We start from the raw sequence: 288358 nt of genomic DNA, 5'->3' as shown, positions 1-288358 counted from the left end.
AATTAATGACACCTCCATAGAGAATCATTTCTATCTAATACAGAACGGCCCAATCATGACAGTTCTCATAAGTTAAGATAAATAAACTCTTTAAAGATAGATGCTTCCAATGCCCTGACTGCCAAGAAGTTACTAAGGTTTACTTCAGGGGTTAAATTTGACAATCTTTTCACTAAAACTCTTATATGATGTTATTTTTTGCTTTTCTTTCACTTTCAAGACCAATTTAACAAACAAAAAAAAAAAGTGCAAAACAAGTATTTTGAAGAAATACTTTTAGAAGAAAGTGCTTTCTGAAGCAGATACCTGTAATCAGGGACAAGCCTGGGATTCCTGGTAAGGTTAGCTTCCACTGTTTTTTTATCCATCTTCAAGATCCTCTTCAGCAAATCAAACCTCTTAACTCTGTACAACAGCTCACACAAACCAAGAAGAGACAGTTTATCCCTTTCATTCAAAGCCACCAAAAGCTCTTTAAGGCCAGCAGTAGCCAAGTCAGGAGCAAGGTCTCGGCACAGGAAAACCATCATCTCATCTTCTTCTTTATCCAATTCTTCTTCAATCTGGTGAATAAGGACAGCTGGTACTTGGCACTTGGTCATCACTTTCTTGCTGTCCCTTTAAAACTGCCAGCCTTCCTTCTTTTATACAGGAGGCCAACATGACATGAAGTCCATATCTGCTACAGCACGCCTCTGGTGTTCAGTCATAATTATATGCATTTTTATGTAAGTAATCTGTGGAAAAGGAATAAAAGGTTCTGAGTCTACTGCACAAGATCACAGTTAACTCTCATATTTGTCATACCTCAGTAGTAACTAAAATGCCAGCTTAGTTTATATGGACCTCCTGCTCTCAGGGGGTTCTCCCAGATGTTCATTACAGAACAAGAAGTACTTGCTAGGTCATACTAATCAGAAAAAAAGAAAAAAAATGGAAGTTCTTTTAAAGTAAAATTACCTTAATACAAGCCTGTGAATTCCATAGGAAGTGAAACAAAGAATCATCAGCTTGCTGATGAGAAGACTCTATTTGAAGGGTTTCTGGTAATTAAGTTAAGCTGGTAATTGAGTTAAGTTCCATTGCAATTGAAGTCTAAAGCCCTGATCTCTTTCCAGCAACCCACCACTCAGGCTCCTGCCCAAACGTCTCAAGACATTTTAGAGTCAGCATTTTGAGAGTTAAGAGGCAGTGTAACCACACCACACATTGTAGACAAAACAATGAAAGCAACAACAAACCACATACAGAAACACTTATCAGGTATGCATTTCAAATTAAAAAAAAAAACAACAACAAAGTAACATTTTTACATGTTAGTTACCTTTAAATTCAGGAACGTGTAGATTGCCTTATTTATTAGTACCACTTTAAGTGATTCCACTCTGAATGAGTTACCAGGGTTTGAAGGCTTCCTCCCCCACACTCTCTAAGCTCAATAAGGTCAAAAATCCACTTAAAGAAAAAATTCCAACCTTCAGTATGCCAAGTGGTTAACTCTGAAGGCACAGATAAGCCACAGACCGCCTCTTTCTTCACGTGATGCCCCTACTGGAAACTGAAATCAAAATTCAAAACTAGGAAGACAAAAACTCTCATGATTAACAAAGAAACTAGGGTGCTATGATCAATTTCCACTGCCACTGACTGTGGAAATTCTATCCGTCTCTCTCTGATCCCAATTACGTACACTGAGAAAGATGAAATGAGCAATCTGAAGATAAATCTTAGCCCTTACAAGCAATTCAGTTAATACACTGCATATAGTTTTATCTACATACATGCTTGTGAGCCACATTTTCCATGGAGTCAGACTGCAGTGGATTTTTCCTCCACTTTATGACAGCACAATAGAAGGAAAAGACATCGCTATTTAAAGAATTTTAAAAAATAAATAACTAAATGAAAAGCATAAAAAACCCCATCTTTCTGGTAACATGTCTAAACCGCTGGGGGATTTTAACACAAGCAGCTGCTATGACCCCAAGGTGCCACCTTCAGAAGCAAAAGAGTTTCTGTTGTAAAATACCATAAATTCACCACATCAGAGGACCCGAGTATTACTCAGTTTAAAAACTCCTACGCTTCTGTACCACCAATGAGACCTAATGTATCTGCAATACTCAAAATGTCATCGCGGCCACTTAAGCTCATTTTCAGAAGCACAGAGTATTCAAAAGCAGCTGACAGTAACTAGGCTGTGGATAACCTTTGCTCATCAGTCTCCTTAACAGTCAGTTCTACACGTACCATGTATCATGTATGTTCAACACGTGCTTCTAAACACGTAAAGAAAATGCATGATTATAGTGCTCCTGCTACAGCACAGGAAAAAGCAGCACGCCCTCAGACACGGGTCTGTTCTTCAGAACCCAAAGGAGACAGGCACAGTGTTCTTTTTCACATCACACCATTTAGGAACAAGCTTAAAAGTAGTTAAAGTGTTTCCAATGATAACAAACTGCATACACAAAATGAGTGTACTTTCGAACATGCTGCTTCACACAAGGATCTGCTTGGTATAACTGGAGAAGCACAGTTGTAGTGGACATGCTAAGTAAGCCATAGCCTGAAGCAGTGCCTGAGCACCTAGTGGAAGACAGGGCCAACCTGGGGAACTCAGGTGCATGCACTGACAATGCAATGCACCTGAGTGAAGGGATGGAGTCAGGATCCACCCCTTTCCAGACCTCATTTAAGGGTTGGCAGTGGAGGTGAGGGCATCTCTTGCTGGAGATCCCTGCCTACCTGAGGCCTTTCAAAGGTAAGCGGTTCTTTTACTTGATTTCTACATCTGTGACTGCTGTGCTTGGGCTTGTTCTTGTGTGCTGTAGCTAAAGACTTTGTCACCCTATTATAGCATTATATGTAAGATGAGAAAATTTTCAGGCCTTTCATAAGCAAGAATTCTACTCCCGTGAACTGTAATCTATATTTTCCACTGTTCTATTGGGGAAAATCATTTTTGCCATTAACTTCTGATTTTTAAACTAGCATCAAGTATTTGTAAGATGTCCCACAGAAAAATGAACTTTTTTTGTGAGATGGAGTTTATTCCATAAAGGGGAGGCACAAAATGCTCCTACAGGAAAGCAACCCCCAGGCACTTATAGCCAGGGCTTTCAAAAGCACTTGTGAGGGTTCTCAGTGGGAGATGACTAAGAGCAACGTGAAGAGCTTCAGTATCTGAAACAGCATTTTTATTTTTACATTCAAAAACATGGGGTGAGAAAAAAAAAACAGTATATCTTATCAACATGGAAGATCAAAGTTCATAGACACCCCAGCAGGTTGCATGCTCTTGAGCACAGGTGGTTTGCCAATATTGCCACAACAAAATACTGAACAATTTTCTGTTCAGGGCTGTGCTAAAGAGGTAAAAGCAAAGCTTTTGGAGCAGGAATATGGTTAATCATTCCAAATAGCTCAAGGCTAACATCACCACCAATACTGAAAGGTCACGCTGGTAGTGGTAAATGAAAGTCACTGGCCTACACAGAGCATAGAAATATTTTTCTTTCCTCCTGTTAAATAGGCTAGGAAATCCCCAGGCACGGTAAGGGAAAACAAATTATGGGGCTATGGGGAATAGGTTTCCTGTAAGTTTGGCTCTTTTAGTTTGCTGTCACTCAGAATTTTCTCAGAAAAATAACTCTTTTAATACTTGTAGTATCTCCAGAAATTAAACCATAAATTCTAGGCCTCACCAGTCCTCTTGTCCTCTAAAAAGGCTGAGAGGAAAAACTCAAGGAGGTTAACATCCAAGTGCACCTGAATACTGATTTCTGGTCCTCATTAACTTTCAGGCTTCCCTGAACAAAATATAAGATTTCAGAGCAAAGTTGACACTACTGGTTAATTTCTCACTACTGCATGGGAAACCACCTTCCTGACAGTTCTATTAGCCTAAGCCCTAGGCTGGCCTGTGACTGCCCCAACACGGAGCAGAAGGGTTTGTTTGGTTTTTTGTTTTTTAGAATGAACATCTGAGAGTCTAAGCAAACATATTTTCTCATTAAAGCACAAGTCATCTCCAGGCCACGGTAGACAAGCAGACAGAAACCCCACTGCTATGTTAATCAGCTTCTTTGATGTTAATAAGCTTAATCATACTCCTATTTTTGAGCTTTTTCATGCTGTGCACAGTCCGTACAGCAAATAACAACATATTAAATGTTCACACACAAGGCTACTGTCACTCCCTGCCGGCATTAACAAGCAGGAGCTGCTATGTCTGCACAAGATTCAAACAAGGTTACTCGTTGAGATTTAACACCACGCTGGACCCTTTGCTCCCATGACTGCAACGCAAACATTGTGCAACATTGAAATAACGGTGTGATTAGCAAGAGAACAGCGTGCTGCACTGATCAGGACACGGATGTATCTCAAGCCTCGAAGTGTGAGAGCCTTTCAAAAGAAACAAAGAAACATTTTCATGCTCTAAACGAGGTCTAAGCAAGCCTGTCATTTCAGACGGCGCTTGTTTCGTTAACATTTCGTAACCATCTCTGCAGAAGCACAAACCGGATGTAACATCAGTGCCAGACTTATTTAGAAAATGCTCTTTGTTCCCCTCACATGATGAGCTCATGCGGAAGCTCCTACGTTTCAAATCTGCCATCTGGCTTTGTTTAGTGCTTAGAAATTACTCAGTGCTCTCCCTGGCTTCCAGATTTCCCCGTAAAAGAACGAGCAGGGAAAACACAAGTCACCGAAAGGCCCTTTCACACTTCTTGTTCCTCCGCCAGGCCGGACTAACTTTCCGTGTACGTTACCAGCGATCACGCGCACTGCCATCTACAGACGGCAAGTACCCCAGTCTTCCTCATCAGAATAAGTGAGGTTGACTCCAGGGAGTTTACGCAGATTTCCACTCCGCAGTCAGAGTAGCCACGTTAAATCACACATGGGGAAACGAAGCGAAAGGAATCTCCGAACCCGCAAGGCAAACCGTGCCGGAGAAGGCAGCGCTGTGTTTCATGTCTCCCCGGGGGCACCGACAGCCCGCACCCACATCCGGCTGGGCCCGCTGCTCCCGCACCGCCGGGGCACGGCAGGGAACGCTCCGGGAGCGCGCAGGATGTGCGGGAAGAACGGCACGGGGAAAGGAGGAGCGGGAGGCGGAACGCACCCGAACGCGCAGGGAAGGTCTCGGCTACAGCAGCGTGGCAGGGTCCGGCATGGGGACGGGCGGGGCTCCCAGCAGGGCGGCGGGGGACGCCCTAATACGTGTCACAGCACGACTTAAATGCTTTTCCATCATAGTTCCCGAGGCTACCGGACACCTCGGCCGCCCCAAAGCGTGGAGCCGTGCAAGGGCGAGATCCCCGTCGCTGGGGGACGAGGGCAGCGCTCTTGGTTGCCTTACCCTCCGGTATTCTCTGCCGCGCCACGTCCGTCAGCCCTCACGGTTTATCGTGACTTCGGCTGTCGGGTATTTCGGAGCGAGGCGAGGAAAACGCTTCGCTTCTGGTTCCGCCGCCTCCTTCGGGGCAGCGAACCGAGCTGCGCGATCCCGCCCACCCCGTCCGTGGAAGATGGCGGCGCGGCGATGCGCCAGGAGCGGCGCTACGAGCGGGGGCGGCCGTGGGAAGGGAAGGGACGCGGCGCCGCCCGCTGGGCGCTGCTCGCACAAACGCTCCGGCTCCTCCCGCTGCGTGAGCGACGCGTCTGACACCGCCCCACATTTACCTGCGAGGTGCTTCGTGCCAGAGGCCGCCAGGTAGGAACCCGCTGTCGGGAACGCTCAGTATTACGATACGGACTTTTATTTCATATCTATTACAGGAGTTGTCTGCGTATTGTATTTTTGTATTCCGCAAAACTGACAAAATACATTCATCGTGAATGAAGGCAGCTGCTAAGGGCTGAGGCCGAAATGCTGCCTGAATCACTGAATGATCCCATGGCGATTCATAAAGTCGGGCATTTTACTGATGTCAGTCCAGTGTGACAGCTGATCTGCCTAATATGCTCATGTAAAATGATGGTCATCTGTGATAAGCTCTTGATAAACCGGATGATCCCTTAAGAAAAGGTAAAGAGGAACATGTTAGTTTGTATCTTTCTATTTTACCATCTTTTTGCACAGTTAAACAAAGCAGTGTGCTGATGTTACACGTTCTGAAAACGTGCTTACCATAACTTCTGAGTCTGCATCCAGCTGCTAGGGATAGGAAATGAAAACGTATCTCTTCAGCTGCTGTAAATCAGAGTAGAATCAGTTGAGATGGAAGGAGCCTTTAAAGGTTAACTTGTTTGTAAGAGTCAATGAAGCAGCAGGAGCAATGTTTTAAAAGACTCATCCCACAGGAACTTGCAGCTATTTTGCTTCAGACTCCAAAGCATCCAGTGTAGAACAGAGACCAATAAATCGTGAACATATAGAGCAGTATGAAAATAAGCTTTACCTACAAGAAGCTAAAACCAAGAGCATTTCTTGCTTAGTTTCCAGAAGCATTATGCAATGTGGCAGCGTGACTGGGAGGCAGTGGGAAGCTGTGTCAGCACACACAGCACATGTGTATGAGAATAGCTGAAATGAGAACCGTGCATCTTAAGCTAAGATTCACTGATAGCACATGGAATGCTGGCTCTTAATAGTAAACTGAATTTTAGATTGTTGTTCAGAAGAAATCTTAAACAGTTTAGTCTTAGGCCAACATAGAGGGGGAGAAAAGTGAGTATTAGCTATTGCAAATGTGTGTGCTTTCTGGGGGTACCTAAAGGATGACATGGGAATACTTGGTGTTACTTTACACAGTAAGTTCTTGATTTGCTTTTCCACAGACTGAACTGCATAGAGATGTTTGAAAAAGACATTAGGCAAAAAGGAATGTCAGTCAAACCGTTGTGTACCCTCTGAACAGGGCTCTGAGCAACGTCACGCAGAGATGTAAAGCTCCACTGAACACTACGGTCCTCTCACGGCAACAGATTCTTACTGCCTCGAAAAATAAAGCCCTATTGTAATTCCACTTAAAAACATTGTGTAAATACATATATATTTAAATGTACTTTTAAGCCATTTGATAGGAGCTTCAATTTTATTTTAATAAACCCGCAGTATGTGACATAGCTACCTCAAGAAATTTTCCACTTTGTTCGCAGTGGATGCACACCAAGTAATTGTCTACTGGTATGTAACATTTATCAGTTTTGCTTTTCTTTTTAGTGATACAGTTGCTCTATTGTCTGAATTGAAAACTCAGACAATATAACTGCCTTTTCTGTCCTTACTGAGGGTGTAACAAAGGTTTAAACTAGGACATCCAGCCAGTGCTAATCCCTAGCTCTGCAAAGGGTGCGCTGTCAAAGGGCCCTTTTTTGTTTTTTTTACTGTTTTTTCACCCCAGGCATCCAAAAAGCACTCCAGGAGGAGTAATGCAAAGGAAAATAATATTACAAAAAATTAAAAATAATATAAGAAAGCTGTATTGATGCAAAATTATAACTGGAATTGTATACCAGAAAAAACAACTGATCTCTGTTTTCACAGTTTCTTTAATTTACACTCAAGTATATTGGAGGTCATACTGAGATAAGGTACAGCTATTGCTGAGTGAAATGTACACTGCTTTGCTTAGTAAATGCGGTAGAAACATGAGTTTTAATTTCTGGATTTTACAAATAACAGATAATTTTGGTGCATGGTATCTGTAAGTTAGTGTTTTCAATATGATTAAGCATAAGGTTTGGTATTTTCACACACTTCTAGGCAGTTTTGGGTAAGTTCTGGGTACTTTTTAAGCTTTAAGGTAGCGTTTCTTCTCACTGAGAGACAAAAGTGGGTAAGTTATACTTTTAAAATATAACAAGTAATTCAAGATCCCTTACCAGCAAATAATGGCTATTAAAACTGTAAGGAGTAAAGTAGAATTTTTCTCTCAAAAGCATCACACTTTCTCAATTTCATTCAGCAGGATGTTTATATATATGTATATGATGTTGATGTAAATATGTGTGTGTGTGTGTGTGTATATATATATATATATACATATATATATACATACATGTGTATATATATATGATTTTATATAAAGTATATAAATACTCCTTGTTTTCCTTCCCTAGACTGAAGTCAAGGAAATTGCCCTGGTTACATTTCTCGATCCTTTCACAAAAGTGTAATAAAGTCAAAGCAACACAGCTTTTACTTGTGATAGACTTTAATATGCGTATTATAAGTACAGTGGGCAGCAGGCTTTTGTACATTTTAGTAGTGAAAAGAATTGTCAGATTTGATCTTCAGTGATGTCCTCCGTTCTTCTTCGGGGGAAACAGGGCATACTCGATGCCAAGAGCAACAACGAAAGCTGCAAACCCCCACTTGAGTCCCCTAGTGAAGACATCTGTTATGGTGGCAGGTTTTGCATAGCCACCCATGTACCTCCAGGCTTCATTACTAAAAGGCAAGGAAAACCAAAAGAATAAAACAGGATCAGTGGGGACAGTGTGATAAACATGATTAAAAGTTCTTTGGAAAGAAATGAGGTTATTTCTGGATGTGCGCTGAGATGGTAACATTTCTATGATGTAAACATTCAAGTAACAGTAGCAGCTTTAACTCTTCATACAGATACAGTTTACAGGAGATGCAAGTAACCGCAATGTAGTATCAGCCTCAGATCCCTAAACTAGTTACACAATTGTTAGACCTTCTGATTTGACTCTGAAACCAAGACTGAAAAGTACTTGAGCAAAGTTTACATAGTTCATAATGGGGATGCGGGGGGAACACGACTATGATAAGATGACACATCAATACAAGCTTTGAAGCTTCTGTGCTTACCGAGCCCATGGATCCCTGAGCCCCCGTTTAGCCAACCTTCTCTGGACGTCCTCCAGTGGAGTCCCCTCTATCTTCCACTGCCTGTAGTCAGGGAGTTCTGTTCGGCCGTGGCCGTGGCCATGTTCAGCTCCGTGCCCCATACCTACAAACAAAGATAAGTGTCAGTTCTCAGGGAGTAGCAGCTTATTTTTCACACGCAGAAGGACCAACATCGTGCTCCAAAACAATAACATTGCACTCAAAGCGTTTTCCTGCTTTGTGAGCAGCGCACCTCTGGAAAAAGCGCTGGGAGACTTTGTACTGCATTTCAGGTGCTGCTGATAGAGAAGCAAACTGCGCTAGATTTTATTAAGTATTTTCCCATATATAACAACAGTTGGTTATTCGGTCTGAAATCACGCATGGTTACTTTAACACGCCATGTGTCTAAAGGCAACCTGATCTAGTAAAGGTGTATGTTTGGTGGCCCTGCCAGGCAGGGGGGTTGGAACTACATGATCCTTGAAGTCCCTTCCAACCCGGGTCATTCTGTGATTCTGTGGCAGGAGCTTCAACACGAGCTTCCCATTTTAGCAGGTGTATGGTCACAAAGAGCAGTGGTGCTTAGGAGAACTGAATGGAATGCGACCATGCCAAAGTGCAGCTTCAAAGGCTGCGGGGAAACACCATGTGTGAGGATGAGCACTAACACTGCATTACCTGGCAATCATCTCCTGCTCCTACAAATAACTAATCAATAAATAAACCCCACAAAACCCAACCATCTGCCTGTAACCTTGGCAGGCAGATCCCCGTCTCTTGCCGTCCTACCCGTATTTCCCCCCCCAGCAGTGGTTACCGACACACAGGGTCCCAGCGCTGCCGTGGGGCCGCACTGCGCCACTAACCGGGTCCCTCTGCACCGAGTGGGGCCGCGGTGGGCCCAGCAGCACGGCACAGCACAGCACAGCACGACCCGGCCCGTGTCCCGTCCGCGCTGTGTCCCCGCCCGGTACCTGCCCGCTCCGCGACCCTCCGCCGTGACACTGCGATACCCGGAAGCGGAAGTTGGCGGACGGAGCCGCTCACGGAAATGCGGCTGAGCACGAACGTTCCGCGTAACTTCCGTTCCGCTTCATTCCCAACCCCCCTCCCCCCCCCGCCGCCCCGTACCGGTGTGTACCGCTGTACGCTGTGACGCTGCCCTGCTGCCCCCGGTCATTGACGAGGCGGCTCCATCACACACAGCGACCCCGCCACCCCGAGCGGAGGTGCGGGAGGGGGGAGGGGGGATGAGCGAAGGACGAGGGAACACGCGGCCAATCAGCGCGGGGCTTGTTAGGGCGGGAGCGGCCCAATGGGCGGGCGCGTTGTTGTGCTGCGGGCTGGCGGCGGCTGGAGGTGGCGGCGGCGGCGGCGCTGGAGGAGAAGGGTGAGGAACCGCGGGAACGGCGGGGATCGGGCTGTGGATTGCGGCCTGTCGTTGTGCTGCGGCCTGTGCCCTGCCCTGCTCTGCTCTGTCCTTGTGCTGCCTCCTTCACTCCCGGTACAGACACGGCCCGGCGGCTCCTGCACGGACGGCAGCCCGCACGGTCCCTGTGTGCGGGGGCGCGAACCGCCGCTGCCGCTCGGTGAGGTGCGGGGCCTCCGCTCGGCCTCATCCTCATCCTCCCTCAGCCGGTGGCTCCGGGCACCACACGGGTCACAGCGGCCCCGCAGCCCGCGGTTATGTAAGAACCGGGCCCGGCCACAGCGCTGTGTGCACCGGGCTGAGTGAGCAGGGGAACGGAGCGGGGCGGCCCGGGGGCTGAGCTGGGCCGGGGGCTGCCAGCGGGTGTGAGCTGACAGCACAGCGCTGCTTGGTGCCGTAGGAAACGCGTGGGGACGGGGTGACACCCTGCTGCTGGGCTGGAAGGGAACGGGGGGCTAAAGGAGTCATCAAGATCCACTTCTACAGGGGATTGGAGGTTTGCATGCCATTGAGATATATAAATAGGAAGCACTGATTGTGTTGCTCTTTGGGTATTTTTATTATTTACAGTGAGGGTGACGGAGCACTGGAACAGGCTGCCCGGGGAGGTGGTGGAGTCTCCTTCTCTGGAGATATTCAAGACCCGCCTGGACACCTACCTGTGTGACATGGTGTAGGGAGCCTGCTTTGGCAGGGGGTTGGACTCGATGATCTCTAGAGGTCCCTTCCAACCCCTACAATTCTGTGATTATGTGATTATTATTTATTTGCCTGTATTCCTGGTGGTTGAGTATGTCGTGCCGTTTCTCCGCAAAGAAACTTGGGAAGGCGTTCACTCAGTAACTTGGTGCTGAACCATTTCTTAATGCTGTGCTAATGTTGTCTCTTTGTAGCTGAATGCAAACCCCATGTTATCCATTTCTGATGCACCAATAGCAATAAGAATAAACACTGGTTTACAGAATCACAGAATTGTAGGGGTTGGAAGGGACCTCTAGAGATCATCAAGTCCAACCCCCCTGCCAAAGCAGGCTCCCTACACCATGTCACACAGGAAGGCGTCCAGCTGGGTCTTGAATATCTCCAGAGAAGGAGACTCCACCACCTCCCTGGGCAGAACAGCGTGGCATTGCCAGAACAGTAGCACTGACTGCAGGTTTGTGAAGCTTCTTCTAGTTTCTAAGCTTTTATTGGTGGTATTAGGAGATCATGAGAAGCGTTCCAGATAGAGTGCCATTATGGCGTTATTAACAGTGAAACTGTTGGAAATAGAATGCCATCTGTTTAATCCAGGCTGCCTCTGTCTGCTTTCAGCACTCAGTGTTTTTCCCTGTGAGTCTGTGAGATCCAGTGTCAGGAGGGGACAAGGCACATTAGTTTTGCAATGGAGCAGGGAGGTGAAACTGGGGATGGGTTCTTGATTTGTTGAATACCGAGGATTTCAGTTTCTGTTTGTTGGGTAATTAAGTTCCATCTGATGCCTGTGAGCTGTGAACTGGTTGGATTCCAGACAGGATGGTATTTTTGGTGTGTGGGGGGAAGTCTCCTAGATGTGTGTTTTATTTTGTTTAGTTGGGGTATTTTTTGTGGCCTGGTGATCTATCCATGAAGCCATACTGATATTACGAGTCTATCAACCTCAGTGTTCAGTACTGATCACAGAAGATTGACTTTTTGGGACCCATTGTGGTCAAACAGGATTATAACAGAGGAATACACTGCAAGATTCCCCTTCAAACACACTACGAATGTCAGGATTGAGCAAGGGTGGGGAAACAGCTATTCACAACTAAGTACATAAAACCTCTTAATGGGACAAACTTTTCAGTGAGGTTGCTTAACATCTTACTTTCTGAATTGCCTTGTATTTCAGCATGGACCTTCCTCTTTCCAAAATAAAAGACTGTAAGTACGGGCCATGTGTTCTAGTGATGTAGGGAGCTTTTCCAAAGCTGCATCATCACCAAATAATTGAGTCTGGATAATTTTAAGGGGCTTTATGGTCTTGTTGTAGCCTGTTATTGAGAAGGAAGAAATCTTTACCTTCCTGAGTTACCTTCTTTGGTTTTTGGTGTTTTGTTTTTTGTTTCTGACTGTTACAATAATATGTACAAGGAGTTAAAATACGAGAAGTTTCCATCTTGTATAGAACATACTGAATGTCCTTTGGGAAGAGAAGGTCATTGGGATTCGGTGTAAAAATAATCAGTGCTCTTTATGGTTTATTCAGTTGTTTGGGGGTTTTTCTTGTACTATTTGTGGTGGTGACAATTTCTGACAATTAATGGTCCCAGGATACGGTTACATTGACACGTGCTTAGCCGTGCCAGTCAGGATTAGTTGGGATTCCTGCTTATGGATGCCAGGCCAGAGGAAGGTGGCAGGGCTTTCCTGGTAGCTTTCAGTAACCTGTGCTTGCAGAAATAGTTGGCAGTATATATTCTAGGTTACCAGATGAATTGTTGTTAGCCACATGCTCTTCGTGTCTATTTTCTGGCTTAGAGAGCTGTGAGACTGATGCTGACTTAAAGTTCTCTCAGTGTTGAGGGTGCTTATGTTTTTTTTCTTTAGTGATTTTTACTATTTTAATACATACTTGAGCCACTTGAAGTAGAACACTGCATGTTTTTCTTCTGAAATTGTGTGTTACTTTCTCAGGCTTCATATCAGTAGTTAATTCTACATCACTAGAAGCCTGTTGTCATTTGAAGGAAATGGTCAGTCCTGTTTCAATTGCAATTAAAGATCTTTCCAGTAGCTGCTTATATTCCTTTGGATCTTGTATTTATTATTAAGAACTGCTATGGAAGATGGGGAAGCAAATTATCTTCTCAAGCTGTGACTGAGCTGAATGTTCTATGGGTTATATCACAGTCTCAAAGCACTGTTTCACCTCTATAGAGGAGAAGTGATGTGCTGGAGCAACACTGTTCCTTTCTGTGTTTTTGGCATCCCAGAGGTGATTTTTCACAGGAAGAACCATAGTGCTGGGCTCATCTCATCCCATCCTGAAGCGCCATAAAGCTCTTTGATCCTGGTATGTGACAGGACCATTGTTCCAATCCTGCTTGTGCCGCACAACTAAGCAGTAGCTGACAGCAGATGCTCTTTTCCAGGCGAGCATATTGGGTTACTACTGAGATCAGCTCTCCCCGTCTGTGTGTGGGGATGATGTTTTGTATGGCTTTTTATTCCATGGATGTGCCTTATTTTTTGTAACTCCTGAGGCCGTGCATTGTTTTGGAATCGACCACCATTCTGGCAGCAAGTACCACGGAACTTCTCATGTTGTGTGAATAAGTCATTCCTCTGTTCTGTTCTGAACGTGTTATCTGAGAACTTCATATGATACTCCCTGTTTTCTGCAGGAGGAGGAACGGAGCTGTTTGGCTTTTTTCCCAAGCAGACTGATATGAGCTCAGAATCAGGCTAATGTGTTCAGTCAAACACTGACATGGGCTTGAAAATAACTGTAGATTTTGTTCCTTTCCTAGTTGAACTAGGATCTGGTGGTGAAGCTGAAGGCTTCCCCAGCTGACTCCTAGTGCAGGCCATCTGCCATAGTCATTATCTTTTAGGTAGAAGTCTCGTGACTCTTGCAGAGAAAGTGATCTGAGCACGTGCAGTCATCAGTCATAGCTGGACTTGCTGCTTCGGTCAGGTATTTTCATTTACGGATGTTGCAGTTACAAGAGGTAATTCTTATTTAGTGCTGTGTTTCACTCTGCTTGCTTTGCAGTTATTTCCTTATGGTAGATAAAGTTTCATGCAGATTTGTGTTCAAGGGAACATTCACTTCTGTGTCATGGAGGCTTGTTCAGACATTTCATGTAGGGTGTAAACGAAGAGTAAAGTAGGGACAAATGTCTTTAGGAAAGATTGGTAGGTGTCATGTATTATCTCAGTAATCTGTTCTCTTTTCCTGACCCTTTCTTCTATCGCCTTATTTGGCAGAAATATAGATTAATAAATAAAGGAGTTACTGGATGGTTAAGGCTGGAAGGAGCCTCTTGAGATCATGTACTTCAACTCCTTTGTTCAATACAGGGTCAGCTATGGCAGGTGCCTTAGGTTTCAAATAGCTCCAAAGGAAGAGGGTGCACAACCTCTTTGGGTGACACGTCCTAGTGTTTAAATGCTCTCACCCTGTAGGAGTTTTTACTTATTTTTCTTTAAAAGCCCAGCAGCTTCAATCAGAGGCCGTACTTCTGGGATCCACTGCCCCTCTCCAATGGAATTCTGACCTTTTATTTTTCAATTTGAAATCCAGGGTGGAGGGGTAGAGGGGCAACTTGTGACAAAGTCAAATGTTGTTATGTAGTAAAACAGAAGTGTCTATTGCCAGCGGCACAACGGAGAAGAGAAGGTATCAACCTAGATGAGGATCAGGTGCTGGGTAAGGTAACGCACAGTTTGCAAACTGTTCCAACACATGCTGCACATCATCAATAATTGATAGAAGTTGTAAGAAGAATTGCAGCGCAGCCCTTAGTCATTCTTCTGTTAGCATCGTACTTCTGTCAAGTGTAAAGAACTTGGGCATTGGCTTTTATGTGTTTTATTTTCCTTAGAGCTAAAGAAATTAGAAAAGTTATGTTACAGATGTTTTTTTAAATGACATTTATGTTTGTTAATCGCATCTTACAAATAAGTTATGTGCTGGTTGAACATATGTTGAACAAACCATGGAGCTACTTTCAAACTCATTGGCATCTTTTTGTTTTATACCAGTATGATGTAATTTGGATCTCCTGTACCATTCTGGATTATTAAGCTGAGTTCTACAGCAGCGTTACCTTGCTGCCATGAGATGGTCTTTTCCTCTCAAACCCAGTGTTTATGGATTCTATTTGGCCTACTGATATTTGGAGTCCAGAAGTATCAAGTCTATGTTCTTCTGTGTAATCTCAGTAATTTGGCTATTCTTGCTATGCTTTTATTTTTCTGTGATTCTTCAGTTAGTTGAAATAGTTAGGTGTTCTTTATCAGTATTCGCTGTGTGTGGTTTGTGAGTTCTTTAAGCAGTTACACATTACTATTCCACAGGAGTATTTCAGTGAGGTGTGACATGGACGGCTGTGATGGTGGTTTGCTGATTCATACAGGGCAATGCTGGAACACTTGGGGTTTATGTTTTTTGGCTTTTTTTCATTCTATTTCCACTCTCTTTTTTAGCAGCCTTTGCCTTCCTGCTTGTTTTTTGGACAGGTGAAACTAAGTGCATGAAACATTGGTCAACAGCTCTGCGTGTGTAATTCGGATCGGTGGTAAGGATTTCAGGTCTCAAATTGGACTAATCTTGGCATGTGGGTGGTTGGGAAAACAATAATTTAAAATCATTTGTTCCTGCATGTGAGGAAACAGTTCTGTTCATTTGTTTTTCTTAATTATAGGAGCAGCTTCTGGGTAGAGCTGCTGTTCATTCTGTAGGCAGCCGGGTGCTGGGCTGTGCTGTGTACAGCTGTATGATTTGCAATACTTTGGGGTTTATTTTGTTCTTTCTAGCACGTGTCTCCTGTCTTGGTTTACCTTTGTTATAAGCAGACTTATGACAGGTGACTCCTTTGAAGATGGTTTGTGCAAGGCTGAATTTGTAAGCCTTAAGCTCAGTTTCTAAATGTGTGCTTTAGTTCCTTTCAGTAGTCGCTTTTGTTGCGTGTGTGTAGATTTTTTTTGTTTCTTTAATTACTGACTGAATGAACATAGCGATGAAGGCTTTGAGTATGATGTGCTCTTGTCTGTGGAGTTTCTCCCTTGGAAAGATGGTTGCTGGTAGTATTGCACTGGGTTAGCATTCAGTGCACTGTGCTTGCACATAACTTAATGACTGATGTCAAACTACCTGGTGAGATTGGATAGCTGCTATCTAGGTCTTGCAGAGGAAGATTCATCATGCTTTTGGCTCTGTTGAAGCCAATGCTGGATTTTCATTGATTTCCATGGGCTTTAGGTCACATTCTTAACTTTCCAGGCTTCTGTTGTAACTGTATTTTACTTCACTACAGATCTGTAAAGCTGAATTTCAGCTGACAGAACTATTGCCTGTGTTTGGAGGTAGAGTTCAGTCTTGACAGTCCAAATCTTTCTTTATCCAACAGGAATAGTATAAGGGTAAGGGGAGGAGGCGTTAATGTCATTTCTAGGTCTTCATATGCTAATAACAGCAGTGAGATGGACATTTATCCATTTATGTGAGTGAAATTACACAGTAAGTTTTAGAGACATCTGTTAATAACGTGTCCTTTTGCTTAGACGTGTCAGGTATCTGATGAAGGATTTATCCTCGCAGAAGCTCCTATTTCTCTGTGTGACAGTGGAGAACTTTCCATTCCTTTTTTTCCTTTTTCTTTTAAAGAAAGAAATTCAGCTGTGCCGGAACAGCATAGAGATGAGAGCTAAATATGGGCGCAGAGGAGAGCGAGAGTTTAGGTCTGCAATGGAAAAATGAGTAGTTCCTTACGTGTGAGCAGCTTTAATGCTGGTTTGTTTTTTTAAAGCTATTTGCTTCTTGTTCTTGGCATAAAGCAGGCCTGAGTCAAAACTGCTGCGCTTCAAAAGCTTCTTCTAGATTGTTAATTCTGTGCCCATTCTGTTTAGTAATTGTGTAACTGACAAAGCATGGTATGTGGTAATCTGCTCTTGTCGATGATACATCTGCGCAATAGTTGCAAATAGTAACATCCTTATGTTTCTGGAAGTTACTGAACTACATTGCTGGTAATTTCTTGGGTAGATAACGGAACGCGATGCTGTTTTTGTCAGGTTTCATGTGAGCTGTTCTTGTAATTGAATACATGTTAATGAACTGCAGGAGACAGCAGCACAAACCTTCGCCATGTCAGAGTAGTGGTGGCTTCATGAAAATCTCTTAAACAGCTCAGTGTGACCTTTGGAAACACAAGTAGGGGTGGGAGTCCTGGGGTGGAGGCTCAGTTTAACGAAGAAAGCAAAGAAATACCTGGAATACCGAAGTAATTAAAGTTAAGGGTTCATGACTGTGTTTCTGGGCTGTTTAATTTCTCAGTGGTTCTGTGACAGCAACCTTTCCTTTCAGTGTCACCTGCGTTTCCCAGCAAGCAGGATATCTGCAAGCAGGCTGCTGCCTCTTCTGTACGCTCAGCTTTGTGCACTGCTGCACTTCATCTGCTGCGATTCCTCAGCTTTGCCTTCACCCAGGTAACTGTAAACACCAGATGAGTTTGAGCAACCTCTGTTTAGCTATGGAAGAGGAGAATTTCCTGGTTTTCTTTTTGTTTCTTTGGGGTATTTCTTTCATGGCTGAGGACTGAAGCAAGATTTTCGTTATCTCCTCACCAAAACTGATGCTAGAACATGAGAGAATCAAACTTGGAAAATGTTTTGCCCCAGCTGTTAGTTCTGTGTGTTCATCTGATTGCTGCAGTGCAGCCGGCTCAGACACAGCCTGTTGGCCACAGATCCCAAAGGACAACTTAGAGAACTAAGTCAGATCCCCTTTGTGTACTGATGTTGAGTGGACTATTGATACCCATGGTAATCTGTGTGAGAATACCTGCTGCATCTATTCCCCAGGTCTGCTTTTTCTGCATCAGTGGTGCAAATACATCTGCAGTCATTTTGTGCACACAAAAATAAAGCTGTTGGATTCTTAGTCACTTCAGCCAGAGAAAAATGAAAATGTGTTTGAGACGTCTGGCTGTTGAAGTCACTCAAATGGCAGCAGCATTACACACGTGTACCTTGTGTTCCAAGACTCATGAGCTCCTTACCCAACAGTGCTTTGCCTTTTCCCCCCTTTTGTATAGGTAAAACACTTTTGCCCCGCTACAGGTCTTATGTTTTTTAGCAGTTAATTTTTACGGGTTACATGAAAAAGAAACTAATTACAATAACTGCACTAGTAGTTTTCCATTTGTAATTGGAGTTAAAATGTTGCCATGTTATACCTAGTTTCTTTAACTTGTCGAGCTAGCTCAAATTTCAGGTCTGGAATGTAGAAGGCAACCAACTGAACAAAAAGCTGTCAATTCCATAATAATGTTTGTACACTCACTTTACGTTTGCTCTGTTTTCCTCCCCCCCTAGCTATTTCGATATTTAATTGTGTAAACCTGGTGATGCCAAGGCTGAAAAATAAATGTGCAACTATGGGATTTCACAATAGTTGCGCTCAAATTCCTAATCGGGTTAAGGTTTGTGCCTGGATTCCAGGCTGAGCAAGGGGTCACTGCCTGGCACCGGTTGGCACTGCTGCTGAAATGGGGCGGTTGGTGTTGTGCTGATCGTCACTGGGTGTCCTCTGTCCTATCCGCGCATTTTTATTCAGCAATGTATAATTAACCAAGTGTGCAAAGGTTGGTTTTGGTTTGTTTCCTCTGTGCCCTTCTTCTCTGACTGGCAAATGGTTATCAGTTATGAAGGCCAAAGCACTGGACTGGATGTGAGAAAAACAGGAGGAAGTTCAGAGAAATATAGAGAAGGGGATGGCTCTGGATGTTTATTTCCTCTAACAGGCTGAGGTTTGGAGTGTGCTGCAGAAAGCTGTCAAACGATCTGTTGGTCAGTGAGGATGCTGCGATGCTTTTCTTGCCGGCTGCTGGAAAGTAACTGCTCTAGCACTGCAGTGTGCCATTCTGCTGAAGGGTTTTGTAGGAGTGTCACCATGTTTGGCTGCTGGAGGCACGCGTGGACCTGACAGTCAACTGCTCATCTCTGCCCATGATGCTTCATGTAACGTGCCAGAAATTGTGCTTGCTAACTTCTTCTAATACAGCATTTTTGGCCCTGTGAGAGGCGGGAGAGAGGAGTTAACAGATCTTAAATGAAGAACGTTATTGTGCTAATGAGGAAACCTTAATCACGACTTAGGGAGTTCTTATATTTAGCAGATTTTGAGGTATTTCAAATTCATGTTCCATTGGATGGATTGAGCCATACAAAAATATTTTTCCCACATCACCCAGCTTTACGCAGGATTCTCGTAATAGTTATTTACTGCTATTTCTGTGAACTAGTGGGAAACTCTGCTTTAGCAATGTGTGTGGGCTTCGAACAGCTTTGTAGATTGTGATAATTATCTTTTTGTCTCCACGAATGCAGGGCCTTCAGCTTTCTGAAATGCATCATGTTGCAATTAGTAAATTCTGCGTATGCCTTGCATCTATGAGGAATGAAAAAGGATTTTATTAGCTTTTACTTTTTTATTGCCTGAGAAATGTTTGAAATTAGAATCTTATTTCTTGGTTTTAATTATTCAAATGAGACGGGGTGGATTAGGAAACAAAATAATTAAAATGCAGTTACAAAAGCCTTACTACGTCAGCTGGCAGATAATGCAAAAAGCATGAGGGCTTTTTCTGCCCCAAGTATGAAACTCCTGCTGTTCACTGATAAGAAATAATTACTGAATAATCATCTGAAGTACCAACGTGCAGATAATTGCAGGATCTAAATTTGTGTTTTATTCAGAACTGTTTTCTTGCACACTGAAGCTGTCACATTTGGAGTGCATCACCTTTTGGTGATGGTGTCCATGTGTGTGCAGCTGCTCAGCCTTGCATTGCAGGAGGGTGCTGTGCAGGTCCGCTGCCTGCACACCATTAACCTCAACAATCCTAAACTTTCTGTCAAAGTTGCCCTTGAAAGACCATCTGCATTTGATTTCTGAAGCATGGTGTGTATCAAGGGTATTAAAAGAGTCTAATTCCTTACACCACGAGTGTAGAACCAAAAAATCTCAAGTGCCTGGTGCTCGCGCTTCAGTAAATACTCCTGATTGCTGCTGGCACCAATCCATAGGGAAGCAGTGCAGTGGGACATTTGAAAGGCTGTTTAATTAAAATCAGGCTCTGATTATTTTTTTTTTCTTTGCTGATGTATTTGAAAAGAATGAACTGAATTTGCTCTATTGCCAACATTTTTTATTTTTTTTTATCCCAAAAAGAAAATGTAAGGTCAGCAATAGTTACTGTTATTAAAGAAGAAGCAAAGAAACCTGCCCTGTATATGTTGAGTGTATTTTATGGGAGTGTAGGAGGGCTGCTTTGAAAGTAACACCTCCTATGTTATTCTGTTGTCTCACACTGTGGGATGTTGGTGGTATGGCTGTAGAAGTTGAACCTTCCCACCAACATCCCATTGCTGCTTTCAGAGCAGAATAGAATTTCTAAAGGAAGGTCATTTCTGATTTATGGTGGAAAAAGCAGGTGTAAAACTCAGTGACGTGTTTGCGTTTAAGGCCATCTTTGGTCTTTTTCCAAAGGTGAGTTTGCTCAGGAGACTTGAGGGAAAGAAAAACACCGTTCTGCTGGCTGCTTTTGAAGCTGGTTTTAATCAGGAAAGCTATTCAGTGTTACAAACAAAGCCCCAGAGCTTCTCTGTCTATGGGTGAGGTTATGCAAAAAATGGCTTAAGTTTAGGACATTGAGTATTCAGTGAGGATTCCTGCTTTTTGTTGTTGTTTTTGAGGGTTGGGTGGGAGAAGTTATTACAAGAAAATGTAAGTATGTAATTGCAGAACATTGTAAAATTAATTCTTCCCTCCATACCAGCCACAATGGGAAGCTGTGTGGATTTTCAGTTAAAGCTGTAGCTGACCTCCTACCTTCTGTAAGACAGTATTTAACAAAAACTTGACTTTGTTCAGGCTGTGAGTACAAGATGTGCATAGAAAGTCATGTACAGCCATGCCCCATTTCTCTATTTCACCATCACTCCGATATGAAATTGAGCAATGGCTGATGTGGGGAACATATAGTGGTGTATTTCAGCTGATATCACTGAGGCTTTGACTGCTTTGCATTCCATCAGGAAAGCCTGTGGAAGTCCTGTTTTCCCCTCTGCTCCCCTTGGTATTGATCCCTAGCTTAGATAAATGGAAAGCTTTGCGGAAAGTCTTGCCTAACAGAGCACACAACGTCTGGCTGCTTTCAGTCGTGCTGGGTTTAGATTGCATTCCTGAAGAGATTGCATGCAAAAATTTGCCTTAAAAAAGACAAATCTCAGCTTTAAACCCAAGTAAGTAAATAAACAAGTAGCCCTGGTGAACTTTGTGCCCCTCACTACTAAAAAAAATAATAAAAAATAATTTAAAAAATTAGTTGCTTCACACTAAGATGTGAACCCAACCTTTCTTCTGACCAATCACTCATGTTCTAATGGTAGCTGGAGAGTAAAAGAATAGTAGCTGTGTAAACAACGTGCATTGTTCTTAGCTAGTCAGCACTGAACATTAATAATTAGACTCATACCAAAGCAAAAGGGGAAACTCCTGTAGATGCTGCACTTGTTTATATGTAGAAATGTTTTAGATCTCATCAAGTTATTTCTCAGGGAATTAACATATACTTCTATGGGACAGGCTGCAGAATGGCCATATGGTAAGCTGAGTTTCAGTTTAATGAGGATTTCAAATATGGTGATTAAAAGTTCGGTTTCTTTAGAGTCATTGTTTCTATGCCAGATTTCCATGGAGGGCAGTTCAACAAAAAATAAACTTCCAGTTCTGGAGGAATCTTGTTGAAGTTAGTGGGGTTGGTCATGAATATCCATTTGAACAGGACAGGCACCTTACCAGCTGGTAATTCACCAGCTGGGTGAATTGCATGGATAGCTCATGTCAAAGCAGCAATTAATGGGTCTGTGTTGCACAGGATTTAGATAAGATCGTGTTTGTTTGTTTGTTTTAGGCTGCATTTTTACTAAGTCTTTTCTGTCCTTAGAGAACATTTCCTTGTTCTCTGTGTACCAAGGCAGTCAGGTTACATGGAAAGAAATCTGCATGAAATGTTTTCGTATGTGAAGAAATTCATGAGCTGCAGACAAACTGGCATAGGAAGAGTTACTACATATGAACTGATGCTAATAGAGAAGACTGTACAGTTTAGCATGGGAGGGGTTATCACACAGGGTCCTGACAAGAGGATTTAGTGTAGGATGACTGTGTCAAGTAGTTTCTAAGGAAACTACTGCTGAGAGGATGTATGAGGTGAAATTTCTATGGCAAGCCTACGTGTGTGTGTATATTTAAGTGTGTTCAGTCTCCACAATAGAAAAATTAACGTGTGCTGCTGTATTTAAGAGTGCAGGATAATTCCTTTGCTATATTGTTGTCACCAAAATCACGTAGATAAAGTAGAACAGTACTTTCAGTGTCTCTTTCAACGACCTGGATTGTCTCAACTCTTTTCTGCTACATTTGTTGCATGAATTCCTAGGAGAGAGATGTAGCTGTAAGTGCACGAGGTGTGGCTGTTAGCTTCTGTTTTTTCCCTCAGGTCCTTAGACCCCAAGAGGCAAATAAGATTTATTTTTCCCTCTAAAGTCACTTTTGCAGCTTTCCATAACTGCTCTATGCAATACAGTGTGAATGTCAGCTTTATATTTATGGGGGGGTTTTAAAGCTCTGCTATGAAATGCTGTTTCAATCTGGATATTGCTGATGTGTCGAAGCGAGCTTGGAATTGATGTCTTCTCTGGGTGTTTTGTGAGACTGAGGCTCATCTAATAAGGCTGTCAGCCGAAATCCTTCATGTAGAATACATCCAAGTTTATATTTTGATGTTCGAATGCATCTGTCTGCTAAGCTGAGAAATTACCTAAGAAGTGGAGCTGGAAGAGGGACTCTTTCTAACAAAAAGCAAGACTCGAGCTGATGATTATTAACTGTCCAGTGTAGGTTTTCTTTCTTCTGGCCTTTGTCTGTTTTCTACCTTGTTGAATTTTTTCTGTGCTATGGAGCTGTTACAACTGAGTGAGTTCTGTACTGTTTCCAGCACAGGGTTCTGATTTGTTGATTACAACAGGTTTTGAATTTGTTTTTTAATGTCTTTATCAAAATGGCAGCTTATATAAGTGTATGTTGAATACAACTGCCATAGAGCAGTGTATTTATGTAGGTGGATTGAAGGCAATCATAATGCTGTTTTTATATGTTTATTATAATAATACATACACTTCAAAATCAATACGAGTAATCCACAAACTGTTCTCAGCGTAGAGGCCTGTGGCTAATGGCAATCAGACATTACCAAAGTGGTGTTTTAGCTCCTCTTTGTAAAGGATGATCTTGTTTCTGTTGGGATCATACCATTCTTTTTCCGTTGTGGAAATAAGAGCATACTGTGGCTGTTCAAAACAGTCTGGCAATCCAACAGCAGCTGGGTGCAGATGTTGGTGCTCAGTAACTAAGGAAGGAGATGCCCATGGAGAACTTTTTGTGAAGCAAATTGGTGAAGTATCAGCTTACACCACTGTTTTCTACTTTCTTCTTATTTATATTTTAAGAAGTAATCACATAGAACAGGTATTATAAATATTTACGTAAAATCTCTTCCTGTTGCATTCATGCTATTTTATCATGAGTCCCTGCTTGTAGCATAAGGCACAGTACACTGCTAGGAGCCTTAATTTCTTTTTTTTTTTTTACCTTACGTTTTGCTGTTTTATTTTGTATTCTTCTCTTACAAAAATCCATTCTGCCTTCTCTGCCACTCAATTCTGAGTGTGTTTAAGGCACGGTCTTTTTGTTAGTATTTGAAATTAATCCTATACCTTTAATATCAGGTTAGAAGTTACTTTTCCCTATCATTTTCATCATGATTTGCTTCCTTAGCACTTTTCTGTTCAATATATGTGGGTTTTTTCAAGTTTATTGAATCAAATGTCAGCCAGTATTTCAAGTAATACGATGTTATCAATCTTGCGTGCTCTGCTCAGGTATTTTCAGAATTACTTTGTACCACTTGTGTTGTTAAACAGCTTGATTGTTTTTCCGGCTGCTTTTAAATTCCTCTGCAGATGTTTTCATTAAGTAGTTGAATGTATTATCTGTTCTTTTCCATTCAGACTTTTAAACCTCTGTACTCAAGAATAGCTCAACATGAGAAGTTCAAAATGGTTTCTATTATCTGTATCTGTCAGCATGTTGCCCTGTTTCCTTTCGCAGGAGTTCATTACAGCTTTAAGGTAGGGGGAGGGAGGAATGGGGTGTGTTTGCTATTAGTTATGGAATTATTCTGAATCCAGGGAATTTCATGCAGATTTACTTCAGACTAGAGGTGCTGTGTTGATGCTTTCCATGCTACTTTCTTAAAGGTGTAGCATGGAAAAACCTTTAAGTACACTTCTTTCCGTGTTTAATAATGGATTATATATATGAGAGGAGGATATATATAGCTTGGAACATCAATCTGTAATGATATTTGTTTTCCTTTCTGCTAGGCCTACAGTCAGACAGTAGTGCTCCCTTGCATAAGTGGCACTGGTGAGGGATCACACCACTGAAGGATTTGCTGTTGTTCAGATTTCTCCCTGCTCCAGATTTTTTCATTGCATAATCTTCTTGCCATAGACCTCGAGGTCAAAATACACAATTTTCTTATTCATCATGCAGCTGTGACTCAAATACATTACATGCATTGTGACATCTAGCACATAAATGTCAAGAAATATACTCATTTTTGAAATGTCCTGTTTATGTAAGTGCCCCCCTTTGTTTGGAAGCTAATATAAAATCCAGGTTCCTTTTAAAATAACGAAAAACAGCAGCAACAAGAACACCTACAAACAGCCTTTCCCAAATCCTCCACACTTGAGTTGTCACATCTTCATAGATGGCAACCATTCCTAATGTCTCATTGGTAGCACTTTCAAAGATTACTTTCATCTGTATTGCCAGTGCCATTGGCTCTAATTATTTGAGTAATTTTTCTTGTGTTGCAAATAGATCTTGGTTAGTGTTGTAGTGGACTTGCAAGTAGTAACGTAGTCAGAGTTGGTACATTTGTATATCTAATGTAAGTGAAACGCATGCTTCCTGATGACAGAAGTTAATTAAACTCTTCCTCATTTCCATCACAGTAGAATTAAAGAGTTTTTGAGTAGTTACCCTCATTTTGTATTTCATTGCTTGAATAGTGTATTTCTGTAATAAACTATTTCCAGCTGTGATATTTTCAAAATGATTAGAGGATGACAAGGGACTCTTTAAAATGGGAACCTATTTCTATGTAAGTAAATAGAAGGATGGTCATTTAAACAGAAATAGCATCATTTATTGGCATTTCAGTCAGCTGATAAACTCATTTTCATTGTCTCTTGTTTTATATGTATTTTATAACTAGTCTGATCCTCAGCAAACCTGTAACTGTGAGACACCTGGCAAGGTGTAAGTTGTGAGGTGTAGTCTCATACATCCCAATGGAAGTTAAGTTCTTAAATATCTGTGCTGCTATATATTGGTGTCAGGAGTGGAGCTGTGGATTCTTACTTTTAAATAATTTGTGCATAGTGTGAGTTAATTTGGAGAATGCTTTGGCTTTGTATAATGCTGTTTAGATCCCAACTGTAATTGGGATCTGATTTGAGAGCAGAAGGTTCCAGGTCTAATTGAATAGCCATAGTCCTGCCCTGACATTTTTTATGCTGAATAAACCAATTCAGGAGAAGATGATAATGATGATCATAAGTGCTTTTATGGGAAGCTTTTTGGTAATTAATTTTTGTTTGGTTTTAACATCAAGTGCCTGTATTTCCATCTAGGACTTTTCTGCTTTAATGTGATTTCAAACTTACTTGTTTGTGTGATATTAAAGGAATCTGAACAATCACTCCCCATGTCAAAATATTTGAGTGTATTCAGTTACTGCAGTTACTAGTAACTGAATTTCTGTTTAGATATTGTGATTCCTGCTTAAGGACTTTTGAGTGATAGTAGGAAAAGAACGAGTTCTGTTAAAATAAACATGTATTTTGTTTGTTTTCGGAGAGACGTGAATGCTCTGGAAATGAAATTTAGTACTCTTAGTTGAGGCTGCTTCACCTTTGAATAAATATGCACTGGATTTAATGCTGTTGAACCAGTTTATTTTAGAGACACACCTCCATAGTGTCTGATATATTTATTTTTCTCCAAATCTTAGATTGTGCATGGCAAGCCTAAAAGTGAATATAACTGTGAGGCATGCTTTACAGATGCTGGGGTAAAAATTGCAAAGCTTGTCTGCGTGTCAGGTAGAGACAGCCACACAACTGCTCTGCATGTGTTCCTCTGTAGACAAAGTATGTCTGGTGCAGCCTGGCTGGTGCCTGAGTAGAATGGGGAAGTTCCTGCTGCTCCACCAGGGCAACTTGGCTTGAGGGTGGGGATGGTGGGGAGGGACAGCCACCGGGCACTGAGCTTTTGCTTGTTGCTCACGTAGGGAGTCAAAGCTGTAAAGCTGTGTCCGGACTAACTTGTACAAAAATTCAAGTCACAGAATCACAGAATGACCCGGGTTGGAAGGGACCTCAAGGATCATGTAGTTCCAACCCCCCCTGCCTAGCAGGGCCACCAAACATACACCTTTACTAGATCAGGTTGCCCAGGACCCCGTCCAACCTGGTCTTGAACACCTCCAAGGACGGGGCATACACAAAGTCCTTACACAATTGTTTGTAACATCCAGGTCATTTGAAGAGAGAAGCTCATTTGTGCTAAAGCGTAGTAATCCTAGCTGAAACAGGTGTGGGCTTCTTCTGAAATGATACAGCAGAACTGCTTGCCTGCATCCTTTTTAAGTCATATGAGCCAAGCAAGTCTTAACATCTGAACAAGTCTCCTGAGAGGAATGCAAATATAGCCTTGGAGAAATAAATGGTTTGTGTTTACATTTTCTAACAAATGTGTTGCGAGAGTGGTGTATAGATCAAGTGCTTTACATCCTTGGGATATAGTTCATATTATTAGTCTTTAATGTGTGTTCTGTTTAAAATGGTCTGACAGGATCAGAACAGCTGGCTGTATTTATTATAGAAGCAACCACTTGTCGCAGCGTAGGAAATTTTCACGGAGTGAAAGTGGATGGACCATACAGTAGAAGTGACACAATAAAAGATCTGTTATGTGAAGATGTTTATTTTCCCCCCATTCTCCTAGGATAAATGAATACACAAAGAGCTCTGTGCTTCTATACTTAATGTGAAACTGTTAAAATCTTACCCTATCACAGATAGTTTCATAACTGACATCATTTTTGCAGGGCATGGTATGAGCTCTGTTTCAGCAGTTACTTTTGAGACATCCCCTGCCTTTGGGCAGCAGGGCATGGCCATGGTTGTAAAGCTGATGTACTCTAAACTAGTTCCCCCAAACAGGGCTTGTTTAACAGTCAGATGTATGGTGCAAACTCTGGAACAGAAGTATGTGGGATGCTGGTGAGAAAGATGGACAATTCCTTTTTTTGTAGAATCTAGCCACTAGATGAGCTTAACTTTAATATGAAGTTGCACCTGAATTTTGACACCTACACAGGTTCAGTTTTCAGCTTAATGGGAGTAGTTTTGCAAACAGCTATTGTGGGATTTTCTGTTAGGCTAAAAGATGTGGAATGAATCATGGAATGGTTTGCCTTAGAAGAAGCCTTAAAGGTCATCTAGTTCCTATTTGTATAGTGCAGACAAGAGAACCTTCCACTAGATCAGGTTGTCCAGGGCCATAACCAACGTGGTGTTGAATACTTCCCAGTATGAGACATCTACAGCTTCTCTGGGCAGCCTGTTACAGTGTCTGTCCACTCTCTGAGTAAAGAATTTCTTCATAATATCCAATGTTAAGTAACCCTTCTTTCGGTTTAGAGAAAGAAACCCTCTTTCCTTTGTTCTATCACTACATACCCTGATGAAGAGTTACTTTCCAGCTTTCTTGTATGCTTCCTCCAAGTACTGGAAGGCCACAGTGTGTTCTCCCTGAAGCCTTCTGTTCTCCAGGCTGAACAACTCCTTGTTGTTTAGGGTTTCCATTTGTAGTATGCTTGTACTACTGTCTTACTGGCTAAGGTGTCAAGGTTTTCCACATAGGGAAGACGTCTTTTAGTAATTCATCTAAGCAATTCTTCCCTTCTTTCCCCCTGTTCAAAAGTTGAGAGCTTGTTGTTGTCAGTTGTTTGGTTTTTGTTTATGGGAGCAAATTGCTTTATTACAGGAAGACCTACCTGTTTTTCATAGGCTTGATTAAAATTGTTGAAAAAAAATTAAAAAGTTGAGAAAACATAGAATCGTGTTTACAGATTGCTGTTGCTTTATTGTATTTCTCCTTACTTTGTGATAATCAGTTTATTTTCGTCTTTCAGAAGACCGGACAGTATTTGAAGGCTTGACAAATGCATCCCAGGCTGAAAAACTGCTGTGTTTCTCCTCCTCTTCCTCCTTTAGAAAACTGACTTCTTTAAAGAGAGGTAAAGTTGGATGAAGTGAGCTAAAATTGAACTGCATGTGAACTTCTTGAGCTTTTCTTGTGATTTCTTAAATTAACTTGCATGTATCTCATTCCGATGTCTGATATCTGTTCCCATATCTACTGAAAATGATATCTTCAGAAAACTTTGTTTGCAGAGATACGTTTAGTTGTGTTGTGTTATTTTCTGGTATTATTTAGCAGCACTTCTGCTAAAGTGAGTTGCCTGAGTGTTAATTGAATTTGAATTGATCTCATATTACATCTGAATCTGATATCTCTTAGGATATTTAAACATGCTTTGGGAATTTAATGTTGTTCTTTAGTTACTAGGAGTTTGTATTATCTGAACAACTTGCTCACTGCCCAAGGCTCTGCTAAACTGTGTGTGCAACGACATTTATACAAAGATGTGTGACATGGAATTTACGGCTTCCCAACACAATTTTTATATTGCATTCCACATCATTTTCTACTTAAAAAGCAGTGACCTGTTCTTCAGAAATGAAAGCAAAATTGTTCTAAGACCAAGATAGATGATTCCAATCATCTAAGCTGACTATTTGAAAGCCACTTGTCACAGGGCTTCCATGATGTAACATACATCAAAACAACAACTTTTTTTTGAGCTTATATAGTTTCCAAAACACAGCTGAGAGGAAATTGTAAAAAGTAAAGATTTCACTTCATCTCTACCTGCCTTTTCCCTATGAAATTAACAACAAGTTCTACCACTAATAGCACTTTGGTTATTTTTGACACTGTATGTAGTATTTATGGGGCTAAAGTTGACAGTTATCTGGTTCTAGGAGGGTTTCTTTTCTTCCCATCTCAGGCTGAAAAAGCTTCAGAGAAAGGTGACTGTATTAAAGGTGAAAAATGAAGTTCATTCATTATTACTGATAGTTATTTTTTAAAAAGAGTGCTTTGTAGTTGATGGTTATTTGTAGATTTTTTAAAAAATGTGATAAATATATTTGACAATGTGTGACAGCTTTATTGCATGTAGCTGTTATATACCTAAATTATCTCCTAAAAAAGAACACAAAAAAGTAACTTAAATATGTCTGAAAATACAGTGTCCATTCACTTACTTGTCACTTTTTAATTGCTGGTCCTATGGAAGCCAAACTTGATGAACTTTAACTAAGAATCGCTGTATCATGTCTAATATGGCTTCAAGAAGTCCTTACATTTTATTGTCTCCTCGGTTTTTCAGTTTTCAGGGCATTCTTGAGGTTTTCCTTCTCGTTGACCTGCTTGCAAGTTTTTGTTCTGTCATTACTAGTTAAGTTGTGACTGGATACTTTAAAGTAGTTTTCTGTAACATTTTTTTGTGGATGAAATATTACCCAAATAAGCGTGTTGAGTTGTGTTGCCAGTTGAGTTTGAAAAGCCTCGGAACATTCTGAATAGCAATTTATTCAGCTCTCTTTTATCGTTTGGGTAGCAATTCAAAGCTCCTCTCTGAAGGATATAGCAATAATTAATTGTGAGCATAGAAAGTAGTTGTTGTTGGGTTCTTTTGTTTGTTTTTTCTCTCCTAGTTTGGGGCAATTAGAAGTTCAGTAGATTGGAGATGTAATCTAAGTCCATCTGAATTCCTTACAGCTTCAATCCCCTTAAGTTTTTGGTTTTTTTTCCCTGTCATACTCAGGGTAAGAGCTTTATCCCAATCTCTTTGTTGTGACCCACAAACAGTGGATGAAAGGAGACTGTTTAATATACACAATGAGCTCAAAACCCTGTTAGGTTCTTAGCATTTTAGTAAAGCCAGGAGAAAAAATTAAATGTTTTTAAAACTTCCATAATGTAACTAATGAAAGTAACTATGTGATTAGAAATGCACTACAGTGCTAAAAAAAAACCCTGAAACAAACAGAAAACCCTGCTAACTTGTAGATATACACAAAGTAGTTCTTCTGTAACAGTCCATTTTTTTCTCTCTAAGAGGCTCTATCAGTTTCTTCATGTTTCAGTATTTTCTTTACTTGGTTATCAGAATGCCAAGATCTATGTGTGCTATATCAAAATCTAAGATCTAATCAGTAATCTAAAGGAGCTGGGAGAACTCTTTATTATTTAGCTGGGATCATTAAATAAATCACCCAGCACAGAACGCTGGAAGGGAGCTGTGTGTACAGAGAGAATAACGTCATCTTTGTTACAGTTCATTTCTCTTTATCTGTTCTGTTTGCTGCTTGTTAGGTCTGAAGGTCTTCCTAAATGCCGATGTCAGGTGCTGTTCCTGACCACAGCTCTTCCTGGTGTTTTTCTCTGTACGTGTACACAGAGGCTCTCTTATGCAGCACAGTATGAAGAGCTAAAGGATTGCTTTTACTGATGTCTTTTGTTCTGCCTCTAAGGTAGTCACAACAGATACTGCTGGTTTCTTGGATTAAGTTGTGCAATAATACTGCTGCAAACTAAGGAAACTGAATTTGTTTCTCAAATTGTACTTGAAGAAAGGATGGTTTAGGCCCAGTGTTTACTGTTTTGATCTTAAGTATTAGCAGAATACATATGTTTTCCCATTTAGGACAGGTTTCTCAGTGGGTGTTTTCTTCACAAGAGAAGATATATCTGCACAGTAGATTTGAGCTGGTAAGAATATGACTGACAAAAAATAGAAAGCAAACCAGGAATTAATGAAAACTGGAACCATTTTAGAGTTCTACCATTATGGAAATGGCAAACAATAGCAGCAATTGTCCTTGACAGTTTAATTTCTTTTTTTTTTCTCCCTGAGCATTCCAGCATATTTTTAGAAGAGCTAAACCTTGAAGCTGTTCTTTCAAGCTGCACAATTCTTTTAAGAATAAGCTTTAGGGAGTGAAGTTCTACTATTAGAAATTCTAATAACTGTTATTATGAAACTGCTTTACTACATGTATCTAGAACTATCTTTACATCATCTCACATCATTTGTTCCATGATGTTATTGACTTTGGTCCGCTTCTCTTTTCTGTGTGCTATATTTGGTAAGGGAGCAAGATGTGTTTGTGTTAAATAATGTACATTTTGGCCTGAAGCACCAAGTCCCTCTTTTTCCTTCTCCTATGTTATGGTGCAGTAGTTTAAAAGAAGAATCTAAAGGTAGCAGCTTTTTGTTATTGTTTGAAAATGGGACCAGTTGTAAGGAGTGCCACTTCTCATCCTGTTGGATATTATATAAATCCTTTGGGAATTTCTTAATGGATTTTCATTGTGTTAGGATTTTACAGAACCATATTTTTGTACCGGAATTTTTCCTTATTTTTTTTTCCTTCCTTTTTCATGGAAAGGTAAGAGAGCAGATACAGAAGTAAGAAAATGCTGGGATCAGAACGGGGTGTGGTGGAAGAATGGCTGTCGGAATTCAAGGTGAGCTGAGAGGAATGATAGCTGTACTATTGGTAACATTTTAATTACGATTACTTTATCTTTCAAACTCTTATAAGTAATAACACATGCAAAGATCTATGTATATAGGTCAACTGGCACCTATATACAATGCATAGTCCCGATAGCAATTTTTTAATTGTTTTTTTAATTATCACACAGCCTGTTATGACAGTGGGGTTTTTAACGCATATCTGGTAGTGTAAATCAAGTTGACAGAACGTAACTGATAGCTGGATAATGCTACCTACATTTCTGCTTGAGCAACTTCTTTGATTTGCCTTTAAAGTCCTAAAGAAGCTGTTTGCTGCTTATTCCCATAGTCTGCATGAAATTAGTTGTTTTATCAAGAGGAATCTGAAGTATTTTTAAGCTGTTTTGCATGTTTATAATTACGTTGGATGAAACGGCAGATAATGCATAAGCAGGCAGATGGGATTTCGTGATTGATATAATATTTATCTGTTATTTAAATTAATAATAATTCCTCTAATCACTGATATCTAAAAATTAACTATGGAGTGTTATCAGGAACTTGTTGAAGAGTCAGTGATGCAAAATGTACAGACACAATTCTGTGGTGGAGCTTTAGGCTATAGTTGACTAATCAATTCTTTGGGAAGTGCCTATTAAATAAGGAATATTGAGAAAACACAGTGTCTTCATTTCAAGTTGGATCAAATAATTATTGTGAAAGGGACATCTGAAACTGCTTTTGAAGATACCCCTGAATGTTGCTGAGTTCCCCTAAATGCAGTGTAAATGGAGCAGAACAGGCACTGAATGAATTAGGTTACAAGTCCCAAAATTTACTCAACTTCAGGAATTGGGATGATGACAAATACATTTGTACTTGTGGACACTGATTTAATCAGATAAACTTTTTTTTTTTTCCCTTTAATTTAGGCATTACCTGAAACACAGATTTCCAGCTATGCAGCTACGTTGCACCGAAAAAAACCACTGGTACCAGCTCTTTATAAAGTCATTCAAGACCCAAATAATGAGGTAGGAGACTTAGATAAACATTCGTTTGCTGTTGTGTATGGCTTCCACCTCTATAACTCAATGTAGAGAACTGGGAGAGGAAGAATGTCCTCTGTGATGTGATCTGACAGGGGTGCTATTCCTCTTATTATTCTCTTCAGTTTTGATGTTCACTTCAGTGCTTTTCTGATAAGGCACAACCTCATCTTCTCCCCAAAATACAGTTTATACTGTCTGCTAAATTTTACTTGTCACGTCTGACAGTTACAGTTGACTTCCTGAGTTGCTTCTTTAGCCAGAAAGCACCTTTTAGGCGCAACAAAGTGGGACTTACAGTGAAAACCTGGGAAGTCTGATGTGCATCTTATCCAGTGGCTTATTAGAGTGGAAGAAAGAATTGGTGTATTACTCACCATACACAGTTAAAATAAGCAGGTCTTTTGCTTATACTAGTATGATGTTTGTGGAACTTGGTTTAAACTATAGTAAACAGGAGCAGAAACAGGGCCCCAAAATATAAATATATACAATAAAAAATTATTTCCTTTGTCTACAATTCATTTTGCAAATGATGCTAAAGCTGTGCTTTCCATTCCAATGGCTTTTATTATGAACATTTCTGGAAAAGTGTTTGAAATGCACCTTCTAAATGACTTGAGCAAGTATACTGCTCTGCTGTGCAAACTGTTTCAGATCAAATATTTGATTTATCATCTGTGATCTCTTGTGTATTTATAGATTTAATGGCAATCATGCACACTAAGGAAGCTTTTTGTTTTCCTAAATACAGCTCAGCTGCTTTCTGAAGCTGGATGCTTGCTTGAGCTTAGAGTAGATTACACAATTCTCATGCAAAAAGAGCCTCACTTCCTAGGTGTTAAGGTCATTTCTGTGTTACAAATAACTTGCATAGTGACATTTTTCTTTGTACTGGAGCTACTGTTACCCTCTGATCTGTATCCACCGTTGCTACTGTTACTTTCAAGCATCATGAGTGCACTTCAACGTGTATGTGCTTGTAGACTTCAGAATATTTAAGTGTTGTCCTTTGCTCGGAGAATAAGCATTTGGTTTACTTTTTATGATACAAAGAGCCAGATTTGTCAAAAGAACATATTCTGAAGTGTCTGAGAGTGATTTTAAGCTACTGCACATTGATTGGTGTCTAATTCTACTCTTTGGAGCTGCTCATGCTGTTTGGACTCAATTCTGATCTCAAGTGTAAGATGCACAATCCCAAATTTGCAACTAACTTCAATTTCTGGTTGCCTGTTAAGACAGTATGAGAGGAGTACAAACTTAAATGTGAGGAGTACAACCACACACAGAAACATCTCACAAAAGTATATAATAAATTCATTACTTTGTGTAATTCTGTGGTAATATTTTGCTTTGAAGTGCTTTATAAGGTACTTATGGGGTAAACCACAACAAAAACTGCTTGTGGATTCTTTAACATGATGGACAAGAAGTTTTTTAGTACAACTTAATTGTAAAGTTGATCTACTTTAAAACCTTTGAAAAGGGGAGTTACTGTTTGGGGCAAATATGAATTTTGCCATTATCAGTTCATACTTTATTGGTAAGGCTAGGACTGTTGATGCAGCACGAAACCAGCATGTTTAAGAACCAAAGTGAACAGCTAAGGTGTTTTTCTTGTTTCCTACCTGTCTACCAATTTCAGAGCTAACAATTGAAGGCAAGTGAACCGTCAAGTTAAATACAACTGTTAGTTTGTACCTCTTAGGAAAGTTTCTTAGTATTATAAAGATAATGCCTGGAACAGGAAGTTAGATAAAGATTAGTGTGATTTTTTTATTTTTATTTTTTTTGCTCATGCTCATTTAACTGAGTAGCGTATTTTTATTTTATTTTTTGCTTAATATTTGCCTTCTAAAATAAAGTAGTTTTGAAGTACTGTTATTTTCATATAGTTTCTTAGATTTTAAAATTGGTTTATAGTTATAGAAATGTTTTACAAATCTTAAATTAATGTAGTAATGAAGTTCAAATATTGACTATTCATGTGTGGCTATTTCAGTTTAACCTGGAAAGCTTGGCCTTGAAACAAAATGATCACCGTTGCAACGCTAAGCACTTTCCAGACATAGTACTTTTCAAATAACAACTAATTTCATTCACTGTCATATACTTAAGCCTAAAATGAGCATTTTATTTTCTGTTGTGACTGAATTAATCTAAAAAGCAAGTATTTCCAGTTCTTGTCATGCATTTTATACTGAGTTTTGAACTTCAAGAGGTGGTAATGTCTCTTTAAGATTTGACAACCTTGTAAAACAAGCCAAACATGAAAGTTAGTAGTCAGCTTCCTTAAGACACAACTAGTGTGCATCTCCTTGAGGTGCAAAAATAAGATCTGCAATTCACGTCATTGCTACTTATTGTATTTATGTTTGTAGAAATACTGTTTTTGTTTGTTATGCTAATTGCTCCTTATGCTACTAGGGGAGCTCTTCTAATGGAGTCTTTTGGTTTACCAGAAAAGAGATATGATTCTAATAGACTTTTCAGTTTGTTTAGGTATTCTATTCAGTTTTCTTTAATATTGTACAGAAAGACCTTTTGGAATTGAAAAAGTTTATGCCTGTTCATTTGTACATTCATTACCTGTGACAAATGTTCCATTTCCTCTGTTTATCCAATGTCTTCTGAACTTTGGACTAGGAGAATTTGCTGAAAAATCCTTGCTGCAGTTGTTAACTCTTTTGCACAATTGATGTCACAGTGATGAGATATGAAGAGTATTTACAGGCTTGCAGTACCACTGACTTGGATGTTCCTGTATCTCTCTAGGCAGCACAATCTAAATTAAGACTAATTTGATAAAGCTTTCATTGGAAGAGAGGTAGAATTAACTCAGTAACTAAGTGGAATTAACTCTGGTCGAGTCTGGTCAGACCAGCTAAAATAAATTACTCTTTTTCACTGTTTTTAATGATATTTGGATTAGACTGACTAATTTCAAATAGGAAACAGCTCTGGGCTAATGTCATCTCTAATCTAATAGAAGTACTATTAATAGCAATGCCACTGTTTATATCTAGTTTCTGATAATGTTTGTTTAGCTCGTCTTGCACCTGTTACCTCCTCACAGATGCTTTTGTATTTCTTATTTCCATAGAGATTCCTCTTTTGTTTCTAACACTAGCTTCCTGTTTATGTTTTATTTAAAAGAAAATAGGAACATGTGTTTGGTGAGCTTTGAATTATTTGTTAACCTGTCTTTTTTGTTTGAGCATCTAAACATTGATAGACTATTCATAAAATGAGAATACAGTTTGTCTTTGAGCAGGAAAACAGCTACTATATCAAATGCTTTTAATAATTAGTGTTACTTTGAAATAAGCGTTTGCACTGAGTAAATGTTAGAGCAATTTATTCATAAATCTTTGAAACTCAAGGTGCTGTGCGTGTGTGAAATGCTAGAATAAATACACTAAGTAAATTGATTTGTACTCAATAAGAATGCTAGGGCCTGTCCTGTCAAAATGGTTGCAGTAGAAGGCTTGTATTTTCATTAGATCTGAAATTAAAAAGATGTAGTATTGAGGCATTTTACATTTATAGCTAAGAAAAATCCGTGTGCTCCAGACTACTGAACTTGGCTGTCAGCAGTCTTAACATCAGCTTTCTTCTTCCCCCGTTGAAGGAGTCTGTCTTTGTTTCTGCTGTAAAAACAGGCTTTTATGTTAGAGTAACCAGGCTGTCCATCAGAAGCCTTGTTACACAAGTTACATACAGCAAGCATAAGAGATTTGACTGCTAGCAAAGTTTTGTTTTACACAGATGTGATGTTACAACTTACATAATCAGTGATGTAAATAGCATGCTTCATTGACCAGGGTACTGTGTATTAGAAATAGAACTGTGTTCACCTTTTCTTGGGCACTGTAAAATTGCTGCTCTTAAAGCAGCTAACTTGATAAAAATTCTGTCAAAATGTATGCTGTCTGTGGTGTACTGGAGTAAAATACTGAAGTCTAAACAGGTAGACATTAAGTTTTACAGTCATACAGATTCATGGCATTGTATACTTATCCAAAATTCAATTCAAGTAGGAAGGCCTCTCCCTCTTCTTTGCTGGTAGCAAGGGACTTGTTGAAAAGGTTTTAGAAGATAGTTCACAACAAGCCAAAGAAGTCCTTCTTCATGCAACACAGCTGAGCAGTGATGGTGGATTCTGTATGAAATTCTGGGTGCTAAGATCCAGATGACTGGACAAATTATTGTGTTGTTTGCATTATACTGAGCAATCAAGTACTTGGGCTTGAGACTAAGAAGGAGTAGGTAAGAAATTAATTTGTGCTCCTATCAGTAGACTTGTTTTTATCAGCTGCCACTAATCTCAAACCTTTGTACCTTTCTAAACATTAGAAAAGCACCATTGAACTTCTGTGCTCCACGTAGTTCAAACCATTAATCTGTCACATACCTCAGATTAGTGTCTGTATACTAATCACATACCCACAGAACTAGAAAACAGTATTCTTAAAAAACAAGATGGTTGTGTAGTAAGGCCACATTTCCCAACTCTGCATACCAGTTCCTGTCAAGTCTACACTTACAGACCTCCTTAAATTAAACACAAATACTGTTTTGGTTCATACATTTACTTGAAATTGAGGGGTGTTGTCTTTACTGACTAGAGCAGCTGTATTGTATAGCCCATATATTTGATATTGTGTTCTCTTTCATTAGAGAAGCCTAAGAGTAACTTACTACCCTTTTTTGTCTTTTCACAGCTCCTGGAGCCTGTTTGCCACCAGCTCTTTGAACTGTATCGTAGTTCTGAAGTTCGACTGAAGAGATTCACGCTGCAATTTTTGCCAGAGCTCATCTGGGTATATCTGCGTCTTACTGCCAGCAGGGATAGGCAAAGTAATGGTTGCATTGAAGCATTGCTGCTTGGCATTTACAACTTGGTAAGTGAGGTGGGGGGGGTTGGCTGAAGAAAGCTTTGATCTGAAGTTTTGCGGTGCTGACTGATAGGAATAAATTATTAGAGCAAAATGTGTATATGCAATTCTAATATGACTGCATGAAAGCATATTTAGAAAGAAGTGTGATGTTGTGAGGGTAGTAAAAGCACATTTGCAGAAATATTTGTTATTGATTGTAAATCCACTTGGAGCAAACATTTTAACTCAAAAGAATCGTTTTGTGGGTTTTCTTAGTGTTGTGTATTTGTGTGCATACAAAGATGAAATAGCCCTCTTTAATGTTGAAACGTACAATTTCTACATGCATATTAGTATGCAATTGCTCAGTCTTCCCGTACTGTTCTCTATTCCCTACGGTCTTACTCTGTTTATTTTTTAATGGCAATTTGAAGCTGAAACTACTGAGCAGTAGTTGAACTACTATAGTGTTCAGATGCAGATATACATCTGAGGTAGGCACTGTCTTGAGTGGAAGTGCAAATTTAAAAGTAAAAAACTAAGTGATTAGGTTTGACTGTTGGAATTAACAGTTGTTTATTATATCCTTTCTAATCTATTATATCCTCACCTTTTCATGCAAATTTTCATTTTTGTATTAAGAGGTTGTTCAGCAAATTTAGCAATATGGCTAAAATAGGCATTCTTTGATAGGAATTTCCCTTTTATATAACTAGAAAGCCTTTAATACCAAAGTATTGTCTTTCACTCTACACACTGAAGTGAACTTTTTCATTTTATCTGTGTTTTCTTTGTACCTATGATGAGACTGATGAGACACCGATTCTCTAAAAATAAATTAATTAGTGCTATATACCTAGATCACTTCTAACAACTGGAAAGTCCAGTTAATTTGTGTTGATTTTTGGTACTGTTTGCTAGGTTGAATATTTATCTTTGGCATCAGTTTTCTCATAGAAGTCCTATGGTGGTTCCTTTGAAACCCATGGTTCTTATTCTTTAGGGATGCTCAAGAAAGAAACCTCAAAGTGGACAATAACTAGCTCCATTTCTTTCTGTGGTTCTGTTGTTGATATTTTTCTGCTCACATGCAGATACTGCAAGAGCAAAGTTATTTTCTCAGCCTTTAGAAGGACAACAATATATCTCTATAGGCAAAAAGACGGAAAGTTTCATGGGTCACAGTCAGATTTATCTTTCCCACAAATCGGAATACAGAAACGGAACAGTGAAGACTTCTGGGATCTTTAGTTCACTCTTCTCTTCTGAGGCCAGAGCAGCACTAATTCTTTAACTCCCAGTGCACTGCATGGTGTTACCAAATGGAATACTGGCCATAAATCATAAAACCCACCACAACATGATGTTAGACTGCTTTCTTGTACATTCCTGTGTGATTGCTTTTAGTTTATTGGTTTTAAAAACTTCTGGTTTTGCTTATAAAGTAACTAGCTTGTCATCTATAAAATCTAATTGGTTTGAAAGCTTTTTGAGAAAACTGTGTATTTCTTACTAATAGAATTCCTGAGGAGACTTCACCAGACTCCTTGATTTCACCTTTTTTCTGTACTATGTTAATTTTGAAGTACTGCCTTTGTCAGCAAGTGACTCATCAGCCCTCATGCATCTATGGATTAGGTTTAAAGTTGAGCATTGCACTGCTATGCATTTCTATTGTACATAAATGTCATAGTGTAGTACTGGGCTAGAGAAGCTTTCACTTCTTGGTTTTGGACAAAGCCATAAAGATTGAGGAGACAGTGATTTTTTTCTAAGCACAGTCAATGATGAAGGTCTTTCCCATTAGGTTTTATCAGATCAGGGCATCTAACTTCTTACTTTCTAAATATGTTTTAGGAGTTCTGTAAGTTTTCCAGATCCTGTCTTAGTTCTGTTGCGTTTCTTCATTGTTTTATTTTTTGGTGGGGTTTTTTCATTGTTGTTTATTGTTGTTCTTTATTTTCTCTCTCCTGTTTTCCATTTTTGTTTGTTTTAAATGCAGGAAATTGCTGACAAAGATGGAAACAACAAAGTTTTATCTTTCACCATCCCTTCATTATCTAAACCCTCGATATATCATGAGGTAAGACAGCTGCTATGGTAAGTTAGACTTGGGTCTGTCAGAGCAATGAAAACTGCATCCATTTGGAGCAGCAGTCCATTTTGATGCATCCTGTTTTCAGCATTATTTGAACAATGGGGTAATCAAAATCAGTAGCAATAATAGAAATTTAAATGCTGTAAAATGATTGCTGACAGTGCCCATTTTGTATAGGGGTTAGTTTTGTTAGTTCTGTTTCAGTAGCAAATGGGTTGCCTCTTAAGTGTTAGGGTAAAAGTAGCCTATCTCCTTTTGTAACTCCTCATTAACACAAGTTGAACTTGGGATTCATTATTCTTTCTCTGTTGTTGCTGTACAAAAGTCCTGTGCAATTAGAACAAACCTACTTCGGATGACTATGTAACAATCGAAATTGAAAATGACTCTCATTTGCTCTGATACTTTTTATGATAATGAGATTATGTCATGTTTTTAGATTTTGTCATTATTTTCACTTTTAAAAGACAACTGTGTATTTTGATTTGGTTCATTGTCCCACATGACATCCTGATTGCCAAACTGGAGAAAAATAGATTTGATGGATGGACCACTTTAAGTTTAGGAATTGGTTGGATGGCTGCACTCAGGGAGTCATGGCCCATGGCTCAGTGTCTAAATGGAGATGGATGACAAGTGGCTTTCCTTGCAGATTGGTGCTGAGTCCAGTGTTATTTAACATCTTTGAAAGGTGACATGGGCAGTGGGATTGAGGGCACCCTCAGCAAATTTGCGGATGATGCCAAGCTGAAATGCTGGGGAAATGCTTTAAACTAAAAGGAGGTAGATTTAGACTTTAGGAAAAAGTTCTTTGCTGTCAGGGTGGTGAGATGCTGAAACAGGTTTCCCAGAGAGGCTGTGGATGCCCCCTCCCTGGGAGCATTCAAGGCCAGGCTGGATAGGGCTTTGAGCAACCTGGTCTAGTGGGAGGTGTCCCTGCTTATAGCAGGGGGTTGGAGCCAGATGATCTTAAAGGTCCATTCCAACCCAAACCATACTGTGATTCCATTATTAGGAGTTTCAGTGCTTTTGGAGACCTTTTACTTATGATTTGTTTTCACCTCCCTCTCATCATGTACTTCTAGCCCTCTACTATTGGATCCATGGCTTTAACTGAAGGAGCTCTGTGTCAGCATGATCTCATCAGAGTAGTTTACAGTGATCTTCATCCTCAAAGAGAAACCTTCACAGCACAGAACAGGTAGGTTGGATGCATTGTAACATTTGTGGTGCTTCACTAGACGGTCAAAAAGTAATTAAACATTATAGACCGTGGTCAGTCCTTTTTGTGTGTGGAAGTAAAGATAGAGAGCAAAACGGTGAACTTAAGGAATGTTTTTGGTTTTGCTTCAAGTTTGTGCGTTACTGGTTCATTTAGATGAGAATGACTTCTCTGTCATCTCTGTGTCTGTCAGAAATATCTTTTGATTTTATGCCTGTCAACTCGAATTTTACTGAAAGCATAACAAAAGTCTGGCATTGCCTTTACCACAGGAAAGAAAGGGATGGAGCCAAGTGCATAGAAAAAAGTGAGGTTGAAAAACTTCAGGAATGAGATTTCCTGTTTCTGCTGCATGAAGACATGTAGACTGGGGATCTACTCATTACTAGTAACTGCAACCAGCCTTTTTAGTGAAGTCTCTTACACAGTGAAGAACAGATTCTGAAGTGGTTCACTGCTCTGCTGTTCTGGTGGCTCTCAGCTTTACCTGTGTTTAGAACTGGCTCTGAGAAACCTAATAATTTGTCTTTTTTAATCTTGCAGACTTGTTCAGCACTGTAGCAGCCTGGACAAATTTTATGACCTGTCATTTCCTTGATAATTTCTGCAATATGCTAATGGTTATCAGTAATAATTTAAAGTGAACCTTTAATATTCTGTTTCAAGTTAATGAGTTATATCCTCATATATACATAAACACTCAGAAGAGTGTTTCTGGATTTGTGTGTTTGTTTCCGGCACTTTTTCTTTTGAGGTGACTTTCAAAGTGGGTTGTAGGGATTTTTAATATATTTTAAATTTTGGATGGAATATTAAGAATTTAAACCATGCAAGATTTGATCTTGTCTCTTTTCAGGTTTGAGGTGCTGAGCTTTCTCATGCTGTGCTACAATTCTGCTATTGTCTATATGCCTGCCTCTTCTTACCAATCGCTTTGTAGGATGGGTTCCAGGTGAGACACTTGCCTTTGAAGGTCTTGCAGGGTACATCTAGATTTCTAAATACTCCTCCAGCAGAAAAGAATGAACGAACCTATTACATGTTTTAAGTAACTAAATGCAACTTTTGATCAGTTCTGCAACTTAATTTGAAATTTGATGCCATGCTTGGATTATCTTAGTCCTGCACTGGATTTTGTTCCAGTTATTCAGCCTTTTGTTTATGTGGAGAGGAAAAAAAAACAACGGGGGGGAGGGCAAAATCTTCTGAAGCTACTCAGATTGATTTGTATTTATTGGATTTATGTATCGTTCAGTCACTTTTCAATATGGTTAGCTTCCGAATATTCCTTCCGAATATATATAGCTTCCGAAGAGGGATACCTCTTGTTTCTTCTGCCTCTAAATATTGACCTCTTGTTCCTCAGGATAGGTTGTATGAAGCATTGGTACAGTGTTCCATGCTTTAGGTTATGCATTTTTTTTTTCTTGTTTTGTCCTCCTCAGTAAAGATATCCCATTTTCTGGAGAATTCGGTACTGTGATTTCTCAGTCTCTTACACACGTCCTTTATATAATCTTCTGCTTGAACAGCCCTAAAAGCATCTGGTTGGCAAAGATCCCTGATTTATGCTCTGAAAAATCTGAAGTATTTCTGATATTCCCATCTGCCAGTTTCTCCCAGCAATTTTGCCTGAAGTGAAATCAATTCACTCCAATCTCCAAACAGACGGAGCTCTTTAAAAATGTTTAATTTAGCTTTTTTTCTTCAACACAATACTGCCGTGAAAGAAATTAATTACATGCAATTCCATTACATAACTATTAAGGATCAGACTAGCTTCTGACAAATGTGTATTCTGTAGTAACACACATTCAGGTAAGATGAATGGCTGTTTCTCTTGTCACATTCATGATGGAAGCCGGTCTTCTCAGCGTGCTTCCATCATTTTCATTTGAGGTATAACGATGCTGAATTTAGCAAATATGCTGAATTTTCCTTTGAAAATTAGGTCTACTCTTCTGTTAGAGAGGAGAGAGACTACATAGGAATTGTTTTGTTTTTTAAACAATGCGGCAACAGCAATAATGTGGGTATAGTGAACTGTTTCCAACAATAAGGGTTTTTTATCATGAACTGCCTAAAAGTTGCATGTTTCTGTCTTGTTATGCCATCAAAGTTGTGTAATATGCATAATACAACAATCTCATTTCAACTTTAATTATAAATTAAATTATAAATTATAATATAATTATAAATTATAATTATAAGTTAAATTATAAATTATAATTATTTTTATATCATTTTCCTTAACCTTCTAAATTCAACTTTCCGCAGCGTTATTCATTTGGCTAAAATAAATAATGATGTTGCTCATTTGAGAACATGTTAATGGAACTGTACAGTAAACTCCATTGTAACTAAGTATTACTCTTACTAATTAAAGTGGTTTATAGTCTAAGTTGTGGACACACAGAGCAGGAATCATTTTGTTCCACTAAGTGTGGAGTGATCTTGGAAAGGAAACATCCTGGATCCACATTGTGTAACTGCATACAAGCTTCACCTTGTGGTTTTTTCTCAGAGCTTTTGTGCTCTTGGTCTGCAGTGCAGCCTAAAAAGCCATCAATATACTTACTTGGTCTGTGTGCCTTGGTGGAAAGACTGGACTATACTTAGTCAGCAGATAGTTCCTTCTGTGGTACTGTCTGCTTTCCAGAATGAACTTGGACCACAATTTTAGTTACTGAGGCAGCAGAACATATTTCAAAGCAATAGGTTGCATGAGTTTCAGTTTAAAGCTGATAACTGGTAGACCTTTTAGTTATTAGCTTTCATTTTTTGTCATTTTCTGATAAGAGCACAATTAAGATAGTGAAATACTTATTTGTATTGTGGTTTTGTTTTTCTCTTGAAGGCTTTCAGTTGCCTTCTCTTTTTATTGGTGGATAATTGATATTTTCATTCCTTTTCTCTGTTTTGCCTGGTGTCAGTATGTGCTCTTGGAGTCTATGCAATAATTTTTCCAGTTTTAAAGGGAAAAACTAATGTATGCAGTACTGGATTACTAGATTAGAGAAACAAATAATGCATTTACATTGAATGTATTAATACTCCATGCATTATTGCTGTGTTCTACATACGCTTTGAATGTCAGAGTTCTGAATAAATGTATCTGGTGTGTTGTTTTTTTTAACAGCAGAGTCAGTGCTATGCAGTATGTGGCAAGGCAGGCCCTTTGTCAAGGGCCATAATTAATTTTGGTTTTATTTGTAATAGAAGGCAGCTGAAAGTAACTCATGAATAAGGTATATTTGTTAACCAGCAGTGTACATAAAATGGGAAGTTATATTACCCTGTTCTGTACCATTGAAATATTTCCTCTGTAGAAAATTGTTAACTGAATTTCAGGGAGAGTCTTATGCCTAGTATATTAGCAGTCTTGCCAGCCTAATTCTTTAGAATTAATGGCTTTATGAGAATAACACTCTGGATTATCAGCAAGTTATGTCTCAAGGCATTGTTGTTAAACTGTTTTAATGATTGGAAGAACAACAGCGTAAGCTTATTCTACATTGTGAGTTTATGTTTTGAAAAACAGGCTTTAAAAATTAAAGAAAATCAGTTTTAGTTTGAAGTAATGTTGAGGTTAATGTTTCGGTGCCATGGTATATTTTTTCAGGCTGTGTGTGAGTGGTTTTCCACGGCAGCACGAGAAACGCTGGAAAGAACACTGTGGTAGAGTGGTGTTAGACCCTGACTTCATGGTGCAGCTGCTCACAGGTGTCTATTATGCTATGTAAGTAGGTATTATTTTGGTAGTAGAAGTGACTGGTTTATGTGAATTAAAATATTAATGCTTGTTGTTTTAAAATTGGAATTAGTGAATTTAACCCAATACGATACAAGGATCTAACTCAGCATATTTCCTGTTACTTACTCATTCAGCCAACTGATAATTTGAAAATACCTTTGTCAGCATAGGAGTAGGTGGTGAAGGACCAGCACCAGATACTGGGGAGAAGGAGGCTCCTGGCTTCATCTTCTCCTGACTTTTTATTACCACCAGATAAGCTGCTAACAATCATAATGAGCTTGGATGCCAAGATAACCTGAGGAAATGCAGTCCTCTTGAATGCCAGTAGCTTCTAAGGCAGCAAAAATCCATTTCTGATAAGAACGAAGTAAACCTTTATATTACGACCCCATTTTTCATTGTTTAAGTTTGTCCTGATTACAGTGTCAGCTTTGTGTCACTTTGAAACTTGCCTGTTTATACTACAAAATAGAGGATAGTCTGGGTGTATATGCAACTGATGAACATTTTACATAAAGGAAGAAGGAAATAGCTGAATTTGAACAGGAAAAAAAAAAAAGCCAATCTGAGTTCCTAAGATGTGGAAGATAAATCTGTTTCTTTACATTTAGATATAATGGTCAATGGGATCTCGGCCAGGAGGTATTGGAGGACATAATTTACAGAGCACAGCTTGAACTCTACTCACAACCTCTATTGGTAAGAAAATAATCTACTGAAATTTATGGACTTGATTATGAGGAATATGGAAGTGTTTCTGAAATGGACTCTTAATTAAAGCTTTTGTGGCCATTTACTGCATTCCCAAATGCAAGTGGTTGTTAACAGCTGGTGTTTTCAACATAGTTATTTACACCCTGCTTTTTCTGCATGAGTGCTGGGATCTCCTGGTACTTGTTGATGCAGAAAACTAGTATTTTCTAATGTAGTACAGTTGGATCAGAAAGTTTGTTGTATTGGCACCAGCTACTGATAACATATTCAAAAAAGCTAAACTGCATGATTGTATGTTACAGGACAAAGGTTGGAAAAAGGTGTATTCTTTGCATCTAGACCTTCAGAAGACTTTAGAATATGCTGTGTGGTTCAAGTAATAACTTATTAGGAAAGCAGAAGAAGAATAGAGCTGTAAGAGAAGAGGAACTTATCTAGATTCAGTGTCAGGTTTTAATTAAGTTACACAAATCTTAATATTTGCCTTCTTCAGTGGACCATGAATAGAGTGGTTTTCTTTGTCATTTGGGTTTTTTTCAGTTCTCAGTAGAATCGTTGTTTTGATCATTTAGGAAAATTAAAAAAAAAAAAAAAGAAGGAAAGAGGTGAAACTGTGCAGGATACAGATGGAGGATAAGGAGGTTGATGAAGGAAAAGGAGGAATGGAAGGTTTTTATTATATGTGGAGTATAGGAGCAAGGCTCAAAATAAGTAAGAATGTTAAAGAAAATAAAGTAAGTAGAATAGAGTGTTTTCTCAGTTTCTCTGAATTCTGGCCAGAAACCTTTGGTGCTCTTCTGAAATAACAAAAGTAAATTGGATTACTTTTACATAACTGAAGAAAAAAAAAAAAGGATTGGGAAAAGTTTTTTTTTTCTATGGCAATCCGACTTTACTCTCTCCTCCAACAAATTAAGAAAAATTATTCTCTTGATGAATTAATATTGGCTACAAGATTTATCTACAGGCTTTCTGAGAGTCCTGCATTTTAAATGGTTGGTATCCACTGAAGTATTATAATAGCTGGTTCCTTTTCCAAATGACTCACTGCTCCATCAGATTGAAAGCGTTAAATTAAATATTGAACCTGTAGAATTAGACCACCTTATCAAAATACAATATTGAAAAGTTGTGTAGGAGGATCTGGGACATAATTCAATTGCTGTTAGGACAATTTTCAGTCCTGATTATTCATTTTTAATCATTTTGTCTTTTGAGGTGACTTTTAAGAATCTTCTGGAATGTCTGTTTTTACAACAGGCGTTTTGCTGCTCCAACCTGTTATTTGGTGCTGTCATGACATCACCAATCCCCCCTCATGATGATCAGTCATCAAAACGAGACACACCACACTTTTTAGTACAGGATTAGTGCCTCTTGGTATTAAGAAGGGTGAAGGAAAAGGGTTCCCCTTCAGCTCCTTTCCCATCTGATGGAGAAGGGCTGTAGTTTGTTCATTCTAGTTGTTTGGATTATTTCCAGGTTTTACTGTTGCTTAATTTTATTTCTCCTTGACCCCCAGAAGTACAATTTGTGATGATAAAAGGGGCCAGTTGTTAAAAAGCTCCACGAGTAAAAGTGCTGTGTCACTTTCTGCTCCTACTGCAAAAGTCTTTTACTACTAATTTTCAGATTTTAATCCTGTATATGAGAAAGGTTACGTATTCAAAAGAGGCTGGGACTCTTGCAAGGTGGAGGATCAGAAGGGCAAACCACTGTGTGACTGAGCCTGATGTACATTGGGTCAGCACAGCAGAAATGAGCTTTAGAGTCTCTAATGAGATCAAGGATATGAGTGCAGTGAGGTTTAAAGATGACAGCATGGAAGGACTACATATGAATATTATATTCATATGAATATAGAAGAAGAGCAGTTTGCAAACTAATATGTGTGCCCTGCTAGAAAAGTGGAGTATCTTTCAAAGTTGTGTATTCTGGAGCAGATTTGTGTTTCACTTGAGTGGACAGAATTGTCACCTTATAGTTTTATTAGTATTGTAAATAGTTTGCGTGCCCACTTTCATAGTATGCCAGGTAGATGGCATATGTTTCAGACTTGCAGAGCGCCTGTATTCGGGATGTTTCTCTTGTCATACAGTGCATTCTGACCTCTGAAGTTGCACCTCTACAAAATTATTTTATTTTTAAATTGTATTTTCTGATTCAAGAGAATATCCATTAGGAGAAAATGTAAACTTACTTTTCAAAGTGATTACTGTGTGCTGTAATGGGGACTACCTACATTATTGCAGAAACAATTGATAAGTAGGATTTTATAGGGGTTAACTAGATACATTTTCCATACTTGTTTTATGTCTAGTTACCTATGACCTCCTTATTTTACTTATTTGTCTTCATTAGTTGAAGACTAAGAGCCATGCAGAAGGTCCAATATTTGTGTAACAAGAGATACACAAAAGAAGCTATAGTGTTAGGTTTAAAACATGTCTGTTGCTGGTTGGCTGTACAAAGTCAATAAGATTATAAAAATGAAGGCAAATTCTCTTTCATTTTTCTCTGAAGTTTTAAAACATCGTGTCCAACAGCTTTATTTTTGCTAATTACTCTATGTGCCATAGAGACCTATGGAGGGGGGTGGAAACTGATCTCGTGTCTCCTGTGTTGTGACCATTCTTGTCACACGGCACAAATAGTATTTTTCTTGTTATCTTGCATCCATCTGCATGGAGAATTTATTGTGTAGATTGTTACCACTCTTAGTACAGATGTCAAATGTAGAACAAAATGGCTTACTTGGAAAAAGTAAAAATAGAGAGAATTTGGCCATAAGTTTGGGGATATGCTTGCGATGGTCTTTTCAACTTAGTTATCAGTTGTGAGTCTTGGGGATGGGACTGTCCATCTGGATGGGATCTGACATAATAAACAATTCTTGGTTGTTTCTCCTTCTGGATCCAGCAAAGAGATTTACTACTGCCATTAGCACAGTCACTGATGGTAGTAGTACAGCGTTTTACTTTCATCTTAGGTTGCAAATGCCATGAAAAACTCACTGCCCTTTGATGCTCCTGATGCATCCCAAGAAGGCCAGAAGGTACTTAAAGTAGAAGTTACTCCAACAGTGCCGAGGATTTCTCGAACTGCCATTACAACAGCTTCAATCCGTCGTCACCGCTGGAGAAGAGAAGGTGAGCATTCTTTTTCAATGGCAGGTACTATAATGTAATGTATTCATCACCATCACTGGCTTCTGAGTTTGAATGTTTGCAGAACAGTTGGTCATGGTTGTTTTGTTTATTCCTTTTGAAAAATGATTCTCCATAACAATGTATGGTATTTTACATCTCCAGAGCGCTGCATGAACATGAACATTTGGGATGTTTGTTTTGGTTTTTATTTGTTGAAAGACCAAGAGGTATGTTTGTAGGAGAAAAAAAAAAGAAAAAAGGCAAAAAAGAGATTGAAAATCATTTACTAAGGTTTTTTTTCCCTCAATTGTAACAGAATATAAAATTATTGTGGCAGAGTTTAGTGTAGAATTTCAGTTATTTCTGTGATGCACTCTGAAGTTCAGTTGCTCTCTCATCATAAACAGCTTAGGAAATGAATGTTAGTATTCAGACCTTGCCTAGGGTTCTAGTTACTCAGAGCCCCTGAAGGCAGGGGGAGATGGAAGAGCTGAACATCAAACTCGTAGCATTGTGTGGTCCAACTTACAGAGGGAACGTGCCATAAAGAAGTTTTGGATAGCTTTAAATTATTCTGTTTCTCCTCATTCCTTATTGAATGCTTAGATCAAATGGAAGCATGCTGGACCGTATGAAGAACAGTAAACATACAGTAATGTTTTCCTTCATATGGTTAAATTTTTGTTGTAACTGTAGCAAAAAGCTTGTTTAAAAATCTTTTTGTCAAACTTAGAAATCTTTTTTTTTCCTGCCTGTATGAAATAGAAATTTTTAAAAAGCTGCATAATAACTGAAGGCAAAACATAGAATAACCTAAAAATAAACTGAGGGTACAAGAGTCTAAAAACAAGTATCAGGATGTTCAGGACAAGAAGCAACTGTCTTCTGTTTCCAGGACTTTGGGCCATGTTTGTCTTTACTGTAGCTGCCGTTATATTCATTTTCTGGTCTCTGGTATGGAGTTTAGCCCACCTGTCCCTTTCTGTGGATGTTCTCACAAACTTTTAACTAAGCATGAGTAGTGTTTCGTGTTTGTTCTATGTCCACATAAATCTTCTATTTTCCCTGCCTGGGTTGGAATGCCAAGAAAGGAACAGAAAAGCACTAAAATGTTATATGTTGAATCCCAGATGGCTTTGACTTCTCAAACGAGGCTGACTCAAGCATACCTGGCTCACCGATCCAACACGGCTCCACAGACCTAGGGATCAAACGTGAGCAAGAGGGGGAGGTGCTGATGCGCAGGACCCCTGAGCATGGCTTCCCGGAGCCCACCTTGGCAGCTGCCACAACAGAGGGTAGGACAGAGATGAGGAGGCAGAAGTCAGTGAGGCAATTGCTGGACGAGGATCCTGGCTCCCTATCCCCAAGCAGAACTTCTTTCCATTCTAGTGTGTGTTTCCGCTATCCCAGGGTGTATTAGCTTCTCTTTGCAATACACGCATCCCCTATATACCTAACATCAGGTCAGGTACTACCTTTTGTTATCACATGGGCTGGCCTGGGGCTTGCTTCTGTGTGGTGAAAGGCTGCTTGGCATGGCAAATAATAAAATAAAAATAACAAGGGTAATAGCCAAGAGCTTTGGGATTGCTTGGACACTTTCTATTACTGAGCATGTTTAATCGAATATTCAGAGGAAAAAAATGCACCAGATGACCATGAATCCAGTCCTGAAAAATAGACAGTATAGTGTGTAAATGGATTTGGTTGGCAACTACTCAGTTCCAGTAATGTCTTGTTAGTCTGTGCTTTTAAATATAAAAGAACAAAGTCGAGCCTATTTAAGACAGATTTGCAACTATTAATGTTTCTGTTTGACAGTCAAACTTTAGTTGAATACTCATAATCTTACCACTAGTGTAGATGAATGGTCTGACTGCTGTAAAAACAAGTACTAGAAAGTAAAAGCTTGTGTTTCTAAACACTTTAGAAGCAATAATTGCTTCTTTATTTAGCTGTGCTGTCCATGCAAGTGATGTAGGGCTTCATATTCCCACACGATAATCAGGAATAGCAGATAAAGTAGGTAGTAGAGATTTATCTTAATTCAGTTCATCTGTTTATTTTGTCATCTTTATTCCATGAAAATGGATTTGAAACATGATTTCTCATCAGAAATGAGAACTAATTTCTTATAAATTTAGCTAAGCATAATTTAAAGTGTTTTCATATTTTAAGTCTCCTATCTCAACACCCTTCTGGTATTTCTAAAATTTGTAAGCATAACAGCTGATAGTAAATGAGATTTATTTGTAGATTCTACATAGGCTTCAGATTTGTTCTTCTGGAAACAATCATCTGGAGAATTTGGAGATTTAATGTAGTGTCACCACAATCTTTGTCCTTATCAGAGTTGTTATCAAGCGTGAGATTATAATCTATTCCTTGGTGCATGGTGGGTTTGAGCATGCTCAGTAAATGAGTATGGCCTTCTCCTAACTTCACTGGTTCACTTGGTCTCATTCCTTTGCATGTGCATGACCTGAAGGATATGGAGAAGTCCTCAGATGCAGAGAACATTCTGGAAGGGATAGGAAATGGAAAAGAAGTTGAAACAGATGTGGCCTTCTAGTCTTAATTTGTTTTTGAATGCCTGTATCATTTGAGACTGGAGAAGCGTTAATTCCACATGCTTCTGTTAAATTTGGTTGAATATAATTAACTTCTTTAAATATTGACAGTATATAATTACATGCTTGGGCAAATGGAATTCTGCTAGTTAATAGTAGCTAGGAAAAGGCACAGGAATGGAGTTTGGTTTGTTTATCAGTATAGAATTGGTATGTGTATATACAGGTCTTCTATTGGTACTGATCTCACAGGAAGTTTTGGTTAGTGAATATCCTCTCATAAGTTTTGGTATATAAAAAGTACAGTGAGAGACTGGTCATTTTCAGTTACTTTTCAACCTTGAGCTATGGAAAGGATAACTAGAATTAATGTTCGTTTAAAAAAAAACAAACCTAAAATCCTTTTCAGATCAGTGTTTTGACCCAATAATTACTAAAAGGCAGAAGACTTCAAAAATGACTTGGTAATACTTTAAAAGATATTCTGCTTCTGAGTGGTAGCAGCTACAGCTCTGTGCTATTTGGAGTGAGTAGAGAATGCTGTGTCTGCATTTACAGAATTACATACTGGTCTCGATAAGGCGTTATTTAGAGAAAGATTTATCCTGACAAGGGGCAGCAGGAATCCCAAAGACATGCTATAGTGCAATTCATGATTTCTGATAGGTTGGGCCGTCTTTTTTCTTCTGGCCTTGTAGTGAAGAGTGCATGGCTTTTAAAGTTGTTCTTTCTTTTCAAAATCATCTTATTGGTCTCCTGGGAAACAAGCAAACCTCTGTGATTTCATCCTATTTTACCTCCAAACACAGAATGTAAAGAATAGAGCATTTTTTGTTTGTTCCTGTGGACAACTTCTAGAGGAAAAATAGATGTATTGAGAAGATTACATTTACGGAGTTATTTCAGTCCCACTGAGAGCATCTGTAGCTATATGGATCTGAGTAGAAAGTAATTCTCGTGCATGTTGTCTTCTCTATCTTCTTCATTTTCTAGCACTGCTGAGCTGCTTGGGCCTCTGCCTAGTTGGAACATGGAAAAGCTTGCAACAGCCCCTCTCAGTCTGGTCTTTAAATTTTGTGGATGAAATGACACCTTTTTTTTTATGTGTAACCCCTTTGCTTCGCTGTCCCTGAATAGGAACACATGCTTCAGCTTTTTATTCCTCAGAAATGTTCTGACATAAACTATGAGGAAGCAGTAATGTTCTCATAATAATAGAAAGCTTAGCAGTATTGTCTGGAGATGGCATTCTGCAAGTTACACATCTCTTCTAGAATAAAAGGGATTGAGAGGGGACTTCTGCTGCTATTATTGCTGCTTGTAACCAAACACGCTTTCATCCAGCTTTGCATGGTTATAAAGAAAGATTTACTTCGGTTTATTGAAATAATTATCTTTCCTTCATTAGGTTCCAGTTATGTTATACTTTTCTTAGCGTCTTTGTTTATGTATGGGAAGGTTGGGGGCAAAGGGGAGATGTGGTGACTGGCAAATAGAATTTCTTGCTGTCTAATGTAAGAAAATACTTGTGTCTTGGTGAGAAGATAAGGGTCTATCTTGACTAAACGGGGAAGTAAGAATGTATATACTTTAAATATGGAGACAGGAAGTTAAAGCCTATTTTTTTTTAATTTTTCTGAGAAGGCTAAAGCCTTTACCAGTGATAAACTATATTATCTTCATGCTTCTTAGAAGGCTTAATAAATCAAGATAGAACTATATAAAACAACAGAATAGTATCACATTGCATTGCTGAGAGAGGCCTGAGCATGGTCTACGTTGGAGAAGGCTATACACTGTTCATAAGCTGATATACAATAATGGTAATTCCAAAGTAAAACTTCCTAAAAAGAGGAATAGGTTTAAAAGAAATAGAGTAATAAAGCCTCCCTATAAAGTTCATTTTTGCTTTACGTTTTGGAAACGTGAAGTTGGATCAGGCTTATGTTTCCTTTATGCAGAGGAAGCAATACTGAATGAAGGCTTTGTGACTGTTCTGTTTGTCATAACAAAATATTCTGTAGTGCACTGCTAGCAGCCAGTACAGAAGGATGTTGTTCTACTCAAATATTTTAATCTCTTAGATCTTTACCACCCTGTTCCATGAAAAAAATTGAAACATATTCCCTTGGCTGGACAAACTGCCAGTATAGCAGTACAGTGATTTTAGTTATTGGAGAGGCTTTACAGTTTTCTGATAAAAAAAAATAAAATAAAAAAAGTAAAAATTCAGGCTTCACAGTTTTTATAAAGCAGAGCAACATTCTGAGAGCAAACAATATATCAAGCTCCATTTTCAACTTTGAAACTTAAATGCTGTTTCATTCTGAAACAACAGCTTGTTTTAAGGACTTGGAGCTTAGAAAAAGGATTGGAATAAGATTTTAAAAAACAAAGTCTTCATGTATAGCCCTAATTTATACCCTATAAGTCCTAGGACTGAAAACAAGGATTTAAGAAAGAAGCTTGACAAGCTTTAAAATCCCATTCCAAAGCACAAAGCTTCTTGTACGACATGAAATGTTTCAGACATTAAATTTCCATTATTATGCTTTTTTCTTAAAAATCTTGATGCTGAGATTGAAGGAAATATGATGTGGAAGCACATAGGGAGGATTGCTGGAAATGCAGGGAGGATTGAGCTCTCAGATAGAGAACTAGGAATTAGGTTACTCTCCAGCAGAAAGCATAGTTGCACTGTTTGAAGAGCCAGCTACGTACAACAGAAGCCTTCTGACTCTTGTTGGGGCATTGTTACTGGCCTAGAAAGTAACCTAATTCTAAAGCTTACCAAGCATGTTTCAGAAAAGTACTTGAACACACACAGATCTTGCCTCAAACTAGGATAAAATAGCCTAAAAGCCCTTTTCTTTCTTTTATTTAAAAATAAAAAATGATGATAATAACAATACCCCCATGTAAGTAGGAGGATGGGTACTATTACCTGTAGACAAAATTTAAACAAATTTGCCACACAAGTCTTAATTCTTCTGTGTTGGTAGACATAGTTATACATATTATCTGGACTGATGAAAGTAATGCAGAGGAAGAACAAATCAAGTTCAGGAAGTATTTATTGACAGATTCCATTATTCTGCTGCATTTAACAAGAAGATTATTGGCAGATAATCAGTAACTTTTGAGCAAGTGGAAAACAGGTGGATCAGCAAATGGGGGCTTGTTTTGATGTTCTGTGTGCATCTCTATTCGTGTAACTTGAATGCTTATTGTGTGTTCTGACTGGTTTGGGTTGTTTTTCTTTTTTTTCTTTTTTCTTTTTTTTTTTTTGTGGTTTTTTTGTTTGTTTGTTTTGTTTTGTTTTTTTGGTTGTTCCCTTTTTTCATTAATAGATACTGAAGGTGTAAATGGAAGAGAGGAATCTGTGAATCTTAACGATGCTGATGAAGGATTTTCATCAGGAGCATCTCTCAGCAGCCAGCCAGCTGGGACCAAGCCTCAATCATCTGTATCACAGAAGAGCAGCTTAAGGAAAACCGCAAGTGGACGTTCTGCTAAGGATAAAGAAACCTCTTCTGCAGCAAAATCCAATGACAGCCCTCGAGATTCAGTAGCTCGGAAGCAGTACGTGCACCAATCCACCGACCTTGGTGCAGATATAATTGAGATGACACCTACTAAGAAACACCTCAGCCTGCCTGCTGGGCAAGTGGTGCCAAAAGCCAACAGTCTGAGCTTGATCAGGACTGCCAGTGCTTCCTCCAGTAAATCGTTCGACTATGTGAATGGTAGTCAAGCAGGCTCCAGTGTTGGAGTTGGTACAGAAGGTGTTACCAATCTAGTAGCTGGCAACACCAATCGTTTTTCAACTATCAGCCTACAAGAGGACCGACTAGGCCACGCTGGGGAAGGTAAAGATCTTCTTCCTCCAGGAACTCCCCTGACCAAACAGTCTCGATCTCCAAGTTTCAATATGCAGCTGATATCCCAGGTGTAACATTTAACTCCCTTTGTTAGGACTCCCTATTTGCCCTAAATCCCCAGGCAAGTTCGTTCTTAGGCAAAACAAGAACCATCGTCCTGCAGTGTGAAAATACTGACTGTTGTGATCTTGTTTGATTTGGTTTAGCTATCATACTGTATTACTGAAACAGCAATAATTCTTCCCCCACCTTCATTCTGCCCCCTTGTAAACATGGTTGTGAAGCAGTATATAATGTACTGTATGCCTTTTTCCATGCCTTCCTTTCTCCTTGGGTGATGTGCAATCCATCGTAGGCTGATCAGTCCCATTTCAACACTGTGAGACTGGAGACACCGTCGGAAATGGTGAATGTGATCCCTATGAGATGATGCTTTGGCTTTGTTAAGAAATAGAAACGGGTTTGCTTTCTCGGTCTACAGTACTGCAAAGACTACTGGATCATGACCTTTCTTTCACAGAACCAGGAGTGCCTCAGAGATTCTGATGTGACTTTGGACCTCTCTGAGTCTGTGCAATCAATTCTGGGGAGGGAATTGTCATTGCTGCTCCTGGCTGCTTACAGCACTTTCATCTAAACGAGGGTAGTTTTTTCTCGCCTGCCCCTAGTCTCTCATCCCAGAAGCTTTTGATGTTCAGCAACTGAGACGTGCTTATTACCAAGTTGTTTTCCCTCTTGGGGATTGTAAGTAGATAATGTAGGTTACAATGCACTTCTAATGGTGTTGTAGCCATGTGTAACATTATATGTCTTCCCCTCCAGGACACAGGGTCATTCTGCATGTAGACTAAATTTTAGACAAGACCATGCTGTTAAAGAAATTAGATTTGTAAGCGGGAGGGAAGCACTATGTTCCCAGGAACTAATGGCTAGCTCTGCTCCATTTTTGTTGTGGGTGTTGTTGTTGTTTGTTGTTGTACTTGTGAGGTGGTGATCACTGAGTTTGAAAAGTGTATTTGGGTAAAAGAGTATTTCTCAGGCTGCTTTCTACAGTATCATGGATGTTAGACATCCCCGCCCCTTTCAGCTTCTTCCTCGGTGTCCCTAAATTCAGTCATGGAGTCATTTTGAGAATCTTGCAGTCCAAACAGATCATCCTCCTAAGGGACTGTCTCAGGGATAGAGAATTTTGTCTTTTTTTGCTAGAAACACAGAAGCTTTAATGTGAAATGCTTTTCTAGAAATACCATTTACTCAAAGGGGTACTGACAGTCCTTTTTTTTCCCCAGAAGGATCACAGTTCATTGCCTTGATATTTATCATCTATTATATTTTTCATATTATTTTAGTGGAGAGACCCCTACTCTAGAAAATGCAGAACTCATGCCATTGAGCCAAGCCTTGAATGTATATGACTGGTGTGAATGGTGGGCACTGGCTGGTACTTACGCTAGAAAACACTGCTTAGAAGCACATTTCTGATTGTGTAGGAAAATGTTTGTCATTTTATCTCTCTGTCCTATTGCTAGAGAGAAAAGGAGAAAGTTCATCCTGTATTCTTAAGTAATGTATGATATCCTGGAAGTTTACACATTGTAAATCCACAGAAAAGAGCTATGATCTTCATGCGAGCACTTTGGTTTCATTGTCACTGTGAAGAGTAAACATAAGCTGTTAGACAAAGCAGGTTATCTTTGAATAACAGAGAATCTTTAAGAAATTCAGGACAACAACATGGCGTTACTTTCGTTATTAGGTTTTATAATGTTTTTTTCTTTTTTTTTTTCTTTTGAACCTCAATTCCAAACAGAACTTTCAGATTTACATTAAAACTCATTTAAATATTTGAAAGTTTTTTGTAACTTGATAAATCGCATTGGCAGTCTAGTCTTCAGATCTTACATTTATAGAAAAGTGAATTAAATGGCGTCTGGACTGATGCAGAATTTCATTTAAAAAATAGAATCTTCAGAAATAAAGCCCTGCTGTTTCAGAATTTAGATTAGCCTTTAAGGGCCGCTACAGATAGAAGTAAGGCACAGTTGAGATTAAACTGTGAGTGAATTTCTTTTTATGATTAGACTCTTCTTCATTTTGTCAAGTTTTGCTGGTGGAGATGATTGGCAAGTTATGGCTGTGCACAAGTTTGCTTGGTAGTTGTTTCTTCCCTGAAGGTACAAAATTGTAGAGATCATCAATATGAGAATTCTGTTGAAGTGCCATCAACGCGAACTGATACGGACCAAATGATTTGATTAAATCTTCGGGAAATAAAAGGTTGGGAATGTCAGCTGTGTGAGGAATTACTTCAAGTATTTCTATGCCTTTAAAACATAAGGGTTGCTTGTTTAGTAAGGTTCTCTGGTTTCTGCTATTCCAGACATTCTTGTAGAAGTTGTAGGACATGTAAATCAGCATTGGGCCAAACTTTAGAAGTAAATATTTTATATTCTTAAGGGTTGAGCTCCACACTGTTACACTATTTCAGGAAAGCGAGGCAGCACAGTGACTTCAGATAGGGAAATCAGGTGTACATGCCTCAAATTGAAGTAGTTTAAAGTTCAGGCAAACTCCAAATCAGGATGTTTTTTGCAGCCCTCACTTTGGTGATATGCCTTTTGTTATAGCTCAGCTCGTTTTATTCTGGCTTGTTTGTGGTTGTGTATACACACACAAGAACAAACCACATATATATATATATATATATATGTATGTATATGTATATGTATATGTATATACACCTATATATTCAATTTCATCTCTATTAAAAAGTTATTTTTTGCTATGTGCTGATGTGCAGCATCTGTAACTTGCCAAGATTATCCCTTGAGTGCAGCATTTCATCTGTGGGAAGTTGTTTTGTCATTTTCTAGGCACATACTGATCAACATCTGTCTTACAAAGTGAGTTGTCACTATGATCTGCAGACCAGCTGTAATAGCAGTCTCTGCCAGTGCTGTGTATCACACTTAGCTGTAATCCTTCTCAGTGTCTCAGACTTTACCAAGGTGCGTGAAGATTGTAGCAAAACCTCGTATAGTGACATTCAATACGCTTCAAAGTTCTGTGGTGGTAATAAAGTTAGAAATGTCCAGGGTCTGGGCTGTGAGAATAATCTGCTGGTTTTCTGATTGTGTTAAATACCAAACAGAAAGCATGCTCTAATTTTCTGATACCGGTGACAAATATCTAAATTTAAACCTCTTTATTCTGAATTCACTCTGCTGTGTCACGTCTTAGAACATTTGGTACATAATGTCAGGCACTAGTTGGAAATTTCTGCACTATTTCAGTGCAGTTGCAGCATTGTAAAAGAAGGCTGAAAACCAGAACACTACGTGTGTGCATGTGTATGTGTGTGCAAATATTTTTGATGCTTAGGTGAGGAAGTGCGGGTACTATATGTAGATGTCTATACACGTGTCAGTAGGGATAAATTAATTATCCCTTGATACAGTTTTTATCATGTTACATTATGTTGCCATTTTACAACTCATTTTTCTTGGGCTTTATAATTTTTAAAAGACTGCTAAATCAGACTTTGGTTCTCCTTTTCAGGAGGTTTTTGTGAGCAGATTTTTGGTTCAGTGTTGATCCCGTTTGTTTTTCATCCTGCAGGCCACAAAGTGATGAAGCGAAAGTATCTATTGCGGTGAATGTGGCAAGATGAAGTTTTAAGTTGCTTTGTTACTCTCGCTAGTTTTAATTTGGATACTTTATGTCACTGTTCGCTTTAAATGCAAATTTCTTTGAACACGCTTTCTGATGTGGGTTTGAAAAAGCTTTTAACGGTGTACTTCATTCTGTAGTCCTGAACATCATGTTGCAGCCAGTAAGCGTTAAACGTAGTTATTTGTAGATTGCAAGTGTGTTGGTCTCAATTACCTAAATCTAACATTTCCAACACGCTCCCGCTAGCTTGAACACAGCTAGTCATCTGTTCTGACAGCAAAATTACGAGGAGAAAAACTGTTTTCTGACAACTTATTTATTTGCACTACTTACGAATACTGGAGTTTACTGGGACAGGGTTTTTTCTCACCATGTGAGGTTTACTTGTGTGTGGGTAGGTACATACATTTGTCACGTGTTGACAATCAATTGCCTCAACTGTGTGTATACTGTATGTAAATATGAACATATTTTTCAAGATTAAGGGGGAAACCTGCACCTTAATGGTGGTAAAGCTGCTCTGTAGAAAGGTGGCCCCGACTCTTACCCCTTTCTGTCTCCAGATAGATGTGGCTTGTTTTACTTCTTTAATGAACATAATTAATTTTCCTGGAAAATTTTAGTTCCAGGGAGATTTTCCTCAATGTTTAATGTATAGCATGTTCAGAGAATTATATTTTCAAAAGTTAATTTTGGTGTAGATTATTCTATGCTATGGCTGTATTTTAACCTAAGGTTTAAATTTGTTCTATTTTATCATGAAACAATGGCTCTCTTTCAAGTGTTCGAGTGTTTTAATTTCGGTCACGGGCCGGAAATTTTTGTTTGACTTGGCTTACAAATTTAAGTTAATTTGAAGACCAAGTAGTAACCAAGAATAACTTATTGAATAAAGTTCTTAATCAGTACAAACTTGATACTGAACTCATAATCCTGGAGGAGGTGTGGAAAGCATAATGGAACTTGAATGGAACGTGTGTGCTGCATACAGAACAAAAAGATGTTTCTGTTATTTGTGGATCTATAAGTCTTATCCTTAAATTTTGCTATTCTATCACTGCCAAAGATATTGTTACCTTGGCATGTTTCGTATGGGACTGAAACTGTTAGCTAAGTCTCATTTATAACATTCATTTACATCACTGGAATAGTTCATATCAGAACAATAAACATGCTTTCTTTTTCAATGGCTTGTTAAGGACGATCACTAGGTAAAGTTATCAATAACCAGTCCTTTCAAAGCATCAAAAGCAGAGGGCTAATCCTCTGTACTTGCATTATATTCTTGGCATAAATAAAATTGATCAATATTTATTTTCTCTGGTATTTTAAATGCTGCTTATTGCTGATATATGGGCCTTAATTTCTCTTTCTCTTATTAAAGTAAGATAAATTTCTCTTAATTTTTCAAAATAGTATTAGTCTGTTTTCCCACTGGCTCTTAAATAAATTTCACTCCCGCGAAGCTTTTCTGTGGTTGATTTGGGGCAACAGATCCCGGTGTGGACATTGTATTTGTGAATACATACATCAGTCTGTCAAAATCCACATGCTTGTGATCAGCTGAAGAGATGAAATACTCACCTGCCTCTTAAACAGTGATGGACAGCAGCAGAGAGATCTGTGAGCAACTTGGTTCATCAGTACTGTATGAAAGCAAGCAGTAAATGGATTTTGCAAGACTGATCTGTGCGATGATTTTCACTTAGTCATTATAGAGTTTTATTTTGAAGTGAACCAAATAGTGGAACAAATGTTCAAAACATAACAGGTAGCCGTTTCTCAGAAAGTTACCTTGTAAGTTTGGCAAGTGTCAAGGCCTGTTATCATGTAATACATTAGAAGTTCAAAAGCAAGCTCTACAAGTCTGAGGGTACCTCACAGCTGCCAGGAATGGATTTAGTACATCTGCCTCATGTTATGTGACCTTGAGATTCTTGTGAAGAAAAAAAGAATCATAAGTAATTTCTGCCTGTTATTTATATTCTTAGAATAAAAAAAACCCCAAACACTTCTGATTATTTTTTTTTTGTCTGTACTGATCAGATTTAAAAAACAGATAGTTTTAGGGATAACAAGAATTTTAAAATGGGTCTATAAATTACGTGTTCTATCATAAAGGATTCCTAAGCTACTCCTGTGGGGAGCTGCTGTGTGAGAACACTTGTACAGTAAAACTTTGTGTCTGTACAGTAAAGCCTTGGCCTACGTTTTAGCTTGTGCACAATGGGCAAAGTCGATTAAGCTGTATTAAAAAGTTATTCGGTTGTGAGCTCCCAGTGTTTTGTAATCCTCATCCTCCCCAGAACTGATGAGAAAACAGAAAAACAGAAATAATTCTGTGATTCTGTGAAAAACAAGTATGAACGAAGCAACCTTTTCAAAGAGAAATGAGCTTTGTTCAAAAACAGGTGGGACTTGGGAGTGACAAGTACTGGCTTCTGACACTGTCCTTTTTGTTCACGTGGTTCCTGTTGTTGTGCTGGACTTTCATGCTGTTTATGAAAAAAAATTTGAGTGTTAGAAACTTTATGGCTTGAAGTATCCAGTAGATGTGAGTTAGCAATCACTCTAGATAAACCACTTCTCAAAGCTTTTTAGTAGATAGTACTGGGGTGTGTCTGTGTTTTTGTGTGCCGGTGTTCGACGATTACTTTGAAACAAGACTTCTTACTGTTTACGTGCAGGAAGCGCATACTTTCAGGATGGATATAACTGGTTTATTTATGAAGAGAAAACGGACGATTAAATAAAACTGAGTCATTTAACGTTATTTTCCATATCGAGGATTCCAGGGAAAAAAAAAAAAAAAGCTAATAAAGGTTTTTAAGAATTAAATCAGATTCTCTTGATACGTTTTAGATTTAATAGAGTAGCTTTTCTTTGCTATACAAACTGAAATCGAGGTACCCCGTGCTGCGTTTTTTACATTTCTAATTCCTCTCTTTTACAACGAATCTTTTGCTCTGTACCGTCCTCGTAAGAACACAGGATACGCCATCGATTCTACTAGCAAAAACAAACACTCTGCAAAGGGTTGAAAGCTTATTTTCCTACTTTTCCTGTCACGACCAGGTGTGTTGCTCTGAACTGAGCTGAGGATTTGTACTACTCTAACACGCCGTGCTCTATCTCTTGTCATAGAAGGAGCATGAGCACGTCCCGCGTGTGATGTCCTGTAGCCTGGGACCAGGCAGATCCTCAGTGTGACCCGATGGCGCGTAGCAGAGCTGTGTTATTGGTGCATGTCAGCCGTTCTCTTGCTGTCTTACTGAACTGGTTAATGCTGTTTGACTGTTGTTGAAATGTGAACTGTAGTTAATATTGACTCTGTAAATAAACCCGCCAGAGATGAAATAGAATTATTTTAAATCGTTGTAAATACAGATGTATAAAACTCGACACAATCTGCAATGCAGAAAAATAAAAAAGTAATTATATATATATATATATAAATATATAAAGATGTTAAATAAATATTGTGCTGTTTCTGAACAGAACTGGAGCTCAAACTGTTTGGTTTCTGTAACCGAGCGGCCTTTTATAAGGGCCGGTGAGTGCCAGCGGAAGTCCCGCCTCCTCGCCTCTCCCGCCACTGGGAGGTGTCTGTGTCGCGGATTGGCTGTGGTTCGTGTCACTCAAAGGCAGCCGGCGGTGGTCGCAGTGTGGTCGCTCCGCTCCGTCCCGCCGCTCTCAGTGCTGGGTGCTGGGCGGCGCGTTGACCCGCCTGGGCTCGGTGCGGGCCTTCCCCGCGCTGGGTGCGCTGAGGGCCAGAGCACAGACGGGCGGCCGAGGCCTGTAGGTCGGGCCCTGCCACGGGCAGCGCCGCCTGGCGGCCGGGCGGCTCCACCCACGTGTGTGAGGTGGCGGTGCTCGCCGGGCGCCCGCCATGAGCTTGGAGTGTGGGAGCGGCGGGCTGCGGGTGAAGTTCGTGCCCGACGAGGACGTGCTGAGACACATCGCTGACGATGCAGGTACAGCCGGGATGGTGCCGGCGGGGAGAGGCCTCCACCCGCCCTCCCCTCGGGCTGCTCCGCTCCGTGCCCTCAGCTGTGCGTGCTGCGATTGATTGCAGCTGGGAAACGTGTATCGGCTTCCTGCTAAAGGAGGGACACGCTGCTCTGCTGCAGCTCACCGCCCTGGTGTGGAACTGCTGCTCGTTGGCAGCAAGTTGGTTTTGTCTTGTGTTTGCACAGCTATATCTTGGTCTGCAAAGCGGGGCAACTGCATAGTACTGTACTAGAGGTAATGGAATAACAGCTTTCGTTTTTAATAGAATCTTTTGTTGCAATTGCAGGTGTTAAAGTTCAGAAAGGCAAAAGTCAGCTGATAGTCAATATGAAGGGATTTGTGAAGAACCTTGAGGCTGTCTCAGATGATGAAGCTCAGGAGGTCCTGGAGGAGAAGGACTATGTTGCTGTTCTAGGAGTATGTGACAAAGGTACCTTGGGCACAGGGAACGTGTGTGTTATTTTGGGGGATGCTTTTTGTCTCAGAAAGTTGCACGATGTTTATGAAATTGCTGCTGTGGACCAGCCAGTACTGGCTGTGCTTGTGGTAGCAGGGGGAGGTGATAATGATTTCTAGAATTGGTTTTATGATCCTGATTTCGTAGCACCTGCAGCGAGAAGGGTCATTTGAGCCCAACAATAAATCATCGCCTTTGTTATTCCATGGTTTGGGAGTAAACTAGTGCTTTTAAAGCGGTTACAAGTAACTTTTCTATCCACAGAATCAATGACGAATGGCTCAGCTGTAGGTGGTGGCGAAGTTTACACATTTCAGACTCCCAAACGCTCCAACAAAATGGCAGAGCTGGGTATGTTTTCCTCTTTCTTCTTCCATCTTGCTCTGTCTGTGATCATTTTGAGTATCTCTATTAATGTGATCTATATCTTCATTCAAGTTATGTGTTTGCACTATTCCAGTAGCTTTTATCCTGCTCTGAATTGGTTTCCCTTGGAAACAGAAGCTCAGCACTAGGGCAAAGCAAAGGCATGGTGGGACTAAGAGATACTTAATAAATAAATGCTAGAAGTATGTTAATGCTCTGAGAAGAGTTTGTCTCTATGTGCCAAAGGATGGCAGGGCTTTTATTTTTGTATCTTCTAAGGATGCGTGAGAATAACTAGTAACGCAACAAAGAGTTTAAACCAACAAACAACCCAAAAGGCAGCGTTAGCTTTCTGGGAGGGGATTTCTCCTGCACAAAGTGTCTGTCAATGTGCTTGCTGGGCTAATTGTTAGAGCAAGCTGTGATGAAGAGAGTGGGCTCTTCTGGCCCAGATAAGATGTTTGGGCCGTTGTGCCTCTATATTTCTTCTTTTCATGTGAAGAGTCCTTTGTTTGCCCAATACCACCTGAACTCCAGCTGTGTTTGGTTTTCACAGCTACTGTTATATTCTGCGGAAGAGAAGGAATTTCCTTCCATGATACAAAATCTGTTGTTTCCATTTCTCTTTATCTTCCTCTGGGCTTCTGCTGTGTCTCAAGAAAGTTTGTTTCTCACACCTCTGTAGCAGTGTACGTTTCCTTAGTGTTCCCTCCTGGAGCTGCAGCCCAGTTTGAAAACTACTTCCCAGAGTTCCTTACCCATACCGCTGAACACTCCTGGTACGTGGTGATGGATCAGTGACTTCCCTTTGCAGGAGACACCCTGTAACTGAGCTGCTGATTATTTTAATCTAGCAGCTGGAATTGGGACTTGGAGTTGACTGAAGGGTTGGTTTCAGATGGAAGGATGGGTTTCAGACATCAGAGATGGCTAAACGCTGTTGAAACTGAGCTAGACAGATATGAAGATAAATAATTGTAACTTGTTAGGCAAGAGTACAGTAAGAGACTGTATTTATTGGTGGACTGTTGTGGGGTCATTCCATATTCAGGTCAGTGATTCAGCTTCAGCTTGATTAGTCGAAAGAGGTCAGCAGAATACAAGAACCTGCCTCCTGGGACACTGATGTGTTTGCTCTACCTGCTGCTCTGCTGTGTTCAGTCAAGCAGTGTTAAAGAACTGAGTGGGTGTAACAGAGCATTTCTCTAATTTTGAAGATATGCGGTACCCCAGGAAGCAAAGCTTGCCCTGTCATTGCCTAAAGCAGTACTTTGAAATGAATTAAGTGAGGAATTTGGGTTTTGAAAATTTCTGTCTGGTGTTACGTTGATTTTTAGGGCTAGAAAAAAACATATCTTGTACACTTTCTGAAGTAGCTAGGAAGTTGAAACTTAGACTTTTTTTGTGATGCATGACTCCATTGCTGACAAATCTGAATTGGAAATTTTGTATCTGACATATGAAACTTCTTTCCCTTCCATGTCCTACAGCCTCTGAATTAGCACAGACACCGGGACAGACTGTTGTACCCGATTCCTCTGAGTGCCCTAAGAAGACAACCAAAACCCCTCAAAGCAGCAGTAAGTATATGATGCTATGAGGAACTGAAGCTGAGTGAGCAGGTTCTTCTTTGCATGGTGAAGCAGATGCTGAGAGTTTTGGTCAATTTAACGTAGGCTGAATTGGTGTGGCCTTTTGTTCACTTGTCTGTTGCACCTTATATTCTGTCCTGCTGGTGCAGGGGAAATGAACTTCCTGCTCATCTGTTGCTATCAGAAGTGACAATTTTGTGTTCAACACAGCTGACTGGACTTGAATGAATGAGCTGGGCTGATGTGTTGAGCACTGGATGGGTTGTGAGTGGCATTGTGTGCATGTTCGTGTGTCAAATCTGTTGTGGTTTAACTTGGCAGGCATCTAAGCACCACACATGCATTTGTTCACTCCCCCTCAGTGGGATGGGGAAGAGAAGGTAAAACCCATGGGCTGAGATAATGACAATTAGAACAGAAAAATATGAGGGGAAAAATAATAAGGATGATGATGATGATAAAAGAATATATGGAGTAAGTGATGCACAGTGCTATTACTTGCCATGTGCTGACCAATGTCTACCCCAGCCATCTCTTCCCTCTGCCCAAGCTCTATTATCCGTCATGGCATCATGTGTTATGGAACATCCCTTTGGCCTGTTTGAGTCAGCCATACTGGTGCTGTTCTCTCCTTGTGTGCTCCTAGCCCCTCACTGGCAGTGCAGTGTGAGAAGCTCAAAAGTCTTTAGTGTAAGCACTGCTCAATGACAACTAAAACATCAGTGTGCTATCAACATTATTCTTGTTTTAAATCAAAACCATGATGCCATACCAGCTACTAGGAAGAAAGTTAACTATCTCAGCTGAAAATGGGGTACTTCATAATTTATTATATAGTTTTCTCCCTGTCATCACTGAGGGCTTGAAATGAAGGTGCAAAAAAGTCATTGCCATTGCAGGTCAAGGTTGGCAAGTGTGTTACCTTGTGCTCAGAGTCTGCCCTTAGTGCTGGGGACATTTAGTTACTTTTTCAGTGTCAGTCCCTTCCTGCTGAGGGCCTCCCACAGCTTTGACCAAATTAAGAGTTGCCTTCTGTAGTCATAACATTTACTGTCTTTGTTCTCTCCTTGCCTGCCCGTGGGGGCCTAATAACTTCCCTTGTACGACTCAGGGAGCTGATATTCTGGTGTACTGTACATTTGAACAGTGGATGCCTGTTTCTAATAGAGCATCTTGTGCCTCTGAAGATATGCAATACTCTGAACTGTGCTGTTTCTTGCCTTGCAGAACGTTCAAGTTCAAACCAAGTTCAGCAGCAGGTGAGTTTTGATACTCAGTTGATTCATTTATTATATTCCCCCAAAATACTTCTAAAACTTGAACTGATAAATTACTGCAGTTCTGGAAAGTAAAGACCCTTAAAGGCTCACCCACCTTACAGTTGTCTCCTGATCTAAGTGGGCAGGGGTATCTTAAGTGAGAACCAGAACTGCCACTCATTGCGGCTGTGGAATTGAGAATCTCTACTAGTCAGTGAATTTGTCAGCTTAATTAGCATGGGGGGAGACTTTCCTTCCATTGCACAGATGAGGATGTTAGACAATGTCTTAACATGCAGTTAAGCTCATAGCTTTCCACTTTCTTATCAAAGGAAGAAACAACCTAAGATATAAAGTTAGCAGTGCTCTTAGAACAAGAACTTAAGAATGGTGATGCTGGTTCATTTCTTAATTTATCCTTTGCTTATTTAAAAAAACAACAAAAAACAACCAACCACATACACTGTCATACTAGGAAAGATATCCCAAAAGTTGATGTTGTCTTTTGTGATTCCATGGGGACATACAGTCTACACATACCAGTTGTGGTTAGAAAGCTGTTGTAAAATAGCTGAGTTCTTGAAACAGCATAGCATCACTCTAGACATGTGGGCAGAGCTTTTTGTAGAATGGAGTTCCAGGATGGGAGATGCCTGTAAGAGATGTTGCTTTGGGGTGCAACATTTACTGCTTCATGATGCTACATCTGCTTTGACTAGATTAACAAGGATATTTCATAAGCATTGCAAAGCTGACCTGGTGTCTTTGCCAGGCGCATACTTTGTACGTCCGTAAGGAATGTGTACCACTACAATGTTGTGAGCCTGCACAGCTCAGATTCCTTTTTCTATACTCCTTTTAGGCTCTGTTGCTTTCATAATTGACTTCCAAATGATCCTAAGTACACAGTGTGATGTAGAAGATGAACGACTGCCCAGGGAAGCAGAAGCATTTCCAATTTGTCTGCTGTTTGACTCTTGCTAAGGGGCTGAAGTTGGCATCTTGCTTAAAGATTTTGTAGTTTTATACTCCTTATCCTGGGATGTTAGTTTAAAAGAATTAAGCCCTTTTTGGAACCTGATCCTGCTTCTCTCTAGCTGTGAATGGAAACTCTCCAGACTTACTGCTTCTGCTCTCCCAGTTTCTTGTTGGCTGAAATAGCTTGGAAATCAAACCTGATTCTACTCTTTGCTTGGTGAAAGGCTGTTTTGGGGAGCTATGTGTGATTTCTTCTAATGCATGTGTTTCTTTTTTCTTTTTTTTTTCATTTTTCTGCTAATACAGACTAAAAAGAAGGAATTTGTGTCTACCACACCTTACAGGCTTCGAAAGAGACTAGCAGGTAATGATGGAGCTTTGTAGTTAGCTTCCATAATCAGTGAGGCACTGTGTTCACAGGAGGGTGTTTCACCTGCTTATGGGCTTTGCCCTGTAGCAGTGGCCAGACTAAAGCAATCTGCTTGATCCTGCAGAGTGAATAGAAACATCCCTAAGGGAAGTCTGCATGGAACTTTCCATACAGTTTGCTGCGCAGGAATAGGGTAGAAGAGTTAGAAGCGCCCCATTGCTGAGCTTCAGAGATGTGATCAGAAGAGGCAAAAATCTGAGTAATACTCCCTGTTGACACTTCACTTTGCAACAATTGCTTATGGTAACTTTTTTCAGTAACTGGTAGCTACAAGTGCTCAGGCCGAGAGGAGAGTTCAGTGCATGACATCTTGTGTTCTGTTTCTTTTGTGCTGAGGTTCAGCCAGGGTCTGTCTGTGCACTTGAATCAGCATTGTTGACTGGGATGTTTTCAAAACCTTTTTTGCAGAGTGTGATCTAGAAGAAGCCCAGATTGCATGATTGGCATTTGTAGAGAGCTTATGTAGAGCTACTAAGAGAAATAAGGAAATGGATTGTCTGCGTTCATTCCCTTTTTAGGATGGGATTATGTTTCTTAGTAGGTATCAATGGGCAGAGCTTTTCTAAACAATTTCTGAGTTGAAAACTAGGAACAAAATGGTTGTGCGTTTGCTCTCCTCTTAAGCTTTGTTTTTACTTTTCTCTGAAATATGCTTAGGTATTATGTGCTTGAAAACCATCTGGAGAATGTATGAGAGAGCAAGTGTGTGTGTGTGCACAATGTGTTGTGTGTAAGAATTCATTGATTGCTTTTAACATTAAATTTATCCCCTAGCTACGGATGCTCAATTAGAAAGTGAGAGTGAATATTCTGCTTCCTGCTCAGAAGAGGAGGAGGTAGAAGAAGCCCGGAAAGAAGTCAGCACTGTTCTGTCACATCAGAAGACACCAGCAAAATCTAAGGCTGTATCTACGCCTCCTTCTAGGAAAAGCCTAACCAAAAAAAAAGACAGTGTGGTGAGTGTGCAGAAAACACCTCTGAGCCAGCAAGAGTGAGGGGATGTTCAGTAAAAATGAGCTGCTAGTGAACACACTTCAGGATGATGGTCATTTCAAATCAAACCAAATGTGTTGGCTTTTGCTGTATTTGTGAGCAATCTCTACTAGATGGACATTGTGTGGGCCTGTGGGCTAATACAGACATACTACCTGCAAAATGAGAAGGTCTAAGATTTCTGTGAAGGAGGATACCTTATGTTGAGAAATGATGAGGAAATTGACTCCTGTAGTACCAGAAGAATCACGCTTTATTTTCTGGCTTGGTATTCAGCTTTCTTTTATTTCCTTCTAGCACAGTGGATCCTCCCACAGTGTGTTTTATTTTTATCTCAGGAAAAGAACCATCTGAACGGGTTAGCTTTGGCAGAATGCTACTGTAGAGACCATATATAGAGTAAGGATTAATAGAAATGCAGAAGATGACTTTTACTGGTCACCTTCAGACACGTTCATGGATGCAAGAGGCAAGGGGGAAATTGATAGCAAAGGTGTGGCTGATCTTCCTGTTCCTTTTTTAGAACATCGCAGAGGAATACTTTGAAGCTCACAGTAGTTCCAAAGTTCTCACTTCAGACCGAACGCTGCAGAAGTTACGGAGGAAAAGATTGGATCAGGTACACTTGAGAGCGAATCACACAAGTAACAGAGCTTTTGATTTCTTTGAAGATTTCCCCCATCAAAACTGCCTGATGTTGCTATTTTCAGTTTAACTGCTAATGAAATTCTTGGTGGTAGCACTGATTTAGGCAGGGGTTAGGTAGCATTTCAAGCATCGTACCTCCCTTATGCCTCCTTGCTCTGAGCAGGAATAGCGCCAGTGGGCTATTGCCAAGCTGTTTGGATTTAAGACAGAAGGAGAAGTGAAGGGAGAAGGTGTTATCAGGTGAGCAGATAGTTGAAAGTTGCGGTTACTAGAAAAGGTTAAAAATTGATTTTGGAGGAGAAGCAGAGTTGTAGAGGCCTGCTGTAAAAATTGTTGCCAAACCAGCATTTTTTCAATTGAATAATTGGTCTTGTTTACATGTAGAGGAAATGGAGTCCTTTTCATCTGTGTATTTTGGAGTTGAGTCTTGTGCAGGACTGGGACAGCTCTAAATGTTATCACTTAGTTTTGAATCACAACTTTATCTCCTTTGAGTTCCTAGAAGAAATAAGCCGTCTAAATATGCCTGAACTACTGGTTTGTTGTCCCTTCTCCCCCCTGTATATGCTGCTTCTACAGCCAGTTCAAAGTAAGCAATTGGACTTTAGAGAGACAAGTACATAAAGATGCCAGGGAAGCTTGCAATATATATTAATTACTCTTGTGTCAGTGACTGTGTTTTTGTGCCTATCTTGCTTTTCAAAGGTGTTGTGTATGAAGGTTGTCTAATGCCTGTTGTCATCTGGAATTGCTTCCCAGAGTAAATGACTAGATTCTTAACAAGTTCTTTCGTAAAAGCTCCAGAGCAAAATCAAGGCTTTCAGTTTTAGATCTCTTGATGGCGCTAAAGAAAGGTGTGGCAGTTCTGTCTCTCGATGTTTTGTGTTTGATAGATACATTGCAGCTGCCTGTTGTGTTCTGTCCAGAGTAAACTCTCTACTACATGAACAGCAGAGCTGTTAAAATTGAAGAGAAAGGGAGGTCAGTGTAGACATGATATAATTTGTTATGTTACTGTGCTGATCAAACAGCAACTTCTCAGCATGTTTTTAAAGCTGAGATAATCCATAGGTTCTTGATATTTAGCTACCGGCTTCGAATTATTTCCTTTCTGCCATGTTTCTATTTATTTTCTATGATGATATTAATGAACATTCTTTTGCAGACACAAACATATGAACCGTTGCTAAGCATGTTGACTGGAGTCCTTGTTCCTGTGAACAAGGTTGTGATGTTGGTATTTTCCTAGTGCATTGTTTGATGCTCTTTTAAGTTCTGAGCATGTCCGTGTTTCTGTAGTGGTTTTCCTGTACTCAGCAGGAAAAGGTAAAGCATGGTGCAGTAGTGGCATAGATCTCATTTCTAGTCCTAGTGTGTTTACTATTTCCCCTAATAAGGTAGAAAAACTATGCTTAGTCCTCGCAGGGAATTACATAGAGAAACATGAATTGTGTGCACCATTGGTGAAAACCCTAGCATACTAGAGGGATATTTATAAAGACTCCAGGCATACATCCTGTTTTTCTCAGCTTTGAATTACTCTTTTTCAACACAGCAAACATTGCATGACCTTCTGCAAAAATCTCCCCTTGCCTATGCTGCTGAAATTAAAGACTTAAACCAGCAATATGAGTCCCTGTTTTCAAAGTGGATGCTGCAATTACAGTAAGTATCCAGTGAGAACCACTGAAGATGTCTAACAAACAGACACTGCCAGTAAATTTTACCCTCGTGTCAGCAGCATCCTGTGGATGTATGCATCACAATGAAAGAAACACATCCATATGTGACACTGAAGTCAGTGACAGTTGTTAACAACTTACCTTTGTTCAGTACTTTTTGGGTGACCTGACTCTTACTTCTAGTCAAGGTGATGTTTTTCCTGTTCCTCAAAAAAATCTTGTAGTGACTGTGACCCATAGTAAACATTTAATGCTATCACATGTTGAAGGACTGAATGTTTGTTAGTCTTCATTATGTTGAAGATGCAGTTCTAGTATCTTTCTCAGGCAATCCTATCGTTTTGCATAGATATTTCACTAAATCTCTGGGACTCCAGTCTGCTAAAAGACTACTTTAACCAGAATGTGTGTACCATAAATCAGATTTCTTGCAGCTCTCCTTACAGAATGATAGAATAGAATCATAGAATTGTTAGGGTTGGAAAAGACAGCTGTGAGCTGAAGTTAAGCCTGAAGCTGCCATTCCCTAGAAACATAACTTTGAGACAAGATTGCAATAGATCATTTTGCTTAATGATAATAGGGATGTATAGAGTTGTACTTTTATTATTATTATTATTTAGCATGTTTGTTCTCTTCAGCTTGGGTTTTAATATCGTGCTTTATGGACTTGGCTCGAAACATGATTTGCTAGAGAAGTTTCGTACATCTATGCTCCAGGATTCTGTTCACCTTGTGGTTAATGGATACTTCCCCAGCATCACTGTGAAATCTGTAAGTGTGAGAAAAGCTTGTTTTTATCTAACCACTGTGTCTTACAGATACTTCTAAAGACTGTAAAATGTTAAGGAAAGCTTCCTACATCCTGTAGCAGCAGACTCCTGAGTGAAGGACAATTCCTATCTATTTTAAGAGCTCAAAGGAATGAACCATTGCATTTTCAAAAGAAATGCTGTGATCCTTATTGGTAAAGTATTCCTCAGTCTGAAGGGTTAATTTATGTCATAGTTTAAGAAGTAGTTGCAGGGTTTTTATGTTTATTTCGACTGTTTGGGGAAACTTATGGTAAAAATCACAGTATCTCTGTCACGACAGTCAAGGACTAACTTTCAGATTTTCTGCGCTAGGTCCTTCAGTGCCAGAGCACTTCAGAAGGGGCAGCGATGACTGCTGTTTTTTGTTTTAGGTTCTCAACTCTATCACAGAGGAGGTATTGGACCATATAGGAACTTTCCGCAGCCCACTTGATCAACTTGAATTCATCATGAATAGATTTAAAGAAGGTAAAATGAATTCTTTTTTTTTTTTTTAACATGTAAGCAGTAGACATGGTTTAATGTTAGGAAAACCTGGACATTTTCTTTGGTCTTTATTTTTATATGTGCCGGTTTCTTAGTCTGTTGTAGCTAGTGTTTTCTTGTCTTATAGTTTATGCCACTACTGATGACCAGGAATAAATGTGTACGTGATTCCAAGCTGTCAGTGTTTAACACACAGAATTCTGTAGAAAAGGAGGGAGGAGGGTGTGAGTGTTCTGTTAAGCCAGAGGCTATTCAGCCATTTGGCAAACAAAAATGCTCATCTATTTTGTGTTTATCATGATGCCTCTTTACATGTATTTCTGTAGCCTGTTTTATGATGGAATATGGGTTAGCTAAATTGTAGTTGTATGAGGGAAGATGGTCAAGCATCTTAGTCAGTGCTTGAGGACCTGATATAGACCTCTCTGAAATGAGCAGCGTGAAGAACTTGCAAACAGTTTGAATGGCATTTATTGGTTGATCCCAAGTCCCTTGGGCTCCTCTGGAAAATTATGGTATCAGGGAAGGGACATTCCATAGATTTCAGAATAGGCTGAATTAGGGTTTGTCATGTACGTTGCTTAGAGGAATAGTAGTGTAATTTTAACATATGTAAATGCTGACAGTAAGGTGAAATAAAAGACAAAAGTGTCAGTTTAGAAATGTCTTCCTAATCGAAGTTAAATGGGTACTGACACGCTAAATGCCTGCTGAATTCTCTTTATATATAGGTTGTACTGCTTATGCATACATGGGGTATTGCTGTGGAATCCTAGTTTTGTAGGACAAACATGTTAAAAAGTGTACACTTCATTCTTCATCCTTACGTTAATGCTTTTAATGGGACTAAATGAAGAAGATTAACTGATGAACAACAGTACCCACTTGAATCAGCATAGATCAGTCTCATGCATGTATTACAGTTGATCTGGCTGAGATTCTGAGGAACTCTTGGTTTCCATTAGCAGTCAAGTATTTATTCTTGTGCACAAGAACTGGCTTTTCCTCCAGAACTGTTTCTGGAGAAACAGGAAAAAGCTGTTTCCTGGGACTGAGTACAGCAGCAACAAGCTAAGTTGGAAATCTTAACATCTACTATTTACATTATCCAAGCTAAGTCTTTGTAAGTTTCTTTGAGTGCTCAGAGGGAAAGATTTCTAATTAAGTTATCTTGCTGTGAATCCTGTCCTGTATAGAAAATGTGTTTCCGTTCTGTGAGAAGGGGCTTAAGGATCCTAGTCCTGTAACTCAAAAGCAGCTGAATAAACTGTGTTTAGATTTCTCTCCTGAAATACATTTGAATGACCTGAATCTCAGGGCTGAAGACCATGGCGAAAAGGACAATCCCTGGTAATACACTGAGGAAATGGAAAGTTTTGTTTTGTTTTAAATAAAAACTTTAGTTGCAGGAAGAAAAGCAGCTGTGATAAAAATGGAAATAAAATGAATTGAGAGAAAGCATTTTAGTTGCTCTGAAATAGTGTGGTACAGGAATCAAAGTAAGCTGTACAAGGAAAGTCATTTGATACTGGGGTGGTAAATGTTGAGCCCAATGGAACAGACTTGTCCTAGACTGCACTGGGGATGGGAAGCTGCTTTGTGTACGGTTTCTTTGATCAGTTCTGTGCTGTTTTTTCTGACCTTGCAGATTCATCTTTAGAGCTCTATGTCCTCATTCATAACCTGGACAGCCAGATGTTGAGAGGAGAAAGAAGTCAGCAGATCCTTGCACAGTTATCCTCTCTGCCTAGCATTTACCTCATTGCTTCTATCGATCACATCAATGCTCCTCTCAGTGAGTCCTCTTGGGCCTGATGTAGAATCTGCATTCTACTGTAGGTCTGCAGTGCATGTTTCATAAGCTCACGGATTACTCTTGGTGTGCAAAATAGACCTGGTGATGTATGTATGGTTGTAGTGGTTGGAAGCCCTGATTGGAACTGTGGCCTTTTGCAACCCAAATTGTATAAAGATGCTAAGAACTACCAGTCTCTGATTATAGTATAAGAAAAAAAAAAAAAGCACCATAAGAGCAAGAAAAAAAGAATGTTCAAAAAACAAGAAAAAAACCTCCAAGCCTGTGGCACTCTTTTATTTAGTGACTTACTGAAATGGAGATTGGATGCCAGATCTGTCACTACATCTAAACAATTTTATCAAAAATGCTTTTCCTACTGCTGATTCTGGAACAATATACAGCGTATCCATGAAGCTGGTGTGTAAAGAGGATGTGTGCAAATTTTCCATTGCAGAGGGCTGTCTTGCCTGAACTGCAGCATCTAGGTGTATGTACTGTGAATTTCACAAGCATACATTTTCTTCCTCAAATACTACAGTAGATCTAAGTATATTATAATATTGCTTATTTAATATCCCCAAAAAAGCTAACCCTCCAACTTCTGTCTGTTCTTTTTCCTCTCTGTGTAGTGTGGGATCAGGCAAAGCAAAGCCTCTACAATTGGCTTTGGTATGAGACGACAACATTTAGTCCTTATGTAGAAGAAACATCTTATGAAAACTCACTGTTAGTACAGCAATCTGGATCTTTGGCTTTGAGCTCCCTAACACATGTCTTGCGCAGCCTCACTCCCAATGCCAGGTAAGACACTGATAGACTTTACAGTAGAACCTGCTGAGAATCTAGTCTTCATTAGGTTACTCTGGACTTCTGTGTTAACTGTTAAGCATACACCTACCAGGAGGCAATCCCTGTTTTCTGACAGCAGTTTTCAAGATGAAAATGATGGGACCTAGCTTTCATGTGTTTGATTACTTTAAATGGAAGCAAGCTTTAGCCAGCAACTACATGAGTCCTTGTAATAAAAGATAAATTAGTATTTGCTAATGTTTTTTTTTTTTTTTTCCTTTGGATTTCCCCTTCTCATCTCTCTGCTTAGGGGAATATTCAGACTGCTTGCTCAGTACCAGCTGGAGAACAAGGACAACGCATCTTACTCAGGTGCATACCTACTGTTACCTCACCTGTTTGGGATGGCATTGCTAGCTCAGTCACAGTGGCACTGGCTTTCAGTGTATGGGTTGCATCATGAGCAAAAAAAGACCTGTACTTGTTGGTTCAGTGAGTCTTGGTAGTATAGATCGTCTGTTTATTGCTGCTGGATAGACTAGCTTCATTCTAGCCTTCTCTTAATGTTGTCTGCTTTCATGTTTAGACATTATTGGGACCACTGGGGTGACTGTGGGGCTACAGAATTAAAATCAAGGGAGAATATGAGCTTGCACAATAGTAGTGCTTCATGAACCGGGGAAAAACAGGAGATTTGGTTTCCATGCTGTTCCCGAGTAATCTCTAAAGTGTCCCTGCTTTCTAGGGTCCATGTGGAATGCACTGTCATGGTCTTAACAGATGCTGCAGAGGATGAGCAGCATGTTAATGGTGCAGAAAGATGGAAGTGAGATGGAGCAGTTGGAAATTGAGAGATGTGTTTTGTTGGGAAGTGCCATTGAAATTCTATTAGGCAGGCAGCGTGTCTGGAATGTTAAATCAACTGTTTTCTGTTGATTAGTGAAATATTAACTTGGCTGAGTACTTGAAGTGATGTTGTTGCCATAAACATTGTGGTGTAAACCAAAGCAACATTTGTGGGTAGGGAAAAAAGTTCACAGTTAGACATGGAAAAATGGGGCAAACTTACAATTTCAGATCCTTGTTCTCACCGTCTCTGTCTCCAGGCCTCTCTTTCCAAGACTTCTACCAGCAGTGTCGAGAGGCCTTCCTTGTAAACAGTGACCTAACACTCAGGGCACAGCTGACAGAATTCAGGGACCACAAGCTCATTCGGACCAAGCGGGTGAGTTGCAGAAAGACAGTAATTCTGGGGGTTCAGTTATGTCAAATAAAAAGCTGCTCTATTCTGTAAGAGCATACCTAAGATGCAAGTGTGTGGCTCACAGTGAGGCTTTGCATTTTGAAGCATCTGGGCACTAGCAAAGTGCTGAAATTTTGTAATAGCAGCTCTTTCCATAACCTCAATCATGAGCACCCTTCATGAGTACAGGAGCTATAGAAACAAACAAAAAACACACAACCAAATCAAAGCAACAACAGTGTGGTTTAGTTAACTCAGCAACTTATGGGTCTCTGTAGAACACAACTTCCTGAAGACTTGGAGATGTAATGGATGTTGGAGCCTGACGGTGTGATTGAATGTTACCTGTATTTGCATGGCAGAAGAGTATAGAGTCCTAATAATGAGGCAGTGTAGCAATGGTAGATGTGAGAATATGGTGTTGAGGAGGTGTGTAGTGATACAATAGCACAGCCCGCCAGAAGCTTTGCATTTTTTCAGTATTTGTGCTTTTCAAGTGTTGCTCTAGGGAAATGTGCTTGGACTTAGCAGTGTGTAGTCAGTCACAATGCTTGCCAGCTCTCATCCTGGCTGCAGGTATTCAAAGTAAGTGTTGCAGTGCTATCTAATGGCTTGCATTGCACTATGCACCAGTGTTAACGGAATGTATGTTGTGTATCTTTTCTCAGGGAGCTGATGGTGTGGAGTACTTATCAGTACCTGTAGATGACAATACCTTGAGCGACTTCTTAGAGAAAGAGGATGAAGATGTATAACGTCTGTCTGTTCCCAAAACAACTACGGCAATTGCTCTCAAGGGCTGCTGGAGAGGGGCCTATGCTCAGGTCTTTCTCTGCAGCTTCAAAGCTGCTGGACTACTTACTGAAATGTATTAACTGTAATGAACGTTTCTTGTTCATCCGCTTCAGGTAGTTTGGAATGATAACTTCTTAAAGCAAGCTATTTCTTGCTCTGAAGTTAGATTTATCTGCTTTGTCTCTTAGCTCAGATGATGCCATCTTCATATCTGCGTAGCCAACTATACAGTCAGGATAACTAACTCAGTAAGATTGTGCCTTCTGCTCTTTACCAGACATGAGGGTTTGGTTGGAGTAGTTCATGTGAGAAGTGCAAACCACAAGATGGTCAGAGCTTTAGTTTGTACCAGTGATGGATTTTTTTTTTTTTTCCTCAATTGAGTGCTTTGTGGCACTCCTTTACCAGCTAGACAAGATTGGCTTCCAGCATATGAAGAAGCCATTTTTATAATGCTAAGAGACCTGTATTGATTGCACAAGGAATATGAGCAGGTTTGGGATGCTGTGGGTAACTTATTAAATTCTGACAGTGGAACTGAAGGACTTTTCCCCATGATGGAATTCTTTTATAAGAGGATTTAGGTAACAACTTGTGTCCATCGCAGTTTTGATGACCTCTTGGTGAGGGTGAGATATTTCAGCTTCTTTCATCTACTTTCCAATTTATAATCTGGAAATATGAAGAGGCTGTGAAGTTTAGTTTACTTTAAAAATAAATAGATTGATTGTATATATGTATTTTTTTACGTTGGGAGTGTCCATTGATTGTGGAGGTGGCCTTAAATGCCACTTAACAAGCTCTCCTTTTTTGTAGCCATTAGAGATTGGGAGGGTGCTGAAGCTTCACAGGTTTTCAATGTGTTTCTCAGGTATGTGGAGTAAGCCCTAGTTTCATCAACTGTAGTCTGCTAATCAGACTTCAGGGACTCCAATGTCTGACACTTGGTAGCTGTGTTACAGCTCAACGTTGTAATAGTTCAAATCAATCAAATAAAGTTCTTTAATAATTTTCATTAGCTTATCTAATTTTCCACATGTGTTTTTATGTTATGGGAAGATAGAGATCTTTCTTGGAAGTTACATGAAAGCCTCATTTTCATTCTTATGTCAAATATCTGTGCAAATCCTTGTGCAAGGGGCAAAAGACTTCAAACTAATTTTAAAAAGTATTCTATATTCTTTGAAGGTACCAAAAATAATAATAGTTTGTATGCTTTGTAATGCCTGTGTATAGCTTTATAAAAGAACCAAAACATCACATGTAATACTACTGTTACCTCTCAGTGCTATACCCCCACTACACCCCTCACTGGCAGAAGCAATAGGACATAGATTTACAACCTGACTTCGATTTGTGTTGAAAACATGGAATATCTATTTATCAAATTGATTGTTCGAATATAGGAGCTATTTCATTTTGCTGAAATGTGATAGGAGGGTAAACTGGTGCTTGCCAGCAGTGCTCTCCAGCTTCCGTCCCCAGAACATCTGAGGAAACAGGAAAAGACAACAAGGAAACTCAAGGAAAATACTTAAAGGAATGAAGGACTCCTCCAGGAAGGAGCCAAGGCTGGCTGCCCAGCTGAAGTGCCTCTACACAACACACACAGCTTGGGAAACAAACAGGAGGAGTTGGACTGTGCTACTTAAAAACCATGGCATAATTGCCATCATTGAAGCCTAGTGGGATGATTCCCAAGACAGGATTGTGGCTCCCAACAGTTACAACTTGTTCAGAAGGAACATGCACAGAAGGAGAGGAGGAAGCATTGTCCTCTACATCAATGTTCCAGAAAAACAGCCACAAGCAAGTTGAAAGTCTATGTGTGAGTTAGAGACTGGAAGCAATAAACATAGCCTTGTAGTTGGAGTCTGCTACAGGCTGCCTGATCAGGTAGAGCCTGTTGACAAAGCCTTCTTTTTCTAGCTACAAGAGACATCACAGTTGCAGGCTCTCGTCCTGCTGGATGCATGGTGAGCTGGAGGCAGACAAGGTTTTGCACCTCGGTCATGGCAGCTGGGAGATGAAATGATAGAGCACAGCCCTGCCAAAATAGACTTGAGTGTACTGTTGGATGGCAAGCTGGACTTGAGACAGCAGTGTGCCCTTGCAGCCTAGAGAGCCAACTGTATCCTGGGCTGCAATGAAAGAAGTCTGGTCAGCCCACCAAGGAAGGTGATTCTGCCCCTCTACTCTGTGCTGTTGAGACCTTACCTGGAGTACTGCATCCAGATGTGGAGTCCTCAGTGCAGAAGAGATGTAGACCTGTTAGTGCACATCCAGAAGAGGCCCACAAAAATGATCAAAGGTATGGAACACCTCCCCTGTGGGGACAGGCTGAGAGAGCTGCAGCTGTTCTACCTGGAGAAGGCTCTGGGGAGACCTGAGAGCAGCTTTTCAGTACCTGAAGGGGGGCTATAAGGGAGAAGGGGACCACCTCTTTAGCAGGGTCTGTGATGACAGGACAAGGGTAATGGTTTCAAAGTAAAAGAGGGGAGTTTTAAACTGGATATAAGGGAAAAGCTTTTTACAATACGGGTTGTGAGGCACTGTAACAGGTTGCCCAGAGGTGGTGGGTGCCTTGTTCTTGGAGACATTAAACATCAGGCTGGACAGGGTTCCAAGCAGCTTGGTCTAACTGTAGATTGTTCGTTACAGGGAAGTTGCCCTAGATGACCTCTAAAAGTCCCTTTGAACTCAATTGTTTCTATGATTTCCAACTGACTTTCTCCTTTGGAGGCCTGTGCATCTGTGTTTTACAGGCTGCAATTATAAAAAATGTGTGAAACATTAGATCCCGCCTATTGCTTCTTAGGCTACCATTAGAACCACTAAAACTGTCCAGGCCTACATTAGCTGTAGAGTTCAAAAACAATTGCTCTGATAGCTGTGCAGCCCCCTCTTTTATTTGGGAAGGAAGAAATCTTCCCTCACTTTGATCCTTAGCTGTCTTTGTGGCATTGAGAAGAATGATTGTTTTTTTATCACCTCAGCAGTTTCAAATAATACTGAATTTAGCCATCTTTCTCCATTTGTACTTAAATGGAAGATGGTGTGCAATTACACTTAGAGCATCATCTCCAATTTTTATTCCAGTAGAAAAATGGAAACATAAGCGCTTGTTTCAGGCTGTGGCAGTGCTGCTTTCTATCAAGGTTTCCAAGAGTAATTAATTGATTTCAGTCAGTTTGAAGAAGTAGGACTAGTTCCCTTGTACTGGGTTGACATCTCCCTATAAATCACATCACTTTGCTAGGTACACCTAGAAGGCTGAGCAAGTAACACGTTCTTGAAGGGTAGCAGGCTGGCTGTTTAATGGCTTGAAGTTTTATTGAACAAGAGGGCAAATTAAGATATGAAAGAGGGGGCTTAAAATGCTTGGCAGTGTGGTTAAGCTGTATGAAAGTACAGCTGCTGGTGGCAAGCATCTGGTCGCAGCTTCACATCACAGTTCTGGAGTGGCTGCCTCCAAGTCAGTGTGTGAGACTTCTGGGAAAGCCTAAGTAGCAGAACAGCTTATTGACATTTTACTGGGGTACTTCTCACAGTGCTCCACTGAGGAAGGACATGGTTTTCAGTTACACCCTCCTCAACTGAAACAGAACCGAAGTTACGGGGAAATATTTCCAAGAATCCCAATGATTTTAGCTACTGCAGTTAAATCTTCATGTAGTCTTCAAAACTCCAGGTTCACACAGGACTCAAACACACTGAGCTGCTGTGTGCAGCACAGAAAAGGCCCTGCTAAATAAACCAGCTTTATTAACTAAATTTAAAGTGATGCCACTCAGACATTTATTAGTTTGCAATGGAAGTATTTTCAGATTGTTTAAATATTCTTCTGGTGTGTACAGAATCCAGAGACAGTAACATACTCTACTGGGAGGTTTTTTTTTTTTTTTTTAAAAAAAGGAAACACCAAAGCCCTTCAATCATTATTGATAGTGGAAATACTACTTGCTCAGTTTTAGTAATCTTGTAATTAAGAGTTACAAGTATTAAAAATGGAGCTAAGTCAGATTTTCATATTTTATCCTTCTAACCCCTGAGCAGTGCAGTTATCAAATATATGTAATAATAAATTTACTGTTATTATACACTATTCAAGTGGGAGCCCAGTTATTAAGTAAATCATCTTTCAGTAGACTGAAACAAATGTTTATTACTTATCTGATAGATGACAATTTATATCCCAGACACTGGGTGACCATAGAATGCAATGCTATACTGAGCAGTTCAGAGCATCTTCATTCAGCTTGCATTTGCATAGGTCTGTGCAATATACTATTAAACTCTTGACTGCATTCTCTCACTTCATTTCTTTTTTCCTTCTCCCTGTTACACCACCTGGAGGGGATCTCTGTCTTTCTCAGACATAATGATGTTGACCTTGTTCTGTAGGTGAGCAGTTAGGGTGTCACGCAGCTCTGACAAGAAGCCTCGCTCAGTGTTACTGTGTTCACACAGAATAACACTTATACCGTTGGCAACTGCATCCAGAACATCGTGGTGAGACATCTCTCCTGCCGTGTGGAGAAAGAAACATTATGCAGATTTCTTGTGCAATGTGTGCAGAATCTCAGCTAGAAGCTGGGAAGAAGCCCATAAAAAGGGAAAGGCCAGTGTAAGAATATGGCACACTCTGATTCTGGTGTCCCTTAAAGGACTTCCCGCTCATACCCCCATTGTATTTTTGAGACAAAACCACAGAAGTTCTGCACTGTTTTTGAATAGTGGTATATTTTGCTACTTAGGGCATGAAATGGGATGCTGGGAGTGGTTTTGGAAGTGGGCTGTCTAGCTGTCATCCATCTGCTCAGGTGGGTTGCTATGATGGAGGACAGCAGCTGGGGAAGCTTTGGGAAGAACTGCCTGAGGGTCAGCTCTGTGTAGGGGGGGAGACTGTGCCCTGCTAAAGAACTTGACTGAATTAAGCACACAATGCAAGGCATTCTTCACCTTGTGGAGAAGGCTCTGGGGAGTATCTGCTGCCCTGTCAGACAGAGGATAATGGATTGTGTCCTTTTGGTCAGATACAGTGGCTGTTGTTATATATCTTCCTTGGATAGATTCTGTAGACATTATTTTCCACTTTCTATTTGAGAATTCTGTAGGGAACTGGGGGAATAACTTGTATCTTGACAAAAAAGAAGCACTGAAATTTGCAAGAGATTTTGCCATCAAACACTGATTTTGTGTTGAAAAAAATTGCACATATAGTAACATTACTTCAAATAACCATTGCTACGTCATACATCCATCTGATCCATGTTACCTCTAGTGTTATTTTTCTGTTCTAGTAATTGATTGTCACTTCTAACAAGTAATTATTCTTGCCAAATCTTTCAACAGTGAGACAACCCTCTCTTTTCTCCTAGTGCCTGTTTTTATAAAGAAAACAAAACAACGTAGTCTCTTACCTGTGAGATAGAGATCAGCTTCCGTTCCCTTCAGGACACTGCTCCCAGAACCAGCACAGAGAGCAGCTTTCTTCACTGGAGAATCTGCAGGATACAAGGTGCCATAATTAACTTATTTTCCTTTGTTTAGCCCTCATGTCAGTATAGTTATTGTGAAACAATATCAGTACCTTGATTTTAGTAAAGGTACATTTATTGGAGGAAGAGACACAAATGTCAGTTAGGAAGAGTCAAAGGCCCATAGCATCTGTAATAATAAGCAAAATCCTCTATGTACCAAAAATATGTGTAGAAACTCTTTTTACAGGGGGTGGAAGAGTTTGCAGAGAACTTCAACACCACGGCTGGCTGTTGGCTACTGCAGATTAGTTCTTTTATAGTGAGGTGCTGTTACTTAGGTATTTGAACTCTCTAATTGGCTGCTGCTCCTTCCAGGACTCTGAAATTCCACTGTGTTTTCCAAACAAACAATGCCACTGAGGCAGCATTTTCAGTTCACTTATATGTACCGTCTCCTAACTCTGCTTTCAGAAGGGGGATTTCAATGCAAGATGAGAGCTCCTCCATCCCATTTTAAAAGTGTTTGCTATGACTGCTGATTCTAAGCTATTGCATAGTGACAGGAAATTGAATTTTCCATATCTGTGTTACATTCATGACAAAGGGGTGGGGGAAGAAGGCACGTAATTTTCAAATTCAAATAAGATTTTACAGTATGCTGCCATATAAATACTGTTGATTTAGGCAGAGTCATATGCTACAATTCCACACCATAACAGGTAGCTTCAAAATAAACAGGTTTAAGTGCAATTGATAGTGTTAAGAGGTTTGTAACAAGGCTTCTGACCCATAAGATGCAAAGGTTTCTCAACAGATTTGTTCTCAAGTGTGTTCTAACAGCTGTTTCTTGGAAATCAAGATACATAACTTTTCTGAAAGGATACTTGTGCTAAGTTGTAGTAGTGGCCTACAGTTTGAGATAGATGGTTTACTTTCTCTGTCACTATTTTTCTCTCATCATAACATTGATGGTTGTTTGTTCAGAAGGATACCAGAAAACATCTTTACTATTCTAAGGTGCTGGTAAATTTAAGTCAGTTGCAAAAGGGGTCATATTATGAGGCGGTACATGCTTAAGTCTGGTATCTTGGGGGCAAATATCTTAAGTCATTATATGAATTATGAAAAGTGGTATCTCATTCGGCTCATGCTGTGCCTCCTTCACAGTGACAACTACCATAAAACATTTTCCAGTCAAAAATGATGTTCCAGATGATGTCTTTTTGCCTGACTTTATCACCAACATTCTAAAAAGCTGCCTCTTATCTTTGACAGCGCTTCATACTGTTGGCAAGTAAACCTGTCCAAGGCAGCAGGATTTCACACACCTACACACACACGCTGCTTGTGTTCCTGGAATGCTAGTTGAGATGGGCAGTGTTACTGGTGGGTTTGATTACCGAGTGTCTTGCCTGTTCCCATGGCAAGGCGAACGTGGGGTAATTTGAGGTGGCTTTTGATACGCTCAATTATGTCTGACAAGGAAGCTGGCTCACTCAGTGTGCAGAGACGTCCCATTCCAGTATGTGGAAGAAGAGGCTGAAGAGAAAAGAAATTCAAATTACTGTGAGAAAGCTGACTCCAGAAGTTCACATTACTTTCTGTAGTGTATAAAAACAAGTATACTGAGCGTTAAGGAAAAACAATTCTGAACTTTATGGAAAAAATATGGATGTTATTGAATGCAACATACTAACTACAGTAGTGTTTGGAACCCAGTTTTAGAACTAGTTCAGGCCACATAGTTATTTTTCATTGTTTGGGAAAATGGATGTGGCCTCAAATGGCATCAAATGCCTACAGGCCAGTAGTTCAGAGCACTGACAGGATGCAGAGGAAACCTGCGATGCCAGCAGTTGATGGAATTCAATTTTAGGGCAGTCAGCTCATAGAAGTGACACTCACTGGAAGCAATATATAGTTTTATTACCTTTTGTAGTAAGAGAATCTCAGTCTTGTGATAAAGAAGGCTGTTCTGGGACAATAACGCCACTACCTCCAGCAGTGCTTTCTGAGAGCAGTTCAGACTGACTCGTGTCTGCTCCTCCCTGTCAGCCCTAAGGAAAGATGTGTTTGGTGCTTGTTAAGAGCTTAGGTAAAATTTCAGCATAGTATTCAAAGAGCATAAAGGTGTTCAGAGGCCTGCTGCACAGAAAGGGGAAAAAAAAGACATAACAGTCTAGCTTAGTCTGGAGGAAGCACACATGGGAATTTAACCCACGTGTATTTAATTTGTATTTCTTGTTAATACTCTTCACCACGTTAATCCCTGTGATGCTACATGAAGTCAATAATTACCATTCAGTATAACATGCATTGATCAGAAGGGGATGATTGTCTTTTAATTTTATGGGTCTGTTGCTGAAAAAAAGTAGCAGTGCTGCACAGAGGAATGAAGTGGTTACAAGCAGTAAAACACAGCTCCAGCAACTTAATATTTCAAATGAGAGAAAAGAACATGATGTTAGAGTGAAGCAGATACCTGACAGGGAGAGTGGTGAGACAGAAGATCTCTGGGATGTCTTTGATTTTGGACAGCACTGTGTCTAGTTGCTCTGTAGAGTCTGCACAGAATTCTACCTGGTGAGTGCCCTCAGTCGGGTGGCTTGGAGCGGTTGATGGGTGCAGTGGGACAGAAGTACAGGCACCTGAGGAAACAGAGCAAGGACTGGCTTTAGAGAGCTAGGTGATGTGAAAGCTTAACTGATGCTGATTTAGCATGTATCCAAAAGAGGACAAATTTTGCACTTGAACCCATTTTCCCGGACTGGAACTCAGGACTCTTGTCCTGTGAAGCACAAATAAGTTGACTGACACATATCATTTGTTACTCTTCACAGTGTTCCTGTTTTATCCTAACAGTTGTATCAGGCTGGAAAAAGCACAGCTGTTCTCATTCATAAGCCATGGCAGAAGTCTAAAAGAATTTCAGATACTTTAAGTCATGTAGGAACAATGAGATTATCTATAAATCTATCAATTACAGGCAGTAATTTAAACTCAGCAGCCTAGACTCTTTAACCAAGACAGTAAACACACTGCGCCTGTTCTGCGTCCAGTAGCACACATGCACCTGGAAATGTCCTCTGGTGTTCACAGCTGGTTTGTATCACACCGAGGTGTTACTTGTAAAAGCTGGCTAAAGGAAAGCAGGGAGGCAAGGCTCCCCATGGGATAATGTGATGGATGTGACCAATACTGCTGAGTAACCGGACCCAATGTTGTGTTTTGAGCAGTCTCACCGAGTCCCTTGGACAGCCAGGTGTTGACTCCATGGGGTACAGCATCGTACGCTGTGTGCGGGGAGTAGATCCCGATCCTGTGCTCCAGAGCCCGGACCACCAGCCGCTCCTTCCAGGTCCTCCATGTGACCCGCTTGAGCGGAGCGAAGATGGGAGGGTGATAGGACAGAATGAGGTCCGCGTTCTTCTGCACCGCCTCCTCCATCACCTGCTCGGTCAGGTCGTTGGTGAGGAGCAGGGTGCGCACGGCGTGGGGAGGGCTGGGCTCCACCAGCAGCCCCACGTTGTCCCAGCTCTCAGCCAGGGACGGGGAGGCGAAGTCATTCAGGGCGGCGACGAGCTCCCTGAGGTCCATGAGGGAACGGGAGGGAGGGCGGCCCGCAGCACGGATACAATGGAGCGGGCGGCAGAGCAGGCAGAGCAGCATGCGGAACCGACGGGGAGAGAACGAGGAGGAGGAGGGCAGAAGGGCTGGGGACGGACGAGAGACGGACGCAGTTCCGGTGATGCAGGTTGTGTTCCACTGTCTGCTGGGAGAAGGGGGAGCCGAGTGCTGTGTTTCCTTTGCAGGCAGTTGCTGTACACGCTCCTATCGCAGCCTCTTGATGAGCAGATATGGTGAGAACTGCAGCACTTCGTATGTACTCGTGTGTTTAATGAAACGTGTGGGTGTGTTGGAAAGCAATTGGCTGCTCTGCTTCTCTGCTCTGCTGACAATAGCAGGACACGGGGAAATGGTTTTAAGTTAAACGAGGGAAGATTTAGGTTGGATGTTAGGGGGAAGTTCTTCCTAGGGAGTGGTTAGGCCCGGAACAGGCTGCCAGGGAGGTTGTGGATGCCCCGTCCTTGGAGGTGTTCAAGACCAGGTTGGACGGGCCCTGGGCAACCTGATCTAGTAAGGTGTATGTTTGGTGGCCCTGCAGCAGGGGGGTTGGAACTCACAGGTGATCCTTGAGGTCCCTTCCAACCCGGGTCATTCTGTGATTCTCAGATGGTGTGTTGTGCTCTGATGCTGTGAGGAATTTGCAATGAGAAGTGCAGGTTTCCATTTCGGACTCCTAAAGGATAGAGTGATGTGTGGGAGCTGGTGAGTCATGGCCCGAACCACCGATTGGTCACTTCACTTTACAGGTGAAAAAGAAGATACAGTTGTATCAGTCTGAAATGGGTTCAGACTCTCAGTTCTAAGACAGTCAGTTTTAAGCTTTCATGTGTGAAAGCTTTAAAAATGGTAATTTTTTTTGCCTATAGCCAGATACTGACACAACAGTTATATATGTAACGGGAACTCACTCCTGTTCTTGTTCCTGATAGAGCAGGAAATCAATCTGGTCTATAGCTCTTCGCATTTCATTGCTGGTTTAATTATGTTTTGTGACTGTTTTTCAGGCTGTCACGCTACACACTGATGTAGGAGACATTAAAATTGAGCTGTTTTGTGAGCGAACACCGAAAACATGTGAAGTAAGTCAAATAACAGGAATGGGATTGTGTAGTGTTGAAGCAAAGCAGTAATAGTGGAGACCACAGAACGGGAGATGTGACCGTTCCAGCTAACATTTTCAAATAGTAGAATATTCCATTTTAAGGTGGCATGGAACTTGTTGGACAGTGTATTCTTGTGTGCTGTGTCATAGAGCCTAAAGCTTTGCTGCCTGTTTCTCACCACATAGTATTTACTTGAGAGTTGTTTCTCTCCAATTTCTGATGCATTTCAAAGTGTCCTTTGCTCTTACAATGAAACATTGGACATAACCTGGGATTCCCACATTTGTCTTAGTTTGCTCACATTCCAACAGATGGGACTTCTTAGAATTAAGAATCACCCAAAGTTTGTCTGAGATCCCAGGTTTTCTGCTTTGAAATTAAGCTTACACTGAAATCAGTACTTTTTAACTAAACAAAAACCCGAGGCCTAAAGGTATTTATTATTAAATTGTGGTGCATTTACAAAATAAGAATGTGAATGCAAGTGATATTTATGGACATGACTCAGTCCTCTTGTTATTCCAAATGAGATGGCTTGCCTCATTGTATGTGTTGATGTTATGTACAAATGGCTTCATTGTTGCCTGTTTGATTTTCATATAACCTGTAGATACTTTGTTATTGTATTTGGTACTGCTTATAGCAGTGGTGAAAACCTGAAGATGGTTGGATGAGGCCTGAGTGCTGTTTATGCTTTTTAATAGCCAATGGTGGTCTGGGACAGGGGAAAAAATACTATGACGTGGTCACAGTGCTGAGCAGAGACAAAAGTGTTCATTCTGGTCTTGCCATTTTAGTAAGAGGTAAATGTTACTTCTGGCTATTTTACTGACGTGGTTTGTTTCATATCCTTAGAATTTCCTGGCTCTCTGTGCTAGTAACTACTACAACGGCTGTGTGTTTCACCGGAATATAAAGGGCTTCATGGTTCAGACGGGGGATCCATTAGGTAAATTCTTTTGTCAGAGTCTTTCTGTAGAAAATTATACATAAATATCAAAGTGAAACATAAAATATCATGAAATGTGCAGAAATTGTAAGCATCAGTACTAATTAGAAGAACCACATGTAAACTAAGTGTATTTTAAAATATCTTCTACTGCTAATAGAGGTTTTAATGATGTAAGTTTACAGAGAAGCAGCCATTATCTGGTTCTAAATAATCTGTTGCAGTAGTATAACATTATGTAAATTTCAATGTTCTGTCTCTTTCCATTAAATCTGATGGTTCTGCTGACTTACCAACAGTTGAACAGTAACAGTTGCTGCTGTGGTTTCTCTGTTTTCTGCCTGGTGAGCTACATTACCTCTAAAGCAATTGGGAAAATGTCCTAGGCAGCACCGGCTGTTTGGGAGAATGTCTAATTCAAATGTGTGTCTGTTTGCACTCATACTGAGTTTAATTTGAGGGTATATGGGGTTTTTTGTTTTGCTTCTGGAAAGGCGATTACACCGAATTATGGCTCCACTTGGTGTTAAGACACGAGAACCTGGTTCCTGCCTCTAACAGTAGGGTGCATCTGGGGCCTTTGTTGTAAAATTTTATACTGTTTTATTATTGCTGCATCTTCCGATCTGAAAATGCAGTAACGTATTGTATTTCTTTGTCAGGCACTGGGAAAGGAGGAACCAGCATCTGGGGCAAGAAGTTTGAAGATGAATTCAGTGAATACCTAAAGGTATTTCTGTGCTCTCGATGTGCTGTTCTGTTTTCACATGAGTTTTCTTTATGGATTGAAATTTAATCCAGCGTTGTGCTGGATTAAATTCCCGTTCAGTAATTGCAAAGTGAAGTGTAATCAAGGAAGAATTAGAAAGCTTATTATTAAAACAGAAACAGGCATTTTATTACTTGCCAAGTTACTTTTGAGGCTTCTCATCAAGGAAAATAGAAGTAGAAACAATTTGTAACATAGTATTTTTAATACACCAGAGGCAGAAAAGTGTTTTTTAATTGCAGAAGTAGATCTGAGGAGCTACTGGGTTGTGATACCATAGTTATGTTACCATGTTGTTGGTTGAAACCAACTAGATAGGTTTTTAATAGCGATGCTGAGGAATTGGGTGATCCATGCTTGGAGATGCTCAAGGCCAAGTTGGATGGGCCATGGGCAGCCTGGTCTGATGGGTGGCAGCCAGCCTGCAGCACAGTGTTGGAAATGAGTGAGCTTCATTCTAACCCAGGCCATTCTGTGATTTGGTGGTCAAGTCATTGAACACATTGTTTGTGTTGCAGTTCTGCTTTCACAGGTGACTGGTTATTCATTTTGAGGCTTTTTTCTGTCTTTCAGCATAGTGTTCGTGGGGTGGTTTCAATGGCAAACAATGGTCCAAATACCAATGGATCGCAGTTCTTCATCACTTATGGCAAGCAACCACACCTGGATATGAAGTACACTGTTTTTGGGAAGTAAGTGACCCTACTGTATGCCTCCTTGTCATAGTGTTTAATGGACATGTAGATATAAAAGTGTATGCAATGCAAATGTAGATGCTTCAGATTCTAAGTTCTTTAAAATGTTGGATGTGTATGTGAAAGTGTGCTTTCTACTGTCACCGGGATTAGTCACTGCAAAATGCTGCTCCGTTTTTCTTATGAGTAGGGAAACCCAGTGGAAATTGGCATGTTAACAATTACCTTAAGAATAGAGCTGAGTTGAGTTGGTGGTGGTCTGTTTTTTTTAAGCTCATTGTTACCGCTTGCTGGCCCAAATGGGTGCAGCCTGATTTACACCAACTCCGAAACACTTGGATGCACTGGTTAGGGTTTGCTGAGAAGCAAAGGTCTGCTGTGGAACTGGAGATGTGAATGGTCATGCTTCTGTGAAGGTGGAACTGGTGGTTTATGAGATGGGATGAGATTGTTTGAGTTGCATCATTAGTCTTAAATATTCTCATGTTAATAGAAGCTGCTGTTTATATACCATCCTTAGGGCTCACGTTTAATTCGTCTTTTCAAATACTGCTTTTTTTATCTCAAAATCATGGTAATATCTTTTCTTTTGCTTGTTGCTGACTGTGAATCATACTGAGAAAAAAGTGGTTTTTTTTTCTGGGGACTTAAATATTCAAAGGAAGCTGGTGAAAATTGAAAACGCTGTTCCCTTCCACTTTCACTGTTCACAGGCATCTGTGCATAGGCGTTTCATTGTTGAGTTTATTTAGAGGTGTGATCGAAAGTCGGGGTTTTTTGACATCTTTCTTAGGAATGAGTGGACGCAGAGTCCTTGTGCTACGCTGCTTAGCTAACTGCAAATGTTCTGAGGTGCCTCTGTGGTGGAAGTTAAGTCATTGGTGGAGGAGATTCTGAGCTGTTCTGCTTTTCTGCCAGAGTGATCGATGGCTTGGAGACCTTGGATGAGCTGGAGAAGCTGCCTGTGAATGAGAAAACCTACCGACCTCTGAATGACGTTCGCATCAAAGATATCACTATTCATGCCAACCCTTTTGCTCTGTAGCCACCAACAGTTGTGATGCATTCTTTAGTGGCTGGTCAGACCGACTGCTGGCTGATGGTGTTTGATGCACTGTCAGACAGGGTTACAGAGCTGTGCTGTACCTCAGCACAGGGCTTTGGAAGCTGTGGTGTTTATGAATTGTTGCAGAGGAGCCTTGTGTTCCACAAGCCTGTGTTTCCAGGGTGTACATTAACTTCTGTTGACTTGATTTTGACTTCTAAGCATTGCTTTTTATACTTGTAAAGTAAGTCTTTTAAATATATATATATTTTTTTTGCAAATCTCTCTTTTCTGTCATCTTTCATAGTGGTATGATGTAGAAGCAGTGGCCTTTGCAGACTGCCAGCTTTCTGAAACCTTCCTGTGTCAATACTAATGTGCCTTACTTCATCATTTTTTCAGAAACTGTATTGCTTTATCTAATTCCCCAGGTGCAAGCAGTGTACCGGGCAGAGAAAACTCCTTGCTACCAGTAAGCTGAACACAATGTTTTGGTTTCTTAACTTAGCAGGAGAGCACAGTGGATTCCCTCATAGGTACACACCTCAGAGGCTTAAAATGCTTGACAGTGTGGTTAAGCTGTATTGAAGTACAGCTTCTGGTGGCAAGCATCTGGTCACAGCCTCACATCATAGTTCTGGAGTGGCTGCCTCCAAGTCAGTGTCAGTGTGTGAGACCGCTGGGAAAGCCTAAGAAGCAGAACAGCTTCTTGGCATTTTACTGGGGTACTTCTCACAGTGCTCCACTGAGGAAGGACATGGTCTTTAGTTAGATCCTCTTCAGCTGAAACAGAACCGAAGTTATGGAGAATCACCTGAGGGTTCATGTGCTTGTTTAATGAAAGATTTGATCCCCTGGACTTACTTCATACAGACGAGATGTGATCTCGTTTGCTCTCTGGATGCCACCAAAACAGGAACATTGAAAAGGTTATTGTGTAACAAGGGAGCAGAAATAGATGCTTTTGTGTCAGAGCTATAGTGATATTCCGTTACACTTAGTCTGGGTGCTTGATCTCCACAGGTGTTAAACCTGAGCCTGGCAAACAAACCAAGGGTAATTCCATATCGATCTCTTAAAATTAATTAACTTTCTTGTGTTTTTAGTGGGAAAATCTCTTGTCAGGGGTGACCAAATAATTTCTGTTTCAGAATGGCCACAGGAGAGGCAGACTTGGAAGCATCATCTCAGTGCGTTTGGTGTGTTTGTAGTGTGCGTCCTGCATTCTCTGCAGTGGACATTTGGATAGCTGGGCTTTCTTCCTGGTGGTTATAAGTGGCACCTCCCAAGCGAGCCTCGGATGTAATACACCTGCAAAGCAAGCATCCCTGTGATAAGCTTGGAAGGATTGTGTCTGGCTGGGGAAAGTCAGCCATCAGTGTGTATGGGAAGATGCAGGGTGTGTTGGATTCAGCGCCTGTGTCCTACCTAATGCTCTGTGTGTGACTCTGGCTTCTGCCCAGAAGCAGGACATCAGCACCGTGTGCTTTCAGGCTGGCTGCCAGATGCCCTGGGAAGAAACTGCTGCATAATAAACGGACAGGGATGCAGCCCAAAGACATTTCCTGCAGATCTATGTGTGTGAATGTCCCCCACCGAAACCACTGTGCCTCTCAGCTGCTGTTTGGGAATGTCAGAGGGGGGAGCATCCTTCCCCTCACTCCTGTTGTGGTGTGTCGTGTTTCCTTGTGTCCAGGCAGCTGCCAGATGTAGTGTCTCTGCAGGTGCAGTGAGGCATATGGCAGTGATCCGATAGGTGCTCTTTAAACCACATGAGAATCTCTGAGCAAACCCAATCCAAAACCAGCCACTTGATCAGGCTGCCTGGGACCCCATCCATTCCAGCCTTGAACGCCTCTGGAGACAGGGCCATCCTGTGCCAGTGCCTCACCACCCTGAGTAAAAAAATCCTGCCTGCTAATATCTAACCTAAATCTCCCCTCTTGTAGTTTAAAGCTATTCCACTTTGTCCTGTCAGTATCAGGCTGTAGCTGAAATGCTAATTCAGGGCTGGAACCGGTGATGGAGCACCTGGCAGGAAGGTGGGGCTGAGCCAGGGGAGCTCAGGTGCATGCAATGTAGCTGAGTGCATGGGAGGGGTGAAGCCGGGATCTACCCCTCCCCAGCCCTCATTTAAGGGTTGGCAGCGGAGGAGAGCGCATCTTGAAGGAAGTCCTGGCCTGCCAGAGTCGTTGTGAGGGTAAGCGGCTTTGTTTGCCTTTCTGCCTTTATGCATGTGTAGCAGCTCTTGTGTTTGGGCTTGTCGTCGTTTGCTGCAGTCTGGGATTTTGCCACCCAGCTTTGTTGCTGTACTTTCAGCTGTGTCATAGCATTACACAAACCATGCAGGAAGCTGGTCTTCCTCCTGTTTATAACCTCCCTTCAAATGCTAGAAGCCCACAGTGAGGCCTTTTCTTCTCCCAGATAAACAAACCCAATTCCCTCCACTGTTTATGACAGGAGCAGTGCTGCACCCCTGGTTCATCTTTGCAGCCTTCCTCTGGACCAGCTTTAGCAGCTCCATGTTATTACCTGCAGGCACAGGAGTCCAGCTGGGGCTTGTTACAAATGGGCACATGATGTTCTTCCAGTCCTTATAGAGTTGCCCCCAAACCACTATTTACTTATCAATTGTGGTGCAGAGCAGTGTGGCCATCACATCGGGTGGTCTCTGTGATACTCTGGGTTGCACGTATCAAGCACCGTGGACCTGAGCACGTTCAGTCTCATGGGGCAGTCTGAGAATCACTCTTCTCTCTACACCGGGAGGGATTTTGCTCCCACAACCCCCGCCCAGAAGTTCAGGGACACAAGATATAAGTATAAAATCCTTCTTGTATTACCACATCATGTATCAGCTCTGATGGGCTGCCTCTGCAATGGTGGGCATTCTGAGGGTGTGTGTTACCAGTCATCTTGGTGTCATGGTGAACAGTCAACAAAGTACAGCCAGAAAGAGTACCACAGTGAGGTAGCAAATCAACAAATAAAGAAACAATGCTCACCTGTAGCTGAAAGTTTTGGCTCACAATGAAAAGCTATATAAAGGAGGAAAGAGATCCTTCCTTAGTGGTAGTTGGCCCTTTAGTGGGGTCTAGGAGGTGTGTTGCTTTCACCTGTGCTCCGTGGCCAACCCAGTCCTTGCCTCAGTTAATAAATCAGGTGGGGACTCAATAGTCTCCATATACGTGGCTGATGCTGTCTATTGTGAGCTTTGGCTAGCTGGACATAAGTGAGGTTGTGGCTTGATTTAACTGGGGATGGGTGTGCACAGCCAAGAATTACAGCTCACAGAAATGTGGCTTTCCTTACAGCCTTGCCTGAGTGATCTTGGCTCCCAGACCTGCTGTAGGACAGACATCTCGTCTCTTTGCACTGCCAGCCTCAAATGAACAAGTCACATGTGTGTGAATATACATAGCATGCCTTGCCTTTGGGATAACTCTTTTGGTTTAGCCAGCTTTGCTATAAATAAGCAGAGTCCATCTGTGGTCCTGAGCCTGCACTTGCAAAGCCTGTCTCCATGCTGTGCCCCTTTGAGCACGGCTCACACGTGCCCTGGGTGTTGCAGAGATGAATGGTTTGGGAGCTTGAGGCGCGCTTTGAGTGAGGTGGGCGTGCGGTGTGAACGCTGCTGAACCTGGTCCTGGGAGGCGGACAGCAAATGCAGAGCTTCAGAAACAGGGAGAGGCTCTTCTGTTTTTGCAAGCCAATGTGTTTTGAGAAGAAACACCTGAAACCACAGCAAGTGCAGCAAAGTCAAAACAGTCAGTCACTCAAGAGGTCACAAGAAGTTATGTTTATTACCTGCAATTGGGCTCGTTTGCTATCAAACCACCTTAAATGTGCTGTTAAAAAACACTGCTAAAAAACACTGTATAATGGCTCCCGGATGATAGCTGACAGTGAGCACTTGAATGTGTTAAAGACCAAGGAGGAAAATAACTTCTGAATACAATAAACATTTTCCATATTAATAATCAGTATTACAAAGAGTACACGTGTGAACCACAAGAAATGCCTTCCCAAGCATTGCCTAATGCTTTCTTATAGCATAGCCCACTACCCATGTGAAGAGACTGAGAACCACAATTCGGTATGACTGCTCTATTGCATCACTCGGTGGGTTTCACCCAATAATGATTCTTCAACCCATCTTTATTCTTTAGGAAACCAAGGAAACAGGAGCTTTAAAGACAAAACTGCAGTTCCTTAAAAATACAGCATGTAAAGCACACTTGTGGTTTTACAGCTGATTCTCTTTTGGTGCAAGATCATAACATGATAAAATCTTTTGTGTTGGAGGGGACCCTTAGAGGTCATCCAGTCCAATGCTCCTGCAATACACAGGGACACCTATATTAGATCAGGGTGCTCGGAGCCGCACTGAGCCTGTCACCGAGTGTCTACAAGGATGAAGCGTCCACCACCTCTCTGTGAGGTGTGCCACTGCCTCACTGCCTTTATCACTCTAAATCTCTTCACTTTAATTGTGAGACCCTTTATTCCGTCACCTCAAACCCTTCTAAACGTCCCGCTCGCTTCTTCCTTACGTCTCGGTCCCGCCCCGCTGTGTGACGCGCCGCTCGCGGCACAAGATTCCGCGGTGCCAGTTAGTCGAGGCCGAGAGCCGAGAGCGGCTGGTGTGCGGTAGTGGCGACGGCTCTAGAGAGAGCAGCGGTATCGGACATTGAACGCTGTGCTACCCCGTGCTGCTGAGGTACGGGCCGTGGGGCTGAGCGATGCGGTGCGGGTGCGGGGGTCTCCTCCTGCCCGTCGGTGCGGCCCTGCTGGGCCCCCTCCTCTCCGTGCCGCCATGTTGCCTGTCCGCCCCGCGGCACAGAAAATGGCTCCGGCCGCCGCGGATGGGCGGGGTGAGGTGTGGGGCTGGGTCGGGCTGTGGGGAGATGGGGTTGTGGCCGTCTGTGGGGGAAGGCTGAGCGTGCTGACCGTGTGGAGTGCGGTTTGAAGAACAAAACGTTACGTGGGTTTCAGATGGGGAATTACGAGCGCAGCGACCAGCACGGCTGGGATCGACGGCGCGGCGGCAGCGAGCGCCAGGGAAAGCGGAGATCGCAGAGCGGTGCCCAGGAGAGCAGGCACGACAGGCATGAGGCGGCCAAGAGGCCTCAAAGGTGAGGGTTGCGGCACGCTGGTTCTGCAGCCTAAAACACAAAGAAATGCCTTGATTAGGGCCACGAAAATGGCCCAGGATATGGAGCATCAATCCTATTAGGACAGGCTGAGGGCTGGGGCTATTCTGCCTGGAGGAGGCTCTGGGGAGACCTGAGATAGACCTTCTGGTACCCAAAAAGGGAAAGGGGTAGGGAGGTGGGAGCTGGGCTCAAGGAAACAAACAGAGAAGAGGCAGTGATCTAAGGAGGGAAACTTATTTTACTAATGATAGTCTAATTAAAATTGAGGCTAATAAATCAAGTAAAATAAAAGAGAGAGAGAGGTTTCTGAAGGCTGAGAAGCCTGCTTTGAAATGGAAGGTGCCATGGCTTGGAGGCACACCCACACCTGCTGCTAGGCAGCGAGAGAGAGAGAGAGCCAGCATCCCTTCTGTGACATGTTTCTCTCTCCAACCGTCCTCTGGGATGTGTAGTTCTGCTTCTCTACCAATAGAAACATTATGAAACCATGACGTTCCACCTCTTATTCTACATCACTACATCATGCTTAAAATACATATATATAAACAAACAATAATTAAAATGCAATACACACACGGGTCTATATACTTAGAATTACTGACTACACTCCCCCAGCATCTAATTACAAAGCCATGACAAAGGAAAAAGATTTTTATGGTGCTGTAACGAGTCACCCAGGGAGCTGGTGGATGCTTTGTCCTTGGAGACAGTTGAAGTTAGGCTGAATGGGGTTCTGAGCAATAATGGAGGTTCCAACTTCAACAACTCAATGTCTCTGTGGGGATGCGGGAGTTACTTTAATTAGATTTCTGTATTCTTTTGCTTCTAGTAAATGTTCAGAGTCCAAATCCAATAATGACCAGGAGCACAACAAGCGGAGGCGCTGTGTGGAAGAGGACAACAATGAGCACGTGCAGGGCGGTGACAGCGGGCAGCAGCACCGCGAGCACAAGAGCGCCCACCACCACCACAGCAGCAGCAAGAAGGGCAGCTACAAGCAGCAGCACAGGTCGCAGCACAGCGCCTGCCAACACCACCATCTCTCCCAGGTGGTTTGTCCAGTTATAACTGAGGGGGTCGTGTCTTAGGGAGATTTAAGTTTCCAGCTGGGCAGCAGTAATTGAGGGGGTTTGAGGAAGCCTGTGATCGATATTGGCAGATTAGCCCTTTAGTTGGTATTGATAGATAATTCTTTTTGTTAGTTTGTGTTGTTTTTGTTTTGTTTAGTCTTTAGTATACTGTGTAGTTATGCTTATAACACTGTGCAGTATAGTCTTGCCTTTTGCTCATTAGACATAAATTGAGCCAATTAGTGAGTAGAAACCATCAGATGGAATATTTGTGCAGGCATCACTTGAGTGCCTTAAAATATATTATGACATCAGATACTTATTTCTGCCCTACTCAAAAGTCCAGATGCAAACTTTGAGACTTGCTTTTGAGTACGTATCACTGAAATACCAAGGGGATGATGTCAGGTTTTGACACGTTTTTTATTACTGTTTAAATGAAACGCTTTAGGTCTCAGTCTGTAGAATCAGATAAGTGCAGTGTCTGTCCGCTAGCCGGATGGTTTTTCTGATCATTATTTTATATTCAACTGTTAAAAAAGCTGAAGATAGGGTTTATAGTTTAGTATCTTCAGCTGAGACAGCCTAAAATAAATATATGTGGTATTTTTGTTATTTAGAGAAAAGCTGTTACTGAATATTCAAAGCAGTGATTTTAAATTCAATTACTTAAGAGGGATATTTTCATTTAGCCGCAAGGCTGTTTTATATATTGTAATTATTAAATCTTTTTGCTATAAGAAATAAGGGCACTGAAAACCTAAATGAAAATTAAGTGAACCGATTTTCTTAAAGAAAAAACAATGTTGTATTTTTTTATTGCCTTGCCACTTTAAGTATCTCATCTGAAAATCTGTTCCTTGCCATGTTTTTCTCCTGTAACATAAACTATGTGCCCTGTGAATTTCTGGGGACTGAATTTGAAATTGCTCCTGCCAACTGTTCGTGGCCTGGCGTGTATCTGAATACCCGAATATCTCCCCGCTGAATGAATTTCGTATTCTGATCTGAATTGACTCGGGTTTATTGATTGGCCTGACCATCTTGGTGCCGTTCCAGAGGAATCATCGAAGGAAAAGATCCAGGAGTGTAGAGGATGATGAGGAGGGTCACCTGATCTGTGAAAGTGGAGACGTTCTAAGAGCAAGATGTATAGAATATTTTTCAAAATTTATTAACATTCAGATAGAGTAATTTCTTTTAGCATAAGATGTTAGGGGGCTTTGCCAGTCTTTTCTTTCTTTCTTTTTATGTTTTATTCGGGGGGAGGGGGGATGGTTAATCTTCTTTGTCAAACTTAAATGTATTTCTTTTGTCCTTTTTCCCTTTTTTGTTTTAAATCCCAAATTTAAATCCCAAAGTAGTAAATGAAATTAATGTGTTACAATGAGATACCTGTAAATGTACGTTGATGAGAGCTGTCCAGTAATTTCTCTCAACCTTGTTATTGACATTTTTAAAGAAGCACAGTCTAGAATAACCTTCAGTGACAGCATTTAGTCTTTTTTGTTTGTTTTAGTTTTATTTGCTTTTTTCTTTTAATGGCCGGGTAACTTCACTTCTGGAGCTGACAGTTCTTTTCTTTATAGATGAGATTGTTGCTATTTTGGGTGAAGGGGCTTTTGGAAGAGTGGTGGAATGCATTGATCACAAAGCGTAAGTCTTTTTTTCTAAAAGCCTGTCATTTCATTTGTTGTACTGACCGAGTAACGGTGGTTTGCAAAGTGCTCTCAGAATGATTTCATTGATTTTATCCCTATTAGCTCCTATGTTGCTCTGTGTGTTTCTAACAGTTTGACCTTACAGGTTTGGGTTTTAGCTGGGATTTTAGCTTCTGGGGAGTTTAACCCTTCCTGCAGTTAGACATTATTAGCAAGTTATTCTGTCATCACACATCACTGTTACTGCACGGCTGCAATTTAAGTTTCTCCTTTGGTCATGCAGTAGACTTGGATGCAGGAAGCTGTCCTTTTCCTGGATGTAAATGTATACCACATTGTGCCCTAGGGAGTGCACCTTTATATAGTAGTTCTGCAGAGCTGTTGGAAGCAGCATTAGGAGGTAAATGAGTGACTGTCTATAAGAATACTACTGATACTCCAGGTATTGAGTATGTTTTAAAAGTTAATACCTGAGCAGCTAAATTTTACCTGTGCTTGTGTCTGTATGGGCATTCGTTATCATTAAGTCAGTATATACTTCCAGTTCTTGAAGGGTGCCTATAAGCATGAAGGTTACTTCCAGCCTAAGCCGTTCTCTGAAAATGCTTTACATGGTAACGTTCACAGGTTTCATGTGTTTTTCTACAACATATATGGTGATAATTAAGGAATCATTGAAACTCTTCCTTTTTATAACTGTTTAACCTGTTTATTGCAGGGGAGGTAGACATGTGGCTGTGAAAATAGTGAAAAATGTGGATAGGTACTCTGAGGCAGCGCTTTCAGAAATACAAGTACTGGAACATTTGAATGAATCAGACCCCAGCAATACCTAGTAAGTACCTTACTTTGTCTTTAAGATTGCTTTGATGTCACTTTCTGTAACAACACCAGTGTTCTTGAAAAACAGAACCAGAACACACCAGACATCACTTGCAGACCAAGTACTACAAACCCACAATGACTACATAATAGCTTCTGAGTATTTTTCCTTCTTGGTCATCTTAGGTTACTGGATGTAACCTAAGTGCTGGAGGGCCTGTGCTGTTTCTTATAAATAAGACTGTTTGCACTCTTCTCCACACACAGCTGTACCTCAGCCCATGGAGGGGCACAGGCTGTCCTGCAGTGCAGGGCTGCCCAAGCCTGGGCAGGGTCTGGCTGTCAATTCTGGATTGGATTTCTTCCTCAGGCCAGTGAAGCTGACCTGAGTCTACTGTAGCCAAAGTTGTATTCACGTGTGGGCAGACTAGCAACATGGAAGTACTACTTTCCCTATAATGCTCACAGCAAGTCTTCAAAAAGCTTAGTGAATATTTCTTTTATACTGTTGCCCACAGGGAGGGTCTCAGTGCTTCCATCATGCTTCTTGTTGATTTTGGCTTGGCTTTGCTCTCAATTAACAGTCTGGTTGTTCTTTATTTTCTGAGCTGACTGGGATCTTCTGACCCGGAAGCACCATTCCTTAGGGTTTCTGTTTGTTTTGAAGCTCTGATGCTTGAAGCAGATGAACTATATATATGCTGGGGAATAAGCCCTCTGAAGGATTACTTCCCATAGTTGTCCCCATCATGTGATGTACATCTCAGCACTATATAACTTACTGTTGAAATTTCTGTTTTCCCGCTTTCTGCAGTCGCTGTGTCCAAATGTTGGAATGGTTTGAGTATCACGGCCACATCTGCATTGTATTTGAGCTGCTGGGACTCAGTACCTATGACTTTATTAAAGAGAATGGCTTTCTGCCATTTAGGTTGGACCACATTAGACAGATGGCGTATCAGATTTGCAAATCTGTGAATTGTAAGTATATGAACGTATGTTGGTTTTATTTCTGTTTAATTTTCTTCATGGGACTTTCTGACTTATCTCTGTATTTGTTAACCTTGCAGTTCTACATTTGAACAAACTGACACATACAGACCTGAAACCAGAAAATATTTTGCTTGTCCAGTCTGATTACACAGAAGAGTATAACCCCAGACTGGTAAGTTGCTGTCATCTTCCCCTCCTTCCCCACAGCCTTCTGGGTTTATTTCATCGCTTGTATCTCATGGTATGTTTCACTTTCAGAAACGTGATGAGCGCACACTAAAAAATCCAGATATCAAAGTGGTGGATTTTGGGAGTGCGACATACGATTATGAGTATCACAGCACTCTGGTGTCTACAAGACATTACAGGGCTCCTGAAGTTATTTTAGGTCAGTATTCTTCTTTTTGGTCCAACAGTGATAGCGTGCTGACAGAAGCAGTGACCACATATGGCAAACTGGAAAAAGGTCTTGCTCAGAATACATCATGTTTTCATAGTAGCATTGAGCATTATGAAGTCTGTCGCACTGATCTCCATCACCTGGAGGATTTCTGTGTGCTGTTCAGCTGAGCTTCAGAAATACACGTACTTTGCTTGAGCTGTTCAATTGTTTGTAGCCTGGTCTAACCTGATGTTTCTGGGTGTTTTTTTGTCACAGCACTGGGATGGGCACAGCCATGCGATGTTTGGAGCATTGGATGTATTCTCATAGAATACTACCTCGGGTACACGGTATTTCCGGTAGGTAACGGAGCCTTGGAGATACAGTGTGTGGCATGCTGCAACTTGGTAAAAACCTTGAGGCTGGTGGGGTTGCAAAAAAACACTATACTTCTCTGCCTTGCTACACTGAAGGGATAACAGAGGTGGCTTCATCTCTCACTGGCAACATACTACTCAAGCATGTGACTGTTTTGTTTGTTGCTTTAATAGCAATACTATAAAGTAGAATTTATGACTGAAGAGAAGGCAGGGCAGGATTGTGAAGGGAAAAAACCGTCTTCTGTAAGTTACTTTTGGAAGAAGATGACTAAAGGCTCTTTCTTCCTGTGAGACTGATCACTGTTTTGCAGTGTACAATCCAGAAATCAGGTTAGTGTGTGCATCATGGTAGCTTACTTTAATGATGAGAGAAACGTTCATTTTCCTCCAGACTCACGACAACAAAGAGCACCTGGCAATGATGGAACGAATACTGGGGCCTCTACCCAGACACATGATACAGAAAACCAGGTAATTGCCCTTGTCATTTTTCTCTACCTTGATGGCTGCATTTTAAACGCAGTATTTTCAGGTTTGGTTTAAACAGGAAGAAAAAAAAATAATCTTTTTGGTTTTTCTTTAACAAACTGCTTTCGCTTTACACTTTACTGGAATATTATCAGATTGTTCCTCAGTGTGAGGAAACATGCTGGTGAAGATGTTTGGTTTAAATAACAAGTTGTGCTGTTATTTATGTTGAAGGAAACGTAAGTATTTCCATCGGGACCAGCTGGACTGGGATGAGCACAGTTCTGCAGGCAGATACGTCGCAAGGCGCTGTAAGCCACTGAAGGTAAAATGACAGAAGGGAAAGGGCTTGGGGAGAGGGAGCCGTAATTAGAGTACAAGTAAAACACTGTTTGTGGTGTTGTAGGAACTCATGACATGCAGAGATGCCGACCATGAGAATCTGTTTGACCTCATTCAAAAGATGTTGGAGTATGACCCGGCTAAACGTATTACGCTTGAAGAAGCACTGAAACATCCTTTCTTCTTCCCCTTGAAACAAGAGAAAAGGAAGCGGTCTCCTAGCCCCGAGCAGTCCTGTCCAGATGGTAGCAGTCCACCAAAGAAATGCAGAAGATTTTAAGTATTTATTACATAAAGTTGTTTTTTAAATGTCCTATTTTGTATTATGACTCTTTGAATACTTAATGCAGCTGCAGAAATAAAAGTTATTTAAAAAAAAAAAAAAAAGATATAGGTTGATTTGCATGTAATCATCTCTGAACGCTTTTTAAAGTACATATTTTTCTTTCTATAGAAGGAGCAGCCTTATGCACTCTAGGTGTCTCCTAAAAGGGAAAAAGATTAAATGATTATTCTGTCACAGAAATAGTAAAATACCTGGGGACTGACGATGCTTACAGACAGCACTCTGCGTTACGTGTAAGAATGGCCTTTATTTGCTTGGAAAAAAAAAAGTTACAAAGTAAGGAAGATCACCGTAGTATTCAACAGATGATAGCACTGTGATCACCATTTTCTTTTTTCACGTTAGTGGGTTTACTCAGGTTAAAAGTATTTCAGCTATTGCTCATTGTTTGTGAGCTTACAACAGCAAACTGCGTCTTTACCAGATCTTTTCCTAAAGTACTCACTGTCCTGAGAATTGCCCTCAAGAATTCAAAGTTTTGGTAAACAGACAATCTGGTTCCATATAGCAACTGCCAGCATAAAATAATCCCATGTAAGGGGCAGGTTTTGCTCAGCTTACCTTCCAGCAGTCCTGTACATAACAAACGGCGCAGGCAAGGCACAGCCCTGCCCGAGCACCAGCTTCAGTCAGGGCTCTAGAAAGCTGCTGGGCAGCCGCATGCAGAACAGCGCCGTTTGCTTAGGAGAGAAGCTGCAAACTGATCCTTGGCTGTATATCAGCCTGAGCAGTAAGTGGTGCAGTCCCTTAGGAACTCGGGCCACCAGCTGTGACAGCAGGCTCAGAGAGGCCACTCTTCATACCCCACCTTAGCTACAGAGGTCACTAGCACCACCACAGGAGCTCCCAGCAGTGGGGCAGGTGCCTCGCGCAACAGCTGGATCCTAGGATTACTTTATGCTGGAAGTATGGAGAGAGACGACAGATTTTACAAAGATGGACATTCAACAAGTTTACCTGGAGCAAGTAGTACGGATTAAAGTGTCACACCAAGTTACCACACAAGCCACGGCCTCGTCACATCAGAGGCTTCTTACAGTTTAATTTGCAAACAGAACTGCCATAAATCTCATTTACCAAATCATGTCTACTCAAATGCAGATAGAAAACCCAAGGAGGTAAAATGAATTTAATTGTGGAAGGCCTTCTTAAATTACATTATTACAGTAGAAAATACAGGAGGTAGAATATAACTGAAAAGACAAATGCAGGTTAGAGTCAAATCTATAGCTCCTGTAAACTACCTACTTAAAACATGGTTTTAAAAACTAAACCCAGTATTTCAATAACTATAGAAAACAGTTAAAATAAATTTGCCATGAGAGCCCTTATATCATGCTTGATACAGGGAGGTAGGATGTAAGAATCAGAAGGACACATGAGACACATGACACTTATCTACAGCTCCTGTTTGCTTTACTGAGCACTGTTCCAGAGGTCAGTCACCCTCCTCCGCTTCAGACTCTGACTCTGCAAGAGAGAACCCTGATCAGCTGCTGCCACGAGGCCGGCCCCCCTGCAGCCCCAGCCTTCAGCCCCCTGCCCAGCAGTCCCAAACCACAGGGATTGCTTTTCCAGCCGGGACTGGGGGTGCTCCCAGTCTCAGGAAATCCACCAGTGCCCCCTCGCCAGACAAAACTGCACAGGCATCTCAAAGTGAAGAGAAACGTGTGAGCTAAGCTTTTGTTTACCTTCTTCAGCATTCTTGAGCCATTCGACAAACTTCTTCATTTGCTCCAGGAAGACGCTCTTTCCTTTTGCAAGATGTGCATCTTTATACCACTTCAGGATGGGTTCTTCACTCAGAACTTCAGCTGTAAGGTGTACAAGAGTGATGTCAATAGGGCAAAACACCAAATAGCAGGCCACAAGGAACCCTGCCTAGCAGCCTTGCTTCCTCCCCTAGAAATATCAACACATATTTGTCGGTTGCTTCTTGGGAATGGCTGGTCAGACCTGCGCTATGAATAACTCCTGAAGTTCTGAAAACAACACATTTCAAATGGGTTGCTGTGGGTTTTCTGAGCACTGCCTCCAGAAGCTGCGCTTTTGCTCCTAGTAGCGACACAGCCTTGAGTATTCACAGCTATCTCAGTTCACACACTGAGAAAAGCTTCCGTCACCTGCTAAGAACCGATGTCTGACGGACACCACACTGGCTGTTTTCAATTGCTTACCATTTACGCACATAATATAATCTTTCACATCAACTATTTTCCTTGTGTTCCTATGATGTTTCTACAGGCCCACAAACATGCCTTTGAGTAATACCATTTAAACAGCCATTTAGCAGAAGCCCTAGAGCACACCGACACCTTGGTGGTCTCAATCTCTGCCTGTTCAGACCAAGAACTAGGAATTATATTTAAAACTTAGGAAAAGACTGTAGTTAAGTGCTTCAAGGTCTTAATGCTTTGCATCATGAGACAAAAAGCACCCTTCCATGTATAGAGTGCTTATCCACGCACCAAAGACTGCAGTACCCCTGCTTGCATTTCAGGGTTCTAAGACTGCAAACTGAGGGTACAAAATCACTGAGCTATGGAAAAGCATTCCCATAGCACTGAGCTCTCTTGAAGGCCTTACCACGACCAAACCATCCCACAGTCCAGGCTTAAACAGAAAATGAAATCAACCCCACAGAGATTTACCTTTGTAGAAGAGCACCACTATTTTCTGGAAGGCCTTCATGAAGTGAATGTTGTCATAACAATACTCCTGAATCTTCAACAGAAGAGTCAGCTCTGACTGACCTTGGGTAGTAAAGGCAGCAAGTAGAGGGCTGTATTGCTGTAATAAGGAAGAACAAGTTGGCACGCACACACATAACATTTCTTAATATTTATCGCCCATCTGCACTGGCTTCACACAGTTTTTGTCAGCCACTGCTTAGACATTTACAATCCACGTATCAGGGAAGCAATTTCCACACATCTCCAGGAGCATTTCTGCCAAAATCCTGCTGCTTTTACCTCAGCAACAGGAACAACAATCAATACTACAGTTGCAAGGGAAACGACTCCCCATCTAATGCTGTCTCTGCATTATGCTACTCCTAAGTTTCAATTCACTTGAAAAGACAGCTAGAGATGAAAGGAAGCCCAAGCCCTTCCTCAAGAGATGCAAAAGCCTCAACTTGGTTACAATACCTTCAAGTGCTTAATGGCTTGCTCTGCTACCAGCTCCTCCTTTTTGTTCCACTCCACAGTGCTCATCACACTTGACCAGATTATGGCTATCACAGTCTGTTCCGAGATGTTGTTTTTCTTCATCTCCTCCTTCACATACAGGATTATCTGTCAGAGAATAAAAAAAATCATCACATAGGTCACATGAGGCAAAAACCTAAATTGAAACTTCTATTCTAAAGTCAGCTTGGAAGCCTTCAGTACAGCTGTGACTCAGGGCTTTAAAGACCAGAAAGCTAAAACCGGTGGAGCTGGTACTTATTGCAGTCGCTAGTGGGAACCAGGAGCCTGAGCTCAGTAATTGGACATGTATCCTCTTCAGATTAGCATTAAATACTATTGCATTTCAGATAATTTGAGCTACATTCCTACAGAGGAAAAAGACCAGCCACACATAGACCTTGCCTGCAGACAAGTACTTACATCCTTAAATGGATCTCCCCGTGACATCTGCTCCTGAAGTTCTTTCTGCAGCTCCTTTCGAGCTCCTATAGTTTGCTGGTTCCGAACATACTCAGAAAGTTCTTTCAGTCCTGCTTCGGTGAAGTACTTAGAGAAGTGTTCCACGCTTTGCTTGTTGGCTGGGAAGAGTTCCTGAAAACAAAGCGTACAACAACTCTTTCACAAGAGAAACATGTCAAGTACTTTGCTGGTAAAAGCTATTTACCAAGCTGCTTTCAGAAGTGAATCAGTAGCGGCAGCGATGCTCACCATTAGTCTGTTATCCATGTTTACTTTACGAAGACTGACAGCAACTGCATTAATGTCTTTCTCATTTATCCACGATTTGAAGAGCTTGACTGCAAATGCTGCAGAAACACCTGTGAAGCAGGAACAGTATATTACTGAAATTCAAAGCAAAGGGAACCCAATGATTACAAGGCACGTGGGTTGTCACACCCCTGCCCCAGGTGACAGCTGTGCCCGGGGTGGCCTTGACAGCCTGCAGTACTTTTTTCTGAGGACACAGATATCAGCCTGTTGGACTCCTCTCACAGCTCAGCGTAGCGAGGGCTTCTCTGTACTCAGCTCTCACTGCTGCAATTTAAGGAGCCTGAGGATACAGCACACCTTCTGCACTGAGAAGTCTTTTTCCAGAACACAGAAGTCACTAGTGGGACAACTGTAGTGACTGCAGCTGCCAGCACTGCGCAGAGAAGCCCTATGCACAAGTTGCATAAATGAGGAGTTTCTAAAGACCTTCCAGGTTGTGATCCACCCTGTTTACCTTTGCTAACTCTACTAAAGCATAGCTATCACTTGATGAAGCCAGTGAGCTGCAGGGGCATACTGTCATCATGGTTTCCAGCTACTTACAGTAAAGCTTTATATTCTGTTCACACCATTGTTCCTCTTACAGGAGAGCCAGCAACACTTACCTTCTTTTACCAAGTTCTCATTATAAAGACTGTTGAGAATTGATGCATTAAGTGTTCCATTGGCTAGCAGAATACCCGTCAACATGGCCAGTTTGTTCCTCTCAGACTCTGAGAACCCTTTCAGGAACAGCAGCAACTGCAAGAGGAAGAAGAGTTGTGACGCGCGTGCTAGACACTTAAGTTTGTTACTCGACCATCAGCACTGCTAGCACACTGCCAGTCTACTCCAATGGTCATACAAGCTTGCTGTTCTTCCATTAACAAGATACTGTTCTATTTTAACAATCTATCTCTTCCACATAGTGACTAATTAGGATACGAAAAAACACCTCTTTGCCAAAACAAATCTACTCCATACCTTTTTAACTTCATCCTCAAAGCCTTTCTCCAGGTACTTGTAACGCCTGATGAGCTTGTTAAAAACCTGAAAAGAGACGGTGTGTCTGAAATACTCTGGATTTAATTTGAATTAGGAACAAGTTCAGTACAGTTGATCTGAACTCATTTAGAGCACTTTCAGCTTAGAAGAGTACCATTCTACAGTGCCCAAAGCCAAAAGGTTCCTACAGGGTTTCTTCAAGCCATACACTGCTTTTTTTTTAAACCTGAACTTTCAACTACACAAACATCTCTGCAGTCAAAAATGACACGTTTAAATAAAAATATACTCATTTTAGAACTCACCTGAGCAAATGCTTGCATGGTTTCTAGGTCTTCCTGTGCCGCGAATACACAGACATCTGTGCGTGTCATGTCATCTGCCAGGGTACCACCTGGGGCTAAGGAAGGGTTTCAGTATTAGTGCTGTTAGTCCTCAGTAAAAATCAAATACGCATAACATGAAAAATATGTTGTCTTTTCACGGTAAAGAGAAGAACCACATCACTAGAGAGACACCCCTGCATTTCCATCTGCTCTGCTGCTGTAGATGCACTAAACATTAGATCGGTAGCTTAGATAGGAACACCTAAATATTCCAACCCCCTACAGCTAAAATGGCTGACAACACATCTTGTTCATGTCCAAGCAAGTTGTGACTGTACATGCTCTTCTTCCCTTAAAGGAAAACAGTGAAGCTGCTTAATCCCAGCAACTATTTACTATCTTCTGCAATGCTTTCTACGTCAGTCTTAAATAACCAAACAAGTCACCACAGGAGATTAAACACCTAGAAAAATATATTCACAATCCAATGCCTTTGAGATGAGCTGGAAACCTGAGCCTGGAAAGCTCATTTCAGCTCTTTAGGCTGAAAAATCAGAAGATGTTTGTTCAATGTACTTCTTCAGTTTAACACAGACATTTGACCAGCACCCAGTCTGATTCATAACAGTGAATTCCAGTCACCGGCTTCATTGTCAGAACAACCTGTGATCAAATTCTATTCCATCCTACATAGAAGGGAGATCCTTTTGTTTTGCAGTATACAGAGACAAGACTTCAAGATGGAAATAAGCACCAGCGTTAAGAATTGTAAGAGGTGGCATGTTCTTATTTTGTCCATGTCTGATTAAAGACCAAAACTCATCTACTCAGCTGTTCTGCTTGTTACACAGGAGCAAACTGAACGCCGGTTCCCTGTACCACCACTAATGCAGTAATGCATTTTTCCCCCTCAGTCTCATTCTGAGATAAGACATTCCCTAACATAGCACGCAGTGGTTTTAAGACATGGACTCCAACCTCCCCCAGTTTGTACATTAAGATTGCCAAGCAGTGATGCTCCATGTGGCAGACAACTTTCTTGTGTGACCAGCTCTTGTAACATCAGCAAGAGAGGCTCTTGCCAAAACAAACATTGCACAGTAACTCCAGCCTACATAACGCTGTTCCAGCACACAATCTTCAGATAAACAGGCACACTCCGTTACGCTGCACAGTTCTGGAAGCCTCGTTTTTGGCGTTTCTCTGAGCAAGTCACCTGACAGTTCTCCACTATCAGCAGCAGACCTCCACACATGCAGCAGAGGTGCCCACCAAAAACAGCCGCCCCGCTGTGGGACTGCCACACTGCATTTAGGCTATTTGAATTCTGTTACGTTACAGAAAGTCTTCTACAACTGCCAAGTTTCTCACTGAGGTCCTTTTCCCCACCCCAATATACAGGACAACAAATGCTACAATCTGAGATGGACTGTTTCTGTCTAGACAGACACAGAGCAAGCCCTCGTCACACCCTGTATTTTAAACAGTTCCCTGCCACTTGAATCCTTTCTCTGAACAGCAGTCAAACGTGCAAGTCTAAAAATCTAGGACAGCATCTTTCTTAATACTTTTCAACCTCATTTATCTTCATTTACATCTTGCCTGGCTGGTCACCATCCCTTCCGTTCTTTACACTTTACACACAAGTACGAGTTCACAATACCTTCGGTCATCACATTTCACTTGCTCGGTTCACAAGTTTTCTGCTGACTTGGCCACCACCTCATTTCTCACTCCCGCACAAATACTAAGAGCTCACCGTGCCCTCGCTGCTGCTAGCTGCAAACAACTTAAAATAGCACTTCCAAGCTACAGCAGTTTATTCAGCAAACAGTGTTACTTTGCAGAACAACAGGGAAGGGTGCGCAAGACAAAGGATCACGTCAGAATCCTCAGGGGAACTCCATTGGCTCCGTGACCACAGATGAGGAATATGAACCAAGCATTTGTTTCCCATTAGCAGAAATGCACTTCATTACACAAAGTTTTACTGTTGGCTTAAAATTCTTTTTAACAAAATCCAACGTGCCTCTCTTTAATCTGAATTTGTATAACTTGCACTTCCAGGAAGGCAAACTATCTCAAGCAAAAGCATAGTGTGGTACAGAGTATTTCTGCAATAATTTGACTGCTGAGTTAGGTCTGCAATACTCAGTTTGCTACAGATAACAAACCCCATTCTACACATCCAGCAGGCTCCCCGAGAGAGTTTAATAGCGGCAGAAGCAAGCTTCTGTCAAAAGTCAATGGAATCTGACAGCAGCCCCACTGAAGGGTACTCACCCAGCATTCCGCCAGCCACCAGGATGTCAAAAAGTGTTTCTGCATAGCGGCGATAGTCAAGTTTTGCACCAGAAGCATCGAGAAACTTTGCTACCGCCTCCAAGTCAGTGCCAGTTTCAGTTAAACCTTGAATAATGCAGTCCTGGAACTGGGTAGGGTCAAACCTCTCTTTTTCATCTGCAAAGACAAGTGTTTGTTGAACTGAAGTCATCACACGCATTTATCTGGTCTCCAGACGCAAAAAGGTTTTTCTTTTTGTCTCAGAAAAATGAAATCTGCACACTGTCAATTCCAAAGTGAAACAGAACTGCGAACATTCCAGCCTCCTGAGACTGCTGGGGTTACTAGCACCAATAATAACGTAACAGTGTCAAATTGTGGTGGCCAATAATAACAAATGTTGATGCTTTCACCTCCACGCTCAAACAAGGGGACACAGAGTTATCAAAAGCTAAAACAGACCTTATATACCCTTCAATGAATTCTGCAGTCCTTTCACTAAGCAGAGCAGTCATTTGGGATGATCTGAACCTAACAAAACCTATCTGATTCCTGAGTTTGATTCTTACACCCCTACTCACACACGATCCCCCCCTCAAAACAAAGGCTTAGCCACACGCCAGAAGGTAATTCCTAACATGTGCCCTATGACTTTGTATGTTTGACCCCATTACTCAAGTTCTGTTTCAGTGCTTTAGGCCTCTCACTGCTTCAGATGAAATAGTCTGACTGAGACACTGCATCACTGCATCCCGTTACTATGTACAGGCCAACTGACAGCCTGTGCTTTCTGGCCACGAAGACCACCTCCTCCTCTTCAGCTGGTGGCAAACAAAAGCTATTGCCTTTTGAGTGCCTGGAGGAAACACGGATATCTGAGCTAACCTCTTTGTCTTTAATAAACTTTAAATGATTAACTCTTCTTCATTGTTTTACAGCAGAATGCATTGTTGTATTTGAGATAAATCATTTGATCATGGTCTTTCCACATAGGGCTGATCCGAAGCAATGCCTTCTATCTTTTTGTGCTGACTCACAACACCAGAGGTGGACGTTGGCGGTGTGGCAGCAGATGCTGAACCTGCCCACCAGCATCCCATAAACCTTGTTGTCGTGTGACAGATGGCAGCAGAGGGGCAGGCTGACAAAATGGCGGCTGACATGGCAGTGTGGATGAAGCCAAGGTGTGTCACTGGATTCCTCCATGTGGAAACAATGGCACCCACTGACATTCACTCACACTTGCTGAACATTTATGGAGCGCAAACAGAGGACGTGAGGACAGAGAGATGGTGTGTGCTGCATTTCAGCAGTAGTGACAGGAGTCACCTCCACTGGTGCAGGTTTTTATGAGTGCAATGTGCAGGCTCTTGTCCATTTGCTGGCACAAAAGCAATACTAATGGTGGTGACTGTGTTGGAAAACAGCGTTTCGTAGCTAAGAATGTTCTCTGTCACATAGTGTTATTGTGCTCTTTGTATCCATTGTAGCTTTCGTAGAAATACATAGGAGACATTACTTTTGGAGCATCCTGCACAATACACAGCACTCACGTGACTAACAGGCACCCTTACATGAAGAGGCCTTCACCTCTATTTGCTCAGTTTGTTCTTAGGTTATGTGAGCCATGGGATGAAAAGCCTTCAAATAAAACAAGAGCTCTGCTGTAAGCTTTTACTAAGGCACTATCTAACAGCTTAGGTAGTGTTGTTAACACCTGAATAAATTATTTTCTAAGAGCCATGTCAGTGTCCTTACAGTCTGTGCAAGTTACAACACATCCCTAACAGCAGGGTGGAGGTTTGAAAATGGTGAAGCAGGTCTTTTCTATGACAGATCTATGAAACTCATCATTAGCGCAGGACTGCTCGGAAGCCAAATGATGTTTGAAGGATGCAAAGTCAGTTCCACATGCAGCCAGGTGCTTCTGTGCCCCCCATTACCACTTCAGTGACTATGGCACCCCCACTGTCATCAGTGTGTCCCAGAACGCCAGGAGGACACCAGTAAATGGTGTTAGATGGTGTAAGGATAAGACGCAGCAGATATGGCTGCTTTAAACCAGATCGCTCAAGAATGACAGTTATCACAATGTGGTAATAAAGAAGGAATTGTTGATCCCCTTCTGAGGATCTGGGCTCCCTGAACACTCTAAAGCAGGTGATCTCCAAGAAGAGATCCTTCCTTGTGGCTGCCAGCCCTTCACAGAATCATAGAATCACAGAATGACCCAGGTTGGAAGGGACCTCAAGGATCATGTAGTTCCAACCCCCTGCCTGGCAGGGCCACCAAACATACACCTTTACTAGCCCTTAAGTGAGGTTAGGGAGGGACAGACATCACCGGCGCTGCCCCCACCAGCTCTTCCACACCCAATAAACACCGCACACCACTCCTCACATGCCCCCAGCCCTCAGCTCTGCCCGCAGTTTCCCGTACGAGACCCAGGCCCCTCTGCCGGTTCTCCTTTTTGTCTGGACCCGGTTACCCGCCCCGCACTGCAGGGCAGCGCAGCTCGCAGCGGCCCCGCGCCACGTCCCATTCAAGACGCCGCTCCCTACGCACGGCCCGGCAGGCCGCAATGGAGCTGCGCGTGGCCGAGGAGCAGGGCACGGCTGCTGCAGGCCCAGAGCACACGGTGCGGCCTGCAGGACCCGCTCCTGCGGCCAAGGTCACGGCAGCCGCCCCGGCCCCACGGCCGCTCCCGCTGCTTCGCTCCCCCCCACGCTCCACGCTCGGAGCCCACGGGCGGCGCAGTGGCAGGCCGCGGCCTGCCGGGCGGCCCTTACCTCTCTTCCTGGTCTTGAAGCGCTGCCCCGATAGCGTCGGCTTCTGCTGCTTTTGATTCATAAAAGACGCCCTACACGGGAGCACAGAACAGCTCACAGCACAGCACAGCTCACAACACGGCCCTCAGTGCAGTTCTCAGCTCCCCCCGCTCCGCTCCTCCTCCCGCCTCCCTCCATTTCCGCACCGCGCTCCCTCCGCCCCCGGCCGCAGAACGGCCCCGTCCCGTCCGTCCCGCGGCGTTTGGCCGCTGCCCGTATGGCAGCACGGAGAGATCCCCCGCCCCACCCCGCCGCGATCGGCGCGGCCGCTGCCGGCCCGACCTGCGTTGCCCCGCCGCTGCTCACCGACTTTAAAGTAGAGAGAAATCGGCCGAGGGCCCGGAGCGGAGAGCAACGGGAAAGGCGAAAAGGAGCGGCGGAACCTGCGGGAGGAACTAACGCGAGACAACGGGGACGGAGCGACCCGCCCCGGACGGACCATCGCGATGCGCCGCGTGGGGGAGGAGGTTCCCTATGCAGATCACACAGCCAGCTGTGTCCATACAGCTGTGTCCATACAGCTGTGTCCATACAGCTGTGTCCATACAGGTGCTGAATATCTCCAGAGAAGGACACCCCACAGTCTCTCTGGGCAGCCTATTCCAATGCTCCATCGTGGTGACAGTAAAGTTCCTCCTTAAGTTAAAATGGAACTTACCATGTTCCAGTTTCTGTCCATTACCCCTTGTTCTACTGCAGTACACCACCAAAAGTCACACACTTTATATGCTTATAAACAGTTATGAGATCCCCTCTTGGCCTTCTCCGGACTGAACGTCACAGGTCCCTCACAGCACTCAGCTTTCCCTCATACGGGAGATGCTCCAGGCCCTTATTCATCTTTGTCACCCACCACTGGACTGACTCAAGGAGATCCCTGTCTTTTTGAACTGGGGAGCCCAGAACTGGACATGTGGCCTCACCAGGTCAGAGCAGATAGCAGAGATCGCCTCCCTTTACCTGCTGGCCAGGCTCTCAGCTTTGTATCATCAGCAAAACTACCAAGTACTGAGTACTCTATCCCTTCTTCTAGGTCATCAATGAGGATGTTGAACAAGACCAGACTCAGCTCCAACCTCTGGGGACCCCAGCTAGTTGCAGGTCTCCAACCAGCTCTGCACAGCTGCCCACAACCCTCTGATTATTGAGCTGTAAAATTTTTAGTTCCTAAAATTGTGTCAGAGTTGTAACTTCTTTTCCTCCAACCTTAGTTATAGTATCACCTTGTAAAGACTGCACGTATTCTGGTACATCCGGACAAAGATATGGGTTAAAACTACTTACATCTGGTGTAGAATCACATGCCTGAGTTCCAGGAGTTCTCATCCTTCAGGTAACGCACAGCTTCTTTTACCAGCAGTCGTAACAACAGCACTCATAACAACAGCACTCATCCTGTCTGAAGGCTGTAGAACAGTACATCCACTAGAAGAGAGTATAAACAAAACCAGTTTGGTCATAGAAATCTAAAAAGATCATATGCAGCAATGCTTAGATGGACATATCTGCAAGACTAGCTAACAACACACAACATGCTGGTAGAGAACAGGAAAGGCAATTGCTGCTGAGTTCCTTGCTCCCCAAAAGGGCAAACTACTGATTAAGCCAGAGCTCACACAGTTGCTGAACTCCCACTAGGTGTAAACCATAGTGTTCCTTTGGCTAAAACTCGAGCTGTTAGATTAGTGGGTGTACAAACAAATCAAGTCACTGTGCTTTATGAAGAGAAAATGGGACCGCCTGCACAACCATGGCTTTAAGGTTGCCCCCAGCCTCATTTATTTTTTCTTAACCCCAACAAACGTTTCCTTGGCTGTGAATTTTATGGCATTTCTGGTCTAGTCAGGAACTGTAAATATTCAGAAAAATGCCAACAGATTCCTGTGTGGCAGCACCAAAGGACAGCAAAATGAGCTGCATCTACTGCTCTCTATCTGAGGAGCACACCAAATATGGTATTTTTCAGTGGAGGCTGGTCCTCTGAAGACCTTATTCTGGAATACACATTTAAGAAAGCAAATCTGAATTTGTAAGCGAATAGTAACTTTTATCTGTGATAGTATTTCACCAAACACAGCTGGTTAATTTGTGCTTGACCCTGCTGCTTTATACAGCTGACTGTCTTGAAGTCAGACCGGAGGGTGCTTTCGCTCCACTGTGTGTATTTGCCTGTACTACAGGCACTGCACTGTGACCCAACCTGGCATTCACTAATTTACTTTCCCACATGAGTAAAAAGTAGGGCAAAATGTGGCAGAAACAAAATCAATACTTTGTTCTATCTACAGGGAGAATGTACTGAAGGTCTACAGTACAGACCCCTCTGATAGCTGGCTCTAGACACTCAGTCTGTCCATTCCAGATCTACCCCTGTGGTGGCACATGCAGGTATGAGCCCAAAGCCTGCAACCCCACACCAGCTGCTGGCACCCAGCCCTCCCCACTGGAGGAGGTCAGTGGTCAGCACAGCTTGGTATTTGCTAGAAGTCACATTGATATACATACCCTCTCTTGCTCCAGTTTTAGGCATGTGTTCTCCTGTTGGTCAAGCCCAGTTTCTGGCACTTATACATGCACAGGTATGCAGAACGGTGTTGTTCACCCAGAAAAATGGTCAGACATGGAGTTTAATTAGATAGGACAGAACATGCTGATCAGACACAGGGTAGAACCAGACAAGTGTGCTAATGACAGTGTGCTGGACACCCTCTTCTGCTGTGTCCCCAGCACCCACGGAGGTGATACTCTGTGATAGCCCCAGCAAGGGTCAGGGTAAGGGCTGAGGGGCTGCTTTCTCTAGCTGAGTTATTTGGGTTCCCCTGCCTTCTCTTGTGCCTCCGGGCTCCTTGGTGGTCATGGAGACAAGATTTCTGTCACAGCCTGAGCAAATACCCTGCAAACAGTATCTTTTAAGTGCGTCTTGTACTTTGGAATTGAGACAACTATGCAGGTTTATGACTAGAGGACTACCAAATCCCCCAAGTTCATCTATTACGATGAAATTCATTACTGCAGCAAATTAATGGGTGTCCTGGTTTCAGCTGGGACAGAGTTATTTTTTCACTTCCCAGTGTCTGGTGTGACACTTTGTTTCTGCTTTGGGAGGAAAACAAATTTGATAACACACTAAGGTTTTAGTTGTAGCTGAGCAGGGGCTGTGCATTGCTAAGGATGTTTCAACTTTGCATATCATTTTGCCAGTGAGGGGGCTGAAGGGCACAGGGAGCTGGGAGAGCACAGCTGATCTAAGCTGCACAAAGGAATATTCCATACCATATAACATCGTGGGAAAAAACTTCAGATTGACCAGGGGAGCAGCTGCTGCTCAGGGACTGGCTGGGCATACGCTGGTGAGAGGAGAGCAATAGCATTATGCATAATTTGTTTTGTAAATACGTATTATTACCATTACTATAGTTCTTTTCCATTCTCTTCATTTTCTGCCTTAGAAAATAGTTTTCATCTCAATCCACACATTCTACATTGTCAATTTTTCCCCAGTTCTCTTCCCCATTCCACTGGGGGTACAGAAGGAGTGACCGTGTGGTGCTGAGCTGCTGCTGGGTTAAACCACAATGATGGGAAAACACAAGGCTCACCAAATTGCTAACTTTGAATTGCAAGACAGCCCAAAGAAATCTAGAAAATACACCATCCCAAAATACCCCAAGTGAGATCACATTCACACGTACAGTTTTCAAGTACTTTTCATTCATATTAAACCCAAGGCTCTGATACACATTCTAAAATGAGAGCATTCATCTAAAAGAAACACATAAAAGCCAAAAAGATAAATCACAGACTACGAAAATCTCATTTTAAGGAAAAAAACACACACATATTAAGGAACTGACTGCAGGAATTACTAAAACACTCAGACTATGAAACTGCAAAGCATTATTGCCAGCTGAGCTTTACTCATTAGCTGTGGTGCCTCACAATTTATCCAGAGGAAGGAAAAAAAAATTAAAATGAAAACTTTACCAAAATAAGCTTTCAAGTTCCTCATTACTTGGAATATTTATTTGTAAAGGCTTATAATCTTCTTGTGCTGCTACAGATGCAGATAAAATGATCTATTTGATGCTCTGTGCAGATCGCTCTCTCTTCTATGTTACTGATTTAAATAAATGAAATAAGATTGGATGTGTTTATGTAACTGAGAGCAGGATATGTGGTTTTATTCCAGCGCTGAGAGGTCAAAGTCAGTAGTGGTTCAGAGAGATTGAATTGGCATGGAATAGACCTGAGATGGGCTGCCAGGAAGTAAAAAAATGACACTGTACTATTACTGTGGTTACCATGGTAAATATAATTGTTTAGATAATATTTAGCAGTATGTAGTCTTAGAATCTTGGTTCTACTACAACATTGATGCATGTCCATCACTAACTTGTACAGTATCTAACTACAATTTATTACAGATACTTTCAAAATTGCATGCAGATTCTTTAAAGTTCATGAAGTAACTCCAGAATTATTCCAGTATAGAATGGAGAACAACTCAGTTTATTAAGAAATATATTTTTCAGAATGAGAGGTATCTTAGTTGGCAGTACATCAGGGCTGGTACTTACACCTTGTTCTACAACTATGTTTGTGTGTATGTGTATTAAAGTTATCCTCGTGTCTTGCAGAAATGCTTTCTGTCAGTCAGTAAGTTGCTGAAAGTATCACCTGGTTATTCCATACTTAGGATATCGATGGCCCATGGCTTGTAGGTTCCAGGTTTATCTTTTGGAATCTGAAAGAAGGAAAACATAATTGTGCTAAGTGGAAAGAAAACTTTATATTATTCACAAATGTGTGTTCCTTTTCAAGCATTTCCATGTCATTGCATGAACAAATCCACACTTTTTCACGTAATAAAAATTTGTGAAATCAACCAACACAATGAGGTACAAGCCTCAGAGAGGAACTAGCATAGACTGGGAGCTCTGAACAAGTGGTAAAGCATACCTACTCTGTGTCTAGACATAGTCATATTTCCTCATAGAGATGCAAATTAAGTGGCACTTAAAGACAAACTCAGACCATAATCTCAAAAGTATTTTAAAGGGCTCAGATTAATTACATTGGAGTTATCACTTCTGAGGAAAAGGGACAGATACCTCAGAGTTTTGGAGCATTGGCTTCATGCTACAGCTGAGAAAAGTGCCACTGATGAAATAAAATGCATAACTGCTAATTGTGGCATGCTGAAGAATAGAGAGGTGGCTCTGGCACTGATCAGACTGTGCACTGTCTGTCCAGGTTAAAAAGTAGGTAGCTAGCTCACAAAAGGAATGAAAATACTGTTACCATCTTAGTAAAGATGTAATCACAGGCCATATGAATCTGCTCAACGGTCAATGGGCTGTTAAGCGTGAAGTCCGTGGGTTATCCTCTTCCTTTCTGTGCAGCAGCCACTGCATCACGTATTGCAAAAAACACAGAACTGCCCAGGAAGAATCCAGCCTTGCCCATGCCCTGGTGGAGAAGAGCAGCAGCTGGAGAGACTGGCTTAAAAACTAACAGCAGAGTTGAATCGTCATATATTCGCTGTAGTTATCCAAACTACGCTGACTCTAACTAGCTTAGTATTTGGTCAAAGTCCAGCATATACACATTCAGAAGCCTTACTCAGACCTCTGGAAGCTTTCACTTTAAGAAAACACTGAGGTCCAGGATTTGGCTAGCGAGGACCATTTAAAAACCAAAAAAGCTTTATGTTGTGACTTCAGTTGTAACATTGTAATGCCATGAAATAACTTATGACTGCACACATAAACTACTTGTTCTATATCCAAGTGGTCATACTGAGGAATAAATTAGCCCCTTTTAGCCCCTCCTGCACAGATAAAATCCCTGCTGTCTAAGCCTGATATTGAGTTCTTCGCCTCTATCTGTTTTCATGTGGAAGAGTTTGTTTACCTGTTTATACCAGGTAAGAATATAAGCATCCTGCCTGTTACAATAGAATTCTAATAAATTCTCTTCTAAATCACTCTATGAAAGAAAAACTTACCTTTTAATTTCTTTTTTCTTTTCTCTCCATCAGTATACCCTTATCCTGCTTCACTTTTCCAACCCAATTTCTGCCCAGCACACTTTTTGCACAGTTTTCCTTTCAGAGAGAGAAATCTGCCAGTATATCACTACATAAAAGCTAATTCTTTCAGATTTGTGCTGTGATTTTTACTTTATGCCATCCTTAGGTCTGATTAGTTATTCCTAAAACACATGTTTATGCAGCACCAGTAGGAATCAGAACTGATTCCACAAGAGGATGACATGAAGTGATGGGCAACGGCTGGGAAAAGTCTACAGGAGAGCAGAAAAAAAATAAACCACTTAGGTAATGAACTTGTATGGAGAGACTGACAGAACTGAGGTGGCTCAGCCACAAAAAAGTGCAGGAAGACATCTTGAAATCCTGTTGCAAAGAGGTAGAGAATAGTCAGTGCTATATGCTCACAGAAGTAAGAACAGTATAGTAGTGCTTAGGTTACAGGAAAACCAGTAAGACATAAGAATATCTTTCCACTCAAAGGAATGGTAAAGCACAGGGAAAAAGTGCTAACAGAGGTCAGTTAATCTTCATTTCATCTTGATTTTCATTGAAGGGGAAAAATGAACTTGAGAGTATAGCAAAAATCTGAATCCAGCCACCAGCTGGTGATAGATTCTGAACAGCACAACTCCCTCCCCCTCCCCCCCCCAGACGTACGCACAAACTACCTTCTATGATTTTATCAGCAGATTTAAATCCTTTCTCAGTATCTCCTTTTTCTAGTTTCCTTTCTTTAGTAATGTATGAATTACGTCTTATTGCATCCTGCAGTAAGAAAAAAAAAAAAAAAAAAGAACGTGTTAATTATACTTCACTCAGATTATTTTTATATGGTACAGTCTTCAATTATCAATATGATCCTTTATTCAGATGGACAGATGGTAGCATCTAAGTATTAGAAAGAGCAGGACAACTGTTCCCTTTCCTCCACTAGAGGAGTTCCATAGTTCAAATCATACTGTCCTTCTTCTAGATTAGAAATCTGCTGCTGTCAGTGATCAAGGGCATTTTCCCTACGGCCATCCTGAAGTGGACAGATATTGCATCAAATAAAACCCCACATGGTGCAGACTGCTGTCCTTCTCAAAGAGGAAGGAAACTCAGGTAAAAAGAAAGAGAGGGATAAGAGCAACACAAGGAATTACACCTGTCCCACTGCAAATGCCAGCCTGCAGCACCATTTGATAGAGACAGCTTGGGGCCTTGGACATTCAATATAGTCACTTTGGCTGTGCTTCATGTTCCATGTTCTGTGTTCCATGTATTTCAGTGTATGATAAACTCCCCTTATTTTTTTAATTTTTAAAAGACTGAAGCAAAACGTCCAGGCACTCCTCCAAGAACAAGAAATACCTTGTCTTTTGCAAATGCTTCCTCTTCATCATCACCGTTTTTCCCTGGAACATCTTTCACTGTTACCACATTAATCATTCCTGGCACCTGATGGGCTTCTGAAATGTCAGTTGATCTGGAAAGTAGAGCATGCACATAAATGAGTACAGAACATAGTACAAATATTTTTAGTGTGATTAATTCCATGAATTTCAGGACAGAAGCCTATTCCACAGGTCTCATATTCTTACATACGAGAATATCTTTAGACAGAGAAGAATCTGGAAGTGCTGATTAACATATTGAGAAAAAATAAAACAAAAGCATGAGCAGCTGAGTATGCACTTCAAAAACACCTCTTTAAATTCTAGTCCTGGTACATTCAAAATCTAAGAACTAAAATTAACATGAACTCTTCTGTCCTGACACTGCTTTAATTACATAGTAAAGACATTCTTATTTATGCCTAATTGCATACCTCATTATATAGACAAAACAGATAATGGGAAGGGAGAATGTGCTTAACATGCTCATATGTATATACCTTCCTTACTTACTTAATCTTTGCATGGGCTTTACTGCTAGTGACCACAGCCAACGAAAGTTCTCCATCCACTGAATGAATGTCATCGATGTAAACCGCTTTACCAGTGGCGTGCTTCATACCAGACTGGTGCATGACGGGCCATCCCACAGGGTCTTGTGGAGACTGTCCTGGGTCAACATCCTGCAAAAAGGAATGCTTCTTCAAGTCAGAACAGTAATTATAAAAAGCCTTACTCACACATTTTATCTGAGATAATTTTCTGATGATAAAATCCATGTAAACATGTTTAAGACTTCATGAAGATATTATTGGGAAGTATTATAAAGGGCTAATTTGTGCTCTATTACTACCATGGTGCCTGGACTGAGGTTGCAGAAACATACTTCATTAGAAACCATTCACACCTCCAGTAAATATCAGACTTCTGCAGAAAGGCTGCAGCAATTAAACAAGCAAAAAGCCAAATCTTAAAGGGGACATAATGACTTCTTCATACTGAAGAACTATGGCAGAAAAGATCCAAAATTTTCCAGACCTTAGCCAGCCTGTTTGCTGGATCCATAGTCTTTCTGATAGCATCCTTTGCAAGCCACGCTTGCAGACTTCATACAATGTTTCATATTGTTTACTTTGGAGAACAAAAACAAAAGAACATGTCTGAAATTAAGGCCTTTTGTGGCAAACTGTTGTGGCAGCTCAACTGTTCTCAGTTTTGCAACAAAATGAAGATATGAGTGAAAATCCTTAATACTTTTTTTTTTTTTCAATTAAATTCAAAATTTCTGCTAAACAAAGTTTTTAATCCTCTGTCTGCCTCTTCCCCTGATATTGTAGCTTTGCAAACAAACTTCTTAGCCTTGAACAATCAGAGAGATACTGCAGCAGATGATTCTGTTTATCTGCTTCAGATAATTGTTAATTTTTTCTTGAAGTACTAAGGTAATTGCAGGCAGAGAGTACATTATTTAACATTGTCTGCAAGCAAGAAATCATACCAAGGGTTTTTCAGTAGCTTAATGACATCAGAGTAGAGGAAAAGCAGTCCTGGTATAAGCCACTTCATGCATGGATGGTGTGTTCTCTAAATCAAATTTCACCTTGCAGTGTTTTTTTTCCCACAACATGGAGATCCCACTGTGCTAAAGAACCTGATCTTGTGAAGATTTTACACTCAGAGAACCTGTTTGATTCTATCTACCACAATGGAATGTACAGAGGGAAGCACTCAAAGCAATGTCACTTTCTGTTGTCAGAAATCTCCTTTAGTTCTGGAGACAGATAAACGTATTTTTAAAAAACACGTAACAGCAGCTTCTTTCATGATCAGGCACAGAACTGGTCTCCTTGTAAAGAAAACAAAGTGCCCTTTTTCTCTAGAAAAAAACCTTCAAATTCAAAGCCACCGAGCCTGCTAGAAGTTAGCAGGTTAATTTCTCTCATTGTGTGTAATTGTAGAACTCAGGATTGTATGATCAACACTGACTTTTATCAGAGATAGAAAAACTTCTTGTCAGGATTTAAATTTACTCACTTAAGCAACATTCACATCAAAATCAAAACTAGGAACTGCCAGGAGCAAGAGTAAGAACTGTTAGACATTCCTTCAACCTTTGTTCCCTCACTTTCTGATGACAGTCATTGTAACAAAGTTGTCATTTAGAACAAATACATTTTTGTTATCTCAGGAGAATCAACGGGAGAGATATTTCAACATTAATAGAAATGTCAGAAGCAGCCAGCCCCTGGAAATGGGGTTAATTTTGTGTGCTGAAGCTGCTGGACATCGCACATTCTTCATGTGACTGCTGACAAATAGTTTTCCTTCTCTTTGAAGTGGCCTTTTGAGTACACCAGTAGTGCTGCTGTCTGGAATACACTCCACGGCTGCTTTATTTCTCATGTGATGATGCAGACAGGATTCCTCTCCTCTTTTGCTCTGTGGAGGGAACTAAGCCTATCTTCTTCCATTTTCTCTTCCAGCCTGTTTGTGTCTCAAGTTACCACTGAGACTCAAAGTTTCTGTACAGTACAAACACTGTTGCTGCTACCAGCACAGATTATCCTATTGCAGTTTTCTGCTTGTGGATTTTTTTTTCTTCCCTTGGGAAATCTGCCACAGCTGGCAGCCTCTAAAAGGCTGGAGCACACATGAGGCCACATATGTTTACTATGTGATGTTGCAGTGGGCAGCTAATTTGGGGACAGACTCCTGATGTCAGGGTTGGCAGCTATTCCTATGGTTACTTTGTTGATAACCTCAGTCACAGAACATGCTTGCAGCTGTGTCTCCTGCTTGTCTCATACTTCTCTTCACATCCACTAGAGGGATACCTAAGAATACAGTAACAATGACATCGTTTCCTCCACCACCACCTAAAGCCATATGCTGACACCACTGCTCACAGCAGTTTGGGTTCCATTATTAAAACTTTGCTTTAACCAATGGCTGCACTGAATGCTTCTATCATCCATTATTTGGACTGAAATGTACAATGATTTTGGTCTTTCCTCTGGCTGTATTTATCCATAAGACAAAAGAGATATCACAAAACAGCAATTTAGAGAGAACATCAACAATCTTACCTTTGTAGAATATGGGGTAAGAACAGAAATAATGACCTCCTTGGGCTTTATGTCTGCATGTTTATGGCCAGCAAGAAACTGATCGTTTAAAGAAATCTGTCACTTGCCAACTGTCACAGAAAAATGTATTGAATCTGGAGTAAGAAGAAAACATCCAAATTTTACTTAATCTGAACAAAAGCATACAGATGTCCAGATCAACTATATAGGTTCAATTATTTTCACTTGTAGTGAAAATAACAATGCAAACATGCAGCTGTGAAAACTAAATGAAGATGCTCAAAGAAGTGCTGACATTTTCAGTGTTGCATTGGTCTGTCCATCTGGCAAATATATCAGGCATGAAGTTCAAAGTTTACCATCTGATGCCATGTTAAGAACACATTTGCCAGCAGGTAAGACTGGGTTAAAGTCCCAGGCTGATCCCCTGCTTACAACATGTCCTTCTAAAGACTTCAACAAACAATTAGGTTATTTTTAGGCTTGTTCTTTCCATGTGTAACAGGGGTCTGCATCATAACCCCATTTAATTCACTTAACAGGCCTACTGGAATATCTTCTATTTATTTTGTTTAATCTTAACTGAAGTTCTATATTAGTAATTTTCAAGGTGATTTAATTTATTGTTCCCTTTGAAAGTTCTGTCTCACTATCATCTCTGCTGAGAAAGACCAGGTTTACTTTTTTGCCCAATAAAATAAGTGATGGCCAATTTTCTTAATTAGAGGCATAAATACAAGATACTAAGCTAAAGGAATTTCCTTCTTAGGGGAAAATACCAGAGATGCCTCCCATATAAATATGGGTGTATACTCAAACTAAAGTATGATTGGCTGCCAGATGTATAGTGCCTTCCCAAAGAATTTCACTTCTCTTCTTTGCTCAGTCTCTTTCTGTTTTCTGCTCAGACAGGGAAAACAAGAGTATCTCTGTTTACAGCTCTCAAGAAATTTGACCCTGCTGACAACTTACTTCCCACTTATTTCATATTACTTCATACAACTTCTGTGATGGTATTAAATACTTAGCTTTATGAAGCTTAACATCTAGTTTTTCTCTATATATTTGTAAGTGACAATCATACAGACACATCTGTATTGCTGACTTATTTTCCATCACATCTGAATACATACCGCCATATTCCTGACCTGTTCTCTCAGCTGCTGCAAGAGAGCTTGGTAGATTTTTGTTTTCTCCTCTGGGAGTTTTGGGACAGTCTCCATGAGAATATCTCTGAGCTGGGTGAGGCAATAGGCAGCTCCTACTACTATCCCTGAAACCAAATGAGTTTAGATAGTGAAATCATCGTTTCACACTAAATGCAATAACCATAACCATATAGCTGATAAGGCCTCTAAAGACTTACTATCATAGGCAGCTTTGGTCAGCAAAATGACAGAGAAATAAGAGTAAGGTAAATTTCATTTCATAGGCAACAAGAGCTGCTAACAAGATATAATTTGCCAATACCTGGTAAAGCCACAAAATACTGAAAATCAGCACCCTGTAATTAAAACACGTTGAAGAAATACAGCAATAGGTTCTCTGATCAGCCTTGTCTGTAATACTTTCTTAAGTCTTATAAATTATAATCATTATCTTCCATTTCTAAAAAAGTCACAACAGATTTCAGTATGTTTTCACTGCTGCTTCATGAACACGAAAGATGTACAGTACCCAAAATGGAGCAAAATACCCATACACAAGACTAAGTTCTGTAAGAAAGGAATTTCTACATTATGTGCCTCAGTATAAAAGTTCCACCTTCAATTTACAGTCTACTCTTCTGTTGTTGTGGTGCCATGCAGTCCATGGAGTCTACTGACTCATTTAATCTTAGCTCCTCCATTCATCAGAATGATATGTAGTCCTAACACTCTTCCCACTGGGCGAGTACACTTGGATCCCCTTTACTTATTAGTTCCAGGTCATGTTTACAAATGAATTTCATCATATTTCTAGATGTTCCTGCACTCAGTACAATTACTGTCCTCCTATGCATTCCCACTAGTAATCATTATGTAATGATAACAGTAGTTATAATAGTAACCATACTGTGCTTGACTGTTAAAAAGATGCTAATTATTCCACCGAATGCCTGAACAATGCAAGTTAATAAAAAAGCTACTGCTTGTAAAGTATTTCCCACCACTGCCCTTCTCCACCTAATCCTTACATTAATGTTGTTTTGCTTCCACCCTGGAAGGACTTCAAATGCTAAACACAGAAGCTTAATTTTGCAAACTGAGTGGCATCTTTTTATTTAGAATAACTGTTACTGAAGTCAATAGAGCCTTGACACCAGTTCAGGAACCTGAAAATTCCCAACTGACAAAAAACAAAGATAAGAAGAGAGTAAGAAAATATGCTTATGCAGAACTCTTTAAGTGACCGGGGCCTGTTTACTATAGAAGTTCTGCTTTCATTTCTTCAGCTATGATTTTAATGACAAATGAACTGAAAGGTTTTCTGTTGTTTAAGAAGCTCTAAAGAAGCATTTGGGTGGGACCTAGAAGAATTACACTCAGACTTTATAATGTTAAACACACATAACCAAACAAATAATGTGCATAAAGCATTGGATTGCACTGCCAAGAACAAACACAATATGAGATGTCTTATTTCTACTTACTGTTCTGTTCCCAAAGAGAGGTCAAATAAATCAGATTAATCCTCAATTATAGTAGTTCACAGGATTCAAAGGCAGAGCTCAAACAAAAGGATACGTTACTTTCTTAGTTAATACAGGAGAATTTCTTCAGGATCTGCCTGCCTCTCAATTACCTGCATGATGGAGGGGAAAAAAAAAAAAGAGAGTGATTATGTGTTAGGGAATGGATATAACCTTCTAATGAGGATTAAGTGTGATACTGAAATGCTCTGATTGTGAATTGAGGAGGTCTGCTTGTTCAGCAACAGGATCCTGACACTTGATCACAATCTGCAGATGTCTCAATGAATGTGTCAGGTAGCATTGGTGAAATAAGTCCTTTTAAAGTATGAGAAATCACGGTTTATTCAGAAAAGTGAGAGGGAAAAGAGGCTAAGTAAATACTGGATGGAAAAGAATAGACTCCACCTTTTTACTGGATCCTTTGCTGACTCATATCAGCATGAATCAGATATCCCTTAGTTTTAAAGCCATGGATTTGTGTGTTTTTACCTCCTTGAAGTCGGTCCTAACCCTCGTCTCCAGAAAGTATGAAAATATATTTTAGGATCTACCAATGCAGAACGAAGAGAGATCTCACTTCAGGCTTCTCAACGGTTTTGCTATATCAGCAGCCTGCCCCAGCTTACCAGCATCAGCAAGTACAGGAACACTGTTCAGTGGAATTCAGAGATTACCAAAAGTGCTACAGTAATCTCTCACCTTCACCAAAGAAGGGAACAACCAGAATAGGAAATATCTTGAGCATGAAAGATATTTTCACCTAAGATGAAGGGATGGTAATAACATAGGCTATTTAGGATCATGTCTTTTTCAAGATCCTAACCTACAAAACTATCAACCAAACAAGTGGAAAAAACACATGGTAACTTTTCCTTTTCCTTTTCCTTTTCCTTTTCCTTTTCCTTTCCCTTTCCTTTCCTTTTCAAAGGAGTCAAGTTCTTTTACTTCAGCTTTTAATATATAGAGAGTGATGTGTTTATTAATAGGAACTCACTGTTCTTGAACTGCAAGATCAGAAAAGATGACAAAATATTAGAAAATGAAATGTGAATTTTTCACATTAAAAAGAGAAAAAGAATCAGCTTTTAATTTTCTTTTGGTAAATGTCTGAAATTATATTAGCAAACAGTGAATCCTTATACTAGTGTTGTTCATTCCAGCCATGTCAGCTTTAGGAGTATGTTAAGTTACTGTAAAGTTTTAGTACATATTAACTAGTCAGAATTCTAAAAATTCCCTGTGATGTAGCATAAAGTCACTAATACAACAAATAGACTACCTAATAGTTATGGGTGCACAGAAAATACTGAACTAACGTAAGCCAAAGATAACAGTTAGAGATGAGATCTTGAAACTTATCTCAGGGAACTTAATGCTTAAGTGTGATTCCTTACATTGGCAATTTAAGAATTCTTAGTTTTGATTTGAAACCTTAAAGAAGTCCAATAACCCAGTTCAGTAAAGACAGAATAAAGTCAGTTAGAGTCCACAAGCTCATTAAGGAGAAAACAGGATGCAGTAAGGAAGATCAAATGCAAGAGAAGTTTACATATGAATGAAATATCTCTCCAGAACAGCAGCTTACCAGTATAAAATAAACAGTAAATATTGAAACAATTTTCCAAAGGAAAAATAAACAGCATTTACAAACTTACCTTCTTGCCATTCACAAAAAAGACAATGTCATCTGACTGTTGGTCACGGCAAGCCATGCTGCTGCGTTATTCAACTTTATTATTTAAATAATAAAAATAATATATTAAATATATTTAATATTATAAATAAATATATATTATTTATTATACAGATTGTATATATAGATAATACTGGACATTGTCCACCCAATATCTGCCTTTTAGAACACCAGACTCCAAATCAGAATGTAGTACTTATATTTTGGGTGTTTAAGATTCTCCAGATGTAGTTTGGGAGTGATGAATGTAAATATTTGAAGAAAAAATTCTTTACCCCAAAAACAAGAAAAAAGTTTCTATCTGCCATTTCCAGTTTGGGTATTTCTGCACAATATAAACATGTCAATAGCCGTCAGTGCACCATGCCTTTGGAGACCTAACGTTTGCTTGTGTAACTCCTTAAGCCTGCAGATCTCTAATACTAGAAACATAACAACAAAAACACAAAAAGATTCACCTCCTTAACACTTCTCTATTCCATGAAAATTCATTTCACAGTTTCCCTTATAAGTATAGTGGATATATATGGGGATGTTTAATAGATGACATTTCCAGCTTCCATGCAGTTTCTCAAAATCTTAAAGCCAAGAGATTAACATCTTTACATTGAGAAAAAATACTATACAAAAATATGTTTTGTATATAGTTAGATTTCACTGAGACAAACAGAAAATAGCATCGCTCCTAAAGAGGCAGGGAGGAATCTTTGCTAATAGTAGCTGAAAAATACTGATAAGCAGATATGATCTGTAGTGCAGGTAGCAAAGCACAGGTCTAGAACACAATGAATCCTAGGAGTATAAACAGCTCAGCATGGCAGGTGGGGTGACAACATTACCTGTAAGAGCTGGGCCACAATTTGTACAATAATTGACATGCCTGGAATTTACCAGCATGCATTATGACACATAGGTACATAATAGAAGAGCTACAGACTTTCCCCAGCTCATTAATTCCACATGCTCCCTGTTTCAGCACATCCTAGGATCTACCCTTCGTTTGGAGCTATTACTGACACATGGGGTTGTAAACTGTCACTAACAAGCCCATATCTAATCAGAAACACTAATAACATCAGCAGCACATACATTTATTGATTTTTTATTGATTTTTCTTAAAATATGTAAGACCTAAAGAAGTACAATGAAAAAATGAAGAAAAAGAAGTTCAAACCAACAAGGCTTCAGCCACCTAACACACACTTCTAGTGTCCTTTCTGATGACCTACTATAAGCTTTTTAGCTTTCAGTTACAATGTCATATCTTCTAGTTGTAGGATCTCCTGAGTCTCTGCTGTCTTACCACGTCTAAAACGGCACTCGATCCCTAAGTTTAAGCAGATGAATTTCACCCACACAGAGATTACAGAGTCACAAATTGCAACAATAAACATTTTGAATTTTAATAGCTGAAACAAAGTAAGTCCAACCAGCTAACATGGCTTCCCTCACAAATAAAATACCAGCTCATAAAAGGCTTGAAAGGGAAGAAGAGAAAACAGTTGGTGGTAAACTAAGAATTGAAATGAGAGGCTTAAGACTAATGTGTCAACTAATCTGAGCCACTGATTTTCATTATAAACCACAGCAAGGAATAGATGATGCAGATGTTCACTGAAATCACATGTTGAATGTGTGACTGTTCAACTTCAGGAAAGAACCTACTATTTTTTTTTCAGGTGTTACTTTGTGTAACACACATACATACATTGACAGAGTAACGATTTTTCTGTAATGCATCTTACATCAAAGCCCCAAATCCAAACACCACAGACTTCTGGATATTTCTGGGCACCTGTGAACACATTCAGAATTGAACTTTCAAGTTTGCACTTTGATAAGAGGAAAGGCTGAAGTTTTCCATGAGTAAAATTCAACAGATTCTAATGTTGAAATCAGGAAACAGTGTCTGGAGCTTCCATAATATATTAATTTTGATATATCCTATGTAATTTCTCAATCTTGTCTTACATTACAAATAAATACATTCTTCAAATTTAATAACACCAGAATTTCTGTTACCATTCTAAACAGCGCTGCTTTATATTTTCCAGTCTCCAGCTGCTACTACTTGTCTGCTGCCAAGGCAGCAACAGATGATCAATATTTGCAGATATCTTTTGCTGTTTTTAAATTGTTTTCTGTTGTTGTTATTTTGTTTTTATCTTTTTTTTTTTTTTTTTAAATCACAGTAACACTCAATTGTGAAAGAAAAGCTCTTAACTGTACTCTCACAACTCTACAGTAGAATGCAGGGAACAGGATTAAGCACTGTTTAAGAATCCTTTCCAGAGACAGATTCATCCAGGCCCCTATTTAAAAGCTGAAGCCCATGTGAACTTTCCCACTAAGTTCACAGGCTTTTGAACCTCTCCATGCCATAGGAAAAGACTTAATGGGAAACTACATCTAAGTAATTCTTCCAGCTTTGAGGATAAAATTAATCTCCTATCTGTATAGGTCAGCCATACCAATTTGCCTGGCATAACAAAAGAAAATCATAACAGTAGTTTTCCGTATGTTCTTAACACAAAGATGTCTGTACCAAGACATTTCTAGACTGACTTTGCTACAAATCAGAGCATCACTTGCTATCAAAAAGAGATTTAATTTAATAAACAATTTTTCAACAAAGATGTCTGCACAGACCCCACGCTGCATGACTTAACTCTCAGGAATATTTGCTGAAGTTTCTCAAAAATCACGTCATATGAAGTACTTAAGTGTAATAAATGGTAGGAAGGAATCTAACATACCTTTATAATACATCCTAACTTTCTTCTCCTGCAGCATATTAACTGATCTTTCTGGGGCTGCTCTGCAACAGAGCAATTCAGCAGACTCTTCTAGTGGAATATGTATGTTTGGATATGTATTTCTAATAGCTAAATGTTATAACTCGAGTGGTGTAGTAAGTATATCAGACAGAGAATGAAGACTGATAGAAGAGTAATGTGCTTTTTTTTTAATATATAATTATGTGCTTTTTTTTTTTTTTTTAATATATATGTTACTATTTTGAAAATGAGAAAATACTTTATTTTATGTGAGTTGATTAGTGTGTTTCGGGGCAGGAAATCAGTAGTTGAAATTCCGTTCAGGTCTCGTGCACTCTGGCTCAAGAAGTAGAGGAAGTAGATTCATCATTTGTCATCTAATAAAACAAACAAGATATGAAAAGAATTACATGTTAATATTATTTGACTGACAAACTTCAAATACTGTCCTTATCAGATGCCTCTAAGTTTCCCTGTAGGGGCACAGATCATGTCTGTAAGGAAGGTAAAACTGGGCTCAGGATGAAATAGGAACAGAGAAGCATAGTTTCTGTATTTGTGTGCCTCACCTCCTGCAAATTCTTGTAATGAAAGCAAGTCCATATACCTACTGATCTGGGGGTCACTGACATCTACCACAACCAAATAAATACTAAGAGAGTAATTTGTAAGTAAGAGCTCAGAAGTATTCATGCCAAAGCCACAAAGAGGCACAGTCTGGATGCATAGACTAGCCAGGACTTTGCTGCACAGACTTTATAGACTAAATCTAAACTTAAGTAGAAAAAGAATGGCTGTAGCAGTGAGAATAAGACAACAGTTAAAAGCTGCAGAAAACAGGGTTAGAATTATTGGAAGTACAACTGTTTTTTGTCTATATTCTTTTGTCAGCTCTGCTTTTCTCCTGCTCTGCATATAGCAACAAGTACCACAAAGTGGTGACAGTGCCAGAGTGGAAGTTGGTGGGAGAAATTAACCCTGAGGGAGGCTGAAGCTGCTTAGAGACTGATCTAGTATCTAGCACGCATTGGTAATACAAGTTACTTAAATCTCTATGGAATTTTACATGCAGAAGAAAAGAAGAGGCTTCAAGAAAAGGAGGGACTGAAAACAAAATGTTTAAAAGGGAAAGAAATATTATGCAAAATCAGATAATTCCAGAACAATGCTTGAAAGGAATTTGTTGGAATAACTTATTTGGGAGAGATCTGCTACCAAATATCTCAAGGAGCCTTCAGTGGAAGGGGCTGCACGATATTGCTTTATATAAAGCATTCCCAGCTGGAAACATCACTAGGTACTTTGCCATTCGGGGGTGCCAAAAGCTTATTTTGTTCTATTTACCTAGAGATAATTAAACAGACCATTCCCCCACCTTCCTATTACCATCTTAGTAAAGTCATCTGTGCAGGCTGCTCGTATTTGTTCAGCAGTCAGAGGGCTGTTCAGTGTAATGGTCTTTTTTAGTCCTCTTTCATTCCTCACAGAACTTATTGCATCCCTCAATGCGAAGAATACAGAGCATCCCAAGAAAAATCCCGCCTCGCCTAACCCCTGGAAAAAAAAAGAAAAAAAAAAGGAAAAAAAAAAAAAAGAGGTTGAGCAAATGAGAGAAACTCAATGTCGTAGCAGAACCAACTGAAAAGCTCAGATGATAGTGACTCAAAGCATTTCAAAAGCATTTCATTCCTCAGTATGCTTTTCTTGAATTTAGCAGAAGCAGGCTTAGGCGACACCGTCTGCTGCTGCTGGATACTTCCAGGGACCTAAAAAGGTAGGCTTCAGATACTGGCTTTTGATTTTAAAATCTTTTTGCCTTCTTGCTGAACTGAAATTTAAAATAAGTGACAGATTAAATTAAAGCAATCTCAATCCAAAACAGGTACAGCTAAAATTCGGAACTCATGCTAAGTCACCACAGACAAGAAAACACTCAGTGGTCTTGATTCAGACAAAAGATTCACATTTGTTCCTTATCTCAAAAGAAGGTAAAATCGACACTTCTTCTGGAAAAATTAAATTTATGTTGCAGCTTCTGTGAATAGCTTGTTCACAGAATACTGTAATTACTACTTGTAAGCCATGAAAGCTATGCTGCAAAAAGTTCTGGCTGTGACTTGCCAACCAGTTCCTTATCAAATAAACATTTGATGCCTCACATCATTATCCTTCCAATTAAGAGATAAGGATGTCACGGGGGAACCATGTCAAACACCTTGCAGAAGTCTAGGTAGATTACATCAGGTGCCTTCCCTTTGTCAACTGGTGCCATCGCTCCATCATAAAAGACCACTAGATTGGTCAAGAATGGCCTTCCCTTGGTGAAGCCACACTGGCTGTCTCAACAGAAGTGATTGTTTCCTGTTTTCTAGTCACTGGGGAATTCATCTAATAGCCATGACATTTCATGTATGATGGAGCATAAGTCACACAAGCCAGATCTCCTAGATCAGCAGTCACACAAGCCAGCTCTCCTAGAATCCTGGAATATATGTCATCCAGCTTCATATCTTGCATTATGCCTTTTCCATTCTAGCTTCCTAGTGTCCTTGATGTTAAAAAAGTTAAATGGAGACTTATTTTCAATGCTTAAGAAGATACACTTGTTATATATTAATTTCTCTGATTGTCCTGGGATCTAAGACTCAAGTCCTGTGATGGTTTTGCTTACCTTGGATGAATAGATGGCATATGGATTCTGGGAAGATGACAGCAGGGAAACATTAAACTGTTCTGGAACATCACAAACAGCAGGGATCTTATACTGATCTGGACCTCGAGTACGTAGGACTCCTTCTGGAGTGTACTTTAATTCTTCCATTGTGTAAAGTCCAATGCCTTGAACAAAGGCACCTTCAATCTTTAAATAGGAAAAGATATAACATTTATGTACTCATGTTTGTTAAGATGGGTAAAACTGCGGCAAGAACTGATCTGTATCACTGGCTCTTAGAAGATCAATTCATTTCCTGTTTGCCTAGGGGGATTTTTCAACATTTTGCAGCTACCATGATGGGAAAAGCTTTCGTACTCTTCTCTCATAACAGAGACAAGTGCATTCATAATGAATGAAGTCTGTGGACAAGCCCGCAATGAAGAAAGGTGTTTCCCTGCTAACAGGCAGGAAGGCAAATTAAACAACATGAGAAATCAGAGAATGCAGATCGCAAACAAGATATAAATCCAGCAGATAGTGAGCTTCATGTACATGAATGAAGTACTACAGGTTGACATCAGAGATCATGGGTAAAATTCAGGCCTCACTGACACAAACAAGGAAAGGCTGCAAGTAAAGAACTTACTAATATCACATATGACATACTCCTGTTTTCTGAATTAATAGAGAAATATCCACCTCAGATAAGACTATCAGTTTAATAGAAATCAGACAGCAGGAAATTCTTGGAACATACCTGTCCTATATCCACAGCTGGATTTATGCTGCATCCAATGTCCATAACTATGTCTGTTCTGAGGTTCTGTTAATAAAATTCAGTGTCATTTCACCGACAGGGATGGATAGGGCAGAGGCATAAGAACACAATAAGGGTTAGAGTTGGTATTCAGTGGAATAATATATGCTAAAATGCACGTTCTTCTGCACATATACAATTCAAAAGCAATTTCCCATACCTCACTACAAGCAAAATGAGCTTGTCTCAGCTTTAATGGAATTTTAACCAGAGCTAGCCATCACAAATCTTTTCCATTCACACGAGGAAATAAGTACATATAGCGGGTGTATGATCAGCAGGATGTGACACCTACCTGTCTAAAAAGTAAGGAACTGGAAATAGAATATTTAATTTTGCTGTAATTTATTTGCTGACTAACAGGGAGAGGACAGGCAAAGAATATGTCAGATGTTTGCCATAATCCAAAAGTGAATTGGTATGACATTGATACAGATGTGCCAGAAGTCAGTCAAGACTGCACAGATGTCATTCTGCTCTCCTCCAATTTGCATTCACTCTATGAATATGCTTACTGTCATTTGAAAACAGGTAGCTATTTTACAAAAAAACTGGAATAGCTGTTGGAATTTTGAATGACACAAAAAATCGAATGGAAAGTTATCCACATTATTTACAAAACTAACATGATGCTCAGTTATTACCTTGTGATCTCCTGTTAAACAGTTAATTTCAACCTCTGAACAAGCAGCTCCATAAAGAAAGTATGTGAATGGCTGTCCTTCCCCTTTCTCCCAGTCCATATCTGCATCGTAACCTCTGAAGGAAGAAGCAAAGTCCACAATGAATACTGAATGTTTGTATCATGACAAAGCACATAAGTACAAAAAAGTTTCAAAATACTTGAAGTGAAATCTAAATAACAAGAGCACTTGGTCGCCAGTTCCAGATGTGTGCGCTATAGCTGCCTTATGTTTTTTGTTTGTTTTTTTTCCTTTTGTCAAATGCAGTGTAATCATGTTTGAGGGGAAAAACGTAAAGAAAACATAGCACAGCTTATAGTATATGGTAATATAGCTTCCAGAAAATAAACTATGTGCTGCTTTTCATATTTGCTGATATGGGCAGGAGTCACTTTCTCAGTGTTTCCTGATTTTATAATGGAAGCATCATGGAGCAAATATGAGTTGAAATATTATCTTGATGTGTTGTAGAGAGACTTCAAAGAGCCAGCCACAACCTAGCTCTTGAAAATTATACTCCAACCTCCTCACTTGTCAAAACCTTACATAAAACATAAGCTGAGCCATTAGGAACAATTGGACAGGGTTTCACACCCTCTGAACTGGCAGTGTCAGAAATCAGTCCTGGTGTTTAAGACCATGCATTTTAAAGGAACAAAAATACTTCACCTAAAGTAGCCAGTAGCTGAAAGACTCACACTTTGTTCAAAGGCTTCTTTAATCTGTAAAATACAGCAAGTTTTGTTGTAAGCCAAGGAACGAGTAAGGAAGGAACACAGCATGCATCCATTTGCTTAAAAAGAAACCATAAGCATGCTTAGCTGCACATGGTGCCTTAGTTTTTCATCACATTTGAAGGAGCAACCTGAACTCTTTTGGTAATACAACAGGGAATGGACCTGTAAACAGCATTGTTCTTACAAAATCCTTGTTGCTGGTAACACCAGAGTCAGAAAGGGTCCTGCCTGACTTTTCTGTTCATACTCAACAGAAACGGGTCCCTCTTTATCAGCTGAACAGATCTGGTTGATAGATCACTAAAACAAAAGATCTGCATCACGTATCAGCATAAAAATGACAGTTAACAAAAAAAAAAAAAAAAAAAAAGCTTCTTGCACTGCTCCGCCAGGGGCTTAAAAATGGATATAGCACCTTATATTTCATTTCCATTCAGTGACATTCATGACAGAGTTATGTACTTCACAAGTCAGAAGTTTTTGATTTTTTAATACATTAAATCTACTTACTTTGCAAGTCATACAATTGTTTCTCTGTGTGGTTTAACATTGTTTATTAGGTTAGTTACTGCTGCTAATGCCTTAGGTTTGTCTGAATTATCCACAGTGATTTGGCACCTAGATTTGGCACTATATGTTATTTTTTGCATAGATAGCTGACATTTACCAAGTTACCACATATATCTCAACATTAATTGCTGTTGCCAGGAATTAATACTGACAAGAAAATATTTTTATTATTTTGCAGTTACTACAGTATTTAATCCCATGAGAAGAAACACCCTCGTGTTCTGATCTGTAAATGCCTCAGTGTAGGGATTGTCATTTTCATTAGGCTGTAGATAACAAATAATCTTGGGTCATCAGAAATAATGAACATGTTTTCCTTTAACATAATAATACAACCAGGTTCACAGACATATCTTCATAGAAATAGTTGATGTAGCAGAAGAAATTTAATTAAGACAATGTCTTGCCTAAAATTTTGCTACCACTTCAAGTAGACTCCAGATACAGGCTATTAATTTGAATAGCCTTAGCGTTAATTCTGTACTACCTTACAGCAAATGTAACTAGTATTATAATGAATTACATATCAGAACAATGGAAGCAAGCATTCCTGCTAACTTTTTTGCAGTTCTGTAATACACTGCACGTAGCAGATAGTGGTGTGAGGTTGAGAAGGCTTCCACTTATTTGTGAATTTTTGATTAATGAAAAACAAAGGACCACCTTGTAGGAAAACAGGCATTGTACACATAACCTTGAAAATCTTCTTACAACAGCCCGTTAAAAGTGTAAGATGACGACAGTCACACTATTGCACAAGCTAACATTTTATCTGCATTAAAAACTTTAGAATCTCCAAATGTGACTCTACAGATAGCTTTATTTCCTTTTTAACCTAGATGTGATCTAGGGATTATTTTGCATGCACCTAAACAAAGTATCTGCATTCCAAATATTCTGTTAATCAACATGTTTTAAAGCTTTTAGCTTTAAGATTATCAGGCTTAGAAGACAAACAGATGACAATACATGTGTCATGGGTTCTGCAAGCACACAAACACATTTAGGATGTTTCACATTTCTTACCCAATCATTCCAGTTGCCTTTTGGGTTCTTGTTAATGATAGGCTGGAGGCGTTTCAGAAGAGTTTGGCAAGCATTCTGGTTATGGAGAAAAGTCAGAAGAAAGCAATGCAAAATTAACAAACAGAAATTTGGCAATTAAAGTACTACTCAAGATACATTCTAGTTAGGGCTTAATTTGCTTCTGTCTGAAGAGGCAAGGGTTTGGTCAAACACAAGCCTTCTGAAGGAAAGCTCAGATAGTATTCTGAAATTTCATAAGTAACATTACTGAGATACTATCAACAATTAGTGTTTTTTTCTTGGCAATCTTCAATGGTATTGCTAATAATCTCAAATAATTTCCATGGAGTCATGATACCTAAAGTTTGGCAGGCATTAAATACCACAAGGAACGCTGTTTTGTTAAGCTAAAAACTTTACCTTCACAGCCATGCCGTTGACATCTGTCCCTGCAGATCCCACTGAAGCACACGCATTAGGAACAGTTGTTGTGCTTGTTTCACAGAAGTGAATATATGACATTGGAATGTTTAATTCCCGACTAGCAACCTGTTTCATGAAGCAGAACATATTCTTCATTTCAGAAACATTCCAAACATTTCAGCTGTTCCCCAGTACTTGCTAGAAGTCAGTATTACTAGGAAAGATGCTGTTTTAGCAAGTCCTTTTCTAACCTCCAGCTACAGTCATTCTTCTGAATTCGTCAGTACAAAGAGATAGAACAGAAGAATAATATTTTAGCTGCACTGAAACTCTAGATTGAAGTTCTGAAGTCCAACATTCAGATCCTGATTTTGTTGATTCTGATGGAGGATAAACTATGTATGCTCAGATCCCAAGCTTTCATCAGCTCACTAATTATCTTTAGAGATTATGTCTCAATTAGTCCATTTACTCAGTAAACAAAGATGATGATGGTAATATCATCTCTTTGGACAGTACACTGAAGTGATTACTGACTTTTTTTTGGTTATAGAATAGGAGGTAGTTCCATAATCCCTAAAGATCAAAAGACCTTATTTCTAATGAGCCTCCTCACATTCCACTGGAAAAATAATAAACGTATTTTCTCTATCTTCTCTCTTTATGCTGCCCCTATCACCTTTGCTTTCCAAATCAATGCAAAGCAGCAGGAACAAAGATAACGAAGAAACTGTTAATCTGGTACACTAAATAAGCAAGAATACAATTTTCCCATTGTTTATCTGTATAGTAGGCAAAGCATAAGTTAATATTTGGATCATTTGTTACCTGGATCATTTTTGTATGAATACCCTGTCCCAATTCAATTCCACCATGTGTCAAAAGCACAGACCCATCTGTATAAATATGAACCAGTGCAGCAGCCTAAAAGAAAAATAAATAAATAAAGATTATTCAAGCGAAAAATTGTTATATATGGTGGTGGATTAAAAAAAAAAAAAAAAAAAAAGGAATTTTATACTTAATGTTTTCGAACAGAAGGTGACACTTTGAAAGCTAGTCCCTCAACAAGCTTCAAAAGAAAACGATAGAAATCCTTGGAGGTCTGTTTTTTGCTGTTGCTGGATCCTGAAATGTAGCCAGACTTAGCAACAGAATCTCAATCGTTCCAAAAAAAGCTGTAAGAACCTCCATCATTAGTGGTTCTAACAGATTTCTGAGTGCCTTTGGACAAAGGAGTTTTGACAGGCTGTCAGTGCTAGACACAGTAGAAAGGCTCTGTATGAGATTTTCCTCATGGACTCAGTGGGAAGTAAGTGCTGTAGACTACAAAGGCTCTGTATAGAGACAGGCCAGTTCAAACTGATTCAGTGAAGTCAAATGACTAATTTTCAACTGATAAAAGGTTATTTAATCTTCAAATTACTGAACACCCTGATGTAAAACAAACATACTGACCAAAAATACTGCTGTCCTCATTTTCTTCCTTGAATTTACTCTTTGATAACTTCAAAGAGATAAGTCTAAGAAGTGCCTCCCATATGAACCCATGGTCAGAAAGAGTAAGTCCAGAACTATTTCTAAAATTAACAACTTATCCCCAGTAACACTTTGAAATTATTCCTAAAGCACTCTTTATTGCTCCCTCATGTATATCACATCTTAAGAGACAAAGTTGACTTATAAATAGGCAGAATCTAAGCTGAGATCTCAACTTGCAGATAGCTGGAAGCTAGTATAATCTCCCAGGAACAACTGTTAGAAGAACGATAACTTTCCAGAAGCTGAAAGATAACTTTTTATTATAGGTTAGAGTAACTATAATCTTCTACAAATGAAAAGTTCAGGTGGTTTATTCTTCAGAAAAACTAACCTGAGAAAGGTAACGTGAGCCCAGCCCAAATGGAAACTTCATTGGAACAATGGCAATCCCTTTTTTCTTCCAGTAATTTTGTTTGTTAAATTCCTCGATAGCTGTTTTCCTACTGTAGTATGCAGATTTCTCCAAACATTCATTCCAACAACGCTTTAAGTTCTGTGGATCAAGCTTTTGTTTGAAGTGTGTTTGCTCATCCTCCTTGTACATATTTATTTCCCGAACCTGAAACAACAAAATTAGCAGACACCACAATCACGCTAAAGGTAGACTGGCCATATGGGAAAACTGGTAGACAACTAGTCTTGTGTATCATATATGTTTTGAACAATCACCAGTTTGGTTCAGTTTTAAAGAGCGTGCTACTCTTCAATAATCAGACATTGTTAAAAGAAACAATTACAGCACAAATCATGTTTGACTTTAACAAGATTTGTTCAAACATTTGAGCTGGTCCAAATAATTTTAACTTCATATATTTCATTTCAAGAGAGATGTCTTTGTACTCTCACCTTTTCTGGAGATAAACCAGTTTTCTCTGCAATTCCTGTTATCCAAGTTTCTGTCACCAGTCCCGACTGAGGAAAACCAAATCCTCGAAATGCTGTGTTTGATGGCAAGTTTGTTTTGCAAGCATAAGCCCAGCATCTCAAGTTGGGAATCTTATATGCATTGTCCATTTTTAATATGGATATTTCTGTTACCTGAAATTGGGAACAAACAGGGAGAGTTAAATTTCAGAACATTAACTCTTACAGATTTAAATCTTTCTCTTCTCATAGAAAGACCTACAGTTTTCTGACAATCATTAAGCACACATAAAAATAACTGATTTAAAACAACAGAAGTTGTGAAGGGAACAGATGAAAGAATTCTGAATAATCACATACTATCAAAATTCACAGTTAAGGTTTGGGTTCTGTAGAAAACCTATGTACTGCTGTCTTCTGGTTCTTGTGTGATTTTTGTCGTTGTTGGGTTTGTTTGTTTTTTAGAGTTTTTACCTGACGTAAAAACACAAAAAAGGAAAATCCCATAGTAGGTATCTCTAGTTCGACTTCGGGACTCAATATCAAAATAAATAAGCTAAACATTTTTTTTGCTGCCTCGTAGTCAGGCCATTGGCTCTCTTCAGTGTTAAATAGGTTTCTCAGAATGATAAATGTAACCCTAAATTCCTACAATTTCTACTGTACTTTAAACAACAAACTTAAAAACATTTATGTATATACACAGAGTATTGCTGCAATAACTATGTATATGGATAATGCCATATGATGCTACCTTCCCACTTAGGAAACGTAAGTTGAAGTGGTATTTATAGGATAAAAACGGGGGACATAATTTTCTTGTTAAAATCACAACTTTTATGGACTTCAGAGAAAACGAGTGTTGGAAGCTCAACAGTCTCAAGAGGGTTATTGATAAACCAGAGTGAATATAACATAGTTATGCCACATTGCTAAGTTATGCTCAAGTGTATTCCTAGAAATGTCAGTTTGAATCTTGAAGCCAGGTCAATTTTCAGAAGTAGGTTGGGCAGCAATAGTATGGACAACTGCACTGACAGATTTCAGTGCACAAAAAATACCTTCAGGCAGGACAGTAACCCATATAGGTAGTAACCTCCAAAAATATTTCACTTACAGTTAGAATAACCTATGCAAGTGCAAAGAGCTAATGATATTTCGTACTTCGTAGACCTATAAAGCAAGGAACTGTTTTACACAGCACAATAAGAGCAGACCTGGGACAGAAACGCACAGAGCTGGTAACAGAACAATTATCACTATGTTTATATTCTGAAGGCTAGGGACGATCTGCTCAGCTTTGCAGACACAAAGCTTTATGCAGGTACAAATACCGTAGTATATTTTAAAATGAACACAATGTTCACATGTTTGTAATGGGAAAACAAGCCTGAGAGCCCACAAACAAAACAAACGTGTAAGGAAAACATCAAGAAGTTGACATAACTAAATAAGGAAAGGTAAACTGCTAGGTATAGATTTTTCAGTAACAACACAGTCCTTATATTGCATAATTACATGACTAATACAATACCTGTACAAACTCACTTGACATTCACCATTTTCCAGCTAATGATATCTCCATGTTATAAGATTTGTCAGCTTATAAGATCCTTACCAGGACAGATTCATCAGGGGTGCATCCTCCATTAATGTAGTACTTGGCATCCACAGCTCTGATCCTACCATCATTCATGAAGCCAACCTACAACAAATCACCAATTACCTTAGATATTTGACATGCATTTATTTCTTCACTGTTTGTTTCTTTTGCAAATGAACAAAAGCCACATAATGCTCACACTGCACTGTTAATGTTAATGCTGAGCAGCATTACTGAAACTGTAAAAAGGAAAAGAGAGAAAAAAAAAAGTATAGACACAGGAAACAAGAAGCCTATTGGTAAAGGAAGAAACAGAGTGCCTGGTGTTTTTTTGTGTGCTGCCCAACAGACAGCTTCAGTGTCATCTATGAATGCCCACAGGAGGCAGAGTCAAATTCCTTTCAAACTGTAAGAACAGATGGCAGATGCAGCATGACATTTGCTTGTATTAATGAAGAAATGTTATGTCTTGCATCTCTTTTCACCAGTTGCCATTAGAGATAGTTGCTGAGTTATCAACATGAACTACAAATGTTTTTCTTCTTCAGGGATGCATCTTTGACAATTCCTTCTGCTTTATGTATGTATTCAAGATTGAAATGTAGACAGAATTTTCCCTAATAAACTGTTACGAGAAATGACAACACATGAACAAGGAAGCTAGAAGTTTCCTCCAGAAAGTGTGTTTTCACGTTTCACAATATTGCTGAGGAAAAAACAGCATCTCCTTTGTGTGAACTTAACTGCATGAAGGGATTAAAAACACCTGCACAAGTCTGAGCTAGCCAGCCTATCAGGTCCCTGGAAGAAAGACAGAACGAGATATAAAAGTAGGAAGACAGCAATGAACTAGAAAACAGAACAAAAAACTCTGCAGAGATAGAGACATAAGCAGGCTGTAAAGCAACTTTACTTCTTTGTTTACCAGCAAGCAGTTCATTTTTAAATTGTTTATTATTATTATAATTAATAGAAAAAGTATTAACCAGTGATGCTGAACTCCTTATTCAAGGACTATAAGCAAATGTTTTTTCATTAAATTCTTGTGGTACTCACTTTATATTTGCCAATGAAAGGATGTCGGCCACCAGTGATTAACATATCATCTCCCCGGCTCAGAATGAGACGGACTGCTCTGTTGGTTCTAAATCAACAAAAGAAAAGTAAGAATTTCAGATAAACTAAGAGACACTATTAACAGTATTAGTGTGTTTTATTAATTAGGAATCCAGATCTAGCAATATATAGAAGTATGTATTGAGTTTCAGTATAAACAGAACGTTAATAGGCTTAAATACATGCATAAAGCTATATCTGGAGTTTGTTTTCTTTTGCAGCTATAATCATGTCATAATTTTTAATTTCACCTCTTGAAAGTTAATGAAAATTTCAGTTTTAAGACTGAGCTGTGTTAAATATGCTAAGAGCAGTTCCACTCATGTACTCATCCACTGTTACAACAGGATCCAGTTCACTTCTGGACAGCTAACATCATGGCTTGAATGCATATACAAAGATTCAGTGTTCAGGGACTGGTCTTTCTGAAACGGCCAATCATTTCAAGACTAATTCTAACTTATACTACTCACAATTTCTACAAATCCCTTCAGTTCAGGTGAGGTGAAGCTGCTTAATGCAACTTAAGCAGTTTAACAAAGTGAACAAAGAAATTCACTGAAAGGTCTTTAAAAAAATTCAGGATTTTACAACATTTTGGTTAGCAACATTCAGGAATGACATTTTAGCCAAGATGTAAAACTTGGTCACTCCATTTTTTCTTCATATCCCAGCATACACATATCACACTTACTTGTTTGCTGCCACTGAAGCAACTGATGCCAGTAAACCAGCTTTCAGGAGTTTCCCACCAAAAGCTCCACCAACTCGTTTAACATGGCACATGATCCTGTTTGCTGGAACACCTAGACTTGCAGCTACCATCTCCTGCAGAAATAGTTTTATACCAGCATCAGGACCTGCTTTTAGCTCTAAAATTAGCATTCATAATATTCAACATTTTCTCAATGATCATTTTTCAAGTTTCTCATGCTTCTTGGCTCTTGCCAATAAGGTAATGGAAACTGAAAAGCCCAACTGAACTGGGTGCTGAACGCAAGATGCCAGCATTTGTTGTGCAACAGTATCAGTCTCATGTACCATAGCCATTGCTATGCAGACCATATGTTGCATCAGTTTGCTTTACCATTATGACCTGGAGCAGCAGCCTCCTCTACGGCCAGTAAAAAGGTGCTCTATCCCTCAGCACAATGATCACAGAGTGGTGATTGCTTCTCACCTCAACAGAAGCTAATGGAGAAACCCCACATAGAGTTTCTCACAAACACATTAGTGAGGCAGGATGAACTTTGTACAAGGTGGAATAAGAGGCTACAAAGCAGATACCACTGGGTAATCTAGATGTGAAAATTCATATTCACACTGTTTCTAAATTGCTAAGATGGATTTGTAAGCCACACTTAAGGAGACCTATTGTTACAAATTCAACCACATTCTTTGAGAATGCTCTGTACTACCTGGATAAATGCAGGATGTTGTGTTGAAACAAACACATCCATTTCTTTATCCTCTCCTTTTGGAATAGCAAGCACACTCTGAGTCTCCATATAAAAGTGCTCCTGTCCCCCAATGTGAATCTCCCCTGTTCCAAAGGAAAAAAAACACTGCTCATCAGCACGGTAGTCAATGTCACGTTTTCTTATGTATCCTGTACAAATGGAGTAACATTTAAAATAAAAACATAAGCCAAACTTTTTTCACAGATTTACATTGGTCTTGTTCCAGTGACATCAACAGAACTTGGTCAAATACACACTAATATTGCCTACAAATAATGGCAATATTAAGTAAAACACAGATTAATTAAGCAACGCACAGACATGCTGAAGGCCATCAAGAAGGTGAGGGTGTTGAAGAACAGAACGTATAACAAGAGACAGAGAAAACTGAATATATTCAGGCATAATAAAAAGAAGGGTAAGGGTAAATTTTACTGTTTGTCTACGACTACCTGATGAGAGGGATAGAGACAGACCCAGATTGTTCTCAGAGGTGTGAAGTGAAAGGATGAGAGTCAATGTACATAGGAAACTGCAATTTGACATATGGGGGAAAAAAAAAATCACTGCGAAGATGGTCAAACACTGAAACAGGTAGAAATTGTAGAATCTCCATCCTGGAAGATTTTTAAAATTTGGTTGGACATAGCCCTGGATACCCTGCTCCAACTGGACCCGTTTGAGGGTGAGGTTGGATTAGACAACTCCCATTCAACCTAAATTATCCTGCGATTCTATCTCAAGGGCAGAAGACTCAGAAAACTTGAATGAAGCAGGACCTCAAAACTACTAGATTTGATCACACTTTTATTCCAGATAGCCAAGTAGTTTCTCGAGCTTTATGGCCACATGACATCACTGAAAAAAAGGACAAATTGACACTTGATGAACAAACAGGGAAGACCAAATACTGACAACTTTTTATCAAACATATTCTGCAATGTACCTTCAAGTATATGATCAACAGTTTCAAACGCCTCATCAACGTTTCCATGTTCTAATTTTCTTTTTGGCTCAAAGAATGAGTTGTGCTTTACAGCATCCTGCAGTAAAGAAAAACAGAAACAGTTGTGCGTTTTTTTTTTGTTTGTTCTTTGTTTCTTTTTTAAAGTATTTTGAAGGTTCACCGTTTGTCATGAAATTTTACTCTCAGGAAGAAAATCATTCCCTTCAAAGACACAATAATTTACCAGCCTTTAAAAGGAAATTACTTCTATTTTTATATCAGAATGAGTATTCTGTTACACTCCATACACATCGTGTAAACAAATTATAAAGTGATTGACAGAACTAATTCCAGCTCCCTGTGAACCTGTCCTTTGCTCCGTATTTCCACCTACCATTGTGAGTTTCACAAAACATTTTCAGCATGTTCCATATCCCTAATATATTTTCCCACACATTCCTCTAACAGTGCCTATATCTCCAGACTAACTTTGACAGCTTTCTAACTAGTCAATGGACAGAAAGTGTTAAAATAATAAGAAATTGACTATTCAGCCAATATACATATTCTGGTTCTCAAGTTGATAGCTATCCAAAAAATTAGAAATAACAAGAGTGCTCATTACTTTTTACTCCCTAGGAACAATAAGAAAAATTATTTATTCTTACTCTTATGTTTATTAATACAAAACTTGTGAGATATTAATACTTCTGAGACTATCATCTATATATTACAAGTGGCCAAAATTAGTCAGAAGTTACATACAGAGTTACTGACAAACTAGTCAATTGGATGTCCAGTTTCACCTTCTATGCTTAGAAAAACCTTTAAAAAGGAAGTGAGAAGCACGGACTGCTGTTCCCATCATCAAAATAGATGAAACAGTGAAAAAGCATGAGAAGAGATTAGTACCTCAATTGTCAAAATCACAGGTTCCAGCGCTTCATACTTTATCTTCACTTTTGCAGCAGCTTGTTTGGCATGAGCATAAGAATCTGCAGCTACAGCACATACAATCTGACCCACACAAATTACCTGTAAAATACATATCATATAGTAGAAGAGTGGATTTAAATTACTCCTGCATGTGCTTCTGAAATTCCTCTTTCACATAGTAATTACTAATGTTTCCTTTTTCTGAATTTTGTTTTCCCTTTTTAGATCACCCGTGAAGCTAATAAATTACAAAGATGACTTGTATTGTTGGGCAACCAAAAAAGATATGTTTTTCAGAAATCTACAAGTGATTTGGTAGTCTAAACGGAATACACCCTCCCAACAACTCAGATGATTATGTCTTCCTCTGATGTATATGTGTTTCTCTTGGTAGATTATAACACACATCAGCTGTTTTAAGAGTCTAAAAAGGAGTGAGGAAATTAAAGAATTTGACATACTGGTCCCACTCTTCTCTACCCACCAAGATTGCAGCCTCACCTCAAGTACAGCATACAACTTTGTGTGACACAACTTAAACAACAAAACTATTAGACTGCATCCAAAAGAGGGCAAATAAAATGGTGAGAGGTCTAAACAGGAAGACATATGAAGAACAACTGAGGTCACTTGGTTTCTTCAGCTTAGAGAAGATGAGAATGAGGGGAGACCTTGTCATGACCTACAGCTTCCTCATGAGGGGTAGCAGAGGGGCAGGCACTTCTCTCTGGTGGCAGCAACAGGACATGAGGGAATAGCATGGAACTGCAAGAGGGAAGGTTTAGGCAGGTTCTAAGGAAAATGTTCTGCAGCAAGCAGGCATCTGGGTTCTGGGCTGTAGTCATAGCACCAAGACTGCTCGAGTTCAAGAAATATTTGGACCACACCTTCAGTTCTATGATTTAATTTTTAGTTCATGCATGTGCAGAGCTATGGGCTTTATGTCTCCCTTCAAACTCTAGACACTCTTTGAATCTGAGTCATATGGCTAACATGAATCACTATACAGAAATTCAAGAGTTAGGAGGCAAAATTTCATTATAAAGGCTTCAAGAAAAAATAGCAGAAATTAAAGAAATAATTTTAAAAATTATAAAAAGATTGTTTTCAAACCTTGCTTCTTGCAAATATAATCTCTGGATCATCAGAGAAGTGAAACTCATTTGTAGCTGGTACATCATTAGCTGTTATGACATCAAACACACCTGGTTCCTTCAGAGCCTCTGAGGTATCTATAGATCTAATTGGTACATGGAAAAATAGAAATGAAATTCACTAGTTCCATAGCTGCACATAGGAATTGAACACAATCAGAAGTATATGCCTTGTACAGTCAGAATCTGACATGCCTCTTTCTTCTGTCCCTGGTATGCAAAGAAATGATCAAAGGGAATTAAAAATTCTAGTAACTTGCTGTGATTTTAGAAAATGCTCTAAATATGACAGGGAAATTATCTGCTCATTAGGCTGCCTAAACTGCATTGATTTTATAAAAATCTTTATAATTGCAACTTTATAGACTTTATAAATAATTTTATAAATATACAAATAAACATTCTACTTATGGAGAGTTCACATAAAGAATTATGACAGAATTGGAAAGACTGGCATAAATGGAGACTGAATGAGAACGTATGTGTGGAAAGACCAGAATGAACTGTGGAAGGTCTGTAAGAATGACATGTTCACAGTATCTATTTTAGCAGGTCATCAAGATCCCAGCATATCTACAAGCAACTTTCCTGAATACTGAAATCAAAAGACAAAAAAGAGTAAATAAATCCTACCACCTCCTGCAAATTTAGGGGATAGAGGGGATGTCAGCTCCTAGATGGTAACAAAAAGAACATATCCAAACCCAGCATACTATTGCCAACCTAAGAATAAGCCAGGATGTATGACAAAGACTCTATAGTTAGCAACTCTAATAGCTAGCAACACCAGTTCTCTCTGTCTTCACAAGTAATCTTGACCAGAGCATGCGAATGTATGTCTTGATGCTTGAACATTGGGCATACAACTTGTGTATGTGTATTTTTATATCTTTATGACAGAAAAACTATTCATATATCAGCACTAAAGCAAATGAGAAAATAGTTTCCTTTCAAAACAAGATCACCTTCCCATGTTCCTCTCTTAGAAGGCCTCATATGAGCTTTTCTACCTTGCTGCAATGCGACAATGTTACTTCCTACATTTTGAACAGTTCTCTTTTTTCATAATAGAGTTGAGATTTCAAAACTATGTTCAGAAACGTTTAGCTGCCTCTCTGCATTGCACAGTTCAGCACTGTGTGTAGGTACCTAGGTTAGATTTAAGTACGCTGGCTCACTGAACAGAAATAGTTCATCCTCCATAGGACAGTGATATGAAGTGATATATGTAAATCCTATCAGAGCCTTTTACTAGAGTGACAATAGGGGTCCTACTGGAAAGCTGGGGAGAGACTTTTATAAGGGTAGGTAACAACAGGATGAGAGGAAATGGCTTTAAACTGGAAGAGGGTAGAGTTAGACTAGATTTTAGAAGGACATTCTTTACTGTGAGGGTGGGGAGAAATTGGAACAGGTTGCCCAGAGAGGTTGTGAACACCTCCTCTGTGGAAACGTTCAAGTCCAGGCTTTAAGCAACCTGGTTTAGTGGGAGGTGCCCCTGCCTATAGCAGGGCTTGGATCCAGCTGATCTTAAAGGTCCCTTCCAACTCAAACCACTCAGTGATTCTATGATAATTTTGCTTCCAACACGTGAGCAATTGTGGGCATCAGATGTGTTATTCTGTATACACAAAATTCAGCTTCATTAGCCTGTTCTAAAAACATCAGACTTCATAGTAACACTTTCCTCAGATACACTTGGAACACTTACACAATCTTAGCATGAGCTCTGGAACTAGTGACAACAGCCAGGGAGAGCTCCCCATCCACAGAAGGAATATCGTCGATGTAAACTGCTTCACCAGTGGCATGCTTAATTCCAGACTGGTGCATAACAGGCCGCCCCACAGGATCCTGGGGAGACTGACTCAACTCTACATCCTGTATCATAAAAAAATAAAATAAAATAAAATGTTAAAAATAATGCTATATTACATTAATTAGAAAAATCAGATATAGATTAGCTGTATTATCATCTTCTGGTTCTACACTGAAACCAGACCCAGAACTAGACTGCAGCTCCTGAGATTTTTTTCTAATCACGCCTCCCAAGGAGTCTTCCAAGACTCTTGTACAGGTTCACATAAATGTATGTTTTTCATAATCACATCAAAATCATACAAAGAGCAGATACTTTTTAGAAGGTCGTTTTTCTCCCTTACTGATTGGTGTCATGAGGCTCTGATAACTTTCTGAATTATTCTCACATTCTGCTGTTCTGTATTCTGGCACTCCATAGTGTTCTAGTTTCAACAGTTTGCAATGGTTTGTAGGATTTATCTCCCTCAGTGAAAGACTGCAATCAGTGTAAATCAGACAGAAAATGTTTAAATATTTCCTTCTCAAGTTTATTCCCTTACAACAGTGTATGAATGTCATGCCTTACTGACCTTATTTTTCTAGGTTTTCCTGAAAGTCAATTTAGTGTTGCTAGATAATTCTGCCAAACCAACTAGTTTATGTCCATTTCCAAACCAGTTTTCTAGTTTCTGGGTCAGCGATCACACTTTCTCACATTCTGCATTTAGAGCTACTGATTTGCTGAGGTCTTAAAGTGTTTTTTCTTCTATGGCCTCCAGCACACAACTGTTCTCACTATGCATTTCTCTCTTGCACCTTCTGGTACATTCTCTGTTATTAGACCAAAGGCAATTTTCACTTGATTGACTAAAGTTACTCAGCAAGTCTATCTAAACCTTACCTCATATTTATCTTGAAAGATATATGTTCGTTTTATCCCCTAACTGAAAAATAAAAACATAATAGCTTCATACAAAAAGTTCCAGGTAGGAGAACTTGCAAAAGTCAGAAATTTAAAGTGATGAAACAGACATTTTGGGTTTCTGTATCTTCTGTGTTTATGAGTGCTGGCTGATCAGAAAAATAAATGGTGTCCATTTCACTTAAGTTACTCTCTGGTAGCTCAGGAATAAATTGTAGGAATACACAGAAAACGGATCTCCTTAATCCTGGATCTTTTGTTAATTTTGTACTGCCATTTCTTTTAAGGTAAGTCTGCAGAAGCTGTAGATAATGACTTAGCTTTAAATGCTTCAAATTTGTTTAACAATTTATTCTAAGGAATATCTAAAATTTAAACAAAAACGATTAGCAAGATTGCATTTGAATTTTCTTTAGGTTTTTAACAACTTGAATTTGTAAAAAAACTGTATTCTTATTAACGACATGAGAAGATCAAACCCCTTTCCCTGCTGCATTTCCCACCCAGATCTAGATACTAGGACTCAAAGAGCTCAGGAAATCTAAGTTCTGTTCTCTGCTGCCATCTACTGCTTACTTCTCCTTTAACACTGAGCAGATGGCTATCACAAACTTCATCTTGAGTCCTAAATCTATATTAAGAACTAAGAACCTTCTTAAAGCCTAGGAAAAGTGCAAGTTGAGACATGAATATTACTGTATCCTTGGACTTGTCAATGTCTTTTATTTCTGTCTAAGATTTTTCAAATTAGGTTGAGCACAGACACGTACCAGCTTTAAGTGGGCTGACAATAGGATTTACTTGAAATATGTACCTTTTGTGAACTGTTCATAATTCAGTATATTGAGAAGGCAAGGTTTCTGTAACTTAGATGCACTTAAAACCAAGCACTCAGTGCCTATTTCTCTCAGTCCTTGCTTGAACCTTAATTTTTAACCAAGTCTCACAAAGCGCAGAATTATCTTAGAATGAAATCACTTGCCTGGTATATTTGGATGCTCTGGGGCATTTTGGTTTGGAAGTGTTCTAGAACACTCTCATATTCCATAGGGATGCCAGGATAGCGACAAGGGTCCTGAAAAAGGAAGCAAATTACTATTAAAGCTCACATTTTAAATAGTAAAGCTAACAACAGAAATCAGCCATTTCAGGCTCTCTGAACAGAAAATTCTTTCAAGATTCCCACAGTTTAGGCTCTAAAATGACAACGTGGAAAGAATTTAGAGCTTTAAGATTTCACTTTTCCTCAGAAAAGACCAGACAAAAATAGATAAATCACAGCTAAAATGTATTAGGCCAGTGAAATTTTAGAGTCCATCTCTCCCACTCAACAACTTACAAAACAAGGAGCATTGGATTAACACATACAGTTGCTTTCCAAATCCTTTAAATTAATTTTGTTGGTGTTTTGTTTTGTTTTGTTTTGTCTTTTGTGGTTTTGTTGTTGTTTTTTTTTTTTGAACTGCAGACAGATGGAGTAAGAAGATCTTAATACTGATATGCTTTTGCATTATCCTTGCTATTTTATTTCTTTTTTTAATAGTCCAGTGTCAAAGGCAAAGATATTTGGGCATCTAAAAGTTAAGCAGGCACCTCTCCATACATCTCTTTCGGATTTAAGTGCTTATATTTCTCTTTAGATCTAAACCCTGTAAGAAAATATTTAGCACACTGTACAAACCACAAACATCAACATACAGGAAAAAATCCTTCACTTAACTCGACAAAAGGAAACAAGGAGAATCAATTTACCATTGTCTTCAGTGACTGCAATATTTTCAAGAAAAAATTGTAGAAGAAACTAATTATCAAAGTCTTTTTATATTCTACTTTCCCATCCCAGGCTGAGTCCGGGAGAACTATTTCATTGAGGATTAACCTGGAAGCCTCATCCAACATCTGTTCATTCCAGTATCTGTCAGAAGGAATCACACAGATATTATCAGACTAGGGCTCAAGATGAATAAGTAAATAAATATGTATGTATTTCAGTAATATCTATGTACCATTTTGCCTACAACTAAACCAAGATATTGATTTTAATGATGGCCTTCAATTTTTAAAATAGTGTTGGCTGATACTGCTCACAGAAGTAAGGTATCTTAAGTCAGTGAAAGTCAATGAGCCCTGTGTCAGAAGTTAGTTGATTTAACACTTATGGATTATAATTACTCTGAAGATAATGACCCATATTTAGAGAAAAGAAAATGACAACAGTGTTGCAAACTGGAGATGCTTTTAAGAGATCTGATTAATATTCAATGGTTGAGCCACATTTTCTGATAAAGCTTTCTTTGAAGTAACCCAAACACAGAATTCCGCGTAGTTACACAATGCTAGATATCAGGGTACAAATATATTAGAATAAATTTAAGCACACAAAGAGTCCAAAAAGGTTATCAAAATCCCTTCATTCTGAGATGCAGAAAACACTGACCAATTTTACCTTCCAATAAGTGTCTGACAAGTTTGCTTTGCACAGATAGTTGTCGATGCAGCACCTCCATAGAAAATGCTCAAATCCTTAATTTTGTCTGTACCTTCTTCAAAAAGGACTCTCATTCCAGCACTAATTATTGGAAGAGCATTTTCTCTTCTTGGTGCTTGTCTGAATGCAGAGATGTACTCTCCCTGAACAAGATCAGACAAAAGTGAATAACTGTCAGACATGTAAGGATCAGAAAGCAGAATATAGTTTTGCACTGCAAGAGCAAGTGACTAGAAACACAGGGGGCAGCTGCCCCCTGTCACGGGCACAGGTAAATCTAGGTAACCTGTGACAAGCACAAATTCAACCCCCTGAGCATTCAGTACCACATGTTTCCTTCTGTTGACTTTTCAGTTGCTTTATGCTTCTCTGGTTTTCTAGCAGCTCTCTCTTGATCTTCTGTTACCCACACAGTTCAGATGACTAAACTTTCTCATGATAGACAAAAAATAGGGATCTTATAGAGGGAAGGAGGAGGAGAATAGGACCAAAATCTTAAAGGTTCAAGTAACCTTTAAACAACTCAGGTAAAATTGCCCCTAATTCTCTTCAAAGATGTCATATCCACCATTGCAAACAATATCATTTAAATATCATCCAGTTCAGAAACATTTACAGAAGCACCACACACACATCCAATCTTAAATAATTTTAGGAAAAATCCTCAAGAGGCGACAACTCTTTTTTGCCTAGTGTTAACCATTTCAGAGCTGAGCAGGCTGTGTCAATGAAGACTATGAGAGCTTGTCCAAGTACCCGCACTTGTAGTTAAATGTCAGTTGTTATTGCCCTCATCATGTTTGCCTAAATATCACACTTGGTATATCACCAACTACTTGCTGAGTTGTTTTTGGCAGAGACTGGGAGTTTGTATGATGCTAATAGGATCAAACAAAAGGAATCCAGAAAGTAGACAGTAACAGTATTACCTTAAACATAGGTATTATGCCCCACTCCTGCTGTTTTTGTAAGTCTCTAAATCTTCATGAAGAAAATCTGAACACATTAGTGACTCACCTTCCTAGAATGGGGAATATGGACAGAGACTAAGATCTCTTCTGGCATAATAGTATTGTTACCAACTCCATCTGCAAAAATGTCACTCAAAGGAATCGATCTCTTTCCTCCTAAAAAACAAACAAACAAACAAGAAACATAAACTTTTACAATTGTGCCAAAAACACACATTAAACAGTTTTAGTTGGCAAATACACTCAAACTTTGTATGTAAATAACAACTTTAGTTTACATAACATCTTAGCATACATTCTGTAAGTGTATGAGTGCTTTATATTCCATATAATATCAAGGTTCTGAAAAATAGAAAATTATCCCTGTTCTGTAATCTTCTCTACCAATGCTACTGCTTCTCTTCTCCTGCTCCTGTCAATGCATTCCACCAAATCTCTATAGCTGCTGCCATCACTACCTTTTCTGCTAAAAGGGAGCAAGTAAGACTACTGTGAATGAGAGAGAACTGCTGTAAAAATGTAGAACTGACTTCTTTTTATTATCTATTTGAGCCATCTCAAAACTTTCTAGACCCAGATAATCTTCTTTGTCATTTTCAAGCGTTTCATGTATCCCCCTAATATTCAATGAGCCTGACACCACAACACTGGTTGCTTTGCAGCAAGACTACTTTCCTCATGTTTTTCCATGCTACATGTAATGGCATCACAGCAGCATATTCACCCTAGAATATCACTTAGCATTCAATCTGCATTCCCAAAACACAACTTCTGTAATAGCAAAGTTTTAGTAAAGAAAGGTTATTTTTCTGAGTTTTGAAACTGAAAAGCAACACTGTCAAAATAGCAGTGCTGGTGTTTTTAGGGTTTTGCCTTTGCAGTTTTATATAGAACAGACTTTGAATATGTATAGACATATTGTCCAATTCCTCTTCAAGCCTGCAAGGATGTGGGAAGACATTTTCTGTTGCACTGCAAACTAAGGTAAATAATAAGAACAAAGAGTGTTTCTGCAACCTCATTTACCCAACAAACCATTTTTCCTATTTTCACTGACTACCACCTGGTGAAAAACTATGTTAAGAATACACGAAAGTGCCTGAAAACCTTTTCCAGTAGTAAATTTCTGCCAGGCTAACAGAGGTAATGTGTTAGTGATTCTATTTGTCACTCAAATAAACAGGCATATCATTGGAGTTTTTGAACAAGGGGATGCAAATATTTCTACTATCACTTCCAGTGGTAAACTATGCAGGAAGAAGTAATGGAAATCATAGAGCATAATTTTTTTGTGTATCTGTTCCAACAAACCCTGGCACAGAAGCAAAACCATTAAAGATATTTATTTCACGGCACTGAGTGAAGAATTACATGGTCTGAAATGGCAACATACGCTCAGTCCAGATTAAGGACAAAAACAGGTCTTAGAATCACAGAATCAGTAAGAAGCAAAAAGCTGTCAAAAGAGTTCCTGTCAGGGTCAGGGCCAGGGGATAATTTTAAGGCTAGCACAAAGTACCAACTACAGGGAAAACTACCAGTACAGTGGCCTACTCAAATAGAGAGGTTTAAGAAATGCTTTTGGCAATTCACTTCCCACAAAAAGACATAAGATCCAGTTGGTTCAAACGCTTACCTTGACACGAGAATCTTTGACATTCTTAGTTTGTAAATTTCTTCTCTAACAGATCTGAAAAGGGTTCCTTAACAAATACTCAACAGCCATTTACTACTCAGCCTTGCACCTTGTACAATATCATCCTGTGCTTCTGGCACTTGTACAGAGAAAGAATCTCTCTTACCTTTTGAAGCCAGATTAAGCATACAATTGCCAGCTGCCAGAATAGGATTCAAGTCTGAGGTTGATTTTCGACTTATAATGTTTCCACCTAATGACTTGAGAAAATAAATAAATAAATAAATAAATAAATAAAAATCAAAGTTATTTCTCTCCATCACCTTCACATTTATACCTACAATATACCAGAAAGTTCACCCATAAGTCTAGGTGCCTCTCTAACAGATGCACTGAGAGAAAAATAACAGCTAAAAAATTTAATATGCAAGTTTTACAAGTGGTTAGAAGCAATTTCACATAGCTACTGTTCCACAAATGCAACAGTTACTTGAAGTAATGTACAACATACAGCAACATTTCTTATCTGTTCTCCACCCAGTGTTCTTAACTGCTGCAAGACTGCATAGAAAATCTTTGTCTTCTCTTCAGGTAACTCCGAAATTGCATTTGTCAAGATATCTTTCATCAGAGAGAGGCTGCAGGCAGCTCCTATAGTTAATCCTGTAACCAAAATATTATGAAAGCATGATGCAATAATTGTTTTACTGTCAGCATTTTAAACTACGTTCAAACTGCTCACATGCAGTAACAGGTAGATTTAAGGCTAAGTTATTGCCTGTTAGAGGGATTCAGGAGACTGAGGATAGAGTTTTCATGATGAAACTCAATGATTGATTAGGAATGATTGAACATGCAGCAAAGCATCTCACTCCACACTCAAAATAGACAGAATCTTGTTCACTTCCTATCCACCTGCTTTTTTTTTTTTTTTTTTTTATTTTTTTTTTTCCCCCACTATCTTTGACAATATAAGTGTCTAGGTGAGGTTTCACCCAAAGGTGAGGCAACTTCAACAGGCTTATTTTCTTTGCAAACACTTTCTGTATCTATATTATATTTCCTGTCCTAAGGTGTCATTTGCAATAAAATATATAATTCTAACACTGAATACGGTATTAGTCTTGTTTTGCACTAGAAAGATAACCTTTAGCTAAATATATTCACTTCAGTAGTGAATCAAGATATTAAGATTATACTTCTTAATTTTTTAAAATACTATAAAATGGTAGAAATTGGCTGTGAGCACACTCTCACATTCTTTGATGATTTTAAGCTATAGGGAGAACGTCCAGAACTCAGAATAGGCTCTAGCATTCAATCAAAAATATAGGTCAAAGAACATATCATTTCAAAATCAATTTTTATGAATCGAGTAAAACTATATTGTGTATTTAAAACAACATAAAATTAATCAAAATATGCTTTGCATTTAAATCTAATTAAAAAGAGAAAATAACACTTCTTGTCTCAAACTAAACTGCACCTCTATGATGTTAGAATCATTAAGTCCCACTCTCTCATAACTAGACCTTTTTCTTTTTCCTGAGTAAAAGATACAGCATGCATTCTCTGTTTTCTTTTCCCAATTCCCAGCCTCTTTTCAGCTAAGAACAAATCAATCATCAACTTGAACCAGCTGACTAAAATGAACTGAAAAAGATACTCACTCTAGAATGCAGTGCTGGGAAGTGTTAAATTATATTATTTTACTACTTCAAAGAAAGCTGCTTCGGGCATTTAGGAAGTGACTGTCATTAGATATAGGGGCCTATATCTATCTACAGATATAGAGCCTAATTTTCCTTGAAACGTGCACAACATAACCAAGCATACTTTGGCATGGCTGTACAGCCAGGATTGTTATACAGCAATTTTACACCTTCAGCGCCATGGAAAATAGTAATATCCCTTGCTGCAAAGAAATCTCTCAAGACTGTACAAAGAAAAGTCCACTGACCATCACTTGTGCATTTCACCACATTCAGATCTGGGATCCTGGCAGGAGCAATGACAATTGGATGGAACACACCTCTAAACTTCATATCAGGTCCTATCAAACAGAAAAACACTTTGGATAAAAAGACACATTCCATAATCTCAATTCCAACACAGTGACAAAAACACAAACTGAACTAGAAAGGTAGCCTCACTCCATGCATGCACACTGACAACATGATAATAGAAGACATTCTGACTGCACGTACCCACGCCAGTGTTTCCAACAACAAGAGGTGCTTCAGGGTGGGCAGCTTTCAGATCCTGTAATTCATCTAAGCTTACAGGAGCAATCCACATCATCCGCTCCCCACGAAAAACCAGAGTCCTTTTCAGTTGATTTTCAGCCATTCTCTGATGTGGAAACACAGCAGATTTACATATTTAAACATGGCTTTCCAGTACCTGAAAGGGACCTACAGGGAAGCTGGGGAGATTATTTTTATAAGGATAATAAGGATTTTTATAAGGATATAAGATAGTAATAGGATGAGGGGAAATGCATTTAAACTGGAAGAGAGTAGATTTAGACTAGTTATTAGGAAGAAATTCTTTATTGTGAGGGTGGGGAGATGCTGGAATAGGTTGCCCAGAGAGGTTATGAATGGACTGTGAGCAACTTGATCTAGAGGGAGGTGTCCCTGCCTGTATCAGGGGGTTGGATCCAGATGATCTTAAAGGTCCATTCCAACACAAACCATTCTATGATTCAATGATATATACAGTTGGCAGGGTCTAACAGACAGCTGTGAGACCAGAAGTAAAAAAGGTCTTAAAATATGTCAGTTCTACTTAATCATTCCAAACTGCACAAAAATTGAACTGCCAGGCTGATTCTTTCAACTATGGTGAATTTTTAGAATTAATGAGTGAACCATCTTCAGTTCATTCCAATGTGCTAATTGACCAGATTAATAAGAAATATACGAAATAGCCCCCAAACAAAAAGTGTAAAAATAGGGTCTGCAATTGTTGAAATTAATAGGAAAGTGATTTAAAATATTTAGGGAGGTGCTCTTGCACACTCAGTTTGTTTGGAGACTACCAGTGATACCAGCAGCTATGCTCCTTTTTACATAAATATGAATGCCTGGAGTGGCACCGATCACTTCAATATAGCTTGTGAATTAGTGTTGGTACAAATACACAGTCAGAAACACCTACCTCGCCGTTCATAACTTCTCTCTGTAAGCAGACAACTAGTTATATAGAATTTGGCTTTCAATCTATAACAATAACGTAAAGCAGTGAGTTTTTGTATTTTCCAGGCCAAATACTGTGAATTTATAATAATTAATTATTATTAATTATTATATAATAATTAATAAATATATATATTATAATATAATATAATATAATAATATATAATAGATAGAAAGACACTATCCTAGTGTCCTTACTTCATACACTTGTGTCTTTGTTACACATTAGCCACTGGGGCTAAACATTCACCAGTCACAATGGCCAGCTGAGGCTGACACTTTGACAGAAAAGACCAGAAAAAAATAAATCTATTAAATGACATAATGGGGAAAAGGCATTACTAAAAAGTGTTTGTCATTCAGATTGCTGGGAACATTTGTACATTCAGGTGCTGCTCTGAACACCTGCTTTAGGCTACATCTTAGTATTCTCACCCAATGATTGATTCTGCATTTTCAGTTCCCCAGTGTGATTTTTTAATATGTAATAAATCAAGGAGATCACTCGAATACAATAATATCAGTCCAGAATGATATTTGAGATGATATGACATTTCTTCCGATGAATCACAGCTAAATAGGGATTCAAAATAAGTCTTAAACTATGGACTACTTACTATAAGAGAAAAGACAGAGCTTAAGAGTAGACTATAAGCCACAAAAATTACCATAAGTTCTGGAGGAAATATAAACTCTTGGGTGGGATCTAAGGGCTGGAATTCATCTGGTGAAAACAGTCCAACAGATTCCTTAAAAGACAAAAAAACAAGACCAAGACTTTTTCTTCTTATTAGTTCCACACAAAACCAAAAAGAAACTGAAAGGGTTCCACTGAGGTCAGTATAAAATCAGTAACTCTGTTACCTCTTGGATTTAATGCTAAATTGCCTAAAAAGAGGGAGAAGGCTGCAGAGGGAGAGGCTGGACACTGTTTGCTATGTGGTGTGGTTGGGTATCAGTGAGCAAGTGGTGAACAATTGTGTTGTGCATCACTTGTTTTGTATATTCTTTTATCATCATCATTATTACTATCCCTTTTTCTATCCTATTAAACTGTCTTTATCACAATACACAAGTTTTACTTTTTTTTTCCCGATTCTCTCTCCTATCTCACTGTAGGAAGAGTAAGCAAACAGATGTGTGATGCTTAGCTGCCTGCAGGGTTAAACCACGACAGGCAAGTAACTAAAGAACTAACTACTGGCTTCTTGTACTCCTGTAGCAGCTGGTCTCATGGCAATCTACAGTACTCCAAAGGTCAGACAGTATTCAAAGAAAACTGACCACAAAGTCAAACATGTACATGGGTAAGAGATTTCAAATAATACCGTCATTATTATTATTTTGAATGTAACAGTTCTTTGCACTCAAGCAAACAGTTTCTTAAGTTACATTCAGATCACCACATTCAGTTACATTCAATTCAATTCATTACTTGGCGTTGCTTTTAGGCAGTTCCACACATGCCCTGATTTTTCATACAGTGCAATGATTACAATGTAAGAAAAGCTGAGAATATCAGCTACATCATCTCCTCTACATAAAAATACACAAATAAATATCAATGTTTATAAGTGTTTCCAGATTGTGAGGAATAATAAAATATCTGATTTCACATATAACAAAAGTTACACTACGGAAGGAATAAGGTAGATAAAATTGATAGAGGATATATATGTCTTGAATACTTTAACAATAAGAACAAAATACTTTCTCTAATTTTATATCCAATCAACAGGACAGTTACAGTTCTTAAAATATTACCTTCTCTTCTCTGTCAAATAAATCCTCTTCTTGATCCAAGCAACACCTTCCATTTGCTTTACTTCGACAACAAACAGAATCCTAAAGTAGGAAAATTCCGTCACTAAAATACTTCCTTTAATGGCAATGATTTAAAGCCTACTTAAGCCATTCTCTCTTTATATTACATTTCATTTAAGAGTATTTCCTAACATTTCAATGAAGTTCTGGGTGACATTTAATAAAATAATAAACTAAATTGGAAGTATATGTGTGTTAAAGAAACAATACCCAACAATATCTTAAAATCCTATGGTATCGAAGTCATTAGCAGAAAATAATTTATACTATATCAGATTTGGTGGAATTTGAGAGCACACATTCTGCATTATTTCCTTTATCCAGTCAGTTCAGTCTCCTACTTTTTTTTTACTTTGATGTGTTATTTTTGCCAGTACTGACTTATGGTAAAACAAAACAAAACAAAACATCAGGTAGTTACTTTGGATTACCCTTCATAATCTAGGCTAGACACCAAGTTCATCTGTGGCAATCCCAAAAAACACATTATTTTTAAACAGATTAAGCCACTAGACACCTTACTCAAACACTTAAGAGAAGATAGATATGATATTAATACAAATCTTGATGACTTGTATATGCATAGGTACTGTATTTCAGAGTAATTCATGCTCCTCATACACTTAACAGGAAAAACATTAGTTTATAAACATAGTGATAGAACTAACAGGCATAATCTATTAATACTGTAAAGAGTACTAACAAACACAACACAGTGATGAAAGTACTCCTGTAATCACTAGTTTTTACCTTACAAAAGGTTTTACAGGCATCTAGAATGGGTCTGTATCCAGTACAGCGGCACAAGTTCCCTGCAAAAAGAAAATCATTAAGAAACATTTTTTTTTTCCCGAAGTACATTGATTTAAAATGCTTTTATGTGAGATTTATGTTTTTGAAGCTCAAGAAAAAGTGCCAGCCCTCTGAAAGACATAAAAACATCATAGTATCACTAGACTTACAATCTTGCAGCTCCTGAGAAAAAAAAAAAAAAAAAAAAAAAAAAAAAAAGGCTTTTGTTTCAAAGCAGAATATGAAATATTAAAGAGCTTCACTAGAGGAAATGCTAACTACAGCTGAGCATTCAGGAGATAAGAGATTGTAAAAGGCTCCTCACCCACTCAAAATGTTTTTCCATCCCTTCAATCTGTAATTAATAGTGGAGGAGCTGAGCATTACACCTCCACTTAGTTCATCTCATCTTAACCAGAAAGGCCATTGTCTCCACAATGCCTCTACGGCATAATAGATAACAGAGGATATTTTTATCTTCACATGTCTTCACCTCACTTGATTGTTTAATTCCTACCACAAAGGGGCCTTCTTCCCGTAAGGCTTAAGATACTCTCAACTCCAGATGCAACAGGATCTCAGTAACTTCCAGGTACAGATACATATCCAACCTACTGTTATTTTTGGCAAATTGGATTTAGAACACTTCAAAAGATGCAAATAAGGACATTTTTAACACCTGCTCCTGAAACAATCCACAGTTCCATAGTCAATTTTTCAAGAGAAAAGAATGACAGTATAATCTTAATTTAGAGTACATACCTGCATGTGTGCTTACACAGACTTACACTCACATACACAAAGTATCAGAAGAAAATGGTTTGATGAAATAACTGCAAATTAAAAGAGAGAATACTTACCAGCCAGAGCTGCAGTCATCTGCTCTGAAGTTGGTTCTGGGTGGTTTCTTAACAAACTGTATATGGACATCACCATTCCAGGGGTACAGAAACCACACTGGGAGCCATGGCACTTGGCAAGCCTTTCCTGAAATGAAAGGCTATGAACAGCACTTTTTTCGGTGCACATTGCCTTTCTAATAATCTTTCATAAATAAGAAAGCCATACTAAAAGCTGTCTTGAAAGAAATTCTGAACTACTAAGGAAAACATTGTCACATAATTATTTTGGGTATGATGCCCTAGCACATATTACCAGGGAAATTAACTAACCTTCATCAGTCTTTCATCTCTTTTACATCACAGAAAGGGCTCAGTCCAAGATGTGCTACTAGCCCAAATGGCACAAATCTTAAGTACTAACTATTTGATCAGATGTCAGTATTACAACAAGGGCTATCACAAACCACACACCATCAGTCTTGATGAACCAACCAACAATTAGAAACTTGCGTTGCCTTCTGTTATCATTTAGCAGGGAGAACAAACAAAATATGAAAGTCCCACATCCTAAAAACACTGTCGCTTCAGATTGTCCATACAAAGGAAAAAAATCAGTACTCTTCCTACATAGTGATACTGTATTCTCACCTGAACTGGATGAATTCTGGTTCTTGTACTTCCAACACCTTCCACTGTGGTAACTGCCATACCATACAAGGAACAAATGGGAAGCAAGCATGCATTTGCTGAGTAGTGTCTTTGGAACATTAAGGTGCAAACAGAACTTAAACACAGATGAATATTATATTGAGGTAAATCAAGACTTATTTTATACTTATAAAACAGTCACTATCATCATTTGGTAAGAGAAGAGACTAAGGCATTATAGAATAGTTTCCTTAACAGCTGTGTCTCCTGTCCCCAGACTGTATAAACAAGGGCATAATATCGACAGTTGTGGAGAATTTATATGTTCCTTAATACTTCATTCTTTTCCAACTGTCCTCTCATCAGTCCTACCCACAAGCATCTTTCAAATGTGTTTTGGAGGAGGAAAGCAGGGAAAGTTGGTGTAGTTCTCTGCAGGAAGTAAGTCCTCTGCTGATAAATTGAACTTCAAATTTCTGATCCAAAGGCAATGCTAATGAAAAAAAATTATATATATGTATGTGTATATATATATACACACACACATACATATACATATATACACACACATATATATACATATACATACATACATATATATATGTATCATTCTAAATAGAAACAGTCTATCAAAATGAAAATTCTGGAAAGCTTCTCATCATCAATTACAAAATGTTTTGTTTTACCAGGGCTTAAAAGTTTAGTTTTGGCAGAGTCATTCTGATTCTTTTAATATCAACTCTAACAATAACATTAAACATTTCATTTGTATTGTATTCTGATGGAATGCAATTGTCTAAAGAACAACTAGCATATTCTGACTTTCCACCCCCCCCCCAGAAAAAAACAACAATTGACAACAACATTACCATTTAACAATTTCACTGGAATTTTCCTGATCTAAAAGTAATTTATTTCCACATTCAGTTTACTGACAAAACTAGCAGGCATAATCAATCAGCACTTTGAGGCTCAAAGTCCTTCTTTTGGAGAGGAGAGAGAGTTCAGTATTAGAAGGCTGGGTTAATCCACCTCATAATTTTGGCTGCCCTCACACCAGTCGTGAGACAAAATTGCTGAGGGAAGCAATGTTCCAGTGGTCAGTACAAAGTATGTTAAATTAGTGTCTCCTAAAGAGAGAACTCCTCACTGCAGCTGTCAGTATATATTAGCAAATAAAGCATTTCAGCATCACAAAGCTGCAAATATGTAGCACCCTTGAATTAACAGAATTTTTAACGGTATCCTTCTTCAGATTAAATCAACTCTTCCTTTGAAGTATTTTACTAATTAGTGCAGATTTTACAACTGTATTTTTACAGCTTCATACATTCATACCTGGAAACTGTATCCACAGTCATAAAATACAGCATAGAGCTTTTCAGATTTCTTGTTAAGGATACCGTATCTTCTTTGAAGCTGGCTCATAAGTTGATATCATCACCGTGCAGGCACCACAGCCACCTCCTCCACAGCCATACTTAGTTCCTGTAAGACGGACTGAAATTCCACTATTAGGGAAAATTATATATATATATATTTCTGCTTTTATTGTTATAAAGATTGAGGGCCACCTTTTTCATGAATTTTGATGAAATACACATTTGGTTACATTCAATAGCATTTATATTGCATTGCTTTCTTTACTAAAATATAATTTTTAGCAAAATAAAAAATTGAAGCTAAGGAATGACACCAATAAAATCCAGTTTTCAAAGAAATAGGAAACTCAGTTCTTTTGGGAGAAGTATAAGCTGGGACAGAAACAAGAATGAAACAGATTCACAATGATATTACATTAGGACATTGAAACTAATATTTCAGTTTTTCCCCAGAAGTGCCACTGGAAAAGTAAGGCCCATTTATATTCATAATTAGCCATCCTCCTACCTATTTTATCTCAACTATGTATTGAATTTTGTTATGAAAAAAATCAGTACCTCAACCTGGCTGAGTGGTTTTGGATGCAATTGTGCAGGCACATCTCAGGGATTGTACACTGTCATACAGGCATAAGCAACAAAATGCAAGAATGTGAAGTAAAACCATCAAGTTTGCTCCTGAAAGCAAACTAATCTTATCCCCATTTTAAAGATAAAGATATAACATGTTTAAATGTTTCTTTGAGGTGCCAGATCAAGTCAGCGCAATATTATGAATGGGACCACTCACCAGTGTGCTTCAACCAATCAAGTACAACTCCTCCAGTAAAGGTAGTATGAATCTGTGTTTTTTTAGTTCAATGGAATCTGAACTTGTTCAGATTACCGAAGAATATTTTCCTAAGTACTTGAATTACAGAAAGTTATTCTTCTTCAGCCTCTTCCCCATGACTAACCAGTAACAAAATGTTCCAACTCAAGTTTTTCTTTTGAGATGTTTATAAAAACTCTCTGTTGAGTGAATTCTCTAGTGTATAGTACCTGTCACCTAGTCCTTCAGGGATATGTTTGATGAGACAGCCTAGGAAGCTGTCAGATAGGGGAGATTCTGCTTTTCACATCTGCTCCCTGATTCCTGGCTCAGGGTTCCCAAACATAACACGTTACTCAGCAGTATTGCACAACAGCTGTATGAAACTGGGTTCTTGGTGCACTAGATTGCAGAAAATTACGAACAGCTGAGAGCAGAAACACAGGCAAACCTCTGAAAAGGTGAGTAGAATGAGAAGGAAAAATCAGAGCAAGAACTGCAGATCTTCTAATACAGAAAGCCTGTGGACTAAAACCAGGACAGAAGACAAAACTCTCTGCAAAAAGAAAACTGGCAAGTGTGAGTTCTAGTCCTTTCAAATTCTGTTTTGTTAATTGTTATATTTTTTCAGTTTTAAAAACATACTTGCACACATTTACTTACTATTAAAACCTATTTGTTTTGAGTTTGTTTGTTTTGAGTTTAGAAAACTGTTTGGAATACTTAGAAGAAAATAAGATAATTACAAAATTCCAACAGACTTAGGCCATCATCACAAGGTCTTTCTTCTTTCCAGAGAGAGACTTTTTACATAACTTGGAGACAACTATGCTATTAAGTTTTATTCATACTGGCCAAAAAGTTCTCAGGAACAGACAGATAGATACACACGTGCAAATAGTGCCCGATGAGATAACTTCTGTGTTTAGGAAACTAGGCTAAAAACAGCAGCTCATTGAAGAGCATTTGACTTAAGAACATCATACTGTTTAATACAGCCATTTTATCTTAAGCAAGTCACAGCTTCTTTAACCTGGAAAATGGCCTTTTAATTATCACTTATGAGAATCCTACTTGAAGGAGGCTTTCATCTGAGTGACTGCAAGGAAAAATAATCAAGAAAAGGATACGTCTCTTTCGCAGATAGAACAGCAGCATCTGTTCAGGATCGGCATTTTTCTCTATTATCTGCAAAAAGAAAAGAAAAAATAAACTTTCAGAAAGTAGAGCTTTTTAAAATTCAGTACGTGGGCTACATTCCTACAAAGCCAGAACAAAAACATCCTCTAGTTCACTCTCATAGGACTACTTGTATTGCCAAGGAGAGTTTAGACTTGTGAAAATACCTTCACAGGCAGATATGTTTCCAGGATCTACTAAAAATAAATGCAGCTCACTGCAAGGTCATGCTGCAAGAACTAACCTTCAATCACACTAGAAATAAAAATGCAACAGGACTTTGCCACACCAGTGGTAGCATAGCATAAAGAATTAATCATTTGCAGATTTTAGAGTCTCTCTGGCACTTTAACCTACTAGGATGTGCACCAGAGGGAACCTCTGAGGCTGTCAGCAAGAATAACTTCTAGCTTTGTTTATATCAACTTTCACTTATTTTACTAGGCTAACAACTGAGTCTAATAAAAGTACCTGTATTCTTGTCTCCATTAGAGGATTTCTTATTTCACTGCTTTGAATCAGCTAGTTCCTTGCAGTTGCATTTACTCAATAACAAGCTTTTGATTTGCTCTTGCAAATGGCCAACAGTCCAGATTTTGGCACTAGAACCTTGCTGACTAGCTTTTGTGCCTGTGTAAATTTCTTCTCCAATAACCATTAAAAATCAGAAGCCAGGCCTGGTTTGCACATCATCCAGATTTGATAGCCAACTGAAAGTCCACTTCCCCCACCCCCCAACTCAGCAGAACTAGCTAAAACTGAATGTTTTAAGCAACAGCTGACCTCCCTCTGGTGTTTCTCTCCTTCTTATAGCACTTGTTAGATGCAAGAGAACTAGCTAACCATAGTAACGCTAGCTGACTGATTCGCTTTCCAAAGGCTTTGGAAGGATTCAGTTATGCTCTCCCGAGGATGAAATCTGAGAAAACTAGATCCTATCTGTGCCCACGCCTTTCAGGGTTACTTTTGAAACAGCGGTTGCCGTTTCTCCAGACTCCCTCCCAACGGCACTTACCTTTCTCCCATTCACATAGAAAATCAACTCCGCAGCCCCCACCGCCCCTTGCAAAGACATCGCGTCCCAGCCCGGAACCCTTAAGGCAGCAAATCTAAGGAAGACGCAGCAGCAGCCGGAAAACCCCGGGGCGAAGAGGGAGGGGCCGGGCCGGGCCGCAGCGGGAGGCGGCGTGGGGAGGTGTGCTCTGCCAAACTCAAACAGAACCGGGCGGGTGCCCACAGCGTTAGTGCAAGGTTTATTTTCAATGTCCTGCAGCAATGCAATTCAAACGCAAGCTCCAAAATACTTTATCCTGATTAATTTCAATGTGTTGTGTTATTTATATATTAAAACAAAACAAGAACAACAAAAGCACTGGTACATGGAGGACACATAAAAGGTTCTAAGGCTACACACTCTAAGGCTGCAACCGCAACCAGATTCTTCTTCCCTGACATGCTCAGGGTCCTTCTGAGTTGCAATACATGCACCCACGGCAGTCTGGGTTCAGGACAGATTGTTTATATATCGGTCAGATAAGACATGGCTGTTGCAGTTATTGTACCTGCTGTACCTTTTGTTGAAGTACAAAGCTTTGGTGTTTAATAGAACAAAAGATCACTGGAAAATTCAGGTATTTCAGACTGATATGAGAAGTAGAACACATTTCAGGGTAGGAGAGCTTACTGATTGCTCTGAATTGACATATTCGTCTATGAGTGACAGAAGAGCTATGTAGCTTTACTTAATTGGTGTTGCTTATGTGACACCAAAAGTAACAAGATGCTTTTTTCTTAATATGTGAGCTGATCATGTAATTTTTTTGCTTCATTATGTTAAGGTAACTTAAAATATTAAGGCACACCTCTCATTTTCTCAAAGGATACGTTCCCATAGAGCAAAATGAACTAAGTGAACTGCTAGTACTTTCTATGAGGGCTGCTCTGAAAAATGCCTCCTATTTTCTTATGATGGCCCACAGTGTCAGAGGTGAATGTTGGTGGTATGGCAATAGAGGTTGAACCTCCCCACCAGTATCCCATTACAAGCTGTTGTATGTGACAGATGGCAGCAGAGGGGCAGTCTGACAGTATGGTGTCTGACATGGAAGTGTGGATGAAGCCAAGGTGTGTCACTGGGTTCCTCCATGTGGAGAAAATGGCACCCACTCACATTCATCGTTGCTTGCTGAAAGTTTATTGAGACCAAGCAGTGGATGTGAGCACAGTGAGGCAGTGGGAGGCGTTTCAGTGGTGGCAACAGTGGGTCACCCCTGCTGATGCAAGCTTTCACAAGCACAGTGTGCAGGCTCTTGTTGGAAAATAGTGTTTTGCAGCTGAGGATTTTCTCCATCAAATAGAGTTATTGTGCTCTTTGTTTTATTTCCCAGGGAAATAAACAGGAGGTATCACTTTTGAAGCCACCTATGGAACAGTTTAGTCTCCAAAATAATTTTAAATTGTGATTAAACCCAGCAATCAGTGATTGTAAGCCCTGTGCAAACTTTGCATTAATTTGTACTCACAAAATATTCTTCAATAACTTCAAGATATTCTAAGCATTTGTAAGGGCCGCTTGCACAGCTCTGGATTGTAGAATCACTGTTCCCTCTTCCTCCTTAAGTATATTGAAGTAATTTTCTTAAAATATTTAAAACAGACAAAATCCTTCAGCGGTAAACTAAAATATTAACTATATATTAAAAAATAATTGCATAAACATGCAGAAGAAAACCCAAGTTTGATGCTACAAAAAGAAGTCCAAAGTACCTTATCCTCAGCAAAACATGAATAAATAAATAAAAATGAAAAAATGAAAAAAATGAAAAAAATGAAAAAATGAAAAAAATGAAAAAAAGAGAAAATGAAAAATCCCAGTGACAGCCACAGATGTAGTTTTATCTGGAATATTCTGAGCTCTTTTTTACATCAGTTTTTCCTTGCAAGAGCTTCTAATCTACCAGCGGATCTGGTAAAAAAGCTGAACAAAACAAATCACATTTAGTGAAGATTCAGCAGGTAATCCAGCATTACTTATGCAGTGCCTAGAGTGGTCATTTTGTAGAATAAGTAAAATAACTACATCATACAGAGTAAATGTTATCTCTGTATGTAGCATCAGCTTGAGCAGCTAGAGCAACAAAACTAAAGATGGAAAACAATGAAAAGTGCTGTAATAACAGTGGTGGGATTTCAGAGGTACATAAAGTAACTTCTCCCCTCTTTCTGGTCACTTTCTTTACCCTTTCTTCCTCTGAAAGATATCCATACGAACACAAGTTGAAGAAGGTAAGGCATAAAACCCAGGGCTTACAGTTTGGTTTAAAACTGCATGAAACACAACAGCAGCCTATCTTGCAGAAAAGAAAGCAGTGCTGAACAGCGGGACCTTCACTAAAAAAATAACTGAGACTACCTCCAAGAGACATCTGGAGTTCTGTTTCTAGTTTTCAAACCATAGGCAATAGAGAGAAATAACCAATTAGAACAAACAAACAAATGGAATCACTGTGTTTTGTTGCTGCAGTGCCAGCACAGGAAATACAAGTTGTAACAGACTCTTCTTTTGGATTTCTAATGATGCAACTAGAGATGTTGATACACAGAGAAGTGTATAGCAGTGTATACAATTCTTTCTTTACTAATATTGGATCAGGATAGAATCTATGTTTCCATCCATTGCCACACCTCTTCATAATGATTTTGCCAACGTAGCAAGATGCACAGTACATTTCAGAAAGAAAAAGACTCCTGAGAATCCTGCCAAGAGCCTTACTGAAGTTGAGGTAAAAAACATCCACTGCTGTTCCCTCCCTCACTCACCAAATTAATCAACTCATTGCAGAAGATTATCAGGCCAATCAGGTATGATCTTCCCTTCATATATCCACACTAAATATTCTCAAACACCTTGTCTTTCAAGCAGACAGAAACCAGGATTTTCTCACTTACCCAGGTTACAATGCTACAAAAGCTACAATGAAGTACAAAGAGTAATGATTTTTGTTTGTTTGTTTTGTAAACTTTACAAAAATAACAGTTACATATAAAAGGTTACCAGCTTTGATCAAAGGTCCAGCTTACTGAAGAGCTGCTCAGTCTGTGGAGGTTTCAAGAGTGCATAACCTTAAATAAAGTATTAAACAGCATTTCCAGTAATTCCTCATGGATTTTTCTTTCATTGATTTGCCTGATAAATACCATGTGAAGAACCATCTTCTGTAACCAAGTAACATATTTGTATCTCAATAGAAATGAGATACAGTGATCTTGGTTCCAAAGTGAGTCTGAACCTTATCCAAAACAGTCCACAGAAGTTGTGGAGGTTGTGAGCTACAGCCTACAGCTGCCAGCGTTTATTACTTAGATATCTCCCAAAAGTTGCTTGTCTCATGCCAAGGCATAGCACAGAATGCAGAAGTGACTGATGAGGGTCCAGAGGTGAAATGGTCTAAAAACTGATAGCTGAGTATGGTTGTAGTATTTGTCATGCCAGCACAGTCTCAACTGGAAGCTCAAAGCATTGCTTTGTCTGGATCCTATTTAATGCTGAGTGTCTAATGCAGTGCTATTTTATTTCTGGTTGCCTATGACACTTATGCAGGACACTGGGTTTCTGTCTACAGTTCCTAAAAATGAGATCTCCTCATTTGGATTTAAATATGATTCTGTCAAATAACAACAATAAATAGCAAAACAAAACAAAACAAACAAGCAAACAAACAAACGATGAAACGAACACAAGGCTCACTGCACCCATATTTGGGATGCTCATATCTGTTCCAGCTAGCACTGATATATTTTTTCTGCTCATAGTATGTTCAAAGAAATGACAGTAAAATTCCCAAACGTGATTTTTTTTTATTATTCTCATTGAAACTTACACTTTTCTTACAAATTAATAAGTGCTGCAAATACTTTGAACAGATTATAAATTACTGACCAAAAATTCAGAACACAAGACTGGATCCTAACCTAAATTTGCCTTCTTTAGTGAAGAATTCTGTTTTTTATGTTTATATTGTGGGTCTTTTCCAAGAAATTTCACTTTGAAGTCTTTGTTTTCCATTTATCTATTGCAGAACAATAAGCATCAATTCCTACTAAACTATATTTTTGCTTTGGAAAAAGAAAAAAAAGGTACCATTTCAGAAGTACTGATCATGAAGGCAATTCTCTTGTCTTCTTCATATAAGCTTTGATTTACTTTTAAAGCTTCGTTTCTTTTTCACTTTATAGACTGGGGAATGCAGAAACTGTGTATCTGTAAACTGATCCCCACGTCTTAATTTTCTGTGAACAAAAGAAATAGAAAATATCACACGAGTGTCACCGTATGTCTATGTAATCATGATAATAATTGCAAATGGTAAATGATCCTACTGAAAGTTAGATACACTGAAGAAATTAATTTTATGGAAAACAAACATGTTTGAAACAGCAAGGCATATATAATACTGTTTTTGAAAACAATGTTAAAAACCACAATCATGTAAATCTAAATTCTCAAGTGAATTTCAATTGTTTTTTTTCCTATTTTTGCTTTAATGTCTCTCTCCAGAACTGCAAAACCTTATCACCCAGTAGGAGACTGTGTCAATGGCTTCAGATCACAGCAGCAATTTAGCAACCCATTAAAATTAGTAAAACAAAAATGCAATTGTGATCCCTTTACTTTTTTTTGCTTTTTTATTTTTTTCTTTAATTTTACAAACACCATTTCATCAATACTTCTGAAAAACAAACAGTGGTAAAATTATACAGTTCTTACTTTGCTTTCAGCTTCTATTTGTCCTCAGTCTCAGTACCTCAGTTAATTATTTGCTTGCTTACAGAGGCAAACAAAACTATTTTGCATGTGAAATTTTCAGTTTGTGGCTTTATTCTCTTTTCCTCTTATTTTCACCAACATACTCCCTTCTGCACTTGACTTGTGAAATACGTAACTATCACCCTTTAATTCTCCAGAGTATAATGGGAAAATCTCAGTACTATCTTTAGCTCATGAGTATGCAATCTCTCAATACACATAAAATGGAAGATATTTTTTTCTTTAGATTAGCATTAAAAAAAACCAAAAAACAACATCAATAAAAAAGTGGTGGCTAAAGCTGATTATGTTCAGGAGTTATTTTCAGCTTAACAGTCCACTGAGATTTAGGCCTACAGGTGCACAGTTTGTACAAACACACTAATTTTATTAATGGATGTTTGAAAACCTCTTTTGATTTTTAATGGCTATGACAATCTATGCCATATCTTTAAAAAATATTGGAAATCTTCTGCTACTTAATTGAGTATGAACACTGAGTTGGATAACTAATTACTAAATTAACACATCTGAAATGATTTCTTATGTTGGATATATCTAGCTAAAGGAAGATCACAGAATTCTTCAATATTATTACAGGAATAGTCTTGTCACTTAGCAATATTACAAGGGTATTTTTATGGCAAAAATATAACATTTAAGTATAATGTTTACAATTATACACCTCTGAAGGGGTTTATGTCATGATAAATATTAAATACTCATATTTATTCTCTACTGGTATAAAAAAGTTTAATTGTAATTTATATGTCTTACTCTGGCACCTGGAAATCCTGCCACACTAACAGAAAACTTTTTACTTGAACACAGAGGTATCATTCCACTCCAGTTTCCAAAACAGATACTTCAGTATTTTAGGAATTTGGGGGTTTTAATAGCAAATCTTTATCATGTACTACAAACAAATCCACCCCTTCCCATGTGACACCCACCGGCTTAGGGAGGGTTCTTTGTAACATATAGAAGCTCTTCCTCGTCTAACTGGTTCTGCTGAGTTTTCTTCCAATATCTGGGAGGATTTAGGTAAAGAAGTGTGAGAAAACTCACTAGTATTTGTCACATCTTGCAAAGCTGTGCTCCCTGTGGAAAAAAAATATATATTTTACATGATTCATTTTAAGTATTTTCTGAACTGTTAAGTAAAATTTCAATTGATAATTATCCATCATTATTATATATGTCACTCCAAAAGTAATGCTTCCTATTTATTTCCATGGAAACTACAACAGAGCACAACAACACTATTGGATAGAGCAAATTCTCAGCAACATAATGCTATTTCTCAACACAGTCATCACTATTAGCTGATTTGCACAGATGAGTTGATTGAGACAGACTTCATTTTGTGGTGCAACTGCTGTATGTGGCCATCTGGAACGTGGCTTGTCTTTCATATCCACTGTCACCACTTCTGAAATGTACCACCTATCACCTCACTGTGCTCAGGTGCACTATTTGGCCTCTATAAAAATTTATAAAAATGAAGGTCAGTGGGTGCCATTTATTCTGCATGGAGGAATTCAGTGACATACCTTTGCTTTACATGTGCACACCTATGTCAGATGCCATTTTGTCAGAACATACAGCCAGCATCTGCCTCTGATGTCATGTGCTGAAATAATAAAATACTACTTTCATAGCAGCCCACATATTTCTTATAATTCAGGTACTCTGGATGTTATTTCGATGCTCAAGGTGCTATGCAAATAATAGAATGTGATCAAAGGGAAGGTTACTACAACAGCTTTCAACCTAACCTAGTTTGGAACTATTTGAGGTCTACCATGCTCTTGGGACACAATCAAGCACCAGAGGTGCCCTAATCTGCAGCTAGCAGATATAATGTTACAGTAAAAAAAACCCAAAACTGCAGACGGATCGTGGCCTTAAATGCAGAAGAAGTGTAATGTGGAGGGATCAAACTGTACAAGAATTGTCAACAACTAATAACATCTTTCAGCTTTGCACATGCTCTGTGAGCATGCATGCATAAACAATGCACAAGGTGGTTAAGTGAACCTCCTTATCTTCAAAACTACATAGCACAGAGCTATCTGAGATGCCTTGTATTTTCAGTCACTGAAAATATGGAAGTTAAATACCCTACTAAGAAGCAACCAGCCTCAGAAGAAACCCTATCAACAAATATGCAAAATGTTTTAAGATGAAGTGCAGAATGCCAGACTAAACCTCAGTACTTAGTTTGGAGAAAAATATTACGATAATGTGGGAGAAATAATGAAATTATTACATTGCCCCAAGTTTCAAAAAATTTTAAGGTATTCAGTGGGGAAAACATTCACTGGGAAGCACAGAGATTTAATTCAGGCACCAATCCAAGATAAAATAAACAGTCTTAATCTGCATTCCTGTCAGTTTCTTCCAGGAGTGTACAATCCCTGCTGATTCAGGACAAGTCTTAGATTTACTACATCCAGATGAGGACATTTGGGATGCAGTTTTTCAGTAGAACAGAAATTAAAACCCTCATATTTTCACATTTTGAGGATGAAGTCTTTATCCGTCTTAATTTGTCTGAGGCAGAAAATACTTGCTATTGATCACACAGAGGAAACTCAAACACGTGCCAGATAAATGATGGTTTTTCTCTTGCACCTGTTTTGAGACTGCTACATTGTAACACTGAATATGGAATTGTAAGCCCACTTTATGAAAACTACTCTTGTTTCTGTTCCCCGTCTATGATGGGAACAGTGTACACTATCATTTCTCCTGTATAAAACTTCAAGTTATTTTATCTTTTTCTGAATCCTACAACATTCTTGTGCAAAATGAATACAGGTTCCAATTATAACTGCTCCTCAAGAACAGGGACTGCTCAATCTGCTCCACAAAACATCTTTTCGGGACACGTTACAAAGTAGCAGATATATCAGTTATCACAGTTTTTAAATATCTTGAGACTGATACATGAATCATTTTAGTGATTTTCATCCTTACCGTTTCACTTCTATTTCATCCACTGTAAGCAAGGGATTAGTGGAAAAGTATTGAGAGAAGATATTTTATTATTATTATTATTCCATGCAGAAACTAATTTAAAATGTTTTTATCCCAAACTTACACACTTACCATGATGACGTGTCAAAGTGTTTTCACAAATCTCTTTATAAATATGATCTGATTTTTGCTTTGCTTTTCCAGAATCCAGTTCTTTGTCTTGATTGGTTTTCCCAGAAATTTCTGAATGTTTCAGAATAGAGTTCATGGAAGCATTAAGGTTATCAAGAGCTGTGGGCTCCTTTTCAGAAAAACCTCTCTGGAAAAAGCTGCCTGCACTCACTGTCTTATTCTTAGAACAATCAACAGGTAAGGATTCTAAAATTTCTAATTTTTGCATCATGGGTTTTGACTTGTTCATGAAGGGATCCATCTCATGAGAGACTTCCTGGTCATCCAAAAAATTCAGCTGTCCCTGATCAATATGTCTGAAATAATTCTTCTTTTTTCTACTCTCCATATTACCAGAACTGAGGCTCCCTCTTTCTTTTACCTGATTGTCACAAGAATTACTAATGCTAGATTCTTCACGTGCTGCTTTTGAGGAACCTACCCTCTTTAATGTAACAGCATTGCTACCAGCATTTTTTGTGGAGGCTTTAGCTTGAGGTATGTTCACAGCCATATCATTCTGAGCAACTAAAGCTCCTTGAGACTGCTGAGTTTCAGTTTCTTTATTTCCACAAACAGCCAGTGTGTGCAGTGCATCCTTATTTTTTAATTCCTCACTTTTGCAAAGTGAGAACGTAGTAAGATCTGTAGTTGGTATCACATATGATTTACGGGCAGCCTTTGCCAATGTATGTTTTAATCTGCCAGCTGAAAAATTACCACTCTTTTGATCTACTTTTTGAATATTTTTATTAACACTGTCAATTTCAGCTTCTCTTTGTCTGTAACTACCTTTTTTATTGCATTTACCCTTTATAATATTCTTCTGGTCTTCTTTTCTCTTGCTGTCACACTGGCACCCATCTGTTTGAGATTTTTTTGAACCATATTCTTCATACCCATTATCAACTTCACAGTATTTGGCTGTGTTCATTTTTGAAGGGTTTTGAAGGGTTCTCCTATTTCTTAGCAGTCTGACACCATTCTCATTTTCATGTAGAAAGTCCTGGTGTAGAGGTGGTACAGTAGAGCTGTTATCCTGGAATGCCAGGCTTTCAGCACAACAAACTTGACGTGGGATCTCACTACTAGATAAGCTTGAGTATGCTTTTATTATTTTGTTTTCCCCATCTTCCAAAGTTTCTGAGGAATTTTCTTCATTTGCTTCTTGTTCTTGTTTTTGATGCACTAGGCTAACTAAATATGTTCTTCTAGTATCTTTATCCTTATTTAGACAATTCTGGTCTTGATTACAGTCACTGGTATTCAGTAAATTCTGTTTCTCTGTAGAATTCTGTGTAGGTAGCTGTTGTGTCTGACTTTGCAATAGCTGAGTTCGTGGGTCAGTAGTTTTTGAAATGTTGTTATTGTCAGTCCCAGTGTGCTTTTCTTCTGCATAACAATTTGAACTGACTTCAGTCTTGTTTCTGATTTTCTCTTTCTCACTTCTAGAATATTTCACTTTTCTAAAATTTGCCAGTACTTTATCAGAACTGGCATTATTTCTTTTATGTAATTTGTCTTTTGATGCAACTGTGAGCAATTCACCTGCATCACTGGCAGTCAACTCCATATCAGCATCATAAACAGTTTCTTCAGATTTAATCCCATCAATAGGAAGCATCTCCTTATATTCACTGCCAAAATCAAGTTGAGAAGGAACAACGTGAGACAAGTCACTTGGTCTTTCCTTCACCTCACTGCTGTTGCTACCATGATGAGGCAGATTTGAGCTACATTTTTTATCGAAATCCTTTATATTAAGCTGTGGTTTTGATCCATAATGTGTTGCATATTTCTTCCTTTCAGTCACATTTTCACAGAATGGCAACAAACCATCATCTTGTCTTGTAAACTCCTCAGACTGTTTCACAGGTGGGAACGCACTATCACTGCTTAATTCCGTGCAAAACTGATTTTCTGGAATATTTAAAAAAACAAAAACAAAAACAAAAAAAAACAAATTTCAGCAGCTTGCCAGAATAAGACACCTTCCTGAAAGTTGGATGGGAAGCCTGGAAAATGACAAACTGCATTCTTTTACTGTGAGGGTGGTGAGGCACTGGAACAGGTTGCCTAGTGATGTGGTTGATGCCCTGTCCCTGGAAACTTTCAAGGCAAGGCTGGATCAGGCCCTGGGCAACCTGATCTAGCTGTGCATCTCCCTGTGCATTAAAAGGGAGTTGGACTAGATGGCCTCCAGAGGTCTCTTCCAACTCTAAGGATTCTATGAAATAAAAATCTATTTGTTTTCTATGACCTCTGCAGTTATTATTTAGCTACCACAGTGCTACACTGTTTGCATTAATTTTGTTACACTTTCATGTGTGTTATTTGAATGAACACTAATCCACAAGTTATTGTTGAGACACTTCTGTTTATGGGTGATCATTCCTGGGTGTACTGCAGTTTAGGAATCTTACTGTATCTTCTGTATTGGACATCAAATAATGAACTATTTCACACCAACTCTCATCTAACTCTGAAAAACAGGTAATCTGTACAGAAAACACATCTTGCATCCTAAAAATAAAATTCTATCAATGGTTGCTTCCACCAGATCTATGTAATTTAACTGTTATTTACTTTCATCAGAAGGCAATGATGATGCAAACTTGACTTGATCTGAACATGTTTCCTTCAACAAAGTAGTAGTACTTCTAAAATAATTTGCTGTTTCACACACAGAAGGTCTACCTTGCTGTTTTCCAGCAGATGTTGCAAGTAGATCAAGCTTCACTGGCAATTCTACAGATCTGAAAAGAGAAAAGTTCACTGTGAAGATCTTTTGTTTTATACCAAAATATTCATCCATCTAAAACATTTCTTTAGTAATATACAAAAGCAGAAAACAAGAACTCTGGTATGAAATGCACTTCACTTCTGTCTTAGGGGCAATGGTATTTTTGACACTATATTCGCTTTGTGCTGGTGTGATCTCATGCAGAAAGAAGCACACATTTCCTCCCATTATCTCCCTAATCATTACAATTTGCAGATAGTTTCTGAATTAGATAGGAAACTGTTTCTAGTTACTTCAAAAATATCCAGATCATAAAAAGATGAATTGTAAGGAGAAAAAAAAAAATCTACACACATGTAGCAGCCTCCAGATCTAATATAACTTACCTTGGTGACTGGCATGTACTCTTCAATTGGTCATCAGTACAGCTACTTGGGCTGTCTGACAGAGGAAAAGAGTTCTGAAGATTCTTTCAAAAGAAGAACAGTGGAAAATAAGTATTTTTTAAAGTAATGTAACTGCATTTCTTCTGATACATAACTTTCAGAGTTTTTGTAAACAAGATTAAAACCCATATCTTTACTGCCTGTAGCGGTGAAATGCCACTGACTTTACTGGACTAAGGATTCACCTCTACTTTAAACGACAGGGGTAGATGTTTTTAAATGATATTTTATTTCAAAATTTTAGTCATTTAGATATTTTGAAAATATTATCCTGGAGCTATTGCATATATTTTCACATGGCAATAGTTAAAAAACAACAACACCATCTTACCTCAGAAAGACCACTTATTTCTATTGCCGTTAAGAGGTTATCACTCAAAAATGCTCCTATTTCTCTAAGAGTTTTATTCTGCATACAAGGGTAAAGAAAAATAATAATAATTACATATATATAGCTATGTCTTTTAAGTTACTTTTTTTTCTTCTTCTAAGAAGACAAGATAAAATGGTGAATATATGTCATGATTTTTCACTCAGCTGAGGACAAGCTAAATTTTCAATACCTTTTAACACAGAAATGAAGCTGACACTGAAATTACCATGGCTATACACATACACTGATGAATAAACTGGTTAGTGTAAAAATTCCTAAGAAAGGAAAATTAAAAAACAAACAAAACAAACAAACCAAAAACCCAATAAATTAAAAAACAAACAAACAATGATTTTCTATGAGATGACAGCTCCAAAAATCTTAGACACAAGTGTCTGAAATCACCACTTTGAGAAGCAATGTTATTTTTCAATAAAAGACAAAAAAGCTCAATTTATCTGATCTAGGATTAAACATTATTGGCAGGATACCAAACAGCTCAGCTTTTGACGAAGCAGGATATTATGAAGCTGCAGCTTTTCTACTTCTTTCTGAAGTAAAATCTTCTCATTCTTCAGCTTCCGAGAACTTTCTTTCTCCACACTCAAAGCCAGAGCTAACGCTTTATTATTTTGTTTTAAAGATACTTTCGACATTGATGAATTATCTATAGGAGACAAAAATCATACCATTTGATTTTCAACAGCTCCAATTCCAGGCCATCTCTATATGTACTCTCACTACATAATTATATCCTTATATTTTTTGGCAGAACAGTTGTATAGCCTGACATAAAACTCTTCTTTGTTGGATGCCATTCTGAAGTCTTCTGTCAGCTTGGAGTCTCGTACAAGGATTCTGCTCTTGTCTGGATTTTAACTGGGTTTTTTTGTTTGTTCATTTTTTAAATAAAGACATTTTAAGAATTTTTAGTGTATCATTTTAAACTGTATGTCTTTTTAGGCGTAGTGATCGTCCCTGCCTTCTAACTAAGTAAAAACAGTATATGTTTTAAAACAGAAAGTTTAAACACTGTGCAAGAATGTATATTTCAGCAAATGAAAGAAGGTTAGAAATATACCGCTGACTGTCGTAATGAAAACTTGCCTGCTCACATGCGTTACTGAACATTTTAAGAGCTACTATTCCTCCTTTTCCCCAGTGACATAGAGTATTACCAAATAAACATTTTACCTCACATTCATAGTATGCACAGAGCTAGCCTTAACTCAGAAGAGCCTAGCCATACTCCTTTGCAATACCAGATGGAGCAAGGTTAGTGTGAAGTGCTATTGCTACATTTATTCATTGAGCCAAGCTTCTGTGACCTGTCATCCAAAAATCAGCAAGGCTTCATTTCTTTGCTTAGGCAAACATGCAACAACAGCAGCACCTTGTGAATCCAAACACGATGCTTTGAAATTACTACTTGGCTCTGGGAGTTATTTGCATTTCTGCAACTTGGAGATCTCTAAGGAACATGAATATTACTCATCTATGATGTTTATTTTTCACTGAAATTAATAGTCTTGGCATCAATCATATTAAAATTCTTACTGCATCATGCACAGAAAGAAAAGCAGAAATCAATGCTTAGTTAGCTGTGTTACATGAACTAGAAATCTCTGGAATAGTGCTGTTTTGCTATATCTACACTTTCCCTATCTTCTGCAGGAGAGGATTTGAGATATCCATAGTGTTGTGGACTTAAACATCTATTAAGAAAAAAAAAAAAAAGTGTTTTAACTTACCCCTGGCTGACTGGGAAAGCAAAGTATGTTCTGACAAATGCTTAAATCAACCAGTTAGAGAATCAAAGAATACCACAGACACTAAGTGTCTCAATGAAGAATTTGTTACAAATGCCATTTTGTAAATGGGAATTGAACACTTAATACTATGACAACTACGTCGTAAACTGCCACTGATTTAGCTCCTTTTGGTACCTCAGGTTTGGATGCTCAGGATAGAGCATGGATGTTAGAAATGGATTTGAGCATGTCTTTTAAACCACCAGAGAAAGCACTGGAACTATGTAGAGAATTAGACAAATAATCAAATTAGAACCATGTGTTTTAACCTTACAAGTCTACAAAAGCACTGAATACACCAGATATTTTTTTAACAGCAGCCATTCAGCAAATCACACAGAATACAACAGCTCCTTCTTTGAAGTCATACACTCTTAAGTACAGTAAATGGTTTCATTTTAACGAGACTTACTTATTAATTTAGATTTGATTTTGGATGCCAGGGAAGCATTCAGTTTTGCAGTTTGTAACGCTCTGTCCCTCTTCCTGCATCCCCCGACAGCATCCGAAGTAAAAGCAGTAGATAGTTTAGCAGCTGCTTGTTTATCCATCATCAAAATGAGCCTCGTCAGGGGGAATGAACACAGGCAAGAGGAATCTGCAAACGATACGAGATTTCACTCACAAATTTTGAGCCTAGGCTGCGTTATCTCTTTATGAGGAGATTATCCAACAACATTTAGGTCACGTTATCACAGTTTACTAACAAATATAAAGACTAAAAGGATGACAGATTTTACATTTATACCTTCCACCACCACCACGTTAGCTCTTCGGGTCTACCCTTAAAAGTGAAGGGGGGGGGGGGGGGGGGGGGGTGGAGGGCAGAAGTTTACGTCGCTTGGCAATACAGCCGAATCATCTTCATCAGGTGAATTAAAAGTAAGCTTTTAAAACAAACCGCGTTCCGGAGGTTAAATACTGAAATACGCTGTTACAAAGACCAGGCTGCAAACGACGAACGATGCTCCGAGGTGCGTCCCGCCGCTCTCGGCCTCGCCGCCAGGAGGCAGCGCCTCAGAGGCCTCCAACGGCTGCACCAGCCCAACGGCCGGCGGGGGGTAAGAGTCGAGTCCGCGGGGTGAGGAAGCCGGGGCAGGAAAACAAACAGCCACCGTGACCTGATGCTGCACGGACGTACAGGATAATGGAGCTCCGACTGCTGCCCGTCACGGCTTTTAGCTGTATCGAAGAATATATGCACAGAGCGAGCCAACAAGGCAGTCATCAAAATGGCATCGCTGACTTTGCAAACAAAAGGTGACAGTGAGTGTGCACGCTGCCCATGTGCACGGGAGGCTCCTGTGTTAGAACTGGAGCAAGGCTGATCTCATCCATCTCTGTTAGATTTGGCAGATGCAAAGCACTTCAGCCCAGCACAACGCTTTCCTCCAACGCCTGCTGTGATCCCAACAGCACTGCCCGTGTGCTCTGACACTCCCTTCGTGTGTATTCTCCTTCCACACCTGAGCCCGGTTCTGCCATCAGCTCAGGCAGACACACTGATTGCTGCAGCTGCCCTAAGGATTAGTGCATTTCAGTAGCAAGCAACTGCACCACAGCCATGAGCTGCTTTTAGCAGGACACTTTGTGTAAGTCGTTACATGTGAATGCACGGGAAGCACCCAGCAGTGCTCATAATCATAGATGAGTAATATTCATGTTCCTTAGAGATCTCCAAGTTTCAGAAATGCGAATAACTCCCAGAGCCAAGTAGTAATTTCAAAGCCCAGGACATTTTAAATACAGTAAAGCGTTAATATCGTGCTCTAAGATTTTAAAAAGAAAAAAAACAAGGCTTCTGCTTTATTGAGCAGCCGGCTTTATGCATGCCCGCATGCATGGCGGAGGAAGGCACGGAAGCCGTCCTCGCTTTGCCCTGCGGTCTGCCCGCTCCCCTCGGCTCTGCTCGGTGCTGCCGGTGCTGCCCAAGCCGGGAGATGCCGCGGTGTCTTGTCTCGCACGCCCCCAGCCCGGCCCTTCCTGTCGCCATTTTGCGGATCCGAGGCGGCCCGGAGGCACCGGGCCCGAACCGGCCGCGGGGAGGCGGCTGAGCAGGTAACGGAGGGTCGGGGGGGCTGTGCCTGCACCGCGGAGCGGCAAAGGACGGAGCGCTCGGGCCTGCGGGGGGGCTCAGCGAGGGCTCCTAGGAGGCGTTTTGTGGCTGTCCTTTCGCACAACTAACCGCAAATCTGTGTGCCTCCAAAGAGTAACTTTGGGTTTCCCAGCACAATAAATGCTGTCGTTGTTTATAGTAAAGGCGTAAGCAGCATTTCGAATGTTGCGATTTGCATTGATGCATCGTAACATTTGATGTTACATCCTGTGCAACATAATAGCTGAGCCAACACTTAGATCTAACACTTAGATCTCTGCGTAATATGTCGTTCTTAGCATTAGGCTGATCCTTCTTTGTATCTGTTCCAGTGTGGAATAGCTCGTAATTAACATTCTCATTTGCAAATGCAATGGAAGAGGACAAGGCTGCAGAGGAGCAGGGTATCCTACGGCTGAACGTGCGGGGATGTTTGTACACCGCCAGGCGCCGGTCCCTGTGCCGCTTCAAGGACTCCATGCTGGCTTCCATGTTTAGTGGACGCTTTCCTCTAAAAGTGGATGAGTCTGGTAAATATGTTAAAGCTGCACCTAAAACATTCTGCCTAGGGAGCTCAGTAAACACATGCTTTTGCAGATCCATTTCATTGTGTCTCCCTTCTTCCAATTTGCTGAGCATCAGCTGGCTTCCTGTATAGCAGGATGTAAAACAATTACATGTGCATGACTTATGAGTAATTCACTGGAATTCCACAGGACTGTTCCTGTTTGCAGACATACATGTTTGTATGGCACTTGGCCCTGCTTTGTTGCAGTCAAAATTGTTGAATACACTACTGTGTATGAGTGTTACAGCCTTCCTGTATTCTCCCAAGGCATCCAACTCTGTTAGTTCACTATGTAAGGAGACTGGAGTTTTATCTTTGTTTCAGAATGCCTCTGTACCCAGTGAAGACTGCATTTTTGACCAGCATGGTTTGATATGAAAGCTTGAATAAAACTATTCATGAGTCAGATTTCACCGCGTTTGTGACTTGGAAGTTCTGCCAAAGTACGGCCAGTTCTAAAACTATGGTGGACGGACAGTATTGGCTTCTTGTTGCTCACTTCTGGCAGTTTAAAATCTCTGAAATGTTTGAAACTTTGTACAAGTGAGGTTTTGCTGTCATCCTTCAGCTGCAGTGAGCAGCATATTATATATAGCAGTGTACAGATTGAGCAGTGATTTTGTGTGGTCATTGATCCCAGCATCAAAAGAGAAAGAAAGAAACAAACAAAACGGTAAAACCTGAGCAAGATCCAGAGAAGTTGAGACTGGATACATAAAACAGCTGGTGCTACTTGGTACACCTTTAACTCCTGGGTCCAAAATTGGAAGAAAAAAAACCCACCTCTTTGATAGCAACAATAAATAATAATTAATAAAAAATCTAGAAGTGCTCCTAGGATAAGACTTTAGCATTTAAAGCACTTAAGTGCAGTAAAGCTGATGTTTTATACTGACACGGTCCTGTGCATGTTAGTGCTATCACTGACATTCCAAGCAAGGAAAACATTCTTCACTGTGAATTTTATCTTCAAATAACTATTACTGCAGGGAAACAAAGCAGCAGGTTTAAAATAACAGAGGAAATATACTTAGCTACTTCTCCTAAGTAAGTAAAACAAATAGGTTTTATATAAAAGCTTTACTTGGTGATTTGGCACAATGTGAGAAATCTGTATTCACTTGTTGGAAGCAGTATCTTCAGTTCATCATGTATATGTTTTCAGGAGCCTGTCTAATTGATCGAGATGGAAGCTTGTTTAAATACCTTTTGGATTATCTTCATGGAGAAGTTCGGATTCCTGAAGATGAGCAGATTCGAATTGCATTGCAGGAGGAAGCAGATTATTTTGGCATTCCTTATCCATACAGTCTGTCTGACCATTTGGCCAATGAAATGGAGACGTATTCCTTAAGGTCAAATGTAGAGCTTAAGAAGGTCTGTATATTTCTTATATTTTTAAAGATGTACTCTTTTAAAGATATATCACACCTTTTGTTAGATACTAAAACTGTGTATGTACAAGTTAGCTCTTTTTTATTACCTCTTCAGACAATTCAGAGTTTTAGGATAAGAAACCCCAGAACTGATAACATGGTCATAGTCATCAAGCACTCAGCTTTTCCACCACTACAATACAGCAGCTCTTTAAAGTTGCCTCTTTTATGTGCAAGTCTGCTTTGAAAACTTGTGTAGTAGGAAAGACACTATCTAGTTCTCTGTAGTTCTTCAGTTTAGACTGTTCCTTATTCATCTCCTTTTGAAAGCACAAAGCAGTTATTGATTTCTGAGGTTTTCTTTTGTATCTGGGGTTTGCCCCATCTTCAGGTATTCCCGTTGCCTCTCTTAATTTCTCCTACTTGTAGGACATTCTCTGTTACCATCCACTAAGAGATACTGCTCACAATAGTCTAGATAAACTACATCCTTGATATACTTAGAAGGGGTCACCAGTACAGTTAAGAAAATTTCAGAATGAAAGCTTGTAAAACTGAACTTAGAGATTATCAACATTTTTGCTTCCTAATTATTTTTTTTTCCCAGGCTTTGTTAGATTTCTGTGATTCTTATGATTTAGTCTGCACCAAGCCTACAGTTTGGGTCCTGCACTATCTCAGCACTTCTGGGGCAAGCTGCGAGAGTAAAATTATTGGTGTGTATGCCACAAGAGCTGATGGGACTGATGCAATTAATAAGGAGCTAGGAACAAAAATCCATAGTAAAAGCATCTACAGAAGGTAAGGTGACTTTCAAACTCACAGAAGCACTGTGGAGAGGCTATGAACATTTACATATCATAATAATAACATCTAAGTATTACTTTATGTGGATAATATAGCATTATTACACTATAAATCACTGTCAGGAATGAGATTATTTCTTGCTTTGAAAACATGCAGCTAATATAATATTCTTGTTTAACAAAATAAAGACTAAGTGCAAAGGAAAAGAATTCAAGAGTCTACAGAAGGCCACTAGCAAGCAGTTGCTCTAAGATCTCAGTTGCTATTTTTAAAATGTCTCAAGCATTTAAAATTACATTATAATTAAGGATGACAATTACATCAAGTGTTACCAGTGATATTTACGACAAGAATTATCACTGAATCCTGAAAAAGTGCCCCCAAATATTCACAAAGCTGGTATTGATTAATGGCTTCTATTTTGCAGTCTGCTATGACAGCAGTTAAAAATATGTAACACAGCTTTTCTGAAGATGAAGTTATTGTAATTCTTTAAAGGACGTTTTCTTATCTAATTTACAAAACATTTACTACTACGTCCTTTCATAGTTGGAATTTGGTGAAAGGATAATAGCTATCATAGCTGTAACTCTGTTTCGTCAGTGTTACATTTCTGGGGACCTAAGTAGATTTACCATATAACTGTTGCCTTACAAACAATATTTCTAGAGAAGCTGGAAATAATGTCCAATACATCTGGAGCTACTACTCTGAAGCTGAACTGAAAAAGATGATGGATGCTTTCGGCACCTGGGAAGGAAGAGGTACAGCATTATTTCTTTGCATCTATTTTAGTATTTTTCTACAGAAAAGAAAAAATAAATTGCCAAATAATTATACAATAATAAAATCTGTGGATGTTTTCACTAACTCAGTATGTGACACATAAAAGCTTCAATTTTTTGAAGGGAAAACAAAAAAAGCCTTGATTGATGTTCTAATGAGCTGATGTGAACGAACATACATGAACAGATGTAGTGAGAGCCAATGCCTGCAAGAGGTGATAGGCACCCTGAGCACTCTGATAGAAACCCCAAAGGCATGCTGGTTGTAAGCACAGGGACTTGTCTGCATAGTTTCAAAGCTGAAATCCTACATAATAAAATACATGCATTCATTTAGTCTGGTGGAGGTAAACACAATCCTGTGTTCTCTCAGCTCAGTGATAGGATGCCCCTTTGAAATGCAGGTGTCAGCTACTGGAGAGTGCCCCAGGAGCTCATTGAATGCTGGACCCTTGAGGAGCGTTCTCTGAAAGGCAGTTTGCATCATATGCCTCCAGTACATAAAAGGTATGTTGACCTGCACAAGTGGCTTAGTATGAAATGGAAAACAGCACAAGGATTTATTTTATTTTTTGTGTGTTTACACGTGTAATTTCAAGTTCTTTTAATTGTTATATTTTCACAGTTGTTCCTATTAGTATTTTCATGTACTATCTTATATTCACTGAGAGCTTATACACAGAATTGACCTTGCTATAAGTAAGTTATCTTTTCTAGGCTGCTGTAATTCTATTCTACAGCCTTTAAAGCATCATTTAAGAGTGGAAAGGAGTCATTTTGAAAAGTAGAGAACAGCATTAGCTAAATGGACTGATTAAAAAAACTTGAAGATTTTAAAAGCTTAAATAATTTTCATGTTTCTAAGATGCTCTACTTTTACATTAGAATATTTTCTTTTCAGTTCTATGGTCGTACTTCTGACAACACTTCCATTCTCAATGCATTACCTAAAAGCAGCATTTGCAGATGCATCTACACAGTTATCTGAGCCACTCCACAGCCATCTTACTGCTACCTAGGGACAAGGATCCTGCTTACCTTATCTCTCTGGCCATGCAGTCATTTCAGCAGCAGCCACGGAGCCATGTCAGCACAGTGATCCCATTGAAAATCCCCATCTCCCCATCACTTTGGGATACTGTATTCTTTGCTTTTCATATTTCATAAAGGAAGAAGCGTGACCAGTGGACCGACTGCCACATGCATTCCTGAACGCTCCACTACAACCTTTACCTTTTTATCTCTCATTTCTCTGCTTTGTCTTCTCTATTTTTTCTGTGCCCAGTTGTATTAATTACCTGCAGTAATCCTGGTGAGAACATATACCATCTTGAAATAATATTGTAAGTTAATCTAGTTACTGACTACATTTTACCTCTACTACACTGCAGCTGTTAAAACGCCAAGTCTTTGAATGCGTAAGTTTTCATTTTCATTTTGGTGGTTCTTTTGGTCTAGGATGTACAGATTTCAAGAATACATTTTTACCTTAGAGCTCTGAGGAAAGCCTTGCTAGATTCATTAAAAACACTTGGTTATTTGCAGGCTTTCTGCTTGAAGTGCCACCATATACCACTTTTGTAACAATAATAAGAAATAGCACACTTTTACATTTTTTGCTTTCTTGGTATGGATTCCTGCAGCATTTCACAGATACTTTGAAATCCAGTATACAAGCATGAAGAATGAAGAATGTCAGTACTATAGTAGTGCACCTTACTCTGTTCTTTAATGTTTCTGATTTACTTAAAAATTACTCTCTACTTTTGACAGAGTTGCCATGAGACTCCATAGGCTTTCTTATATAGATTTTTTTAATAGTTTTTGGTGGAAAAACTGGTTATCTTTATTTATATTTTCTTTCTGTAACTTCTTCTGCCTTCTTCCTTATTCATTTTCACATAGCAGTTTGTGCACCATTTCTTACCAATTTTAGTGTATAACATCACAGAGGTAGGAGATACTGCTGGTACTAATGATGCAGAGGCAAGCCTGATTGCTTTGATCAACAGTTGAGAACAATGTGATACCATAACCAGCAAAAATTATTAGAACATCAGATTTGTGCATTGTTGATTTTGTAATTATAACAAAAATAACTGAAGTACATAGTCTGCTTCTTCAATTAAGATCTTTTGTTTTACAGACGCTTAATTGATTTCTCTGAAGCAGAAGACTACATACCTTGCAAAGTGGGTCCCAAGCCAATTAGGTTCTCAGGTCCCTCAACAAGTACACATATCAAAGTGAAGAATTCAGCTTCATTAAAGGTAGCTGCGTGCAACACTTCACATTCTGCAGTAACTCTTAAACGACCGAACAGTGGAAGTCTGGTACTGCACAAAGCAGCTTCTAAAACTGTGTCCACAGCATGCATGTCAGAGCCCAGCAATTCCCAGGTGCTCCATGGAAAGCAAAGTGCTGATGACGAAGCTTCATGTCAAATGACTTTCAACATCTCATTGTCTAGAAAGCCCATAAGCAGCCGTGCAGTAAAGCTGAAGCGAACTCCACTTTTTCTTGTGACACCATCTCAGACATCACCTGTGTCCAGTAAAACAAATGAACAGGACAGAGCTGCTGTGGAAATTCCTACTACTTCAATGGTACTGAACAAGAAAGAAGCAGCCATGTTAGCAGAGAGTATTAAGCTTAAGAGTAATAAAGAGGATGGATAACACTGGACTCAGCCTGCAGGCTGTGCAGCTTGAGAACGTCTGGCCTAAGAACAGCTCATCAACTCATATTGTCAGTTATTCAAGGATTTGGTAGAAAATTGTGGTGAGAAAGTCAGTGAAGAGCAGAGGGAGAAATTAAGAGTATTTTCTGATTTTATTTCTAAGTATTTTTAGAAGTTGTGAGGAAAAAACATGACTAAAAAAACCCTAAAAGACAGCGTGTTTAATATGGTGTCTCATTCACATTTGCGTCAGGCTGTACTACTGACCTTTTAAAATACATGCACAGTGTAAGAGACTAAATGCTTATCAAATTTAATTACAGTTAATTCCCTTAATCCATATATTTCAAGTAGGGGAAAAATAGAAACAGTTATTAGATTTGAGTTTTTCACAGGTGTGCAATATACTGAGTACTGTAAAGATTTTATTTTAAGTTGAATGCACAAATACTGGTACTTTCAGTGAAGAGAAGTTTCCATTTTATTATTGATAGCAATAAAAGGGACCATCTTTACACGTACACAGAAAATTGATAAAGAGGAAGGACGAGCACGGTTAGGGAGTAGTAAGGCAGTTTTTCCTTAGACCTGGGACATATGTACACTAGTTTCCTAGTGGGGAAACACCCTACTGGGGTGCCATGTGCCACTGGAGCGAAGGCAGTGGTACGGCTTTTGTGTTCTGTACTACGCTGCTGTGGGATTTTTTGTCCTCACTTTTACTAGGGTGCTTTTTGAGCATCGACTCTGAAGAGCTCTTGTATGTTTCTATCAGCAAAGAAAAGCAGAATTTGGCTCACCTTTTAAAAAGCCCTTTGGGTTTTTTAAACCAATGCTGTTTAAGTTTCCCAGATTTGGCTTCATTTTATGCAATTGTTTGTGTGTGGTTGGGTACTGCTTTGTTGTTGCTCATGCTTTTGCAACACAGTAAATACTACTGGCCTTACATGTTGAGGAGTCCTATCACACTGCCCAAATGAAATGTTCTTAGAATTTGCTTAAGTCTTCTGTTTTCTAGGTTATTTAGAAGAAATCACATTTTTAGGCTTTTCATCATAACTGCAAGGACCTGAAATTTCATTTGCAAGGTAAAACAGAGAAACAGCAAAACTTCACGTACTAATGTACTATTTAAAGAGACACTTTGCCATGAATGATAGTTATGTAACGGTGAGCAGTTCTGTAATTTTCTGCTGTTCACATGTGTATTGAAGACCAGCCTATCTTTAAAATCTTAAACTACTGCAATAAGTCTAAAAGGCCACAATGCCAAGGCTCTCCCTATTGCTACTCATTATAAAAGAGACCACAGTGAGAAGGTTTCTTTGCCCTCGTCATTTAATAGCCCCGCTCTAAAGAGTAACATGCATCACACCAGTGAACTTTGATGCTTTTTTCTTTCCCCTCGCAATCACAGTCAATTTTCCAGTTGGTTAGTCCTCACTTTCACGCTATTTCCAAACCATCCATGATATGGCATAATGTAGAAAAGTACTATTCCAAATTAATTTCTAGAAAATTACTTCTCCGTGATTATGTGCCTGTTATCACCAGGATGTGTTTCAAATAGATGTAATTCTATCTGTATGCTTCAGAGGATGGAGAACTCATACTTGCTGTAACCAAGCAGACATTATTTCATCTGCTAGGGGCACATGTTAACGCTGATTCCTCAGGGAGACTTCTCATCAGGCTTGTTTTCATCTAAAGAGCCATGGAAACACAATGCAACCAGATGAGCTTCTGTGAACTAGGCACTGAATCAGAGATGCTTCTCTATGAAATACAGCTCAAGTTACTTGTAAGTAAAACAACTGATGATTCTCTCAAGACACTGCTGCCTGTTCATACACTGACTACTCCTAACGAAGCTACCTCTTTCCTTCAAGATGTTCATTCACTCCTTTAAACCCACTTAAATTTTTTAGATACGAAACATTACATAGTACAAATCTTACTATGACCAAAGGGAAATGCATGATCCAGGTGGTATGATTTTGTCTGTTTAACTCTCAATCCATGAAGGACAAATTCTCACCTGGCAACAATGGGAGGCCAGTTGTACCATCAAAAACTTGAGAGTGAAGCTGTCTATTCCATAGCTGCAGTTAGAGTGAAAGTGTCACTGGAAGTAAAGCTCTCTAAGGAAGTGAAGGCAAAGCTCCCAAGAGATCTAGATTCATTTTGGGCAACAGCTTTTAGCAGAACATCAAGCAGCAGAAACAGGCACAGCTGCTGTCACAGACCTTTGCTCTTTTCTGAGTTTCTCAGTACTTCCTGCAGACATTTCTTTTTGCAGGAAAAAAATAAATAAATAAATAAATAGAAATCTGCCTGCTTATACCAGCATTTATCACTTAGCTGAGTAACACTCTGCAAATTCACCGGGCCACATGCATCAATAATTTGACCACTTTCAAAGTTGTCCCTTTCCCATTTGCATCTCTGAGCTCATTCTAGTCTCTGGTACAACATCCATGAACATATTAGTACAGTTTGTTTAGTTGTTTGCTATACTAAAACAGCTGTATAATCTCAAGTTTCTGGCAAATTTCTGTTATATACTCAGGTAGGTAACTGGCAGTGGTTCTGGAGCATTTGGCCTTTGGAGCTCACCATATCTCCACTACAGTGATAAGTAAAAGGTACAGTGAAAGTTAAAGGTACAGCTGATATATAAATTCTTGATACAACCCAGTCACTGCACGGGGAAACAGACTCACCATAGGAAATCCCGTCCATCCGAGCTCAGACCAGGTTGCTCTCCTACAGCAGCAGGATCCAGGAAAATGGTATATACAAGAGTACAAGCTTACCCTTTCCAGTATTATTAGCTTCAGTTCTACAGCAATGTTTCCCATGACTTTATGTCATTAAAAAAAAACAAGCAAACAAACAAAAAAAACCCCTTTTTTTCAAAAAAACATCTTCAAATCTTTTAAAGTTTTGCTTAATAAAGCTTGGCTATGTTGAACTACATTATCTTTCTAGTTTTCCAGCCAAATATCTGACCCTTCATTTTGCTGAGTTCTGGCATTAATCTCAATTTGACTGTACATGAAAGACAAAAAGACTGAACCTGTTTTAAAATACCAGACCTCCAAATGTGTTTCCATTTTCAACAGACAGTGCAAAACACAGTAGGAATTCCACATTTCAGTGATGCAAAAAAACTGTACTTGCTTTGCCAATGAGGAGGAACTATTTTAATCTAAAAAGACTTGCTTAAAAAGCTAAGTTAAGGCTAAAGCTAAGGCTTGTTATTCTCTCACTGATCACTATACAAAACCTGTCCATTCACTGTATCATATATAGTTAGATCTCTAATTTGAAGATTCAAAGTTCTGATTAATTAATTCTATGTATAGTGAGCAGTAAAACACTCCAAGAAAATGGCAAATAAAATTCTAGCATAAAGATAAAAAAAATAAAGGGATACCATTCTGACACAGCTATGTTTCAGAGCCAGCCATTTAACACAGTTAAAACGTGTACTGCAATACTAAAGCATATTTGCTGTGTCAAGACCACAGAATCCGCAGAACCAGCCAAATCCACACTTCTATGTCTCATCAGCGAATATGTGTTTGTGTCACATCCTGGGGATAAATGCTGCCTCTCACCTGTTAGTCCTGATCTGTCACGTACTGAGCCTAAAGCACAGCAAAGAGAAGCTGGTATCGAAGACTACAAGGTCGTCCTGTTGTGCTGAGTTATGATTTATGTTAGATTTGATTTGTTTTGAAGAAGCCTGCTTGTAAGGAAGCTGACTTGTGGAATAAAATAACTTCCAATAATCCTGTTAAGTGGAAAAGCTATAAGGAAGGGGTAAAAGTAAAACATAAAACAGATACCTCAAATATCATTAGGAAAGGGTACAAGAAGAGATAAGTAAGTTTCAGATACTATGTAAAAGCAGTATAATATTGTTGTGTTGTAACACCCATACCGGTGCTGCAGTAACATCTCTAACTGTGAAGTTACAGGTCAAACTGTACAGCAGAAGACAAATATTGAAAATGCATTTTTTCTGGTGGCCACAGCACTCTGACTCTGGAGTTTCAGCTCCCTTTACTTAAAAGGTTCAGCCCAAAAGCTTGATAGGCAATTAACCCAGATAGGAGAAGGGTTTGCAATGCTAAAAAAACCAGTGCTTACCTAGGGATACTTATTTTATCACCGCTATTCCAGAAGAAGATAAGATATTTGCCCTCTAAAACCAGCTTTTACCATCCCTCACGCGTAGAAAACTATACAGCTATCAAGAGAAATAATCAAAACTGTTCATAGAGAGATTATTTTATGAGGGTATGCAGGAAATGTGGGATTCAATACAAAGAAAGCGTGTCATCAGCTCACGGAAATTAGGCAGAGGAAAATGGTAAAAAGCAATAACCAACAATACATGTTCAAAGTGTCCAACTCGTACTGACCTCAGTGGGAAACAGACCCTTTTACACTTCACTGATTCTGATCCCCAGGCCTCTAGTTCACTTGATGTCAGGTCTGGATTCTGGTACCTTTGTATTTTCAATAATATTGTTTAACACAGGTTTGTCCAAGATCAGCTCTTCATGGCAAGGTGCTGGCCCGTGCACCTGTGGCACTGGAATTCAGCTAGAAGCAAAAGCCTGGTCCAAGCCAATCTCAAACCAAAAGCCTCCCACTGACACCAGCTGAATTAAGCAAATGCAACTTGAATACGATCACAAGTGTTTAGGTACTGCGAGGCAGCAAACACCAGAATATTGTAGAAAGAAGATTTTAATTTTTTTTTTTTTTGAAGAAACAAGTTATCTGAAATACATAATCAGAACATTAACACTAAGATCTTATTTCAATAGAAAACTCAGAAGGATGTAGTATCTGCTCAAATATGTACCTCCACAATCTGCTGCATGTTGCCATAACAACTTTATCAGTCATAGCTCTCATTAAGGACAGATGGTTTCTACAGCAAAAAATATAGAAAAATAATCTGGATTCAAGTCTAGAACACCTGTGAGTTTTTATATGCAAAAAAATAAATCCAACTAGTCATAGAAAAGTGTCTGAGAAGGATGGAGAATAGGGCTGTGCATCTGAATAGCCATGACTATATATAATCTAAACTTGAACAAAATGAGCATTTTCATAAAAATAGTTTGTCAATGAAAAATACCGATATGTAATACATTTAGTACAAATTATAGGTGAGTCTAAAGATCTCAGTTTATGGAATAATAAGCTAAAATCAAATGTGCTGCTTTTTGAAATGTTCTTGTATGTAACAATACTGTGTGCATGCATGTGTATGTATGTACATGTGCACACAGGCACACGCAGATACATGCACAGAAATAATGAGGTGTATAATAGAGACTGCAGAAAAACTCTACAAGGTTATCTGATTTCATTGCAGATCACAGCACACAGGTGTCCTGGGATCCTTCTAATATAGGCTGCTCTAAAGAACAATACTATGGACTGTATAACCACATATCTACAACAAGCCTTTTGCTATTGTGAATTTAATTCTGAGTTCATTTTTCCAATCTAGATTTCATTCCTCTATGTAGTATATGCTGCTTTGGTAAGATTCTGTACTGTCACGACAAAATAACTATGAACATATTGGGCAAAGCTTTGAAAGTATGATTAATTTTGATAATTAGTAAATAATGAAGATACCAATAAGTTTTAAGCAGCAACAGATCTAAAATGTCTGTGTTCTGATTTATTTTCTTCACCATCAAGCATCTTGAGGAAGAAGCTAAAATGAGAATATTTTTCTGCCTGCCTTCACCATGACATTTTAAGCCACCAAAGTCACAGCCGGCACTGAAAGAACAGTGGTATCAGCAGAGACCTCCATCCTCGCAGGGCACAAATTGCATTGCGATACCCTGCCGACACTGCCTCGGAAAGGCCTGTGATCTGTGGTGTCTGCTGTGTGATGCTTCCGTCGGCTCTTTTCTGGATGTGTCACATTCTCTGTGGTCCTTGCAGTTGCAGACTGCTCCTGATTTTTCATAGCTCCCTTGTTTTTAGGTCTGAAATTGTTGTGCTGCTGTCTTCTGTGTTCAGACCTGGAGCTACTCTTTACATTATTTTGATCTGCCTCGTTAGTGGCACCTTGTGGCTTAAGAGATCCATTAAGACGGACGTTTTGGTGCTGTGGGTTGAATCTTCGCCTTTGATTAGAAGGCCCATTCTACCCAAAAAGAAATGGGATAGTTGTTAGGCTGAGTTCTCCTACCAGTAAAAGAAAAGCAGCCATCGGAATTAACAAAAATTGCAGAAAAACATCAGTGTAACTAGAGAGAAAATAGCATTGAAATAGTTCTGATATAACACAGGAACGGAGCTATGGCTAATATGTTACAACTGAGCAGCCTGTAAACATGCTTCCATATTCTTGAAAATAGTGAATTAAATATGGACTAAAACAAAGTCCTTGATTTTGCAGTAAGGCTTTCAATAATGCAGGTTTTCCTGATATTTTGGACACCATTTAGTTTTGTTTACAACTGGTTTCTTACCTGCTTATTTGTTGGGGTTCCCTGGGGAGAAGACTCTGCAGGATTGGAAGAATGATGACTTTGTACTTTAGTGCTGGATGTCTTATTAGAGTTCTTGGCATTACTTGAGGACTTCCGAGTGTGTGTATTTTGTTTGCCAGTTGTTGCATGTGAGGTCAATGATGTCAGCACCGAACTGCATGGTGTTCTTGAGGAATAATTGTTCTTTGGGTGAGAAACTATAAAAATAAAAGAAGTATTCTCTATTACCTGTTAAATGATCAATATCTGAGACTGAATTCTTATCTTGCTTACAGTCATATTGTTTTACCTTTCTGAAACTGCCTCATTATTAAGGGTGCCTCTAGACAAAAACCCCACATGGAGGAATTGCACTAAAGCTGGAATGAGGCTGGCAGAAGGCCAGAACACCCTGGTTCCTGTGGACTCATGCTTGTGCTATGGGTTATACTACTTTGTCCATTTGTAATATAAATGTGAGAAAATGTTTTCCTTGGCACAGCTGCCTGAAGGTTAAGGAGGATAAGGACAGCCTAGAGAGCTATGTTGTTAGCTGGAAGACAGTACCATGGTTATCTATCCAACTGGAACCAAATGCAATGCACTCTTCCCTTTCACATACACCGTGCCAAATCTGGCACTATCAAGAACCAATCAGTGTTCATCTCAGTATACTCCTGTTCTCTACTTCTTACTGTTTTAAAATCAAAGGATTTCTCAAGCAATTCCATATCTGAATGTGAAGTACAAACAAATTCTTGATTCCTATCTCTCTGCATTTCCACAAGCTCTTCAAGCTGTCTGCTTCTGTGTAATGGCACCTCAAAAAGGAGCCTGAGGATACTGAAGTAAAGCTCTTGATCTTAATTTGTGGTTTTGATTTTTCTGATTATGTAATTTCTATGTTTTCTTTCAGCACAGATGACAAACTAGCAAAAGACACCTGTTCTTTTATCTAGTAGGTACTTCAATTTTTCAGTGAAGATGTGGAATAATTTTAGCAACTGAGCATCATCTGCTGTTTTGTTGGGTGGCTTTTTGAGGCTCCTACTAAGTTAAACTAACATCAGAGATTCTCCCAGTAGGTGTCTTCTTCACAAAAACAATGCATTGCTCTGCACAAGATAATGCACTTTCTGTCACGAGGTCTGTAAGCTATGCTGTCACTGAATGCTGCTGCTTTCTCTTCCTTAAAAGACTGCCTATATAAAAATACAAGTGCTTGACATCAAAACATTCTTAACAGAAAAGATGTACAATCCACTGGAAAGCATTCTGGATAAATATCAGTCCAACTGCTTTTGTACCTCCTTGTTCTTCATTGTGATTTTATGCTGCCAATGTACTCCTGCTCCTCATGCTGCAGCACACCTACCTTTGCATAGGACCAGGAGCTTTGGATATTGCTGGTGTTAAAGCTTTTAAAAATGGCTCTTTTTAGCTACAGGTCTGGTGTCTCTGTTTGAAGGGTACTTGTACTTCCTAAGTAAAGTATAGACGTCACTGTAGGATGCTTCAAACAGAAACACTTAAACAGCTCCTAGCAAAGACATACCAATAGTATGTAAGTCATATCTTCTAAGGTCACTAAGAGCAGATCAGAGGTTCTCTAGTCACCCAGTTCTCTCTGTCAACTGAAAGATGGCACTGCTTCCCTGCTAATGGCTGTTCTTTGAACTTCACTGACTTGATTTCAATGGGCCTATACCTGAATATGTTTAAAGAATGCCCTGCTAAGATGAGGTATAAATAATTAATTTCCTGAATTAACTGCAGATGGAAGATATTTAGGAGAGCAGCTGAATGAGAACAGACTGTAGCATCAACAGCAGCTGTGGTTACATTTTTGGTTAGCTATGCAGAACTTTCAATCAAACTTCAGGCTTTGAGATAGGTGCAATGAGGTCACTGCGATCAATTAGGTGCATTACTGGGAAGTTTATGCCTTCCTTTGGAACATCCTGGGTTGGCAGCAATGAGAGACAGGATCTGGACCTAGCAGATCTACAAAGTATTCTTCAAGAGCAATTCTTATTGTCTAACAAAATAAATCCGTTATGCCTTATGGGAGTCAGCTGTGCAATCACAAGCCTGTATCAATAGACTACCTGATTTTTTTTCTGTTTCTAGTATTTCCTTAGAAACGCTAATTATTTTCTTCCTAAAATTATATTCCTTTCACCAAAATGCACTAGTTTGGCATTGTGTTAATAGCTTGTCCTGATTGATGGTGCTGATGGAATATCATACTGCAGGGTGGCATGGGGCAAAGCAAGATAGCATTTGCCTTTTGGGGGGATAGACTCTTTCTCATCTTTGTCAAGCTTTTATCTCCCATTTTAAGTCAGGAACACGATATATGGAAGATGAATATGAATTTCCAAGCAGGAAAGCAGGTGGTTTCACAGAAGTAGTATTTGGGATTACCTTCAGCTCCTGAAAAACCCACTGAATACAGCTGTACAGCTGAGAACGTGCCTCCCAGCAGATGAGAGGCAGATGAATTGATTTCACAATACTATACTCACAAAGAGAAGCTTCCAATGTACTAGTTATTCATAAGTAGCTGTTCAATTTGAGAGTTCTCTACAGTTGACTTCCCATTTAGATGGAGAACTCTGAGTGACCTCAGCAATATCTGAAAATCTCTGACAAAGGCAACTGCACATGCAGATGGTCTGTGCAACATACGTATACTTTGTATAGTACGGTATAAATTGTAAAAATGATGTGTGCATCCTCAACAAACCTCCTGTTTTGACATACCGTTCAGATCAGACTTGCTGTACACACACTCTGGCAGTACACGTGACATTACTTCTGCCCAGCATTTCCTGGACAAGTGTTCGGAATACTACGTTCTGAGACTGTAGGTGTATTAAACCACTGACACTTACTCTCTCCACAGAGTTGAATTTGGGTCTTCAGCTGTTCCATGTCACAGGAAAATCGGGCAGACCTGCCCAGCTCTTCATCATATTTCCGTTCGCTCACAAAGTGCTGCAGAAATAAAAACAAATTAAGGGTAATTGGCATTCTAATCAGAAGACTGTATAGATGCTATAGAGACCAATCAGTACTTAACTCTGCTTTAAAGCTGTGCAATCTCTTGACACTATCCTGTTGGCAGGATCTTTATGCAGAATCAAAAATTTTCACATCCTTACCAAACAACACTTCTCACAGTCCAGTGATAGGTGGATCTGTCCCACATTTTGGAAGTGGGTCATTTCACTGGGGTGTCTGCATTTGATCAACTCAACCTGAAGCTATCAGGTTTACTTGTGAACTGGGTCTGATAAATGATACACAAACAGCAAAACTCTCTACTGCTTCACCTCTGAAGGGATAGCTTACACTTCTCTGATAGCATATCCAGATTGCTCAGAGGCCCTATAATTCTTTAATAAGGTATGACTTCCCCACAGAAAGCCAGTTACCCTTTGGTCCACAGAAGGAACAAGCAGCCTGGACATGTTAGCATGATAGCACTTCCTTCACTTTTGTGCAGACACCTCACATGCTCAAGCAAAAGTGAATGCCTGACCTTAATTTCAGCCCTGAGTTCAGACAGTTGTGCTTCAGCCATTTGACTGGCTAGGTCCGTCAGTCTCTTCAGCTCTTCAGCTTTCTTCTGTCGAGCAGTCAGGATTTCCACTGCCAAATACCAGTAGTCAATAATTAATGCTATGAAGCTGAATTTATCTGTAATTCATTATTCTTTAGGTTTTAACACTGTACCACGAGAGAAACGCACACACTTCACACTTAATCTGGACAGAATATAATGCTGCTTGCACAATCGGTGTATTTAACTGAATGTTTGAAAATGGGATAGCTGTCATAAAATCAAATTAAACCAAGTTAAATCAAGTTAAACCAATTCTTCAATGTTTAGACAAATGGAGCAGAGGCGTGCAGTTCTGAGTCTTCCAGTGCCTTATTCCTAAGCACAAATTCAGTCATCTTTTCATTTAGATATTATACATTCCCTGAGCCAGCAGCCTGTTTCTGAAGAAATCTTCTGTTTATTTATACAGGGGCTTATAGCTCCCCTGGAAAAAAAGAAATAAAAATCTGTACATATTTGGTCTAAGTTCAAATCACTGGCACTGCAGGTTTGCTTTCAAGTACAGAATATGCACAATTGCCACTTCTAGGGCAAAGCAGTTGTACAAAGGCCAACTGTCCTTATGAAAAAACACTAAGTATTCACCACTGCCCATATATTTGGTATAAGGAAGTGATGAATATTTATACTTTTACAGAAAAAGGTTAACCATGAGTCACAAAGCAAGTCCACTTACATTCAGGATAATGTGACATATGACAATTTTGGTGGAAAACTGAAAATTCTGCTACCTACACGGGGACTTAATGTAAAAGAACGATTCATGGCTGCTGGGATCAACACTCATACCAGGCAGGAAAGACAGCACCTGCATATAAAAACTATCAATCACAGACTCTTCAGCTATAGCCTCCTGTCTACAGCTTATGTCCACAGATATGGTAGGTAAATGGGTGGCAGCTGTTGTAAAGTATCATAAAGGCAGAGATTTTCTTACACACGCTGAGACTTTCCTGCCTTCATTTGCTATAGAATTCCTAAGCAGTCTTGGCAAGTCTCAACCAGCTCATCCTTTATAATATCATTTTTGCAGGGTAAGATATTTCTTAGCCCAGTAGCATTTATTTATTGGATGGCAGCTTCTTCTGGAAGTACAGAACAGTCCAGCAAATGTAGGGAACACAGAGTAGTTGCTGTACAGCATTATGGGAGCACCCCCCATCATGCAATAGAAGAGCACGTATCACACAAGGTAGGGCCTAGAGGAAGGCAGGATGTGGCTACGGCTCACTTCAACCTGTTGATAAACCTCTACCTACATTACTACTTTTGCTAAGAACAGGCATTTATCTGTCCCTCCAGCTGATCTTTAATTTCCCTTTTGTGGAATACAAACTCCAAGAATGAGAAACGTTTATTGGATTACATGAAGAATTCACCAGCTGTTTTTCTTTGCCCAGTAGTTTTACTGACTATCCTAGGCAATGATAATACTGTTTCTCCCCAAGGTCAGCAATGCCTTTGCTGAAGTGACTGCTTAAACCATACGATCTCATCTCCTACTGACACTTGGAGTAAAAAGCACATTCCCATCCACAGCCCCTCCCACAGGTTAGCACCAGAGAAGCTAGCATACAAAATTCCAAACCTAAACTAAAGCCAATTGCTGCAGCAGCAACTCATTCTTTTTAGTCTCCCTTTGTATACAACTGTAAAGAGACTTAAAAGTAGCAACAGATAACTTTTTTTTTTTTAATTAACTAGATCTAAATACATGTGAAGCATTCAAGAACACTCCCCTTGAAAGGGCCTTACATTCACAAACAAATGAAAGAATTATATGCATCCATATCAGCAATACTTTAATTTGCCAGGCAAAGTATCGTTCTATCAACACTTAGGTTATTCTTTAGTTCCAATCATAGCTTTCTCTATTGAAACATACTCCCTTGATTACTTGTCCATGAATATTATGTCTCTGGTGGGTATAAGAAAGATAATACGATATGCTAATACATGTCAAACTGCTTTTCCCCCTTCAAACCATAAACATACCTTAGCTATATAAGAGACAAAGATGGCATGAAAACCTGGTGTGAGATCAGCTCTCACAGATTACTAAGAAAACAGATTCCAGTAGACATCTAGGTTTTACTGTTATTCAGGAGCATGATCACTACCCCTTAAAGGCACACAAAACCAGAATAACCTGTTCCTCTAACAACTTCCAGCATTGTATCTCATATATGATGACAAGCAAGCAAAAACAACGGTTAAGAAATCAAAATAAAATAGTTAACAAATCACAGAAATAAGGGAAAAACAGGAGGACCAAAAGTCTGTGTTAAGTAAGTAGAAGGAATACATTTTAATCTAACTTCATGTAAATTTCTGGTTTACCCTTATGTCAAAATATTGAAGCTTTGCCATACAAACCTTATAAACAAACTATAGAGAATCTCTCCCAAAACACCTGAGAATAGGCATATAAGCAAAAATGTGAGAATGCTGAGAACTGAATTGATACATAGTTTGCTTTTTTGCAAAACAAAACAAATATTGACATGAATATACCAGAAGTTCCCTGACATGCTTTGTACTTACTGGCTTCTTCTTTAACTTTGTCAATTTCTGCCATTAACGACACTTCCTTGTCTATGATGCTGAAAAAAAAACAACAAACAATAAAGGAAATAACCATTTAATCCATGCCATAACTCCATCAAGGCCAAAAGCAGAACTACACAAAGACTTCAGATCTTAGTTAGGGGAAGTAATGAAATAAAAAGGATTTTAAAAGTGGATGCTGAAAGAAAGGCACGGTTACTACAGATTATTATCAGTGCATTTAGTTATTATCAGTTAATTTAACCAGGCACTTCCTTGGTTTGCCTGTGTGCCTGCACAGATGTGGAGGTCACTCTAATTTACTTCTTCTGCATTGTCTGGGCACCGGTAGTCATCAAATGACAAAACAGTCCCTTTTCTAACTAAGCCAGATACACCCCTGCTGCTGCTCAGGTTAATAAGGCTCAGATTTCAGTGCTGTACTGACAATAAAACAGAAATATAAGCATATGGAAAGGGCTATTTCTGTTCCTATGGAGATATTTTTTTTATTTTTTTATTTTTTTTTTGCAAAGTATGTCAGAATAAGCAAGAAAATACTTTGTGATATGAATAAGCCTAGAAATATTTGAAAAATTTGAAATAAATGACAGAAGTAAGCTTCCTCATCCACCAAAGACTGGGAAGGTATGGTTCCCCTTTCACAGGGCCTTCTGAAGTTCTCATAAGCTCTTCCTTTCTTGAGGCCCTGAAGTGCAACCCCACACAGTGCTTCTAGTCACCTAACTGCTAATGCATTAGATGGGTCTACTGAGAGCAGATGAGGTCCAGTAAAACTTTTGTATCACCATTCCAGCAACGTCATTTGGTGAAGTATCAGCTGTTTTCCAGTGGGAAGCACACCGGTACGTCCCTCGTTTCTCTTCACGGGATTATTCTTAGCCATATTCATGTTTAATAAACACTCCCAGCATTAATAGTTCTGCTTGCCTAGGTGAGTAATCTCAAGCAGCTGGGGGGAAACTGCAAAAAGTTGGTCAAGCATCCACGCTCACTTAAAGGAATAGTGGAGTTCTCAGCTCAGTAAAATCATCCTTAAATGCAAGCTTGTGCACCCAGCTGAGGACAACAGGCCTTCAAGACCTAAAAACAGCCACTTGAAATTTGCTTGCCTTCAGAGACACACTGCACAGTATCTCCAGAATATAACATACTGAAATCTGACACAGATAAGGCAGGCAGAGCCAGCCCAAGATCTCTCAACAGTTTTTCACACAACTCTGCGTTCAGCTCCTGATCTGTATTTCAAAATGGCACAGTGTATACTGGTGAAAACAGAGGGCTTCTTAGGATCAAGTAAGCAAAGATCCTATGGTGTTCAGAGGGCAGCAGTCAATAACAAAAGATTTTTGGAGAGAAGGATGCACAGGCTGTTGACTAAAACAGGGCAAGATTAAGGAGCAGGAAGTGTAGGCAACACATGGCAGATACACAACTGACAGCCAGAAATTGACCAGATATATCATGTTCAAGCGCAATGAAGCTTTCTTGAACACCTTCTCACAGATTAATGAAGTTCACACAGGAGGTTTGCAACCAAAGTCCTGCAGAGCCCTACCCTCAGGTTTTACCAGTCAATCATGCCACCTTCACAGTGACTCCCAAAAGCCAACAGTATTCTCCAGTCATACATATTAGTCTTGGACTATAAAGAGTCAGGTGATAATTCAGCTCTTTAATCTGAATAGAGATAGCATTTTCAGTTAATCTTTTGTAACCATGTGCTACAGTAAACTTCCTCGGATTCCACAGCAGGTGACTGAAGTGAGTTGGGCAAGTTCTCCCTTGATATCTATCCTCCACAAAGATTGTTATGGTCTTCATTACTTTCCCCTATCTTCAAGAAATCTGCACATTTTTGCTTTTGCTATTTCTGTTACAGAAATGCTTCCCTAGTGTACCCCACAGGTTATATAATGTTTCTGCTGGAAAAAAAAATATTCAAGCAGCAAGCCTGCATTAGCAGAGCTCATCAGAAACCTATTTTGGCCCAGGTCATTCCCTGACTGTCCTCCCCCAACTCCAATGACACATCCTGGCTAAACAGCTTGGCCACTATCATTTTATTTTGATGCCAAGTAAAAACAATTTTAATACCAGAATAAAAGAAATACAACTGCTATGATATATTTCTCATACTTTATAGTCAGACCCCATCTGTTACTAGACAGTTTTCCAGTCCTAATGTTTCAGTGTGGTCTCTGATGAACATTTCAGGAAAGCATTTGGACGTTGAAGCAGTAGAGGCCAGGAATGTGATGACTGGCAGTGCAACAAAAACTGTAGTTACAAAGAGACATAAAAAACAAACAACAACAACAACAAACACTACAAAGAATAAGAAATAAAGAGGAAAGGGAAAAAAAAAAAAGAGCTTGGTGCCTTTGTCATTACCAGTTAATGTAATAAATATATTTTCTTCAATAGATCTTCATGGTGTTGTCTTCCCTGAAGAAAAGGCAGCTGTATTAACTCATTCCAGCTGAGGACACGGATTCTCTCTCCACATTAGGAATGGAGTATACTAATTCTCATCTGAAAGTGTACAGCTACATTCCTTAGCATGGAAATTGAACTATCATACATCATGGAATAATGGAGGAAATTAATGTTTCCTTTGAAAACTTGTAAGCCAACTAGCTCTAGGAAATGTTAGATTTCTTCTTAGTTCACAGAAGGGTCAGTTATTAAGGAAACTGAGTAGGAATCAATTTGATTCCTTTCCTACCCACAGAGAGCATCTTGCCAATTGCTAACCAGGAGAGAGCATCTGTAGCTTGGAGCACAGGTTTCAGCACCATTTGATTTTAATAACCAGGTGATTTTGACGTGAGTTCCAAGGACAAGATACTACTACTGAAAGAACACAGCAACAAAGAGACTTACCATAAAACACATTCAGATGCGTCAAAGAGGGCCAGAGTTTGTGCTGTAAAGATATGATATGCTGCTGGGGAGACAGCACTGATTAAGAATCCTTTCACATAAGAGATTCTAAAAGTAAGAACCTAACAAAGAGTAGGACACTTAAGTGGACACTAATTGTGCCTGGGCTTGCATAGCATGCCACAGCAAAAGAGCTGCAAACATCATCTCACTGCAGTAAGTTGCCAGCTCAGCAATGATAGGGGTAAATCATGTGGACAGCTGCCTCATTTCACACTCATACTCAGAACAAATTCTAAATTTATTCTGACATTAGAGGAAGCAAATTAATCTCTCTCTAGTTTACTGCATGAAATTTAGAGCACAAATAGTGAAAGAGATATTCACTTGTGGGTTTTCAGTCAGCTGCAACGCCACGATTTCAATCATTTTAGTGAAATTTTAATGGTGTTCCTTCAAAAACAACTGCTTCAAATTGCCAGATTTACAGCCTTATTGATAAGGATCAGAAGGCTTCATGACACCCAGAATATTCTCTTGTAAGTCCTCATGTCTCTCCTAGGCATCATGGTAAACCTCAGTGCACCTGAGCAGTTGGAAAAAAAAGGCTGAGATGCCATAGAGGCAAACATGTTGATGCAACTGAAAACAGCAGACAGAGATGAATGGGATAGCAGTGACTGGTATAGGCCCAATTCACATTACACTTTCTGAGCTCTTTCAAGCCCCAGAAATGTGCCAGTCTTCTAGAGGTGTTTACTGAGCACCACTGCTCCCTCAGAACAATCAGCTCTGTACACAATTTGACAAATACTGTTGTTTTGGAGACTGAAAAAGACATAGGTACCATATTCTGAATGACTGAAGTAGGGCTCTTCATCTGGAAGGACCCACTGGTGACCTCAGCAGGTGAGAAACTCAAATCACAACATACAATATGAGTCTTCTTTTCATGAGGGAGAGAATGTGGCCTGGAGCAGCAAACAGGCTGTTAGCTGGGGGGCACTACTGGGGGCTGATGACTTCAGCTTAAAAACAAAATATAGGGCACACTGTTCTCCAGTGACTTTGCTCTAGCAGTGGGCTTTGGAACAGACCCCAGTAGTTCCCCAAAGCTGAATTAGTTAACCATCTGCTGACAACTCAAGCAAGTTGTAAAATAGTGTGGGAAAGTTAGTACTGTCCCAGACCCAGATGTACCTAAGCTGAGATCACACATGGATTCAAGCAAGCCCTCAACTCCATCCAAGAGACCTGATTAGCTTATGGTTTATCACTGCCCTTTATTTCATGTATCCATTTCCCTTGTAGCAGAATATACCTGAACCACAGGCAAAGCGAAAACAACAACAAAAAAGCCTCTACTAAACTGCATATTTTACAAAAGAACTCACACCCCAATCAGCAACTGTGCCTGTCAAATGTTAGCAAAAAGAACTAGAACAATGTGATGAAAATGTAAATACAGAACTAATCAGGACCTATAACAGGTGATTACAGGCTTGGTAGGATTACTGAATGGCCACGTTTCATGACTGCAGGAATGATACTTGAAGTATCTACTGCAGTAAACACTGTAAGAAAAGGTGTTCTTACAACACATCTTTTGCAATGTCTCAGTAAGCAATATTCTTCCAATATTAGCTTAGTTGTATTTGAGTGTTCACAGTCTTTGAAGGTTATTTGATCACTGTACTAGAGCAAGCACAATGTTTACACGGCAAACCACATTACATGAATTTTCATTCTGATCACAAATACAGTCAGTAAGCAGCTAAACAAAAGACAGTAAATCAATTTCACTGGAATTCTTCCTCTCCATAGGGTACCATCTGTCAATAGTAAAAGATCCCCAATGGATTTCAGTTCTTCAAGTTTGTTATATATTGCTTTATACCTATCATTGCTAACATTGTTCTCTCCAGCAGCCAGCTAGCGTGGTGATTACTGATAAACCCATTATAACTAAATCTCTATTTGATTTTTTCTTAATAGATTTCTTCACAATCAGTTAAGAATTTATTATCCTAAAAACTTATTTAAAATTGAAAAATGACATAGAAAGGCATCCTGCAAAATAGCACTTCTAAATTTTATTTATATACAAATGAAGGCATCAACTTAGAATTTTACCAAGCTTCAAGAACTGTGTGAATTGTACCATGGCTTGTAAGAAACTGGCAAGGTTTTACATAATTTTTACATCAATTTGTCATGGATGTCTTTCCTGTCTGAGTCTCAGTCCTGATTCAGTTAATGGTATCTCATGACTGTACTGGTTTTATACAGCTAGCTTAAATGCATTCTGCTATGGCAGAAGGCTGTGAATCCTGTTCCTGTGCTCCTGATAGTTAAGAGAGGTCACTTTCCCAGAAGCATCCTGGAAAGTCACAAAAAAGGGAGAGGAGTTTGGCTCTTAGAATCAATAAACATTTTTGAGATTATTCCCCTTGTGTGTTTATTAAGTCAGATTTCTCCTTAACACGATGCTGAGATCAGAAAGGACACATTCACTTGCTTTTTCCTCCAAAATAACATGTAGAAAAGCAACAATTAGTGCACACATCCCAAGAAACCATGTGCTCGCAATTCTGCTGAAGAAACACACCCACAAATGTCCAGGTAAGAAAAAAAGATAACGAGGCCATGCAGTACAAACAGGAAATGAGACAGTGAGATCTACCCTCCCAAGCATAGTGGGGGAAAAAAAAAAAAGGGTATTAAGCAAGTCTCTGTAAAAGACTACGAGGCCAGGAGGGGGACTATGAATCTCACTGTTTCAAGAGATCCATCTGTTCCTTCCACTAGTACTAAGCCAAAGAAAGTAATCCCAAACTGCTGGAGACAGCGAGAAAAAAGCAAGCACAAGCTCCAGCTGCTGTAGCAGGCAAGTGGCCAGCCTCAGGCCAGAGCTGCTCTCTTCAGTCCTTCCAGACCCCCCAGGCAGTGTGAGTTAGGCTAGGGGCCTAGGTAGAAGCAGTGCTTTTTGAAGGTACCTGAAAACAAAGCTGGGCTCCAGGAAGCCTAAACTTTTGGGAGAATACTTATCCTCTCTGCTGATAAGGTTACAGACTGGATTGCATGATTGATGGGCAAGTAAGAATCAGAACAAACTGCTAGAGGATTTGAAAATCTCTTTAGACACATAAGGACTAAAGAACATCAGCTGAAGGACAGACACATAGACAGAAAGCTAATGAGGATTGCCTGAAAATGCTGACCATAGCACAGAAACTTTACTCAGTGTAAAGCAGAACCAGCCCTGACCTTCCCAGGCACGTGCCCATACTTTATATTAAAACAGCTCTAATAAGGAAAGGCCTTCATCCAGTACCACTGAATCTGGAGTGTAGGAAGCAGAAAACCATAATCTTTACAGTTCACCAAGCAGGGGTTCCAGTAAGAGGATGGCACCGTTATGCAGTTGTGAGCACCAACTGTACAGCTTATCCCTTGGCAGTGAATTATTACATCCTTTTCAAATGACACATTCCCCCATTTAACTGCTACTCTGCTTTTATTCTGAATTAGGCAGCAACAGCAATCTTGCTTTATCTTCTCCAGACATACAGTACATGTTTCTCTGAATGGATCTGAATACATTTTTAAAGTGTTACCAAGGCCAGAGCCCTTCTTGGTGCTGGTTTTCCTACTTTTTATAAACCACTGGACATACCAAAGTGTTTGAGAAGCAACAAGCAGAATAGGCTTGTCTTTCTTTGGTCAGATTCTGCACACAGAGTAATTAAATCTGTCCCTCACTACTACAGAGTGTCTTCCATTTGTAGTTGGAAGCAGACTGTATGGATGAGTAGCAGATGTTTCTTTTCAGTCCTCCATATGACTGTGTGGATGCCCAATATGTGCACATGATTTGCTGGCTAAAGGTGCTATGAAAAACAGTGGCTCCATTTGTACTTAACTTACTTCACTCAGATTTCCTGGGCTCTCCTTTTATCCCCAAGGTAACTATTCAGTCTCTCCGTAGAAGTGTGAGAACACAATCACAAGCATGGGTTTTAACCTTGGCAACAAATGCCTCAAACATGATTGAGAGAGGAGATTGCTGAGTTTTACTGATCCTCCCCTGCAACTTAAATAGTTTGTCATCCTTCTCTTCCTTGTCTTACCCTACTGTATGATGTGGCTGCGTTCTGACATTTTGGCAGCTTATATTCTCACTCATACAGAGGTGCACCTGATGCACACACCCCTCAGACTGATTGCAAGGAGCAGAAACACTGACCCTGTTAGAAGGATCTTCTTCATAACTTTCAGGTACACAAACAAGTTCAAGAAAGAGTGCCCACTCAGGCTGCTCTGTCTCTTTCTTAGCCCTAAGGAAAGCAATATCATAGCAGCCTTTGCAAAAAATGATAAAGACGACAGTGCCAGGCATAGCATATATATAGCAACATGGAATTTGCAATAGAAGCACTTGTGACATCTACAAATATATGTATTACATGCTGAAAATCAGCAAATTATAATGGGGAAAAAGAAAACGTAGAAAAGAGCAGGAGAGAAAAGAATGAGGAAAAGGAATGAATTAGAGATGATAACTTGAAATAAGTGTGAAGAAGAAACAACGGGGGGGGGGAAGGGGATGAGAATGGTGGGGAAAAGAAACAAAGAGTATGGGAAACAGAGAGAGCAAAGGATGTTATGCCAAAGAAGGTAAGACTTCATCTCTTCTTTCTCCGCATCTTAAAGTGGAAAACAAGGATTACAGAATATGCCACAGAACTGGACTTTGGGGAAAGCTTTTACTTGCTCAGTTACACTGCCACTGAACTTGATATGAAAGAATTAGATAAAATGGATAGCCCTGGAAAAAAAAAAAATCCACTAGGTTTTATTTTTTCCTAAATACTGCAGTTTTGTTCCCCTTTATGTATGTAAACACAGATATGCATGTATTGCATCCGTACTGCTGAGTTGTTTCTCAATTACGTGACATCTTTTTTTTGATAAGAACAAATAAACAGAGCCTAAGACCACCAATGCCAATGGCCTGCGTGAGTCCCTTGTTCTTAGCTGGTTCTGAGGGACCTTAATCTGAGTTACCTACCAGCTGTGTAGTTCCGCAAAAGCAGCTTTGATCTTCTTCACTGAATTATCTACTTCCTCTTTGATCATCATACGATATCTAGTTAGAGAAACGGTGCAACGCTGTAAGTCTTTTACTGATTTTTCAATGTTTGGCCCTAAAACAAAACAAAACAAAAAAACAACAAACAAAAAATAGCACAAAAGTCAGAAAGCTCATTTTGGCTTTTCTGAATGAGGGAGCAGGAACAATTTAAGATATTTTTGCCCACTGAAGTCCAAAAGCACACATTTTCCTTAGTTCTTCTATGATGTTCTTAACTTCCTAAATATGTACACACAAATTCATTCCTCAAATCAGATATTTGTCAAAGTAGCTGTAATAAATCAAATTATTCATTTGAAATTTCATACCATTTGAAATCAGCTATAAATTGTTCTGCTCATTTCTGTTAGACTGAACGTGATTTTACTCCCACTTCCCAAGACATCTCTTCTTCACATAGTTTTTATTCTAGAGGCACCAGATTTCTGACCATTTTATTACACAACAACCACATGAAGTGACTTGCTTTACCTCTTTTTTTCACTGAATCATCTGTTTTTGTTTCAGGTTGGCTTGTAGCATTGGATGATTTAACTGAGGAAGATTTTGACTTTGGCCTGCCTAGGTTACCCTGGAATTGAACTGATGACTGAAGAGGCTCGTGCTGCTCTACTCCATTCACAGTCGCTGGACTTAACTCCACAGACACTCTCTGATGCTCATGTTCTTGGACTGCAAGAAAACATTAAGGTACAAGACATGGAGTTAGAAGATTCTCTAGCAGACTTTGACTCATTGCAGGAAACCATCACACACAAAAAGGCATACTGGAGACATCTAATACAAAGGGAGACAGAATAACAGCAACAAACCTAAATTAAAAGCAATATCCACACATTCTCTCATATCATACTGTGGCACATCACAGGGAAACACCAGCTTTACTTTACTATCTTGTTCCTGGAGTCCCTTTCAGGCAGCCACACTTTTATGGCTCTGAAGGACCTAACCTCACAGACAGTGAGATGATATGAGGAAGGCTTCAGCCTGCTGTTTCTTATGGGGAGGAAAACACAAGGAGCTCTCAGCAGACACCTGTGATATTTCTATTGTGTCAGCTGTCTGAAGGTGACAGTGAAATGCCTACAGTAACATTAAATTGATAGGAAAGGAACAAAACCAAACAAGTCTGACAGTGACAAAACATAAGAGATTGCAACACCAAAGGAAAAAAAAATGTGAGACGAGTGCTCTCTGGATGCGCTTCAGCATTTCAAATGGCTTTAGCACAGCCCGTTTGACTTGCCCAAAACCCAAGAAGGCACAGTTTATGAACCAAAAGATCTTGTTCACTCTGCTCACTGTTTAGTTCTGTGTTCTTAAGCACACAATTAGTAACATTTTGTGTCGTTCAACCTCAAGAAAGTAGCTACTAAACTGTCTGCAAGACCAGAAACCTAGTGCATTTACTAGTGTTGAAGAACCTCCCAACTTCCAACTACTAGGTCAGGACACACCTAAAAGCTTATAAAAATCTTAAAGCTATGGTAATATGTATCATATTTGCAATTTGTAAAAGCAAGAAAAAAAACTAATAGCAGCCGTAATCTAGGGCTGCCAGAAGCTTGAAAGTGAAGAGATGAAACACTGTTACAACCAACAGCATTAAAAAAAAATTTAAAGGGCAAAAGGTTTCATAGATCTTCTCCTGCAGAGGTTTGTTCTCATTGGTATTACCATAAACAGTAATTCTGTACTTACTAGAACTCAGCAAGTAAGAATTTCTGTGTTACTGCTTCCCAGAGCTTCCAATTCAGTATCTAGACCCTAGCAGAATTGCATACATACTAAGCAACTATTTAACCACACACCTTCAACACTAAGGCCCTCCTTTCCCTATCACGGAAAATCAGTGGAGACCCACTCTGGCATTCAGAGATGAGGGGGGAAAAAAAAAAAAAAAAAAAAAGGGCTAGTCTGGGCTAGGCAATAAAGAAATGTTATGATATGCAGCAGGCCCACACTGCCTAAATTACTTTGCAGGTTAGGGACCTGATCACTTCTGTCACCATCTTATACCAAAGTACCAAAGCCATTTCCAAACCCTGTATTCTCATGTATTCATATCAGTCATACTCTGCATCAGCTGAGCCTCTCTGATTACAGTTTGAACTATTGGCTCAAAAGAAGAAGGGAAAAAAAAAAAAAAAAAAAAAAGAGAGGACATTGCAAGGTAAACTGTGTCCAGTCACAGATCTACAGGCAAAGATTTATCAGATACATACACTTTGCACAAACATCCCTCTCTTATATCCTTTTATTACACGCTACATAATAGCAGTAAAAATTATGATCCTTATGTAAATAGGCTTGTCTACTGCCACCTAAAAGGTGCCTTGTCCCAGGTGAACTGACCTGTGGTTTCTGGACAGCCTGGCGCTGATGCTACAAATTGTGGTCTTTTGTTGTCTAGAGAAGTGGCTTCCAGTTTCTCATTGGCAGAATCATCACAACGGTTGTCCTTAGAGCATCCATTCAGATGGCAGCCAGGCATTCTCTGGGACTCCTGAGATGCCTTCTCAGGCCCATCATTCTTATTTTTAGCATCCTTGTTGCCTGGGTGCTGTTTAGATTTGCTTCTTTTTCTCCTATTATTCTAAATTGAGATATATTGCAAGAACAGACATTACTTAGAGCAGCTCATAAATTCAGTATATACAAAGACCAATATTCTTAAAATGCCATATAAGTGGCATTCACTACAATGCAATTTACATACAATGTATTATATAGCACACCATGGTATCAGATCAGCTGAAAATATAAATAGTTTCAAATACAAACAGAAGATCCACACTATTTTTCCTCTTTCTTCTAAACAGAACAGTTATACTGCAAAATGGTAACAGAGCCTGGGCTTCAGTGAAGCTCAGATAGCTCCTAACAACCATGGCGACACCCATTAAGTAACATGGAAGATCCCTGAAGGCATCCTTCTTTTCTGGATGAATAGGAGCAGAAGACAGAGGTTAACTACTGCTGCTTTAATTCTTCAGCCCATAAAGTGGAGCCTCCAGGACAGTGCCTCCCTAGGCTGCCATATGTATCCTAAACATATTCTTGAAGTGTCTGACCTAGGAGCAGCCCTAGTACACAATCCTAATTGATGACTCATATGTATATGTTATTCTTACAACCAGAAGCAAAACCTCTAGAGCCAAGTGGCCATGACTCTCCAGGACACAACTGCACATTGAAAGTAGGCTTGTTTGCGAATTTATTCTGTACTTGTCTAGAGTCTGGCTTCTTCTAACACTTTCAAACATGCTGTTCTGGAAACAAAGAACTCTGTACTAGAGAAACAGCAACAGATGAACAAGATGAAAAATAACACACACATTTGCCTTCAGGTATTCTGAACAGGGGCATGGATGAAGACAACTACATTAGCAAAGGCAGAAAAAGTACAGGCCAAAATGAAACTATTACATTCAGTTGCAGACAGCTGATAAATGGTCTGAATGCTCTAATTTTCCAGAACAAGTCCTTACCTTCTTTTTTCCTGTCATATTCCATTCTTTTAGAACCTGAGTTGCGCTACCTAGAGAAAGGAGAGAGAAAACATTTCAACAACAGTTCAGCTGTGAGAAAGAAAATCCCTATTTGGGAAGAGTTTCCAGTTTCCTAGCTGAGCAGCGCCTCTGTTTGTGAATTTTCTAATGTCGGGAAAATGAAAGAACTGCAGTCTCCCTCTTTGCACTTGGTAGCCTTAGGTGACTACACTGTGGATGAGCTATTTGACACTAGTGCTGTTTATGCTCTTCCTTGCACAAAATAACTAAGTGGATGCCCGACTTAATGCACTACCACAAGCTTCAGAAAATAAACAAACAATAATCTTAAAAAAATCAGTATTTAGCCTGTAGGAAAAGTATTGCAGTACCCCACATAACACTGCACAAATGAAGTTCTCCATCCAAACTTCTTAATATTTTTAAATCTTCTGGCATTTTGGCAGATGTTTCCTGCACATTATCTGCCATGTTCAGAAGACCTAAGAGCATAAAGCTGAAGATTTAATTAGCATATAAAAACATAATTTTGTAGACAAGTGCAGAAACCCTGCATCCATTGGTCCATATGTAGGCCTGACAGTAAAAGCCATTATTCATACTTTGTATACCTGAAGTTTTGTCTGCCAGTCCCAGTGTTTGTTTAGATAAAACGTTCAGAACAAAGTGAAAACAGCCTTAATCACGTCAGATGCACTTTGGAAGAAAACTATTCTACATCCTGTAACCACTGGTGTTTGCTCCTTGATTCTAAAGCTAAAAACATGCTCATGTAAGCATGCAGCCTGCACTGGCATCCAGACTGTTATGGGCAGTATTTGCCACAACAATTTTCTTAATCACGGCTAAGCTAGAACTTTCCTGTGTGAATCTGAGAATCATTTCACCATTTTTTTTCTAGTAAATTCTTATTAACTACTCTATACAAATGGGTTTATGTCCTGCTATTTTTTTACTCATTCCAGATGACATCCTTATTCAGAAATACTGCAGCTTTCAGACAACCATGAGCGGTCAACTTGCATTCAGACAAAAACATGCAAGGCTTTCAAATGCACCAAAATTATTTTTCTATTCCAATAATACAGATGTAAGATTACATTGTGAGTCTCTCGCACATGTGAAAAGTGATTATGTCTGTTCGCAGCAGTGCTAAGCCTGATTTGATAAACTGAACAAACACCTATGGAATCCAAACTTGTACTTTGCTTCCCAGATCATGCAACTCTGCAGACAGAAGGTTAAAAAAGCTTCCATTGCACATGTAGTTATTTATTTATTCTTAGTTATATATACACATACATAACCCCCTTTCTTAGAAGTATGCTATCTTTGATAGAAGCTGCTCCACTATGGTGAAATAAAACCACAGTTGCTGCCTACTGAACTCCATGCTGTTGAACATGTGCAGTTTTACTTGACAGCTTTGTCAGCTGTTTCCACAGTAGCACCCAGTACTTTTTGTGTTAGATGGCACTGCCTTAGTTTTACTTCCCTCAGTTGCCCTGTGAGTTAGTCATTCACATCAAAATATGACTTAACACACTATCTGTATTCATTCTATCCACAGTAGCAGCTGAATGGACACAATTCCCTGGTGCCACTTTGTGCCTAAACAAATCAGGTCTTCTGTCTATTGCTGTTGCTAAACAAAGAAGAAATACGTAGGTGACTCCAAAAGTAATGCTTTCTATTTATTTCCACAAAAACTACAACAGCTACAAGGAGAACAATAACACTATTTGGAAGAGCAAATTCTCAGCTACAAAACACTATCTTTCAACAGCTGCAACCATCATCTATGCCTTTTCACCAGGTATGAACAAGAGCCTTAAGGCTCATAAAATTCTGCACCAGCAGAGGTGACTTGCTGTTTCACAACAACTACTACTACTACAGCATTGTTGCAAGGAAAACACTGCCCACACAGTCCAACTTTCACTGTGCTCACAACCACTACTTCATCTCCCTAAATGTTTAGCAAGTGTAGATGAATGTCAGTGGGTGCCATTTTCTCCACATGGAGGAGTTCAGTGACACACCTTGGCTGCATTCACACTTCCATGTCAGACATTTTCTGACAGACTGCCCCTCTGCTACTACCTGTCACACACAACATGTAATTTCCATTGTGGGGGGAGGTTCAACCTCTAATGCCATATCATCAGCATCTACCTTTGACATTGTGGGCTGACACAGTAAAACAGGAGGTGTTGCTTTTGGAGTAGAATTTTGATGCATTTGTGATTAGTCTGCTAACATCTACTTTCTGTATGTTCGTACATAATTCTTAGTACATGATAAGGCTTCTTGACAGATACGTCTCAGTAAATTATTCCAAACTAAAATCAAAACTATTCTGAACTAAAATAGTTATGAAATAAGCAGCTTGGTGAGATAACAATTCCCTAATGTTTCAGTATCACTGAGTAATACAAACAGCCTCACAGCATTGATTTGTTTTTTAAGATACAAAGGGCTTGTGAAATGCTGAACTTCTAATGTCTTTGAAGCACCTTCATGCCACAGAATTTTGAGAGGATTTCCTCACATTATGCCAGTATTGCTACAAAGGTTTCTTACAGACTTTGGGGAAAGTTCAAAATTCTTACCATTATTTATTTATCAGAAAAGTGTTATTCAAATAGAAGTGACCTTTCACTAGAGATGGCCTCACTATGCCAAATACGAAGCCGGATATAGATTTAGACCATCTCTAACTTTCAATTGAGTCTTGGTTCAGCCATTATAAATATCAAAGCTATTTGCACAGTTTAAATTGAGGTTTGAATGTCAATGTATGCGTCAAGTTCAGGAGTTCATGGGCCCAGTTATCTGCTTCAGAACAACCACCAATTTCCATGAGCAGTCTGTCTCCAGCAGTGAATCATATTATGACATACAAACTTTAAAGAGCATTGGTTTTCATCAGAAAAAGGTCTGCAACAAGAATTACACTAAAAATAACCTCACAGAGAAAAGATGATCAGTCAGGTCAAGCTCATGTTGTGAAGAAACAGAGATGGAGACAGCAGGATTAAAAATAAAAAATGAACTGGTAGTGACACAATCACCTGAATTTCAGAAAAACAACAGAAAACATACACTAACAAATACTTCAGCATGTAGTTAAAGCCCTCATGCCCTAGTGGAAAAAAGTACTGTACTTACCATCTATGAAAGCCTGGACAGCCTTGTCTACATTGTTATCAAACTGCTGCAGCACCAGAACTATTTCATTATTGCTTTTGTTTGGAACAACTGATCGGATTGCATTGATCTGGAAGGAAAAGAAGGAAGGTAATAATACACAGGTTTATTATATTCTTTACTGAAAGACAGTACTGTGCAAATGTCCATTTATATAGATGCTTACAAAACACAATAATGTACCTGTATAATGCAGCATCTATCTCCTCACCTGCCTCCGACAACAAACAAAAGCAATTTCTTCAAGAGACCAAAGTATAGAACTAGCAGCCAGTATACTTGGAACCAAATCCAATCCTTAGCTACATCTGGAGAACTCGATTAACAGAGCTTAGGGAGTTAGCCCTTAGGTTCCTTTTTTAAATCTGAATAAAGGACAAGATCTTCCTTCAGGGTACTGTACTCCATGGATCATCTGTTATAGCCATCAGTGATTTGATATGCTCTGCTACAATTTCATAGTAGTTCCTGTTGTTGTATTGTCTTTATTAATCTCACGCCAAATGGTCATTCAGCCCACTAATTTTTTTTAGCATGTTACTGTTGGAATCACACTGGCCATTTACTTTCTCGCATAATACCTCTGAAAGTAGATGGAACTAAATGCTAGACAAGTCTTAGTAAGTAGTGCCAAAAGAAAAACATTTGGTTATACAAATAACTAGCAAAACTAACAAAGCCTACCATAGCAGTCGGTAAAAACATGAGAATCAATGTACAAATCAGTATGGTTGCTCCAAATCAGCTGAGCTTCTCTTTTCTGACTATCCAGCACACATTTACTATTAAAAACCTGTTGTACTGCAGAAATTCAACTAGCAGTTTTCTTTGCCCCTTCTCTGCAGGAATACACTCTTGTGTACTTGAATTATCAAATCACAATGTCAGTGTTCTAATTTCTGTTTGAAACACTGGTGGCCTTTTCACAGTACTACACGGAATTATGAAAATATCAACACATGAAGCTATGTCTTTTGCATGTAATAGGGCTACGCTGTATTACATGGTGAGAGTATTCACACCAACTTGATTTAGCTGTCCAGGTAAATGCTGAAAAAAGAACAATCTAAATAAACTTTATGGCTTTTTTTTTTTTTTTTTTTAACCAGTGGAGGTACCAGAAGATGATTCAGACCTATGCGCAGATTTATTACTAAAATGTTACTTTGCTGCTCTACATCAACTTCCATTCTCAGCCACTCTATTTTCTGTATACTAACATAAGCCACAACTTATTTCAAGTTCTGTTAATAGACAATGACTGAAGTCTCTGATTCATGATTCCTACTGGATTTAGCTTCAGCACAGCAGATGGCAGGTACTTGCTTCAGGTCCATCCACACAGGATCAAGATTTCCAGATAAGTTAATCTAGAAGGTCACTTTCTGACTTCAGCAGACAAATTTAGTGACTCTGTTTTGGTAGAATTGAGTTTGTTCCTGTCCGCCATCCTATCACTTATCTGTCTGCAGCTTCACATTTGTCTACAATGTTTCAAGTAACAAGTTTAGCCTTGGACAACTCAGGCCAAAACTTTAATATATATAGTCTCAAAATTAGCAGCTGTAGTGTGGTGCAAGAATCAAGTTGCTTGTCTCATTTTCCAAGGAACCTTCCCAAAGGCCCACTTCTCATGCACCCACTGTTCTTACCAAATGGCTTAGCAAGGTTTGCCTACAAGCCAGCGTACCAGCCCAACACCTGGCTGCACTGGAAATTCCAGCAAATAAAAACAAAATTGTGTTGGAAGTTGAGACATTCTAGGTGATCAAATGAGCAGCTGGCATTGCCAGGGACTATCTAGAAAAATCTGTCTAGTCAGACTTCTCTCTCCAGTTGGTATGTGTCTGGCAGTGGGAGCGAGAAAACAAAACAAAAAATGACAAATAACCAAGCAACTGCAAGTGCAGCTCTTTATGCACTGCAGGCATTCTAGGTGAAAACCATCTCAAATAGAATGCACTAAGAAAACCCAAGAAAAATGAGTTTTAATCATTCCCTGATTGTGGGCACTGGCATGCTATTATTTATTGATAAAGCTGCAACCATCATGAACTAAGTTGGCTCCATACAAACAAAAGTTGGTAGACTCAAGAGGGCTACACCAGGCCATAAGATGCTGACCACTTGATGTTTGAGTTGGCAGTTGCCAAATATCCCCATCATGTGGACTACATATTCTCACAAAAATCTCCCCTCTCCTTTCACAATCATATGGATCATCTCTCTACCCACTCAGAACTGCTTGAGCTGCCTGTGTTAATTACTTACAGGAAAAATAGTGAAAGGAAATATTTAGTGTACTCCAGCCATTCCCATATGCATGGGAATTTCACATGGCTGCTAGGCCCTTCTTTGCTATGAGAGGTCTGGAAACCTTAAGAAGCATATGGAAACTACAAAATGAGGCCAAGACCACAGGATGGATCAGGCAACCTGCCACACCCTGTGGTTTGGAAATTTTTGATTAATATAAAAATAAAAATTAAAGGCTAATTTGTTCTTGATCTCCTTAGTATTACAACCAGACACTGAAAAGGTATGAACATGTTATACTTATGGAGACTTCCCCCCCCCCCCCCCCCCCCCAAAAAAAAAAACAAAAACAAGAAAACAAGACTCTTAGGGAAGAACATTCACTAATACAGAGAAAAGATATGATGCCTGTGACCAGCTCTGTGGACACAGTTCTGTTTTAGCTGGACAAAAAAAAAAAAAAAAAAAATCAGTTTAGGGGAGCATTTAAATACAGCAGAGCTCTATAGTTTTACTGCCAATAAAAACCAATTGCCTTTGTTGTCTGTTAGAAAAGATATACATTTTTTTTTTCTCTAAAAAGCAAGAATTTCTGTAAGAACACTCTTCAGCAAATGAATATCAGACTGTACAGTAAAGCATTCGCATTCTAAACTTTGGAAAATCCAAACCAGAGGTTGATTAACACACTGTCAATTGGCTTCCCTTGTGAATGTACGGATATTCCCTTGATTATTGGTGCTTCTGCTTTTCAGACTTTTGCAGTGACTTATTTGGGACAAAAGAGATGAAAAGCAGAATTTCTAACCTGTAGGATACTCTATTAAGAAAACAATACATACACTGCTCTGTTCTGAAACAACGAAAGCAGATATAAAACCAGAATTACAACAGCAGAAAAATCACAAAAGGTTTTGCTCTGAAATAAAATATTTTGTCTAAAAACTTCTGGGGAATAAAACGAAATAAACTAGCCATGTTTTTTTTCCCTGGAATTTCAAAGTCGGCCAGATGTGCGTGCGTCAGACATTATGTCTCCAACATATGCACTGACTATTTCATCCAGAATAAACTGGAAATGTTGTACGTACGCAGTGAAAAAAGTCAGAGGTTTCTGAGCATCCAAAAATAATGGACAAATGGCAGCAAGCAGCAGATTCTAACCTAACAGCCTACCTGACAGGAAGACAAGGACACACTGAGGAACACAAGGTGATATGACAGCCTTAATCCAGAAATAGGAACCTTACTGTCCCCTAATATTCTATCACTTAGTTCTCTTACTCCAGCTTCAAAAATCTGCATAGATTTCTACGTTTGAACTTGAGGTCTGTTTCTACATGCTAAATGTGTCCTATATATTTCTCAAAAGGAACATAGGGATATACAAGAGAACACTGAAGGGAGAGGTCGACAGCCTTCCCAAAAGCATAAGTCTAACATAAATGCACTTACACAGCTGAAGGTCATAAAAGCCCCACAAAATCTACAACAAACAGCAGCTAAGCTGCAAGAACACTTGACAAATACCAGCTGACAAGAAGGATACACAGAGTAGGGCTGAATGTGAGCTGGAGTCATGCAATGCCTGTATGCCAGGTTCCACTGGCTCACCTGCTCGGCCTGCTGATACCCCTGTCCTCTAGCTAGTACAGCTACACACCTTAACTGCTTACAAGATTCCTACTGCTTGTCTGTCACTCTTCAATCCAGATAGCTGTATATAGCTCATTTTTATTAATGTTTGACAGGTCAGTATCCCAGGGCTGGATATACATCCAATATCTCCCTAAAGTTTTAGTAATTAAACTTACTAAGAACATGTACCTTTTCAACACAAACTGAAACTGGAATAATTGAATACATTATGACTTCTCACCAATAAAGAAATTCCTTTTAAAAAACATATTTTTTTTAAATATGTTTTTTAAAAAAAGAAGAGCCAAAGAAGCTCATCCTATCACACAATTAATACTGTATTAATACCTAACAGTCTGCAAGAACAAACTCTGAACATTAAATTTATTTCCCTGTGCATGGGGGAGAACAGATTGCTTTTTCATACTAACTGAAACCTGATCTTAGAATAACATTACCAGACTACATGGAAGTCAACTACTCTTAACAATTTTGAATCATCAGGTCTTTATCCAGTGTGGATTTCCAGAGAATGTGTCATCATTTAGGGTGCTAGACAAGCATTCTGAGACATATATTCTGAATCACAAATAATTGCACAGTTAACATCAGCATTAGCTGAAATGCTGTCACTGGCAATAGTCACAGTCCTAGGCTTTCTCTTCTGTGGTCCTATCAGAAAACTCATTTCCTTCTTGCTTTATTGCTCAGAAGGCTTGTTCAAAATTCGAGTTTACAAAAGCTACTCTGAAGCTACCAAAAATACATGGCCCTTATCTTGAAAACTACCATGTATGCTCAAGAGCGTGAAAAGCAGAACCCTTGATTCCTTTTGGTCAGACATGTTTGACTGTTTTTCTGACGGTTACTGCTCAACCACATGAAATTTCACCTAGCATTCATTTGCTTAAAAAAAATAATAATTCAGTAACAAGTTATTTCTGAGGAGTACGGCACAGAGGAGAGGGAGACACTGAAATTTTAACTGCTCATGGTATTATCTTACATACCTGAAGTCCTAGTGAACACTTATCTCATGAGAGCTCCCTGACATAGTAGGCTTGAAAAGAAATACAGCTTGCCTCAAAGTTGTGAGAAGTTGCGACAACACATCACCTACTCCGCACCCAGAACTAAGCTGTGTACTTATCCAAGTCCTTTAGATTTTCTGTTAAGTTTCAGATGGTTCCCAGGCAACTGTAGCAACATGTAATCATGCATTGCCTGCTTGCTGCTCTAACCCATCTGCTCCCCTTTGGCATCATCTCAAAGAGGATGTTTTTGGTGAATAAGTAATATATCCGGGGTTCAGAGAATTTGTTTAAATATTTGTGACATAGCGACAAACTGAACTTCTTTGCTGAAAGCTCACGGCTGTTCTGAAGCCCCTGAACACAGCTGCTCCAATCCCTTTGAAGTGAGTCACTATTATGGTCACATACTCATTTTAAATACTTTTACTCACGCTTGGTTACAAACACTAACCCGTATCCACCTTCACTTGGTATGAGCTATTAAGCTCACCAGATTTTCTCTATGCAGGAGCTAAATTCATTTTTCAAGTGCAGTTATAAAAGAACACAGAAATGTTTTCTGATCCCACTTATTTTTCCTGTGTCAGCAGTAGATCTTTATGAGCACATATATGGTGCTCATACTCACTGGAGCTGGGGACAGGTAGCAGTGTAAACCCTAGATTACAGTTTGCCTAGATTACCGTTCAGGCTGGGGCTGAGGTTACAGTTCTGGCTGGGACTGACCCAAATCCTGGACGAGGACAAGAGAAGGAGAGCTGTCTATAGTGCTCTGCTGGTTTCTGTAATTCTGCATTAGCAGATACCCTGACAACGTTAAACAGGAAAATGTGTTTTCAGAACAGTTCACGGCAGAAACAGTTAAGGTTTTGAAAAACGACTGCAGGAACATTTTTCATAAATACAGTTAGAATTTTCTGAATTAACAGCTTATTATTTATGAAGGACCCATTCTTCCAGAAGCCTCACTAACTAGATTAGTTCATTGTGACACACTGAGCACTTCTATTTAACTTGCCCTTTGAGCAAAATAACAGCTTTGATCAGGTCTGTAACTATTTGCTACATTCCCTGTTTATCACATTTCAAATCACTTACCCCTGATAAGCACAAAACAAATTCTACTGGATTAGTGCAGGAAGTGTGGGCAAATATCTTGGATTTACAGTGTCCTGCACCATCCTCTGCTCTAAATTATAAATAAATGAAATGGAAATTGGATTTGATAACACACATTTAAAAGAAAAACTATACATAAAGAGGGTCTGGCTCAGTAAGACCTGTTTCACTTGAATAAAAGGCAGTATTCTTTAGAAATCTAATTCTATAATACTCTTAGCCCAAGTTAAATAGTTCATTCAAATGACAAAAGTTCATTTTAACCAACTTTGCTGGTCTTTGGACTAAGTCCTTTCACATCAACACATGCATATGAAACAGCTGTGAAGGTCAGCCTGAAAGAGACCTACTGAAATCATAGATTGGACTGCTTCTTAGTACAAGAGTTTTAAAATATTATTTATGTTCTTAGCACAACAAATCCTACTATTTCCTTACATGCTGCTGCCCATCACTTATGAAAACTACAGTTACGGCACTAAAATCCTCCAGAGTATATGAGAATAAGATTTTCTTCTTGCAGCTAATAGAACAAATCTGTTTGTCTGTTCCTACAGCTCTAACATTTGAAATGAAAATAAAATGAAGCAGCAAACTTCTCTGTGAAACTGCAGCAAAACTTCACCTCTAGTAGAATCCCAAGAAGAGTATTTTCATTTGAGTATTTTGCTTATTCCAGTTGACACCAGGTCTCATTCAAAAAAGACAATTGAAAAAAATGGTCCCAAAAGCAAGTTCAGAGGTTTGGACAATTCCCAATATTTCATTGAGTCAAAACTATAAGCCACATGTGAGAGGTGAATGGTTGTTCTGGGGAATATGCCTTGAGTTCACTCTCCTCATGCTGGATGAAGACATTCCAGTTGCTGCAGGAAATGACAAGCTGTTCATATTCTTCACTCCAATTGCTTCTTATCTGGAGGCCGTCATCATTCAGAACCTCAGCACCTTTTCTGGTGGTGCACTTAGTTAATGCTTGAATAATTCCATTAAATTTAGAGAATCATTCTGAATTTACGCCAATGAGTTTGACCAATTTCATCCTTAAATCCACAGAAAGTTTCAAATTGTAAATACATGACCTGAACAATTTATAATTCAGTCTTTTAAAAACCCTTAGCAGAAAAAAGTCCTCATATACATTATTCTAAGGTACAAAAGAAGATAATCAGGAGCAAGAGAGATAAAAGATATCTTATATGGTATAGTAAAGGAAGGGCCATGACAGAAGAAATTATTCTGAGAGATCCTGATGGTAAACTCCTTGCACTAACTACACTGTCACTGTAACCCCAGCTGCTGCAGTTAAAGCACAGGGCTTGTATTATTTCAGAAATTCTGTGGAGCATGTGCATGAAAATATGGTAATTAGAACAACCCTGGCTCCACACATGAGCATCACAGCTGCAGAAGTCTCTGCCAACTATGCAAACACTCATTAGGCTGACATCAGAGGCCAATATTTATGTTACTCTCTTTGGGAAAAAGTGGGGAAAGAGATAAAATAAAATACTTAACCTATTGACTTTATGAACTATTTCAACTGAAACGCTATGAGTAAATTACACAAGTATCAGTACAGTATTAACATTCTTTTAAGACTCAGATTAGGGGTAGGGTTTTATAAAAACTGCAGATGTGAGTATTCTAACTTCAGTCAGTATTACTGGAAATGTCTGCCTCATCCGTATGTCTCCTTTAAAGCAGTGGGAGAGTTCTACTTCCTTCAGGAACTAGAGGCTGATCATGGAAAGTACATGGGGAGATACCACTATTTAAAAAAGAAAAACAATCAACCAACTATTATTTGTTACAGAGAAACAGTGACCAACTTACAGAGAAGGCTGAGTTCTACTTTTGCAAAAACAAACAAACAAAAAAGGTTTCAGTCAAGTCCTAGCAGGATCGAAATCTTACATATGCTACCATTTGCAAGCACTGAAGTAGGAAAGAGGAAGGCTTGGGGAGGAATTGCATTCTATCCTGTTCTTTTAAACAAGAACTGATTGTATTTGTACTGATGGTGAAGGAGCTCAGATAAGTAACTGAATTTATAAAACTCATTGCTGTTTCCCAAAAACATTCACCAAAAGGATGAATAAAAAGAAACACTGAACTCACTGTTTCCATGCTTTGTAGCACAATCGCTTCATAGCATTATTGCTTTGCCCTGTACGTGTAAGTTATTTAAGTGAGAAAGGGATCTGATTTATGCTCTCTTGCCAGGATACTGTAAATATGTCTGCTCGGAAGTGCATGAGGCCTTTATATTTTAGCAGTTTATGGGCAAATACAATTAAATACAATTCAGAAAGGCATATCTGTTCACCCCTGTGCTTGTATTTATATGGCACAGCTCTGCAATAACGTGAATATGGCTTCAGAAGCTTCTAATACAAAAAGACTCCATGCTGTAAACCAAATTGGATTTGTGGAATGGATGCTTTATGTCCTGCCATGCCAATTTAGCTTTAGAATGAGTCAGAACTGTCCAGGTGAAATGGCAGACCTGACCCTGCTAGTTCTTCAGCAGAAATATATAGATTATGAAGTTCATGCTGTTCAGTAGCTAAGCCTTTACTCAGTAGCTTATTAGACTGTATTTTTCAGAATAAAACCTAGTAATTTTGCAGTAAGATTTAACTGCTGGTAACCAAGATTTTAAGCTTGGCATATGGATTTAGTGACATTAAATGATGGTGGGAAATACAGCAATTAAAAGAAAAACTAAGTATGTATTGATTCAATTATCTACCTGTTTTAAAATGTATGTGCTCATGAGCATTTAGTTTTAAGATACAACCAAGAGATTTCAGACTTCACACAGCAAATACTATACAGTGCATAAAAGTCCTGCTGCAGTTCTGCATTCTAAAACTAGCAAAAGACAATCAGGCAATCTATAAAATACCACACTTGTATAACTGACTTAACTAACTGAAGAAATTAAGCTACATAGCAAACAAAAATATCTTCAATTGATTTGCTGAATTGCATTTTAAGTTTTACAGTGATTTAGTCTGGCACTAGAGAATGAGTGCAAAATCCATCACGCTCTCAATATTTAAACCCTGGCTGTTACTAAAGACTAAGGAAGATACACTTCACAAAAATACATGGTAACATGCAAATCCTCAATCACAACAATTCATTCAGCAGCTTGCAACAGATATGAAAGGAAAAAGACTCAAAAACCCCCAGGTGCCTGGGCAGTGCATAAGGAAAGGGACCATTTCCCATTAGGGAATATGAAAGCAAAAAAGTTCTACAACCTTTTGAAAGCAAAGTGAATAATTAGGGAAAGATGAGCTCAACAGTATGAACTCATTCCCGCCTGAACTACTTGTATAAATCATCATTTGCTATACTGTTTCTTTGGCAATTCCTTTCCTGGGGCAGTAACAACACTTTGTAACTTTTCTTTTGGAAAACATCGTTAATGTGAAGCTTGAGGAAACCTTGTTTCAGGATCATAGTTGAATAAACTTGGGCTTACGAACAGAATTAGGTTCTGGCCCTTCACATACATCACTCTGCCTTAGAATCTGCCACTGAGAGCCAGTACATGCTTAACAAGCAATTCAAGGAATCCATTAGCTTTTTTCTGAGCTTCCTAAATGTATAGGTCTGTATCTTCCCAAACATCAGACAAAACAAAACCTGATTTTATAAACATTTCAAAACCTTAACTTCTTTTAAAATACAACATTGTGTTATACTTCAACACTCTCCCTACTTCTACTTCTTTCTTCTCCTGTTCTTGATAGATTCCCTCGCTTCCCATCTGCATAAGTGAGGAATATCCCCAGGGCAGATTATTTCTATACAAGCTTCCTGCTGTGAGTTTAAAAAGATTTCCTGACCTATCTGAAAACTAAACAGCAGAGGAAAAAAACTATTCTAGAAGCACGAGGTTCTTTTTAGATGGTTCTGCTGTGTATCTGTGGTGGCTACAGCGACAGTAAGGTTTCTTTGAGAATACATGCCCAGCACTGCAGCACTTCATACACAAGTGGCCTGCAAAGCCACAATCCTAAGTGCTTTAGATCCTTTAATGCTTCTGAAAGGCCACACAAGGCTCTTACAGTAGCCATGTTATGGAGAGGACATACGCACACACAGACAATGCAGTTAGAAGTTCTGCTAAAATATAAAGGCCTCATGCACTTCTGAGCAGACATATTTACAGTATCCTGGCAAGAGAGCATAAATCAGATCCCTTTCTCACTTAAATAACTTTCTTTCCTACTCAAGTAGGAAAGAACTTCTCCTCTTTTCAGGCTCTGTAATTCTAGGAAGTATCCTCATCAGCCAAAATTAATACTCTAATCCTAGCAATACCTGTCTGCATACGTGACTTCATGCTCAGAGTTAATTTAAAGTTCAGTATGGAACAGTCCTTGAAGGAGCAGGGTTGAAATGTGCATGCCACATCATTTTGGTTTGCACTGTAATATTATTTGAACCCACCTTTTCCTTGATATTTACTGGAGAGCTGATCTCTGCCATCTCTCTTCTTATGAGAATACTGTCTGTGAAAAGAAAAAAAAAAAAAAAAACCAAACAAATTAGAGATCCATTTTTAATCCCAACCCGACAAAGGTACACAAATACAAATTGTATTTAAGTATTGGAGAAATTTGAGAAAACTTACCTTTCCTGCTCAGCCTTGCAAAAACAACCAAAAAACAATAACTAAAAACAGCATCAAACAGCAGACCCCAAACAAGCCCAAATCTCACACTTTCCCATACACTGGTTTTACACACATATTCTAAAAGTGCTTCACAAGTATGAACTGAGATGGGAGGGCTACCATGCTTCTCCCATCCATGTTTATTGGACTCCATTCATTATTACTTGATATCTTTGAGGTTTAAGGAAGAGGAAAACCTTAGACTTCAACATCTGCTCTCCCATTATCTTATTTTTGCCAGAAAACTTTCCTGAAGATCCCATCTTAAAAAGCAGCTAAAAGTGCCACAAGGCAAAAGAGTACAGCACAGTTAATTTTTTTCAGAACTTAATTAAAGGTTTTAACCACATGCTTCATTATTAAAGCTAAAAAGGTCTGAATGGTTAAATCTCCAGGTCTGGTCTGAAAATATAGGCACATAATGGAATTTGTACATGATTAAGAAACCCTGTGATATCCTATTTCCAGTTACTCAGCCACATAACAGATTATACCACATGATGAAGAATTAACAAAGAAGGGAGTCTACTTGCCTAATCCTGCTTCAATCAAAACCAATTCCCTTGGATTTCAATAAGAGAAACTTGAATTTACGCACTTTTAACTTGAGTCACACATGAAGAATCAAAGACTACGTCAATGATATAAAGGTGGCTTAGTTGCTAAATTTAGCTCTTTTGCACACTGATAAGAAAAAACTGTCATACATAAATGGAGAACGAAATCTTATTTCTTTCCAATGTACTAAGCTGAAACATTTTACATTTGAGTCCTCTCCTGCTATGTAGACTGATAATATTTCCAACAATTCTTCTAAATCTCTTAATGCACTTAAAAAAACACCTCCTTTAACTCCAGCTTTGGCACATAGCACTCTGGAGGCGATCAAACTGCAAATGTTTCTACTATAAAAACTTCTAACATGATATAAGTACCTATATTTACTTCTCTATGCACATGTTTTTTAATTGAAAGTATGATGTTCAAGGAAGCACATTTTCAAACGTAACAAGACTTTGTGGTAAACAGGAAAAAGACAGCAGGAAGAAGAAAAGGGAATAGATGTTTGAGTTTCAGTCTGAAGAGTAGACATCACAGAAAGGGTGCCAGAGAAAAAAACAAACAAACAAAAAAGTAACCTTTATAGAAGAGTCATGAAAAAAAGCCTGAAACGAGTAAGGTCCCTCCTGCCATCTGTGTCATGAATCCATTTTATCTGTCTATACAAAGCACATACCTTTCATCTGACTTTATTCAGTGGCACAACCAGTTTGCAAAGGAAGAGCTCAAGAGTCACTGCATATCTGGTAAGATTTCTTCCTAGAAACTGGGTCACTAATGCCTTAGCATATACCTAATAAAGAATTTCAGATTAGAAGAACCCCACACTTCACTGTTGTTGCTTTGTATCAAGAATCAAAGAACTTGAATTAGTTTCTTTGTGAAGCCCATCCAATGACAGCAGAATTACAAAATGTCAGGAGAAAGCAGGTAGGAAGACTACATGGAATATAAGCTTGGGACAACTCAATTTCCAATATTTAACACGTTAACTTAACACAATCTATAGTCCCTATAACATTTTGGGCTGGAGCACCTCTCCTATGAAAAAAGGTTGAGGGAAGAGGGCTTGTTTAGCCTGGAGAAGGGAAGGCTCCAGGGAGACCTCATTGTGTCCTTCCAGTACTTGAAAGGAGCATATAAACAGAAGGGGGAACAGCTGTTTACATCAGTTAATAGTGATAGGACAAGGGGTTTTAAACTGAGTCAGGGGAGGTTTAGGATGGACATTAGGAGTAAGTTTCTCACTCAGAGGGTGGTGACACACAGGAACAGGTTGCCCAAGGGGATTGTGGATACCTCATCCCCAGAGGTGTTCAAGGCCAGGCTGGATGTCGCTCTGGGCAACCTGGTCTCACAGGTGATGACCGTGCCCATGGCAGGGGGATTAAAACTAGATGATCATCATGGTCCTTTTCAGCCCAGGCCATTTTATGATTCTATGATTTTCCTGCTTCTCTTTTATATCTGCTGTCAGCTGTTTCTCATGCCAGGTGGGCACAGAGCATGAGACATAGGCCACCAGATTTCCACGCAGACTGGAAAACCTAGCTCTATAATCACTCCCTTTATAAGCTCTGTGTAGCACTGGTATTCTTCTCTGCTAATATTTTAATGAATAGTCATTTTACTTGTTTGCCCTCATACCTATTATCTAGCAGCTCCAGCAATATTATAGACAGATGAATGGAAGCCTGTTCTCTTGCACACACTTAAACCAATACATATAATTACAATAACAAACAAACCAACAACAACAACAAAAAAAAAAGAAAAAAAGAAAAAAAAAAAAATCAACCAACAAAGCATCAAGAGAAACAACAGGAAAAAATAACTAGAAAAAATTCTTGGGATGAATGAAACACACCACAGAAAACGAGTAAAGCAAGGTTCATAGCGAACAAACCCCTCTGATTCTAGAAACTATTACTACATAAAAACCAACACATAATGGGAAAATATTCATCACCTTAAATCTTCAACTTCTACTTTTCCAGCATATTGTTCCAATTTTGAACCAAAACTGTACATTGTAGAACTACATCTTGTATGGAGCAAATTAATCTGCTACCTTACTTAGTGAAAAATCCAAACCTGTCAGTTCACATTAGTTCAAACACAGAAGCAAAATAATGCATCCAATTTAAATTAAATGTGCTGATTAAACCACGCAGGAGCAGCACTTAGCCAAATCTAATCTTTGTAGCAATGCTCCGTCCCACTTTAAAACAAGTCACACAACAATTTGCCCGAGTTGACTTGCTGCTCCTTTGCTTCGTCCCCAGGTATTACTACAATCGTTTTCCACTGATGAATCTGATGCTGGTTCAGCTGACTTACAATTGCAGGCTGTATCAGAACTGGGCAAGCCACACAAAACACACCCTCAAAAAACAGGTGTGTTTCTTTCCCTCTCCTTGCCCCCCACCCACCCTCCACAGGATCATGAACTAAGAAAGCACTGGCTTTTGCAAAGACAGTCATTCCTCTAAAGTTCAGATTTTTCATTAACAAGCATATTATGACTGTCAAGATGAAGATGCTAAATTTGAGCTGGAGCTATTTTCCATTCACCCTCTACAAGGGCAGATATTGAAATAACCTGCATCAAACGCTTGTTCCTTTATATAACTCACAGCCCAGCACTACTAGTTACATAACATTCAAACTATGCATTGAAATCTCAGTATAGCATTGATTTATAAAAATATCTTCTGCCACTATATTTGATAGCTAATTGGCTTTCTCATTACAACAAATCAATTCGTTCAATTGACTTCTTCCCTCTTTTTTTTAATCCCATATTGAAAAGTTGCTGCATTTCTAAATCCTATGAGGAAAGATTACAGCACATGAATAATTTCATGCACAAAAACAGTCCCAATTAAATTTTAAAGCTTTTGCTTTAAAAAGCTTTTGCTTGGATCTAAATTTGAACAGCTCCATTCTGATCTGTAATACTTCAGAGAAGCTTCTTCATGACTGAACGGTGCAACATCAGAATATGGCTCACAATTGCATTCTAAAGCTACTGCAGTGCTATGCATGTCAATACAGGCACAAAAACATGGCTGCAGAAAAATCTGTTACAAAAGATTTTCTGTAGTGCCTAAATTTGTGCATAAGCATATTATGTATAAAACATACTGTACAAAGGGTTCTTAAATGCTTTGTCTTGCTCTGCATCTCTTGCTCATATTTGTGTTCTTGAAAAATTAATGTCACATCAAAGTTTTCATAACAAAGGAATGACAAAAGAAATTCTAGAGAATTCTGTTCTTAAACAGGTTGTTAATTTCTGATTGCAATTTCCAGATGTGTTTCCTAGAATAGGAGATGGCTCTCAATTGCATGTTACATCCTGACCTCAAATACTGATGGAAATGCATTATTTTTATACCTGTTACATACTTGCAAAGGAGATGGCATACCTTACCTTGTAAACTGAAGTGTTTCAATACAGCAAGAGAAAAATACAGTTGTGGCACTTCAAGGGAATGCTGCAGAGCAGATTAGATTAAGTCTGCCAGAACGTATTTCTCTGCTCTACAAAATCAATCAATTGCTCCTCACAGGTTAAACTATGGTTAAACTGAACCATGGCTAGCTGAAATGCTGCACATGTTCTGTTCTCCTGACTTTACTGCAAGCAACAACATCCAGCAGGGCAGGCAGTCAGGCATGGCCGTTAACCACTGCAGCACAAGAAGCCTGAGCTCACCTGCCATAGCCCGCTGGGCACATGGCTGCTTGCCCAGCCTTTGTAGACATTCTTTTTCTGCCCTCAAGCAGCTCAGAAGTCCAACTGTTGCTTTGTTCAGCCTCCAAAGAACACCTGACATCTTTCAGCCAACTCTACCTCCTGGGATCTGTCACTCACAAAGCCAGGTAGGCCTTGGGGTGAAGCTGCCAAACTCCTTCTGTGAAACGTCCTGCATAAGTGGGGTTGCCTGCCATTCAAGCACCAGAGAATCGGGAAATGAGTCTGTGCCCTGCCCTGCTGCATAATCCCACAATTACACCTGCTGCATTTAAACTTCAGATTTACAAACAACACCAGAAAAAGCAAAAATATGCTCTTCTCTCCTCCAACAAAACCAAACAAAAGGAATCAAATTCCCACTAATACACAGAAGGGAAAATGAGCTTCAGGAAGCGTCAGTGTTGCCAGACAGATAACATTTGTCAAAACACCCCAGTAGCAAGCTCTACAGAACAGAGTGTAACAGCTGTTCCACTGCTTCCAACACTGCAGACATAACTTATCTTCAGCAATAAGGAAGAGAAATCCCCCCATAAAATGTCAAGAAATAAGCTAGTTTGAGAAGGTTTTCCCATCTTGACATTTACAGATGAGCAAAGTCCTCTACACCACTAAAGTATGTCCTTACCTGCCCACTTCAAGTGTTTCCTATTGTAGTGCTACCCCCTACACAACAGGAACCCCAGGTATTAACGACCTGACTCTTCTCCACTCTTTTCAAACCTCTACCTGTTTTTGCAGCCACCTGCTGCACACTGTGCCAACCCAGACCTTCCCTTCATTATGCTAATTTCCTACAACCACCTCGTGACTAACATTTCCCAAGTTCAAAACAGCAATGTGAAAATGCCTTTATCAGTTTTCTTCCCAAACTGCCTTCCTCTCCCCTTCACTAGTCAGACAACTCCACAACTACATACCCTTTGAGTCACAGTACAGCAACATAAAGCAGGAGACAGCCTCACTGCTGATAAACTTATCAGCCCTACCAAACATTACTATGCATAATCACTGAGAAAGCTTTCACATTAACACAGAAACTGGAATTTATGAACATATTTAAGAGACAAAATCGTGAAGTCTGTCAATGCTAGAATGTAGATTTCATTTTATTTTTTTTTTAACTAAAGGATCATTTACTCATTTCCAAGTAGTTCAGTTAAAACACCCCAGATCCAAAAAGCTGATGTATAAAGCACAGGTAGAACAAAGCAATCACAATTTCAGAACTTAAAGAAAAAAAAAGTAATTTCAATTTTATCTAATGAGATTGTAGCAGCCTGTGTTTGCTTTCATCTTCTGCATACCTACTTCTGCTACAAAATTACACTTCCTTTTTAAGTGTGATCTCTATCTATCCCATACGTGCTACATTACACTGGCTTGTCTGCAGAATTCCCCATGATCTGGGTAAAGACAAATCTAACACAGTCAGAAATACACGGCCTTCTTTCTTCATTGTCTGACTTCATTACATAGGTGCTACTCCAGAATGGCAGATGAGTGCTGGGATAAGCACACCTTTCTCATGCATTTTTAAGTTAAGGGAAGACTAGCAAAAGTGAAAGGAAGTACAATGCTAAAACTCAAGTATTTGAGAAAAGAATTAGTCTATTTTTTTCACTTGGACTATTTAAATAGTAGAAGATAAACTCTCTCACCACATCCAAGGTCAAACATGAGTGCACACATGACTGTCGGTAACAAAACCTCAGTGCCCTTAGTTGTGCCAAAACTACAAGAACCACAATTGAGATTTCAGTACTTGCTTCCATTACCTTGAAACTAGCAACAGGTATAATTTTCTGTTTTCTATAGTCCAGTTTCTGAAGATAAACAGATTGGTTAAAAATATATATTGGTTAAAAATATATATACACATACACACACACATATATATGTGTGTGTATATATATATATATACATATATACATATATATATATATACACACACATATATATGATCTCAAGAGCACCTAGAACATATTAACAAGCACACTCCCAGCAGCTTTTAGCTTTCTGTGACGTTCAAAGTGAAGATATGTAGAAAAAAGAACGAAGTATAATTAACACAGAGCTGATATTTTTCTAGTACTGTTTTCAGCCTTCCTAAAGGCTTAACCCAGAAACAGACTACACATTCATTTTGCATTTCTTGTTTTACAGTAGTTTAGTTTAGCTACTTCAGGCTGTTTAAGTGTTTGGGTAAATTCATTATCTGAGGACTTCAGTATCTCGTTCTTTAAACTTAGATACATAAGTGCACAGACACTACAGAGGTTGTGTTTATTTCAACTACAGAGTGCAGCAGATCTCCCTTCTGCTCAGCTAAGGCAGCCCGATTATGGATGGTTACCACACTGCCTGAAATCCACTGGCTGCAGAGCTGTAAACAGGATGCAGGAAATCAGATTCTTCACTGATTCCACATGTAAGTCTGGATTCCAACAGAAAACAGGTTTGTGCTCCCCCACTGTTTACCACCTCCTTCCTGAGGATTTCTGAGATGACTGACATGGCAGACTGAGAAAGAAGCAGATGTCTTGAAGATACAACAACCGTACAAACTGTTTGCTTGGAAATAGGTAGCAAGATACTGAAGTTCAAAAAGTATGCAAAGGTGTATCAGGAACTCAATTTTGCCATTTAAAACCATAAAAATCCACGGACCTCTCTGCTGTAATGAGGCAAAACATAGAGGTGAGTCTGGTACTAGAAAATATGAATTTGATGGGTGAACTGTTAGATGGACAAGGAAGTGGTTGTGAGATTGTATCCTAAGAACAGTGATCAATGGCTCAATGTCTGGATGGATATCAGTGACAAGTGGTGTTCATGAAGGGTCAGTAGTGGAACCAGTGCTCTTTAATATCTTCATCAGTGACACAGACATTTCGTGAGCTGCAACAGAAGAAGAGTGGTGAGAAGGTTGAGGAAAGTAATCCTGCTCCTCTACTTTGCACCGGTGAGACCTCCACCAGACATCACAGCAACACTGGGATCCAACCACTGTCACAACAAAATGGTTAAAAATTAGCAAGTACTGTGGCCTACCACATGATCTTGCTGGACAGCCTTTGATTGCTGAGCCTATCCCATCACAGAATGGCTTAGGTTGGAGGGACCCTTTAAGACAATCAAGTTCCACCTCCCCCACCATGGGTAGAGGTGACCCATCCAACCTGGCCTTGCATGCCTCTAGCAATGGAGCATCCTCATCCTCTCTTGGCAATCTGTCCAGTGCCTTAGCACTCAATGAGCTAAGGAGCTAAGAGATATGGTTTAGTGGTTTTCTGTAGGTATAGTAAAGGGAGGACTAAATAATCTTGTAGGTCCCTTCCAACACTGTGATTCTATGATTCTATGAGCAGCTGAATTCAGCCAGCTGTAAAATAGATGTCTGCATTTGTGATAACAGGGAAAAAAAAAAAAGAAGATAAGTGGTAACATTTTGCTGATCTTTTCTTGTACTTCTGAACAATCCATTCAAGAAGAAATTTAGTCTAACGCATAGTTACTATGCTCTAAAAATCAACCATTATAAGTTATTTTTCTTCTGACTAATACTTCAGGCTCAATTCTAAATCCACCTCTCCCGTACACTGCAAAATGTTGGCCTGCGCCCTTAGCATTTTTTGGTAACAAAACAAACAAAAGCTCTGCCATATGAGTTACCTGAATCAAAATATTGACAAAAGGTCAACTCTGCATTAGTTACAGCAAACTATATAGATGGAAAATCAGGCTACAGAAGAGGACACATGAAATTCCTGTACATAGCAATGTATCCATGCTGCAACAGATGTGTACCAGCACAAAGACGATATTCTCTAACTGCTAAGATAGGAGAGGTAGGCACACACACACTCCTAGAAAAGCTAATTAAAAAATAAATTAAATCACCTGCTAGAATCACCACAGCATCATCACTTGACAGTAGCCTTCCCCATCTAGCTACCCTCTAACTGCAATAAAGCTGTTTTCTCTCCTAATGACACAAGCATACGTATTTCATAGCCACATAAACACATTTTTACACCTACAGTCACCTTCTGTACTAAACACAGGGAGTAAACAACTACTCACACTGATGAGATATGAACACTGCTCCTCCCTGATGGCCATCATGTGCCTTTCATTCATTCAAAGATGTTTGATTTGTTACCTCAGATTTTATATCTGTGCATTAAAAAGCACACAACACAAACACACAATCAGCCTGATTTTTTTGTGGCCTGTTACAACCTCTCACCCAGACCAGAGGATGGCAGCCAACTACTCTGGGAGTGGGAACAAGCTCTGTGACCCAAACAGCTTCACTTTCCCTTTCTTGACTTTCCTTACTCTGTCACTTGACAAACTTGCATTAAATTGCTTTTATATTAAATCACAGTAGTACTAATGCTATCATTAAATTAAAAGAGGAAAAAAAAAAAACCAAAACATTCTGTTGTACTGCTGGAAAAAATAGAGATGAAGATACACAGCTGATCTTCCACTCCTTACTCTTGTTCAGACAAGCCAGCGAGGAAGAAGGCATGTTCATTCATAAAATACTCTACTACAGAAAAACTAAAGAAGTCTTTACTAAACATCAGACACCAGAAATTCAGTTCATTTTTACCATTCTTCTAAGAAGGCACGTTAGTTCAGTAGTGTGTGGAAACAATGAATACAGTATAACACTTATAATTTGTTTCACTTCACAGTATGACTAATTTGTCAAGAACAATAATAGGCACGATTAACTAACAAATAAGTAGCATTCTAAACACCTGGCAACATCACAAAAACACATGCAATATTGTTGAAGAAAAAACCGGGAATTCAGATCTTAACAAACGCTGATTTCTGGAATGGAGTCTTATTATACAGTACCACACCCTCATGTGGAAAGGTATTTACATTATATGAAAGCCATGATCAGCCTTGTATCTTGTGAACAGCCAAGCAACTCTGGCACAAACTGGTCCCAGTTTGGCCCTTCATTACAGCTGCATGGCTGTATGCCATTTGAAGCAGAGTGCCACGAATCTAAAACCCAGAGTTTTCTTCTTTGACTCTTGACAGTATACATACCATCACATACTTGGACTTCTTGCTCATTTGGTTTAATGTCCTAGCTGAGATATGTGATCTGATTTGACCTCAACCATCATCAGGTTTACATTAACTACTGCGGATGCGTCCTGGTGGAATGAAGTTTCAGTTCAAAACTGAGATGGCAAAGCTTCCATTAACCTTCTTTTCTGACACCACTCTGTTGCCTATGAAAACACACACCAACAGGCTACAATAAACTACAAACAAAAAATAAATCATAGAAATGTTGGAATATACTAAGCTGGGACATCACACACTGAATTTTTGTTTCAAAGTAGGGAATCACCAACTCATTAAAATCAGAACTTCTATAAGAATGATCCCTGTTCTCTAAGTACCTCACATAAATGTTTATTTATACAAAGGGATACAGCTCAAATGTAAGAGACCGTGACAACTCATCCGGCAATCCAGTAATAGAAGAATATCACCTGCCTACAAGAATTGAAGATCTAACGCTTGTTCCAAATCCATCTGTAGCAACACTAGAAGCGTGCTTTGTGCTTTAACTCCTAGATTATTTGTAAGGAAGTGAAAAGGAATTACGTATTTTTCATCTTCTCCTCAAACCTACCTCAAAGCACCAGTCAAGAGCCAGCAAAGGCACTGTCCCACTCCAGGACTCCAAAGGAAAGAATCCCAGCATCACTCCATCAGTAGCACAACTACCACGACTGCTCAGGAGGATGTAGTGACCTGCTTGGCTTCTACAGCTCTCTGCTGCAGGGACTGCGCCAAGGGACTCCATTCCCTCCTTGTTCCACAACAGTGGTGAATTTATCACACCACTGTGTTGTTTGCAACCCTGATGAGGGCCTAAAGCCTGTGTTCTGCTGGCTGGCATCCTAGAGGAGCATCTGAAAAGCAACTCTCTCATCCAGCATAAACTGAACATGTCTAGAATTCCTGGGTTTATTACATGCATCTCACTAGCAGAGACAAGTCTAGTTTTATCTGGATTTAACTACACAGCCAGTGTATGCACAGTAGAGGGGTGGGGAAAACTGGAAAGAGAATTTCAGATTGAGAAAATTCACTTTCCACAGCAATACTAGCCAAAACAAACGTTACAGTCTTGCTCTCCCTCAAATGCCTGAATGAATCTTGCCAAATATACTGATAAAGTGAAGTTGTAAAATATGAGCTGTTTGAACTCTGTGTTGCCATGAACCTCCTGCAATCCCTCTCCTCCCAGAAAGGAGGATTTTTAGTCCTTACACACTGCATGTTATATAAGTCATTCTTGCCAGGCACTTGAATCATCAGTAGTCATTTATGTCAGCTTATACTTCATCTCAGAATGACATTCCAAGAGACAGTGTTAGCTAATTTGCATCTGTGGTTGCCCAAACGTGAACTGCTAGAATGATAACAGCAGAGTATCTTAACACCAGAGTATCAAATGTAGCAGAGTACCTTTCCTCTCACACAATGGTCTGCCTGAACAGTACAAACAGTGGAACAAATGTGAATGCTAAGAAACTTCCACATCTACACTAACCTGTGTAGTGTGATCATTAGAGTGAATTGCTGTCAACTGCAAATAGATCCTAATTTTAAAGGAAGTCCCAGAGCTACTCACCTCTCAGCTTTCTTTATACTGAGTGCTCTAACTCATGCTCTTTCCTCTCTCCAGTTCAGATGTCACCAAAGAGCTAGATGCGCAATGCTGATGCTCAAACACACATTGGAGCAACTCCTTTAAATTCAAGGATGTATGTAGTCTTCCATCCACTACTTGCACAGCAGAGCTCACGCTCAGAGAAACATCCTCTGGGCACAGTGCTTTGGATACAGCTGCTGGAACCTCACTGGCTGAGCATGCAGGGAAGCATGATGACAAACAGCAAGTTTACAGTGAGGTCTGGGAAAAAAAGAACTTCAAAAGAGCTCTGAAAGTACTCCCTAATGTTTTGATGAGTTCAGATAAAACCAAATACTCAAAGGAAGGCAAGGAAGTCCTAAAGAAATCTCATGCATCTAGGTGTTGGATGACTAAAGAATGCTTAAAGTGTATGTAAACCTTTGGAATTATACACATGCTTGAAGCTAAGTACTTATTTAATCTGAACATGTCAGAGCTGTCTGAATCTTGCAAGACAGAATCCTGAGCCTTTCATTTTCATACTACACAGCTCCTCTGAAGAAGATGCAAGTTTTTTCTTAAACACTATTTTAATTTAAATCATGTACACAGACATTTGTAGATATAAACACGACTTACTTAAAAATCCTTATAAACTTCTCTACTACAGTGACTTGATGCATATGTGAAAACAGATGCAGACCCAGCAGCATTCCCCTGTTTACAGTACCCACAGTCACACCCTATACTGGCCACAATACCACTGGTATTCTGCTGTTCCTAGACTTACTCACATCTTGCTTCTCCTCCCTCACTTTCCTACCCCCAAGGAAAATCCTGATTTCCAACGTTAACAAAAGGTATCCCTGGAAAAAACAACAAGAACAGAAGCATTAAATAATCCAACCTATAATTACTTATTGTCTAAACAGGCCCTTCATCTACTCGCCACTGCACACTAAATAAGCAGTTATTACAGTGTACTGAAATGCACCTTGTTTACAACAAGAAAACAGTTATTCTTTCCAGTTGAAACCACTGATACTCAAGTATTATTGTTCACAGACAAATCAGTGTTAATGTATAAGTAAAGACAGTGTATGCAGATTGAGTATCAGCAAAAAGAAGCCAAGGCACCTTAGACAGTCTCCCACTGATGATCAGTGAGTCAGAGAACTTTTATGCTTCCAAAGGTCAGTGTCACATGAGGTCTTGCCTGACACGCATGGACTGAGGCCCTGATTTAGTCAGGCATAGAAGAGGCTCTAAAAAATAAAAGTGAAAAAAAAGTACAGACTTCTTAATTGGCCAGAGACAGTCCTGATGGGCAAGTAACATCAGACAGACCTTCATTTCACATCAGTCCAGAGCTTCTACAAAGGAATAGTCAGGAGACTTTTGTAGGATAAAGTAACATGCTTACTCTGTGGGATCGAGTGTTCAGAATCATCTGGTTACGTTACTACTTGCAGTTCCCAGCTGCACGCTATCAATTGGAACTGTCGGTGTACTGATGGATTCCATACCCAAATTACCTGAGCAAACGTGTACCAGCACACTTCAGAAGAGTAGCACACAGGAAAATATGCCTAATCTCCTACATCTCTGTTTCACTGCTGCTAATTATCCGCGCTACAATTGCACTTACAACCTCCTACATACTGCAAGTAGGCACTATGCACTATCAAAGAAATGGTGCCAAATCACAGAGTTAACTCACTAAGCAAGCTGAATTTTCAGCTTCTCAACTTGCTCTAACTATTCCGTAAACAGTAAGAACTGACATAAAATAAATGGAGCTGGCTGGGAATTTTCCAATCAAATGGGGCTTTTGTTGGAAAAAAGTATTACTTCATCGCAACTGGAACATTTCTCAGAAACATCTGCTGAACAAAGCTTCTCCAAAAAAGCCATTTGAATTCCCCATCAGCCAGTTATTCCTCCCTACAGAGCCGATATCACAGTAAAACTTAAGATGAGAGAAGTTCATCACATCAAAGCAGGAAATTACTGTGGTTTATGCACTCAGAGAATAGCCGATGACAGTGCTTATTGTCAAGTAAGGCCTTGTATCAGTTATGCCTTGCCTTCATTCCCCTAGTCTCCTCGAATAATGGCAAAGGTGACTCCTGAAGAGCTTTTGCTTTAAAATATTTGACAATATATTCTTTCATGAAACCTTGTTTGAAGCTGTCATTTCATTTACAAAGAGCACTTGTCATTCAGAGTGGCTTCTTACTGCAAACAAACCATGCAGTCAGAACTACAAAGTAACACCTCCGATTTAGCCACACCAAAATGGTCAGCCCTGCAAGCAATAGAAGTGAACAGCTATTAGATTCTGTGGTTAACAGAGCCCTACTGCTGGCATCCACAGAACCAAGGAATTGGCTAGAGAGTGCTGGCTCTATAGTAACTCAATATTTGGACTCTTCTCTCCAAAAATGAAAATGAGACACTTGTATGAGAAGCAGCTTACAAAGGCAGAAAAATCTAGTTCCAGTCGATGCCTTCCTTAGAAACACAGAGCTCCCAAATAATGTTGACACACTACATGTTCCAATTTTATCCATCATTATTTTCCATAGGGGTTCTGGTCATTAGCTGAGACCAGGGAGTCTAACCACCCTGTTCACAACCTGAGCACAGCAAACAGGGAATGCTCTGACTCCTTTTACACCGTCTGAACTACTCTATTTCTCATCTGACAGCATAAGCCTTTCACCACCTTATCCCCATGTACAACCCTGCTTTTGGACAGGGCATAAATCACAGCTTTGGTCCTCAATACTGGCAGAACACTCCATCTCACTGCCCTCAGAGAAGGCGTTTGCCCTAAGGATTCTTCCAACATTTCTTCCAACTTACTCAGAGTAGAGCATGCCCTCTGAAGATGGAACAAAATATACAAGCAACCACTGTCCTCCCCAAAAAACTACCATCTCAAACATGGTATTTTCTCCAGAACATGCTGGAGAAAAGCAGTTCTGCTTTGTCTTCACCACAGGCTGTTTTTTAGTATGTTCACTTTTCCCAAGCATTCATGGAAACTTTTGCTCAGATCAGTGATTCCAACAAAAAGCCAAGAACAATTGTATAGTAGGTTTTATGGAAACACTCAAGATTCACTGTGTTGCACACTTACTGCATTATTGCCCAAATCTGCAACACCACATTTCTCTTTTGAGTGAAAAGTCCACTCAGAGAATTACGACGCTCACCTTCAACTTTTACATTTAGATATATCACATACATTTCCCAATTCTAGTCCCTAGTGACTGAAAAAAAAGGGAAACATCACTCCCATATTCAAGACAGGAAGAAAGGAAGACCCAGGGAACTACAGGCCAGCCAGCCTCACACCTGTGCCTTTGAAGATCACGGAGGGGATCCTCCTGAAAGAGATGTTAAGGCACATGTGAGATATGGAGGTAATCTGAGACAGCCAGCATAGCTTTACAAAGGCAAGACAGGCAAGAGGTTGGAAGGAGTGGGCTGAAACAGCTGTCTCAGACTGGTCAAAGGGATAACTTCATGCTATGCACCATCAAGCTTAGCAATAAGAGCTGGGGTGGAGGCGCTTTTTTTGGTGTAGTTTACAAGGTTGCTGTTGTTCTGGGACAGGCTGGGCATCAGTCCACATGTGGAAAGTGGTGAGCCAATCCTCTTTGCTTTCCTTGTGTTACTTCCCCTCCTTCTCACAACTTTCCATCACCTATTACACCATTTTTAGCTCAAGCCATGAATCTTTTCACTTTTGCCTTTCTTATTTTCACACTCTGTCCCATCAGTGTGGGGTGGAAAAGACACTGAGCAATTCTGTGAGTGCTTGGCTGCTGCTGAGGGTGACTCTAAAGCAAGTCATATAGAAAAAACATGCCAGGATACTGTATTATACTCAGTGTCTGATGTAAAACCTGCCCCAGTATTCAACGTCCACAAGATTCCATCATTTCTGTACTTATTTATATGGCACTTTACATCCAAGTAGCTAAGCTGTAAAAAGATAAATAATATTATTACTAAATTATTTTACTGATGGGTATCAAGATAGAAAGAAACTATAGGAAAATATTTTCAGAACCAATTAGAAGTGTTGGCCTTACTTCTAAAAGGAATATTTACATATACCTGCCATCTTTTAATAGCAACCAGGAGGTTTCTGAGAGCTAGAAAACCAGCCCTTTATCAGCCTGAGGGATATACTGACCTCCTTACCACTGCCTCTCCAGTTGCAAGATTTGGTTCACTAACTTAGCCCTCCAGTGGCTTGCCAGCAACAATTTCCCTATTTTCAGAGCCCCAGGCCATTATTCTGATGTGAAAGGCCAAGCACAGCTGAGAAATTACCATCTTTAATTGAAGTCACTGAAAACTAGCTCAGCTCTTCTGAGAAATTCCTGCGTTGTGTAACATTTCTAACAAGGGAAGAGATGCCACCAAAGTATCCCGCTCTCTAGACAGGTCATCTGTTTCTGACAGTTCAAGGTCTAGTCAAGACCTGACTCAGTGATTCACTTAGTTTAAGTAGTTCGGCAAGCAATATTTCAGCACATGCTTGGCCACACTCAGGATCAGCAGATGTGTGGGAACAACTTTGAGCACCTGTATCTATCCTCCTCCTTTTGAAGAAGTAACAGTGCTCACAGCTACCACGTTTGAAGTGCTAAAAGGTTAACTAAAAGACAATCTATTCAGCAACTCTAAGACTTCCACCACCAAATGCTTTTGTCATGTAGAAACTACATTTTTATAAAGTTACAAAAGAAATTCTTAAGAAAGGAGAAATACTGCAAAAATACAGTATGTGTAGGACATGTGCAAATGTGTCCTCCTTCTGCCTTTTATAATAACATCTGAGTACAAGATTGATTTATTCTCCAAACACCCAAGCTCAAGTGCAGAAGAATAATATTGCTGTGTTATTTTACTAATCTAAAAATGAGGTATTAAGTGACCCACTGAAGATTTCTCAGGAAGTTATTGATAAGAAACACGACCCAGATGTCCTAGGTTGCAAACAAGCCGGCGAACCTTGAGGACATATGATGAATAGAAAGGCAAGGTGACAAGCCCACTTACCAGACTGAGTCATAACATGCTGGACAGAGATGTGCTGATTCTAACACAGTACCAGAAGGAATCACTTAATACCTTTAAACAAAGCGTCCTCTTCAAAATAAGTGTCAAAATGCATTGGATTCAGGTGACCTCTGAACAGAGGTAATCAGAGTCTCCATTTCTCCTCTCCTACACCACCCCTTCCCTCCTTCCCTCCCCCCCCCCATTCCAAACATGGTCTTGGATGGTATTAACTGAGAGATTATTTCCAAATACCAACTGAACAAAACCTTCAGCTGCAAATCACATTACAGCTTCACAGTAGCCCAATTTCAAAAGAATGAGAAGAAGCAGTGGGACATTATAAAAAGAGATTATTAACTTAGTGACACACAGAGAGAATCTAAAGGAAAGAAATTTAACTGAAGTAGTGAAAGATAGACTCCACAAAACAGGAACCAAAGCACCTTCTGTGATGTTTAAATAGTCTGCATTCCCATGGTGAAAGCAGCTCCTAAAGTTCCTGGCTTGTTGTTTCTGAACTGATAGAATCAATGAGTAAACAAACTTTATATTTGTTATTAATCACACAAACATGCAATTCAGAAGTGAGCATACCCAGCCACTAATCTGTACTTCTGTAAGAAGTCAAAGCTACAAAGTAAGAAATTAAAATAAAATCTTCTTAATTGTTGCATTTGTTTTTGTTTTTCTCTCTCTTTTTTTTCTTTATTTTTTTTTTTATTTCTTTTCCCTCTTCTGTCATTCCTGATGCATGTGATACACTGTATTACAGTCAGCTTTAGTAGAACAGTTCAAGAATGCTGATGAACTCAGCTGTGAAGGATTGGTTGAAAGTGTGACCTGAGTTTCCAGCACAGAACTAGGTAAACTCAGTCACAACAATTTGCAAAGAGAAACGTGAAAGGTATCTCACCACTGTGAATGTCTCCAGTTTCTCTTCTTGTTTTTCTGTCTTCTCCAGTGGTCTGTATCTCCTGCAAAAACAGGTGGAAGTTAAAGAAAGTTACCAACTAACTTACTTTTTGTTTACTTTAGTGATCTCTCCTTACAGAAGATGGTTTCTTAGAACAGATTTGTTTTAAGTGAGAGTATTGCATGCATGGTCAAGAACGTATCTAACAAGTCTTAAGCAATCACCTAAGCTAGTATGGCAGTGCAGATAAGCCCTGCAAAAACCGGTATGGACATCTGTCAGCATCCACACATTGACCAAAGCAGAAAATGGATGAAGAATGCTTATTTTCAAAAAACAGTCTCATATTTTAAACTCAATCTAGTCAGCACACTGGAGTGGTACCTTACATTCAAGAACCTGAGCTGAAAATGAAGATAAACTTTGGGTAATGCAGGTTGCTCTACCTAGGAAAGCAAGAGGGCTGCAGGTGCAACAGATAAAGTAACTCACGAGTCACTGATTCAATCACTCTGAACACCACCAGCACAGTTTCAGTGTAATCCTCTAATAAGCAACATCATTATTTCAAGGGCACTGACAGAGCTGAAACGAAGTGAAGCATGAAGAGTGACACCAGCACCTCACCCACGTGACAAGACCTCAGATGACTTACATAGGAATTTTAGAGTAACTCTTTCCAAAGTTAAGAACATACAACTACACAAAACAGTCACATGCCCACGTCCATACACTGATGGATAGAAACTGATTTCCTCATTTCATTGCTGGAGGAAAGAAAAAAAAAAAAAAAAAAAACAAAAAAAAAACAGGATTTATTGCTACATTTGCACAGAGAAGTCAGTCTGCAAACTCAACTATGCGTGCAGGATGTTATTCCTAGTTGCCACTTAAGGAATAAGATCTGTTCAGTAGCCTCAAGCTAACCCCAGAATTACCACACCACAGTTCTGAACATACCAGTCTCTGAAATCAGCCTCTCCTAAGCCACTACAAATGGTTTCCCTTTGCAAGTTGAGTTCTTCCATCTGCATTAGAAAAATATGTGACTATTTCTGACTGTTTATGCTTTTTGAAACCACATATTTTCACAAACATTATAGCAAAGTAAGGAAGTCCTATCAGAATCACCAGCTTTATTTTAAAGCAGAGTAGAAAGTTCTTAATTGCTTCTGCACCTGGAAGAGCCAAGTGTTTCCTGAAGCACTTCACCCAGCAAAGCATCCCAGAACAAAGGCTCTGACAGCTTAGGTCCTGAAGTTCACTGCAATCTAAACACATATTACTGCATGGCTTGCTGAATCACAGTTATGTTCAAAATAAAAGAGATGAATGGAGCAATCTAAAATGTGATGCTTCGCTGAAGAAATACAAGTATTCATACATGTCATGATGTTAAAGAGAAGCTCTGGGTGTTGAAACTACACAACAAGTGCAGATTTGAGAGCTGAAAACAGAGGGGCAGGAAATCTGGTGAGGGAAGCATACTCACTTGTGTGTTTTTGGCACAAAACTCATCCTATGGGCCCTACCAGCAATTTGTTCTTTAATGTAAACAAAGACAAAACTTGAGCCTTTATTCCCTTCAAAGAGACACGAGAAAGGGCTGAGAATAAGACTGCATGCATCCCTCTTGTCTAATGAGAACTTAAATTGAGACTGGATGGTAAAAAGGTCTGGTAGTTATTGCATTTCTTATTCAAAAATGGGTCTCTATCTCCTTCCAGTAACATCTGTAGTCTGCAGGTGGTATTTCAAGGATTTTAAAAGATTAAAACACCACATTATCGTACTAAGAAATCCTAGCTATTCTTTTTTTCCCCAGCCTAGCACACTCCCTGCTAAACCTCAGTTTTGTTCTCCCTCAAGACAAGTTGTGGGAGAGATTCCTTTCCAACTGCAGTGAAAAATTAAGAACTGGAAATCAAGTGAGAGGAAGCTTACAACTTCAAACACAGATATACAGATTGTCTTCCCTGATCAGTGACTTCTGATAATTTCTACCCTCTTGAACTTAACAAAATATTAATTACTAAACTGAGAGGCAAAAATAGAAGTCCATTCCTGATGTGGCCTCAAGTATGAAAATTGGTCACTACATGAAATTATTTAAGTTAGAATTGTATTTTTTGTACTTTTAGGCTGTTGTTATTTTTTGAAGACTACTTTAAAAGATGAACGAACTCAAGCAAACAATAGAAGTGCTTGTTTTGCACTACTGTACCATAAAACAGACAAAGTAACAAATACAGCTACAAAACATACGTGAAATTGACCAAATAATAATAATAATAATTCTTTTATTGGATGTTGGAAAGGTTCTTCCCAAATATTCCATCTATCAAGTTTGACCAAATGAAATGCAATACCTTGAAGAAACAATGAAGAAAAAAAAAATTAAAAAAAATCATAAGGAGTACCCCTCCATAATTTGCTATCTTCTGATTCACCATGTTATCCTCATTCTGTGTTCCATGACATATTATTAAAGAAAACATTATGCAGGAAATAACAATTCAAGGGGGACATAAAGGAAATTAAGAGTAAATGTACAACAGTTAAAAGGGACCTTATTCTCTTGGATAATATGAAAGTAAAATACCATAGTTTGAAGTCTGCAAACATTTAAGATAATTTCTCAACAAAAGGAAAAGGTCAGTTCTTGCAAATGTAGGTTAAAGCTATTTGCATTTTCAGACAAGAAAAAAAAATTGACCCTCAAGTAGGGTAACTTTGTTCAACATAACTTTGCAGATGAAACAGACACTTCAGGAACAGTGGCCCATATCCTTCAGTGGCAAACCTATAGCTGATGAAAGCCATGTGTATGGAAGAGATGCCATTAAATACCCCCTCAGCACCTTAAAAAAGAAATAAGAAACAGATATTTTGATATCACACCCCCAGACCTCACATCAGTGAGGAGTAAAAGCACCAAAACCAAACATAAGCCAAAAGAAAAGCATTAAGAATCAGTGCTCACCACAGTTCTACAAGTTTGGAGAATATACAGATAGATCAGTCACTTAAATCTCTTCCATCTTGAACTCTGATCTCTTCAACAGTTGCCTAATCCTAGTACTAATGCACCACATCACACACATGAACACCAGAACCAATTACTAATACAATGTAGACCAAACAGTGGTCCATAGAGATGTGTGCCTTAGTAGTTTGAGATTACAGACCCAAAAAGTCCATGAGCTATGTAACACTCCGCACAGAAGACCTTATCCTTGACCAGCTTTCTTTCCACTTTGGAAGAATTAAAACAAAACCAAACAATCTCTGTATAACTTCTCTTCTGATGCCTAGTACTGACCCCTTAACCTGAGGTTTCAAAATACACCTGCCACACAGGAGAGCTCAAACACCGAACACCACACTCAGCTGATTACACTGTAGCCCCATGAGCCTTCTAGGTCCTAACGGTAAATATAACCTTCAGCACCTCCATTCCTGAGGAAATATCCTAAGCACAGGTCAGAAGGTGTTAAGTATGACACAGTGACAAAGTTCAGTGCTGAAGGAACATGTAGAGTGAGGAACAAGTCCACAGAAGGCAGGGAACTTTCCACAACATGCTGACATGACCAAATACAGAGGTTATTTATGACCTTTTGTCCAGCAAAGGCTGCCAGCTCTGATGTAGCTGATGCAAGTGTCCCTGTCTGCCACTGCTTCACTTCAACACAACTGCAAGATTGCTGCCTTGCACCTCAGTACTTCATCATTTAATAGCACTCCTCGAAGTCAAACTGGCTACCATGATGTTTCATTCTGTGCGCTGGAGTTTTCAGCTCCTACCAGGGAACACAGTCTTAAAGATACTCAGCAGGATCCAGCTGCTGAGAACAATCCATCTTGATGCTTAAAATCTGCATTTCTTACAAAAACAAAACTCGCATACAATTATAGCACAAGCTCCCCAAGTAACACTATCTTCTGTCTGGTATTTGCCAAATATTTTACAGCAAAAGGAATCTGTTGACTTCAGGATTGGGAAACAACCAAATAAATGCTTTAGAACTGGACCAGATTTCTGTCCAGCAACACAAGTGTGATAATAACACCTCAGTAAGGCAAAGGATAGGATCCACGTTCAGCAATGATCCAATCCAGGCAGGAACTACAGTAAATGAAGAACAGCTGCAACAAGGAAGAAAACCTATAAATGCTGTGTGGTCTTGTTCTTGAAGGCTCTCACAGCAGAAAGCAGGCAACACAATCAGAGATACAGCTGGCATGGCTTCAGTTACAGACAACACAAGACAGCATGGTTTAAAAAGCAGACAAGCTCTGATGTTCACTATCAGTTTTAAGTTTTAGAGGACTCAAACATCAAGAATTCTGTTCTTTTTTGCCCCATATGAGACTTTGCCTTTGAGTTGAACTAAAGCACAGATGGTTTGTTTTGTAAAAGAAGTCCATGCCTAAGAAGTCTGTAAGTACCTTTATTCCCCTAACAGGGACCTGTTGTTATTTTAGTCAGATATTCCCACTAACCCAACAGCAGTCAACATTTCCCTCTCCAAGGCCAAAGCATATTCCTACTGAGCAAAATGGAACTGGAGTAGACCCAGAACATGGAAACAATTACACGACACGGAAAAGACATCATACAGTTACTATGCCTAGCATCTCATTACATGTGAAACCTCTCTTAGAAGTTCCCTGTCAAAACTACACTGTAACCACAAAATTGTTAGAGGACTGGGCTATGGGAACTGTTGAAGCACCTTCATTTGGTCAAAGGCAAAACTAGGAATTTCCTCCGCCTACGAGAATTGCTGCCTGCTTCCGACAGCAGCCACACTTCCGACAGATCTTTCCACAGTTGGAAATGCTTACGTAGACACAGGTTTTTTTCTACCCTCAAACTCCAGCTCATTTACAGATATCTCCAATTATTATTATTTTTATTTCTCTACCCTCAGAAACACTAAGAGAGTTTCTGCAACCCACACCAGGCAAACAGCTGATGAGTCCAGCAGATTTGCAGAAAGCTCTCTTTACTTACTAATAAACTCACTAACACGTAACAATTCCCAAGATGAGATTTCTTTGGCAACAACATTGTCAAAAAAAAAAAAAAAAAAAAAAAAAAAAAAAAAAAAAAAAAGCAAATAAACCCAATTCCTTTGCAGGGTGCCAATAGAATGCCATCTCTGATTTCTCACAACTTTCAGCCCAAAGATGTTATTTTTCATTTGACAGAATCTTCTGTGGGACAAAGGTAGCAAAAGAAAAACTACCATGTAGTGCACCTCAGCTACACTGAGCTCTCAGTGTCTGTGTGCTCTGTCAGGAACAACTAATTGGACTGGAGATGAGAATTTCCATTGAATGATGAGCCCATGCTTCAAAACTTCCTAGGGGCAGGAGGCTGAAGGTACATTCTGAAGTACTCAAAATGACACAAAATTGTAAGTCCAACACTTACACCAGTTCTCTATTACTATTATCATTACTAAATAAATTAGTTTCTCACGCATTCCAAGCTAAGCTTTGTCCTTTTTCCCAACCCCAAAGGATACACAGAGTATATCTAGAAGACAGCTTTCTAGCCATAGGTAGCAGACGGCCTGACAGCAAAAACCATTATTTGTTATGCCTTACTTTTAGCCAGGATCCTGGTTTCTGAATTTAATGAGTGCATGTGCACAATCCCAGAATCCTAGAAGTAGTCCAACATACTGAAAAACCATATTTAAAATAGAAAACCTCTGCAAGCAGCCAAATGGAATACTTGAGACAAGAAAAAAAAAAAGATGATGATTAAAGAAGCTGCAGAGGATTTACAGTTCTGTTTTGTTTGGATCCACACAGTAGACCAGTCCATAAAGAGAAACTTAAAACAAAACAAAAAAACCCCATAACCACCAACATTTGCTTTGTTTTATTTGAGCATTGTGGGAATGCCAGTAACCAAGCAACATCACAAAGCTGGAGAACTCTGGTTAAGACAATCAGTGATGCCCTAATGAGCTAGGATATGTTTGGTGCCGAAAGGGAACTCAATTTTTACAGACTTCAGTGGCCTTAAGAAAACTGAGAAAAACATTCTGTATAGTTTGTGGACTCTATAGATCTCCCATACCTCTGTGTGAAAACCACCTCCTCTTGGCTGAGTTCTGCCGTCACTTCAAGTCCATTGTGAGAGTTGCTTGCCAATTTTGCACACTGAGAGGCCGATCTGTAAGAGCAAGCTGTTCTGGCAGAGGTTGGAGAGCTCAAAAAAAAAGAAGTGCCTCAGACAGCCTAAGTGCTGACAAGTTGAAAATAATCGCCACAGATTTATTGGAAAATTCTGCATGGACTTGTCTAAATATACATATGTTAGCTTACACAAAGTCATCTTACAGTCAATTCTAAGAGAACATCAGGGAAAAAAAATAAAGCAACCACCAAAAAAATAACAATGTCATTTTCTGGGCAGAAACCGTCCTCCCATTCATTTCCAGTAAATCAGAACAATTAAGCATTTTACAGCTTCTAGGATTAATGACAGCTGGAATACCTCATTTCCAATTAACGTGCAATCACCACTGTTTTCAAACTGGCACGTCCTCCATGTAATCTGTCTTCAGACTCCTAACATAAGGACAGAAGCTGTACTTCATACTTTGCATGCTGAAAAGATATTAGTCACACTGTCTCTATCAAATATTTTTCCCAGCGCTTTATAAAGGAATTCTTTTTCAGTGAACAAAACCAAAATAGGCATTTTCTTAGTAATGCCACCCATGTACATACATTTTTAGACAGTCTGACAAAGAAAGAGGTATTTTCACAACACTTTTTGAAAGGAATTGATGAATTACTTATCTAAGTAAACAGCAGGCAGATAAAACATCTGAATTCACATGCTTCTAACTGAGTGAAGAACCACTTCAGGAGAGGAAAAGGGTACCTACTGAACATAATCAGCAGGTAAAGCATCAAGGCTGTGGATACTGAGTTCACACTGTAGTTTAGTAGACAGCAAGTGGGAGCAAGCACCACATCACACCCTGAGAGCACCCACTCAGCCCAGGAGATAATGAGATCCTCCAGTTCATTCTACACTACACTATCCTCCTTTCTTCCAGGAAGAACAAGGACTAAGTTGCTTCACACTCCTCTTCCCCTCCAGGTACGCAGCAATAGGACAGATCAATACAATGGGAAAGGCATTACAACAGAGGTGTGACAACAGAAGGACCAGCACAATAGAAAGGTGCTATAAAAGAAGGGAAGAAGATTGCTCACCTGCTTGAGAAGATTCCAGGTTCTCAGGGGAAAGCTTCACCAAGCAGGGATCTCCAGAAAGAGACCCATCCCCAGTGACAATCAGCCCTTAAACGGGGTCTAGCAGAGGTGTAGCCAGGCTCCACCCCTCCCAGACACAGCTCAATTGCCTTCCCCTGTGCTCCCAGGGCTGACCAGGTCCTTTCCCCAGGTGCTCACAGTGGTTCAGGCTGTGACTCCACAGTTCCCACACAAGGTACAAGAGCAGAACAGAGCCACAGAGCACATGCTCTGGGTTGTCTATTTCAGAGTGCTCAGGATTAGGCATGCTCTTTTAACATAGAAGTCCAGTCTTTACCTCCCTCCATGTTAAACGGGAAAATACCCTTATGTTGTTGCATACAAACTCTTAGGAATGAAATCATAATGAAAATGTATAATGAAATCAATTTACAAATATAAATATAGCTCAAGATGCTTTTGAAGTTTTAATAGGAAGGAGGAGCAAATTACCCGGGGGACCTTGCTTTGATTCAGTCATGACATAATGAAAACCCGTTCCCATGTGGTATCTCATATCACAGAGGAAAGCATACAGAGCTCTCTCAGCCTCAAAACAGAAGAATCCACGAAGCACTGATTTATTTGTCAAAGACACTTCCTGGGAACAACATAAAAAATAGCAGAACAATCCCCAAAGACTTCAGACAATCTTCTCATACAAGAACTAATTGCTTCCCTAATTATTTAAAGGCCAACTTGGACTTCAGATAAAACACTTGTGTCAATCTTATGTCAAATGTGATTTTTTGCCAAGATATATACATTTATATTTTAATGCATTACAAGCATTTTGTATGAAAAAGGCATTTTACATAGGATGTAGCTGGAAGAGGAACAATTATTTTAATACCTCATGTTTAACTTCCCTCATAGTAGCAGATGAAGGCAAAACCATCGTTCTTCATTGCACTAAGCCTTCTTTTACAAACAAAACCAACCCTGGTTCCCAACGATTAATGTTAGAACTCAGAAGAACTCAAATTGGAGACTCTTGGTTGCAACTGATCTGTTGCTTCCTGCCCTTGAAAACAAATACGCTGTACATGCAAAAAGGAAATGTGAGCTATGAAAGAGCGTGGTACGTAACACTGGGCACCTCTAAGGGACAAGTGTGAAGCTGCTGATAGGTCCTCCTTCAGCAACTGATGCCTTATGGTTAAGTAATAGAAAGTACTGACCATCAAGTTTTAGGCGTATCTCAATATATTAACATAGTTATTTATAAAATGAAAATTTTAAAACAATGCTTAAAAACAAGACAAAATTAGCATCCTAATAGAATATGAAGTCCAAAAGATTACCAGAAATACCAATAACAATCTTACACAGCTGGCATTTAAATAAGAAGATACTACTGGAAATGTAAACTTTCCATATGTAAAGGTGGCTAATATAAAGATGTTGACCAAGATGGTGATAAATAGTCAAAGGTTATTACTAAAGAAAACTCACATTTGTCAGTAATCACAGAAACGTTGTCAGTTGGCTGCTAACATGTAATGGATAGGGCCCTGCAAGCAGTCATCTCCTTGGCTTCTCCTTTCAAGAAATTCTGACAACTTATTTCTTTGTGTAACTTTGAACCAAGTCTTCTACACAAATTATCAGTCAGGGTTAATTAATCACTTGGAGTCCAAGATAGCAACTTCAAAGTTTCTCATACTTCATTTAAAAAAAATAACAGAAATCTTGAATTCTAATAGACAGCAACACCAAAAAACTCTGAATTTCTGCCAACGCCCCAAGTACTAAAACAGCATCCCAAACAATATAGGAAGACAGGAACAGGCCAAAGTTTGGGACCCATGTTAGACTGGAGTAAATGATAAAATCTCTTTACGTCCTGATGTATGACAAGACTGAAGTATACCCACTTCACAGAATGTCTTATAGCACGTGTACTGAAAATCTTACCTAGCAGAATCCAGGTAGTGCTGAACATGAATGGCTGGTACAATTCCACTCTGTTCCCATTGTCTGACAGTTCTGCAGACATCTCCTTTAACTACACAGTGTTTGTATGCTTGGTTTTGTTGGGATGCATGTCTGTGGGTTTGTATGTTTGTTTTAAAACAAACTATCCAACCAACTTCCACTCCTGGACAAGTACCTTTCTACTGCTGTATTAATGTGGTGGCTTTACAGTGGAGTTTGAAACTTATTTTTTTAACTAAGTAAAAAAATGATAAAAATCAGCACACTCAACAGGAAGGATCCTAAAGCACACTGGCTGCCTGCTTGGAGCAGTTCCAGTGGTTTCCCCATGCAATCTATAGAGCCGCGAGAAGAAATGCAGGTCTGGAAGAGCCTTGCTCTCATGCATAACCTTAGAGTCCTAACTTTAGGTGTTCAAGATATCAAAATGAGTTGTTCACACCAGGACTTCTGGTATTGCAAGAAACAGCAAGAGTCTATGATGAGGTTTGGCCACATTGCTTCTGAAGAGCAGGGCTCTAAGTACTCTGGAAATACATTGAGGATACAGAACCTGACAGGCAGAGCTCAGCTTGGACAAAGTGCCTCACCGTGACACAAAAGAACCAGTTTTTTTGTCATAAGTAACAGTAACGTGTAGGTTTTTTGTTTTTTGTTTTTCTAGTTTGCACAAACTTTAATATCAGTCTCAGCAAGTGTCTAAGAATAAGATACTATTTTCAACTTCAAGAGAGTACAATTTAAACAGTGCATGTTTTAAGTGTGATATTTGGTGTAATAATTGTTTTTACATTGCTTTGTTCCTCTGATATGATTCAGTGTAGTAGTGACTAACCTTTTACAGTTTAATGGACATTGCAACTGCAAAATGATCCCTCTACCACTTAACAAACCCCTTGCAATAGCTTAATTAATTTAGTTTCACTCTTCAGCAATTCCCATGAAAAAGCATCGGAAGGTACCATTCACCTGCAGTCTGATCTTCAGAGAGCCTGACTGCACACAACTCCAATTAAAACTTTCTGTGCTTATTACCTCTGAAAACCCAACATGGGGATGGCAATTAGAAGTTTCCCATCTTTCCTTATCTGTGGGATAACTTGCAAAGTAAATAAATATGATTAGGGCCAGATACAACATAACTTAAGAGAAAGAAATCATGTTAAAATGCTAACATGGGAACATCAGCTCCTCCTATTAGCCAAGAGAAAGGCAGCCCATCATTCTTTGTCAATGAATGGCAGCATAATGAATGAGTTTATATCCATGACCATCTGTTGCCAGATTAAGCAACAGTAGAGTGACTTTCCAGAATGCCCAACTGTCTGCCCTTGCTCAGAATTTCCTTATTTTTGTAAGTCTATTTGTTAAAAAAAAAATAAACTAAAATGCTTCACATTATTGAGCACTTTTCATCTCAGCTCATTCTGGGGACCGTGAGCAGTGTCAGAGCTGCCAGGAGTTTCAGGACTGCGCACTACAGGAGCACCTGAGCACTCCAGTGAAAGGCAGCACACTGCTCTGCAGCTGCCTCCCATGCATTATTCCCACACAGAGCCAAACTCCCACTCACATCAGAAGCGCTGCAGAACTGCTAACATAGCTAAAGTGCTGACAGGGCCTTAGAGGGAAACATCCCTTTCTCAGGAACTGAGCAGCAGAGGACCCGGAGTTTATTTATTCCAGACACACAAAGGGCTTATACCTCTGAGAGGAAAAAACTGCAAGGACACACACTGTGTTGTGATGCACTCAGTGTCACATCACTGACACTTGAATGGTTAGAACCACCTTGTACCAAAAATAGCAGTACAACAAAGAGAGAGCAGAATTCAATAGAAATATAACAAAGGTCATAAGACAAGATTCAGAATTAACACCAGTATCACAAAAGTACAACTTCACTGATGTAGATGATTTCCTGCATGAAGCACATGTCAGATAACACAGGACACTATCCACAGCCCCTTTTCACACAAAGATAAATACCAGAGAATTGAAGATCTTCTGCCATAAAACTCAGCATCTGCTCAGCAAAAAGCTTCCTCCAAGACACCGAGCCCTGATCTTGCATTAGCACCACACTTTGCTGCAATCTCTCACTTCTACCATCACCTCACGAGCTCCCATTCCCACAGGAGTACCTCAACAACCATAGTTGAGAACCCAGTGCACTCTGGCCACCAGTGCTCCTTCCAGCCCCCAGGAGCTTCCACTCTCAGTACAGGTCTTTCCTACCACCAGGCACTCTTTTTCCACAGCCACAGCAGCTGCTCTAATTCATTTGTATTTGCTTCATTTTGCAGACGCCACTGGAAAGTGTACCGAGCTGCAGGACAGTAAGACAAGAGAGGCATCCAGTACTAGAGCTGATCTTCAAAACTCTTTCTGCTGATCTTGCCTTCACATTCCTGATCTGGCTGCTACTCTGTTAGCCAGATGCATCATGCAACCCTTTCTGGTTTTCACCATGCTTACACACAATGCAATTTGGCTGTGGAGGAAAAAACTCTCAAATTCTGTAGGGATTTTCATGAGAAACAGATTCCCTTCTTCCAGTGCAGTAGCAAAGCAGCCCCAGTAAACAGAAGGCCACAGGAGTTGTGAAAGACTCTCCACGTGAATGCTGTGCAAGCACTCTGCCTTCATACTATCACTCTCCTCATCAGCTCCAGAGTAAGGAATGCAAGCTCTGAAGCACAAATTCATGCCAACAGCTTAAACTAGCCAGCTCAAAACAATTTACAGTCAGCAGTAAGTTATTATTGGAAAGCAGCATTACAAAAGAGGCAACACTTTATTCAGACCAAGTCCAGAAGTCCTAAATCAAATTCTGTACCGACTAGTACGAATGCATAAGGCAATTATTCCCTCCATCAACACAGCGCGATAAGTCCCTCAGTGATGGCATTTTGACACTTCTAGGTTTTCCCATGGCTATTGCAAGCCACAACCTCTGAACACAATCCCACCTTGTCTGAGTGCCACTGTACCCAGACTGCTGCTTTTGGTGCATTTAATCATGAAATTCATTTCACATTTAAAGTGGATAGTTTAAGAGAAATATAAGTCACACATGGGACATATACGCAAACAAGTACAATTTGAAAACTGTTACTTATATGTTATGAAGAAGTAATTCAGTTTGAAATGACCACCTGAGGATATGCTTGAACCGAGAGTCATCTGAAGCCCAGATACTCTTTATTGGCAGATGCATCTAAACTCAGAAGGTCTCGAGTCCCAATGTCCTACACCATTAGCTGCCAGCACAACAGCCCTCAGCAGCAATAAAAGCTGGATGCTTCACCACACAACAGAGAGTGCTCAGGCAGACATCTTGGTGCTGAAGCATCAGGATGAGTTCTGCATACATTTCCAACAAAAATCAACCAGGCTGCAGAACAGTTACCATCACCGAGAAAAATCTTGTAGTACAAATGCTACCTTTTGATGTCCTTCCAGGCAAGGTTCAGCAAACATCGTGAATTCTTGCACAGACTGTGCACAAGGCTGGGGCAACGGCCACCCACCCATCTGCCCTAAAGCAGAGGGCATTTATTCTGAAGCACTGGCAGGCAGGCAGGCCTCACCAGCACCAAAGGATAACAGCCTTGTGAGACTGCAGTGCTGACTTAGTGCTAACTCAGAACACAGCCACAACTCTACAGGACAGTCACACCTTCAGGAAATCATGCTCACTGTCCACAGCACAATCAGATAACACTGCCTGCCACCATGCCAGCCCACTTACAGGAACACAGCTCATGGAAACGTCAGGTTTAAGTTACCTACCACTTAATAAAATAATAATAATTTTAAAAACCCACAACAACAGAACAAAACCAAACAGGCTGCCAGCCAATGAACATCAAAATAAACAAAGCTCCACCAGTTTACACAGACCAAAATCTGTCTCCAGCTCTGAGCTGGTATATGCTTGTATTCACACATGGGTGAAGCTTTTTTCTTCTTGCCCTTTCAGCTCTCACCTTCTCAGCACTCCAACAATTAGATCCACCAGTAATTTAAAGGCTGGATACAGTACCCAGCCATAGACACCTTTTCAGTCAGAAAGCCACTAGAGAGGGTGCTGAAAGGCCTATTATGAAGGCCAATCACTATCCTTTTCTTGAATGACCACATGAAAATCAGAAACCATTCCACAAAACGTTGAAAGGGCCTTTTATCTGAAGGAAAAGGACTAGAAGTCACAAAGTATTGCAGATTCATTTGTAACTCACGCCTTTGGGAGAAACTGTATAGCTTCAGTTAAGAGCAAACCAAGAAAAGAATAAGCTGTTAGAATGTTATGTTACAACCCCTTCCTAGTGTGAGTTTACCAAGTGTATTTTTAGATTAATCTCTCTGTATTCCCAAAGGACGGATAGGCATTCTATATTAGTTGTTTTACAAGATGAGTTGAAAATACACGCAGAACTCTGACTTCATTCCAAAACCCTATTTAGGGTCTGCAGCACTATTTGCCTCATCTAAATGGAAAAACCGTTGGAAGCATTTTAAGTACAAAGTCAAAGAAAAGCATAATTGCTCCAGGATAATAACAAAGCAGCGTGACTGCTGTTTAATAATCACTTAGTAATAAAGCAAATTTCCTATGGTGGCGTCCTCATTAAAATAGACTTCTTCTAACTGAGAAACTGGGATTTGACTCTTAACTAATTCTGAAATCTATTTGTGAAGTCCATCACAAAAATGGGTCAGTCGCATCTGATGACTTCTCATGTGTAGGGAAACATTCACTTCTCCTTCCACACTAATCACACTTCAGTTCTGAGCCCTTACATGTGAATGCACACACACCCCAGACGGAACTCGCACAGATGATTTCAATACAGAGCTTCAACACAAGTTCCATACAAACTTTCAGCAGGAAAGACAGTAGAGGCCCATAAGCGAAAACAGATTCCTTCTAATCCATATATGCAGAACAAGGGGAATTACACTTCCACTCAGAACCAAAAGTCCCAGCTGCGAGACCTGCCCTCTTCACCCATCTGTTCCACCCACATACTGTGAAACGGAATGGTCAGAAATGCAGGTTTTCACTACACAGCACCCCAGACCTCACATTCCTTGCTCTCTCACAACCCCTCCTGAAATTAAGCAATATGTTTTGTGTACACTGCTGGTGAAGAATCCAGGTGTGAGCTGGATGCAGCTTTCCCTACCACCCTATCAATTCACACCAAGTGAGGAGCTGAGCTTTGCTGCAGTAACACACAGCACCATAAGGGCCAAAGGCTGGCTGTGAGAACCATACACAAACATGCCAAATAGAATAGTTTACTTGGAAGAAACCTTCCAAGATCATCTAGTCCAACTGTGAAGTATCTATACACTGCAAACAGAAGTCCTGGCATACCAAATACACCTGCAAGCGAAGCACATCATCATTTACCACCCCCGAGTCAGCAAACGCAGAGACAGAACAATCCTGCACTGCCTTCCTGAAGCTCAAGGTGTTCAGAAACAGGTGAGAACTCCACAGCTCCCTGCTAATGTCAGTGAAGTTCAAAGTCCAGTTATTTAATATAAAAAGTCTTCCAAATACTTATTAGCAGGAGGAAGGCAGCAGACCTTCCTACCAGAAGTCCAGACTAAAACAAAGCCACTTTACTACTTAAGTTCACCATTTCACATCTTTTGTACAGAAAAGCAAAAACTTAAAGAGAAAACTGGTGAAGCACCTGAGAAAGGCAGAAAGGGTGGGAGGGTGGAGAAGCAAAAGGATGGGGACAGAGCACAAAACTGGGGAGGATGGAGGAGACAAGTAGCTGTAGGAAAGCATGTTTCTCCAGAGCAGCACAGACAACAAACCCTAAATGTACTCCACAAGTAATTACAAACAACAACTAGTTGCTTTTCTTCCCTTGATCTCTGTGCAAAGCCTCACCGCCTTCTCCAAATTGTTATGCACTTTACTTTTGAAACCCTCCAGCTCACAGTGAGAAGTGGAGTTTGGCCTTCCCTTTGGATGCATAGAGCACCACTTCAGATTGTTTTTAGGCAATGCCTGAGCATTTCTTTCTATTCTGGATCACTAACGTTGTTTAACAGTGTCCAAAGACCTCTAAGGCCTGGGCCCTGAAAACACAGCTAAATACAGGGCCCAGAATGACAACAGAAATAATGCACAGGCAAAATAGAACACAAATATAATGATGCTGGGGAATTAATATCTACAACTTCTGACAGTCATGGCTTCGCTAATTCCACCGTTTCTACAAGAAAGCTCAAAAAACACGTGAAATGCAGTTCAAGGTTTGGTAATCTTGCCTTCTCTCTTACAAACTGACAGAAACCACAAGATTTGCTTCTGGCCACAAATTTCCTTAAAGCTCAGAAAACAGTAAGTTGGTGATTTGCCACAGTCTTATTAGCATTTCCTTGAGGAAGACCAGGAAAGAACAACTGATCTAGATTGAGAACCAAACCTTCTCCAACACAGACAGTACTCAGAGGCATTGCACAGAATGCTTAGTCTCATTACTAAATGTCGGACATCACAAAGACCCTCATCCATACTTTCCTTCTGTGGGTAAATGAAGTTCAGAACAGCTGCCGTGCTCACAGCTGTGGAAGCAGACCCTTCGGCTAGAAGTCCTGAAAACATTTCAAAGGGGATTTAATTTCCTTCATTTTAATCACAACACTTTCCTAAGCAATAAATTTTCCAGAGTAGTGACCTTGCCCTGTTAGATGTTTATGCAGCACCTGACACAGTATAACTGTTATCTCAATCGGCATCTCCTTACATTTAACAGAGCTTGTTGCTCTCCTACAAGGCCAAATTTCTTCAGCACCCATAGCACAAACTGTGGGAGAACACTCACCCTCGCAGCAGCGTTCAGCTCCAGCAGGCTGAGATGAAGCCTCACAAAACACAACCTGTTCCAACCTGGAAAACATTCCATGTTTACACGTTCTGAACACATCCATAGAAACAATCGTGGCCGGGGCGCAGCGCCCTGTTCAGGGCAGCTGGAAGGCTCCATCCAGCAAGCGGCATTCAACAGGTCACTGCCCACAGGGCTCCTCTCACGGCCAGCACAGATCCGCCCTTGGTTAGCCTTGACATTTGGCATTCAACATTCTTTTCCACTCTATTTATAAAGTTTTTAGTTCAGTCTCGTTGAATAATTGCATTTTGAAGAAAAGGGAGAAAGGTGCTTTGTAACATACACAGACAATTCAAGTCAAAAAGTTACCACAAAAGGATTCCCACAAGAAAGACCACAGTTCCCTACGCATACAAAAAGCTTTACACTTTTCCAAGCTAGAATCAACCAAACCGATCCAGGGAACGTGGCCTGGAATGAAACAGAAGGATTTCCTGCGGCACCTCTCATTTCTCCTAGGGAAGGCAGCCTGGCAGCGATTCACACCGCAGGGTGGTGGGGCAGAGGGTGGGGAAGAGGCGCACGTCGCTCGCTTACAGCTCAGCAAAGGCAGCGCCGCGCTGTGCAAGAGGGTAACACACAGCGAGCCGCGCACCCAGTGCCTGCATTGAGCGGGCACGGTAAGGGAGACACCGGATGTTAAAGAATAAACACGGCCCCTACCACCTCAAGGCAGCGCTCGCGGCGCAGACAAGTAAAACCCTTCAGCGTGTGTGCAGGGACAGCAGCGAGGGCGCAGCGACCTCCGTCCCTCCGTCGCCGTGCCAGCCCACACCGCGGCGCCCCCCAGCCCGTGCGGAAGCGCAAAGCAGCGCTACAGGAGAGAACGCGGCGCTACATCGGCATCAAGGCAGCCGGGGCCAAGGGCTGCGGCCGGCAGGAGCCAGCGCTCCCGGGCGCGGTTAATCATTGACGGCCCCGAACGGCCGACGCCAGCCGGGACCGCGGGAGGGCGGACGGCCGCGAGCAAAGCGGGGCCTGAGCCCAGCCCCGCCGCGTCCCCGTGCGGCTGGCGAAGCGGCCACGGAGCACCCGCCTCCCCGGCCGGCGGCAAGAAACTCCGGGCGGACCTTCCCAGCGCCGCTCCCGGGTCCCGCCGCCCAGAGGAGAGCCGGACATCGCCTTACCTCGCTGCGGCCGGGCCGGAGAACGGGAGGACAAGAGGGCAGCAGGACAAGAGGGCAGCAGGCTGCGGGCGGCTGCGGGACGCTGCGGTGGCGCGGCCCCTGGTCGGGATACGCCTCGCGCCCCTCCCCGCACACACGCACCGCCCCGGGCCCGCCCCGGTAACGGCCGCCGCCCCCAGCAACGGCCGCGCCGCCTTCCCCGCACCGAGCGGGGGGCACCGCACGAGCGCTCGGCACGGCGGGCAGCGCCGGACCCGCTGCCAAGAGCTGGAGCGCTGAGCGGAGCGCGGCGTAAATCAGTGCCGGAGAGTGGCGCTTCCTGCCCCCCAGCGCTCCTGGAGAGCGCCGGGACGAGGGAGTGAATCCAATCACCACCAAACGCTCGAACAACTGCACGCTTGGAACTACAGGAAATCACAGCAAATTTCCTGTAAACAACATAATCTGGATTTACTATCAGCATCGGCATCCCACACCACCACTGGCAGTAGCCTTAACACACACACACACACCGGATCCCATTCGTGCAAGGGTTAACCTGGGAGGTCCCAGCATTTCTTCCCATAGCCCTCACCTCCCTCTTGCTGCCCACGGAGTGGGGCTCCTTGGGCTGTAGCAAAACAGCCCTCCGGTGCTTCCCAACACAGCTGAGCAGCAGTGCCCGGCCCTCGCTGCTTTCAGCCAACCACCGCAGACCACAGCATGGAAATGCCACGGGGCGGGATGTCCCTCCTGGCTGCGGGTGCCCCAGCAGACCATCTTCGGCCCCTCCTGCCCTACTTGGCTGCAAAGGGTTTTCCCACCTCCTTCAGAAATCCGGGTGCAAAGCAGATGCTCAGCACTAAGGTGCAGCCAACAAGTCTGGAATTTACATTCCATTGGGAATCACATCTTCAAAAGCATTCAGGTCTTTAGTAAATGTTGGTTTGCTTTAAACAGCATCACTCTGAGCTTCCAGGCTTGCATTTGCACTCTGAGAGTGCTCCTGCTCGTACTGCTGACGCCTGCCTTCTCCCCAAGCTGCACAAATTCTGCTTGGGAGTTCTGGAAACAATTCTGAAGTTCAAGAGAGCAGAGCATTACGTTCATAAATCAAGGATGCTGCCGAACTTCCTGCACGGGAGAACAGATGTGAACTACAGGCCTGAGACTCATCTAAAGGAACGCAGTGGAAACACACAGGATGGAAGGCTCTGAGGGCTTTACAAATTGCATTTGGATGGGGGGAGAGCAGGGAGAAAGAGAATGTGGGAAAAAGAAGAGTGGAAAAGGACCCTGCTGTTTAGCTCATGCATAAACTGTGTGTGCTCAGCCAAAGGTCACTCCCTTTATTTTCTCATTAATTTCAATGACGGCGAACAGTATATGAAGAATGACCTAAAAATGAGAACTGCCAGGAATAGCTCAGGGTTTTTTTTCTTTGCAACAATGCAGAGAAAGAAAAACCTGTGTGGCAACTTTGTTCTGTATCTTTAGAGCCCTTCAAAAGTAGTGACTGAAAGTTATTAGAGATGAACTGTAAGTTTATTTAGGAAAGTTAAATAAATCTCCCATCATCTACTTTTTGTGTAGTTGCTAATAAAGGTTTTATACCTTCTGTGCATCAAAATTACTTAATTCCTATTTTTTCTTTTTATAAGCCAAGAAACAGTCTATTTGTTTTGAGGGTGAGCACTGAGGTACTAAACTCAAGTGAGGGAAAAAAGGGAAAGGAAGGAACAAAAGCTTTATGAAGCCCACAGGTGTTCAAAAGCTGGCACAAAGAAACTTCCCCTATGGGCAACCTTGGGGCAACCATCAGGAGATGCAGAACTGGCACCTGGCGATGCTTTGTAACAAATACACGTTCAAATGCCCTGTGCTGGTTCCAGCAGCTCTGCAGCAGACAAAACAGCCCTACAGTGTGCCAAACATGAGGCTGTTGGAGAAGGTTCTGCTGCCTCTGCACACACATTTGAAGAGGAGGAGAAATGCAGGAAATGCAAGAGACAACGGGACAGGAGGAACAAGAGCAGGAGAAGTGCTGAGAGAAATAAACAGCATGCAGTGACCTTGGTCTCCCACACTGCCCATTGCCTCACCAGAGGGACGGGGAGTCACATGCTGTGGGGGTAGAGAGCAGGAAGGGCAAAGGAGAGGTGCCTGGAAGTGTGTCTACAAGGGAGTGTGTATTTGTTGTTTCAGTACTAGAATCGATAATTTAAAGTTTTTAATTGGGACTAAATTAAATCAGTAGAAATTCCCCTGGCACACAACTGTTCCTGGCTTGCAACTGGGAGAAACTGATTCACAGCACAGAAATTTGCAAACAAACTGGTGCAGTCACAGTGGTCTGGCAAAGGATCTAAGGGTGAAGATAGGGAAAACAGCAAATTACATTGCTTGTGTTGTAAGGCAGTTGCTGATCTGGGGTATAAAAGTAACGTGGCTCTTTTAAGCCCGGAGAAGGGCTGATAATAACATTTTATCCTGGCATTTGTTAACTGCGGTGAAAAACTGCAGTGTCAGCGGAAAAAGAAGTTCAAAGAGAGACACCAGAAGCGATGAACAGAGATACATCTTCAGGAGATAGATGTTTACATGCTTGGCTTAGGAGAGTGCTGCCAAGCAGTAAAAAGGCAGAAGGTCCTTTCAAGGACCCGTGTGGATCATAAGGAGTGTTATACGGAGTAACAGAGAGAAAGAAGATTTATGATAGCTATAGAAAATTCTGACAGTCAGTCAGAAAGGACCAAAAACTATAGAGGCTGCTTTTCCACATAGGTAGTTATAGTCAACATTGAGAAGGAAAAAATACATTTATATATAAATAGGAAAGTTCCTGCATTTGGATGTGTGAAAGGAGAAAAAAAAAAGCATGATGTTTTGTCTCCCAAATTTATGGGTCAAATTTAGAAGGGGTAATTCACGAGCCACAGTTAGTGTCTGTTCAGTTAGTCAGACAAGGCCTGAATTTGATTAAATGGTTACGAGCACATAGACTGCATGCTATGGAAACAAAAATCTGTTTTGCACTGAGGTTATTTTTATCACAGATAATTAAAACTGCTGCTCTGAGATCTCACATTTGTCTGAAAACGCAACGTCCTCAAATGGGAGTGACAGCCAAAGAACCATCTGTAACAAAAAGTTTTTGCTTTTTCTTTTAAAGACTGGGAAACAGTCTGTTAGAACCTGAAACGTGAATGAGAAAAAAGAACCCAACGGGACCATTTTCTGCTCCAAGAAACAATGCCCCCATATCTCCCAGTGTTGGGCGTCTCAGAGTGAGTGTACTTGAGTGGGGTGGTAAACACTTAAGAATGACTGAAGTTCAAAAACAAACAAAAAGAAGCCTTGAGCTCACTCTGGTATTAAATGGGAAAGAAGTGAGGGAAGGCTTAGCAAAAATCAGCATAATAGTAGCCTTATTGTTGCATCTGAAAGCTTCATTTCCCAACAGTGTCCCTTTTCTGAGAAGCTGCAGAACCACTCTGAAAGTGCTTTCTATAGAGATGATAAATCTGTGGTGGAGATTTATGCACATTCAGATTAAGTCAGGAAATCAGTCATGAAAAGGATAATTAAATAGAGAAGGACAAAAACCTGGAAGAAAAATTACCAGAACCCCCCAAACAAACACAGCTAACAATGCACTACGATGCACCAGGTCCTGGGATTCTGACTCTGACTTTGGCACCTAATGCTTGAGCAACGATCAGGGCGAGCAACCTCAGCTTGTTCCTGACTGCGGTTCCCAGGGCTCCAGAGAGAGGCACTCTGCACAGCAGCAGTTCAGAGCTGGAGCAGTGTGTGAACAGACCACGCTCGGTATCTTTGGTCATTCCTTGCTTTTTTGCAATAGCTCTTAATGCATCGTAGAGGTGAAAGGCGCAAGAACAGAAGGTGTTCTATGGAACTGTATATGGAACTGTTTTAGACTACAGTCTCACACTGTGTTCATATGCAAGATGAGTGCTCTTGAATGTTAGTCTCCATTTTAGAGCAAACAGCTCAGTCTGCCCAGGCACAACCTCACTGAGGTGCTGTGAGAGAGCTGGCTGTTCTGACACAGAGGTGACTTTCCTCCTTTCCGCTTTACAAGATGTGCAGCAGACTCAGAGCGTTAATGGTAAAGCAAACACGTTGACTGAAGAAATTTTAGTGAAAAAAAGCCATTCTGTTTTGCATCACTGCAATTCAAAAACATGCAGACTCAGTACTGTGTCACAGTCCACTCAGCAAACCACTCTAGCTTTAAGACACGGTATATAAGTGCTGCAGTGCTGTGGAAACCTCTAATTTGTCTACCATGACTTCTAAATTAATGCCTTTATTTATTAAATCCTGTCCTACTTTTCTAACGTGGATTCAGTCCCGGAGTCTGATTGTCCTCCTGTGGGAGCTCAGGACAGAAGAAACTAACACTGACTGAAAAGACAAGGGGAAACAAGGTTTGATCAGATGACAACAATATACGTAAGCACAATGGTCATGACAGAAAATGTCAGCAGCGTGACTCAAAAATGACCAAGACCACTTAAGATTTAACTCCGAATGTTGCCTAGCACATATTGAGGAGGCTTGAGTGAAGCTCAGCACGGTAAAATACGAACTGCTCAAAAGCAAAAGGAAAGCATCCCCATGACCGAGCAGGATGCAAGAGAAATGCTACTTAACTACACACTCTCACACTGTAAGGAGTAAAACTTAGGGGTCATTCCTCATTACTTCATGTAACGGGGTTCAGACATTTCCGTAGTCACGTTCCACAAACCCAGAAGGCAACAAACTTGTCTTCTATTTGTGACAAATCTCATTGTACAAGAATATAATTCTTTATTAATTAAAATGCTTAGGCTGACTTCAAAATTTCAGTAGAAAAACATTGTTATTATACTGCAGACTATTTCTCCCTCAAGGAATAAACTCAGACAGACGTACACACTACATCAGCACTTTGTTGCCATTACTGCTGCACAGATAGCGAGGCAAAGATAATTTTGTTCTGCCCCATCCTTTCATCTGCCAGCAGAACTGCCAGTCAGCTTCCCAAGTCACAGTCTGACTAGATACCAGCATTTGAGGCCAAATTTTGTATTGTGTCGTGCAAGCTGAATCTGATATTAAATTTAATGAAAAGGAAAGGCAGAAAAACACACTGTCCTTTTGTAAGGCTACCTGAACATTAAGATTATGCTATCAGCAGTGCAGCATGCATCAAAAGAATCATACAAGATACAGAACAAGCAGTTTCTGGAGCAAAAAGTGACTAAATCAAATCAGAAATATTTCACATGGGTTAAGTCAGCCCCCTCAAAAAAATCAAGCCATTTGGAGGAAAAAGGAGTAATTGTGAGGGGAAAGAAAAGGGTCTCCTTGCCCCATCCTCCCCCCACCCCCAGCGAAAGTATAGTGGGAGCGGGTGTGAGCATCACAAAAGATCTGGATGTCTTTTTCCATTCATGCTGGTGAAGGCCTTCGAGGAACCAGCTTCTTGAATGACCCGATCCCTCTTGTACAACTTGTCATGTCGTGTACTGAGTTCACCACACCTCAGCAAAGCACTTGGCATTCTCTCCATTATGTCACAAACACTAGATAAGCTGTGTTTTGTCTAGAGCAAAGTAAGAGTTAATTACCCGGCAGAAACAGAGACTGAGTAAGAGGAGCCAGGAGGAGACAGAAGGAAACTGCAAGCTTTGTTAATCAGCTTTTAAATACATCGCTTGAAGTGAAACAGATATTTTGTGTTAAAATACACTGCTGTTCAATATGCATCAGCTCTCATGGCTGCAAAAGTGATTCCACTTGAACTCTAAACTATATATTCAGTATTGAAAAAGAAAACAAACAGCAGAAAACGTGCAGGACCCCACCATTCCCATACCCCTATGCTGCACTCAACACTTGGCAACTGCAGCAGCAATAAGCATTCCAGTAACAGCCAACATTGTTTCATAGACCCAGTTCTGAAAGTGTATTTTGATCTCTTACAAACGATGGGCCCAGTGGTACAACTCCACTACTGACAAGTCTGAATTAACTACAGAAAAAACTAATGCGCTGCTTTTGTGAACCTCACTTGTCAACAAGATTTTCAAGAGCCACAGAAAATATTCTACTGTGAACAAAATAAATGCTGGGGCCGTCAAGCTGAGTTTCAAAGGACTCTCCTTGCTTCTGCCTCCTACACCTCATGGAATTAGACTAAAAACACCAACCAGAAGCACACGTAACTTTCTCACCAGAAAGCAAGTTTGCATACATGCCATCCTAGGGACACATGAGGAAACTCATCAACAATGCAGATCAGACCCACCTGCCTATTACTTTGTTTTAAAAAAGGGAGCTAGAAGAAGAAAGGTCATTTCTCACTGACCTCTCAAAATGATGAGTAATGCCCACAGAAACAAAGGAAGCACTTCAGTGAACTTTTCTACTGCATAAATCTTGCTTCAGTATTTGAAGCGTTCACCCTTGCAGGTTATGAGATCCCCAGAACTCTGTAAATTTGTTCAATCGGTGTCAGAGCTGCCAAAGTTTTATCTTCCAAATGATAAATAAGAGGTCTGTGCGTACCATACATTAACAAATGATGAAGAGGACCTCACAGAATGCCTGCTGTGCACTTGTGTTTCTGTAAGCAACAGCTATAAATTATGGAATGCTAACATGACTTAGTGTGATATGAAGACCTAAGTTCCAGAGGTACTGAACTGCAATGACACAGGCTAGGACGCAGTTGTTAATTTTAACCCAATTATATAATGGAAGAAGCAAGTTTTTTGTTGTTGTTGTTTTTCTTTTCTTTTTTCCAACAAAAGCCCAAACTGCAAAGGCAATGAAAAAAGTCAGGCTTATGCATATTTCTCTGAAAATAGATACACAAAGGGATAAAACAGAGTTAGAATCTACAGCAGGACTTCAAGGCACAGTAAAATGCAGTTCTGATATTGTTCCAGGGATACCAGCAATTGGTTACAATCACCTTATCAAAGTGTTGTGATTAACAAGATAGAAAGCTGCATATTGGTCAAGTAAGATGGAATGCTAGTAGTTTGCCAGAGTATGGGTTCAGGAAGATATCATTTGTCACAGTCAGCATTACTATTGCAAAGCTGCTCTGAGATCAAAATCCTGATTGTAATCCATCAAATCCATAACCACAGTGAGTCGAATGGCTGAGCAATTGTGATGACACAGCTGGCTGCTGCTAGGAATTAATACGTGAAGCTGCTGTCAGTGTGTATGCATTTCCAGATGAAGGGAAAAGCACCACGAGCGATGCTAATAACAGTAATACAGAAATGACAGCAAAAGAGATATTAAAAGCAAACCCAATTGTGTCACATTGATTTTTGAAGGAGAAATATTTGGGCTTTCTGTTCACAGGTTAAACAGGTGTATGGGGGCCCTCCACATCTCTTCAACTAGTATGGGCAGAAAGACAAAGTCCTGTTCGCAGCCCCTACTGAGGAATGCGACTTCCCATAGCTACTCCAGCCATTTCTCAGGCAGGAACTAGACACCAGCAACTACAGCCACAAGGTGATGTTCAGGACAAGAGTGCTGGGCAGAAGAGTCAAGGTGCTGGACAAATCCAATGAACTGAAAACTGCTTTCATAAGTGGACAACAAGAATACAGCTGTCATGCAAAACTGACTTTACCTGGGACCACTGCTAGTACTGTGGCTTCATCTCACCTATGAGTTGCAGTGTGAGAACTACCCAAACAGTCTGTGCAAAAGCATCTGGCACTTTTGCCTACACACAAACTCTGACCAGACCCTGCTTAGCATAGCCTCAAACAGGTCACCTCAGAGAAGCCTTCAATAAGACAGAAATCCAAAACCAGTACTCCCCCTTCTTTGGTTTCTGCTTCCTTGTCCATTTGTTATCTTGACCCTTCATCTCTGCTCCATGAGATTCCTACTCTACTGAACCTTCTTTTTCTACATCTAAATATAGCAGCTCTTCAACCTTTTTCTCTCTCCTACAGCCGTGGCTGCCTCTAATGGATGCTGCAGGAAATTAGGCCTAGTTTCCATTCTAATCAACTTCAGAGACTTACACTTTTAATTAGTCCTTTAATACTCCTCCTGTTTGCCTAGACAGTGCGTTCTAAAGAGCCCTTCCTAAGAGCCATTGTGGTTTCAACTAGAGAGTAAAAACCATGGTATTTTAACAGTGAAAACATAAGCAATTTATGATAAGCCATTATGATTTTATTTTCTCCAGCCACAGAAGCAGATGCGTTAGTGTATTTTTCCAAATGAAAAAGTACCATGTGATTTTTTTATTTCATGAGGAGTTAAAGGACCAACAAGTCCCCTACTTGGACACAGCCTCTGTGGGATTCTCAACATAATGTAAATTGCTGAAGCTGAGTAAGCCCTCTCCAAAACCACAGCGGGTCCCTGACTGCCTTGCAAGCAAAGCTTTAACGTGTTAATTGAGCAAATTATGCTCACTTCAATAGCCCCTTTGTGTTCAAGAAGGGCTCTGGTAGTTTAGAGCACAACATAAGTGGTAAGTATTACTGGGTCACATTTAGAGGTTCAGGATCAGTTGTTACTTAATGTTTATTCAGGCAAATTTCCACTGAAGTAGAGCACTGAATTAAAAAAAAAAAGTGCAAACCTCCAAATTTCATCCATTATTAATCACTTGAAGTATCAATTAAACAGAACATTCTGATATTTTTTACTCTCAGCTGATTAAACGTCAGTCCAAATAAAAGACATTCAACTCTCACTTAAGGGGTGTGATTTATTGCCTGCCAACCTGCTCACCTATACTGAGTTTCCGTGAGTCTTCTTTAAACTATTTTTCATTACAGTTACAATTCCTGCCAGTTCTTGACTGCATTTAACAATAATTACAGAGATCACTGCAGAAATGAACTCTGAAAAAAGCACATATGCTAAGAACGTTATCAGTGCAAATACCAGCAGTATTTGTAAGATGTCACCGAGATCCTTTTCCATCATATCAGACACTGTAATGCCAATTAAATGTATTCACAAGTGGTTCAGAGCAGTAGGAGATTTCTTTGTACTGATGAGTACAATTTCTTTACTATTTCATATCTACATAACTTGTTTTATTAATGTTTTTATTTTGCACTTGCTATTCAGAATAGATGAGCTTAGAGACAAGCAAGGCACTAAAATTTTGAAGTTATCTAGAACATTCTGTCCAAAGAAAATAATGCAGATAAATCCATAGGCCAACAGGCACCAGTTCCACCAGGATCTCACCCTGTGCCCTGGCAATCAGGCAGATTGCCACACCAGGACTAAAATTGCAGTTTTCAGCATCATGGCTTAGAGAAGTTATCCACCTGGTAACAGAAAGCGTGATACATGCTCATTTCTAGAATTTAAAGATGAAAAGAGTCCACTCCTGTTACATGAGGAAGTGACATTTCAGCCAGTGGAGAGCACCTGAAGGTTTTAACATCAGTGTTCAGGGTCAGATCACAGGTCCATCTCTCACACAGTCACTGATGCTAAGAAAAGTGCAAGATAGTAAACATGGACCAATGCTTCTCCACCAAACTTTCCCTGTTTCCAGACATTTTCACCTTGTATCCTTTCTTTCTCAACTTTCAAGATTTTAATGTTTCAGGGTTTGAACACAGGAAATGCCAAACTGTACCTGAGTGTTTAACCTTATAAAAGCCACAACTCCTTTAGTCCAGACAGCTGCCTGGGTAAAGGCCAGACCCCTTATCTGTGGCAGAAACATTACAGACTGGGAGACAATTGGAGTAGCGGAGCTTTTTTAAGTATTTCTTATTTTTTAGCCTTGTCTGAGTCTGCTCTGAGGCTGTGAGAGTTTGATAGAATGCAGCATAGGCCTGCCTTAAGTTCTCAGTGTTCACAAAAGCCTTCTTACCACACAGTATATTTTAAGGAGAAATACCAAGCTAGCCTCTGCAGATCTTATTCATTCAACTTCTGCAGACTTCAGAAGAACTTTAACAAGGTTTTATGAATGTTCTCCAGCCTAAGGTAAATAAATCATACAGGGAAAAATTATTCTGTCCAATCCTGGGAGAGGAAACAACACAACTCAGATCAAATCCATCTCCCTTGAAGGCAACCGACTTCAACAGGGGAGAATTTTAACCCCAGTTTTTGAACACACCATGTATTTAATAATTAGTGAAAACTTATCTGTCACATTTTTTGTTGGAATGCAAGTTTCAGGGACAAGAGGTCTGGCCTCCAGAACTCCCTGCACACTGGAAAATACACATTTTTAAAAACACCACTAAGACAAATTAGAAAAATTATTGTCCTGAACATGATATAATTGAAGGGAAGAAACACATTCCTATAATTTTCTATATAAACCCAAAATATATACACACAAATTAAAAAGGGAAAAAAGGAAAATTATGACTACTATGTTTCCTAAGTTTAAGAAAAGATATGTGAGATTTGGCTTTCCTAATAAAATATTTCTTAACATTTTTCAATGCATATTTAAAATACGGTGTTTTTCCATTTTTCTCTCCCCTAAAATGCAACATCAACACAGCAAGTGTGATTCTAAGGCACTTCTGCTATTTGGGCACTCAGAATGCTCCTTAGAAAGGACAGTATGCTGAACGATCCAGCTTAAAAAGCCAGATGACGTAAATCAAATACAGAGCAGCTTTCAGCAAGATCAGTTACCCAGAGATTCCAATGAAAGCAACATGTATCAGTATGAAGTTCTTCCCATTTACCAGACCCTTCTCCAGACAATCTTTTGTTTTGCTGTAACAAAGGCTGGTGCGTTGTCAATTGCACAAACTTCCTGTTTGTTACACAGAAACTGAAGCATAGAATCACATAAGTGCCTGTCAGCTCCGCTTGTCTGAAGCGCTGGGAAACACATCAGAATAACTTTGCACGGCCTAAACAGGCTCAGCACCTCCTACCGCAAACTTTATGATGCATGCAAAAGCAAAGCAGGGAGACTGCCTCCAAAGCATGACGTCTTTTAAAAATCATTTGCTTATTTTTGACTTAGGTTCAAAGCACCACCACAATGGATCAAACATACTGAATTACGAGAATCAGAAACAATATTTTCACTTGATCTCATACTGCCAGGCACTGGAAAATGAAGAAAAAAAAATAATATACTGCAAAAAAGTCAAATAACATTTGAAAGAATCAAAACATACTCATTTCAGGAAAAGCTCAGCTGAACAGCTACAAAAGACCCATAGAAGTACCCTTAAGTTAAGCATCTAAACAACTAGAAAAAGAAATGAGGTAATTAGAAAAACAGAAGTTCCTCAACCTGTCTGAATATCCCAGCTTTTCAAAGCTGGGAAAACTAGATGTTTTCTTATCCCAAACTCCTATTTTCCTTCCTGTAACTTAAGCTGATTTCCCAGCATCTGGTAGACAAGGACAACTTATCACTGCTCTCCTTACAACTATTTCAGTTTACATCTTCACCCAGCTTTTTTTCCTCCCACACTAAAAAGTTCCCTTCTCCCCACTTATCGCATAAGCAGCATTTTCTTTGCTCTCATTATTATCTCAGCTTCTGCAGGCTCAAGCTCTTTGTTACTCTTGACCTGCTTTATACTTATGTACCCAAAGGAAAATCTATACAAAGAACTCCACAACATTACTTACATGGAAAAAAATATATTTTACAGTGTAATATATTTCTATTAACTTGTCAGTCAACTGCCTCATCATTTAAAAAAGATCCATGATCTCTCCACAATTGTTTTCCTGTCCCACAGTACTTTTCCAATTGGATGTGGGTAAGAACTATATGAAGGTCTATTCTGTAATGGACCTTCCATACTTAAGATCATGCACTAAAGAATATGCACAGGATCCAGCAGTTTTGGATTTTAAACATTTAAAAGTGACTGGAATGTTTCATTTTCTCATAAAGGTGATGAAATACAGAACAAATGTTTTCTCCTCCAGAGAGAAGTCTAGAGAGTAGCTCAAAAAAATCACGAATGCCAATGAAAGGAAAGCATTAAGGATTGCCTTTCTGCAAATCCATGGAGTACAGTGAAGGTTAAAGGTGCAAACTGTATGGCTAATTTCAATCCATGTAAAATGGAACATAAATCTTTTAAACCTAAAACTATGAAAAGAAAGCAAATGGCAGAAAAGCTGCAGGGGAGCTGGTAACTGACCTGAGAAAAGGGAATGATCCTTTTCTCCAAGAGTAGTGAAGACATCTGAAACTGGGCAAGGAGAACCTGGCAAAGCAGTAGGTATAAGTAGGTCAGTGCAAGGCTGGGGCTGTTCCCACATGAAAATAAGGGTTACAGAGATTCCTTGTATTGTGAATTAGAGAGTGAAACTGGTATCCAGTTGCTCAGACCAGGAACCTGAACCAAATATGGTGTAAAGATGACTGTGGATGCTGGCTGTCTATTTTAATACAGACATTGCGAAACCAGAGGAATTAAGTGGGTTCCAGCCATGAAGAAATACAACAGCAAAGGCAAAAATTGCTCACAAACACCTCAAGGAAAACTTGAAGGATATGCAAATCACACAAAGAAATGAAGTCTAGAGCTAGATATTATACATGCAAATATGATTAAAAAGACACACCTCGTCTAGAAAATCAGAATAGTGATGCGGAATAGCTGCAGAACATAATGACAATTTTGACTTTTTAGTCCAGTACAAGCATTTTCTCCATGTCTCTAAGTCCATTATCTGACAAGAAATGCGTTGGAGTCTGACTTAAAGGAAATCATTTGGAGATGTTGGACAGACAAGCAACCATAAGGGATAGAGATTTAAGAAACATTTGGAGACTGAATAAATTTAAGGGAAGTACAAACAACATTTCTTGCTGGCCCTAAATGAATAGCTTTGAAGCAGCTGAGAAGAGTTACCACATACATCAAGAGGGAGGCAAGCCAGACTGAGCAAAATAGATTCTGTGCTTTTTCTCATTGGTACTTTGCTTTAATCAAGTTTACCTGATCATTAAATAAATAAATAAATAAATATTTAAAAAGTCAAAGCAGAGTGCTTACATTTTCTCCAGCAACAGTTTTGCAACCACTACTCTGGACAGAAGGGAACTTCTAGCTTGTTTTTTCTTCACCCATTTCCAAAAATCCTTTAACATCTAATACTTGGCAGTTCACTTCCTACCTCACCTACACACACACACCTATATCTTAAATAGTCAACTCCTGAGGCAGAACCCAACTTCTGCTATTCCCAGTATATTTAGCTAGCAGTTATTTTTACTGGAGACCTGATACATGACACTTTTCCTCATATCCTCCAGGTATGGGATTCAGGACTGTAAATCCTAATCTTAAAAAGCTTACGTAACAGTTCTAATGACACCTAAATCTCATTAATCTCTGGGACTTAAACTGATAGAACTCAGTGTTAAAGGACACTGTGTAGCGTACAGAAGCACACTTTCATGGCTAAAAGAAAAATGTTTGTCTCACTTATTCTGTTTGTAGTTTAAACAAAAAGTTAAATACCTAAAAATAGTAAGATTTAGAATTCCAGTAGCATGCAGACTTTCCTGGCATATGGAAAAATACTGATGTTACTCCAGGCTCTGTTTAGAGCAGTAGGAAAGTGCCTGCATTTGCAACCCAGCCATGCTTTCTTCCAGCAATTTCAATCTCACTTCCAAGGAATTCAAAACACAAAGCTGAGCAGACTGTGTATATCCCAGTCTCGCTCTGATTTATCCTTTTCAAGACATAATTTCTGCAGAATGGCAAAATGAAATACACAAGCAAAATCGAATCCATCTATTCTTCAAATGTAATTTTAACACAATAGAATTTCTCACTGAATTAGTGACTGTCTTTTAAGCAGCCTAACAGGCACAAGTTAGAAATAATCCATACCTGTGCAAAACACAATAGAGTTTCTGGCTTGATATTGATGTTCTCCCCAGGGAAACAAGGTTTGCCTTGTTTGTTATATCTGACAGAGTTGGTACAATACTAACCATTTATAACACAGTGACAGAGTTCTCACTATTTTCCTTTACTTTCAAAGGCTCCTCTCTCACCTGAAGTGACTTGCAAAGCTATATTTTGAACGCATCAAACTGAGAAGAGATTCAATTAGGAGAAGATGCAGGACTGGGTAGGCATTGGTTTGTCTCCAGGAGGTGGTAAGCAATTTCCCTTGTTTTACTTTTTAATCCTCTTCACTTACTAAACTGTTTTTTTTTTTATCTCAACCTAAATTTTCTTGAATTCCTTCTTATTTTCACCACCCATCCCACTAAGGTAAAAGGGACTGAGTGAATGAGCAGCTGTGTGGGTGCTTGGCCATCAGCTGGGTGAATAAAGCAGTATGTGTGCTTGTTTCTCAATCATATCCCATAAAAGGGTATAGGCAAGAGATTTAACTGCATCTTCTCCCAGACATCCTCTGTTAATTCTTATTAACAATTCATGAAGTCTGGTACTGTTCAAGCTGATTTTTCCTTCCCCTTGTTTAGAAGTTAGAGCATAATTGCTTGCATTATGCCTCTTGTGACAGTATGAGCTGATTAGCTTGTAAAGCTCTGATTAGTTTCAGGTTATCTTAGTGGAAGACTATGAATTAAAGTGGAATATTCAGACATGCCTAGAGAGATACTCACAACATGAACCAAATGAATTTTATATATTAAAAAACATATTATTCAAAATGAAATTATTTCATAATTGCAATCTACTGTAGATAGAACACCACGCTATAAATGATTATGGAAATAATCTCCTAGCCAAACAATTCACATCATTTCATAGCCAGAACATCTTTCTATTTTGTGGTACAGTAATCTGCTTCTCACAAAGGGTCACTCCTGCTTCCTCCTTCTTCTAGTGATGGATTCACCACTTACCTGGCTGAAGGGAGAACACTGTCATGTCTGTAAACATCTCAGCAGAACTGCTTACCAGTGGATTACTCTACAGCACGCACATCCTGCCTGTCCACACAGATCAAACTCAGAACAGAAAAGTTTTGCATTTTATAGCCCACTGCTCTGCTCACTGAACCACTGGTGCACTCAGGCCAGGGCACAATGAATGGACTAACAGCAGCTCAGTGGGATATTTTCTGCAAGCCCTATTGGATAATGAGATTTTGAAACAGAAAACATAGTTGTAACAAATGCTTTTAGTTCCCTTTCAGCAAAGTAAACACTCTATTTGCAGTCCTCCAGATTGTAATCCTGTCTTGTTTTGACTTTTGCAACATGACATGTAACATGCAGATGGGAAAAGAGCACTGAATTTCAGCCCAGCATCACAAGGTCACTCAAGATTACTTTTAAGTGATTAAAATGTTTAAAAATATACTATTTTTTAAAATTAGTAGTTAGAAGTATAGCTTGGGCAAGAGAAACTAAGGCATGCTTTCAAATTTCTCAATGAAAAACTGCTAGGAAGGAACCAGCTTTGGAAAAAGTCAGAGGACTCTTCACCTGGCTGAGGTCTGCTGATGAAAGACCAGTATCATTGCCACTCTGTATTACAGCAAAGAGCCCTGAATCCCATTCAGAAATTTTCAGGGCTGCTTATACAAAGCTCCCTTTGATGGCAGAATCAGGAGTACGTTGACAACAGGATAAAAATGCATTGCTCAGTGTTTCTCAGTTTCCCAGAAACTCCCACTTTGATACCAGACTCAGATTCACAGGCTGAAGTTCATAATAGTGCAAGACACTTGGTATTTCTTGTAGAATTTCATGTTACTTCACATGAATGAGAAATGACTTTACACCCTGCCTAATCCTGCTAGAACAGGAATACACAGTACCTGAATGATGCCCTGCTATATGATTCCCACAACACAGATTGAAATTATTCACAGTACCATATCAAGGCAGAAAAAGCAACAGTAAAGAAGGGAGAGCTCACTGGGAAAAGTCTCCCCCCAGTAAGCCAAACACCCTCCTATTATTATTCTTGAAATGAGTAAAAGCTGATGCCAGAGCAATGTCCAAATGTCTATGTACAACACCAGACTGTACCCCTGATGTACGACTGGGCAGATCCAACAGTGTGACAATGGCTTTTCCATACAGACAAAATCAAGTAGGAAACCACGTGACCTCTATGGCATAAACCAGTCAGGAGAAAGAACCACACTGAACTTAAGGAGTTACACTGACTGAGAGAGAGTCCACCTCTGTTTTCTTGATAGTTAAGCACCTCTTTTTCTTTTTGGATGGCCTGACAGAAACCACTGAGTCACAGAAATCAGTTCTCAAGATCTCCTTTCATAGAAATACCCAAAAACGAACATCAGAATCTATTGCTACACATCCATTCCAGCAGTGAAATATTTCTTCCTGGCTAAACGACTCCTTTTACAGAATGTGATCCAACCATTTTTTAAATGAGTCTACTCCCCTTCATAAACTGACTTACATGCTTTTGCTATTAGTGTTAAGATAAGAGGATACAATATCCCAAGTGTCAGCTCATGCAAAAGAATGCAGTCCCACTGACTGTTGCAGAATATGGTGGATTTACAGCAGCTGAACAACTTGCTGTCTTCCAGCAGAACTGTTGCAAAGGTCACAGCCACTCATATCAAGTATGACAACAAACAATGCTCGCACTTCTATTTTAAGCTGGATTCCTCATAGCTGCTAAATTCGCGCTAATTCATGTTGCGTTGTGTAGCACAGACTACTACAAATCCAGTGCCAGTGTGCACACACGTGGCGTAACCTTGGTTACATTACTATTAAATCAGACTTTTAACTAGGCCTAAGATTAGTTGCAAACTGAAGCTGAAAAATGTGTCATGAGACAGCTGGTTCACATTTACAGAAATCTGATTTGGTTTAGTTGTCTTTTCCAAGCATAGCTCACAACGTGGAATATGAATGATACACTCCTAAACTGCTCTCCATCCACTACTTATTTTTCATCAGCAGTACCCTCTTCACATTTAACAGCCAGTATTATCTTAAGAATTGCCTTACTTTGTAAACACGTGAATGGCACTTCTATGGAAAATACTTCTAATTTCTAATGACAATATAGCATTATGGATTTAGAATGTAATGCGCAATCTTCCTCCCTCCCCCATATGAGCAATCCAATGAGATCAGTTTTCAGCTCTGCTGGAAAAATCTACTACTCCATGAGAAACTCAGTACAAAAATCAGCGTGCTGATCCTTTATAAATATAAGTTGCTTACTTTGGGGTCTGATACCAATCACAATTTGTAATTCAGTGGACTCTGGATGACCACTTTGTTTAGTCTTCTACTGACTTAAAGTTAATCTCTATTTCTCATGAAATCTTTGCCACCAACTACATCCAAACAGGAATGAATGGATTGCTTTTGCAGCATTACATTGCATAGAGATGTGATAGAGATTTTATAGAGTAATGCAATCACATGATAACCATTCAGGCATAATAAGTCAGCCTCTCTGTCAGCACAATTAGCCCTGTTTCAAAGCAGAAATTCCTTTTATTTTCTTATAAGCTCAAATGGTTTTCCTGCTAAATGCATTCCGTTTTCACTTCCCTAAATGGAAAAATATTTTCCTTGCTATACTCAGTGACATAATATTCACAGCAGAGTGAGCTAACTGCTTTGTTTTTTATTATATTCTTTCAAAGAAAGTCCTTAGTTTAAAGTTATCCTTGAAATACCTTAAGAGACACCAAAAGGACACATCTGCTGAGCACAGCACCTGGAAGAGAACAAAAGTTTTGGGGATGGAGAAAGAAAGGTTGAGGCTTGATGGTCTTAATTTTAAAGTGAATTCCCCTACAGCCAGAGAGGTAGCCAGCAACTCTGAAGGAGCCTCAATCTATTTTACTTCATCACAAGGAGTTCAGTGTGATGGACAAATTAAAATAAACACTCAAGAGAAAAGTACAATACATAAATCAGGAGAAGGACAAAGCAAACAAGTATCTTACAGAGCCCTACAGCACAGAGCAGTGGAAGCAGCTACGATGGAAAGTATTATCCATGGAATTCAATACTTCAGGCCTTGGTATGCTAAAGGGCCCCTTGTCCTTCAGCAGGGGTTATCTGAAGAATACATTATTCTCTGGTATTTTAAAGAATCCTATACAAGCTTACCACATAATACTTGTACAGGGAAGCGCATGCAAATATAAACTCAGCTTCAAAGAGCACATTAAGCCCCCCAGTTGAAGAGAGATATAATAAGTTGTATGAAATTTTGTATTTAAAAAAAAAGCACATTATTGCCATGGGAAGCAGCCCTAGAGAAGGGCATTCTCAGCTGTGTGTGGGTAATTTTTGCAAGCTTCTGTGGTCATCACTATGCTCTTAGATTTACTTACAATAGTACTCATGCACCTAGCTTATCTCAGTATGTACCTTCTATAAGCCTAAGAAAACCAGAAAGAGGAAGTTTAATACTGACCTGTACTCCTATTTGTTCCCATAGCTCTCATTTCTTATACTCAAAAAGCAATCACATCAATTTGAAGGTAAAACAAGAAGAGTTTGCATAAAGATACTATGATGTAAGCAAGAAGGTCTGCACATGCAGACAATTTGTGCATTGCCAGAAGAGAAGCCAGACATTTTGGAAATGTTCACAAAACCCACGTGTTCCGGGGTTGCACAGCTCACATCCCCTGGGCACTATGTAATGCACAGAGTAAAGCACTGTTATGACACAGGGTGAGGCTCTGGTACTTCACCTCCAAATTCTTGTTGAAAGCAGGGAAAGATCACTACAGTATTTTCTTATAACAATATTTTCCATTTGAATCTATGTTACTCTTTTACAGAATTTCATGGCTTATTTCCTCCACACGGTATCTGCTCAGAGTCTTATCCATAACCCAAAGTTTTTCTGCAGTCCCTCTTATGTCCTGCAATTCAACCTAAAAGCTGCAGCAATCACACTGCACAGAAAAGAAACCTCTGCCAGGTCCCTGGAACCGCAACAGCCAAATTACTTGACAGTCCTGGAGCAGGATAGCTGGAAATGTTTTGTGCTCCTCAGCCTTAGGAACAGAGCCGTCACACCGGTGTGATTCACTCTAATTTGAAAGCCATGCCTCCTCTGGCAGGAAGACACAAAGCCCATTCAGCATCACACTGAAATTTTCTTCCCTAAAAGCTGCTTAACAAGAAGACCATCAAGACTCTCTGACCTATTTTCTCCAATAATCACCACCTAAGCAGGGCTTCACAAAGACATTCCTGCCCAATTCAGAAACGCTGGGTCTATATATGCTCCAGTTACAAGGTATCAGGATCTCCCATCAGTACCATTCCCCTCAGGGTTTCAGATTTATGCACTCACCATACCTCGGCTGGGCAGAACCTTCAAACACACTATCCATTTATTTGCTTTATGCTACTCACAATACTTAGGAAAAGATTTATTTACTCTCAGTCTCATCATTTTCCCTCCTTTCTCTCTGTATGCTCAGCCTCTAAAGCAATGCATGCTGATCTGTTTTCACTTATTTAAAAAGGGCGTCATGCACAGTACGGAATTGGAGCAGCTATGGTTTACATCTGTGAACATATGTGACTACATTCTTTTGCTTTAAGTAAACAGCGAGCAGCAGTATAGTTCATGACCTTCTGGAAAAACAAAGTCACCCCTGGAAAAAATTAGCTAGTGCAGAGCTTCATGTGATTGTGGCTATGAGTCGTTACGTCAGCAAAGGGAAAAAAAATGAAAGGAGAGCCCATCAGACCCTGCTGAGGAGAACACACAGGAATTATCACACATTCACATATGCTCCTAAAATAATCTGAGCCTAGCTGCTGGGAGCGGAGGTGGTAAACTCAAATGAAGGCTGAATCCCTGGACAAAGTCCATCTCTGATGTAACTCACTGGAGGCCACTGAAACTGCAGAGCCTGCTCAGCAGAGCAGCCTGGAGAGCAGCACACATGGAAGACATGGCTCTGTGTCCAGGTACAGTCAGCACTATGCACAGCACCCCTGCGCACCACCGAGAGAAATCCAGCTCTGAAATGAAGATTTTGAGTTCATACTGAAAAATCTGCAACCATCTTCCAACCTCTGCCAGATACCAGGGCACCACTGACTAAGCAGAACGCGGCACAGCTGCAGACAGTAGCTGGCAGCTTCAGATCCAGTTTTTTTTTTCCTGCAGCAGTTCCTCTCTCAGCTGAGACTTTCACAGAACTTCTGCTGTTCTGCTTGGAGTTACAGTTTTGCCCATCAAGATAGAAGAGATTTATCAAATGTTAACTCCACCATTTTCCCCAAACACCCTCTTTTAAATACTTCTGAAAGGGAAGAAAAACTCAGACCAGGATCCATTTAAAGAACTCTTCTCCACACCTATGAATTTTCTGGGAAGGAAACCAGAGAGCTGAGTAAAATTCTCTAGAGATCCAAAGTGAAGGATATGTCCTTGCTGAGGTTCTGCTTGCCTACACAAGGAGGCTGCACAGAAATAGATAATAGAAGTTCAAGTTTCCCTTGAAACTACAGACAAGCCCCTTCCCTGGGGCACACACGATCAGGTCTTTTGGGAAAAAGCACATTGAAAATCCACCCTTCAGCTTGTATTGCTCATTTTCCTTCACAGAAAAGTTAGGAGATTAAAGTTAAACCGACAGCCACAAAAGAGCTGTTGGAAACGTTACTGGAATGTATCAGCAAGCCAGGTAAGTACCGCATGTGAAGGTTCTCATATTTTGTTGGTGATAAAAATGACACCATCCTCCATTCTGCCATGGAAAGTCTAATGGACGGAGACAGTTCTCAGCCAGCTGACACTTTCGTCCAAGGAAAAAGCTTTGATAGGGAAAACAGATGCTAAATGGATTTCTGCAGCATACATTGTACCAAGAGCAGAGTCAATAGCGAGTGTTGAAAGGACTACTCTGGATGCAAAATTATTCAGCTCTTTCTTTCCCCTTGATGCTTTCCTTGCAGACCTGGACAAGCAGTGGAAGGACCCACAGTTCTGCCACTGCACTGCCAATGCCAGCTCGCAAGAAGGCAAAGAGCAGAGTTGCTGCAGCTCTGTGGTATGCTTCAGTTGCAAGCCCTCTGCTCTTACGGGAAAGGGGAATGGTTTTGCCATTTCTATTACAGGGCTTCAGCCTCTTTTCTGACAGTTGTTTAGTTTCTGGAGATAGAGGGACATAAAGTTTATCAACAGGCTTATTAAAGAAGCTAGGTGGGTAATTTGACTAACACAGGGAGGGCAGAAGGTTTGTGCTTTTGCCACCTCCATGAGCAAACAAGATCTACAACAGCAAAAAACACAAGTTTTTCTTGTCACCTGCAATCTCATCCAGATGTCTCAACATTGTCATAAAGAGATAGTATATAAACTCACTTTGTCTGAAAAAAAAAAAGGAAAAGCTAACATACAGAAGGTAAAAATGAAACCTATAAACATTTCAGACAACAAACAAAAAGAGATCTAATCTCTGCAAACAACTATCAAATACATTTGCTAACTCTGAACTGGGCAGGTATTCTAACACTTTTTCTGTATGTATGCAGACTTATTTATCTCTGAACCCGAACAACTTTCCCTCATTTCAGTCAGCAGTGCTGCATGCTGTAAGCCCTTGCCTTGTTTTCTTTCTTTATTATCAATTTTTTAAAGAGTTTTCTGCCCATACAACAGGCAGCAAAACCTCCAGTCCCAGCCTTCTGGTCTGCCCACAGCCCCATGCACTCCCCCCTTACTCACAGCTGTCTCAGGTACCTCTGGTCACACACAGTTATAACGTAGCAGCTCTGCTACAGAAGATCTGTGTGGCTGCAGTGTTCACAGTGTGGCCTACAGGTTTGCCTTGTTTCAGATGCAGCCCCCTCCCATAGACAGCTCTGGTCCTTGGTAGCCTCTGACACTCCAAGTTCGCTCCTGTCAGTCTCTAAAGCCCAAGCACAGAGCAGCACAACTATCCACTAAGTTGCAAGTAAAAAGCCAGCACAAGCTACTTCTCTTAATTACCACATCTACCTTCACAAGGAGATAAGAGAAGATTAATATCCCATCAAAAGCTAAACACAAGGATAACACTTGCAGTGTAAGAAACTCCTGACACACAAACAGCTGGAGGATGGGGGAACATAGAGGAGAGCAGCGCTTTGCTTGCCTTGTTCTCCTCCACTCTACTGCTATGCATCACTGACAGGTTTCAGGGCATGGGACAGAGATAGCAGGGCCACAGGCCACAGCCCATCTCCATAGACCTATTCAGTAGGAAGCCCTCACAGCAAAGACCTATTAAAGAAAGATGAACAGTCCTAACAATCATAGTCAATAATAATAGGCGTTACAGACTTCGTTAGATGCAGCACTGACACAAAGACTGTTCTGCTTTGCTCCAAGGTCACCAAGATTAGCAAGAGATCTGGTGATATCTTCCTCTCTGTTCACCGTGTTTGTGACTTTCTAGTTCCTACTGAAGTTTTGCAGTCCCAAACCATTCCTGAGCCTAAAGCTTCTGCAAGCAAACATTACCCAGAGGGCTAAAACCCATCTGAGCTCCTCTACTATACAGTCAGTGTCAGCTACAGATGCCCATCCTTGCAGAGCATCACTACACCAAGACTAATAGTCACACCTATTTATTCCCAGCATTCAACAAATAAATTGTAACTTTCATTAATCACTCAAATTCAACTACATTTTGCTGAATGACTTTTCTTCACTACAACACTTCCTAAGGCAAAATGCTTTTCAAGTTATTTACTTGACTTTTAGAAAAGAAAGGTCTGAATACCATTTTGAGATGTGTGAGATGGCTGACACACTTAATAAAAAAGCAATATCTCACCCTAAGGACATTTCTGATACTTTCATCATACAGGCTTTCTACAAACAAGGAATTCCTACAGGTAAGGCATCTGACCCTCTACATCTTTGCCTTTTCAGCTGTGATCCAGGCTGCCATTGACAGAACTTGGTAGAAGGAATATGTGAGATACTGAAAGCTAAAATTAAAAATCAGTGAATCCTCCAACTAAATTACAAGCCCATTAAATACAATGCAGTAATTCTAAAGGTCAGATTGTGTTTCCATGAGAATTTGCTCAGTGCAACAGGAACTGCACACATAAGCACTTTCCAGTGCATGCCTTTAACCCTTTCTGTTCCAGGCAACTGACACAACACTTTATAACACCGTGGTAGAAATACAGTAAAAAAAATTAATCAAATATTGCTTGACAAAAGACAGTCTTCATTCAGAAGTAAAGCTAAGCCCAGCAGATATGATTATATTTTAAATCACTGAAATTGAGGACAGGAACATGCATCAGCTCTCCAGTTTGCTAGCCAGCAAATGGGACTTTTAAAAGTTGTAACCTGTAAACAGCCAGACTTCTAAATGAATAAGGATGCATTGCCTACATAAAAGATTTTTCAGAAGCAAGAGCATGCACAGTTCCAATGGATGTCAACAGGAAGTAAGCACTTTCCAATAAGTGGCAGTAAAGGATTTATCTGCCACTTATCAGCACTTGTGCATCTTTCAAGCTTCAAACTTTCAAACATCCTCATTTGTGAAAAAAGCTTTTCTGAATGGATTTTGGGTTGTGAACCGCACTTCAGTTACAGAACACTTCAGAAATCAAAGTTAGTCACACAGCAATAGAGGAACTGATGATGATTGTTTCAGAGTGTGATTTGTACAAGCTGGGATGCTGATGTATTGCCTGAATCAGCACCAGTTGGACATCCCCAACATCTGATTTTATACCTAAATCTAATACAGTGGAACTCAAAAAGCACAAAATTTGGAATCTACATTCCAGTAACAATTTTGTCTAACGTGAGGCTTGAGGGACTCATTTTTCTCTCAGAACCCACTAAAAGAGAAAGTGGAAACCAACATTCCTTTCAGAGTTCAGCTAGTGACAACTTTGCCTGCATGTTAACTTTCAAGCTTGTTACTACCTAAACAATTATGTTTGAATTGAATCATAAGCTGATGTGCAATGCTCACATGCTTAAAACATGGGGTAGACACGTGCATTTCTACATGTAAAGCTCATCCGCATATGCAAAAAGGTGGCAAGGAAAAAGTGACAAGACACTATTTTGAAGTAGATGTTTCAGTTCCTTCCTTCATCACATAGCTATACATTTCTTAGCAGAAAATGTCATAGTAGGTAGGATAGTCTGTATGAAAGAATATAGGCAAATACCCCCCCTATATCCAGGCATCAGCCACTGGTCAAGAGGCCAGCAACTCAGCTAGAATGGAAAGGAATTTTTTAATAGACGTATTTCATCCTCTCCCATTCCCATCCTAAACTAAACTCACTTAAAACCTCACTATAAAGCAACTGCATATGAAGTAAATAAAACACATTAGGTGCTTGAAACGAACAGGGGATTTAAAGATCATCTTGAACATGAAACATGCTCACATTAGAAAGAAAAAATACCACCAAGTGGAGACTTGCACAACACCCAGCCTTGCCTTGTGCTGCAAACACTCAGTGTTCCTCTCCACAACACTAGCAGGAGACTGCACATTTCCCACCTCACCTAGTCCAGGTTCTTCCCTATGTTGACTGAACTCCAGTCCCTGCTCACACAAATGGAAGTTCCTTCTAATTATTAAAAGAAGCAAGCTGTATCATGAAAGCACCTATGGCAGCTGCTATACACATACTGAGTAGAAAAGAAGTAAGCTTTGCCTGGAAGGATTTAGCTTTGTAGAACAACCAAACTAACAAATGCAGGAAAGTGATCAGCCTCTTAAATGAAATGCCTCGAGGCACAGAGAGATAAAGGAAAATGTCCTAAATCATAAAGGAAGGCTCTTCAAATCCAGAGTAGGCTACTCTTTGCCAAGAACACTCACATTGCAATGGCACAAGATGAACAACTCTTAGTGCATGACTCCGTTGAAAACTTCCCTAATAAATTCGCCTCCAGCTCTGTTCCACAAGGTGCTGTTTGATCAGGCAGTGGTCTTTCACTAATTAAAATTAGCTGTGGTGCTAGTCCGGAAATTAAACCAACTATAAAAAGACTTAAATAAATGACATCATTTATGATAATTTATTGCAAGCACCCTCTTTTCAGGCCCTCTTTACCAATTGCTCAAATTCCTCTGGTTATTTAGAAAGAGGAATCTTTTTCACTCATGGACATACCAGCTCCTAGTCTCTAAATGAGACAGAGCAGCTAAATGCACTGAACAAGCTGAAATGACCACAAGTCCAGGCAGAATCTGAGACATTTCCTGGTAACATTTGACTTTAAAGATTATAAAATACCTACAACACTTTTTTTTTTTTTTTTTTTGGGGTCAGCAGCAGCACAACACATGATATTTTTCAGAGTATTTCTTCTTGTGATTTAATGTCTGAATGAATTCATCATGAATTCTGGAGTGTCATTAACATTCACCCCAAATGAAAGAACAGTTTCAAGAGCATCCATACACATTTGTTCACACCAGCCACGGTTCACTACATTGCATACTCATTCAACCAGACTGTTTGGTCCTGGTAAACACCAGACAAGTTTTCCTGGCTCCAGTAGTTATTTAAAGCAAAGGAACATTTTCCTGCAAGTGCATAGCTGGTGTTTTTCAGAACACCAGAAAGCATACCCAGGCTTTATCTTTGAAAAAGTCTCTTTCATATAAGATCATAAACCAGCTCTGTACAGTAAGGAACAGTACTTCAGACTCTACAAAGCCTTCCAATAAACCAAGGAAGCATTCTGATGATGGAAAACATGAATCTCTGAGAACTTCTCAAAAGCTACACAGCCCAGAGCATGCAGTGAAATTCTCCCTTCTATCATCACCTCATATCCATGTCTTACCTACACAGCTGAGACATTTCAAACAAAAAGAAACAACAACAAAAATACAGATGTACAATTGAGAGACATTTTCAGGCAACTAAGTCTAAGGTGCCCATTTCTTCCACATATCAAGCTAGTTTTGTTCCCATCCAAATGCAGCAAGAGATCTGTACTGCGTTGGGTGCAGATCCTTCCAGACGCTTCTCAGCCCTCCCTACAAAATATAATATCAATAGCAAACAAATTAACTCCATATGCAAAACGAGCAGCTCAGTGAAGAGTGACAAGAGTCCTGTTATTCCTGTTCTGCAACTCAAGGAAAAACAGGCAAACCTCACTAGAAATGTTACCTTTAATTTTAAACCTATATTAAACGCTTAGTTGCTAGATCCAGAATAATGCACACACGTCACAGTTTACGAGCTGACTTACTAGAAAGGCGGGATCTGTTACTCTGATGGGCGGGATCTGTTACTCTGATGGCAACTAAAAGGTGGAAAAAGTAGGTTCTTAAAGATATTAAAATGTAGCTGGATGGATACCAATGATACAGTTTCTTCTTCCTGCATTAAACAGGCACAAGCTTTCCATGAGTTTTGCTGGGGGCACTGACGTGGAATACCTCCTTCTCTCCCCTACCTGCTAAGCAGGTCAATACTTCTGGCCTCAATAATCTCATAAAACAAACCTCTAAATATTTTATGATGTACCCCATTATAAGTTAATACTTCATGCACTTGTACAAAAAACTTATTGTACAGTAGAAGTAAGAGGAGCACTCTCAGATGACTGCACTGATGAATAATTTTCATTTCCATTGCACAAATGTGAATAAAGAGACTGTATCAAGAGATGACAGACCCATAACCTTTTAAAGGAAACTGTTATCAACCCCAAACTATGAAGACCTCAACTATGAAACTACTCTGTGCAAAAGTTAAAAACTACTGGCAATCAGCAGCTAGATTCTTTTCCAGAGAGGTAAGAATCTGCCTTCACAACAAGATTTCATACTTTAACATGGTGTTTTTTAACCTCTCAGCAGTTTAATCACATGGATTTTTCTGAGCTCACTTCATTAGCTGCTCATTTTACAAAACTGTTCTGCAGCACGCTGCAGAATTCAGGCACAACGCATAAAGCCATGCAAGAAAATTATTTCTTTCTTCTGTCAAGTTTTTGCAGGAAGCAGCAGTTTATAGGGAGACATGTTCAGCACACCCTGTGCTCTAGAAACTCCCTGCTGACTTCAACTGTGCTTCAGACTTAGCAGAAGTTCTCACATCAGGAAAACCACTGCTATGTTTCAAGCATTAATCACTTGGGTTATAAAAATTCATTCAGTTCCAGCTGTTGTCAGTACCAGCATTTTGGTTTTTGTGTGCTCAATTCAATCACAGGAACTTTATATTATATCACTAATTTCTAAGCATTATTTGCATGAGAAAAATGTTTTTCTCCATTTGAATCTACAATAATTACTAAAACTTATTTTCACAACCTGGTGTTGCCTGTTTAAAACAACCAACATTTACTAGGTAACTTGTGTCAGAGTTTACCACAGAAATAACATTAAGAGGATCACAGGCAATCCCAGCTATCTTAAGTTTCAGAAACAACACTTTCTATATTTTTAAGACAACTGCATGCAAAAGTCATGCTAAAAATCTCACTAATTGCCAGACTTCAACCTATATTTCTTACGAAAAATATGAAAAGTAATGCTGCTTAAGGCAACACTATATGAAGAACTGGGAAAATGCAGATAAAACCAATTGATTCAAAAAGCATCAGTCTGATTTACTTCTTGCATTAGTAAGGTGCCATGGTCTCAAGACACAGCCTACGTTATACTATTCCAGGAAAAGCACATACAGAAGCTGATAAGATTCGATTTCAAGGAACTCCAAGCCATTATCACTGAGAGGTTCCAGGAAAAGTAGGTATTGATTTCAAAATAA

The 288358-nt window shown here is 39.7% G+C and overlaps 12 protein-coding genes across 37 annotated transcripts in view; 5 read left to right on the top strand and 7 right to left on the bottom strand.

Annotated features, from left to right (window-relative positions):
* CFLAR (CASP8 and FADD like apoptosis regulator) overlaps positions 1–5483 on the bottom strand; it is a 16177-nt gene extending 10694 nt beyond the window's left edge. The window contains exons 1-2 of one of the 3 annotated variants that reach the window (XM_015868144.2): positions 5135–5483; positions 307–737 (exon numbers count right to left, since the gene is read on the bottom strand). In XM_015868144.2, coding sequence (XP_015723630.1) covers positions 307–602 — 296 coding nt within the window. In that variant the 5' untranslated portion in view covers positions 603–737; positions 5135–5483. Of the gene's footprint in view, positions 1–306; positions 738–1324; positions 1459–5134 lie in introns of those variants that run through there. The other 2 variants (XM_015868143.2, XM_015868145.2) reach the window with 2 other exon arrangements.
* A 35-nt stretch (positions 5484–5518) lies between these two features.
* On the top strand, positions 5519–61599 carry FAM126B (family with sequence similarity 126 member B). 6 transcript variants are annotated; one of them, XM_015868130.2, is made up of 13 exons: positions 5519–5725; positions 28331–28435; positions 31719–31797; positions 32722–32823; positions 37566–37745; positions 39724–39804; positions 40905–41020; positions 41898–41993; positions 44664–44780; positions 45410–45497; positions 48502–48661; positions 49792–49959; positions 54585–61599. In XM_015868130.2, the coding sequence occupies exons 3-13, from the start codon at positions 31747–31749 to the stop codon at positions 55187–55189; spliced, it is 1764 nt and encodes a 587-aa protein (XP_015723616.1). In that variant the 5' UTR covers positions 5519–5725; positions 28331–28435; positions 31719–31746; the 3' UTR covers positions 55190–61599. The 6 variants fall into 6 exon arrangements, with proteins under 6 accessions (XP_015723616.1, XP_015723613.1, XP_015723619.1 ...); XM_015868127.2 differs by lacking the exon at positions 5519–5725 and adding an exon at positions 10137–10205; XM_015868131.2 differs by lacking the exon at positions 5519–5725 and adding an exon at positions 10182–10205 and having other exon boundaries at positions 28334–28435.
* On the bottom strand, positions 8154–10066 carry NDUFB3 (NADH:ubiquinone oxidoreductase subunit B3). 5 transcript variants are annotated; one of them, XM_015868156.2, is made up of 3 exons: positions 9947–10066; positions 8795–8936; positions 8154–8407 (listed from the first exon to the last, which is right to left on the bottom strand). In XM_015868156.2, exons 1-3 carry the CDS (start codon positions 9993–9995, stop codon positions 8251–8253), a joined length of 348 nt encoding a protein of 115 aa, XP_015723642.1. In that variant the 5' UTR covers positions 9996–10066; the 3' UTR covers positions 8154–8250. The 5 variants fall into 5 exon arrangements, with proteins under 5 accessions (XP_015723642.1, XP_015723646.1, XP_015723643.1 ...); XM_015868160.2 differs by having other exon boundaries at positions 9957–10057; XM_015868157.1 differs by lacking the exon at positions 9947–10066 and adding an exon at positions 9790–9945.
* An 824-nt stretch (positions 61600–62423) lies between the features above and the next one.
* On the top strand, positions 62424–78152 carry ORC2 (origin recognition complex subunit 2). 3 transcript variants are annotated; one of them, XM_015868135.2, is made up of 16 exons: positions 62425–62761; positions 63085–63228; positions 63520–63606; positions 65112–65201; positions 66441–66472; positions 67757–67814; positions 68655–68836; positions 69397–69492; positions 71077–71186; positions 71845–71977; positions 72390–72486; positions 74153–74299; positions 74932–75103; positions 75402–75463; positions 76198–76316; positions 77003–78152. In XM_015868135.2, exons 1-16 carry the CDS (start codon positions 62677–62679, stop codon positions 77087–77089), a joined length of 1701 nt encoding a protein of 566 aa, XP_015723621.1. In that variant the 5' UTR covers positions 62425–62676; the 3' UTR covers positions 77090–78152. The 3 variants fall into 3 exon arrangements, with proteins under 3 accessions (XP_015723622.1, XP_015723621.1, XP_015723623.1); XM_015868136.2 differs by lacking the exon at positions 74153–74299 and having other exon boundaries at positions 62424–62761; XM_015868137.2 differs by lacking the exons at positions 62425–62761; positions 63085–63228 and adding an exon at positions 62958–63032.
* Positions 78153–80903: 2751 nt separating this feature from the next.
* On the bottom strand, positions 80904–86342 carry NIF3L1 (NGG1 interacting factor 3 like 1). The gene is made up of 6 exons (XM_015868151.2): positions 85855–86342; positions 85095–85260; positions 84543–84669; positions 84013–84151; positions 82553–82636; positions 80904–81655 (listed from the first exon to the last, which is right to left on the bottom strand). The coding sequence occupies exons 1-6, from the start codon at positions 86279–86281 to the stop codon at positions 81471–81473; spliced, it is 1128 nt and encodes a 375-aa protein (XP_015723637.1). The 5' UTR covers positions 86282–86342; the 3' UTR covers positions 80904–81470.
* An 8-nt stretch (positions 86343–86350) lies between these two features.
* PPIL3 (peptidylprolyl isomerase like 3) lies at positions 86351–91081 on the top strand. Of its 2 annotated transcripts, none has more exons than XM_015868155.2 (6): positions 86351–86472; positions 87244–87318; positions 88198–88291; positions 88954–89021; positions 89634–89752; positions 90549–90667. In XM_015868155.2, exons 1-6 carry the CDS (start codon positions 86470–86472, stop codon positions 90589–90591), a joined length of 402 nt encoding a protein of 133 aa, XP_015723641.1. In that variant the 5' UTR covers positions 86351–86469; the 3' UTR covers positions 90592–90667. The 2 variants fall into 2 exon arrangements, with proteins under 2 accessions (XP_015723641.1, XP_015723640.1); XM_015868154.2 differs by lacking the exon at positions 90549–90667 and adding an exon at positions 90674–91081 and having other exon boundaries at positions 86356–86472.
* Positions 91082–94114: 3033 nt separating this feature from the next.
* CLK1 (CDC like kinase 1) lies at positions 94115–102496 on the top strand. Of its 2 annotated transcripts, XM_015868161.2 has the most exons (13): positions 94115–95520; positions 95796–95935; positions 96786–97005; positions 98086–98176; positions 98616–98682; positions 99406–99522; positions 100324–100490; positions 100580–100674; positions 100761–100890; positions 101161–101243; positions 101656–101735; positions 101967–102057; positions 102139–102496. In XM_015868161.2, the coding sequence occupies exons 2-13, from the start codon at positions 95796–95798 to the stop codon at positions 102352–102354; spliced, it is 1497 nt and encodes a 498-aa protein (XP_015723647.1). In that variant the 5' UTR covers positions 94115–95520; the 3' UTR covers positions 102355–102496. The 2 variants fall into 2 exon arrangements, with proteins under 2 accessions (XP_015723647.1, XP_032301881.1); XM_032445990.1 differs by lacking the exons at positions 94115–95520; positions 95796–95935; positions 98086–98176 and having other exon boundaries at positions 96883–97005.
* Positions 102497–102647: 151 nt separating this feature from the next.
* On the bottom strand, positions 102648–113245 carry BZW1 (basic leucine zipper and W2 domains 1). Of its 2 annotated transcripts, XM_015868150.1 has the most exons (12): positions 113110–113245; positions 112765–112835; positions 109976–110152; positions 107672–107766; positions 107346–107411; positions 106988–107123; positions 106320–106429; positions 106032–106202; positions 105570–105716; positions 105072–105210; positions 104112–104234; positions 102648–103890 (listed from the first exon to the last, which is right to left on the bottom strand). In XM_015868150.1, the coding sequence occupies exons 2-12, from the start codon at positions 112823–112825 to the stop codon at positions 103859–103861; spliced, it is 1257 nt and encodes a 418-aa protein (XP_015723636.1). In that variant the 5' UTR covers positions 112826–112835; positions 113110–113245; the 3' UTR covers positions 102648–103858. The 2 variants fall into 2 exon arrangements, with proteins under 2 accessions (XP_015723636.1, XP_032301879.1); XM_032445988.1 differs by lacking the exons at positions 112765–112835; positions 113110–113245 and having other exon boundaries at positions 107761–107766; positions 109976–110053.
* Positions 113246–128770: 15525 nt separating this feature from the next.
* Positions 128771–166794, bottom strand: AOX1 (aldehyde oxidase 1). 4 transcript variants are annotated; one of them, XM_015868176.2, is made up of 35 exons: positions 166505–166793; positions 165441–165498; positions 163521–163617; positions 162118–162226; positions 161488–161614; positions 160586–160647; positions 159776–159856; positions 158680–158760; positions 157019–157163; positions 156772–156864; positions 155323–155474; positions 154978–155071; positions 153222–153331; positions 152163–152347; positions 151469–151631; positions 150699–150791; positions 148706–148875; positions 146954–147080; positions 145817–145939; positions 144905–145001; positions 143917–144041; positions 143193–143326; positions 142439–142526; positions 141398–141484; positions 139762–139953; positions 139247–139474; positions 138202–138297; positions 137371–137499; positions 136951–137025; positions 135287–135339; positions 134579–134693; positions 133875–133940; positions 133133–133321; positions 131837–132015; positions 128771–130838 (listed from the first exon to the last, which is right to left on the bottom strand). In XM_015868176.2, exons 1-35 carry the CDS (start codon positions 166562–166564, stop codon positions 130835–130837), a joined length of 3987 nt encoding a protein of 1328 aa, XP_015723662.1. In that variant the 5' UTR covers positions 166565–166793; the 3' UTR covers positions 128771–130834. The 4 variants fall into 4 exon arrangements, with proteins under 4 accessions (XP_015723662.1, XP_015723661.1, XP_015723660.1 ...); XM_015868175.2 differs by having other exon boundaries at positions 131848–132015; positions 166505–166792; XM_015868174.2 differs by lacking the exon at positions 128771–130838 and having other exon boundaries at positions 130882–132015; positions 166505–166794.
* A 1559-nt stretch (positions 166795–168353) lies between these two features.
* Positions 168354–181890, bottom strand: SGO2 (shugoshin 2). Of its 6 annotated transcripts, XM_032445706.1 has the most exons (10): positions 180723–181890; positions 180234–180419; positions 178502–178677; positions 177969–178046; positions 177578–177660; positions 177146–177204; positions 174410–176368; positions 172249–172396; positions 170630–170778; positions 168354–169611 (listed from the first exon to the last, which is right to left on the bottom strand). In XM_032445706.1, exons 2-9 carry the CDS (start codon positions 180373–180375, stop codon positions 170673–170675), a joined length of 2751 nt encoding a protein of 916 aa, XP_032301597.1. In that variant the 5' UTR covers positions 180376–180419; positions 180723–181890; the 3' UTR covers positions 168354–169611; positions 170630–170672. The 6 variants fall into 6 exon arrangements, with proteins under 6 accessions (XP_032301597.1, XP_015723657.1, XP_032301602.1 ...); XM_015868171.2 differs by lacking the exon at positions 168354–169611 and having other exon boundaries at positions 170327–170778; XM_032445711.1 differs by lacking the exon at positions 168354–169611 and having other exon boundaries at positions 170327–170778; positions 180760–181890.
* KCTD18 (potassium channel tetramerization domain containing 18) lies at positions 181771–192514 on the top strand. The gene is made up of 7 exons (XM_015868173.2): positions 181771–181879; positions 182249–182446; positions 183650–183861; positions 184468–184661; positions 185337–185431; positions 185857–185959; positions 187599–192514. The coding sequence occupies exons 2-7, from the start codon at positions 182290–182292 to the stop codon at positions 188128–188130; spliced, it is 1293 nt and encodes a 430-aa protein (XP_015723659.1). The 5' UTR covers positions 181771–181879; positions 182249–182289; the 3' UTR covers positions 188131–192514.
* Positions 192515–192878: 364 nt separating this feature from the next.
* Positions 192879–260762, bottom strand: SPATS2L (spermatogenesis associated serine rich 2 like). 2 transcript variants are annotated; one of them, XM_015868172.1, is made up of 13 exons: positions 260647–260762; positions 243369–243429; positions 226133–226194; positions 215577–215685; positions 212385–212434; positions 211249–211489; positions 209365–209565; positions 208810–208945; positions 200829–200887; positions 198201–198310; positions 197551–197653; positions 194654–194871; positions 192879–194325 (listed from the first exon to the last, which is right to left on the bottom strand). In XM_015868172.1, exons 3-13 carry the CDS (start codon positions 226169–226171, stop codon positions 193927–193929), a joined length of 1665 nt encoding a protein of 554 aa, XP_015723658.1. In that variant the 5' UTR covers positions 226172–226194; positions 243369–243429; positions 260647–260762; the 3' UTR covers positions 192879–193926. The 2 variants fall into 2 exon arrangements, with proteins under 2 accessions (XP_015723658.1, XP_032301603.1); XM_032445712.1 differs by lacking the exon at positions 260647–260762 and adding an exon at positions 259454–259474.
* Positions 260763–288358: the final 27596 nt, after the last annotated feature.

This window comes from Coturnix japonica, chromosome 7 (assembly GCF_001577835.2).
Source record: "Coturnix japonica isolate 7356 chromosome 7, Coturnix japonica 2.1, whole genome shotgun sequence".
Taxonomy (NCBI): Eukaryota; Metazoa; Chordata; class Aves; order Galliformes; family Phasianidae; genus Coturnix; species Coturnix japonica.
The sequence above is the reverse complement of the archived record's forward strand: the minus strand, read 5'-3'. Positions and strand labels throughout refer to the sequence as shown.

Coding starts and splice junctions, on each gene's coding strand:
- NDUFB3 (XM_015868156.2), bottom strand. CDS start 9,995: ATGACCGGGGGCAGCAGGGCAGCGTCACAGCGTACAGCGGTACACACC. Junction 8,937..9,946: donor GCGTACAGCGGTACACACCG/GTACGGGGCGGC, acceptor CTTTGTTTGTAG/GTATGGGGCACGGAGCTGAA. Junction 8,408..8,794: donor CTCAGGGATCCATGGGCTCG/GTAAGCACAGAA, acceptor CTTGCCTTTTAG/TAATGAAGCCTGGAGGTACA.
- FAM126B (XM_015868130.2), top strand. CDS start 31,747: ATGCTGGGATCAGAACGGGGTGTGGTGGAAGAATGGCTGTCGGAATTC. Junction 32,824..37,565: donor TTCAAGACCCAAATAATGAG/GTAGGAGACTTA, acceptor GTCTTTTCACAG/CTCCTGGAGCCTGTTTGCCA. Junction 41,021..41,897: donor ACCTTCACAGCACAGAACAG/GTAGGTTGGATG, acceptor GTCTCTTTTCAG/GTTTGAGGTGCTGAGCTTTC.
- ORC2 (XM_015868135.2), top strand. CDS start 62,677: ATGAGCTTGGAGTGTGGGAGCGGCGGGCTGCGGGTGAAGTTCGTGCCC. Junction 66,473..67,756: donor CAAACCAAGTTCAGCAGCAG/GTGAGTTTTGAT, acceptor CTGCTAATACAG/ACTAAAAAGAAGGAATTTGT. Junction 67,815..68,654: donor GCTTCGAAAGAGACTAGCAG/GTAATGATGGAG, acceptor TTTATCCCCTAG/CTACGGATGCTCAATTAGAA.
- NIF3L1 (XM_015868151.2), bottom strand. CDS start 86,281: ATGCTGCTCTGCCTGCTCTGCCGCCCGCTCCATTGTATCCGTGCTGCG. Junction 85,261..85,854: donor CTGGCTGTCCAAGGGACTCG/GTGAGACTGCTC, acceptor CTGTTTCCTCAG/GTGCCTGTACTTCTGTCCCA. Junction 81,656..82,552: donor AGCTGATCTCTATCTCACAG/GTAAGAGACTAC, acceptor TCCACACGGCAG/GAGAGATGTCTCACCACGAT.
- PPIL3 (XM_015868154.2), top strand. Junction 87,319..88,197: donor GAACACCGAAAACATGTGAA/GTAAGTCAAATA, acceptor TCATATCCTTAG/AATTTCCTGGCTCTCTGTGC. Junction 89,753..90,673: donor AAGTACACTGTTTTTGGGAA/GTAAGTGACCCT, acceptor CTTTTCTGCCAG/AGTGATCGATGGCTTGGAGA.
- CLK1 (XM_015868161.2), top strand. CDS start 95,796: ATGGGGAATTACGAGCGCAGCGACCAGCACGGCTGGGATCGACGGCGC. Junction 97,006..98,085: donor AACACCACCATCTCTCCCAG/GTGGTTTGTCCA, acceptor GTGCCGTTCCAG/AGGAATCATCGAAGGAAAAG. Junction 100,891..101,160: donor GGCTCCTGAAGTTATTTTAG/GTCAGTATTCTT, acceptor TTTTTGTCACAG/CACTGGGATGGGCACAGCCA.
- BZW1 (XM_015868150.1), bottom strand. CDS start 112,825: ATGAATCAAAAGCAGCAGAAGCCGACGCTATCGGGGCAGCGCTTCAAG. Junction 105,211..105,569: donor AAGCCATTAAGCACTTGAAG/GTATTGTAACCA, acceptor TCCTTATTACAG/CAATACAGCCCTCTACTTGC. Junction 103,891..104,111: donor GCTCAAGAATGCTGAAGAAG/GTAAACAAAAGC, acceptor TCTCTCTTGCAG/AGTCAGAGTCTGAAGCGGAG.
- AOX1 (XM_015868174.2), bottom strand. CDS start 166,564: ATGTCTTTGCAAGGGGCGGTGGGGGCTGCGGAGTTGATTTTCTATGTG. Junction 145,940..146,953: donor TTATATTTGCAAGAAGCAAG/GTTTGAAAACAA, acceptor TGTATTTTACAG/GTAATTTGTGTGGGTCAGAT. Junction 139,475..139,761: donor CTGGTTTATCTCCAGAAAAG/GTGAGAGTACAA, acceptor TTGTTGTTTCAG/GTTCGGGAAATAAATATGTA.
- SGO2 (XM_032445706.1), bottom strand. CDS start 180,375: ATGATGGATAAACAAGCAGCTGCTAAACTATCTACTGCTTTTACTTCG. Junction 178,678..180,233: donor AATCAAATCTAAATTAATAA/GTAAGTCTCGTT, acceptor TGTCTCCTATAG/ATAATTCATCAATGTCGAAA. Junction 178,047..178,501: donor GTCAAAAGCTGAGCTGTTTG/GTATCCTGCCAA, acceptor CCTTGTATGCAG/AATAAAACTCTTAGAGAAAT.
- KCTD18 (XM_015868173.2), top strand. CDS start 182,290: ATGGAAGAGGACAAGGCTGCAGAGGAGCAGGGTATCCTACGGCTGAAC. Junction 184,662..185,336: donor AGTAAAAGCATCTACAGAAG/GTAAGGTGACTT, acceptor CAATATTTCTAG/AGAAGCTGGAAATAATGTCC. Junction 185,432..185,856: donor CGGCACCTGGGAAGGAAGAG/GTACAGCATTAT, acceptor TTTGAAATGCAG/GTGTCAGCTACTGGAGAGTG.
- SPATS2L (XM_015868172.1), bottom strand. CDS start 226,171: ATGGCAGAGATCAGCTCTCCAGTAAATATCAAGGAAAAG. Junction 200,888..208,809: donor TTTGCGGAACTACACAGCTG/GTAGGTAACTCA, acceptor TTTTTTTTTCAG/CATCATAGACAAGGAAGTGT. Junction 194,872..197,550: donor AATTCAACTCTGTGGAGAGA/GTAAGTGTCAGT, acceptor TTATTTTTATAG/TTTCTCACCCAAAGAACAAT.